Source organism: Leuresthes tenuis, unplaced genomic scaffold (assembly GCF_036924035.1).
Source record: "Leuresthes tenuis unplaced genomic scaffold, fLeuTen1.0.hap1 SCAF_12, whole genome shotgun sequence".
Taxonomy (NCBI): Eukaryota; Metazoa; Chordata; class Actinopteri; order Atheriniformes; family Atherinopsidae; genus Leuresthes; species Leuresthes tenuis.
The window spans coordinates 14,463,375-14,731,378 of NW_027325366.1; the positions used below are offsets into that span (position 1 = coordinate 14,463,375).

At 38.7% G+C, this 268,004-nt stretch overlaps 6 protein-coding genes across 11 annotated transcripts; 1 reads left to right on the forward strand and 5 right to left on the reverse strand.

The window, feature by feature from the left end:
* Positions 1 to 47,904: 47,904 nt before the first annotated feature.
* On the forward strand, positions 47,905 to 50,781 carry dnajc15 (DnaJ (Hsp40) homolog, subfamily C, member 15). The gene is made up of 6 exons (XM_072397624.1): positions 47,905 to 48,026; positions 49,137 to 49,188; positions 49,409 to 49,482; positions 49,847 to 49,923; positions 50,029 to 50,099; positions 50,317 to 50,781. Exons 1-6 carry the CDS (start codon positions 47,925 to 47,927, stop codon positions 50,385 to 50,387), a joined length of 447 nt encoding a protein of 148 aa, XP_072253725.1. The 5' UTR covers positions 47,905 to 47,924; the 3' UTR covers positions 50,388 to 50,781.
* A 1,167-nt stretch (positions 50,782 to 51,948) lies between these two features.
* Positions 51,949 to 76,488, reverse strand: sestd1 (SEC14 and spectrin domains 1). Its single transcript, XM_072396562.1, has 19 exons — positions 76,235 to 76,488; positions 72,970 to 73,039; positions 72,768 to 72,876; positions 71,065 to 71,155; positions 70,869 to 70,982; positions 67,820 to 67,933; positions 67,614 to 67,708; positions 67,477 to 67,532; positions 65,087 to 65,167; positions 62,604 to 62,761; positions 60,394 to 60,516; positions 59,592 to 59,786; positions 59,369 to 59,483; positions 59,117 to 59,282; positions 57,912 to 57,993; positions 57,703 to 57,825; positions 57,329 to 57,520; positions 54,807 to 54,910; positions 51,949 to 54,337 (listed from the first exon to the last, which is right to left on the reverse strand). The coding sequence occupies exons 2-19, from the start codon at positions 73,028 to 73,030 to the stop codon at positions 54,055 to 54,057; spliced, it is 2,262 nt and encodes a 753-aa protein (XP_072252663.1). The 5' UTR covers positions 73,031 to 73,039; positions 76,235 to 76,488; the 3' UTR covers positions 51,949 to 54,054.
* Positions 76,489 to 78,635: 2,147 nt separating this feature from the next.
* LOC140319855 (solute carrier family 22 member 4-like) lies at positions 78,636 to 88,475 on the reverse strand. Its single transcript, XM_072397637.1, has 11 exons — positions 88,266 to 88,475; positions 86,644 to 86,859; positions 83,988 to 84,091; positions 83,740 to 83,894; positions 83,423 to 83,594; positions 82,572 to 82,698; positions 82,394 to 82,494; positions 81,601 to 81,815; positions 80,471 to 80,653; positions 79,980 to 80,112; positions 78,636 to 78,869 (listed from the first exon to the last, which is right to left on the reverse strand). The coding sequence occupies exons 1-11, from the start codon at positions 88,473 to 88,475 to the stop codon at positions 78,767 to 78,769; spliced, it is 1,719 nt and encodes a 572-aa protein (XP_072253738.1). The 3' UTR covers positions 78,636 to 78,766.
* Positions 88,476 to 95,673: 7,198 nt separating this feature from the next.
* Positions 95,674 to 173,913, reverse strand: znf385b (zinc finger protein 385B). 2 transcript variants are annotated; one of them, XM_072396564.1, is made up of 11 exons: positions 173,682 to 173,913; positions 150,053 to 150,190; positions 149,822 to 149,965; positions 149,527 to 149,643; positions 114,168 to 114,304; positions 113,941 to 114,051; positions 110,238 to 110,409; positions 109,769 to 110,143; positions 106,727 to 106,911; positions 104,675 to 104,770; positions 95,674 to 104,146 (listed from the first exon to the last, which is right to left on the reverse strand). In XM_072396564.1, the coding sequence occupies exons 2-11, from the start codon at positions 150,186 to 150,188 to the stop codon at positions 103,880 to 103,882; spliced, it is 1,740 nt and encodes a 579-aa protein (XP_072252665.1). In that variant the 5' UTR covers positions 150,189 to 150,190; positions 173,682 to 173,913; the 3' UTR covers positions 95,674 to 103,879. The 2 variants fall into 2 exon arrangements, with proteins under 2 accessions (XP_072252665.1, XP_072252664.1); XM_072396563.1 differs by having other exon boundaries at positions 95,674 to 104,149.
* Positions 173,914 to 181,722: 7,809 nt separating this feature from the next.
* On the reverse strand, positions 181,723 to 203,309 carry cwc22 (CWC22 spliceosome associated protein homolog). 2 transcript variants are annotated; one of them, XM_072396566.1, is made up of 21 exons: positions 203,226 to 203,309; positions 201,873 to 201,929; positions 201,592 to 201,779; positions 200,324 to 200,607; positions 200,237 to 200,293; positions 199,058 to 199,312; positions 198,391 to 198,519; positions 197,598 to 197,766; positions 196,012 to 196,065; positions 195,767 to 195,902; positions 193,509 to 193,715; positions 193,341 to 193,403; positions 193,161 to 193,256; positions 190,911 to 190,992; positions 190,381 to 190,441; positions 185,055 to 185,132; positions 184,230 to 184,382; positions 184,005 to 184,132; positions 183,428 to 183,529; positions 182,510 to 182,694; positions 181,723 to 182,368 (listed from the first exon to the last, which is right to left on the reverse strand). In XM_072396566.1, the coding sequence occupies exons 2-21, from the start codon at positions 201,925 to 201,927 to the stop codon at positions 181,953 to 181,955; spliced, it is 2,898 nt and encodes a 965-aa protein (XP_072252667.1). In that variant the 5' UTR covers positions 201,928 to 201,929; positions 203,226 to 203,309; the 3' UTR covers positions 181,723 to 181,952. The 2 variants fall into 2 exon arrangements, with proteins under 2 accessions (XP_072252667.1, XP_072252666.1); XM_072396565.1 differs by having other exon boundaries at positions 200,237 to 200,607.
* Positions 203,310 to 206,741: 3,432 nt separating this feature from the next.
* On the reverse strand, positions 206,742 to 260,831 carry itprid2 (ITPR interacting domain containing 2). Of its 4 annotated transcripts, none has more exons than XM_072396567.1 (22): positions 260,719 to 260,831; positions 247,276 to 247,391; positions 246,769 to 246,912; positions 244,730 to 244,772; positions 242,430 to 242,479; positions 242,161 to 242,214; positions 231,394 to 231,433; positions 231,168 to 231,263; positions 229,331 to 229,478; positions 228,408 to 228,468; positions 219,958 to 220,065; positions 218,972 to 219,341; positions 218,224 to 218,428; positions 217,629 to 217,680; positions 216,730 to 216,812; positions 213,410 to 215,188; positions 212,961 to 213,020; positions 212,613 to 212,737; positions 212,375 to 212,489; positions 212,205 to 212,270; positions 211,759 to 212,100; positions 206,742 to 209,744 (listed from the first exon to the last, which is right to left on the reverse strand). In XM_072396567.1, the coding sequence occupies exons 2-22, from the start codon at positions 247,316 to 247,318 to the stop codon at positions 209,637 to 209,639; spliced, it is 4,092 nt and encodes a 1,363-aa protein (XP_072252668.1). In that variant the 5' UTR covers positions 247,319 to 247,391; positions 260,719 to 260,831; the 3' UTR covers positions 206,742 to 209,636. The 4 variants fall into 4 exon arrangements, with proteins under 4 accessions (XP_072252668.1, XP_072252669.1, XP_072252670.1 ...); XM_072396568.1 differs by having other exon boundaries at positions 247,276 to 247,407; XM_072396569.1 differs by lacking the exons at positions 231,394 to 231,433; positions 242,161 to 242,214 and having other exon boundaries at positions 231,168 to 231,249.
* Positions 260,832 to 268,004: the final 7,173 nt, after the last annotated feature.

A 268,004-nucleotide genomic window follows, 5' to 3' on the forward strand; every position in this document is an offset into this window, starting at 1 on the left:
CTCCCTCACTGAGATAAGACGTGCACGCACAAAAAACACGCGAGCCAATGTTTGACATGCAAATAATCTGTTCTTCCACAAATGCAACTGCTGCTTCATCAATTTATATCAAGTGAGAGGTCTGGTATGAGAAGTAACTGAAACACCTGATTGAGCTTTTTGTTATAAATGTGTTCATCGGTGAGAAAGAGTGCTTCTTGATCCTGCTTGAAGAAAATCCTCATGTTGTGAAGCTAAAATGCTCTTTATGTACCTGTTTAATGATATGTTGGCTTTGAATTTGATCAAAATTGTGATTTTGCCAGCTATATGAAATACGTTTATTCTTTATGGTATCAATTTAAGGAAGAGAGAACCTCAGCATTGAACTTAGATATGACTAAACTTTGCAAAAATGCATTCTAGAAAGAAAAAGTCTCCAATAAACAGTACATTTAACCAAAAAAGGTGGGATAACATCACATACCAAAGTAGCAAATATGAAAAATGCTTAATATATTATCCAAAAATCACTGCCTATCCACTCAGATGTTGTATAGAATTTATTTTCCATTTAATTTAAGCTACTTTCACTAAAATTTCACATGTAACATCTTTGCAACAATACAAATGTCAAATTAAAGAAATGAAAGCACCAATTGTTGTTGTGAATGCAACAATTGAAAACAACATTGCTCCTCACTGAATGATCAACTTTTTCAGTTAGTCTATTATGTTAAGAGATTTAGCAAAGTGTAGTTTTGAGCACAGTTTTACCGGTTTTGTTTTTATTGCACCTGTTTGTTTTCATTAGTTTCTTCTCACAATGCTCTTGTTTTCAATCCTACACTAGTTTAGCATTAAACTCCTGTAACATTATCAGGCTAAAAGTTTACAGCTTTGAAAAGAGTATTAAAAATCAAAATAATTGTCATAATTCTTTCAGAAATTTTTTGATCTTTTCAGGATGGCTGTCTATTATGTTAGCAACAGATAATAAATCAAACAAAATTGAAGCGATAAACAGATCTTTATTTCAGGTTAAAACAAATTTGTACTTCCATTTCGTACTAATTGGAGTAGATGGTTCCACCTCTCAGCTGTCAGTGATTAGACGTACAGTTGTTCATGATAAGGCTAACAGCTAACCATGGCCCAATTATTGAGGGCTAACACTATGTTTAATTTCCTTGAAAGTCAAAACTTAGAATTGAGAATTGTAACCCTGAGTCCCAGTTGAAAGTTGGAAAAACAAGATTGATTTTCTTATTGCTTTGCCTCCTGACCAGGCTAGCTAAAATAGGAAAATGCAACCCAAAAACAATACATTACACTGTATTTTGCTCCTACAAACAATATAGAAATATGTTTTACTGATAGAGGTTTGACAATGTGACTGAGATAATGAGATACCAGAGACATAGCAATGAATAGCAAGAATCAGCATATGCCACTAAGGCAAGACAGCCTTAACACTGTACTGAAATGGATGTTAATACCATAGCGGTGAAGCTAAGGCTTAAAACTAACCAGGTCATACTTCTTACTATCCTGCTTCAAACAGTTGCACCAAAGTAAAGCTTGTTTTCAGTGGGAAATCTTAAAGCACCCTTCCTCACTGTGTTGGACTGATTTGTAGAGAGCAATTAGGTAACTGTTGTTCTGTTTGTTTTAATGTATCAATGATTAAGTACTCTTAAAGTAAATGATCTGCAAACACTTGCGGTTAGAAAATGGTCAGACATGAAAACATCATTTTCAGGTCTGGATCAGTATGGACATGTGTGAGTTTTATTTGGGTTAAACAACACAATACCTTTGTTTGTGCGTGTGTGCTGAGCCCTGGCCCAGTCTCATTCACACCTAATGACTGCAGCCTCTGTCTGGCAGCCATCCCTCCTCCCAGACCAAATCCAATTACTTGGGACAATAGAAACCAGCTCAGGGCTCAGGACTCCATCAGCTCCTCTGTGCTGCTGCTCCTTGTTTCCAGTATCTTGCTGGACCCCTAATCATGTCAAGGATCTTCAAGGGCCACAAGGTACACCTGTACATGCGCACACAAATACACATAGAAATAGAGCAGAAAAACTAAAATAGATTTAGAAAATCACATACGATAACAAACAAATTATAAATGAGACTATAGTCATATATGACCAAGCATAGATAAGACGACGCCAAAATAATAATAAATAAATGTATCACAGCATATATAAACAATTAATCATATATTAACCAAAAATTAAACAGAAGCAGGTAAAAAATATGCACATTACACAGCACACCTCACTAAATTCAATATATACATAATAATCTTTAATGAGAAGCCTTTTTTTACTATGCTGCACAAACAGGCTACACAGTATTGATGTTCAATGGCTCCATCTAGGGGCAACAAGGACTCGTTGCCCAGAACGAGTGTAATTCTCCTAGATTCCCTCAACACAACTTTTGAAAATCAAAAACTGTTATACAAAACATGCATAATTCATGATCTATAAAGTTAATTCACTAACTTTGGAAATAATCTCACCTCCTGTTAAAAAATATATAGCTGGGGTTTTCATCCTGAATTTGTTTCAGGACTTTAAAACACAGGTTGCACAGTGGTGTGGTAGTTAGCACTGTTGCCTCACAGCAAGAAGGTTCCAGGTTCAACTGGAAAGCCAGGGCCTTTCTGTGTGGAGTTTGCATGTTCTTCCTGTGTATGTGTGGGTTCTCTCTGGGTACTCCTGCTTCCTCCCACTGTCCAAAAACATGCATGTTAGGTTAATTGGTGTTTCTAAAATTGTCCTTAGGAGTGAGTGTGTGTGGTTGTTTGTTTCTGTGTGGCCCTGTGATGGACTAGCAACCTGCCCAGGGTGTACTCTGCCTCTCACCTGATGACTGCTGGGATAGGCCACAGCCCCCTGTGAACCAACTGATAGATTAAGCGGGTATAGAAAATGGATGGACTTTAAAACACAACTAACTTTTGGAATGATATGACCTGTTTACTTTAAAAATGTTCAAAGTTTTCCCTCAAAGTCAAATAAAAAGATACACGCAGAATAAACCTATCTTTAATGCAGATTCAAACTGACCTTGAATGAGACCTTGATTTTTCTGTCTTGAGAAACCTTAGTACATGAAATATAACCCTTGACTTTTATTAGTCAAATGAGCATACATCATACCAAAGATGCACAGAAAATTTGAAAATCTCAAACAACCTGTTTGGTGTACTCCCCACTGGTTCTCCTGTTGTTAAAACAGAACTTGGTAACTGAGAATAAGGTCCTGACCTGAAAATAGGAGACCTTACACTCCCCTCTTACTCCCTCTCTGCTGTGCCTGAGCTCTGTCAACAAAAACCCTCCAAGCAGAAGACACTGCCATCCATGTGTCCCCTGGCAGCTGTGGAAGTTACAATCCATGTCAAGACAACATAACATCATTGGTAAATTGTGACAACAATCTACCAAGGTCTGATTTAACATCAAAACTTTGTATAAAACAATAATAAATCAGCACAACTACTGAGAGCGTCACATCTTCTCAGAGAACAAGTTTACTGCGTGGCATGATGGGTCAAGTTTTTAGGTAGGTTTGGTTGTTATCTCTGGGGAGTTACCGTGAACAACTCTTTATAATATTATATATTTGCTTTACATTGATAGATCCATTTGGAGCCACTTTAGGAAAGTGATGTTCAAACTTTCAAATCTGAACATGAAAAGAATATGTTCTTTGTATATGTGTGTATACAGTTGTGTGAGGTTGTGTAAGCTGAGAAAACCATCTGAGAAGCAGTAAAGAACTGTTTCTTCTTTCAGACGGAAATTAATACCTGCATTAGTTTCTCAAAGTTATATTTACATTTCTACATACGATGTATGAAATTAATCAATACAATGAAGCCAACATGAATCTGAGTTTTGTAATCAACTTTTCATGAAAGAATCTTTCCTTTCTTGAAATCCAAATTTTAAAACCAAATTTCTTACCACAAATTTGCTGCCTTTATTAGAACCCAGTTATCTGCCATCAAGTAGCTGCAATTTTACAAAAAAAGAGACGCAGATCATGTTGAGGATGTCAAAGCTCCCACATACTGTTAAGTGCCATAAAAGACATGTCCTTTATGTCAAATATTTGTCTCAGCTGTGGGGAAAACATCTGTTGCTATACAGTGATTTTCCATGTCTTGTTTAAACACTACAAATGTTGTATGTTAGCAATGTTAGCATTAATGAATGAACTCCCTCTGACTATTTAAATGTTCACATTCCTCGAACCACAGGCAGAGGAGGAGGAGTGGCAGCTATCTTCAGATCAGGGTTACTAATCAGTCCTAGACCCAAGATTAGTTTTAGCTTTTAATAACATATAAGAAAGCCCTTCGTAAAGCTAGAACTGCTTATTATTCATCATTGATGGAAGAGAATAAGAATAATCCCAGGTTTCTTTTCAGCACTGTTGCCAGGCTGACAAAGAGTCCGAGCTCTGTTGAGTCATGTATTCCTTTAACTCTCAGCAGTGATGCTTTCATGAGATTCTTTATCAATAAAATTGTTTCTATCAGAGAGAAGATTAATGGAATCATTCCCACTATTGTCACTGATGTATCATCAAGTAGAGCAGCTTTAGAAGTATCTTTAGAACCTGATTTGTATTTAGACGGCTTCTGCCCAGTTGATCTCTCTGAGCTAACAACAGCAATAGTCTCTTCTAAACCATCAACTTGTATTTTAGACCCGATCCCAACCAGACTGTTCAAGGAGGATTTCCCCTTAATTGACACTTCCATATTGGATTTGATCAATCTGTCTTTCTTGACAGGATATGTACCGCAGACATTTAAGGTTGCTGTAATTAAACCTTTACTTAAAAAAACCTACTCTTGATTCAGAAGTGTTGGCTAATTATCGACGTATATCCAATCTCCCTTTTTTGTCTAAAGTTCTTGAAAAAATAGTTGCAGTTCAACTTTGTGATCATTTACATAGAAACAATCTGTTTGAAGAGTTTCATTCAGGACTCAGAGTGCATCATAGCACAGAAACAGCACTGGTGAAAGTTACCAATGATCTCCTCTTAGCCTCTGATAGCGGACTTGTGTCTGTGCTTGTCCTGTTGGATTTCAGTGCTACATTTGATACGATCGATCACAGCATTCTGTTACAGAGACTTGAACATGTTATTGGGATTAAAGGAAGTGCTTTTGACTGGTTTAAGTCATATATATCTGATAGATTCCAGTTTGCTCTTGTAAATGAAGAATCTTCCTCACACATTGGAGTAAGTCATGGAGTTCCTCAAGGTTCTGTGCTTGGACCAATTCTTTTTACATGCTTCCATTAGGTAACATTATTAGACAGCATGGCATAAATTTCCATTGTTATGCTGATGATACTCAGCTGTACTTATCTATGAAACCAGATGAAACCAATAGGTTGGTCAGACTACAAGCATGTCTTAAAGACATAAAGACCTGGATGACTCAGAACTGTCTGCTTCTAAATTCAGACAAAACTAAAGTTGTTCTCTTTGGACCTGAGCGTTTCAGTGAGAAATTGTCTAGTTATATAGTTACTCTAGATGGTATTTCCTTGGCTTCTAGTTCTACAGTGAGGAACCTTGGAGTTATTTTTGACCAGAATTTATCATTTGACGCACATATAAAACTGGTTTCTAGGATTACCTTTGCAATATTGCCAAAATCAGGAACATCCTGTCTCAGGGTGATGCAGAGAAACTAGTTCATGCATTTGTTACTTCAAGATTGGACTACTGTAATTCCTTATTATTGGGCTGTCCCACATATTCTCTGAAAAGCCTCCAGCTGATCCAAAATGCTGCAGCCAGACTTCTGATGAGAACTAACAGGAGAGATCATGTTTCTCCAGTTTTAGCTTCTCTTCATTGGCTCCCTGTTAAATTCAGAATAGAATTTAAGATTCTTCTTCTCACATATAAAGCTCTTAATGACCGAGCTCCATCATGTCTTAAAGATCTCATTGTAAGATATTTTCCTAACAGAGCACTTTGCTCCCAAACTGCAGGTTTATTTGTTGTTCCCAGAGTTTCTAAAAGTAGAATGGGAGACAGAGCCCTCAGTTATCAGGCCCCTCTCTTGTGGAATAAGCTGCCAGTAAATGCTATATAAATAAAATTGAATTGAATTGAATTGCCCTGCCCAACCAAAACTGATCACTTTTCCAAAGGTGACCCAGCCAAACATGCAGATACCTGTCAGCATGTCTGATAAAATCCCCTACTGTTTTTCCAACAGCACTAGGAGCTGGAGGTAACTGGGAAAAAGAACTGGGTTTCACCTGCCAGAGCATCCCAGCAGCAGAGTACTGCTGGCTGTGCCAAGGCAAAGAACCTCTGTGTGCTATAAAGAGATAAATATGTTTCCGTTGTTTGAGCAGCAGGGAGAGACATATTTATAAGACATTTATTAAAACTAATTAATGATCAGACAGTTGGCCAGTACTATAGTTGTGGCTGTATCACTGTATGTATTACAATATACATATATACAATATACATACATGCAGTAATAAAAAAGCGCTACAACGCGCTTTTACGCTACATATGACATTCACCCATTCAAGAATAATAATAAACTTGCACAAAAAATTAATTAATACATAACCCCTCTAACACCAAATTTGAATGTTAAGTTGATCAAGTGACATGAAAATAAAATCGGTTTTAAACGTCATCCTTGGAGTCACTTCCTTGATATCTTGGCACTTTGTCTACAATGACTGTAAGGGAACGTGGTATGGAAGGGAGGACCCAGATACAGAACTTCAAACAAACTAGATTTATTTTCAAAATGAGAACAAAAGGAGCAGCTGAGCCGGATATCAAAAATAAATTAAACTAAAAGTAAACAAGACATATGTAACAAAAGGCAAAAACCTGACAAACATGAACAGAAAATCATGAGAAAGGTGGTGCAGATTTTGCAATGAGCTGAGGTAAACCTGGAAACTAAATACTGTGGGGAGGTGATTGGTGATGGGGTGCAGCTGTGAAACAAAAACAGGTGACTTGCATGAACCTAACATAACAGGGGGAAAAAACATGACAAAATGAAGTATAAAGATAGCTGTGTGGTCAATGTTTTATGAATTCAACAAACTGCAGCAGACAAATGGTTTGCATGTTACTGTTTTTAAAGGAGAAGAGATACTCCTTCAAGTGAAATCTCTTTTTAATAATCTAACACCTACTTTTGCTTCTACAAATATCAGTATAATCTTAAAATTTAAATGCTGGTTTTAAAGGTCCTTCATAGTCTGTCAGTACAATACTCCTACTATTGCTTGTCAGCTATGTAGGCTGTTTTAAATTTCCACTCCAACACTATTGACTGCAGTTTGCACAGCTGTTAATGTTTAGTTTTAGATTAGTCAATAGCTACAATATTTTATTATCACTTTGCATATATACCATCTGCACTTTCATTCATTTGCACTATATTTGTCTTTAACTTGTCCATGTTACTTATGTACAGCTGCCCTGTGACCCTTTAATTGCACCCCCAGAGACAAATAAAATTTTTTTAATTGAAAAAATTGAATTCAATCTTAATAAGAAATCCATGATAAATATATTAATTAGCCAAATTTATTAATTTCTCTTAAGATCAAAACTTTACGGTGTAACTACTTGGTTAAAAAAATTCTTGCAAAAGAAATGAGTAACTTGTAATAGATGCACTGTACTTGTATAGCGCTTCTCTAGTGTAGCTGACAACTCAAAGCACTTTCACACTACATTCCCTCACACCCATTCAACACATCTTAATCTGTATAGGCTACACAGTGTTTTTATTTTTTATAAAGACATTTACACACATTCATACACCCACGGACGTATCAATATAGAACAAAACGGAAAAGTTTCAGCCATAGATCTCTGTTTTGTGTCACGAACCTTGGGAGAGAAGACACAGATGTGGGGTCTTTTCAAAAGCAAAGTGTTTATTAAAAGAACAAGACAGCAAGGCAGGTGAATATCTCTGAGTAGAGCAACGGAAAAGGCTGTGAAAATCCCAAAGCGCTCTCCGTAGTAACTATGGCTGGGGAGATTGCTGCTATGAAAAATAATCAAAATAACTCTCCACTGAAGGAGGCAAACAGAAAGGGTTGTGAACAATAACATAAACCTACGCAAAGGCACTATGAAACTTTAACACACCTTTAACAGCGGCGAACAGATCTCTAGAACAAAACGCAAATCGCTCCACTAACGGAGGTTTCTATGAAACGCTAACAAATCAAAATCACTCCAAAAGGGAGGAACAAAACAGGCTATGGAACTTAACGTGATAAATAAACTATAGCTATGGATAAATTACAAAACAAGATAATTCTGCAGGAGGCTCGCTCTCTGCAGGCTCGTGGAAACTATGGCTGTGGTCACTATGGAACGCGAAAAGGCTGGTAGTGAAGCTCATGGACAGAGACAACATACAGGTACAAGACAAGAGAAACGCAGACTATTTGGATACATGAGGAGCCATGGGGAACAGGTGGAAACACTTTGGAATCAGGGAAGACAATCAGACACTTGACACAGGAGGAAGAGGTACAAGGTACCTGAAACGAGAGGAAGTTAGTGATTTCAAAATAAAACACAAAATGACGAGACAAGACAAGAATCAAAACATAAATCATGACATTTTGTAAGCTATATATTTGGTCTATATGACTACTGTTCCACGATTTCAATTACTACTCTGTCATGGTCTATAAGTTTCTCTATTTGACGTTGTCTTTTGGTTTCTATGTTTACTTTTTGTACTTTAATTTCTTTGCTTCCTGTTTTATTTTGTAGACTTTGCTTCATGCGTATTCTATTGTGCTTACTTCTGTTTCAAACCTAGTCTTCAGTTACAGATTGTCACACCTGATCCTTGTTTGTTATTGCCTACAATGACCAAGTTTCAGGGTGAGTTTCAGTTAGAATATGCAGGAGTTTGTTAAAAAGTAAAGACTTGAAAAAGGCCAAATATTTTACCTAAAATATGATTTAAATTCAAAATGGCCAACTTCCTGTTAAATATAATCTTATTTTTTGGTTTGTTTGACAAATAATGTTTCACACCTATGAATCAGTATGAATAATGAGTTGATCAGGTGACGTTATGTAAATAAACTCTGTTTCAAATGTCATTGATGACGTCACTCAGCATAAATGATACAAGAATCAATAAGCTCTTCACTAAACATTTCCTGGATTTCTTGGCACATGCTCTGGAGTATCGACACAGTATGTCCCATCACCAGCTCACATTGCAAATTGTTCAGGGTGAGGGTGTTCTCTGGTAAGGTCAACAACAGAAGATGGTTGTGGAAATATAAGACATCGTGGCGTCAGATAGAGATTGGGTTTTGGCCACGTACACAAAAAAACGTTATCAGAAAGTATAATAGAATACCACAATGTACTGTCTTTAAAAATTCCTTGTATGCTGCCTTGTTATGTTTCTATGCAGTTCCTGTTAGTAAAATCTCCAGATGAGGCTGCCAAGGTAAGTCCGACTATGCTGGTCCAATTACAGCTTTGCAGACAATGCTGCAAATTTGTTATTTCTTAATCAGTAAAAAAGATCACATATCAACATTTGTGTTTTAATTGCTAGACTTTCCAGAAATTGTAGGTTTATTGTTAAATTTTCAACATGTGGTTTAACATCTGTGAAGGCTGTCAGACATGAAGCAATTGGACCCCTCAGGTCATCTGCAAAAGCCACATGCTTCTTTTCCATCCATTTTCTATACCTGCTTAATCCAATTCAGAGGCCAGTTACACAGAGACAAACAAGAAACACAACCCTGCACGCTCTCATTCACTCCTAGGAATAATTCAGAGTCACCAATCAACCTAACATGCATGTTTTTAGTTGGTGGAAGGAAGCTAGAGTACCTGGAGAGAACCCATGCATACACAGGGAGAACATGCAAACTCCCAGCAGGGATTTGAACCAGGAACCCTCTCGCTGTGAGGTGATGGTGACAGCCGCCATACGACCATGCAGCCCTCCAGGGTTGTTTTCACTTTCAAAAAAATGTGCTTGTTCTCCAGTGCTTTTATGTAAATTATATTGCCGCTCATAAATATTTCTATTGTTTCACTATAATGGAGTTGCATGAACACAATAATAACAATGTAATTTTTGTTACAGTTTATTCTTCAATATTCATCATATTTTTCTTTATATCTGACGAGAAAAATATCTAATTTCTTTACTAAATGTAACATTATTTATTTTGGGAATGAAGTAACTAGCTCAAGACATTTATCTTAAAACTGGAACCCAAAATTACTTGTGCAAGTTGTGGTCAAAACTATGCTCAAAATTTCTCTTCCTCAAATTGCGATAGATAGAAATTGAAACTCACAGCACTTTTATTGTGAGCACATACTTCTGCTGCCGCTGACAGTCAACTGACAATAATCAGCATTTGTGTTGTCAAAAACAATGGATGAAATTTATGTTAATATTGAATGCGTCAAACCTATCTGCCAAGTTCCTGCAACAAGTAATAGAGGAGGTAAGGATGAGCTAACAGTGATATTTTACTTTTTGATATTTATTTCTTTTCTTACTCATGTAATACAAATGGAATAATTTGAATTGAGGTCTGTTTTCTTTGTTCAGATTCAAGAAGCTCTAAGAGGAGCATCAGTTTGTATATTATACTCTCTCTGGGGAGTCTTTTGATGCTGGCTGGGTTTATCGCCTTTGGTGTTCACTGTGAGTTTGTTTGTCATAAGTTACCTCTCTAACTCTCACCAGCCTGAGAATGGACAAAGTGAATGTTCTGCTACTTTATGTTGATTAGTATCAACCCATTCTGAATTAAACTTGACAAACCAAACCAGTTTGAAAGCACAAAGCCTGTTCATTCAAAGGCTGGAATCATTCTAAGATCGTATTATCAGTAATACTTCCAATGATAGTTTGTCACCCTGTCACTTTACACTGTGATTATGAGGAGCATCAGTTTGCTCTAAAAGGCAAATGTTTCACCAGATTGTCCATTTGGTATTTTGTTTTTTTTTTCTGTTCCCAGAACTTTCTCCTTTACTGGTCCTACTCACTTAGTTACTCAGTTTTTCTCAGGGTGACCAGCACCTCAGTTTGAAAACCACCGGCACAAAAATGTCCTAATTTATTACCATATTTCATTAGCCTCAAGCAAAATCCAAAAGTATTTTTGACTTTTGCCTAAAAAACAGAAACAGTATTGATATGAGTGCATTACTGTCTAGAATTTAAGGCATGTGTTTTGATTAATTTCAGATCGTGACTCAGGTTACTTGATTGCAGAGCTCTCAGCCATCAAAGACAATCTAACTTAGCAACATCAGACCAGTGAAGACAAACTTAACTCCATGACAGAGGAGAGAGAGCTGAACAGGCTGAACAGTTTGTCCAAACGGAGTAAGTTCTGTCATGTGTCTTTAAAATTCACTTTTGTGAGATGCTAGATAGCTCCGCTGGTTGAGTGGACGCCTCATGTACAGAAGATGAAAATCCTCAACATATTAGGTGCAGGTTTGAGTTACGACTCGTGAGTCTTGTACTGTATGTCATCCCACTTTCTCGATTCACATTTCCTGTCTTTTTGAATTTAGAATAAAGGCCATTAAAGCATTAAAAATTGTAATGAAAATATACATTTTCACAATGTGTTAAATGAGTAAAGAATGAAAAGGAAAAAGACTACTTTTTAAACTTTTTTTATAATGACACACATTTTTGTCTAGAGAAGAAATGTTCTGCAGGATGGAGCATGTTCAGTTGTTCCTGTTACTTCCTCTCTAAAATGTCTGATACCTGGGATAAAGGCAGAAAGGACTGCAAGGACAAAGGCGCAGATCTGGTGGTGATAGACAACGCTGAAGAACAGGTAAAGCAAAAGAAACATTGAAGTTCAAACTCCTCTGAATGCTGAATTGAGAATAGTTTTGGAAAAATTATATATTTTAGATGAACGATTAAACACAAACGACATGTATGTAAGCCTCGTGGTTTGTCTATTTCTATACTTATTAAAAGGAACAGGCAGGCACTTGAGCTTGTTCTCCAAACCTTTTGTGAGACTCCACAATCATCAGTCAAACAGCTGTCCTGTGGGCTTCAACTCCCCAGAACTCTCCTTTTCAAAAGAAAAGCTTATTTTACATAATACAAGGTAACTGTTATCTCTCTTATTACCGTCATCTGTTACTGTTATATCTCGGTGAACAAGAAGTCAGTCCACATGCAAACATTTTATGTAAACTTTTAACAGGATTTAAAGAAACTTGTGGATAAAGAGTGTTGTTTGTCCTGTGATGGACTGTGACCAGACCAGTTGATTAGTCTGAACACTGGGATTTTGTGTTTTACTGAGAAGTAAAAATGTAAAAAAAAGTGTGGTGATCTGCTTATTTGTGTCCTCAGAGACATTTTTTGCTGTTTGTGCAAATGAACATGAAAATAATTCCCTGGGGAAACCCTTTTTTTCATGTTGTAAAATAATCACGTTTTATTGCATCAAATTTAAATGACAAAAATGTCCAACTCAGGGCTGTGACCCAAAAACTGAGAGACAACATCAGAAATCTCTATTCAGAAGAGCACAGATCTTGAAGCAACTAACAAACTGTGTAGAACCCTTAAGCTCCCAAGCCTCTGGTAGAGTAGAGAACTCCTACTTGAAAGAGGGGGTACTGGGGCAAATGTGGAGGTTTAGATATATATATGTATATAAATACTTGTAAAAAAATGTAATGTAAATATTGTGTTTTAACTACATTGCAATTTTTTTGTATTATTGATCAGAAATTTCTCTCAGAGTTCACCACGAAACCAACTTGGATTGGTCTGAATGAGAAGAGGAAGGCACCTGGAAATGGGTAGATGGAACTCCACTAACTTTTGTGTAAGATTTCGCTTTGCTTCAGTTCTTATATTCACATATACATAACATTTTTTTTTATATACTCATAATAATTTATAATTTCCAGAAGACCGTTTTCACAAGAATACACACTGTGCCAGAAAAAACATTATGACCAAAGCACCATTGGCTAAAACAAAGTAAATGCATAAACAAACAGAATAAACAAAAAAATAAACAGATAAAAATTCACTTCTCTCAAATGGAGTAGATAACCTAGTGTTAACTAACCAAAAACACATCATAAGCAACACTGAATAAAACATTTTTTTCAAACTGCATGATTGCCTGATCAGTTCCAAAGAGTGTAATATCTCTGTTGTTCACAGGAGGTGGAAGAAAGATCAACCTGATAATGGTGGTGGAGATCCAAAGTGGGGCGAGGAGGACTGTGCATACATCAGATATACATCCTGGAATGATCTTTCAGCATCTCGACAGTGGATCTGTGAAAAGATAATGTGACACTGTTGTGTACTTTGAAGATGATCTATTCTGTCATATACTGTTTCTCAATTTTAGCTATAATTGTGCTTTTGAGCCCATCCCCTTTTTTGTTTAGGTTCTTTCATTGTTTTTTATACTGGTTTTGAAAAGTAGGTTTTAGTCCTGATTCCCAGGCACATTTTCTTTAGCTTTAAAAACCATGTTGATTAGATTGTTGCTTGAAAAAGAAAGCATAAGCTGGTTTGCCATCCGTTGATTACAGATCACTCTTTTGCCTGCATTTTCTGAGTATTTTGAAAACATTTAATTACAGACAGATTGCAAATTTTCAAATGAATTTTTTTTTTGTGCAATTAATGTTTTGGTCAAGGTAAATAGCTGCTGCTTTCTGAGAAGATTACTGACACGCTATTCATAAAGTATTCTTGTAACCAAAAAAAAAAGAATAATAAAAGCATAACATCCCTTAGTAACATGTAAGAAGTCGGTAGTTTTACTTATAAAACAATACAAACATTAAACATCACAGACATAATGCGTGGGTTCTATCTGGGTACTTCAGTTTCCTCCCACTGTATCCCACTTAATTCAAGATTCAAGAGGCTTTATTTATCCCGAGGGAAATTGCTGTGCAACAGTTATGGAACAAGTACTAAATAAGATAAATAAATAAGATATAATAAACAAATAAGATAAAATAAATCTAACATAAAATAACAACAATAATAATAATAATAATAATTGGTTATTCTAAATTGTGTGAGTGTGCATGGTTGTTTGTCTCTATGTGGCCATGTGATGGACTGGCAACCTGTCCAGGGTGTACCCTGCCTCTCGCCCAATGCCAGCTGGGACAGGCTCCAGCCCCCCTGCGACTCTGAGTTGGATTTGTAACACTACAGCCATGTTACTTACTGCTTGTTTTCAGCTAAACAGACTTACATAATTAATTTTTATTTTAACATAAAGAGCTGGCTTATATTTTCAGACATGAATTAACTTGTATTCTTTTACTTTCAGATTTGATTTGTACGTGTAAATCTGATCCATTTTTGCAAATTTAATCTATACATGCCAACAAATTGATTTGATTTGTATTTGTTGTTTTTGTCACACAGTCAAATATACTGGAACGGTTACAAAAGTTACAAAACATACATCAAAGTTTAAAAAAGTCAAAACAAACATCACTGTGGATAATTCTGTTTTATTATTTATAACAAAAAGCAATATTAGAAAAGAGAAAAGTTTTACAGGTTTTGCACAGGTTGCATCATTTTTACTACTACTACTGCTGATGCATTTCTAGATTACACCAGTGGAGTAACTCAGAATAATATTTACAAAACATGAACAGGGTTTGGTATTTTTTCCATCCATCCATCCATCATCTGCCGCTTATCCGGGGGTCGGGTCGCGGGGGCATCAGCTTGAGCAGAGAAACCCAGACGTCCCTGTCCCCGGCCACTTCCTCCAGCTCTTCTGGGGGGACCCCGAGGCGTTCCAAGGCCAGCCGATAGACATAGTCTCTCCAACGTGTCCTGGGTCTTCCCCGGGGTCTCCTCCCAGTGGGACGTGCCCGGAACACCTCCCCAGGGAGGCGTCCAGGGGGCATCCTAACCAGATGCCGAGCCACCTCATCCGACTCCTCTCAATGCGGAGGAGCAGCGGTTCTACTCCGAGCCCCTCCCGGATGACTGAGCTTCTCACCCTATCTCTAAGGGAGAGCCCAGACACCCTGCGGAGGAAACCCATTTCGGCCGCTTGTATTCGCGATCTTGTTTTTTCGGTCACTACCCTCGTGACCATAGGTGAGGATGGGAACGTAGATTGACCAGTAAATAGAGAGCTTCGCCTTCTGGCTCTTCTCCTTCTTCACAATGACGGGTCGGTGCAGAGCTGCAGACGCCGCACCGATCCGCCCGTCAATCTCACGCTCCATTCGTCCCTCACTCGTGAACAAGACCCCAAGATACTTGAACTCCTCCACTTGGGGAAGGATCTCATTCCCCAAGCATTCCACCCTTTTCTGGCTGAGAACCATAGTCTCGGATTTGGAGGTGCTGATTCTCATCCCAGCCGCTTCACACTCAGCTGCGAATCGCTCCAGTGAGAGCTGAAGGTCACGGCCTGACGACGCTAACAGAACCACATCATCCACAAAAAGCAGACCCGATTCTGTGGTCGCCAAATCGGACAAGCTCAACGCCCTGGCTCCGCCTAGAAATTCTGTCCATAAAAGTTAAGAACAGAATCGGTGACAAAGGGCAGTCCTGACGGAGTCCAACTCTCACCGGAAACGTATCCGACTTACTGCCGGCAATGCGGACCAAACTCTGGCACCGGTCATACAGAGACCGAACGGCCCCTATCAAGGGGTCCGGCACTCCATATTCCCGGAGTACCCCCCACAGGACTCCACGAGGGACACGGTCGAACGCTTTCTCCAAGTCCACAAAACACATGTAGACTGGTTGGGCGAACTCCCATGCACCCTCCAGGATCCTGCCGAGGGTGTAGAGCTGGTCCACTGTTCCACGGCCAGGACGAAAGCCACACTGCACCTCCTGAATCCGAGGCTCGATTATCCGACGGATCCTCCTCTCCAGTACCCCCGAATAGACCTTACCAGGGAGGCTGAGGAGTGTGATACCCCTATAGTTGGAACACACCCTCCGGTACCCCTTTTTAAAGAGGGGGACCACCACCCCGATCTGCCTGTCCAGAGGCACTGTCCCCGATGTCCACGCGATGCTGCAGAGGCGTGTCAGCCAAGACAGCCCTACAACATCCAGAGCCCTGAGAAACTCAGGACGGACCTCATCCACCCCCGGGGCCTTGCCACCGAGGAGCTTTTTGACCACCTCGGCAACCTCAGCCCCAGAAATGGGAGGCCCCGTCTCCGAGCTCTCCGACTCTGCCTTTTCCGAGCACGTGTTGGTAGGATTGAGGAGTTCCTCAAAGTACTCCCCCCACCGACTCACAACATCCCTAGTTGAGGTCAGCAAAGCCCCGTCCCCACTGTACACAGTGTTGACTGTGAGCCGCTTCCCCCCCCTGAGACGCCGGATGGTGGACCAGAATCTCTTCGAGGCCGTCCGGAAATCGTTCTCCATGGTCTCACCGAACTCCTCCCAGGCCCGAGTTTTTGCCTCAGCAACCGCCGAAGCCGCAGCCGCAGCCGCAGCCCGTCTGGTCTGCCGGTACCTATCAGCTGCTTCCAGGGTCCCACTGGCCAAAAAGGCCCAATACGACTCCTTCTTCAGCTTGACGGCTTCCCTCACCACTGGTGTCCACCAGCAGGTTCGAGGGTTGCCGCCACGACAGGCACCGACCACCTTACGGCCACAACTCCGATCAGCCGCCTCGGCAATGGAGTCACGGAACATGGCCCATTCGGACTCAATGTCCCCCACCTCCCCCGGGATATGGTTGAAGCTCTGCCGGAGATGGGAGTTAAAGCTCCTTCTGACGGGGGATTCTGACAAACGCTCCCAGCAGACCCTCACAATACGTTTGGGCCTGCCAGGCCTGATCGGCATCCTCCCCCACCAGCGGAGCCAACTCACCACCAGGTGGTGATCAGTTGACAGCTCCGCCCCTCTCTTCACCCGAGTGTCCAGGACATACGGCCGCAAGTCTGATGATACAACCACAAAGTCGATCATCGAACTGCGGCCAAGGGTGTCCTGGTGCCAAGTGCACATATGGACACCCTTATGCCTGAACATGGTGTTCGTTATGGACAATCCATGACTGGCACAGAAGTCCAACAACATAACACCACTCTGATTCAGATCAGGGGAGCCGTTCCTCCCAATCACACCCCTCCAGGTCTCACTGTCATTGCCCACGTGAGCATTGAAGTCCCCCAGCAGAACGAGGGTGTCTCTGGTAGGAGCATTCCAGTGCCTCCCCCAGAGACTCCAAAAAGGGTGGGTACTCTGAACTGATGTTTGGCGCATAGGCACAAACAACAGTCAGGACCCGTCCCCCCACCCGAAGGCGGAGGGAGGCTACCCTCTCGTTCACTGGGGTAAACCCCAATGTACTGGCACACAGCCGGGGGGCAATAAGTATGCCCACACCTGCTCTGCGCCTCTCACCACGGGCAACTCCAGAATGGAAGAGAGTCCAACCCCTCTCAAGAGGACTGGTTCCAGAGCCCAAGCCGTGCGTCGAGGTGAGTCCGACTATATCTAGCCGGAACCGCTCAGCCTCGCGCACCAGCTCTGGCTCCTTCCCCAACAGAGAGGTGACATTCCACGTCCCAAGAGCTAGCTTCAGTAGCCGAGGATCAGACCGCCAAGGCCTCCGCCTTCGGCTGCTACCGAGCTCACATGGCACCCGACCCCCTTGGCCCCTCCCACGGGTGGTGAGCCCGTCGGAAGGGGGACCCACGTAATGATTTCGGGCTATGCCCGACCGAGCCCCATGGGCACAGGCCACCAGGCGCTGCCGGGCCCCACCCCCGGGCCTGGCTCCGGGGGGAGGCCCCGGTGTCCCATATCCGGGCAAGAGATGACGCGGTCCAAATTTCTTTTTCATCAAATGAAGAGAGGCAGTACATGAAAGATCGTTCCAGGAATTAGCTTCACGATTTCTGATTTCTGCACAGTCCTCCTCACTCCACTTTGGGTCCCCATCACCATTATCAGGCTGTGTTTTAGCCGAGAACCTGGAAAGTCAATGAACAATTATTACACTTTTTATTTCATAAAAAAATAAAAACTAAGATAGCTATGGCTATGATGGGAACATACTATTAATCATATGAAGCCAAAACCTTTATAACAGAGACTTTATGTGATTGCCTTGTCACAGCCCAGCTCTAAGGCTGCAACAATGATGGGAGACAAACGAGGGTTTTACAATTAAAAGAATGAATTTTATTATTTAGTTTACTAAACTAAAGAAACGTGGAAGTCAGTTGTCAATAATGTATGCATTATTTGCATTATTTTCAACCTTTTTTTTCAGCAGCAAATTACTTAATTTAAACAAATAAGCTTGAACAAACATGTTGCACACCAACAGCTTGTAATGTCAGATTAGGACAACAACTAGCAGAAGTGGTGTCAGGGTATCTGGAGAGTCATCTATTTTTATGAAATTTTTAAAAAAGTAAAGTCAGCAGATAGAGACTCTTTTAAAACTTGTCATTGTGGTAACCAATATAATAAGGAAGTTGCAAAATTGTGACTCAGCACAGCACCATAACTGTTTATATCAACACTTCAGAGATGCATGTTAAGCAACACCTTATTAAGAAAACACAATGTAGGATAGCTGTATGTTTTTTTGTTTCAGATCAGTGATGGACTGGATGTATCTAATTTCCTCTGGCTTCCAGTGTCAACTAGGAGAGGCTCCACTTCTTAGCCAATTTAGGAAAAAGGAAAAAAAAAACAAATATAGGTGAAATGATATGAAATCTATATGTCAATATCAAACAAAAGAAGACTTGCACCAGAGTTAGTGGCGTGTTGTCTACCCATTGATAGATTCCTTCCTTTTTCCTGTCATTCAAGTCAATCCAAGTCAAAGTCTTGGTGAAACTAGAGACAAACTCTTATTTTGGAAGATTGCATTACACATCGGAAGTTTTTTTTTTTTTTTTGTCTTTTAAATGATTATGTGGGGCTGCACAGTGGTGTGGTGGCTTCACAGTAAGAGGGTTTCTGATTCGATGCCCCACGCGTGTGATTTTCTCTGTGACTTCCTCCCACCACTCAAAAACATGTTAGATTAATTGGAATCTCTAAATTGACCTTGGGATTGAGTGTGAGCATGCATGGTTGTTTGTCTCCTTGTCTGTGTGGCCCTATGATAGACTGGCAACCCGTGCAGTTTGTACCCTGCCTCTTGTCCATTGACAGCTGGGATAGGCTTCAGCCCTCCCACAAGGATGAGTTGGATTAAGAGGGTATAGAATTGAATCTTTTATGAAAGATAATTTTTATTTCTGAAATTAAAGGTGATCAAGCTCTTCTTGTTCCCTGAGAGATTCAACATTAACATAAAGTTCATCCATTGCTTTTGAGAACACAAATGCTGATTATTTCCCAGACTGTCGGCAGCAGCAGCAGAAGTACTTGTTCCCAATAAAATTGCTGTGAGTTTCAATTTCTATCTTCAGCAATTTGAGGAAGAGACATACTAAGCAAAGGTTTAACCACTACCTGCAAAAGTTATTTTGGGTTCAAGTTTTAAGATAAATGTCTTGAGCTAGTTACTTCATTCACAAAGTAAGTAATGTGACATTTTGTAAAGAAATCAGATATTTTTCTCCTCAGATATGAAGAAAAAATATCATGAATATTGATGAATAAACTGTAACAAAAATTATATTGTTATTCTTGTGTTCATGCAACTCACATTAGAGTGAAACAATAGAAATATTCATGACCAGCAATATAATTTACCTGGTGGTTACTTGGTGGTTATCACCATCACCTCACAGCAAGAGGGTTCCTGGTTCAAATCCCTGCTGGGAGTTTGCATGTTCTCCCTGTGTATGTGTGGGTTCTCTCCAGGTACTCTGGCTTCCTTCTACTGTCCAAATATATGCATGTTAGGTTGATTGGTGACTCTAAATTATCCATAGGATGGAAAACAACCATGTGGCTTTAGCAGAGGACCCGAGGGGTCCAATTGCTTAATTTTTGACAGGCTTCACAGATGTTAAACTACATATCTGGACCTTTTCAGAGGATGAATTTTACATGTTTTTAAGCACATTGAATAGCCATTATCCCTCCATTCAATCAAAATCCACAACTGATCACAATTCTTTCAAATTCTTAGACACAACAACCTTTAAAGGATCAAATTTTACACAACACAACCAATTGGACATAAAAGTCTATTTCAAGGAAACAGACACACATGCACTACTTCATCAAATGAGTTATCATCCCAAACATACATTTACAGGACTGATTAAGTCACAGTTATTAAGATTCCACAGAATATGCACACAAAAAGATGATTTCAAAGATGCCACCAAAGTGCTGTTTTCTTCTTTTTCCACAAGAGGGTAATCTAGGACTTTTCTTAGATCCAGCTTTAAAACCTTTCTCCATTCAAATCCCATCCAGGTCAGCTCTCCCCTTTGTCACCACCTTCTCACCGTTCACTACTAAACTGGTGGGAATAATCAAAAATAATAAAAGACAGTAATGAGGACCAGCCACCCACTTAATGACTTGAGACTAATTGGAGCCTTCAGAAAAAAATAAAAACATCAGAGATTACCTTATCAGGTCAAGGGTCAAGGGTCCCTTAGAAGGGACACATACCTAACCCAAAGACAAATATTTTAGACAACAAATCTGGATCCATGATCGAAAGACTTAAAATCCCCTCACGAGGTAGTGTCGCCACAAAAAAACTGTTCATGTCATCACCTGTAAACACTGTGGCATGAAATATGTAGGGGAAACAGGGAAAACTGTACACAGGGCCACAGACAGATATTATAATCCAGCATTTTGTCACCCACAGCTGGAATGCAGTGCAGGCCTCCATTCTGGACTGTAACCCACACTGGACTGAGGCCCAAAGAAGGAGAGCTGACAGGGACTGGATCAATAAATTAGGGAACAACCTATCTACAGGGCCTCAATGTAAGGATGTCCTTCCACCTGTAGTCCAGTCCCTCCACTCTCCACTCTCCAACCTTAAATTAAATAAAGTGAAAAACCAAACGAATCATATTATTATCATATCTGACTCCAACTAGGCATATTATTCCAAATACAACACTAATCACACTAATGGCACTAATCACAATTATTATTCATATATCTGGCACTTAGTATATTTATTCTTTCTCATACTCTTTTCCTCTTGTTCTGACTCTCAACAGGTGAACAGCTTATCAATAATATAGGGATCAAAACGTTGTCCGGCACACATCTTCAGTTTATTTATATTATAGAACATTTTTTATTTTTCAATCAGAATATTAAGGTGAGGAAGCAGAGGAACAACATGTAAGGATAAGCCTCATGTCATGCCCCAGCAACAGACTGAATAAGTGGCTGATATCATCAAGTCATCATCAAGGACCCATCATCACAGTTCTTTGTAACTTTTTTTGAAGACAGATTAAGATTTATTATAATTTGTTTTATTATGTTTAAAATGTTTTATGTTCATATTGTTTTTTATAAGTAAAACTACCGACTTACAACATGCCACTTAGGGATGTTATGTTTTTATTATTATTATCATTATTTTAGTTTAAAAAATTACTTTATAGATAGTATGTCAGTAATCTTCCTGGAAAGCAGCAGCTTTTTACCTTGACAAAAACATTAATTGCACAAAACTATTTAAATTGAAAAATTGTAATTTGTATGAAATTAAATGTTTACAAAATACTAATGCAAGCAAAAGAGTGATCTGTAATCAATAGATGACAAAACAGCTTATGCTTTCTTTTTCAAAAAGTAATCTAATCAACATGGTTTTTAAAGCAAAAGAAAATGTGCCTGGGAATCAGGATTAAAACTTACTTTGCAAAACCAGTATAAAAAACAATCAAAAAACCTAAACAAAATGGGGATGGGATCAAAAGCACAATTATAGCTAAAATTGAGAAACATTATATGACAGAATAGATCATCTTCAAAGTACACAACAGTGTCACATTATCTTTTCACAGATCCACTGTCGAGATGCTGTGCATGAAAGATCATTCCAGGATGTATATCTGATGTATGCACAGTCCTCCTCGCCCCACTTTGGATCTCCACCACCATTATCAGGTTGATCTTTCTTCCACCTCCTGTGAACAACAGAGATATTACACTCTTTCAAACTGATCAGGCAATCATGCAGTTTGAAAAAAATTTTTATTTCAGTGTTGCTTATTATGTGTTTTTGGTTAGTTAACACTAGGTTCTCTACTCCAATTGAGATAAGTTAATTTGTATCTGTTTATTTCTTTGTTTGATTATGTATTTATTTTGTTTCAGCCACTGGTGCTTTGGTCATGTTTTTTCTGGCACAGTGTGTATTCTTGTAAAAAATGGCATCTGAAAACTGAGTATAAAATCATTTGTAGAAATAAAGAAAATGTTATGTATATGTGAATATAAGTACTGAAGCAAAGTGAAATCTTACACATAAGTTAGTGGAGTTCCATCTATCCATTTCCAGGAGCCTTCCTCTTCTCTGTCATTCAGACCAATCCAAGATGGTTTCGTGGTGAACTTTGAGAGAAATATCTGATCAGCAATACAAAAAAGAATTGTAATGTAGTTTTAAAATACAATATAACAGAAGTATTGTTATCTGAAAACTTCATATTTATAAAAAAAAACTCCACATGTGCTCCTGTGGGCAGTACCCCCTCTTTCAAGCAGGAGCTTGGGAGCTTAAGGGTTCTACATAGTATGTTAGTTTTTCCTAGATCCGTGCTCCTCTGGATTGAGATTTCTGATGTTGTTCCTGGGATGTACTGCAGCCATTCTTTCAGTTTTGGGGTCACAGCCCCGAGTGCTCCGATTACCCCTGGTACAACAGATGTCTTCTAATCCTACATCTTTTCAACTTCCTTCTTTAGCCATTGACATTTTTCGAGCTTTTAATGTTTCTTTTTCTTCTTGATATTACTGTCATCTGGAATTGCTACATCTATCACTACTGCCTTCCTCTGTTGTTTGTTGACCACTACTATGTCTGGTTGGTTAGCCATCACCAGGGTGACCAGATGTCCCGCTTTGTGCGGGACAGTCATGCATTTTCATGACTTTTCACACGTCCCGCAAATTGAGATGTTGTCCCGCATTATTATTGATAAACTCCAGTTTTGAAATGTGTGTTTTATAATCTGGCATTTATTTAATGGCTGTTTGGAGAAAGCAGTGAGGGCTGTCATCAGGGGGCGGGGCGGGCTGTTTTATCATGTTAATCAAATGGAAACGCGGTCACAGGTTAAAGTTGTGCCCACCAACAAAAAAACAATGCAAATCAGGTCAGAACTGCCGTACATGCAAGATATGGTCGGAAAGGGAGGAAATGTACAACTAAAAAAGAAAATGCAGCTACAACAAAAACTGGTAAACTATCTTAATTGTACTCAGTCAGGTGTGTTAACTTGAGAGGCACTGTGAAATAGTATGAAAGCTCCATGCTTACTATGTTTTCTTGTGTGAGAGAACTTGGGAATATTGTATTTAATTAAGATATATTTGTTAAGTTTTTATTTGTAGTCTGTTATTTACTACTGAATCAACCAGATGGCAAAGCATAGTAATGTTATAAGCTAAGGGGCAGAATAGAGAGGTTTGTATTTTTTTAAGTTATTTTAGACTACCTCGATGCACTGGTATCCCACACGAACATTGTCTTTGTCACACATCTGGTGAATTGGAATTTGGTCACCCTAGCCATCACCTGTTTATCAGTCTGAATCTGGAAGTTCCGTAGGATCTTGGCTCTCTCATTCTCCACTATATTTGGAGGTATCTCCCTCTTCCAATCCATACTCAACACATATGATCCTGTACACTATTCCCGCCACTTGGTTATGGTGTTCCATGTATGCCATCATTACCTGCATCTTACACTCATCTACTATGCACTGGACTGTTTCAGAGGCCTCTTTGTACAGCCTGCACCTTGGTCCTGTTTGGTGTGGTAGACCCTCTATTGCTCTTGTGCTCATGGCCTTATCTTGAGCTGCCATGATTAGTGCCTCTGTACTGTCTTTCTAGCCACTAATAGGACTTGATGATCAGCCATTGCTTCAATCTGTCATTGGGACATGCCATGCAGAGGCTTATACTTCCATGTTGGTCCTCTGCTTCCTCACCTCTCCGGGCTTTCAACTGACTGAGACATTCACTTAGCAGTTAATCACTGGGGGCCATCTTCCTATCAGTGGCTTTTTTCTCCTCCTTTGGCCAGGTTATTATACCAGCGGGATATCTGATGACTAGTAGGGCATATGTGTTGATGTCTTGGACTTTGTTCTTCTCATTTAGCAAACTCTGCAGAACCTGCCTTAATCTTTGTAGGTACTTGATTGTGGCTGACTGCCATTTTTGTGATCCCAAGGTATTAATAGCTGAACATGTACTATGGTGCCCTCTGTCAGTTTAACCTCATCAGTTGAGATAATCTTGCTTTTCTTATCATTTGGCTGCATTTATCTAGTCCAAATTAAATCCATTTGTCCTTACTGTATATCCTAGTTACGTATATCAGTGAGTTAATGTGAATGATATATGTATGCAACCAACTGAATTTATAACTGAATACATGAATGGATAAAACTGATGTAAAGAATGCTTTCAGAAAGTATCAATCAATATGCACCTGTTCTGCACGTGTCTCTATGACCACCAGATCTGCTGCTCTGTCTCTGCAGTCCTCTCTGCCTTTATCCCAAGAATCAGACTGATTAGACAGGAAGTAACAGGAACAACTGAACCGGCTCCATCCTGCAGGACACACTTTATCTGGAAGAAATATCGACCAAACAACATTATAAATCAACAAGTCCATATGGTGTGATGGTGCAGATATCAACTTTTTCAATGATAATAATTAGACATTTTTTGACCGTTCTGTCAACTGTAAGTTTTTAAGCTTTTTACATGATTTATCACTGTTGCAAAATCAAATACTACTCTGTATAACAGAAAAACATAAATACAAAACTTGACCTATTTATTTTGGTCACAAACAAGCTACCAGGTACAAAAAAAAAGTATTGTTATACCTTTGGTGGGAGTTCTTGAAGAAAAGTAAGAAGTCAGTTAGGTGCCCTTTCCTGCTTTGGTAAATTCAGTATGTTTGGAGATCTAATTATTTATTTCCACAGTAGGTAAAGTATGTAAGATAAAATTTCTTCATTGTGGTTTTTATGTTTTTAATTAATGATTATTTCTGGGGTTTATCGGCATGGTTTGCTATAATATTTCAAATCTCCAGGATGTAATTTCTGAATGAAAGCCATAATAATGTATCTAAGTTGTACAAAATTTGTAACGTTGATAATATTATATTATTATATTGTTAAATGCAGAGCTTTAATTGTAATTATTGTTTTTATATTCCGTATACCACAAACATACACCCATACATCTGTAGAAACAGACCAAAAAAGGCTGTAATGCCTTCAAAGGCGTAGCACCAAATTCTGGGCCCTATTTACAAGCAGTGCCCAAGTGCCCAAGTTTGGGTTCACCTTTCTTGGGAAAGAAGTTGGTCGGTAGTTGCTTTCCCTAATTCCCTTTTTTTCTCTCTTTCCTACCATCCTTTCCTTTTTTCGAAAACCTGATTTTGCTTTCTAGGGCATCATCTTCAACATACTGCGCACTGCTGCTTCAGCAGAATGAACACTAAGTTAAATGCATGCTTTCAAAAAAATTTTTTTAAATGTGCTCAACTAAAAAGCCCAGTGAAGGTGGACTAAACCATTTCCTGCAAGGGGTGAGGGTGCCTGTAACACTATCTAGGACACAAAATTCAATCCATCAATCAACCGATTTATTTACTCAAAACATTGAATTTCCATTGGTTAGCAAAATTTACTGTGATCTTTAAATTTTATCAACATTCAAAGGGAAAAAAAATCCAGAAAATGTACAGATGACATGTTTTGTAATTGGTGTGAAAAGGGCTCAAAAGCCTCAATGTTTTTAGTGATATATAGATTAATAATTTATTTTCAGGTTTATTTTGGATATCTCTTCTCAATCATGTATAAAGATTAAATGATTTGATTAAAAAAATCAGGTGGCTTAACAACAGAATTTCTGGACTTACCCTGTTTGGATAAACTCTGAAAACTGTTCAGCTCCTCAGTAATTTTATCAAGGCTGACGTTCAGGCGATCTCTTTCTTCTGTCAGGTCTGAAATCCTATAATTATAGACCTGGACATGCAAATGATCTAAAAACACAAAACACCCTCTGCATTTCAGTTAAATAGAACAATTTATCTGGTTTCAAATATAAAATCTTTTCCCCCTGTCTCTTCCTGAAAAATATTTAGATAATAACTAAGTGTAAAATTTTAAAGGGCAAAGCTACACGTGAAAATCCACAGTGCAATTTATTGTCTCCTGCAGATTTGTGAAGCATCACAAAGACAGGTGAAGAGAGATGAATACAGAAAAGCACATCTTTCACCAATATATAGAATCCCGATGACCACATCCATCCAGCTAAAACATCTCAACTTCTGGACATAAGAAATGGATTGTTGTCATTTTCTTTAAAACATGAAACAATTAAAATGATAGAAGTTAGAATTAGAAGTTTACACTGATGTCAAACAAACTCACAGTCAACACCGAGGCAGATGAGCCAAACCAGCAGTAACGCACTCAGCAGTCCCAGACAGACGACAGCAGCTTTACTGTGCCATCTCTTATATTTCCTGGTGCCTAAACAGCAAAATGACCACAGATTCTGGTCAGTGATACATAGTTGATGATATACATGTAATGACAGAGCAGTCTGTCAGCCTTTGGGCTGGCTGAACAATCTTACCAGCAGTTTCACTGAGCTCCTCCATCACTCATACAAATCTCAACTTGTTTGGTTGCGTGAGTTAGTTTTTCAGCAGCAGCCTCATGACTAATGCAAACGATGAAACTCTTGTTCTGTTAAGCTTTTAACAGGAAGTGGTTGTGTACATTTTCCAAAGTACTGTAAATAAGTTTTGGTACATTTATAAGTGTTTCTGCTTTAGTCTTCCACTCTTCTACATTTCAGGGAAATATTCTATCCTCTACTCCACCAAGATTAAATATTAAATTATTTCTGACATTTTTAAGCTTGTAAAATTAAACCACTGTTAGCATCACTCAAGTTAAAATAAAAACTTAAAAACACTGTTAAAAACACATGAAGTAAAATTAAAAGTTGAAAGTAAAAGTTAAAATGTTTAAAAGTTAAAAACTTTTTTTTAGGTAAGTCTTTGTAAAATTTTGTATTTACTGTTCAGAGAAACCATTCATGCTGCAGAGAAAAAAATCCCGTCAGAGAGCACACACTGTCAAGTGAACCAGCACCTTTACTTTTGCTAATCTTTTTCCTATCTCTAAATTGCATTGTTTGCAGTCTTGATTGGTACTTGTAGTTTTTGGAATAAGTCTTATGAAGCCTGACCTCATTCCCTTTAAACGTCAATACCTAAACCCCTGTTGACCTTTTAAATTTAATATTTTTAACCAATTTAAGCTGATACAGTACTGGGGGATTCGGAATTTAAATCAGCCAGTGGATCCTGTGGGTCAAAGATACCTTTTTTTGGATTTAATCAAATCGAGCAAATATGGGTTTAAATATCTGAAAATCTGAATTGATAATGTACAAACTTGTCCTCATACTTCAAAACAGGCTGAAACACCACCTAAACCACTCAAAAATGGGTTCAATGTGGAAGATACACATGAATGAATAATGGGTATATAGATGTTGTTGAAGTGGAAGATATTTTTTAATTTTACAAAATATAATTCATTATACTCTTTACAAAACAGGTTATTTGTGAATGAAATGACCTATTTGTGAGAAGACAGCACAAACAATTCTTACATGAATTATTAAGTCAGTTAGTCTTTTTTAATTACATGTGTTCTGAAAATTCATACTTAAACATGCAAATGAGGGTATCCAGCTAAATATTCCTAGGAATATTATTATGAAATAATAGACTATAAATAACTACTTAAGAATGGCTACATGATGTGTTCAGTCTTAAACAGTCTAAGAAAGATACACTATTTGCAAAACACTTGAAATATACAAATTTTTTCTCCTTTTGTTCTAAATACATATACAACGATAGTGATGAAAGGAAATATAGAAATAGGTCATCATAATATTTAAACAATAGAAGAAATTCAGAATCACAAATAGGAATTTCATCTGCTCACAAGATTAAAAACAAATACTTTTTCCATTATTATTTTCCATGCTTATATCTAATAATCTTATTATTATTATTTATACACCAGGTTGCGTTCTTGATTAGATTGAAAATTGTAATTTGTTTAATATTTTTGTCTCACATTCGAGACTCTGAAGCAGTGTTTACAGCCCATATTCTGCCAAATCAAACCACCTGTAATGGTGTGGTGGTTTGCGCCATAGCTTCACAGCAAGAGGGTTCCAGGATCGTGTGGAGTTTGTAGGTTCTCTCCGGGTACTCCAGATTCCTCCCACTGTCCAAAAGCATGCATGTCAGGTTAATTGGTGTCTCTAAATTGTTCCGAGGCGTGAGTGTGATCATGTGTGTGGTTGTTTGTCCCCGTGTGGCCCTGTGATGGACTGGCAACCTGTTCAGAGTGTACCCTGCCTCTTGCCCAATGATGGCTGGGAAAACTGAGGCAGTGGAAATAATTAACATAGAAAAGTTAGCTTTTAGATTATAAAATGATATGACAGTAATAATCAGAATACTTTCTTGATCCCCAGGTGAAAACGTGGGCGCTATTTGTGAAACATGGGGCGCTATTTGTTCAATATAATATGAAATAGCATGTTAAAAAAAAGAAAAAAAAGAAGAGGTTACTGTGTTTATTATTTCTTTTAAAATTCCAGTGACATATTCTAATCTTTATTAGTTGGATGAGAGGATTTATTGAATTATACAAAAATTAAATGAATATAACAGTGCAGTTTATAAAACTTAACAGTGAAAGCAACTTCTTGAAGAATTTTTATTTGTTGATCTGGGAAACTGTCGTTGCTACAGTTAAATTTTTATCTTGTTTTTTCCTTCCCTTTGGACATATGGACACTAAATAAGATCAAACCCACTTAATACACATTTTACAAAGACCACAAACTTGTTATTCTATTTTTATCTTACATATATATATATTTTTAGTTCCAGTTTGACATGATATTTGTCATGTCCACTTATTCTTTCTGCTTCAAACTATATTCTGAGCCTAAAAGAAGGTTGAATGAATTAATAAAAATGTCAAACATCAACTATGATCGGAGAGATAACAGACAATTTCTAAATTCTATCTGCTAACATACAAACTCTCACGTGAAAAATTTTACAGGATAAATGATTTAATAGGTTAGCTTTTTTCATTAATTATTTAGGAATTATAATGTAATGCCATTTCAGCATCAAACATTTCTAAAGTACTGGTTTCAGCACAAATGATAAACTGTAATTGAATTTCTACGCATTTTACAATCCGAAAGTAAATGACGGCTAACTTTTAATTGTTCCATTTCTATTAAAAAAAAGGTTGGCCTTGCAGCAAGGGGTTAAGTTAAGTTAGATGTAATCCTTCCTTTCTGATTATGATATGTAATCAGAAAGGAAGTCAAGAAGTTTCATACAAGCAGGAAATAACACTTAGGAAACTTAATCTTCCATCCTTAATCTTTCCATCATCTATTGGGCAACTTGCAAAAGATAAAACAATTCAACACCCTGCCCCCATTTAAACTCTGTGATGATAGACTGATAAATATAGCAAAATAACTTTTTTAAAATTTTTTGTCATATTGAAAGACGTATGTTGATTCATTTTTTTTTCCTAAATCATAGTTTGATGTTTGAATTATCCTTATTAAAAGCTGGATTCCAGATAAATAGCTAAACTGTTACCCTTCACTATAATAGTAAACATTTCAAATGAATAAAAATTGTGTTAAAAAACATTGGAAGGAAAATACTACTGTAATTTAAATAGAGGCACTAAAGCTTAATAGGGAAAACCTTTGAACTAATAAATGTCACCATGAAACTCTTCCTGTTGATTAAGTGATGAAAAGGCACCTTGCTAGCGGCAGGCTGCAGCAGCTCTGGTAATATTGTGTTTCTGTATTTTCTTGAGATTCTCTAATGAGCCTTTTTTCTGTGATATTGCAGACTTTTCTGTGCTGGTTTTGATTCTGTGCTTTTGAGATGATGTTTGCCAGTAGTTCTGTCTTTTTTTTAATTAAACTTTTTTTTGTTTTAGCTTTGTCCACTTTGTATTTTTCTATCTCTCAATAATGCAGCCATTTATTTCAATGGGGATTTTTTTTTATGAATCATTCAGAATTTTGAAGATGTCAAAACATGCATCTACGAGAAGTTATTGTTATAGCGAAGCAAGTGGGCCAGTCAATTTGGCCTACAAATCATATTTAAAAGTGAAACAGTGTGTGACAAAAAAGTGGACAAAAAAATTTTGAAAGTTAAAAAAAAACATTTTCAAAATGACAACAGAAAGCTGGTTCAGTAATGTCATAAATAACAATGAAACTTTCAGAAGCATTTGGACAGTAATGATACGTTTTTTGATGAACTGTTTGTCAAAACATTTAAGCTACAGTTCTGTCATGAATGTGGGGTTAAAGTGCAAACCCTAGGTTTTATTTTGAGGGAATTTCTCCTCCAAACTGTAGTAACTTATTAGATATATGTTATTTATAAAACCTATTATCAATTGAGATGAGAATACCCTTATTATATAAGTCAGGTCTGGAGGACTTGTTAGTTGGGGGAGCGGTAATCCATGGAAGCAATTAATTGTATCCCAATGAAGGAGGACAGGAATATTTAAAGAACTTTGCCAGACAAAAAGATCCACTGGTCTAATTTGTTCTGCAGATCTTGTGCTGCAATATTGAGATTCAACAGGAGAAGCACAAAGAATTAGTTGTTGGAAACTTTTAGTCTGAAGTCACAACTTTGACTAAAGCCATTTGTGTACTGTGCTGAGCCCTGAAACTGGACAGAACATTTTCAATTCTCATAGCGGTGGTCATTCAGCAATTTCATATGAAATGTTTCTTAGAAAAGAGCAGTTTTGAGATGTGTGTGCTGTTAGAGATGAGGGAGCATTTTTTTTCCAGCAATCTTTTAATAAATGTGATTTTTAAAAGCTGAAGGAAAGGCGCCTCTGAACATTGAATGATTAACTTCCTGTGCAAGACAGTGACACAAATTTGAACAACAAGGACATTTGATCAAAAGTAAAATCATAGCTAAAAGGTAAAACATTTCCAAATGGATAATTTTTTAAAACAACATCACCAACAAAAAAGGTGCTATTTTATCATTTCACAGATCCACCACAGAGAAGATTCACACGATATGTCATTCCAAAAGGTATCAGATCTGACTTGTGCGCAGTCCTCCTCACCATACTGAGGTTTTCCACTGCCATTATCAGGTTGACCTCGTCTCCATTTCCTGTGACAACAAGAATAATTACTCAGAAAGGATAACATGACTGGGAGTAGTAAGTGCTTTTGAAAAATAACTTGTTTTCCAGCAGCCAGCTGTTCAAATGCTCTCAGTTACCAGTCAGACCAACAGTAACCAATTCACATGACTGCTTCAGCTACATTCAAACCCTGTCTTCCACAGATCATCGCCACGTCTTTGAATATATTTTTGCATATCTGTATCATGTTTTTGAAATAACTGAGATGTCAGAACTTTTTTACTGTAGTCTATCAGGGCAATGCACATGATATAATTGGGGGTGTCACCGTACAAAGGTTACACCCAAGGAAGCAAAAAGATATATGGCTCATTGACTATGGACTGTTTGGCCAGCACAGAAACACTGGAAACACACCTAACAAGGAGAAAATCTGTTGCCTGATTGATTATACCATCATATTAAGCAACAAGTCTGTTTTTTCTCTTTTTGGCTTTCTTCTTACTTTTTGAAGTTTTTATAAATGACCGAAAAGTAAGAAAAAATTCTAATTAATTTCTGCAATGCATAAAGACAACAGCAATCTAGGCCTAAAATGTGGAATTGCCTTGAACACATACCTTGAAAATCTTATAGTACAATATTTTGACGAGAACTAGAAAAGCTATTTAGCATCTGTCATTTGTTGTCTGAGTAACTGTACTGTTTTTTTTTGTTAGTCTATCTGACTGTGACCAGTAAACAAAGACGACTAGCTAAAAATATGGTCACATGGTCAGACAGTTTTGACAGACTTACTATACACTATCAGCAAGAAATGTCATCTATAACGACTATCAGTGGTAAAAGATTAGTTGGGGAAGTGTCAGTGTAGATGATCAAACATAATTTATGATTAAATATATATCTAGACATACTTGCCTGGCTAAGTATTTCTCCTACAATGTGGCCAAAAGGAATTGGATATTTTTAAGATTTTGTCCTGACACTAAAGTCCATTAAAAAGTTAATTTCTGCATGTTCAGTACTCATAATCATGTCATCTGGAAAATTTGATGAAAAAATAAATAATTTCAGGGATATAAAACAGTGAAACTGTAAATTGATGTCAGAACTGAACTCAGTAAAGACCTACTTCCAAATCAATGGAGCTCCATCTACCCATTTCCAAATTCCCCCTCTTGCATTTAAGCCGATCCAAAATGGTTTGTCAGTGAGCTTAGAGAGAAATATCTGTTCAGAAGAAAGAAAAACATATCTTGTTTCAACATGTGCCACTTACCATTCTTCTAAATGTGTCTATTTAGAATTAAAACAAAGCTTAACTAAAGCACACACAACAAACAAAAACACTGCAATTGAACAACTGACCCAATTATAATCTCATTATCACTAAATATATAAGGGGAAAAAATACTTTTTCTACAGAAATAGATATTAGACTTAGTTGCAGGTTTTTATCTTAAGATGTGTGCTGATTAAATACATGTGAAATATGCAGTGGATGCTATCACAGTATCTTCAGGGCTTTACCGAAACACATCTATTTTTTTTTAACTGAACAGGATAATAAACATGAATTTGAGGGGGATAAATTTATCTGCAATTATCTGCAAACACAACACACATACAAATACACTGCACCTGTTCTTCACTGTTCTCTATCACCACTAGATCTGCTCCCATGTCTCTGCAGACCTTTTGACCTTTAACCCAGGAATCAGACCGATGAGACAAGAGGTAACAGGAACAACCGAACCTACTCCATCCATCTGTGACATGTTTTGTCTGGGCAAAACAACCGACAAGGAAAACAGATCAATAACTCAATTATTAGGGAAGGTAGTTGTGCAGATGTGAACTTTCTCTTTGAATTATTCTTGAGGGACACTATACAAATACTTACTTGATTGATGTAACATAGTTTGGTCTTCATAGTTAGACTACACAAATGCCATGTCATGTAAAAAGGAATGTATACCCTAGTTCTATTCTACAGTTTTATGTATGAGGACATAAAATTGGGTCCTTGAAAGGTCTTAGAATTAGGTAAAAAGAAAAAACAGCAACACGTGACATATTACATTATGAAATTATCTATTTAACAAAAGTCAAAATGCAGATCCAGGGAGTGAAAAACTTTCCACCCCAACAGCTTTGATAGCATTAAAGAAGGTAAGAAGCAGCTGCTAATCAAATGTACTTGCTGAACTGCTCTTCAAAAAGTGTAGGTGCCTCTATAAAAGCAGACGTTTTGGCAGTTTGCCAGTCAGAGACCATTCATGTGTTTGTTAACATAAAGCCACGGAAGAAAGACATCAGCAATTGTTGATGCCCATCAGTCTGGGAAGGATTGTATGGCCATTTCAAAACTATTTAGAGTCCATCATTCTAAAGTGAGAATGATTATTAAGAAGTGGAAAATATTTAAGACAGTTGCCAATTTTCCCAGTTGTGGATATCCCAGCAAATTCGCCCCCAGGTCAGACTTTACAATGCTGAGAGAAAAATGCAAGAGCTACATTTCAGATTTGACAGGCCCCAGTTAGCATGTCAAATCATAAAGTTCACAATAGTACAGTGGCTGCACGGTGGTGTGGTGGTTAGCACTGTCACCTCACAGCAAAAAGGGGTTCCTGGTTTGAATCCCGGCTAGGGGTTTTTGTGTGAAGTTTGCATGTCGCGTGGGTTTTCTCCATGTACTCCGTCTTCCTCCCACTGTTCCAAAACAAGCATGATCGATTAATTGGTGTCTCAGAATTGACCCAAGGAATGAGTGTGAGCGTGCATGGTTGCTTGTCTCGTTTGTGTCTGTGTGGCAGTGTGATGGTGTGACTGGTGACCTGTCCAGGATATACCCTGCCTCTCGTCCAGTTACAGCTGGGATAGGCTTCAGCGATCTGTCAGACAGCTAAAGCTAGGTTAAAATTAGTTAGTGCAACGGGACAATAATTTCAAGCATATCAGGAAATCCAAAACAGATTGTCTGAAAAAAGAAAAAGAATTAAGGAGGTGCAATGGTCCAATCAAAGTTACAACCTTGTGGTGTGACCTTAAGAGTGCTTACATTAACAAATACTCAAAAAAACTCAATGAACTGAGTCAACATTGAAAAGAAGAGTTGGACCAAGCTGTCTAAGTTTTTCACACAGTGAAGGTTTATCCCAGCGGTCATCGGGCAATAAGCAGGGTACAACCTGGACAGGTCGCCAGTCCATCATAGGGCCACACAGAGACAAACGAGACAAACAACCACACACACACTCACTCCCAAAGGACAATTTTAGAGTAACCAATTAACCTAACATGCATATTTTTGGACAGTGGGAGGAAGCCAGAGTACCCGGAGAGAACCAACACATGCATGGGGAGAACATGCAAACTCCACACAGAAAGGCCCCAGATGGGAGTTGTACCTGGAACCCTCTTGCTGTGAGGTGATGGTGCTAACCACCACACCACCGTGTGTAATGTCATTAAGAAAAGAGCTTAAAACTTGGATGAGTCTAAGTTTTGAGAAATTATATCTCTTATATGGATGCTTGGTGGGGAAAGAATTCAATTCTATTCAATTCAGTTTTATTTAAATAGCACCAAATTACAACAATTGTCATCTCAAGGCACTTAAATAATATAGTCCAATTCAAGCCAATTGGAATTCAGTTCATTGCAATCATAATCCAATCAAATCCAATTAATTAATTTAAAAATAATCCAATTCATTCATGTAGAGCCAATTCAAAAACAATATCCTAGCTAAGGAAACCAACAGATTGCACCGAAACTTGTCTTCAGTCCAATCTCATGTCCTGAGCGTGCCTGTGGCGACTGTGGAAAGGAACGACTTCCTTTTAACAGGAAAAAACCTCTGGCAGAACCAGACTCAGGCAGGGTGGCTATACGCCTCGACCAGCTGGGGTTTGAGAAGACAGAAAAGGGGGGGGGGACATAACACCATTCAAAGGATATCTGTTTGAACAGGGAAACACAAGTTAATAACCACAATAATGTCACATGTACATAATATCATTTGAGAAATTAAACAGGGGGAAAAAGAGAGCAAAGTGGGGATAGGTGTGACAGATGAGGTCCCCCAGCAGTCTAAGCCTATAGCATCTTAACTATGGGATGTTTCAGGATTACCTGAGCCATCCCTAACTATAAGCTTTATCAAAAAGGAAAGTTTTAAGCCTAATCTTAAGAGTGGAAAGGGTGTCTGCTTCCCAGACATTTACTGGCAGCTTATTCCACAAGAGAGGGGCCTGATAACTGAAGGCTCTGCCTCCCATTCGACTTTTAGAAACTCTGGGAACAACAATAAACCTGCAGTTTGGGAGCAAAGTGCTCTGTTAGGAAAATATCTTACAATGAGATGTTTAAGATATGATGGAGCTCGGTCATTAAGAGCTTTATATGTGAGGAGAAGAATCTTAAATTCTATTCTGAATTTAACAGGAAGCTAATGAAGAGAAGCTAAAACTGGAGAAACACGATCTCTCCTGTTAGTTCTCATCAGAAGTCTGGCTGCATCATTTTGGATCAGCTGGAGGCTTTTCAGAGAATATGTGGGACAGCCCAATAACAAAGAATTACAGTAGTCCAATCTTGAAGTAACAAATGGATTAACTAGTTTCTCTGCATCACCCTGAGACAGGATGTTCCTGATTTTGGCAATATTACGAAGGTGAAAGAAGGCAGTCCTAGAAACCAGTTTTGTATGTGTCAAATGATAAATTCTGGTCAAAAATAACTCCAAGGTTCCTCACTGTAGAACTAGAAGCCAAGTAAATACCATCTAGAGTAACTATATAACTAGACAGTTTCTCCCTGAAGCGCTCAGATCCAAAGAGAACAACTTCAATTTTGTCTGAATTTAGAAGCAGACAGTCCTGAGTCATCCAGGTCTTAATGTCTTTAAGACATGCTTGTAGTCTGACCAACCTATTGGTTTCATCTGGTTTCATAGATAAGTACTGCTGAGTAATCATGAGCATAGCAATGAAAATTTATGCTATGCTGTCTAATAATGTTACCTAATGTATAAAATAAAAAGAATCGGTCCAAGCACAGAACCCTGAGGAACCCCATGACTTCCTCTGGTGTGTGAGAAAGATTCTTCATTTACAAGAACAAACTGGAATCCATCAGATGAATAGGACTTAAACCAGCCTAATGCATTTCCTTTAATCCCAATAACATGTTCAAGTCTCTGTAACAGAATGCTGTGATCGATCGTATCAAATGCAGCACTAAGATCGAACAGGACAAGCACAGACACAAGTCCGCTATCAGAGGCTACGAGGAGATCATCGATAACTTTCACCAGTGCTGTTTCTGTGCTATGATGCACTCTGAATCCTCACTGAAACTCTTCAAACAGATTATTTCTATGTAGATGATCACAAAGTTGAGCTGCAACTATTTTTTCAAGAACTTTAGAGAAAAAAGGGAGATTGGATATACGTCGATAATTAGCCAACACTTCTGAATCAAGAGTAGATTTTTTAAGTAAAGGTTTAATTACAGAAACCTTAACAGTCTGAGGTACATGTCAACAAAGACAGATTGATCAAATCCAATATGGAGGTGTCAATTATGGGGAAAACCTCCTTGAACAGTGTGGTTGGGATTGGGTCTAAAATACAAGTTGATGGTTTAGAAGAGACTATTGCTGTTGTTAGCTCAGAGAGATCAACTGGGCAGAAGTCGTCTAAATACAAATCAGGTTCTAAAGATACTTCTAAAACTGCTGCACTTGAGGATACATCAGTGATAATAGTGGGAAGGATTCTATCAATCTTCTCTCTGATAGAAACAATTTTATTGATAAAGAATCTCATGAAATCATCCATCCTGAGAGTTAAAGGAATACATGGCTCAACAGAGCTCGCACTCTTTGTCAGCCTGGAAACAGTGCTGAAAAGAAACCTGAGATTATTCTTATTCTCTTCTATCAATGATGAATAATAAGCAATTCTAGCGTTACGAAGGGCTTTCTTATACGTTATTAAACTATCTTTCCAGACTAATTGAGACTCTTCTAAATTAGAGGAATGCCACTGTCTCTCCAGCTTTCTTGCAGTCTGTTTTAAAGCACGCAGCTGTGAATTATACCAAGGAGCCAACCTCTTCTGACTGATTACCTTCCTTTTCAGAGGGGCAACATTGTCCAGTGTTGTACGCATTGAAAATATAGTGATGTCAACAAGAGAGTCAAGTTCTCTGTCATATCTGCACATGGCAGTGAAGAAAAGGATGATGAAATCAACTCTTTAAAACGGGTTACAGCATTCTCTGATAGACACCTTCTATTTGTAAAATTCTTCTCAGAAGCAGTATAGTCAAGCAATTTAAATTCAAAAGTTAAGGAAGGAACACTGTTAACTGTTCACTCTCAATGCCATAATTCAGAATAGGCCTAACACACCAAAGAAGTGTAATCGTAGAATTTTTGTTCGTTACAAATCCAGCTTCATGCAGGGTCCTGACTGACTTCTTCAACAAATCACTAATCTGAAAGAGGAGTAACCTGATGTTCAGTGATGTAGCTACAGGCACAATATTCCATAATATTGACATTTCTCTGTCATAAGATATTCTTATAATTATTTCAAAGTCCCCCTCTGCCTGAAATACACATTTCACCTTGTTAACATGTTCATATGGTGTTTTTAATATCGTGCAATATACATCAGAAGTGTGACTGATAGCATGAGGTCGATAATGAATGTCAACAGAGGGGGAGCTTGTGGATCCTTATTGATGCGTCAACGCACCAGCAGAGCATTCAGGCTAGCTCTAGTAGACATTTGGTATTACTAGTACAGTTAAAAAAATGTGCATATCATGAAAAAGTATTTTTTGTCACTCATTTCAGAAAGTGAAACCCATATATTATATAGATGAATTACACATAGAGTGAAATATTCCAAGCCTTTATTTCTTGTAATTATTTTTATTTATTTTTAGCTGTACTTGTATCTCGCGGGCCAACGATAATTACACTGCAGGCCAGATTTGTCCAGCGGGCCTGAGTTTTATATTTATGATTTAGAGGAACCCTCAACAACCAATTGTCATCTATTCCTCTCGTTGCTAAAATGGGAGACATTGCATTACCTGTTTATGACAGAGAACTAACTTCAACTGAAACAAGTATAAAGATTACAGGGACTGAAAACAATGCTGTTTGACTTAACCAAAGACTCACTCTTTTTGGTCAAACTATGGAGCCTGATCAGCTCTTTGGCCATTTCAGAGAGGCTGGCATTCAGGAAGTTTCTTTCTTTAGTCATGGAGGCTATGTTGTCATTTAATGCCTGGACACGCTTGTGGTCTGAAAACACAAAACACATATCAGAGTATCACTAAAGCTTACTACCCTTCAAAGGTGAAATCTTATCTTCATAATTGTGAAGAATTAAAAAAAACAAAACTATATATATGTATGTGTGTGTGTGTGTGTGCGTAGGTGTATACATATATGTGTAAATACTAATAAATATATATATATATATATTTATATTTTTTTAGGCCAGAGCTCAACATGAAAATCCTTTTCAATGTTCAAGCAGCTTAAAGACAAATCTGCCTTAAAGAGCATATCATAGACACATTTTAATCATAAACACATTTGTCATTACTTATGTATGAACACATTTATTAACACTTAATCTAATACACATCCACAAACACTTTTATATGGAAAACAATTTCATTTAGTTTTAGTATCTAACTATCCTGCTGTGTTTTTTTTCTTTTCTATTTTTTTTTGCATTTGTTGTTGACCTCTAAATTTCTTGACCTTTTAAATCTTTATGCTAATTCATGAAATTAAACAAACAAGAAAAACTGAAATCCAGATTAACATCTTATAGATAAATAATAACTTTTATAAGAAAATCTTTTAGAGCAGCAGATTCAGAGGTTTGCATTGATGTAAAACAGACTCACAGTGGACAGTGAGGCAGACCAGTCGAACCAGCAATAACACAATCAGCAGCCCCAGACAGACAACAACAGCTCCAGAGATCCATCTCTTGTTACTCCTGGTGTCTAAACAGAGGAATGACCTCAAATTCAGTGATACAGATTATAATATTCATATAATCACACTGCAGTATGGCTGTGCTGAATGAACACCCTCACCCTTCCTGAGTTCCTCCATCGCTCAAAGGCCAACTCTTCTGAAAGAGTTGCTTGTGCCACAGTGGCTTCACAAATCAAGCAAATGATGAAACTCTTGTTCTAGCAATCTTTTAGCAGGAAACACTTGTCGAGATGATCTAAGTAGACTTACTTTCAAAGTACCCAAATACTGTGGCTACAACACAGAGGAAAATATAACAAGCTTTTTTCAGATCAAACATTACACTTTGAATTAGATCAATCATTAGTAGTCATAAAACCTTTTGGTTTCTTAAGTTATGCAAAAAGCAGTTTGTAGTTGGTTCCAGTATTTCATGGTTTGAATTTTTGTTTGGCTGTGTTTTTGGTTTCTTGGTTTACAGTACAGGAATTCATTAAGTCATTCATTAAGTGACCTCGTTGGTTTAAATCAGGAAGTAAAGATGACAATAAATATGTGCTTGATAGTTTGCATAATGATTATCAGGAAATAAAAGTTTATTACAACAGTTTGTTTCCAGCAGCTACCACACTGTTTGTAAAGACATTCAAGTCAGAATTTAAAATCTGCATTTGTGATTTTCATAAAGCTGCTTATTAATGCACCTTGAGGTGTATACAAGCTTCTGCCAGAGTTTACTTTTTATTTTTATTTGTTTCAGACACATGAATTCCTTACAACATAAAAACCAACTGTTAAAACTATAAACACTCACTACAACATGTACAGTAAATACTCTAGTTGAATTAACAGAGGACTGCAGAATATTGCTGACTATTCGGCTCTGTTTATTAACACCAAACCCCACATAATGCAGAACTCTAAAAAAATATTATGTGTATAATCTCTTCCTCTTTTTTTTGCAGAAAAGGATCAAATCAAAGCAAAACATAAAATAAAATAGATTAAGAAAGTCAAATTAAATAGAATAATTAACAAAACAGAGTAAAGACAACAGCAAAAGCAGACATACAGGTTGCAAAACATTGCAGAGGAAGTGTGTCTTGCCTACAGTCAAGCATGATGGTGAGAGTGTCATGCTTTGGGGCTGTGTAAGGGGGAGCTACAGTTCATTGAGGGAACCATGAATGCCAACATGTACTGAATACTGAAGCACAGCATGATATCCTCCCTTCAGACTGGGTGGCAGGGAAGTATTCCAACATGATAACGACCCCAAGCACACCTCCAAGATAACCACTGCCTTACTAAAGAAACTGAAGGTAATGGTGCTGGACTGGCCAAGCATGTCTCCAGGCCTAAGAACTATTAAGCATCTGTGGAGCATCTTCAAACGGAAGGTGGAGGAGTGCAAGGTCTCTAACATCCACCAGCTCCACGATGTTGTCACGGAGGAGTGAGGATTCCATTGGTAACCTGTGACGCTCTAGTGAACTCCATGCCCAAGAGAGTTAAGGCAGTGCTGGAAAATAATGGTGGCCACACAAAATATTGACACTTTGAGCATAATTTGGACATTTTCACTTCGGGGTCATTTTTGTTTCCAGCAGTTTATGGCTGTGTGTTTAGTTATTTTGAGGGGACAGCAAATTTACACTATACAAGCTGTACACTGACTACTTTACATTGTATAAAAGTATCATATCTTCAGTGTTGTCCAATTAAAATATATAATAGAATATTTATAAAAATGTGAGGGGTGTACTCACTTTTGTGAGATACTGTTTTTTCTGGAGTCAAAATGAAGTTCAAGCTGAAAATCTGTTCAGTCCATAGTTCACAGAAATATGAGTGAACTTACTACTTCACGCACAACTCTGCGCAAGAGTGAGACCGTATAACCAAGTAGTGTATGACAGGAAGGCAAGTGATGCAGAACCGCACAAGTATTACATGAGACCGTACATGAGTGGCTTACACCACTAGTTATTATGCTCCTAACTGGAGGACTCAAACGCACGACTCAGACAGAACAGATTTCCAAAATCAGTAATCAAGCAAAGGTCTGGTACATGGGCAGGTAAGAACAGACTAGGCAAAGGTACAAAATCCGCTGGCAAAATCTCTGGTCGTAAAACAGGCGAAAGGGCTCAAAAACATGAAAACTAGACTAGCTAGGAAGGCTTGGACGACTGACAAATGACAAGACAAACATGCAATGAACAAGACAAAGGCTGGGGTATAAATACACTAGACAGAGGTGAAGACAATGATGCATTAGGATGAGGACAGAGAAAACCAGAATTAACGACAATAAGACAGTCACAGGAAGTGACTACCAAAATAAAGCAGGAACAAAGAACACACACATAGATCTGGCATGACACTAACAACATGACAGGACAGGTGTTACTCCTGTTGCCATTGATGGAGACATCTTCTTTTCAAAAGCCATTCAATTATGCCTCTCTGTATTTCAGATGACATTATGTGATCTGCAACCAATTGTGCTGATTAACAGCCACTGCTCTTGGGTGACTGGTTGTGGAATCTGCAACCACTTAGTTGCATTGCTTTACCAGAGTGCTCGTTATTCAGCATGAGGCATGTCTGTCGTCCTTCCTGTCCTTTCATGCACACTGACAAAACAGAAGTGGCATTAACCACAAACGATTGTTTGTATAATTTCAAAATCTAGTGCTTGTATCACACATTACCCGTCACTTTCCTAATACCACCTTTTAAATAAATAGGAGGTTAAGCCAGGACCCGTGGATGCCATGGTTGTCCCGAAGCCCAAACCAGACTCTACTACAGCTAGTGGAGTTGGGTATGCAGCATCAAATTTAATAGGCAGACAACAATTTATTAAAAAAATAAAAGCTATTGATTGTCCAATAATATTGTTATTCCATTATTGCTGTTGCTGGAGACCCTACTCAGACGACATTATGTGATTCACAGCCTGTTATGCAGGTTAACATACTACAATGCGTTGTAAAAATTAATGTTATCGACTGCCTCATGTTATTTCAGATTGACACTTTACAAGGACTACAGCAGTGAGCCCCCAGACCCCTCAATCTTGAATCTGCCTATGGTGGAATGAAGGCAAAATCTATTCCACTCATCTGCAAAATGAGCATCTCAGCTGACAACCCACTCGTGGACTCCATCTTTGAGAAGGTACAAGCAGGCAGCATACTGTCCTACCAACACCTCCATCTGACAGTGTTGTCAGATCTGTTGATGCAAGCTCTGAGGGTCTAGGAGCAGTGCTGCTTCAAGATGAACAGCCAATAGCATATGGCTCCAGGGCATTAACCGACTATCAAAAACGTTATGCCCAAATTGAAAAAGAAATGCTTGCTATAGTGTTCGGCTGTGACAAATTCAATCATTATGTGTATGGAAGACATGTGCATATAGAAAGTCATCATAAGCCACTTGAAGTGATATTAAAAAAGTCACTTCTCAGCGCCCCAGACAGGCTACAAAGAATGCGAAAGAGGCAACGAAAGAGGATACTGAGTTAAGTCTGGTGGCAAATGTGATTCAGAGAGGTTGGCCAGATAAACAGAGACAACTTCCAGACAAAATCAAACCGTACTGGACATTTAGAAGAGCTGTCATATGTAGATGGACTCATTTTCAAGAACTCAAGGTTAGTAGTACCACACACATTGAGAAGTGAAACTCAGAAAAATCCATGAGTCACATATGGGTATGGTTAAGTGTAAGGAGCGAGCCCGTAATGTACTATACTGGCCAAGTATGGCCAAACAGATAGAAGAAGTCGTGGCTCAGTGTGCTGTGTGTAACACACACAAGAACAATAATCCCAAAGAGCCACTTATCACTTATCACGTATCACTGGGACTGAAGTCTCTCGTTTTGAGCAGGTGTTTGCGATTCCTCCTGTACTTTTGTCCACTTAGGGTTTTCACTATGTAGGATCTCGGCTGGTCGTGTTTCTGAATCACAGTGGCTGGCTCCCACTTGTTGCCTTGTCTAATCCTCTAATCCTCTAAATGTCTCATCCGCTGCCTGACAGAGCATGGGCAAAAATAGGTGTGGATTTGTTCCACTTCAATGATGCAGAGTTTTTACTGTGTGTGGATTACTTTGCAAAGTTTCCAGAGCTCATCAAACTGACTGGAACCACAAGCAAAAATATCATCATTGGACTCAAATCTATATTCGCAAGGCATGGTGTGCCAGATGAGTTATTCTCAGATGATGGTAGACACCTGGGGCCTCATGTACAAAGGGTACGTACGCACAAAAAAGTGACGTACACACTTTTTCACGTCAACGATCAGATGTATCAAGAGCGAAATGACCGTGGAAATGTGCGGTGCCTCACGCAAATTGCAGGGCTGTCGTACGCACTTTTCTACCGCTGTTGTTTTGGCGACACTTAGAGGTGATGTTGGGAAACTGTTATAATAAATAAATGTGAACACAATTTGTCCTCAGACTGAGTGATGTGCACATCTGAGACACATGAACAATTAATACACGTGTCTACAATTACACAAGTGGATATAAAAGCATGCGCAAAGTGCAATTAGAAGAAGTGCAATTAGAAAATAGCGTGTTTTAAGAGACTGGGAGGATTTGCTGGCACATGATGACAACTGGCTCATCAGCCGTTTTGAGGGCAATCCTCCTGGAACTGTGCGCAGAGCTGCGGCCGGCGTTGGAGCGCAACACAGCGAGGAGCCATGCGCTGCTTGTGCCACAGGTGTTTAAGCAACCGGGGCATTCCAGAGGGAGCTGGCCAACCGATTGGGACTGTGCCAGTCGAGCCTGAGCCGAGCCATGCCAGCTGAGTGGGAGGAATTATCTGCATCTCAGCAGGTATATCACATTCCCACAATGCAGTTGAACAGGCCAACATTGAAGCGCAATTTGAAGCGAGAGCCGGTTTTCCTAACGTAATCGGAGCTATCGACTACACACACAGTGCTATAAAAGCCCATCACATGATGAATTTGTATATCAACAGGAAACATTTTCATTCCATCAATGTACAGATTGTATGTGATGCGCAAATGCTTTGTGGGGGTGGCCTGGTTCAACGCACGATTCATACATTCAGTAACAGAATTGTTGGGAACAGACTACAAGCTGGCACTGTGCGTGATGGGTGGCTTCTTGATGAGTAACTTTATTCGTGTAATTGTCCTAATATTATTCCCCGTGACGTGCATTGAGCGTGTGCGCCCCCAATTTCTATCCCGTCTTCACAGCATCATAGTTGGTTATTAAAGTTAGTAACTTTCTGTTTTTTGCTGGTTAAACAACATCTTAAGATCTTTCTAACAAGCCCCTGATCGTCTCTGTGTGCAAATGTTAATAACCCCGTACGTAAAGTGTGAAGTGTCATAATTAGCTTCACCTTTTCCCCGGCGCACTTCTGCTCTGGTTACTGTATGAACATGTTTGTTATGAGTTACACAAATGTAGGTATTTACCTTTAATCAGAGTCACCCATACCCACACCCACACCCCCACACCCAAACCCCTGACAGAGCAGTGTCACTCATAGTTTTTCACCTCTGCTTGTGTGCGCTTCTCAGACGCCTCAGCATTAAAGGCCTCGCTCCCGCTCTCCCACCCACTCCTCTTATGTTTGCTGTTTATATCGTAGGACAGCGTGCCAAAGAGCACATTTTTGCGGGCCTCCACTTCAGAGAGTAGCCATCTTGATTTCCGTTAAGTTATTCTTTTTCCGTCTTACTCATTCTTTCTTCTTTTTTATCTGATCGTCAGAGAGAGGAATCGCAGGTGCAGGGCTAATTTAAATATGATTTGCATATTTAAGTAGGGGCGTGGACAGGGAGGAGTCGGGTACTTCGACATATGCGCTCAATTCCACGTTGATCGGGATGTACAAAAGAAATGTGCTTGGATTCATGCGTGCGCACACATTGATACATCCGGATATTTTTGTACGTTGGAGGGCATTTTGGTTTGAGCGTACGCCATGTTTCAGTAGGAAATCCACGCAAGTCTTTGTACATGAGGCCCCTGGTGAGACAGGAGATGGTGGACTTCATTGCTGAGTGGGGTTTCAAGCACACCACTTCGTCCCACCTTCCCGCAGTCAAAATGGGCAAGTTGAGAGGGCTGTTCAGACCATAAAGAACCTTCTGAGTAAAGCACAGGACGCTGCTGGTGAACCTTACTTGGCCTTGCTGGATTACAGGAATACGCCACTGAGTGGGGTTGGCTTCTCACTTGTTCAGATGCTCATGGGAAGAAGGCTCAAGTCAAAGTTAGCAGTGACAAAAACATTGTTGCAGCCAGGTCTCCATAAAAATGCCAGGAGCAACCTGGTGACTAGACAACAGAAACAATACTTTGACCAAGGCACCGGAACACTGTCTGACCTCCAAGAGGCTGAACATGTGAGGATTAGACAAGGCAACAAGTGGGAGCCAGCCACTGTGATTAAGAAACACAACCAGCCGAGATCCTACATAGTGAAAACCCTCAGTGGACAAGAGTACAGGAGGAATCGCAAACACCTGCTCAAAACGAGAGACTTCAGTCCCAGTGATACCTGTTGACACCACATCATAGAATGCATATCACGTGGAACAAGACACTTAGCACAATGACGCAAAACGTGGGTAGGCAATATATGCAGTGCATAGGGGCGAAGATGCCCACCCAGCTAGCTCCAGCGCGGGTACAAGTGTTTCCTTTTGAATCTTGTTGCCATCTTATGATAGGGTGCCAAAGGTGGAGAAATGGAAGAGAAAGCTCTCTGGGGCTCAAAATAGAAAATGGAGGAGGGAGAAGGAGAGTTTGAAGGCATGAAAGAAAAACTTTCTAAGTGGTTAAAAGACAGCAAGTAAGTTATGTCAAGGCTTAGTGGCTTGTAAATATTCAGGTTAGCTAAAGCCACAACTAGTAAAATGACAGGTTACTGTTTTGCAACTGTGCACTGATCAATATTTACCCACCATCTGATTTAAAAAGGAAAAACAAAAACCATGCAAATCTGGAATTATTATTAACAAAGCAAGTGTTACACTCAATTTACATACATATGTATAATATACTGACCATTGAGTGACACTGGTACATGTACTTGATTTATTTTTTGTTTTTGATTCAGTAGATCATCTGCTGTGCTGTTTTGTTGTTTTTGCAGTATGAGACCCCTCTCTCTCTCTCTCTCTCTCTCTCTCTCTCTCTCTGTTGTTGTTTTATTTTCAGTATGAGACCTTGTCCTCACCAGTCCAAGGTTGAAGCTGCAAATGATACATTTTGCACTTAATGACTTACTTCAAAATAAAAACAGTTGAGTTACAAGCCTCAAGAATTATTCCAGAAAACATGGACAGTGTAATATTTACTTTAATATAAACTTTTAAGTCAAGGCCATACTTGATCACGACTAGGAAGTTGAAAGTCACCGGAGAAATAAGATTCACTGTGTGCATACCCCTCAGAAAGTAGGTAGTTGCACCCCTGAGTCAGCAAAGTGCTGATACTCACAGCTGTTCTCCAGACTGTTCTGCTGTACCGACAAGTTCAAGGGTAGTGGCAGACCATACTGTTTCTACAAACAGTACTGTGAAAACAACATGCTGTGGAAGGCCTGTCAGAGTGAAAAAAAACTGATTTCATGGACTGTTACCAGGGCTAAATGAAAGATTGTTATGGACTAAGTTCAAGGTTTAGTTTAAAGCATTGTGCAGACTTACTGAGGAATCTGACCAGAGAAAACAGATGCCGTGTTGGGTAGTTAGTTAAGTCTTATAAGAAGGTAATATGTTGTTTTCACAATGCATTCATGTTCACATCTGGTTTAATACAACCTATCACTTGTTCTCATAGTTGTCGTCTATTTCAAACACTTATTGAAAACAATACTTGAGAAAGGGAGATGTAGGGTATTGCAACAGTAAAGGTACATTACTGAGTTTGTCCACTAGACGGCGCTCTGTGCTCTTGCTGTTGTATTGCTGTGTTTATACGAATAAAGGTTGCTGTCTTGACTACTCATTCCTGTTTCCACCTCGTATCTTACAACCACAAAATATCTGATGTTACTTTACGTACTTATACATTAAAGGTAACACGTAAACGTGTATTAAAAAAACAAGTAATCATTTTGAAGAAGTTGTCAATTGTTTAAATGCATACAAATATATCTAATTCTGATAGTTTTCTGTTGGTTTGCAAAGTGTTTTTTTTTTCAACTTTTTTTGTTTTTTGTTTTTCACCTACACCAAATGGCATAATGAACTGAGTAGTCTGAGTAGTTTACTAGCTGTTTGAATTTTATTTTGACAGTACTGACCGGATGTGACTTCATATAGGTTAAAGAGGGAACATGGCGAACACCGGCAGGACGACTATTGATGACTTGATGCGATATGCTGAATATTCTCCTAAAACAAGCGTCAGGAGTGACGCAGAGATAGACAGGCGTCTGGTAAGATTCAACGCTGAAGACATTTGTTGAGTAAAACAGGATGATTTTAATCCACCTGCGTCTGTGTTTGGTAACCTCATTAACGGCGGCGAGTCACTGTCTTACATCACGTGCGTTAGCTGTTACAAACCTTAACCGAAGTAAACCAGGTGAACGAAAAGTGTATTCAGGTGTTTATTCAACATGGCATTTTACAGGCTAATCTGAAGTCTGACGACGTCCTCATCGTTTTAGGCTAACACAAGTCATGCAGTAGGTGATGAAAGTAACCTTACTGTCAAGGACGTTAACAGCAAATTATCTCTATGGTGGTTGTGTGTTAGTTTTGGATGGAAATTAATTTAGGTTAACAGGTAAAATACAGTTTAAATGTATCGTAGGTCACTCACACGAGGCCAAAAGGAGGACATGGAATTTAGCCTTCTGAAATGCTGGTTTGGGTTAGATATCAGAAACTAAAAAGGTTGCAAGTAATTTATCAGTAAAAAAAAAAAGGAGTGAAAAAAATATTTCCCCACTGAATCTGGTAAAGTTTAAGTATAAACTGGCATCAAATTGGCAAATGATTATGAATTAAATTGTAAATAAATTTAATTGAAATATTTTAATAAAAGTGAGTTAATAAGAGGATCAGCACAAAGTAAAATGAATATGGTTGAAAAGTAAAGTAAAAATACAAATTTTACTTCACATTTTTTATATATATATATATATATATATTCATTATTGCCACACATATAGTTTTTATTATATTTTTGTGTTACTTATGAGCATATTGATTTATTTGTTGAGCCATCTATGTAAGCTTGTATTTATTTTGTATATGTGCAGTTTTAGTCCATGAAAAACAATGTTTGTAACAATCTACTCTGGCAGTGTAGTTTTGCTACAGTGAAAAAAATTGTTCAGAGTTACTTAAAAATGGGTAAATGTTTTGTGACATGTTCAGTCGACATAAGCAGTTTGCAAATGAGCATATTTTTGGCACAAATGGAACCTTGTACATTCCTGACTTGTTAACATCCTTACTAAGGTCCATGATCTTTACTGGGTGAGTAAGATCAGACAGCAGCTGTGTTGTATGACCATGTTGTCTTATTTTGTTGACAGGGGGGGACTCTGATCGCAGTTGGTCTTGGTGTCGCTGCCGCAGGATTTGCAGGTGAGAATGATCTGATTTTTCTAAGAGGAAATTATCTGTAAATGTATGTGCAGCATTGTTTTCATTCACTATCACTAACATGGCTGAACAGTTATGCTTCCTGTGTTTTCTGTTTATTTTACTTCACATCTTTTCAGCTCAGAAAAAAATTTTCAATGTCTTTTTATTTTTGAAACATTTGGCTTCAAACAGTTTTGTGTATTTTGTGTTCAATCCACAGGCCGTTATGCATTCCAGCTGTGGAAGCCTCTTGGACAGGTTTTCTCTGAAACAGTCAAGAAAATGCCCACATCAGTGAGTGATTGGTTAACCTCAGTATATCTGCCTTAATGAGCATTTCTGGCTTAATTTATATTCTGATAATAAATTCAGACCGTTTTGAACTTCAACAGCTCTTCTTAATTTTGTCATGTGTCTTGTTTTTTATATTTATCATATGTATATTTAGATTTTGAATTCTTATTTTTGTCTAATCCGGGTTTAGAAACGTACAGAGAAACATGTCATTGTTTCAACATGACTTTTTAGAGAGGGGGGGGGTTACTTAGCATTTTACTCTTATCAATCACATGCATCATATTCTGAGGCTTTTTGTATTGATCCAGTGAGATTCAGACTTATGACAATTAAAGCTCTAAACAGTCCTCTGTCTCTTCAGGCCTTCTCATCATATTACAAAGGAGGCTTTGAGCAGAAGATGTCCAGGCGAGAGGCCAGCCTCATACTTGGCATCAGGTAAAAGGGTGTGACTCTCAGTATAAGTGCTGTTTTTCTGTGTCTCTCTGAGGAAAGTTCTATTATATAACTATTATCTGTCACTTTTACCCGTGTTCTGTTCAGCCCGGCCTGCACCAAGTCCAAAGTACGTGAAGCGCATAGGAAGATCATGGTCCTGAATCACCCAGATAAAGGTACGCTTAAACTTCTCTAAATCTGACCTCTGTCACACTTATCCTTAATGTTGCTGCTTCTGTTCTACAGGCCAAGTTTCAGTTTGCCTACAAAATAATTTTGATTTGATGTGTCATGTAGAAAGTTTAATGACATCTGTGTTTGAAAAGCTCATTGCTGGTTGGGTGTTGGTGGAAGCTGTCACGGAATTGTACCAAAGCATGTTTTTGTGTGTAGGTGGGTCACCATATCTCGCTGCTAAAATCAACGAAGCGAAAGACCTTTTGGACAAAGAGAACCGCCGGTGAGCTGCCAACTACCATTTTAAAGACATCCAATCCCCCGTCAGCTCAGTGGTGTTGCTCCATCAGCATCCTTACTTCCAAGGTTTCAACTCCGGAAAATGGACACTTTTTAATTTGTTGGTATCATCAACCCTGGGAACAAACAACTGTGACCAAAAGTGAAGATGCTGCTCACTTTTATACTTGTCAAATGTGTTAAATTGAAGATGGTGGTGGGGAAAGTTGATTCCTGAAGTGGTAGCCGTGTCACAGTTTGGTATGAGTGTACATATATCAACATGTAATTTATTGAATACACATCTATTTAAGAAACAATACAATGATACATTCAAGTGTTTCTATATTTGAGCAGTTAATGTGGAAGTAGTGAAACTGTAAATAAATATCCCTGGAAAAACTACCAATCACTGGGTGTTTTTATATTATGAGTGACTGTCTGGTTGTTTGAGCAGATGAAATTATAAACCTGCATGATTCAGGTTTAATTACTGAACTCTTTAGCAGAAATTAAACCTTCTCCAGTGTGTATCTGAAGTATGGAGTAGTTTTAATGGTTAAAATTGCCTTTTATTACCTGAAACCACCATTGGACTGCTGATTTATCAGCTGCTCTCAACTTAGGAGCCACTTTTAGCATAATTTAAACAAAGTGAAGCACAAAATGTGAACCGTTAAAGCATTGGCTTTGTCCCTCAAATTGATGAAACGTAATATATGATAATGAAGTCAATAGAATGTAGCTGATTGAGTGCAGGGAGTTTAAACTGCTTTTGGTTTATTGTTCAAGGACACCAGAAGGGTTGTGAGATGTTTATGGAGAGCAGAGAAGAAGGAAAAAAAGTTTTGATGCAGAATTGATCCAGTATTAGATTTTCATTAATGTATGAAACATTCAAATAAGGCTGTGTGAAGTTTAAATGAAAAAATAACAAATCACCCTTATTATACAGGCGTCACCCATTCACCAACAATCTGGCACTTGGGGAAGGGTGTCCTTTCTTTTGGGGACTGGAGCCCTTAGTTAAGGGCAAGATAACCACTACACCTTCAATCCCAAAATGAAGAGGGGCAGTTCATCCAATCAGGCAAAATACAATATGGAAGAAAAATCAGAAACCAAAAAAGGTTGGAAGTAATTGAATAGTAATGGAATATAGTAAGTAATTTTATATTTCCCACTGAAATGCAGATAAGTATAGAACAGCATAAAATGGTGTCAAAGAGGGTACTTAAAATTTTATATCAATAACATGAGGATGCCGTTTTCTCTACTGCACCTCAACAAAATCACATGGTCCTGACAGCTCAAGCCACTGCTATTTGAGAAGTCTCAGGCAAACCAAGCAAGTGTCATTTGTGTGTGTGGTGTTTATACTTCTCTGCATGTCAGATTAGTGAAGATGTTTTCTGTGTGGCGATCCTGAGAGCTACACTTAACCCGGTAACTTTGTAACATGGCTCACTCTTATTTGTAGTGCATCAGTAAATTTGTAAATATATGTCAAAGCAGTTGTTTAATTTCATATTAGACAAACAAAATTCATAAAAGACTCCATCTTGGGCATAATGTTTAAATACATTTTTATTTAGAGCAGGATGTTGTGTTGATATCACTGTACATCTTGTCGGATGTAACAGACAAGTGGGGAGACACGGCGATTAGCAGTTGCACATACAGCAGCAGTTATTGGTCAAAAACACCAGTTGGAGAGGTTTCATTAAAAAAAAACAAAGAATCAAATAAATAGAAAAAAAATCTGCCCTCTTTTGAAGTTACCATGTCTGCAAATAACCACCTGGACTGTTGTCACAAACTAATCAGTCCCTGTTGTCAGTCTGAATCTAAAAAAAGCAGCACACACGTGAGTTCCATCATGATAGCAGAGCGACAAGCTGGTCAAAGCCTCTCAGTCCTTCAGAGGAGTTGCTGTCATGGACATGTTCATTTTAGAACAGAAGAGATGAGGCCATTTTACCAAGAAACATCCACTTCATGAGATTCAAACCAAACTGCCATTAAAATATTTTCTGTCTCTCCTTGGAGTGTGTTTCCATTTTTATATTCATTTCATAATGGCCAAAATGCAGTACCCCTGGTACAGTAAAAAAAAATGGCTGGACCACTTAAGAATTCATAACCTCAATTTAAATGATAGAATAAAACTAATAAATCCCAGCACATTAGTGAGGGATAATCCTTAAAAAAAGCAGAAAACTGATCTGTGCAGGCACTAAAACTGTTCTTACACTACACCGCTGTTTAAATTTGTAACAGCTTCGCTCTCACAAGCTTCATGACCAAGTCTGTGATCTCATCTTGCTTTGTGCAAACACGAAGACTTTACTATCAACACAAATTACTATCTGGACAAATAAAAACAGAAATTACCGTATACCCTTTCTTTGTATAAATCAGGATGAAATGTCCCCCTTAAATATTTCCAAATATTCTATCCCCATATTGTAATATTTTGCATGATTGTGTGTGTATTTTACTCATAATACTCACAATATTTGGTTACAACCTGTGTCTTCCAGAGGCTGTGGTTGCACATAGACTATAAAATAAAGCAAAGTCATGATGATGTCACCCTGTGCCTCGAGGACAACCTGACTTCAGACATAGTGTTTTTGCAGCCATAGAAAGACCTGACATGAATCCTGCAGACACAATACACACCCACTAGATATGTCACCTGTTCCAGTAAAAAAAAAAAAAAAAAAAAAAATCATGAGGGGTTAAATTAGGAATAGTGACCAAAAGTGTTAATTTCCTCTGTGGGCCTTTTAGCTGAGACAGATTCAAGTGGCTACGCAGAGAACTGCACTGGGTTGGGCTCAATTTTCAAGGCTGGAAGTCGCCTCCAGGTGTTACAGGTGTCTTCTCTTTTATTAAACATTTGTGGGAGTATATCTTGCTGCATCCGGAATGTGTTTGTACCTCTACCTTCCACCACTGCCAGAAGTAAGGAGGATATCTTACACAAAAAAATGCCAAGAATTTTAAAGTCAACTCAAAAACAATTTTAGAAATAATTCAGTTTTTTTGTCCAGCTGTTTTGATGTTTTGTCTCTTCCAGATGATCTTTTGGACTTAACTTGTCTTCTTAAGGTGCTATAGAAGGGTTTTTAGTCTAAACTATTTTTTTTCTTCAGCTTTTTAGTTCTGGTGATCTCTCATCCGAGTGTTGAAAAGCTCCATCAGAAAGACATCTGTAGATTAAAATGTAGAAGATTGTAGAAGTAGGAACAAGACGCGAGGGTAAGCACCATGACAGCTCTGTCCAAGTCGTTGAATAAGGAGGACAAGGCGGCATTAGGAGTACAGGTTAGGGGCATCCAAAAGAGATCATTTTACAGATGATCATTTTCAACAGAGCAGAGATGAGGATTAATTGTTCCAGTTATTTAATTCCAGTATTCTACATTTTGTTATGTTTTCAAGGAGTGAAGCATGACTCAGAAATTGCATCAAACATGTTTATCCACTCAATGGAAATATTAAGCAGAGGCAAAGTGGGCTTAATATAAAGAAATACCAACAGTAAGATTGATGTTCTGCTGCTGTTGGGCTGAAGCCACCAGTGGAGGGCGTTCTTCGCCGAGAGAAAACACACAAGGTCTCGGTGCTTCATTAAGGCTGCTCGCTCAGTTTTACGTCGCAGATCCATTAGCAGTCCTGTGTAGCCCTCCCCGAGTCTTCATCCTGTCGTCCTGCCTCCTCCTTCTCCTCATCTTGCTCCTCTTTCTCACTCATTTCCTCTCCGATTACATCTAGCCGCCCCTCCTGCCCGTTCAGCACCTCCACCTCCTCCTCCTCCTCCTTGTCTTCACCATTATGAAGTGTCACCTCTTGCAGGTGCAGCTGCCGCTCTTCCACCAGCAGGAGGCGCTCTCTGACGCCTTCGGCTGCCGCCGCCGTCTCACTGGGACTCCCAAAGAACTGCTCACTCCTAGAAAGACAACAGTTTGAGTAAAGACTTTGTTTTGTTTTGAGAAATCTGACTCAACTGGATGACCACAAACGACTGGGTTTAGATACGTCAACTTTTTGTAACTGATGATGCGCGCAGTTCTAAGAAATTTTATCAAACTTTCAAGTCATTACTTTGGTTTTACAACCTTCAACGTCAAACCAAAATTTTTTTTTATTTATTTAGTCTCACAGCTCTCATACAGTTAATCCTATGAGCTTGAATAAGGGCGACTGAACTCTGAAGAAACCTTTCAGATGCAAGGTGAAACGTCTTCAAGAATCAAGAAAAAGAGTCCAGTTGCCCTTATTTAAGTTCTTGTGACCGGTCATGTTCACAACTTCAACAAAATCAATTGCTATAGGTTTAAGTATAAGATTAGCTACATAAAGTTGCGATTTTGGAAAAGTAAAGTCTCTTAAATGAATGTATCTGAGTGTGTCTGTACCCATCGGGGAAGATAACTGGCAAGGTGAGTCTGTCTAGCAGAATCTTCCCAGAAGAGTCAACTTCATTCAGAGTCTCCACATCCACATGTTCGTGCTGTAACACCTGAAATGTCATGAAAATACAAGGCAAGTTAATACTTTCAAAGATCATGTGGCTGTTTCAGTATGTTGGGGTCAGTGTGGCATAGATATTGTCAGCTGCATTTATGGCAAAAGTTTGGGCTCTTCTCCCTGCTCATATGTCTGAGAATAGGTAAAAACAGAATGTAACATTTAATATCTTGAAGATCTTTTTTTTTTTGTTTAATGTTTATGTATTTGGCAGATGCTTTTATCCAAAGCGACTTACAAATGAGGATATAACAATACAGCTAACATGAAAGCTAACAATAAGCTATATAGAAGGAAAACCACTAGTCGGGCTCTGTCAGAAGTGACAGTGCAGGCATAGAGGGAAGTACAGAAAGAGAAAGTGCAGTGGAGGGGGTAGGGAAGTCCAGGGTGCTAGGGTAGGAGATGCTCTCTGAAGAGCTGGCTCTTCAAGAGTTTCTTGAAGTTACATGGGGATGCCCCTGTTCTTGTAGCGCTCGGTAAGTAATTCCACCATCGTGGAACGACACATGAAAAGAGTTTTATTACCTCCCCCAAGAAGCTCATGTAGTTGGTTTGGTTATTGCATAAAAAGTTTTACCAAATATGGATCCAATATTTTGGTCCAGACTTGGCAGAGGGAGCAGTGGCGGCCGGCCCATAGGGGGCGCTGGAGCGCCGCCCTCCCTGATAGGAGGAGGGGAAATGTAAAACATATTTTTACAAATTCAGTTAAAAATCTCAGTTTACACACTAGTGGGTCCCTACATGCAATATGAATTACATACACTACATTTCTCACCTACTGACATTCATTCACCAGTGAATTTCCACAGACAGACTCGTTTCTGTCATGGGGCACTGGTCAGAGAACCCCAGCAGTGCAGCCAAACAGCGAATCATGTACCATTGCTAAGGCAACTTAACAAATATTTGGCCAATCAGTGTTGCAGAATTTTATGAGCTTGGGGTGCTGAAAATATCACCCCAGCAGCAGATTTCATGTTAAAAAAAGGCTTATGCAGCACAGTAAACCAGTGGGATGATGGCGAACTTCGCGAGCAAGGTGGAGCTTCCACCAAATTCAGTGAGATCCTTATTTATCTACCCGTTAGCAAAAAGGACTGTGGACTAGGCAGGGAAATATATTGTCACATCAGCCCCACCAGAAATATTTTTCACCAGCCGCCACTGAGAGGGAGGTAGTCTTGGATTGATTGTTTCAACCTTTTACAGTTTTAATAAAGCAAAAAATGAAAAAGAAAAAAAAAGGCCTGAATCATGGTCGGTACTTTTTAAACCTGGCACCATTACCCCACTTTGGCAGGAACTACAGCTTGTAAAAGTCATTTTCAGCATCTACGATTTAAGTTGTTGTTTGTGGAACTTTTAACAATTTTTTTCCTGCAAAGTGCCTCTGGAGCTTTGAGCTTCTGGATCAAGCTTAGGCGAGGGACAACAGGGGCAATGGCAAAAGCCTCAGCTTGGGCCTCATAAGTTAGCTCATTGCAAATTTTTTGGTATATTTTGGACCATTCTGATGTAACAGCCAATCTATTATTTTCAAAGTCAAACAGTCCACCACCACCACAACGTCTGTAAATGTTCCTGAAAGACTTTTGGAGTCAGCAGAGGTTTTGATTTGCTTTTCTGGCAAGGTTTCCCACAGGTCCTTGTAAAGGTTACCTCAGTCTTCAAGAAATTCAAAGCTCATGTTAACGCAATTTTCTTCATCATGGACTGATGAAACGACTACATCAGGGATGTCCACATCCGGTCCTCGAGGGCCGCTGCCCTGCAGGTTTTAGATATTTCACTGCTTCAACACGCCTGAGTCAGATGAAATGGATCTCTTCGAAAGATTGAGTTCTGCACAAACCTGCTAATGATGCATTGATCTGAATCAGGTGTGTTGAAGCAGTGAAACATCTAAAACCTGCAGGATAGCAGCCCTCGAGGACCGACTTTGGACATCCCTGGACTACATGAAAGTTTAAGATCCTCTTGCAAACCTCTCCTGATTTTGGTATCAATTATGTTCATTTCTTGCAGCCACTTTAGAGAAGTCCCTGGCAGCTAATTGTTGGCTGATTGTTGGATTGAGATTTGAAGGGTAAGAAAGTTTATATTTTTTGTTTCATTGACTTCTAAAATTGAACAAAGCAAAAATAAATGAGTAATATTTCTTAAATTGTAAGGGAGTAGTTTACATGATCTCACAACAATAAAAATAGTTTTGCAGACTTTTGCATGTGATTGTCTAAGCCTGCCACGAACACGACATATAGTTTTATCACAAATTTGAATCCAACATGAGATTTTTTTTTTTTTTTTAAATCTCTTGCTTAATATTGGCACAAAATATGGGCATGTTAATGCTCCACATGCTACTTCGGTGGGACCTGTTAGATAAATACTTGGCTTGTCTCACCCTCTCAGCTGAAGTGTGGAAGTTCAGAGCCAGCTCGAGTCTCTGTTGTCTCTCATCGGCACTGACACTGAACTGCTTCCAGACCCGGTTGAGTCGAGGCAGAGTGTCACCAGATGAGCGGGTTGTACAGCGCAGGGACTGACAGAGGACGACAGTCGCCTGCAGCAGCTGACGGCCGTAATCGTAGGTGCTCTGAAGAAAAACAATGGACGAATACTGTCAGTCTCTAAATTTTGTTTTTTGATTATCTTTTGTACAGACAAAATATCTAAACAACTGAATAATTATAAAATTCTGGGACATTTGTGGCCAAAGATGATAAATCCTACAGATATTGGAGATATATATATATATATTTTTTAATATTGCCCCACCTGAGCGACATCCACAAACTTTCTGTGTTTGTCCATCATGGTCCTCGTCTCTTGAGCGTCGTCTCCAAGTCTGACGTGAGTCTTTAACAAAGCATCCAACAGCTCACTAAGCCACTCTACTGCCTGAACAGAGACAAACAGATCAATCTTTCATCACTTGCAGAAGTGCACAGTGTTCCTTTGGGTATTCTTTATCTTGTCTGTCTGACCTGTAAAGCATCTTCTTCGCATTTAAACAACTGGACCATCTGAAGCATCTTCAGCCTCCTCACATCCACCATGTCCTCACACCTGCAACAACCACATAGTCAGAAGCTGTCATAACCTAAACCCCACAGGAAGCAGCTATCATCACACTAAACAAACCGCCGACCTGCACGTGAAGTCTGAACATGAATAGTGTTGTGAGGGGTCGTCTTTACCGATTCAGAGCTTCAGTGCTCAAACTCATATAAGCATTATGTTGCAGTTTGACCATGTTGAGAAGGGTCGCTAAGTGGTGGGCCCACTTACTAGCATGTCTGTCACTAAAGTTGTGATCAAACTTCTCCTTGCAGACAGATACAACCGGGCCTTTTCAGTTGGTACACCCAGGCTCTATAACAGCCCTCTGTTACATAAGTCTTCCTCCAACAAGAACAATCTCTCCCTGTTTAGTTCTGTTTGATATTACCTAAATTATTACTTCTTTGTTTTGATAAGTAAACTGGAAAACAAAATGATTACTTTCTAAATAATGACAACTAAAATGCCAGGTTTGACCTGAAACTTGTGTTAGTGGAATGCGAAGTAACAGGAAAGGATCTTTGAAACTCTCAGCTAGATAACTTGACATGAGGGAAAGTGTTTTCTAAAGTTTTCACAGGCAGACATCCGTAATTGAGAAATGCTTAGATAGAAAGTGCTCAGAGAGCAGATCCTCCAGAGGCTAATGCTGATGTGGTTCACCAAAGTTTAATAAAAGACATTCATGAAACATGTTTAAACTATTAAAATATGCATAAAAAAAACCCAAAAACATTTATGGCTCCAGGCTGGGTTTAAACAAGAGCCGAACCTCTTAAAACATAACATTGTGGCCTTTTGTTATCCCTTAAACTGTACACTCTGCTCATCAGAAAATCTTTAAACGAGGCATATTTTGCCCTTTTTTCATAAATTGAGGTCTAAAGTAATTACAATTTTTAACCATTGATTGAAACCTCTGTTCAGGTGGATTACTTGCACTCCATCCCTTTCCTTCTCAGGGTCTGCCTCTTTTGAGATCCATGGTACACAATAACCCTTATAACACAATATCATTTCGGCTAACTGTTTTTGAGACAATGATTTCAGACACTCAATGCTCTCAGCACAATAAAGTGATTTTTTTTTTAAGACAAATGCAGCTCAAGTCAGAGGAGAACAAACGTACCTCTGCTTGCGGAGCTGCATTTCCTCCATCACAGCCTGAATGTGCTGAACGTTGTCCTGCTGTTCTCCAGCTGGACTCTCTGTTTCCTCCAGAGACCATGAAGGCTGGCTGCACATCTGCTCCAGCAGCAGTCCCCCCTTCTGACGCAGGGAAGTAAGACCTGCTTCTGCATTGGAGGAGATGGGGAAACTATTATAACATAAAGGAACTTTTGGAGCAAAATGGGAAGGAAAGATTTACTGGAGTACAAACCAACAGTCTGAAGCTTCTCCTCCAGCAGTTTGAGGTTTTGCTGAATCGATGCCCCGTCAGCTGGAGCCACATCAGCACAGAGCATGCCCAGTAGACTGTCCAACTGCTGAGACAGCTGCAGAAACAGACATATTTTGGAGTCACACCAAGAACTCATCCTTAAGTCCACCTCCTGAAAAGTTGCTGAACAAATGATTAAGCACTTTTCATTTGTGGGTGTTACCTCCTGTGTGGTGCTGTGGAAGCACTGAGCTGCCTGCAGGACATTCTGTCGGGTCTCCAGCTGAGACGCCTGTCTGTAGCAGACATCACTGAGCTGCTGCTGCAGCGCCTTCAGCTCTGCCACTTCCTCCTCCTCCCCAGCGCTGAGCAGGGCAGCAATCTGCTGGTTCAACTCCACGTACACGGCAAACCACTCCTGTACACACACGCGCGCACAGTCAGCCTACAACAGTGCAAAACAGAACAGAAGCAACATCCACTCTGCTACCAGGTTTCAAGGTTGCCAGTCCAAAGTAAAACACTAACTTAATACAGATTGACAGCTAAAGAACTTGTTCATCTTACTAAAGACTGTAGATTGCAGGGATGTAAAAAATATTTAACAGAATCATTACTGTGAAAAATGACTTTCATTGGACAGGGAGGTCAAATAAAGCGCCCATAGGACTCAAAACTTAAAACTAAGGACTTAAAACATCTTGTGGCATGCAGTCGAGCACCCCACAGAGAATGATTTTCATGAAATCACTGCTATTTTGTGGATATCTTTCTGGTTGTAATACAAGACTCAATGTGCTGCTCTTCTTAAATCAACATGAAGGTGTGTCACGGGACATACCTTTTTTAAACATGTGAGTGAGCAGAGATCACAACATGATGGCATTTGTAATGTATCCAATTAGAAAATTAAACTCTAATCAGAGAGGAATCTTTTAAAAGTACGAGCACTTAGATCTGTATTTAGCCCCACATTTAAGTCATCAGATTGTCACATGATGACGTGCGTGTGTGTGTTTTCTCACGCTGTGCTGGCTCTCGATCTCCTCGTGTTTCTGTTGTAGCGTCTGAGCTGCTCGCATCGAGTCTCCAATCGCTTGCTGAGTCTTCAGCAGCTCTGAACCAGGACCCTGCAGCCAGGTTACCACCTGAGAGAAAGACAAAGGAGCTCATGTTGTGGGAGGAGTGGTAGTAACCATTTCGAGTATTTGTACAGCTTGCAAGAACAGGAATCTTGTCATTATCTACAAACAAAAAGGGAGTTATACACGTGTTCTGCCAGAAAAGATATCCAAGCAGAAAGGTTTTCAAACATTTTTTGTGTAAAAAAAAACATGTTAATGTGACTGAGGTGACTTTTGTTGTGAGTTGGCACTATATAAATAAAACTGAACTAATTGACACATAAAGATTTGTTCAAAGGTCTGATCATCCTATCTCAACCCATACCATGATATTTTCTTAAACCTTACCAAGCAGTTTTGTGCCTAAACCACTTTAATCCAAGCACAGAATTTGGTAGTCCACTGATGTATTCTTTTAGCCACAAAAGCCTGACCTCACCTGACCTCCTACAGGATCTCTGATGGTTAGGATTTCTGGTAAATGAACTGTTAATGTTTGAATTCCTTTTTTTTTTTTTTTGGTCTTTTTCTTTTTCATAGCTGATATCTCTGGCTTAAAATTTTTGTGTTTGTTTGCGACAATAATAGATTTAATTGTAGTGGGCTGTATTTTATGAGATCTAACTTGTTGCATTCAACTTGTTTACTTCCTCTGCAAAGATCCATGCGATTACTTTTATTGTGAATTGGTGCTATATAAATAAACTGACTGAATCAGAACTTTCTAGTCTTACTGATCACACAATGCTCTTGGCACAACAAGCCACATTCCCCAATTCACAAGCACATTCAATGATACATTTTCATTCCAGATATCATGGGTATCAAAGTACACTTTGGTATATGAACCAGTAAAGTTGGCACTATATAAACACTTATCTTTTCACCAACAACTTTCCATTTAACGAACACCCACAAAGGCAAACATCTCCCAATAGCGAGGATCCTCAGTCTCAGTGAGATAGTTACTCTGCAGTACAGTACAGCGACCAGCAGAGGGCTCTTAGGCTCAAAATGCTACAGTGAGCATTTCACTTACAATCCATACATATCATATCTTGAATCCCGACTTTCCTTCCCGTTTACTGTGCATACATGTCTTCCTTATCATGCTTTGGCATTTTATTTGTTTATTTTACACAAGTTTGTCCCCCTTGAGGAATGGTTCACCTAATTCACTATAGTCTATTAAAGAATGCTCTCTGTTTCGTACATGCCCACTTCTTCCAAATTCTGCATCCCGCGTTTGTAACAAAGTCTGTGTAGTAAATCTGAAATCACCAGATGGCTTTTTCTGCTAAACTAGAGAAGTGTGCATTTAAAAGCCATGCTCCACTGACAGTCAGAAATTAATGTAACTGAGGGCCAATTTCAGTATTTACAGCTGATTTGTGAAACTGTGGATGTGCCTTGGGTGGCAGTGACTTACTGTATTGTAAACGTAATCAATATTAAAATAAGTTAAGAGAGAGTGTGTGTGTGTGTGTGTGTTTCAGGATCATGACTCAATTGTAGGTCAGTGATGCCTTAAAGAGCACACACACAACACACATTCACACACACAGTTCGATCCAGAACTAGGCCAACCCCCCCCCCACCTCAAATCCTCCAGGCTAGTGACCGACATGTTACTGTTACTATAGCAACCCAAGGCTCATTTCCAAGACAGTGGTGTTACCCATCATCCCCTGGGGCTGCAGGACCTCCACTCACAAGAGTCTAATACTTGTACCAAAGTGCTGTGGAGCATTGATGCTGCTCGCTGACACAGTTTATGAGAGCAGAAGGTCAAAAATGTTGAACAGACTGAGGAGGCAAACACTGTAGCACAAGTATATACAGAGAATTTGTACAGTTTAATAACATAACCTTTTATTTGAAAGGCTAAATAAGAAGCAGTGAACATAAGTTTAAATCTCTTTGCCATTTACTATTAAAATCTTAAACCATCTCCAATGCTGTAAAAAATATATATATTTACATTAAAAATGTTGACCTCTGTCTATTAAGTGCAGCCAAACATAGTTTATTAAATGCAAGTTGAGATATTTAAGTACATGTCATATCTACAGAATAAGTCACTGTACACTGGACTGGAGGACGTGTGTCACCTGCATGACCTTGGCGTGGATCTCATCGAGCTGAGTGCGCTTGTTTCGCTGCCTGCAGAGCTCCTGGTATCTGGTGTACTGCTCCCTGAGCGAGTCCAGCAGCTTCATCACCTGAGGCTGAGCCAGAAGCTCCTCCTCCATGGGGCACCATGCTGGACCTGGAGGTCAGAGATCAAAGATAAATCAGGCAGAGGATTTCTAGAGTTTCAGTCAAGTCCTTATCTACACGTAAAAAAGGTGTCTGTTAGGCTCATTTCAGGTTATGGAAATATGTTTTATTTTGGAGTCTAATACCTAGGCAGTATAAAAAAAATTTAAAAAGAGCATGTAGACCTATTTCTTAAGATAAGTGATGGCAGAAGCGTGCGGGTTTGGCATCTGCTACTCATCAAACTCTTGAAAAAGTGTCAAACCAATACATGGACTTGCTGCTTTATATCACAACAGCAAAAATATGTTGTCTAAACAGCCTACATTCCTTTTCTGTAACACTTTCTAGCAGATTTCTGAACATGGCTTCAGACATTTGCTTTCAATCAGCCATGAGATGTTGAGAGATGAGGTCTGGCCGAGAGTCAAAAAAGTGAAAGAATGATGTTGATTTTGAAATTCTGTGAAAGGAAATTAATATGTCTGTATCACAGTGAAATATATTCCCTACTGGAAAAGTTTATATTGTTTTTATCCACTCTAACTTGTTAAAATGTGATATTTATACAGCTACAGTTAACATATTGAGCTCTTTCTTTAAAAAATTAAATGAAAACAGAACAGAATAAATAATACAGAGGCAATCCTATGAACCTTACTGAGGCCACAAACCATCCAGGTCCAGCCACCTCTCATATTATTTGTTTAGAATTAGAACTCAAGTTATTTTGAACGTTTCCTGTTGTTGATATTCATTCACAGGAAAATAATACATTAGATAAGGATAAACCCATTTCAATCAGGATATAAATCATGCTTTGTTTGTTCGTTAATGTCACATACACGTGTTAAACTTTATATTGTGGCATAGCACTAACACGGTTTGTCTAGATAATGGAGGTAAAGTAATAATCAAAATGTATCATTTTCTAATTTTTTGAAGGTAGACAAAAGGAGCTTGTTATTTTAGTTGTGATTATCAGTTTTGATTACTAAAACCGTTAACTGTAGCTAGTGGATTTAATTAACTGTAGCTAGCCTGCTTCTTTTAGTTGACTTTAAATAGCTTTGAGATTACTTTTTTTAAAATCAGCTCAAAACTTTTTAAAGCGTCGTAAAAATGCAGTCGATGGCTTCATACAGAATTATATGCAATCAGATAGTTGCTATAGCTAAAAAGTCAAAATGCTAGTCCTGCTAGCTTAAACAATTAGGACAAGATCAGACTGCTACCCTATATGCTTTTTTAAAATCAGTACATTTTCTCTTTTTTCTCAAAAGAGAAGGCTTTTAGGATAAGGGCCAACTAAAGAATTTAGCAAAAATAAGCAGCATCTTGGACAGGGTGTTTGTTTAACCTCTCAAAACTTAATATGACAGGACAGACCTGCTAACATTGGCCTAAACCTCTGATAGCATCCAGTACTAGCCTCCACATAGATACTAAACAGCAAATTTGATGGATTTTTTTTTTCTCTAGAAAGCACAATCGCCCTCACTATGTACACGATGAACCCCAAAGGTTAATCTTAATCACACACAATTTTGTTTCCTTTTGACCTTGAAACCAGTCTTTTGTGGAAGCTGTTTACTGGTACTTAAAATCCTCAAAAGTACCACTTTAATATAGTGTACAGAAGTAGGTAGATTTATTTGGATAGAGGGTGTATGTAGAAAGTAGAGGTAATTAAGATTAATACTGCAGGACGTGCAATAATTTGTTTTATCTTTTGACTTTGTTATAAGAAATAGCAGAAATTTTTAAGCATCTGCTATTCACCTTGCAAATTACAGTTCTGAATCAAGAGACCAGCTGGAACTGGGAAGGCAAATTCTCATGCTGTCTAAGGCAAACAAGAAGAAGAGGACGGACTGGTCTGAAGCCAGCATCAGAGTACTTAAAACCTATCTCTTCTTCCCTTTTTAGAGGTTCCCATGTTTAAGAGATGGGACCTATTTTTCCTCACTCTGCAAGAGTAACATAAAGGCTTCCCTCTGTTTCAGTATGATTGCACCTATCCCAGCAGCATTTTTGTCCAGTAAATTTCTAATGGCACTTTGTGCTGCCTCTTACAGGCGATACTATAAAAGAGGCTTAAGTCACTGTAAATTGAATTAGTGGACAATTTCCTGTTTACCCTCCACCAATGTCTGGTGTTAAGTGGTTTTTGAAATCCCTCCACACTACCTATAACTGCAGTACTTTACACAGCACAAGCTTACACTGTGTCACACTTTTTCCTCTCAACTAAGCAAAAACCATTGTAATAGAATTCTGTTTTTCATCCATCTGTACTAGGAGAGTGACATCTTTACAACAGCTGCTTTCTCACCTGCTTGTCCTCCTCCTCCCCCTCCTCCTCCCTCTGAGCCGTTAAAACGGCGCTGCTGCAGCTCCGACAGCAGCTCATGACCTGCAGGCAGACAGAGACAGGGGCAGGTTATGAAAGTATGTGAAACAATAATGCGTCAGTGTTTGTTTTCATGCTGTTACATTATGAAAGAAGCTGGTGGAGAGAGGCGGGTGGTACCACAAACAATGACTCCTTTCACCTCTGCCCAACAGACAAACACACAGTCTGCTCTGTACAGTCAACACATCCATCCAACACTGTCTATTTGGCCTTGGGTCTTGGTTTTCAGAATAGGTTGTTAGTTTTATACACCGCCTTCTCTCCTCCTACAGGTCAGTATGAGCCCTGGCATCACCAGAAGGAAAACTTACATTGGCTGTTTGAATCTATAATTATTTTCAGGCACTATGCAGAGCTCAAGTCAACACAAATGAGCAGAAAATAGAAGGAAAATCAGCGTGATGGTTCAATTATTACTTTGACTATAAACAGCCTTAGTTTTTTACCTTTTGTACTGTGATGGGAAGGAAGAATTTGCTCAACAATTTAAAAAACAAACAAACTCATTTCTCACCATTTCTCACAATTATTAAATAACCATTATAAGATTAAATGTCTGTCTTAAGCCTGGTACACACTGTGTGATTCTAGGCTGTGTCAGCTCAAAGAAGACCAATGTGAATAAATCGTGGGTATACCGTCGATCGTGGCTAAAAACACTGGTGTTATCCCAAACATTGAGAGATATTCAAACACTGCTGTCAACACAGTCTAGCAACCAAATTTCAAACAGTGTCAGAAATTTAGGATGATCATCCTGCAGTGTGTCTACCACACCTCCTAATCAACCAATATGAACATAGCACAGAGTGATGTGTGGATCAACACTGGTGCCATTGAACAACACATATGTAAACTAAATATAACTGTTGGATTTCAATCCAAGAAGCTGATCTGGTAGAATTGTGGTAGCAGAAATCTTGTCTGCATGGCATGTGCTCTGGCTTGTATCATGGCCAAGTATAGAAATACAGCACATAAAGAAATAGAGGAGGAATTACAACTTTTGAGTGAGTAGCAAACCTCTGAATATAGCAATACACACAGTAGGTAGTAATACTTCTCTGTACCTTACAAAAAAAGAGCAATGTGCAACAAAGGTGCATCATTTCCACTTTTAACAGGCAGTGTGAAAAGAGCTATAGTAAGGTGCCTATACAAACAATATGACACTCTTAATGGACAGGATTGACGTGCATTAAAATGTATAACTGATGCTAAAATTACATTTCAGCAGTCTGAGGTAATATTGTAATATTATCCTGCAGTGGAAAGATGGCAATTTAAAGAACGAAATCAGTGCTCTTCATTCCACACACCCAGATAAATCCTGGAAGGAAACAATTTTCAGATTTTTGCTATTGAACAGAGTAAAGGGGACCCCCTTCACCTGCTGCTTTCTCTGTCTGTTCTAATCAATGAGGACAAAACCAGCATCTCATCAGACCTTTTACACAGCAGATACTTTGACATGTGACAGCAGGAAATAAGCGCAATTATTAATGTTGGCTGCAACTCGCTTAAGGAAAGGCCCTGCTGTTGTGCATGGTGGTTAATGGTCAACCCTGACTGAGACACTAAAATTAACTCAGCAATGATTAAGGTCATTCATGACACCTGCGATTTCTTGCTGTCTGCTATGAAAAAAGCATTCATTAATGATACATGCAGATATGCATCGCGTTGTACACACAAGTAAGTTTGATGTCGAGGGGTATAGTTGTTTCAAAATTACAGGGTTTTATTTCCTGTTTTGGATACAGAACAGCAATGGATTTTTGTTGTTTATTTGTGTATGAAATATATGCTTTAAGCAGACAGCAGCTGTCATGACTTTGAAAATCAATTTTCTCTATTCGTTTTCTTTCTACCAGAAAAGAGCATGTTTGCATCTTGAGGACAATAAAAAGATTGTTCAGTGAAGCACTGTGTGTGTGTGTGTGCTTCATTATAAAATCCTTCATCCACAAATCAGCTCGCTTGACCAGAAGACTTGATGCACTGCTTCTTGTTACTGAGATACTGTAGTCATCACTGAGTGATACATGAAAATGTAGGTTTGTATTATTTTACATCTAGATTTTTTTCAGAAAACAAACACAACCTAAATATGTAGCTTCTAATATCAAATCCGAAGGCTTTATCTGAAAAAATGTTAAACCCTGAACAGCTGTTTACAAAACTTTCAAATCATGAGCTTCTAACTTTTATTTTGCTGATCTCTGAGATTGTCTTTTTTCATTCAGATTGTCTTTTTTTTTTCAAATCTCCTCACAGATGAGTTTTAAATCAGAGAAAATCATATTTACCGGTCTGAAGGACAGTCTCAGGGTCAAAGGATGGCAAGAGAGCACAGTCAGCATATCTGCAGAAAGACAGACAGACAGTATATTTCAAACTGTAGCTGTGTGTGTATGCAGGTGTGGGTGTGAGTGTTTGCGCGTACTTGTCCTTGTCAACCGAGCCACTCTTGTCACTGTCGTTGATAATCGACAGCTCGTCCAGCAGCGAAGTCGACTCCTTTGTGAACTTTTCAAAGACCTGCAAAGAATGACCAACGCTCACAACTGCTTGGTGCCCAGTTGTCATGGAAACAAGCATTTTAATTTCTTAAAAAAAAAAAAAAAGGAAGAACTTAAATAACCTAGTTACCAGTCTCTTGTTGAGCCAGTCGTTGTGGTCATACTCCAGACTTCCACCAAAATCATCAGTCAGCTGGCAAGGTTCAATGTAACGAGTCAACTTATTGGCTGAAACCAGAATCACCTGACAGGAAGCGGAGACATCAACATACAACGCATGATAATTCAGGTAGAACAGTTGATATATTGTCAACTGGACAATATAATTGATCATTTAACTGAACAGGGCCGATGGACACTATTATACACCCCAGTGAGTCATTATTGTGATGATCAGGCTTCTAATCATATGGTTTGTGACAAGGTTTCAATGTTGACGACATGGCCATATGCCAGTTTCGCAGAAATATCCAGCTTCAATGTTGAAGGTAAAACTCTATATTCTTTCCTAGGGGTCTTTAAGATTTAATAGTTATTGAAATAAGCACTGACAAGTCGAGCTGATACCTGTCTTAAAGGGGAACTCCGGTATTTTTAAACCTAGACCTTGAAATACGTTTATCTACTCACCGAAAGTCGGCGTCCTTCGGAAGCTATTTAGAAAACTTGCGATCGGCGTATATCCATATAATGGAGTGAATAGGGCAGGGACAATGCTACTGTTATGTGGCTACTTGCAGCTATAGGAGAGCTAACGGAAGGAATTCTACACACACCTCTACTGGGACCACTTCATCGACATGCATGGCTGCAGCACAGCTCATTCACTCCGGTAAGAACGTCCATATTACTCAACGTCGTCGTTCACATTGTCAAAATCTGATAAATATCCTGCCATGTTGCACAAAACTAGCAGTTGCAAACTCCATGTGAAGTTAGACAACTGTCACAGAGCAAGGAGTAAATAAACTGTGCTCCAGGGGGGCGTGTGGATGAAGTGGTCCCAGTAGAGTGCCTGTGTAGAAATCCCTCCGTTAGCTCTCCTATAGCCGCAAGTAGCAACGTAACAGCACCTATGAGCTAACAGAGCTATTGTACCATTTGTCCATTCATTCGTCTTAAAGTATTGGTGAAATAAAGACAGATAATGCTTTATCTAGAGGCTGCATCGTCTTTGCCCCGTTCACTCAGTTATATGGATATACGCCAATCCCGAGTTATCTAAATAGCTTCTGAAGGACGCTGACTTTCGCCAAACTGTTCTCGGTGAGTAGATAAACGTATTTCGTGCCAGAAATAAGGTCTAGGTTTAAAAATACTGGAGTTCCCCTTTAAGCTCGTGTCAAAAATCTTTATTAAGCAATTCCCTTACTTCTGTTATTAAGGACCTTCTTTTTTCCTGACTCAAACTTTAGGACACAGACTTTCTTGGATCACAGACTAAAGAATCTATTTTTTTCCCCTGAGATCACAAGATAAATTTCTCCCTCGGCTTTTCTGTATTTTCGCTTCTGGTCACGGAGCATTCAGTGTTTGTTAGAGACCTTCAAGATTCTAAACAGGTTTATGAAAGACCATCTTTTATGAAGAAGTCATATTCATCACTAACTTAAACATTTATGCATAAAAGCAGTTTCGTAGGCATCTGTACATATGCGTTGAGTCATCATTACTGTTGTGTCATTATATCAAGCTCTCTGAACAACAATTGTATGAAGGGCTGGCTCACAGATAAACCTGGAGAGACAGCTGTTAGTGCGTCTGTCTTCCAGTTGTCACTGCAGCAAATGCCGACAGTAAACCTGGACTCAACTCAGAGAGTGTGCGTTTATTTAAGTGTTAGGTCAGGCGTTAGAGCAGCTGTACGACACACACCCCACTGTGTCATCCACAAACATCATCCTTAGTTGAGATGAGTCACATTTCAGCACCATCACAGGAATCTCCCATCTAACAGCTGTGTGCGCGCTTGTGTGCAAGTACTGAAATACAAGCAAGATGATGAGTGCCATGGGTTTCTTCTTTCAAAATGCATCCTCTCAACTTTCTCAACTCAACTTCTACATGAGCAAACAAGGACACGGTCAACAGAAAAATATGAATTTTAGTCATCTCTCTTCAATTCGTTCTCCTAAGCTGACTCTTAGATGTCAGTGTCCTTGAACGCACCAACAGTCTCTGCTCTAAGCTCAAAGTGGATAACCCCAATTTGATTTTTTTAACTATCAAAAGATCATTTGTGATCTTTTATCTTTCTATAACAACTTTCAAGTCACTACAGACCAACCAACTTGACCCAGTTACCGTAGCAACAATCATGGAGCTTACGTGGCTGCAGAAATCTGGGTCAGTGGGACTACTGATCTCCATTGGTAAAACCATCTGTTGTAATAGAGGCAGGACAAAATTTCTCTCTCTCACTCACTCACTCACACACACTCACACGCACGCACACATACACACACACACAAACTCTTTGGTCCTGTGTCGAGTTTCCAGATGCAGGTTATGTAACTGGATGAATTTCTATTTGGTTTATATCAGCCACAACTTGGAGGTGTGTTTTGTGACAAGTATTTACAAGAACAATGCGTTTCCATCCCATCGTTCCAACAGTAGCCACTCCATCCTTTAATTTCCACTAGAAACATTTTCTTAGGTAAAGGATACAATAAGCAATAAGGATACAATAAGGATAAGGATACAATAAGGATACAATAAGCACAGAACCTATTTAGCATTTGTGAGGAAGAGGCCAAAAGGTGGTACATAAGATTTCTAATTAACAAGCAGTCCTGATTATAATACCATGAGAAGTTAAAAAGTTATTGGGATAAACTGCGATCACCAGTTATTACAATCACCCCCCGAAGGACAAAAATGTCTTTCTTTGATGTGGAGAACCGACAAACACTGCCAGCTACATTGCTAACATGACAAAGCATCACACCGTGATGCCCCTCGCTTGCTTTATTTAGTTATATATTGTATTTCTATGTCACAGTTTGTAAAGAAAATTGTGCTATAGCCTGCTGTGGTTCTTAAAGTGTGCGTTCCTGAAAACAGTAACCAAATTCCTGTTCAACAATATGATGTTTAACAGAAATTCTTTGCTGGCTGTACATGCTTAGACATTTGCACACAAACTGGTTTGATAGACAGATGCAGGCAAGGCTCACCTCGAAGCCCAGCCGGTCTTTCTCCTTCCAGAAGCAGAAGTGTGTGACCTTCTTATCCCAGAATTCATCAGGCTTTACCACACAGACCAGCGACACCTCTGCCGGGATCACATTCTGAAACGACATCGCTATTAAAACGTACACAAACTAATGTATGTCAGCACTGGGTCTGGAGGGATTTTAAATGTGTTTGTACCTGCAACATGAGCACCACAGTCTTCACAATGTTCCACTGAGACTTCCGCCCGTCCACAATAACGGTGAAACCTCGAGCCTTACATTTTTCACTGAGAGAGAAGAGAAAAATTTATTCTTTCTATGAAAACCATTTACATGCAGTTTGAACAACCCCAATTACCCAGGTCAAAACATTCCTGTGTGTAAATTCAGTGGGTTTCCAGTTTCTTAGAATCAGAGAATTGCATTTAAATTAAATTAGGACTACAAATAATTTTGTCATAGTTCTGTGACATATTCAAACTAGTTCAACGAGCAGCTGAAACACAAAGATGTCCCGTTTATTTTGGTCAATCTACTCACTAATAGATCAGAGACGCAGTACAAAATACCGGGGATCTTATTAGAGTAGCAGCATTTTACTCAAAATATTTACAATTTTACTCAAAAGATTTACAAAATCTTGGGGCGGTTTTAGCTGTGGCGGGGCATTGTGACACTGGTGCAAACTACTTTGCGGTTGTTTTTAAAACGGCGCTTTTGTATCATCATCATTTCTGCCATCAGAGTGTGCAGATCCCAACAGGGGTTGTGCTTGGATGGGGAAAATCAAACAATAAAACAAAGCAAAAACAAAACGGACACGGGAATGTCAACTTAGCAAAATGCCAAAGGATGCTTCTTAAGTGTTGGTTGGAAAAGTCTACAATCAGGGGGATTACATAACGTTCTCCATTAGTTATCAGAACTTTGAAGAAATTTAAGTTAATATGAAACTCAAATCTAAATAAAGTTGAAATCTTTAAATTAAGTTTCAGTTCATCATCATTAACCCCACATTTCAGTGGTTTTAATGTTGTGTGGCCACAGTATCTTTACATTTCAAATACTGGCTTGCTGCTGTATTGATGTTCATAACTTGTCATAGGAAACCTATCAGTTCTGTTTTTGCTGGCAGCGCAACTGCTGGACGTCGACTGTTAAAATCATAATCAAGTGGAGTGGCAGACTTATCAACAAACATAAGGCACGGAATTATAGGTTTTATTTTGTAGTTTTTTGGGCAACGGTTGCTCAAGAGGGAGAGTGTCTGTCTGTCTTTTAATCAAAAGATTGCTAGTTCAATCCCCACCTTTCTCAGCCTTCGGGTCAAATTATCTCTAGGCAATGCCTCCTTTGGATTAAAACATCTCCTAAATTAATGTAACCCAATTTGGAATATAATGTCAATTAGTACCATTCCTGGCACTTCCTTGCTGAAGCTTTATCATAAGAGATAATAGAAACAAAAATAACACCTGAGTACCTGAGTGTTGGAAAGTCCCTTTACAAAAACTATCTCAGAGGGCTAAACCTCATATAAACTCCTTTTGAAAATCAGAGACCAACATGGACAAGGGACTGAGTCATCTGACGAGAGGCCAAAAATAGCAGCAGAAAGAAAACATCATGATGAGGAGCTCCAAACGGCAGAGTGAAGATGGTTTCTGTTTTTCACAGTTACAAGTCCAAAAAAAAATCTTTTAACAAGTTGTCAGAAAGTTTAATCATCTTTTAAGCTTTCCGCAGCCAATCTGAACATGCTGCAATCCATAACTGGAGCCAAGACACATGGTTCAGATCCAGCAGCTCTTCACTAACAAGTCAAATAAAACAGATCTGAAGGCATTAATAAAACAGCACACAGACGCACAATTAAACTGCTTTTATGAGTGTGCGTACCTGGGGATACTAAGCAGGTAGTCCAGTGTGGCGCTGAGCTCCTCCATACTCGTCTGGTCTGAATTGAGGGGGATGGTCAGGATCAGACCACTGCGTCGGTCTTTTCCTCCTAGCAGACAGACATACGTTTAAAGAAGTCAGATCACTGGGGACAGAGACCTGACACTGAGGTAACACATGCACACGTCTTAATGCGTTTTACCTGACAGAAAGGCCAGTTTCTTCTTGAGGACGGGAAGGATGGTGGTAGCTTCCATGGTCATGCTGGATATCTGCATCAACACAGAAAAATGAAAGAATTGTGATTCACAAAAGGTTTATCGACTCACTTCCAAAGACATTATTAAGCTCCAACAACAAGGCATGGGCAATAAAAAGGTCCTTTCCTGACCCAATCACAAGGTAATACAACAGGTCAGTAACGCTCTCTGAAGCTAAAATGCAAACTTAGTTTTACAAATCAGGTGAAAGAAAACTAGCCCACAGCTGTTTGTAATTATAGATTAGCTTCTGAATCCTCAAGCTATTGGGGAATTTATTAAATACTATAGAATTTAAATTCACCAGGAAAAAACTGACATCTCACTGCAGAGATCAGAGCAGGTCATCACAGGATAAGTAAGGTAATGTCAAAAATGAATAATCGGAATAATGTAAATGGTGAGATCTGCAAAGAAGTTTTTAAGCTCGCTTTAGGTATTTTTTGCCTTTACAAAAACAAGTTGATATGCGATGGAGCAACTGAAACGCCATGTGCAGCAGGACGATGAACCCCAGCTGAGGTGCTGCAGGAATGACAGCGCTCTCAGATTTTCTTTCATCTGGCATTTCTCCCAACAGATTAAAATTGTTGGCTTCAGCTCAGCATGTGATTTACTGACCGTTTCATCAGTTTAGATTGATTTAGTTATCGGTTCAACATCTGTTTTTTTAAACACTCACTTTTCACTTGGAACTAATTTCATCCCTCTGTCAGTTCATAACTGATATTGTTTTGTAAACTTGTACTCTCGTAACTATTAATTCCATCTCCTTTTAAGTCAATAGTTTTGGCACTTGGGGATCTGGCAGCACCTGTAAAGTTCACTGTTAGACGTGTTTTTGTTTGGAGATACAGCTAGTTACCTAACAACTTAACAGTGACAACAAGATGGCCAAAAATCTTGTAATCTTTTTAAAGTGGTCTTGAGGAATATTTATCCAAGCTTTCTGAAGGTCTTTTAAAGTTTTTCCTTTGGACATTGGCTGCTTTTTAAAACTTATTTTCAGTGTCTGATCATTATCAGAGGAATAGGCTTGTTTACCAAGCCACTTAACACTGACCTATGAATCATCCAAGCATAAAAAAAGGGTCCTTACTCAAAGGGTAAACCAGTGTTATATCACAACATAACATACGACTTAGCAAACAACCAATTTTAAATTGTATCTTTCTGCACTTTGTTACTAGCAGGCTGTCACAAAGACACATTCTTTGTTCCAATTTCTTTAGTTGGAGCTATGAAAAATAAATAGCATTGTTGCACCAATAAGGTAATTCCCAAAGAGCTTTTAGATAAAAACTTGACATGTATCAACATGGTGAAGAGCGTGTCCTTTTTGAGGAAACTGCACAAATAAGAGGACAAAAAGAAGGAGTGTCAGGCCTAAAAAAAAAACATCCACAGTAGATGAACAGTATCTGAAAGTGATGTCCTTAAGGAAGGAAAAAAATCCAGAAAATATCTGACACAGGAATCTGAAAGATGCATCTGGGCCTTCAGTTGATCATGTTGTGGAGAAAAGAGTAGTCGGACTCGTCGTGTCAGCCTCTTATGGGGAATTTATTGAACAGACCGTCAAAGAGACATGTACATTTCAGCATACACAGGAATTCCCAATGACCTCAGTTTTGCTGAACTCTTTATACCTTTCTATATCATTCAGTGTGTATGTGGCTCAAACCCAATCTCTATTTGACGCCTGCTGTCTGAGGACGCTACTGCGTCTACGTTATTATTATTATTACATTATCTAGATAGGGTTCATTCTGACCTCAACAACATGTTATTCGTGCAATATGTGGATCGAGAGTCAAGGTACAATATGTGGAGCAGAGTAAAGGCTTTGCTCTCCCACAATCAATGAAGCCTCATCAGAAATGATATCCATGGAAGGGTGACAGTCAAAAAGTCATTCTTAAGGAGAAAACACAGGGAGAACAGGGGGAAAAGGCTGAGGTATGCCAAAAGACACAAGAAGTAGATTGAAACAGCGGCAACAGGTCTTATGGAGTGATAAATCCTCCCCAGAGCCCATTGTTGAAGCAATGTAGGATCATCTTGACAGAGAACGAAACAAAAGGCAACCAACATCCAAAGAAGAGCTTTGGAATGTCCCTCAAGGAGCCTGGAGAAGTATTCCTGAAGACTACTTTATGAAATTCCAAGAAACTTTACCTAAAAGGGTTCAGGCTGTGTTGAAGAATGAAAGTGAGCATATCAAATACTGACTTTCAAGCCTTTGAGGTGTATTTTCATTTTGTTGCACATTTTAACAAGTAACTGTATCTATTTTTTTGTTTTCCTGGCAATATCTAAAGAAATGTGGGAGGCTCAAGACTTTTGTAGAGTATTGTATGAAATAAAATAATTAAATTGTTCCTTTAGGTTAAGATATAACCTGCCTCACCTTAGTTTGGAGTTAAGTGATGTTTATGGCGGTGTGATGTTTCATTTGGTTGCCCAGTAAGATGGAGATGGTTTTAGCCAAGCATACAGGAATGATTCCTCTCTGAACTGAATGGATATAAAGAGTAATACATCTCTACAAAAACAATAAAAAAAAATTAAAAAGTCAGTATTTTGTAATATCTGAGCTGAAATCTTTCTCTTTTTTTTGTCGTGGCACTTTTGGGGTTGTTACTTTACTGGCAACTCAATTCTGGTTGGGAAGAACCACTCCTGATGAGGAAATGAGCAAATTCTGAAAATAAAATGTTTCTATTCAAAATTAATTCACTGTCATTTTATCTGTGTTACTTCTAGATAGCTACTTATGTATCTGTTGTTAGTCTTTGAATGCAACTTCTTCTTCTTCTTTTTTTTCCCCAACTAACTTCGCTTCAGTTTAATCATCATTTGACACAAACGTGGTCATTTTTATTTTCATTCTCTGCATCAGAATCCAACAGAACTCATTTCAGTGATGACTGCTGCTGAAGTCACTCTGTCTTGTTGCAAGGTTTCACCTTCCTCCTTCCTCAGCCTTCCTGCGGCCTTGTTGCGGCTGCAGGACAGCCCGGCACGGCTCCGCTCGGTTTGCCTCTGCTCGGTTCGGCTCGACCCACAGACACAATGACCTACATTCAGCAGCTGCAAATTGCGGCTGCTGCGGCTGGATCCACCCTCACCGCAGCCTTGATCCGCCAAGCATCGTAAACTTTGGGATCAATCGGTTATAAGTATTGATCCGGTGGATTTTCTTACCTTTCAGTCAAATCTGCAGCATTTCCCACTGTCCCGTTTTTCTCCTCCCAGTACTCCTCCTTTTCTCCACCGTCTTTCCTTGTCTTACGCAGCCCTTCCTCTCCCTCTTTTTCTCCTCTGAGGCTGAATTATCAGATGATACTGAATCTGTTTTCCATTAAAAACAATGAAGATCTCAGTTTGTTCTCCTCCGCCTCCAACAACAGTGGAAACACAGAGCAGGAGAGCAGGCGTTGGAGCTCGTTCCACTGCGCAGTCTCAGTAAAGTCGGATCAACGGCCACGATTTCCGGCAAAAACGATTTTCCAAATAAAAACCTGGCGACAGCGACTGACTTTTACATGACAAATGCTGACACCAGAGTGAAAAATATAGATTTCTGGGTAGTACTTATCAATCACACTAAGTGCAATAGATTAAAACAATCAAATGAAAGAAATAGCTTCCACTTACTTACTTACTGCTTGGCATATAGGTTGTTCTCGCTGTGGTCCTACGGAATTAAGCTAGATCACTGTCCCCAACTTAAGCAAATCGGAGATTGTTCAGGAGAGGCACGAGAGAAAAGCTAATAGAGAGATCGCACAGTCTAAAAACTCACAGCTAAATAAACAGTGTTGAACTGAATAAAAGCTGTAAAACATGCACCACTACAAGTGGAAAGTTACCAATGATTTTAAACCTGAACAAAGATTATGGATGTACAGTATGATTACTAATTGACTTGATGACTGCATGTCACTTAATTCTGTGAATAAAAATCAATTCCGTAGTTTGTTATTACTAAAGACGTATAAGATATAAAGACGGTACCAAACAAAAACTAAAGCATTGGAATGATTGTGCACGTCTGCACCAGATTGCATGAAAAGCCACCCAATAGTTTCTCACATTTCACTGTGGGAGGCAACAGTCATAGAATTCCCCTGCCAAGAAACATGAATGTCTGTAGATGGATTGTCGCAGTGTACCATATGGAATACAGAAATTTCGCTGGACAAGTTTGAACTTTGACAAATCAAAAACTAAAAAGACTTTAAAAGTCCTCTCGCTGCACCAAAAAATGTTTCTGTAAAAGTCAAGTTTTATGTTAGACAAAAAGGCTGGAGCCCTTAAGAATGTTTCTTGTGAGTCTCAGTCTGTTTTTTACAGAGCTTCAATGTATAGTTTTCGTGCATTTATTTTGAACGCCTGACTGCTTCTCTTCTTTGACGCTTGCTATAAGTGAAGTCGAACTTCCGGGGCGGGGTCACAGTTTAACAGGCCACACCCTGTCCAGTTCAGCCCATGAGTTTAGATATGTTGAGTTTCAGATATGTTCAAATGAACGTTATAGTTTTCATTATAGCAACAAAAAAGTCACGCATACAAAGTAATCTGAATATTTTAGTACGATGACAGAACTTGATTTTTTAAAAAAGATGATCATGCAAGTGCACACTTAATTAAATTGTGAAAATGCACATTTGAAATGTCTTAACTTTGAATTATTACCCAAACAGTTCACTAGATATATATGCAGCTTTACATTTGTCATCTTCATACAAACCATACAATCTGTAAATACACAAAGAAATTCAAGTTTGTGTTTCCAATTATGTAATCTTGTAGCACTGCGACTGCTACACCATCCACATTCAAATCAACATTCACATTCACTTTACACTTATTTATATCTTTATGACATAACAATCTATCCTTAGAATTCTCTCCACTTTCATATTCATGCTGAATGCGGCAGTAGTGTTGTGGTCATCATCTCAAATACAGCGTTTCAGTTCATGATGGAAACACAGTATACACTTGATCTTCACTGCAGTAAACTCCTGTGGGATGTCATCTTTCCCCTTTGATTTTAATATAAAAAAAAGCAGAAGCTTTTTTTTCTGCAAGAGTTCCCTTGTTCTCTCTTTGTCTCGCAACACTCCCTTCTGTTTGTAAAGACAATAAACTGTTGTCACAACTGACGAGGTGTTGTGAATGTACCACTGGAGGATCCTCAAGGCCTCTGCCACTGATACAAGTCGCCAGCTGGTGGACACACAAAACAACACTACCATCCTGACTACACTGAGTAGAATCTCATTTGTTTATAATAAAGTACAGTTTGGTATTACTGGAAGTTTTTGTGTCAGTGATCTACTGGAACGTAGAAAAAACAAACATTACACAGCTGGACTGCATAACTAATGTCTGAACCTTTCTCTTACATCTGAGGCTTATACAGTTAGCTTCACCATTGTTTAATTTTTTTGGACTATAAGTTATGAAAAACCAAGTTCAGGTCAGGATCATTTCTGTGTGGGAGCTGAGATGCTTTTCTACCAAAAGGCACTCTAATTTCCCAATGACAGATCCTCAGAAACTTTCCCAGAAGCAAGAGTTGCTTAACAGCAGGGCCAAAGCTTTCTGGGAAGATTAATCAAAACATACTCAAGTATCAAAGGCACAACTGTTTCAAATTCCTCCTGTTTCTTGTCTTGTGCAAATCATTTGACTTCCGGCAACTTTTGCTTGCTGTTTTGTTGTGTCTTATAAGCGGGTTGAGCAGATGATCTCAATTGCAGTGCTCTGGTATTTAGCAGATTTACTTTCATCATTTAGAGGACTGGTGGGGGCCCAGGGACACCCGAACCTGGACGCCAAACAAAAAAAAGTTGCAACAGTTAGTCTGCATTCAACAGTCTTTTCTCAGCTCTTTGTGGCTGCTTTGTTTTTCTGTTTTGCTTGCACTGCACACATATTGTTTTTCTGTACATCGTATATTTTTCCATCACACGTATACTATAGATTAGAATAACTTTTTAAATATTGTTCCCTTCTGTAAACTGTCACCGCCTCTGTGCAAATAACTTTCTATGTTCTACTGTTCCCCAGGGAGGATGTTGCCTTATGGCTATCCCTTTTAAACACTTGTGCTCATAGTATGTCACATCTCATCATTATAACAATTAATTTATCACCATATATAAAAGAAAGTACGCCCTCATTTAATTCAAAGGTTTTCCGTTACAGGACATAACAAAAACTCATCTGGTCCTCACCACTTTAAATTAGATAAATACAACCTCCAACGAACAGCAACACATGATACATTACACTGTGTTATCATCTACTGAACACAACTAAGCCAAAGTACAGAAGCAATGTGTGAAAACCTAACTCAACTTATGATTGAACAGCTTGTCAAATAATCTTTAGCAGCAACATCATGAAGTCATTTTTTGTATAGATTTTATTCTATAAATGCTGTCATGGTGTAATACATCAAATATTGTTGTTCATCTAATGTTGTAATTCCCTAAAATGAAGAACTGATAAGGATCAGATCACGTTTTATTACATTCTCAAATGTAAAAGCTCAGAATTAAAAGAGGATGTGCTTTCATTTTCACAAGACTGCATGATTGACAGAAAGAGTTAGCAGGAGTCCCGGCCATGATGAAACCACACTCCATTCATTAGCACATTAGCATTGCGTACGTCTAAGCCATATTTTGAGTTGATTGAATTCTAATCACAGTTCCAAAAAATCCTGCACTCTCAGAGCCATTTTAGTCCTACTGGGTAGTTACATTTCTTAGGACGTCACAGTAAACTTGTGGTGGCGAGATTCACAGTCTCCCAAATTCTTTCCAAGATTCCCAATGTACAACCATAAATCTGGCTTTAACACAGATAATAATTCCTCTGCAAAAGCAGCAGAACCATCAGCTTCCAATGAATCAATGCCGTGCAGACTCACCGTGTGACCGGCATCTGCTGGATGGTATCGGGCAGCAGCTGTTTGAACGTCTCTGGCAGGAAGATGCAGAGCAGAACACTAAGAAGTGACAGAAAACCCACAACGATCCATGGCAGCAGGCGATAGAACACAGCTGGAGACAAACCCAAACACCATAATTTCAGATCATTGTGTTTGCCTGATCCAGGTCTTTGTAAGCATTTAGGTGTCAGTTCAATTAATTCAAAGAACAGCTACTCAGAGTTGTCTGTAATCAAAGGGCCAACCACCTTTTCAGCTATAACCTTTATGGAGCTGGTATTGCCACTAATGTTACTACAGTTATTCTCTATATGCATATATAGTACATATACAGTATATACAAATATATATAAATTTATATATATTTATATGAACATTTTTTGACTATGGCTTAATTTAATTCAATCAAAATGACTGCTTAAAGATGTTAGACTCAATTTCTTATGAGTCTTATGATTCAGGAGTCTCACCCAGCTCCAGCAGGTATGGAGAAACAGCAGACCCCACTCTGGAGAACATAGCACAAGATGACATTGCTGTATTCCTGATGACTGTGGGAGACAGCTCTCCAGTGTATATGTATAACATCCCGGTGCCAGCCAGAATGCCAAATTTACCCAGCAGCACCAGGGACATTGTAATGGCCGGATGACCTGCAGGGACGACAGGGGTTATAAGCTCACGAAGAAAGAAACAAAGGATTTGAAAGCACTGAACTACTGCCGAGTACTAAACGTCCCTTCAGCTGCAATCATAGCTTAGTAAACTTCAGTTTCAGGTGCTTTTCTGTTTATTGCTCTGAGAACTTTGAGTTCCCAAACACTAATATTAAGAATTCTCCCCAGAATGAATGTATTTAGACCAAAGCCCCTGGAATATCAAGCAAATTAAACGTCTAAAAAATCATTTCTGTGTACTGAGCTAAAATGACAAAACTACCATCTTGAAAGTTCCTATGGGTCGAAAGTAGGATAATTTATGATAATAATAAGTTTCCCATACAGTTCCTGATCTTTCAGGAAAACCCTTGTAGTGGAAATGTACATAATCATTCCAGGATAATTGTCTGTTTATTTTGATTTGATTTAAGAAGGCTTTAAGTCAATTATAGTCTAGTATACTAGCATAATATTTCTTCATTTTCATTCCATGAGCCTTCCCTGAAAATTGTTCGAAGCTCCAAATATGACAAACTCTGCTTAAGATAATTGCCTCCTGCAACCCCAGTTGGGTGAAACACACCAAACACAAACACAAAACCAAGAATCTCACTTTAGACATCAGCCCCAAATAGTGAATGGTTAGGTCGCTGCATGCATACTCAAGAAGGGGATTCAATCGAGAGAAGTTTCCATGCAGTTTGTTGGTTTCCTTAGCTAAGCAACTTTTTATTTAACTATCTTTGTATGAATTTTACTAATTTGGAATTGAATGAATATGACTTGATTGGATTATGATTGCATTACAATGAACTGGATTGAAATTGGCTTGAGTTGGACAGTATCTTTGAGATAACATTTGTTGTGACATGGCGCTATATAAATATAACTGAAATTAATTAAACCGAAAAAAGGTAAATGTTAATGTTGTTTGTACTCACTGTGCAGCGTGATCTGAATTAAAAGTAGTGCTAGCGCCCCCAGCAGGGAGAAACTGATAAATGAGAGGCGGCGAGGACAGCTGCGTGCTGCCAGCCAGCTGGCAAAGTATGCTGGGAGCTCAACAGCCGTCAGCAGGAAATAGTTCAGGAAGGGGTTGCCATTCAGACTGGACGTATTAAAGGACAATCCAAAGTAGCTGACACTCATAGAAAACCTGCCAATAACAAGAGAACCAGACTGAAAATCAGTGAAGGACAGTGGTGGAAAGCAAAGCTTGCTATTTATATATACTCAAATACAGTTTTGCGTTGTTTGAAAGTGCAGTACCACTCCACTACATTTTATTCAGGAAGAATGCACTTTTTACTCCACCACAATTAATTAACTGCTTTATTTGCTCAAAATTAAGGTTTTAGTCACATTATTACATTATCACACATTATTAAACATATTATTAAATATTATACCAGTGGTTTCCACTTATATGGACATTCAGATCTCTGGAACCAGGATCAGAACCAGATCTCTGTGTAAAAGGAGTTGTGTTTCAAATCCTGACACCAGATAGTGATTCACAAGGCAAGATGCTGCAGTGTTGATTATTTTAAGCAACATGAAATTGCTACAAAGAGCCAAAAGCCAGCTCATAACTCAGCTGCTCTCTTAGAGAAGCTAAAAATATATGTTTGTCCAGAGGAATGTCCTAGAGTAAAAGTCAGCGGTTCATCAAAGACTTTAATTCCTGTAGTTCTTGAAAGAAAATTGTTGCTGTGGAAAAGCGGTTGAACTCACCAGATAAGCCACAGTGTAATTGTGACTTGTCGAATGTTTGCTGTCTTCAGCAGATCACAGAAGCCTACGGATTCTGCCTTCTGGGTTTCAACTTTTTCTGCCTATGGAGAAACAAAAACTCTATGTTTACGGTGTTTACGGTGTAGAACAAGTCTCAGGTGAGAGGTTCACTCTTTACGTTAGCTGAGGGGAAGATGACCGCTGGAGCCTCGACTCGGTTTTCCAGAGCTGCTGACCTCAACACAAGGTCTGCCTCCAGCAAACGACCACGGGACACCAGCCAACGAGGAGACTCTGGAACCAACCTGATGGAAAACCAGAAACAAATATGTAGATTCAAGAAAGAAAAAAATTATCTGGGCATCATCATAAAATCTATTAAAACAGATTAAATTCTTCAAATAAGAGCATGGGGGCATGTTCATGCTGAAACAAGGTGTTAAATCACTATTTAAACAAAACTGTCACACAGTACTCAGCAGAGAAACATAGTCTGACTTGAAATGTTATGCAACACTAATCCAATTTGCCATAATTTGATTCAGATCACACACCATAATAGAATTTGTTTCAGGAAAAAATTAGTCAAAAGTTCATTTTTACCAGAAACCCTTCATGATTTAATTGGTCCTTAGTGCAAGTATTTCTTAACCAACATCTTTGCCACTCACTGTGTTGAATTACCTTCTTAAAGATAATTCTTTCCATTGTATCAACTTATTTAGCATATTTAGACTCATGCAGGTGTTTATTATAGTTTATTTTAGAAATGCAAATCTTATGGTGATTCCATAATTTTATTCACAACTTGATCTGAAAAAAATGGCCAGAATTTTTTTTTCTTTACAAAGTCTGAATGTTTTGTCAAATAAATTCACTTTGTGTCATATCTGTTTTTTGTTTTTTTTTCCCAAATGAAAACAGCTAGATGAACATCTTTCAACAAAGGTGAGTTCATCATTTTGAAAAGGGGTTGTAACTAATCACAAGACACATAAAAATCTCAACAGTGTACTGAGGTAATCTTACCACCAGAGGGGGATGCAGGCCAAACCAGGCACAGCCATTATCAACGACAGGTGCCTCCAGCTCCGTACCAAAAAGGCAGTGCCGGGCAGAAGCATCATAGCAAACACATAGATGAAAGGCAGGCACAGGCTACAGAAGAGGACTCTGGTTGAACCAATCAGAATCTCTGAACCTATAGAAGTAAGAAAATATTTGACCTTACTGCTGTGAATGCAGTCTTATTCTGCCCTTAAGTGAGACTCCACTGAGATACACAACAGTAAGGCATGGCACAAGGGTAGAGTGCAATAAAGGTCATAGGTCATGGTTAACCATACCTAATACAAACACAACTATGTAGCAGGCGATCTGACCCAGACCCAGCATGAAGAAAAGCACAGTGAAGACAGGCCAGGATGGAGCGAAAGCCACAGCGCCGCTAAAGACACTGAGCATGGCAACAGAACCGAACAGGACAGGCTTCCTGCCAAACCTGTAGCACAAAAACAAGTCAAACACAGGCAGTTAGACACAGCAACAACACATACAAATCTCATATCAATCCCACAAAGTAAACAGAAAGTACCGATCAGAGATCAGTCCTGAGGCAAAGCACCCACAAAGTCCTCCCAGGAAGTAGACAAGAGAGGTCAGAGGCTGTCTCCACTGCTCGCTGCAGACCAGGTCAAACTGAAGAACAGAATATGAAGTATATAGCAGATTAGGTCAATCTGCGCTTGATTTGCTGCTCGGTTCTTCTTGGCACAGTGGTTCTTCCTCTGAGTTCTCATTCTTCTGAGCCTGGACCTTTGGAATCCATCCTCTTAAATATTTTGCTTTTTACATTTAGGGGCTAATTTCCTGCAACCCCCATCTTTCAATATTCAGTTGTGAGGCTGGTTTTCCTCATTCTAATTCCACTTATCTCTGTCTTTTACTCCAGCCTCTTTTTGTCCAATATGCTGGTTTCAGCTGCCTCAGGGTTAGCAGGTTTTGTGTAAACTGGACTGTGTTTCCTCCTCTGGACTGAGCTGTCCTACTTGCTGTTCCTGTTTTTGTTTATCTGTCCGTAAAACAATAACAACAATACAACAATAACCCTGTAAAAAAATAATTTTACAGGGTTTTCCCAAGAAGTTCATGGTCACAAACCACTGTGAGGTGGAGGGTGTGATTATCGTGTTGTCCACAATAACTCATTATCTTAAGTGTATTTCTGCTAAGTAAATTTTCACTTTTCTCTTGACTATTCAACCTGATCCTTTGTGTCAGTTCTGTGTTTATGTTGGTTTGTTATGAGGTTAATGAACAGCAAACTCTGTCTGCTGCTTCTTGCTGTCTCATTATATTTTGTTAAAAACACACTACACAGAATTATACAGAGGAAAGCTGCTATGTCACAGAAAACCAGCTGCAGCTGGACAAATCCTATGCAAAGTGGATACTTTTACAACAGAGGCACAGATGTACATTTCCTGCATCTCAAGGACAAAAAATGATCTTACCTGAAAGCTTGAATAAAACAATATTCAAAAAAATATTTTAGAGAGTGCAGATTTTTCTGAAGACCTCAGTGAACTGCTGTCTATGATCTGTGTTGATTTTGACTGTATAATTATTGTTGGTGATTTTAACATCCATATGGACAACCCTCAGGTCAGAGGGACTAAAGACCTGAGTAACACTCTGGACAACTTTGGGCTGACTCAGCATATAACAGAGCCCACGCACAATAGGGGGCACACTCTAGACTTAGTGATCTCTAAGGGTCTAAGCATTTCAAAGATTACTGTGTCTGATGTGGGCCTGTCTGACCATTCCTGTGTTTTCTTTGAGAGTACGATCTCAGTGCACACAAATGTCTCAACAGCAGTGATCTCAAAAAGGTGTGTAACTGAAAAAAGTAGTAAGATCTTTAACCAGGTCTTCTCTTTAACACCTGCCCTTTCCGGGGGTTCAGTCTGTGAGGTCGTCAGTAGCTTTAATACTAAAATGTTAAATGTTATGGATACTATTGCACTATTGCACTATTGCATTGAGGAGATTAATGACTATATCTATATAATGACAATTAATAATAATAATTAAAAAAAAAAGTAGCAAGCTAAGGAAATCAACAAATTACATTAAAGCTCAAAGGTTGTCTTTGCAATTAATGCACCAACCAAAATATCCATTGACAAATGGATAAAATGTTTTTATTCAATAGGTAATAAGTCAATTTTTCTAATTCATGAATAATCTCCATCACTTAATAAACTTTATTCAGTCATGCTTCTTAAGTGAATTCAGTATGTAGACTCATCCATTAACTGGACAGTCAGTGGTTTGAACATTTCTAGAGACCTTGAGCAAGAAGCTGAGCCTTACAAATTTCCCCAATGTGTTCAATGTAATTGAGTGTGTATATAATGAGAAATGTGGTTAATGTATATAAATACAAAGTATGTGTGTGAATGTGTTTGTGAATGGGTGGATATGTAAATAAGGCAAGACTAGAAAAGCGCAATAAAAGTGTAGGCAAATTCATTATTTACATTCAGATATAATTAGAGGTTCTAGTATGGGGTGAAAGTGTGAAAAAAAAAAGAAATTTAAACATAGCTGGCTTCTTTTGTACATGATATTATTCTGATTCTTTATTTCACTTTTTAACTTTTGTTCAATACTATTCATTTTTGTCTTTTATGTTTTTATCTTACACACCCCTGTTCTTTTGCTTCGTCTTTGTGAGACATTTACACTTTACATAGTGTTTTATGTTTAAACTAATCCGGACTAAAAGGTTTATCCTCATATAAAGATCTATAAATACACTAAATTACTCAATAGATTATCATTATCATAAAGTGTTTGGGAATGCGGAAGCCACACAGTAATGTTGCTGGTCAAAACAGTGAATTTGAAGTTCTTTTGTAAAAAAGGTTTATCTGTTGCAACTGCAGCACAAACAGATGAAACATGTAGGAGACCCAGATCCAGTCATTTCCAGTCTGTCACCTTAACTTCTTGCAGTTTTTAAGGCAAGTCAATGATTGGTGGCCACTGAGAAAGGTCACCACCTCCAAGTGTTATTACAGAAGGAAGCTGTTCTAAGTAAACTGTGTTCTTGTTAAACAGCTGCAGTCTAAACAGTAACGTCAAGCAGGCAGAGGCTCATTAAACTGTAACCCCAGGAATAACTATATTAACACTCGCAGGGATGCTGCTGTAATTGTAACCCTAACCCCTAACCCAAGTACCTCACTGACTACAGTAGACTGGTAGTACTCAGTACTGTAGGTCCATCCATCTTTACATCCCTCCTGCTTCAGGTTGGACAGCAGGACCTCTGATCCCAGTGCAGACTGGTTCTGAATCCAGTCGGGACTGGGTCTGACTCCCAGCGCAGACAGGTTCTTCACCTGGTCCAGCTCGTATCGGCTGCAGCTGCTCCTCTGTGGCTGCCCATCCATCTGCTGACCAGGAAAGAACCTCATTATGATTTCCAACTTGAACTGCAGCAAAGGGGAAGTGGACTGAACCAGAGCTGTCCACTTCAGATCAGACTAGACCAGTTCTAACCAACATGAGGACCAAAAAATGGATGCAGAATAGAAAAGAACAGTAAATTATCAAAACATGCCATTTTTTCTTTAAGATATCCTCTCAAAATGTAAATATATATATTTTTTAGCAAACCACCAATATATTTAATATAATATCAAACTTTAGCAGATATAATACTAGAACATTTCTAGCATATTTAATCATCAGTAGTATAACTTAACGTACACGAAATATATTGTTTTAACCGTGGCCGTACAGCCTCTGTACACAAAGATGTATATGCTTTTTCCCCCACAGTATTCCGCAGCAGTATAATTGTGATAATTATGGCCTATGGACAAATGACAATATCATTTTCAAATGGCAATGGAATACAAAGAGTATTCCATTGCCTTCTGTTGAAATGGGACGTGTGGCAGAGTTCAGTTGGTGTAGATAAAGAAACAAGTACAAATGCGAGGATAACACTTTATTGATAATTTCCGAGGCAAGATACTCGGTAGATAATGCGACTGGAATTTTTGGTCACAGATAATCTGACCTCCTCATCACAAAAATTAAGGTTAAGATTCAAACAATTAAATTTGAAAATAATGGTAGAAATGTAAATATTCCAGATTCTATGTACTGTAAATGTTTTAATAAACATGGTTCACTTACTCCCGACTATCCTCATCTATACGATTTAAAATCGTAAGGCTATTCAATCAAATGATATTAGTTTTTCAAGGTGGGTAATCTTAATTTATTTAAACCTGCATAATCCTTTTGTAGGATTATTCTATATATTCTATATATGCTGAACTTAATACATTACCAACAGTTACAAAGAGACCTTCTCATTCGTTTAGTCATGCTTGTGGCCACATCCTTAATTTAAGCCCAACATTCAACATGTTTTAGGAAATATGTGACTCTTTAGCTGCTGAATGTATGCCACTTAGTTGTGAACTGTTGCCAGCTGCAACAGAAAATTATATTGTAGAAGTGATGATGATGATGATTGTGTCGGGTTCATGAAGTACTGGTTGGTTTAACACTCCACACTCTTACCCACGTAACTAATAATGTGATCTGCAGTTGATGTGAAAATATAGATTGCTGCTGCTTCGAGCGTCAATTAAACTGTAACGGACAGCTGTGATGAACATGAGAGAAAGTTGCAAGATTGGGAAGTTGATTTAAAACAATATCTTCATTCCGTTGAATAAAAAATCTGACAATGAAAGACATATGATGAATAATCACTGAATCACATCCATTGATAAATCATATGCAGTGTCACTCAACTCTGAGTCCTGGCACAAGGTCTTACCTGTACAGGGATGCTGGCCTGGATCCAGTCCTGGCTCAAGTTGCTGTGGGCAGGGATGTGGCAGTGGTGTGGAGGGGTGGCGAGCAGAAAGATGACTGACAGGATGTTGTTTCCACATGGAATGCAAGTGAAGCAGAGCACAAAGAAGACTCTCCTCTGGAAAGGGCCCCATGTCCCCAAAAACGACACTGACTCCTCGTAATCCTGCATTTTGCTGGTCTTTAGATTTCTGTTCTGTTCCACTCTGCTTTTAATTCTAAGGCTACAGTAATTTACTGTAATATCAGAGTAATCTATGACAATTACGCTATAATTGCAGAAAGAAAATATTTTCTAAATGTACAAGATTAACAAAATATTACTTGTATTTTATGTATAAAAACCAAAAACACATCGACAATATAACAGCAACAGATACAAGTACTCTCTGGCAACTCAAGCACAAAAGTGCCACTCTCCCATCTACAATAAGTGCAATCTTTATGGCTGTCTGCACACAACTAGTGCTCCTGTTGCAGCAGTGCCAGCGTCTTTCGACAGCTCCACACCTCCTTTATTCCAGACAAGAGTGAAAAACCCCACCTCTCATCCTCCCCCTCGCATCCTCCCCCTCCAAAAAGTCAGTGCTCTTTTTGAAACTACAGAACAGGAGTGCAAACGGTGCAAGAAGAAACATTGTGGCAATTTCACGGAGAGTGAGCAAAAGGTCTAACGACAGTTTTGATACAAGGCTGGAATAGAAAATTGTGTCCGATGAGAGCACATTTTTACTGTAAGTAAAGTTAATCCCTGTTAGTCTAAGAGAGACCTGACATTATAGAAAATGATTGCTATATATACATATATATATACAAATAAATATATATGTATGCATTACATTGTAGAGGAAATTTTCAGCTTTTGTTTCAATAAGTTTACACTGATATTGGAAACAATTGTTCAGGGAATATGCCATTACAATACATAGTGCCGAGTAGCAAAAGCTGAATTTTCAGTGTTTTTTGGACAAATACGTGTTGTTCAGGGTCACTTCATGCACAAAAGAGCTGACAAATGACAGAACAGTCATTCAGATTGTTTTTCGGTCAATATGAGGAGTAAAGAGGTGAGAAGACAATATGAATCAGCGCATGAAAGGAAAAACTCTATCAGCAAGCTTTCAAAGTTGAACAAAACCAACTTATGTGTTCTTTATCAAGAAGCGGGTGTACTCAAGAAAATGACCTGGTTGACAAAGGAATGTCTAGCAATTGAGCATAAAATTACTTGTATGGTGGAGATCCCTTTAAGACTGCAAAACAAATCAGAGTGCTCCAGGATGTTCAGAATGTATGTGAATATGTTGTACTGGCATGGATTAACAGAAGACTTAAACCTCAGCACAAGATTCTAATGGCTGACATATTCAAAAGATAAGGGCAAGGTTGCAAAATCATCCAAAAACAGAGTTCTGAAACAAAGTCAACCTTGATTAAAATGATGAAAGAGAGATTAACAACTCTGAACCACAAATCCTGATTCCTCATAACTCTGGTTCTGTTGGGTTTAGGCTGTCAGTGGAACTGGCACACTAATATTTATTGCTTACTGGAGAAGCATGATAAATGTTTAGGTGTACTGGAGCAGTGTGCCATGTGATCATTCAGCAGCACAAACCTCCTAGCCATACTGTCAAAGAACGCTTTTCAGGTTAAAGAGGTGAAATACGTTTCACTGTTTGAGCCAATCAACTGATGTCAAACTGACTGAGCGTTTGCGTTTCCTTTAATTAAAGACCTTAGGAAGTCATGAGCTGCATTTACACAGACCCATTTGAATCAGTCCAAAGACCCCAATCAATCTGTTCGTAAGAGGCGATGTAAACCTTTTGACAATGTAATCAACAAGGATATGCAACCATGTATATACTTAATCTGATTGTTTCGCTCTGATTGGATTAGATATGGTCTTTCTGAGCATGCTCAAACCACAGGGGAATATAATGAGTTTCAAAAGGCTAAAAACATGGAGGCAGCAAAGTTAAAATTATCTGTGACAGACGCTTTTCTGTTTGAGACCTTGAACTTTTAGATTTTTCTGTTGAACATATTGATGGAATATTCTAAGTGTTCCCCCCTTGATCTGTAAAATTCAGTGAGTACAACTCAGTGAATATTAAATCAACTCTCTATTTGTTTACAAACAGTATCAAAAGTTGGCCTGTGCATGTTCAATATTAGGCCATTTATTTGGGATTAAAGTTGGGTAAGCAATACTTTTCTTCTTCTGTGGGATTTTCAACCGATTAGTGGATAACTTTTCACATGTCAAAAGAGTTTCATTTTGATTGAGGGCTTGTTCAGATCAGATTTCTTTCATTTGTGTCCATACAAACATATATCTAAATCTCCAATCAGAATATAATCCATCATTTAAGAAATATTTGTTTATGTAAACATAGACACTGATAGCAAATCATTTTACTTCATGTGTATTTATTTATTCAAAGTCTTTGCACTTTTATGTTGAGGAATATTATTCTGAAATTTTTTCTTTTACAAAGTGCTGAATTTATTCCATCTTTAATCATGAGACTGCCTCTCATGAAAGGTGTTCTTTTTATATTTGGTTACGCTACTGTCCTGTTGCCAATTAACCAGATAGTCTAGGTAGTTGTAACATGTTCTTGCAGCTGTTTTTTTCTGTTGAGTATCGCTTCCTTTCTCAGCCTTTTGTTGCCCCTGTCTCAACTTTTTGAGACTTATTGCTGCCATCAACAAAAACAAAATGTTTTCAATACTTTATTATGGTAAAATATTGATTTATGAGATTTGCAAATCATTACATATAGTTTTTATTTACATTTTACACAGCATCCCAGTTCTTTTGGAATTGGGTTTGTAAACAGAACATGGATTTAAATATATGGAGATGCGTGAGTATTGGTGTAGGAAAATACTATACATTCTGCTTTACATTCACTGATTTATTTACGCTTATGTTTCTTCTGCTTCTGTCTGGTCTTCTAAGAGGAAGCTCATCTGCCTGTTGAAAGCACTAACTACACAAGTCCTCTGTAGATATTACTTAACAGCATGCTAATCTGTGTTCAGATTGACTCCATTGTGTTTCTGCAACTGTAAACTAAAAGTTGATTGCATACTCAGGTGATTATTGACATCTGACCTTCTCAGAAAAACTCACTATGTAACAGTGATAACACAGTCACTAATTTATTGCTTTATTGTGATTCCTCACACAAATCAGTTTTTTTTTGTTTGTGTGTAAACATCTCACAGAGCTAGCTATTGCATTTCTGTGGGCTGAATGTGTGAGGCGTTTCACTGCTTTGTGACATGCAAGTACAAGAGGACAGTAAAGTCACCCTGTCACCATTTAACTTAACTTAATATTCATTTCTTCAGAGTGAGAAATGCTGAGAGTGCGGTAAATGATAAATCCAGCTTCCACTCCAGTCCAGTTCTCAGTGCAACCTCTGTAGTACCAGTTTGTTCAAGTCAGAGCTATTCAGTGTCTTTCTTTCTTTTCAAGGTGTTCTAGAAGATGCATGCAAATGTCATTGGAAAATATATATATAATTGTGTATACATTGTGGCCCAATAAACATTCAGTCAGATGGATTTATGTTGCTTATTGAGTCCAACACCAAACCAGCAGTAAAAAGAAAACATGAAAAAATTAATAAATAAGTAAATAAATTATGTTTCAATGTTTTTGGGGATTTTTTTTGGAAGCGCAGTCTGCAGATTGCAGATTCTGTGTTACTAGAATAGGGAGGAGCATGACGGCAAGCAGTTTCCCATCACAGTTCACTGTGTTATCCACCCAAGGTCATGTGTGCAAAATGTTATGAACTCATCACTCTGATTCAGTTAAAGAGTTACTCTGTCAATGAAAAATATGACAGGGAGTAACCTTGTTTCGATGATGAGGAGAAGGTAAAAAGTTGACATAGCTGGTTGGGTATATTGAAGCAAAGGTTTTAACTAGTTCATGCATTTGTTACTTCAAGATTGGACTACTGTAATTCCTTATTATTGGACTGTCCCACATATTCTCTGAAAAGCCTCCAGCTGATCCGAAATACTGCTGCCAGAGTTCTGATGAGAACTAACAGGAGAGATCATGTTTCTCCAGTTTTAGCTTCTCTTCACTGGCTCCCTGTTAAAGAATAGAATAGAGTTTAAGATTCTTCTCCTCACATATAAAGCTCTTAATGACTGAGCTCCATCATATCTTAAAGATCTCATTGTAAGATATTTTCCTAACAGAGCACTTCGCTCCCAAACTGCAGGTTTACTCGTTGTTCCCAGAGTTTCTAAAAGTAGAATGGGAGGCAGAGCCTTCAGTTATCAGGCCCCTCTCTTGTGGCCCCTCTCTTGTGGAATAAGCTGCCAGTAAATGTCCAGGAAGCAGACACCCTTTCCACTTTTAAGATTAGGCTTAAAACTTATTTTTTGATAAAGCTTATAGTTAGGGATGGCTCAGGTGATCCTGAAACATCCGATAGTTAAGCTGCTATAGGTTTAGACTGCTGGGGGACCTCATCTGTCACACCTTTCCTCACTTTGCTCTCTTTTTCCCCCTGTTTAATTTCTTAAATGATATTATGTACATGTGACATTATTGTGGTTATTAACTTGTGTTTCCCTGTTCAAACAGGTATCCTTTGAATGGTGTCTTTTCCATCTTCTCAAACTCCAGCTGGTCGAGGCGGATGGCCACCCTTCCTGAGTCTGGTTCTGCCAGAGGTTTCTTCCTGTTTAAATGGAGTCGTTCCTTTCCACAGTCACCACAGGCACGCTCAGGACGGGAGATTGGACTGAAGATAAGTTTCGGTGCAATCTGTTGGTTTCCTTAGCTAGGATATTATTTTTTTAATTGTTCTATATGAATGAATTGGATTATTTTGAAATTAATTAATTGGATTTCATTGGATTATGATTACAATGAATGGAATTCCAATTGGCTTGAATTGGACTATATTATTTAAGTGCCTTGAGATTACAATTGTTGTAATTTGGCGCTATATAAATAAAACTGAATTGTAACTTCTGTAGCTTCAATTTTCATTCATCCTCCACACTGTCTGAAGGTATCTGAGTGAAGCCACACACACAATTCAGTGGCCACTAGACAACATGACAATGTTAGAGTGTCAGTAGAGAATTTGGTAAATCTTTTGCTCTTTGGCTCTCCCTACAGTTGTGGAATGTAACTCCACCGTCGTATTAACAAATCTCTGCGTGAGCCCTGCAAAGTTACACCCACACACATTCATTTGTTGCCATGTTAAAGAGACCACAATGAAGCCAGAAGCAGGACACAGACGGTAAAATCTAGAATGTGAGGTTTATTTAACAGAGCTGAGGTCAAGCACGTGTAGCCAGTTAGCCAAGCAAATTTAACAGGAAACAGGCAGAACCCAAAAACACTCCAGTAACATGACCACAATACCAGGGCACAGGCAAGGGACTGTTGGACATCAACACAATGTAAACTGAATAGTTAAACATAAAGACAGGTGTGGGGCAATCGACTAAGCTCAAAACAGGTGTGAAGCACAACAAACACAGCAACAACAGTTAACTAAACCACTTTCAGCAATAAAAGATGAGGCTTGTGTAAAACTAACAGAAATGCAAGATGATAGAGAATTTCATGATGATAGACAAAAATTTGGCATATTTGTCAGATGACATGGTCATTGTGATATATTACAGGGTTGTAGAAGCAAATGTTCTTGCTTTGACTTGGCCAAAACACACAATCGAAACTTGTCGCGGAAGGCTCCAGAGACCCCACAGAGGAAAGAACAATGTAAAAAGTTAATGATTTAAGAGAATTTATTGGTTGTCTTGTGCAAAATTAAGTTTCAAAACAGACAGAATAGGATTAAGTTGACCACCACTGGGTTGCAGCAAGAGCAAAGTATCAGTTGTCTTGAGTTTCATGTTTTGTCTAAACAAAAATCAGTCCCTATAAATAGTACTTTGATGTAATTATTGCTTGCCAGATTATGTTTGTCTACTTCAACTGCTTCCTGATGACCCCTTGAGCAAAATATGACAAAGCATATCACAGTTTTTTCATATACTTCCCCTTGAATAAAGTATTTTTCTATTCTATTTCCTCTATTTATATTGAAATACTTAGACATAAACCATCCCAAAGCTTACAAGACTTGTTTTTGGTACTATTTGGGATAAATTATGCCTTGTCAAAACAAAAAGAAATTTTCATTGATTTTGGCACAGGCCTAACTTATCTAAAACAGGCTTAATTCTTCACAAGGTCACATAAGTCTAAAGGACTCCAAGGAAGTTATGGGATTTGTTGACATTTCATGAGAAATGCATTACAGAATTATTTTCAATATCACATGGAGGCCTTCAGGTTATGAGTGAGGATTCATAAGTTTTACAGGGGACCAATAATACCAATAAACTGTATTAAAGTTGTGAAATTTGGCACGTGGATTAGTTCCCTGATTCTTTTCATCAAGTTTTATGCCTGTACCTCAAGCACTCCAGCACCACTAATGGGTCAAAGGTGGCTGTACATGTTTTAGTGTTTAGCATTTAGCTTTTAAACCATAGAGGTAAGTTTAGTTAAAGAAAAAAAAACTAGACCAAACTGTTTCAGAGACAGTGTGAGAGGAGCATGACTTCAATCAAAGAAATGGGACACTTGTTGCCTTGTGTGGCATCAGTAGTTTTGTAATTTGACAGAGTATGTCCCTCCAGCACATAATGTGCTCATAAGTTGCACTTATTTGACATATTTCCCCAAGAACAGGCTCAAAAAGAGGTATCCTTTCCATTTCAACCTTTGAGCTTGATTCTTGAATTATCTTTAAATTTACACATTTGATTTATGGAATTATCTTAATTATTCAATTTTTTTTGCTTGACATCAATGAATCATGGATTTCACCAAAGGTTGCATCAACGGTTTACTACTACTCTGTAAAGATAGGCTAGTCAACAAAATTAGCTATAGCTGCTGTAAGATGCTACTTTTCATCTCCATTGAATGCATTATAAAATAAAATTTAAAAAATTATTTTCACCAATTTGTTTTCTTAGTCAATATAAATGACTCAGCCATAAATGTTTTTGGGCCTCATAATCAAATGTTCAATTTATAGGAAAAAGTGCTGCTTATGTTTTTACATTTGTTTTTCCTATTCCTATGCAGTTTCCCCATATATCTTAATTTTCTATGGTTTAGTAAATTTCATAGAAAGATTAAAAAATAAATTATACAATTTTGAAGTAAACTGTTTTTATGAAAAGGTGACAGCATAAATCAACTAAACCAATTTAGGATATAACCATTTTTATTGAAAACAAACAGAACAAGAAACAAGGAAATAAAATGGCAAGTGAAATGTTACATTACATCTCAACCTGACAAGATTGCATATGTATATCCGCATTTCATAATCATCATTACCCTCATACAAAAAAAACCCAAAAAAACAAGCTGAATAAATACTGTACACAAAAAAAGAAGATGGAAGGTCTTTAGCTGGAAGTCTTGCCTTTAAACATATTTGAAAAAACAATGTTTAGAACTAAAACATAAATACAATTATCGTACAAGTACTGTTTTTTTGTCTCACCTTGACAATCCTAATGAAGAAATCTGTCCCTCCTCATTTAACATACCAATCTTTGAGAAGTTTTAATGGAGATGATTGGTCGAATTGTCCAAAACTCCTGTGTCAGTTTATACTTCCTTCAAAACCTGGATAATAATAATTGTGTTGGTATTAACACTATAGTAACAAAAAAAACTTCATGTTTTAAAATGAAGTCTGATGTGTTGAAAAAAAAGACAAAAAACTTACTTCAGGTCCACAGAGACGCCTTCTTGAGTAGTGGGGCTGAACTGCGCGCTCCTTTAACATTTGCCTTATTTCAGTGTTTGCATTGCATTTGAGTTACTTTGGAAGCAATGTGATTGAATCATATAGTTGACATTCATTTGAAATACACACACAAAACAGTTTAAACAGTGCATCTCTATTAATTTAACACCCAGTGTTGCAACTAAGCCCCAGTATTGAGTCTGTCAGGCCTCAGGACTGTTGATAAGGAAACAGACAGAATAAAAAAGCAGCAGCTGATCTGTACATTATTGCATCAAAATGACATCATTAGACAGAGGAGGGAGCTCATTTGAACAGCTGAGAGCTTCAATTGACACAAGTCAAAAAGTCATTAAAGATTAATCAGCATAAACACAGATTTGACACAATGACATAACACTTATATAACATATATATATGTATATATATATATGTATATCTGTTACATGAGAATCTTAATGGTGCATCGATTTACACACACGCATACACACAATATATACTTAAAGATATTTGGAAGACTCAGATTCTTCAAGTTACTCAGGAGGAGACAGGAAGACAGAAAACAAAGCAGTGATCAAGTGAAACCAGAGAAAATTACAACTGCTTTAAAAACAGGTGCATTGTAGATGCTGACATCATCCATCTGAGAGGTTCATAGAGAATTTCCACTCATGTTCTTTTTGTTTTTTTCAGACTGAAGCTTGAAGATTAATATTTCTGGTGCATTCGCTCTGTAAGTATCCCTGTGAAAATCTATTAGTATATTAAAATCCATCAAACAATTACTCCAATTTAACTTTGTTGTCTAACGGTCAAATGTTAACATAGCAAATAGAACAATAAAACAACATGCAAACAACATATACATTTTTTTCTGCATTAAAATGCAGGCTCATATTGTTTTTAGGTGAATAAAGTTCATATGTTCACTTCATGAGTTATTGGTCAATGTAATTGTTGCTTTTGTCCATACTGTCTGTAAATACAATATGAACCCTCCCTACATCCCCAGCCAGTAAGATTCAACAATTGTAAAACAATGGTCAGTTGCAGGTTCTGCTTTGTCATCCCCACCAAACATATTTTATACCTCACTTTCACCTTGATTTTCTATGGTTTCTAATGGTTATACAGCTTTTCACAAGTGTCAAACAGCAACCTGAAATGTGTACAGATTCCAGTGTTCATTACAGCTGTAATATAAAAGTATTCAATAAGAAAAGAAGCTTCCAGATGTTGTGTGTGACTCTGGTTAGCAGCATGTATGAAGATGTCAACTCAAATGTCCACTATCTTTTGGACAGAAAACTAGTAGTTTTTTTTCTTTTTCTAAACATCCATCCATCTATCCATTGTCTTCAGCTTATCCGAGGTTGGATTATGGAGGTTCTGGTTCAGGAGTGAAATCCAAACACCCCTCTCCAAAGCGATACTCTCCAGCTCCTCTTAGTGGATCCCAAGGCGTTCCCAGGCCAGAAGGGATATATAATCCTTCCAGTGTGTTCTGGATCTACCCTTGGGCTTCTTCCCAGTTGGATGTGCCCAGAAAACCTCCAAAGGGAGGTGACAAGCGATCTGTCTAAGAGCTTTTTATTCTAAGGCTTTATTGCATGATCAAGGGAGCCCAGTCTCACAAGCGAAACATACAGTAGGCATGTTGGTTCACATGTGCAAAATGTAGTGTCATAAAGGTGCAGAAATTGTGAGACGGTTTTATAGTGCCTGATGTTTTGTAATCCAGTGATCAGGTAACATGATGCAAAACCGCAACCATGTAATTATTGATATATTAACCTAAACATGGATATTTAATGCCTAATCCTCACTATCTGTAAATGACAGCAAAGTATTAAAGTGTAAAGCATTGGATCAGAAAGGACTCGATTTCATTATCTGGAATAACACTTTACAGTGTAACCCCACAGTTCACCACAACCTGCCTCCTTATAACAGATTTTCACCATGTTATAGTGTCCAATATCAATAATTATGCAATATATACTTGTGAAGTTTAACATAATGCAAAACACAGACATGTAACAATTCTGGAGCCATAATTTCGCAATTTTTTAACATTTTGTGTGAAACAGCTGTGTTTTACAGTGTGGACCTATGTAGCTACTATATTTTTTGATGTGAGACTGTGTCTTAAGCTTAAGCTTGTTACATAAAGTGAGTCCCAATCTGAAACAAAGATCTGAAGACCAAAACAGACATATGACGCATATGAGATATTCCACAACAGTAAAGACATCATTCCATTAACAAGCCAAAAGTCCTAATCATAGACCAATATATTGCCACGGTATTTTACTTCTCAGTTACATACAGTCAGTTAAGTCACTTCCTGGATTGGTTTAGACAGCAATTCTACTTGCTTAGAGTTGGAAGTCAAAACTACTTAGTTAGCGTGTCATGGAAAATTATAACATGCTCAACATTGTCTTAGCTCAATACATTGGAAAGTTTTATATGTTTCTTATGAAAGTTGTTCATGACCTTCAGTTACCGGCCAGGGCCCTTAATAGCAACACGGTGTTATCTTGCCCAGCTCATGTGCATAAAGACTCCCTGCAGCTGCAGCCCTTTGTCTCTCACTATGCAGACTGTCATGCTTTCAGTATAACTGACTGATCTTTTTTGCAAGAAAAAAAATATAAAAAGACAACTTAGTTGTTCTTCTCTTATTACTTATTACTCAATTAAGAGGATTTCCACAACAAGACTTAAAAAAAACAAAGCTGGTTAGGACTAAAATACATTCTTTTTACAGTGCTCTTCATGGTTGCCATTTTGCAAGTAGCCTTGGCTACACGTAAACGACAAACTTTGTCAGTTCTTGGTTAAGTTTGAGCAGTGAAATCGCCTGGTTAAAATATATCACCATTAAAAATAGGTTACTGAAAATTAAATACATTCTTTTTACTGTACTATGACGTGGTCATCTTAATGGACAAAATTTTTACACTTCACGTGCCATTACTTTCACGACCACTAGAAGTCGCATGTTCTTTTAATGTCAGTCTTATCTACTGGCATCAGCGAACGCCACATGGGGCTGTTTTATTTTTTTAGAAGAGGACTCTTCTCCATGTAAGAAGTGACAGAAAATCCACATGAACAAAATTATATCTCAATAAAAGACAAACTAATGCATAAATAAGAAAAACCACAGGAGAAGCATAGTTAGAAAATGTACTTAAGTCTTAAAGATAAACAGTCTGGGAGAACAAACTGATAACTTGTGATTGTAGTTTTCTTTTTAAAAGGCAACTTTAGCTGAAAACTGCATTTGAACTTGTTTATTTTATTCTGTTCTCACTGATCAATTTAAACAAAATCCCAATACATTACATGGAAAGTATTTCTTTTTCCTTTAGGTAACACTTTTGGAGAAAGTGAAAGGAAAGCAGCCATCTGATGTTTTACATCATAACATTAAACATTCACTTCTCTTAAAAAACTTGAAATGGCTTGGAAGCATTTTGAACATTGGTCTCTTATACTGAAAAGTATTGTGCTGCTCACTGTGATTTACACATACCCATTAATTTTGAAAGGGCAGGTGAAGGTGAAGGGTATCAAAGGCTGGAAGAGTTTGTGTGATAAGAACAACAAAACAGTACATAACTGCTATTCACCTAGAAATCTCTGAGATGCAGGTGAAAGCTCAGAATAAAGGTAAGAAGTGGAACTTTGAGTTGGATTGTTCATCACACATGTTGTCTTGGCTCTGTTGAGGAAAGATCACTGGATTGCTGAAAAATATAGGTTTTGTTCAAGTGTGGCTTTGAGATATCAGTTATTGAGGCATAAACTCATGACTGAAGCAGGTGTTGGAAAGTTGGGAAAACGCTTTTGGTAAATATTTACAACATACAAAGTTAAATAAATTATGCAGGCAAAAACAATCAGAAAATAATAATAGTCAATATTTTGTTTTGATCACAGAAAGTGAGTCAGCTTATTTATGGGAAATGTCATGTATGCAGTTATGTGTTTTTAAAAGTTCTTCCAACTCTTTTTGAGAGAAAAGTTTCAGTAAAAACAAAACAACAAACAGCCTTTTTTCACTGCAAAACCAGGAGGCAGCCCAGTCCGAAATGAACGTGTAACGAAAACAACAGGGCTAAGAAAAGAAAACAGGGATATCAAATAAGGTACATCAGTGATGTCTAATATAGAGGGCATACTCATCAGCTCCAAACATCCATCAGGTTAAATCAGCCAGTGTATTATTTTTTTCCTGTAAATTAACACTGTAAATACATTATAAAAAAAAGAAAAACAATCAGCAGACAGTGACAGAGTAGCTAACTAGCCTGAATCAGTTATCTTGTGACTTTAACATGTATTGCTTTATTTTTTCAAAACCAATGCCCTGGTTCAAACTGAAATTTAAGTTATTTTTTTCTCTTTTCACTGAATAGTTCTGGTTCATTTCCAGTTGGTGTGGCTGTAGCTGCCATCGAGGACACAGACGAAATGTATTGCTATATTCTGGGGTTATATGAGATTAATTACACCATATTATTGCAACCTATGTGTGGGTTTTTTTCTCACTGAGATGCATAGTGACTGGATTGCTTTTAGAGAACACCCCCTCAAAAATAATTAAGAAATAAAATCAAATACTTGGCTCGCTGTGAGTAGAGAAACAACATGGAGAATAAAATGAATAAAAGGGAATTATTTCAGCTTAAAAAAAAAAAGAAAAAGCTTAGCTTTATGCCTTAATTTATGACAGGGCCATAGTCATGCAATTCTTACCTTATTTTCACAGATTTGAAACAAATGTGTCTTATACTAGTCAAATTAAAAATGCTAGACAGATATTGAATCATAGAGACTGAAAACAGCAATTTATCTGGGCTGTTTAGACCAAACATGCTATGTCCTCCTGTTTGCAATTAATCTACTGCAACCCCAATTCTCAAAAAGTCAGGACGCTTGCTTTGTAAAATGATAATAAAAACAGAATGCAATGATTTGCAAATCTCATAAACAGATATTTTAATCACAATGAAACATAGAAAACATATCAAATTTTGAAAGTGATACATTTTAATGTTTCATTAAACATACTATCTTATTATGAATTTGATGACAGCATTACATCTTAAAAAGAATTGGAATGAGGTAAGAAAAGGCTGGAAAAGGTGTTACTAAAAGGTTAAAGGTCTGGCGTGTATAGAAGCCATATGTGAACATGATTCAGAAACATTGCTATCTTCTTTGGGCCAAACTATTTAATGATGGACAGAGGCAAAGTGGAAAACTGTTCTGTGGTCAGATGAATTGAAATCTGAAATTCTTCTTGGAATCATGGACGCTACAACTCCAGACTAAAGAAGAGAGGGACCAGCCTGCTTGTTATCAGCACTCCGTTCAAAAGCCTGCTTCTTTGACGGTATGGGGGTGCAATATTGCCTCCAGGACTGGAAACTTGCACATCTGGAAAGGAGCCATCAATGTTGTAATGTTTTAGAGCAACATATGCTTTCTTCTACGTGACCTTTTCAGGCAAGACCCTTCAGATTTCAGCAAACCAATACTAAACCAAATACTACTTCTAACCTCAGCAGGTCAGTGACGGATGGCCACCCTTCCTGAGTCTGGTTCTGTCATGAATGCTCAGGATGGGAGATTGGATTAAAGAGAAGTTTTGGTGCAATCTCTTGGTTTGCTTAGCGAGGCTACTTTTGTTTTTTTTTGGAATTTAATAAGTTGGATTTCATTGTATTACGATTGTATTACAATGTAATGGATTCTAATTGGCTTAAATTGGATTATATCTTTTCAAGTGTCTTGAGATGGCATTTGTTGTAATTTGGCACTATATAAATAAAATTGAATTGAATTGAATTCTATTTCAACAGGATGGCTTCACAGTAAATAAAATCCAGGTGTTGGACTGATCTGCCTACAGTCAACACTTTTCACCAACTAAACATATTTGGAGCATCATGAAACAAAAAATGTGACGAAGAAGACCCAGAAGACTGTTGAGCAGCTAGAATCCTACATCAGACAAAGATGGGACAACATTCCTCTCCCAAAGGTCCAGCAACTGGTCTCCTCAATTCCTAGACATTTACAGGCTGTTGTTGAAAGAAGAGGGGATGCTACAAAGTAGCTACACACCTGGACCTGTCCCAATGTTTTTAAGAAATGTTGTTGCTTTCTAATTCAAGATGAGCCACTGCTTTTCATTTAATAGTAAAGTGTCTCACTTTCAACATTACCAATGGTTTCTATATTCCATTACGCATAAAATACTGGTTATGAGATTTGAAAATAATTGAGTTTGGTTTTTATTGACATTTTACACAGTGTCACAACTTTTTTGGAATTAGGGTTGTACTTTGGTATCTCAGGTCAGGTGCTTCAGTGGTTGATATTTTACTTATCAGAAAGATCTCAATGCGTTTTTGATAACAATATGTTTTCAGAGTCCAATACTGTCACGTCAGCGCTCACTCGCTTTAACCAACTAAAGGCTGTTATTCATGCTTCAAGTTTTGATAAGGCAGATTTAGAAATGTAATTTTTTTCAGATTTCACTCTGGCCTGTTGACGTAAATGTGTAAAGCACATCTTTCAGTTTGGCCAAGCAGTCAAGGAGCTGTTACTCACTATATATATATATATATATATATATATATATATATATATATATATATATATATATATATATATATGTCTTTATATAGAACAAAAGCAAATAAAAAAAGGTCAATAAGAAAAAAAATTTAACTGTGAATTTGTGAATAATTTTCTGCAGGTTTACATCCACAGTAGGATGATACATAGCACCTGTATTGTCCTTTATATCTCTTTCTCCACTTCAGGGTGAATTATATTAGAAACATGGTGGACATTTGAGGGTGAACATAAAGACAGCTGCAGTAGTTTTTGTTTAAGACAGACATTGTCTTAGTTTTCGGACATCTTCTTTGTGCTGGTTTGTTTCTTAAGCAGGAAGTAGAACAGCTCCTCCATTCTCCTCTTCATGGTGAAGACCTGATGTGGGCTGCCCTGTCCAAATTTTATTTTCCACCTTTGTGTAATTTGAGGTGCATGTTGAGCCCAAAGAGAGATTCGTGACACAAAAGTGTACTCTCTGTCATTTTGCAAGATCAAGATGGTTTTTGCTTCTTGTCATCTTAATTAAATCAAAATGAGTTACAGAAAAGCAAAAGTACTATTCTTATTTGCTGATTCAGTCTGCAGCTAACAGAAATATTCCCAATGATGATGTGCATTAGTTAGATTTTTTACCAAACCTTCTTGAAGGTGGACCACTGGTATCAGGTGACTATGGAGCATCACAATTACTTAAGACAACAAATGAGCTGCTTTTTTTCCAGGTATTAAGAAGTTTTCAGGACCACTTATTGCTTTTTAGACAATAGTAGGTAATTCTGTAATGTTTCCAAGAAATTTCCATGTCTGCATGGAAGACTTCCTGGTTTTTCAGCGTGTGTGGGAACCTCTCAGCTCTGGTTAAGTTGGGTTCAGTTTTGCATTTTTCTTAAAGCAACAGCTCCCCTTTCGCCTTAGGACGTCCGATTGAGGCAGAAGGAAGAGGGTTTTTGTCTTTTCATGTGTCTGTGTGAGGCCTCAGTCAGATGAGGAGGGTGCATCCATGATGTCTCTGCTGTCTCTCGAAGACCCAAAACACAGCATGTCAGAGGTCAATGGTTGCTGGTTCGACTTCCCACTGTTCCCACTGTCATCAGTAGGGCGTGAAGAGAATTGATCCTTGGCTCGTTCTGATTGGTCCAGGTGCTGGACGCAGGAAAGAAGCAGTGAAGAGGGATGAAGAGGGCGGAGGGCGAGGATGCAGAGAGATAGCAGGGGTGAGGGGTGAGGAGGTGGGTGAGAGGAGAGGAGAGGAGGAAAGAGAGGAAGGAGGTAAGGAGATGGAGGTGGGGAGGGGGGATGAAGGAGGAGCAAAAGGGGTGGTGAGGAAGGAGGGTGAGAGGGAAGGCTTTGCCAGCTCCTTCTGAGGAAACAAGGAAATAAGGGAAGGAGCACAAGAGTTAAAGAGAAGGGAGAAGAAGAGGCAAGGAAAACAAGGAGACATGGGAACATGGGGAAAGGAGGGTTGTAGAGTAGAAAGACGGAAAATGAGGAAAGAGAAAAGACAAAACATGAAGACACAAAAAGAGGGAACAAGGAAGCAAGCAGAGGAGAGGAGACAATAACAGGAAAAGACACAGAAAAGGAGACGTAAGAGGGAAGTGTATAAAGGAGACAAGGACAGGAAAGGAGTGGAAACAAAGAAAGGAGAGGAAACAAGGAAAGGAGAATAGTGGGGCAAGAAAGGAGGAGAGGAGAGAATATAAGGAATCGAAGAGGAGAAAAGGGGAGGAAAGGACACAAGGAGAGGAGGTAACATGGCCATAAGAAGATGAGGAAAAGGAAGATAAAAATGTAGATTGTGACAGTTTCCATTTATTGATTTGAATTGTTTATCTGTTAAACATATTTATTCAATGATCTGAGATCAAGATAAAGAGACACTTACAGTGAGTGAGTTACGCTGCTGTTTGTTATAAGGGCTGTATTTGGGTTTGCTGGGTTTTCCTGCCACTCTGTCTTTGTGCCTCCTGCTGGATATGTGCTGCAACAACAACAACAACAACACTGACTGAAAACAAAACCGAGAACAAAAACAGACCGACAACAAAAGATTTCTCTTTTATTCTGATGACTCAGTGATGTGCTGCTCTGCCCTTACACCTGATCAGACTCTCCATGAGCTACAACATGCTTTCAATACTATCAAGTGTACATCTTGTGATGGCTTGCTTTGAATACCAATAAAATCAAAGTCATGATGCTCTCAAATGGCTCAGAACTTCCATATGTCATTACTTTTCAATTCTTTGAGATTGAGCTAGCGTTTTAATAGAAATAAAGACTTTTTAGCTGACCCTGACAGCTGTCATGGGCCCTTGGCTTATCAATCAAGTGATTTTTGACAACTCTATCAAATGTATTAAATAGATTAGCCCTGTTGTCAAAACTAGCTTTTGTCAGCCAAAGTAAAGCCATATCTCCCTCACAGAGATTTTCAAAAAGTTATTCATGCCTCCCTTTCCTCTTTGCTTGATTATTGCAATTCCTTGTATGCGGGTATTGAACAGTCTTATCTCCAATTTTTGCAACCGTTACAAAGTGCAGTAGCTTGTCTTTTAAGAGGACAACCTCATTGCATTGGTTTCCTATTCATTAAAGAGTTGCTTTAAAAGTTTTATTTATGGTTTTTAAGGCTCAAAATGGTCTGGCTCCATCCTGTCTAAAGGAACTTCCATATCAGTGACTGCTTCTAATCTATGGAACAACATGCTAATACTTGTAACTTTTCAAACCTTAGAAACTATCAAAATGCTATGAGGGCCCATATTTTTTCTTTAGTTTGTGGAATGTTATTTTACCAATGTTAGTATGTTTAATAACTTTACTGATTTCACCCACTCTTTACACTTTGTTTATTGAGATTTTAATGTACAGCACTTTTAAATGTACTTTATAACTAAAAGTAACATTGATATTATACACTATAATAGGTTGGATGATCTGATTTGTGCTCTGTCTTAGCTCTCAAGATTTTATCCTTCTAACCACCCTTAAACCCTGTTCTGAACCGGAAAAAAAGGCTGTTCAAGTTTGCTGCTCCCCTTACTTGGAATTGCTTGTAAGAACAGCTAAACTTGAGGGAGCTGGATTAATTTAATGAATTCAAAGAAACTGTTAACAATCTGGAGGCAGAAACACCTGACTATAAATATGGCTGATTTTATTTTGGTCTACAATGACTGATGATGACCTCTGATATTTTTATGTTCTTCAGTTTTTACGTATATGTTTGTTGTTGCCTCTGAAGTTTATCCATACAGCACAAACATTTTGTATATGTATATTGTTATATGCAAATTGTGTGTGTACTATCACGTAATACGTGTTAACAGAGCTGCTGCCTGTCTTGGTCAGGACGGTCAAGTAAAAGAAATAGCTAATGTCAAAGAGTAAAGTTTTCCCGGAAGAATAAAGGTTAAATAAAATCAATAACATGCAGAGAGCGGGGTCCTGTTTGACTGCTGAGCAAAGACAAAGAAATCAAATCAGAATTCCATACAACTTCAGCATGTCTGAATGAAAGCAAGCTCATCAACATTAATGTAGTTCCTTCAATTAAATCACGATGTTAAACAGAGACCATGTGAGACCCCTTTTTATTAGAGCTCCAACTGTTACTCTCAGCTAACAATCCAACCACGCATAGCTTTGTATTCTGTAGGTGCCAAATTGGCACATGGCAAATACACAAGAGTCAATAACAGAAAGCTAAAATGTGTGAATTATTTTTTATATATTTCCAAGCAGACATTATCACAAAAGCAATGGCTTTATTTAATTCAAGTGACCCATAACAGTGTTGTATGCTTAAATATTATATCATCCAACCTCATTTGACAACATTGTACTTGAATGTAGCTTAAATAAAAAAGTAAAGAGGATTGAAGATAAAAATATTTTTTTTGTAATTATGGAAGCAGGAACTATGAGTTGCTACCTGTTTGAGTTGAATCTCAGAGTTGACATGGACATCGCAGATCTGGCAGTGGAAGGTTTTGTTCTGTAAGCCGGAGCCCTTCAGTCCTAAGCTGGTGCCATTCTTCGGCTTGGCTCCTGGTCGAGGGTAGGCTTTGATTGGGCCAGCGCCACTTCGAGCCTCTAGCATCGTTTTGTGTTTTGAACCTGAAAGCAGAAACATAGAAACCTTAATTAAACATGAGACATCATGATGGAGAAGTCTTTTCGTCCTTGGCAGCAACTGGTTTAAGTTAAAGGGGAACGCCGGTATTTTTAAACCTAGACCTTATTTCTGGCATGAAATACGTTTATCTACTCACTGAGAACAGTTTGGCGAAAGTTGGCGAAAGCTATTTAGATAACTCGCAATCCATATATAATATATAATGGAGTGAACGGGGCAAAGACGATGCAGCCTCTAAATAAGGCATTATCTGTCTTTATTTCACCAATACTTTAAGACGAATGAATGAATGAACACGTACTATTGCTCTGTTAGCGCATAGCTACTGTTGCGTTGCTACTTGCGGCTATAGAAGAGCTAACGGAGGGAATTCTACACACACCTCTACTGGGACGACTTCATCAACATGCATGGCTGTATTTCCATGAATATCAACCTGCAGAGAACTGGAGCTTGCTGATGACAAGCAAGCAGTTGGTAATCATTATTGGGTGGAAAAGACAAAAGAAGAAACTGTGATGGAAGGTCTTTTTAAATGTTTACATCTAATTACTGTTTGTCTTCTTGGAATTCATGATGTTCAGATCTTTGATTTTCAAACATCTCTGAATGCCACACATAGTTGATATCCGCTCAGACAAAACCTACCAGCTCAGCACTGAACTGGATCATATTTGTTGGGTGATTAACCTGTTTAGCCTTAGAAGTATTTCTGGGGTTCCTGCTCATAAATGGCATGCCCAAAATTAATTGAGTATTTCTCTGCAATTACAAACTCCTGTGTAAACCATCTTGGTATCAAAATAAAGCTAACACTTGTGAGACTTCATCCCAGCCGGATCAAACCAGATGTTCCCCTCCTGCCTCCAGTATCGTGGGTTCTTGGGTTGAAGAGGTTCAGTATGAAGAACAGTGCTTGGTGTTTGGTGTTTGCTTGCTTTTAGCCATAAGAGTAGAAGTAATTACCAGAAGGCTCCAGCAGGGGGAGTAGAGAGCCGTACAGAAATGTCAAAGGATACATTACATTATTTGTGTCAATTTGTGTCACAGCAGCCTTTAACATATTAGAGTGTCAAGTGGTGGGTGACAGAACATATGTATTATGATCTCTAGTGATAATCATATTACCGCACTAAGACTGAGAATCTTCATCAGTATAGTGATCTTCATCAACATCTCTAGTGGTACTATTCCACTTAGTGTATCTATCTTGATCAAATTTCCTTTTTGTAACCCTAAAACAATGCTAAACAAAACAGATATCATCTGAATCTACATAGATAATTAAATAATTCTGGACTCAAACTATAACCTTTTAAACTTTTAACTAGAGTATAAAAGGAGACAAATTATGCTGTTTATATAAGTTAACACAATCTCTTAAAGTCTTCATAAAATATGTGACAAGCTTTGGTCAAAATATCAGCGATAGGATACAACAGCTAACTTTCCACCATGTCTTTATACCTCTGGTCACAGCAGTTGGTTTTAGTGGGTGGAGTGAGCTGCAACTTTGTCATTCTCTTCTGTGGGGTGTGCCTTATTTGAGATTTGTCCTACAATTTTGAGCTACCATGCATACATACATTTGGACACAAATTACACTCAATAATCCCTAAAGCATGTTCAGACCAATGGGAGAGAACGGATGGTAAATGGCCTGAGAGCTCACACTCACATGCACCAAACTGAAAGAAAATGATCTAATTGGCAATCTAGTTCACAAATACTGACATTTCCTTCATGTGGAGTTTGACAAAGGACAGTTGGTACTGATCCAAACTGATCTCATCACCAGACGTGTGTTGAACTGGTTTCAGGTTGATAAAAAAAAAACAGCATTGCAGATAAGAATGCTAAAGCAAAATTACAGCCACCCGGCAGCTATCAATTAGTCAAAAATAATGTAAAAGTTCCTCCATCACACATTGGCTAGATAAACCCTGGTCGTCACTGTCTCTCCATTCCTCTGTGTTTTGTTTAAGCGTCTAAAGTTACGACCTATTCCTTTCTATTATTGGGCAACATCTCATATTTAGCAAGAAGCTACAGATGCGGCATTCACTAACCAATGAGAACTTGGAATTTCCTAATTCCAATTGGAGATAGAATCAAAGACAATATCAATTAGGAATCAGATTTTGTAGCTGGGATCTTAAACACAAGTAATTCAACATCTTGCTTCTGAAATACAACAAATGCATAATCTGAAGTTCAAGTCAGGTGAAGATTAAGATAAGGAGGCAGGATCATTTTCCTCTTAGCTGGGTATGTGACGCAACAGTACCCTGCAAATCTTAGCGACTCCTTGAATTAGATAATTTCAGAACAACTGAGCCCCAAAGTGGCAGGATCGCGTTTTTACTTACGTTTTTTTTTTTTTTTGGTTGGTAGTCACTTTTACACTTTAAAATTCTCCCTGACTTTTAAATGCTCAGAGGAGCAAACCTAAAATAGAACATTCTCTCAAATATAAAATGATAATATAATAAACTTTTACTGCAATATTTGAATTAAATAATAAGCTTCAGCTTAGTGGGAAGCAAATGTAAATCTGGCAACTGTCCTGCAAAAAATTCCTGTAACATTTATTTTTTGATAAGAATAAGCAAAAGCAGAGGGTTCAATGATATCTTAACTGTTTAGAATATTTGATCATACTATGCTTACACTTCAATTTCCTGCAGTTTTCACAAAATGGAGAATTAGAGTCTGCCATGAACATTCTCCAAGTCTGGAAAATTTCATATTCATAGATTCAGTGTTATCAGTGTTGGGGAAGAAAGTTGCAGAAATTCTACTTCAAGATTTCATAGCTTTCATCTGGCTCCTCCTCACCTGCATTATGAGCCTCCAGCTGAGACAGAGAGTTGACAGCGACTTTGCAAAGAGAGCAGTACAGCAGCTTCTTTGCTTTCTCCTCCTCCGACTCAACTGAGAGAGGAGCATCCTGTGAGGAGGAGGTCTGAGAAGAAGGAGGTCCAGATGAAGAGGAGAGGGTGACAGGAGCCAGAGCAGAAGACTTGGAAGAGGAGGAAGAAGAGGAAGAGGATGAGAGGCCTGGAGCTGGAAGAGCAGAAGGGGGGCTGGATGGAGGAGGCTCACTGCCTGCTCTGCTGGAGGAAGGGGAGGAAGAGGAGCAAGGAGACGTGGAGGGGAGGAGGAGAATGGGCTTGAGAGGAGATGAGGAGTCAGTGGAGCTGGTAAATGGTTCTGGATAGAGGAAAAGGAGGAAGAAATAAAACGTCAGAATAAAAACGTGACCTGTAACAGTATTCAGATCTGTTTTATTGGTGGATAAATCAACCTGTGTGCTGACTGGTGCTGCTGTTCGCTGACACATGGGACGCAGGGCCAGCAGGACCACAGCTGCTCCCATTGGTTTCTGCAGTGACTGACAGCTTGGCCTTGGCCTTGTTCTCCTGAGACTTGAGCTTCTTGGCATGACGACTGCCTCTGTAATGAGCTTCAGCCTGAGACTGAACAAACAGAAAGGATAATTTCATGTTTTGTTTGATTTGGTTGAGTTTTTTGCTCCTGCTTTCTGATGCTAATATCTCTTCCTGTCCTGTTACTCCTATAGTAGCTTATCTCTCACTGAGTTTCCTTCAAATGTCTTTATGAATAATCTCAGCATATTCCTAAGGTTTACTATCTGGAAAAATGTTGCTAAAAATGACTTTCAATTTAGTACTGTTCTAAAATGACATGACAAATAAGTCATGATGGATTAAATGACCATCATAATCGAGGCAGCAGAACCAGAGAAACCAGGTTTAATTCCTTGTGATCTATATTGTTACTAACTCCTTAAAAAATAATCTAAAAAAAATATGATGTAAGGGTTTTTTAGTTAGTTTTCGATTTTATTTTTTAAAAGTCTCCTTCCTTGCGTGTCTTATCTTGTTTTTGTCTTCATTCTTGTGATTGTCTGATTGTTCCCACCTGTGTTCCCAGCCTGTGATCCCTGCTGTCTTCTGCCTGTTTTTTTTAGAAACATGTAATTAATCTTATAAAGACATTCCTGCCTTGACTGCATGTCTTTTGCTCAAATTTACATGCAAGCTGCTTTTACTTTACTTTACTTAGTTCCTACGAGTTTATCAATGTACATCTTGTGTATTTTTATCAGTTTTGATGCTTTATGTTTTTTTCTTCCTAATTTCTTTCATGCATGTGGAGCTTACATAACCCACAGGACAACTCACTAACTGTTCAGTGAGAGATTAAACCTTTTTCACAGCAGACATTAGGCGTGCATCAAAACTGAACAAGTACTGGCCATTTCTATAGACAATTAGATTAAATTTTTGCCTCTAAGGGTAGTATTTGGTTATTAGGTTTTAAATTACTTACTTTTCACCCTCCTGGTACAGTGATTTGGTGATCATATGAGGAACGACATAAAATCAAAAGCATTCTCTCTGAAAGTGTTGCTCTAGCTGGTAATCAGCCTCCAAGAGGGAAGTAGAACTTCTCTGAAGCCCACTACAGGGCCTCAGCAACGGTCTGGAGGATACTGGTGGGTGTACATTGAACGGAGAGATTGCTTAAGTGAAGATGGAGGTTCCTGGAGCCAATTACAGGATTCCAGTGGACATGGTTTGGACAATAATAACAGGTATTACCACTTGTACCCTATGCCGATGCAGTTAGGTGTCAATGTGGAACATGTGCTATTCTGGTTGTATTTTACATTTAAAAAACATTTCTATTTACATTTATCACTAAAACCTATACAGAAGGGTATTTCCAGGACAGATCCACTACTCACTTGTAAATGTTGGTTTAAAAAAATTAAGAGGGCAACAGCCAAGAGGCTAAACTCAAGGCTAAAACTGTAGTCCACAAAACCCAATGTAAAATTTTGATATGCAGCGTAGACACACAAATCTTCACCTGTACCACTATCTTGGCCATCAGGAGTTAAGTTAGACAAGTTTAAATTCAGAATCTTCCAGGTTATGTATATATTAGTATATATTGTTTATATTATATGTATATTATAATCAAGTTTAGCCAACATGCAACAAAAACACTCAATCTCATGAGTATTGTAAGGCGAACATTTGTTTAGCATCTGATCTGAACACACTAGCCAACTTTATACTTAAACGGCATCAATGTTATCCCATTTTATCATCTCTAGATGTGGTTCGGAGGTGAATCTTTGTGACTGGGGTAATGTGTGTGTATTTAGACCTGCATTTACATATCAGACAAGGTGTGACTGTAAAACTGTAAACACAGCAACAAGCCCTGAATGTCTGTGTGTAAGAAACACTAGGAACACTGTCCTTGTGTGAATGTCGACAATCTGTATGACTCAGCTTTTAGTCAGCTTATACATGCTCCTTTTTCATTTCCCCCCTCCCCAGCTGTAATTCCAGTTCAAGTTCACTCATGAACGATTTCACTGGCTCATACATTAGTCATGTTTGACTGACATATCACTTATGAGGAAGCTAATTTCCTCTCAGCAGTCAAGAATGAGACAAGTGTCATTTACACAGCACTTTGTTATAGCAGAGTAGAGAAGCAGGAGTAACACCTAACTGCGCATACTTGATGTGTTCGAGACTTTAAATTGACCCTTGGAGTGAGCGTGAGCATGGATGGTTGTTTGTCTCCGTGTTTCTCTCTATGATGGACTGGCGACCTGTCCAGGCTGTACCCTGCCTCTCGCCCAATGACAGCTGGGATAAGCTGCAGAAAACTGTAATGGTAACATAATTCAATATAACATGACTGGTCCAAAGAACAGAGGTAAGGCACTGAATGCCAAAATTAAGTTAAAAAAAACCCAACAACATATCTATAAAGAAAAATACAGGACTTAATCAAAAAATTTGTCTTTGGATACAGGGATTTAAATTTTGCTTTAGTCCAGATCACATTTGACTCCAAGACATTCAAATGTTGTTTGCATGAAAACCTGAGCACATCCTTCAGTATGATATTCTAATCTTTTTCAAGTTTTACCATCAGAAATCAATGACTTTCACACCAAGAGTTTTTCACCATGAAGTCAAGATTGAAAGAGGTTAAACAACTTCTTCATACTCAAGATGAGATTAGGGAACAATGTCCCCTTCATCAATTTAATGGTTGCAACAAAATACTTTATACAGCTGCACAGAGTACCAAACTTAACAAATAGGCTAAAAAAGTACAGAATAAAACTATTTGGAATGAGGCGAAATGCACAAATAATCCCTTCATACTGTACACAAAACAAGAAGCAAAGTTGTCACAGACAAAGGTTTTACAAAAGAAAGTTACTTTAAGATCATATGTTATGTTGGAATTGTTCAGGCCATCATGTTGATAAGAAATCTGGCGCAAAAACAAACAAGATGGTGCAATCAAGCACAACTTAAACACAGACACATCAGTTTTTTAAAAATTGCATTAGTATGTTTAAAGATTTTTTTCTTTAATAGGCTAAATATTTTGCTTATTAGCTCTAAGTCTACAGAATATTGTGTTATGTCGTCATATTTTTAATATAATGTATTTTTGTATTGCAGATATATATAAAAAAAACCTTCAACCTCAGTGCAGTTCAAGTTTCAAAATGTAGTGTCCCCTTTGACATTGTTAGATTCTGTTACCACTATTCTCATTTTCAAACACAGAATATTTCTTATTCTGTTTCATTTGCTACAACTTATGAGGAACAAATTGTTCTATATCAGTGTTTTTAATGTTGGCTTACTTAGTGTATTGTGTCTTAAGTTATTACTCACAATGTTTTTTTCATGCTTATGCCCTCTGCTTGTGTCATTTGGGGGGTATTTGGGCACTTTGGGTTTGGACGTTTCTTCTGAGCTGTTTTAATCAGCTTCTTTGAAAGTAAAGTTGAGGAGGGCCTTTCTTTTTAACAATAGTTACACAGTTGAATAATTCTGAAACCTGAAAACATTCCATGGACATGTGTTTTGTCTCATTCCTGCAAATTTTGACCATGATATATGCTTTTATATTTACCAGGAACAAAACATACTTACATCAGAGTTGAACCTCAATTGGCAGACATTACAGGAGATGACCTGTTTCTTTTTGGGCACCATGGTAACGCCAAAGGTGTGGTTGATGACAGCCTTCTGCACTGGGTCCATCTGCATAAGACATATAGAGGTAAAGGTAAGTTTTTTATCATAGTCTGTCTGTACACATTGAAGCCACAACACACTGCTGATAACACAACAACACAAACTCACACACTTATAAGTACCGTGTTGAAGTTCGGGAAAAGTCCGACTGGTGACGTCGTCTCAACTGGAAATGGCAGGAATGGTTTCATCATCAGCGAGGGACCAGTTGCACCAATGAGGCCTGGTAATGCCCCGCCCACTGCACCGCTACCATTTCCTGGAAACAGAGTTTGAATTATTGTTTTCTAAAAACCAGTTTATGAGCGCTGGTTTATGAGCGAAGGTAAGCGAAGGTAAGTAAGTAACCCAGATTTTCTGTTGTCAAGTTTTTAGGCCTGCATTAACACCACCATTACCACATCCAAATGAGAAGATCAGGAAATTTCCTATTACAACACAGTGGGAGCACATACACATGACCCCAAACAGTTTTTTCATAAGACCATGTAAATACAAATGGCTTTTTTTTATTATGTTATATTTTCCTTAAATTATGAAGATGGCAATTTTGCCTTTTATTTCTAATTATTACTGATGTCTCTACAGCCCTCTAACCACAAGTTAATTGATATATACATTATATTTATTATATTTAAGGCATAAAATAGCTGTTGTTGATGCCACAATGAATGATTGAATTCCAATTATTCTATCATGTTTCTCAATCAAAAATACCACATTGTTGTGACATGTGATATTGTGACAATATAGACATCAAGAATTATCCATATATTCTGAGCCAGAAATGCATACATAGAGTCATAAGAACAATAAAAAAAGGGTATCAGCATTTGTGTTGAAATTAATGGGTCAAACATTAATAAAAAGCTTTTAATTGTTCAGAGATCAAATATATCCCTGAGAGATATGAAGACAAATTTTCTAAGGAACAAATGGAGTAAATCATTTTTCAAGTTTATAGTGTTACAATCTGGAGACCTAAGCAGCTGATCTGCTTTATAGGAACATTATGAGGAACATAGGAAAATGTTATGGAGATGCAGGTGGTAGAGGCAGAGAAAGGTAATAATATGCAGAGAAAACATGCATAAGTGACTGCATGATGAGTTATTGTGTCCAGTTGACACAAAAGCAACTTTGTGCAACTCAGTTCCCATTAATATCCATTTAATGTCAGAAAGAGCACAAACCATCATACATAAAAATAAAGACCAATACTGAACACAGCAAGAGATGATCGCAAAATAAAAATATGTGATATCAAAAAAGTAATTACATTCAAAGTGCAAGTACATAAAATAAATGTGCATGCTGTAGAAAGCAGCTGAGACGCAGCATGTTGTTCTGGTGAGCTATTTGAACAAAAGATGGTGAGGAATCTAAAGTGTGAACTGCCACTGGCTTTGTTTGTTCCCTTCTCACACGTGAAGGTGTTACTTGTGTTACATGTGGGTGGAAACACTGATTTGGTCTACGCCCTTGTTTTCCATTTAGAAAAACATCAGTTTGACCAATCCTAAATGCCATCTTGTGTCCACATTCTTTGTAAATGTACAATCCCAATTCCAAATGGTTGGGATATTGGGTAAAAATTCTATAAAAACACAATCCAATTATTTTCAAATTATTTCCATGAGATGATATTCAAACCATAATAGAACATAGAGAACATGTCAAATATTTAAAATATATTTGATGGCAGCAAACATCTCACAAAAGTTGGGGCAGGGGCAAAAAATAAGCATGGAAAAGTAAGTTGTACTAAAAAAAAAAACAGCAGGAGGAACATGTTGCAACTAATTAGATTAATTGCCAACAGGTCAGTAACAGGATTGGGTATAAAGAGCATCCCAGAGAGGCAGAGTCTTTCAGAAGTAAAGAAGGACAGAGATTCCGAAACCTGGAAAAATATATATATATTTCATAATGTTGTTCCAATAGTGAAGACTTTCAATATTCCACCCAATACAGTAGGCAATATCATCGAAAGATTCAGAGAATATCAATACATCTCTCCAGTTGAAAACCATTACTAAGTGCCTGGTAATCGCGGCATCACATTTCCAGAAATCCTTGGCTGTGAACAGTTCCCCATGCCATCCACAAATGTCCTATCATAATAAGGTCAGGGTCCAGTTAATTTATAAAGCAAATTTACAACAAGTTACTCAAAGTGTTGTTCAATGCATAAACAAATAACATCCAATAAAAATATAATAAATACACCAAAAAATTTAAATAACAGGAGGAAAAGGTTCAAATAAATGTCAACCTCAACTGTATTTAAAAGCCAATGCAAAGAAATGGGTCTAAGTAGGGACTTAAAATCTGACAGTGTCTAAGCAGCTCAAATATGAAGAGGCATATTGTTCCATAACTCTGCAGCAGCCACTAAAAAGGCTCTATCACTCCTGGTTTTAAGCATGGAAAATGGAACATCTAGGAGGAGCAGGGTCGATGACCTCAGTGCTCTAACTTGAGCTTGTTGGCGTAGCAGCTCAGATAAGTATCACAGATCCATACCATTTAAGGCTTTAAAAAAAATTGATAAAATCTTACACTGGATCCTGAAACCAACAGGGAGCCAGTGAAAGGAAGCATGCACAGGAGTGATGTGATGACTTCATCTCCTCTCTGTCAACATGTGAGCAGCTGCATTCTGCACAGGCTGCAAGTGATGAAGAGATAACTGATCTAGTTGATAATAGATTTGCATTGGTAATAGAAATTTGCAGTAGCTGAACTGACAGAAAAGAACATTTTTTTTTATGAATGAATGAATTAATTTTTTGAATGAATTTCTTATCAAGTATGGGTTCACCTTCACCAGGAGAGGCACCATCCAGCTATAAAAAAGAAGCCATATGTGAAAATAATTAAGAAACACCAACGTATTCTCTGGATCTTTAAAATGGACTGAGACAAAATGGAAAATTGTTTTGTGGTCAGATTAATGAAAAGTTTAAATTTATTTTGAAAATCATTAATGCTCTGTCCTGCAGACTAAAGAGGAGAGGGAGCATCCCACTTTTTATCAGGACTTAGATCAAAAACCTGCATTTCTAATGGTATGGGGCGCATAAATGCCTATGGAACTGGCAGCTTGCACATCTGGATAGGCATCGTCAATGGCATGTAAAGCCTAAACATGCTGAATGGGAGCATTGAATACTTAGTGTTTAGTGAGGCCTACATCTAACAACAAATCACTCGGTCGAAGTGTCTCGCGCTCTCCGCCAGACTTTCACCTCTTCTTTTGCCTCACCAGCTCTGTCTCCTGTGTTGCCTCCTCCACAGCCCGCTGACTCCGCCGCCATGGCACAGCCCGCTGACTCCGCTGCCACGGCACAGCCTGCCTTCGTCCAGCCCGACCCGGCCTTTCCGCCGGGCTCCTCCTCCAAGCCTGCGACCACGACCATAGTTCCTGTTGCCACGACCATAGTTCCTGTTGCCACAAACAAGCCTGCTCCGGTGGTCAGAGTCCGTCCCATACACCCACCCACCCACACCAATTCGGGGACGTCTGGAAGTTCCTCAAGGAGGGGGCTGTGGGCGTCGCCGGGGGTGGGCCGGGTGGGCACATTTCCCTCCTCGCCTGCGACTATGGAAGCCCAGGTGGGCTCATCGTTGTCTTCGCCAGCACCTATGGAAGCCCAGATGCGCTCATCGTTGTCTTTGCCCACGCTTATGGAAGCCCAGGTGCGCTCATCGTTGTCTTTGCCCATGCCTATGGAAGTCCAGGGGGGCTCATCGTTTTCCTCCTCGCCTATGGAAGCCCAGGTGGGCTCATCGTTGTCTTCGCCCGCGCCTATGGAAGCCCAGGGGTGCTCATCGTTTTCCTCCTCGCCTATGGAAGCCCAGGTGGGCTCATCGTTGTCTTTGCCCACGCCTATGGAAGCCCAGGTGTGCTCATCGTTGTCTTTGCCCACGCCTATGGAAGCCCAGGTGCGCTCATCGTTGTCTTTGCCCACGCCTATGGAAGCCCAGGTGCGCTCATCGTTGTCTTTGCCCACGCCTATGGAAGTCCAGGTGGGCTCATCGTTTTCCTCCTCGCCTATGGAAGCCCAGATGCGCTCATCGTTGTCTTTGCCCGCGCCTATGGAAGTCCAGGGGGGCTCATCGTTTTCCTCCTCACCTATGGAAGCCCAGGTGGGCTCATCGTTGTCTTCGCCCACGCCTATGGAAGCCCAGGGGTGCTCATCGTTTTCCTCCTCGCCTATGGAAGCCCAGGTGGGCTCATCGTTGTCTTCGCCCGTGCCTATGGAAGCCCAGGGGTGCTCATCGTTGTCTTCGCCCGCGCTTATGGAAGCCCAGGTGCGCTCATCGTTGTCTTTGCCCGCGCCTATGGAAGTCCAGGGGGGCTCATCGTTGTCTTCGCCCGCACCTATGGAAGCCCAGGGGTGCTCATCGTTCTCCTCCTCGCCTATGGAAGCCCAGGTGGGCTCATCGTTGTCTTCGCCCACGCCTATGGAAGGTCTGTCCAGTTTATGTTTTGATAACCATGTTTTCAGGTCATTTGTTATGTTTTCTGTCATGTTCTTGTCATGCCCCTGCTATCAGCTTCACTCATGTCCCCTGCTTCATTGTCATCAGCTGCACTCATTCAGTAATCACTCCTTCCTCAGTATTTAGTTTCCTGGTTTACTCATGTTCATTGCAGAATCCGCACAACCCTTCATGCTTGCCACCGAAGTTAAGTCTGGTCTCCTGCCTCATAGTCTTGTTTCCAAGTTATTTATTCATAGTCTGGTCTCGTTTTCATAGTCTTGTTTATCGTTAATTCACAGTTTAAGTATTTTTTTATCTGGCTCTGCCGCGCTTTATGTTTATGTGTTTTTCTGGAATAAACCTTTTGATTTATTGAAAGAACTGCATCTGGGTCCTACCTCACCATCGCTCTTGACAATAGTATTATGTGTCAGCTGGGTGGATCTGCCAAAATTAAAGTTTTGCCTCCAAAAACACGGTCACAATAAAGATGGAACATTAGCGTGATAAATCTGTCATTACTAAAGAGAACACTAACACCCACTATAAAACAGAAAACTGTTCATTAACAGATAACATAACATTTTTTTTTTTAAAGCATTTTGCATAATTATCTGTTGGATTGACGGTTAGTATCAAGGTATTACAGAGATTGATTCACTGCCAGGAAAAGTGCACCGTCAACTTTACTGTGCAGTGTATACATAACAGCATATAGGGCTTTGAGAGTGAGTAGGCTTCATGACCCTCGTGGCTTTTCTGACAATGATAGTTTTAAGAGTTCGGAGAAAGTTTAATTGAATTAGAACAAATATGAACAGATTAGTTAAAAGTTTATTCAAGGGGTTGAGGTAGTCAGGAGCTAAATTAAAGGACTAAATGGTGCACCACTGCCGTTATCAGTTTTAATCATGCTGTGATACACAGAACCCCCTACAAAAAAAAAACTCAGAACAAATTGAACGCTGTTTTTTTTTTCTTTTTAAATCTTAGAACCTCCTGAAGGACCCCTCTTAGAAACAAACAAAAAATATTCTTTACAACTTGTTCAGTCCCACTGAAGAAGCAATCCCCTAAAAACATTTTTAGTTTTTGCAATGCCCTTTAATGCTCTTTTTCTTAACAACTTGACACAATTCTCTTATTGAGATATATGAAACTGGCTTTGGCCAAAATACCTTTTGGTTTATGCACAGTGAGTCTTGTCTCAGTCCTGTTTTCACTGTCTGTTAGCAGTCTGTTTGGAGGGTTGGAGACCCCCAAGTAGCTCAAGGCTTGCTGCACAGCTGAGTGAGATAGCGGTGCGCTCTGAAAGAAGGTTTCTAATCTGACAGAAGCATGGAATTATATCAGTTTAAATCAGAGTCAATGAGCTACCGGAGACGTTCAGCCAACAAGGCTGCAACATTATGTTTGAGTTTGTTTCTGTGTGTTTGTATGTTGGCTAAGGACATACTGCCATGCTAGCTGTGGCAAGTTATGGTATTTGTGCAAGTTAACTGTCATCACAACCTGGGCATCCCTTTTGTAAATTAATACAGGAATGGCAAACATAATTAAGTTATTCCCCCAGTCATAACAAAAACACCAAAGCTCTATATTTAGATGTAGATTTATTATTGATCCAAGATGGAAACAGTTCAGTGTAATAGTGTAAATTAGCAGTGTAAGTTAGCAGCAGATGCTTCTAAACAATGCTATGGTATCAACTGTAGTGGAACTAGCCGGAGATTTACACAGCATAACTTGTAGTAACGCATGTGTACAGTTAATTATTGCTTTTAAACGTTTCTATATATTAACATCATTAAATTGTACATGGAGATCTACACATTTTTCAGAAACATGCTGATAATGTAATGTTAACACACCAGGAGCAGTACACTGCGCTCAATGTAGCAAGAGGATTAGTGCTGTGCTGAAAATGCACCTTATCCATACAAGGGCAGATTGTCCAAAGTCACAGAACTTAACCATTAAACTGGAGAGCATTCAGTTAACAAAGTTATGGTGTAACTATAATGTTAATTTTTCAAAAAATAACAACAATAACTCACATCATGCTTAATGCATGCTTAATGAAAGGTGTTTTTCCTACTATCTGGAAAGAAGGTAAAATTATTCACTTAACTAAATGGCAGACTAGCTCTCACTGGGAAGAACAGTAGACCTATCACTATTCTCCCAATTCTTAGTAAACTTATGGTGAGAATAGTCCACTCACAAATACAGGAATACTTTGACTATAACTGCTTGAACACAGATTTTCAACATGCTTACAGATATAACCATTCAACTTGTTCTGTCCTTACAGTAATGACAGATGATTGGCTCAAGGAAATTAATCACTCTAAGATGACTGGTGCTGTATTACTTGATTTTAGTGCAGCATTCGATGTCATAGATCACAATCTACTCATTGGTACTAGAACTAGAATGCTATGGGTTTAGTCCAACCGCCATCCAATTTATGAAGAGTTATTTCACAAGAAGGACGCAACAGGTTTATTAAACTGGCAGCTGGTCTCATTCTAAGGTCTTGGATTGCGGGGTACCGCAAGGGAGCTGCCTGGGACAACTCTTATATGCTATTTTCACAAACAATTTCCCATCAGTTTTGTGTAAAGCAACTGTGCAAATGTATGCTGATGATTCCACATTGTATTATGCTGCAAAAATGGTTAGTGAACTGGACAATGTTTTATCAGCTCAGTTAAATATGGTTTTTGATTGGACAAAATAAGTTGGGACTGAATATCTCGAAAACCAAATCAATTATCTTGGGATCGAGTCATAAACTGTCATCTACACCAAAGATGAGCTTTAACTTGTCTGGGGAACCTATAGAACAGGTAGACAAAGTAGAATTATTGGGCACAATAATTAGTCAGTTGTCATGGGCAGAACACATTGATACCATAGTGAATAAGATGGGTTGTAGTATCTCCATGGTGAGGAAATGTCTTTTTTATGTCCCTACACACATTGTGGGACAGATGGCTAAATCATTACTTTTGTGTCACCTGTACGGTCCTCCGCATCTAAAGGTCAACTAAAGAAATTACAAACTGCCCAAAACAGAGCTGCCCGGTTAGTATTACATTGTCCCATAAGAACAAACACAGACTGATTAGTATGCAGCGTCAACTTTCCTGGTTAACGGTAGAGAACAGGCTGGCTTTCAATACAACTACATTTTTCAGAAGCACTGTCTTCTCTTCTCAACCCATTTTCTTATATAACCAAATTTTCAGATGTGATCAGGTTCATTGTCATTTGACTAGGTCAGCCGATGATGGCGAGATGATGTTACCACGTCCGAAATCAAATGCGTTAAAGAAAACAGTTATTTATCGTGCCACCAATCATTGGAATAATTGTCCACTGAATATACGTAAATTGAATAGGAAAATATCTTTCAAGTAACATTTGAGAATGCACTATTTAAATTTGTGAAGAGGAACTGGACTATATGAATGTAATAATGAATGTAATACTGATTAATAATTTATTATAGTATTATAGTAAATAGTATGGAATAATTTCGGATGATGTTTTCTAATGATGTCTACAATGTTTTATTGCTTTTATATTATCATTAAGTGATTTGTTTTTTTTAAATTTGTTGTTTGATTTGTGGATCCCAAGAAGACTAGCTCGTCCCACTTTTGATAACAGCTAATGGGGGTCATCATCTTCATTAGATAGATAGATAGATAGATAGATAGATAGATAGATAGATAGATAGATAGATAGATAGATAGATAGATAGATAGATAGATAGATAGATAGATAGATAGATAGATAGATAGACTATCAAAACCACCCCATAAAGAACAGCCAAAAGAACCATTCCAGACCACTCTTATCTTTTCAAAGACACCTTCAAGTACCTTCTCTTCCCAGTCAACATTAATAAACACGATTATACTTTCTTCCAGCTGTCAGAACCATATCTATATTAACTGCTGTTACAACATTACAGACCATTAAAAGCTCATTTAAAACCCCTTTAAGCTGTTCAGGGGCAGTCTAACAACTTCAAAGACCCCTTAACATCCAGACGAACTATTTTTGTCCTCTTTAAGACCATTAAAGTCTTTAAAACTCCCTTTAGTATCTAGATTTTTTTTGTGAACACTAGTAACTTTACAGTATGAATTCACACACTGAAAACTGTCACTTTTACCTTTCAGCATGATCAAATTTTATTTATGATCTGTAACAATTGATGACATTTTTCAGAAAGTGTGAGTATGACGAATAGCATGCTGACAGGGTTGTCTTAATTCTGTCCTTTCTGTCCTTTGAGATCTGGTTACAACGCGCACAGGCACAAGCACACACAGTGACCCTTCTCTTTTACAGTAAGTTTCTGTTCTAAGAAGCCGCTATAAATACTGATCTAAACATCTAATACATCTCACGGAAACAGTCTGTAAACCAGCATGAAACCCAGCCAACATCGAAGCAATGATCTAGTTATTTGAGGCCATTACTGAGTTGCCAAAAATATTTTAAGGGTAGCACTGAGTGTTACAGAGATCTTTAAACAACTCTTTTTCATTTGCATTAAGTAAATTGAAAACTTTACACGGAAACAGGCCATAATGATGGATAATTGGTTCAGTCTGATATTTTAAGAAAAAAATTACTTGTTTACACTACTCTAACAGACTTTACTTTCACTAGTATAATCAGTCTGATGCTGTAAGAAACAGACTGATTAAACCATATGCCAAAACCAGTTAGAGCAATCTGATTTTAAAGTGGGAAAGGACCAGTTGAAATAAGTACAATGTGACTGGTGCAGAGCATTTACAGCTACTATGAAAAGATGGTTTAAACCAGCCAGACACAGGTATAAATATAGGCCAGCAAAGATACTGGTTTCTTATTAGTTTGATATCATACTGGAACTGACTGATTTGAACCATTATAATGCAAAATATAAGAAGTTTTAGGAAAAGACACAGACACTTTTTATATATATCATACAGGTACCAGAAATAACTAGACTTATCTGAAATAATTTAGTCTGACTGTTTTAAACAGCATGACACTGGAAACAAAAATAAGCTAATATCTGTCTGATGGAACTAATTGGATTTCTTACTAGAATACCATAACAAGTTCAGTACAGTTTATACAAGGTAATTACCCATTTAGATCTGTTAAGTGAACCTGGGGGGATTTGAACCAATATGAATATGGAAATATCTGGTTTGTGGTCTGAAACTTACTTAAAGTGAGTCATAATGGTATCAGAAACAATCTTTAGATCTGTCTGGTTTGAACCTGATGCTTAGTATAATCGGTTTAGACCAGCTCTAAGACTGGAGCAAACCATTTTAGAATAGCCAAAAGGTACAACTCTAACTGAGTTTGACATGTCTGAAACTGGATTTGAACATTTTTAACCAATTTGATCCTGGGTGTGTGTAATCTACTTAAGCTGGACTCTGGAACTGAGTTTAAATCAATTCTGGTTGCACAAAGAAACAACAAAACTCAGTGAAACCTGTGAAAGCCCAGTTAGCCCTAATTGCTGTACTCGTAGGGCTCCAGCGAGAGAACTAACTGAATCCTATAGAACCAACGCATTCACGGGGAGAACATGTAAACTCCACACAGAAAGGCCCCAGCCGGGAGTTGAACCTGGAACCCTCTCGCTGTGAGGCGACAGTGCTAACCACATGTAGCCCCCTATATAACATTGTCCTAAAAAATTATATATTTTAACTTGAAGGTGGGCAGGAGTGTTCTCATTTACAGTTCCTTGAGATTGCCCATACCCTCTGTTCCACTACCTAACCTTTCCACTCATTTCCCAATGACAATGAACTGAATACAAGTGGATGACACCTCCTGTGGGAAAATTTAAAGTAGCCTGAGAGAATTTGGCAGAAACTTTAGCTCCCCCTAGAGTTCTGTCATTAAAACAAATCTCCGTATGAAACCTGTTTATGTACAGCCATATCCATGAATTTGTTGTCATGTTGAAGAGCCCACAAAGATTCCATTAAAAGCCCACAAAAACTGTCAAGCGACTGTCAAGAAAAACAATGTGGTGCAAGGTGGGAAGCCAAAATCAAGGCCAGGGAATGACTGACAAAAGTCAGTGTACTTCAAAGTTAGTCAGAACAACATAGTTGTAATGTTCACAAACTTCTCTACTGTTTTGCTTTCAAAACAGTTAAGGTGTAGTAAAGCTAATAGAAGTAAAGTTTCAGCATGCTCCCCCAAGCACTCCCCAAACAGAGCTGTAATCATATAAATTTTAAAACTGCCTACTATTTGTCAACATAGTAAATTCAGGCATTACATGTCATCAACTGAACCCACACATTATTTCAGCTGAAATTCACTGAACTTTACTGCTTTAAAGCCTTAAGATCAGCCAACTGCAAAGTTAGAAACATTTAAATAACCACTGCTTCCCTCCTGGTGTGTCCTTTCCTGACTTCAGCAGCTGCTGAGATTTAATGCTCTATAAAAATGATTCTAATCCTTTTCTCATTTGTAACATCCAGTGTCCTGCTGGTCAGTCCAGTTTCCTCTGCAACAGTCAGATTTATGATTCTGGCTGCAGCCAAAGTTATTTCTGGCATTCACACCCCTATTGGTCTCTTGCACACACACACATATTTACACTCGCTGTTAGCTCAGATTGGAAGCTCACGTGAAGGAAAATCTCACACAGTGTTCTGCTACACCGAGCGCTACAGACTGAGCCTGCTGTAACTGATCTGACCTGCATGGCTCTATCCAATGGGTGTGGTTACTAAGAAATGTGGTTGATATTTAATCACTCACCCTGGTGTATAAATCAAAATTGGCTTACTGAGTTTCACACAACGACCTGTCCAGGGTGTACCCCGCCTTTCACCCGATGACTGCTGGGATAGGCTCCAGCCCACCCGCTACCCGACCGACGGATTGACGGCATAGAAAATGGATGGATGGATGGAGTTTCACACAACATTTTCAGTTACAGTACATCTACCACCATCAACCATCGCCTTGTGTATACTTAGGACAGCGGATTCAATTGAGGAGAAGTTTTAATACAATCTGTTGGTTCTCTTAGCTCTGCAACTTTTAAAATGTATTTTATTGGCATTGGACTAATTTAGATTTTTATTTATTTGATTTGATTGTATTGTAATTGTATTGGATTTTAATTGACTTGAGCTGGGCCATATCTTTAAAATGCCTTGGCTCAGTGATTTGGCACAATCTCAATAAAACTGAATTGAATTGAAAAACTGAATCTACCTCAAAATATTCCCATCAAACTACCTGTTCTGTGGTTAATAACCTGAAGCTCTGCCTGTTAATAACAAGAGAGACAGATGTGACATCCTTTTTGCATCACTTTATAGATGTATATCTTCAAAAATAAAAAAAATCTAAATAAGCAATTGGAGCTCCATGCTTATAGCCGAATAAGTCATTTTATTAATGATCCTCCAGAAAGATGGCGGCTCTACTGATGTTGGTAGCATCTCCTTTACCACATAAGCAGCTTATTCCTTGATTTTCTTCAGAGTGGCAATCTTAGTCAAGATGAATGCTAACCTCGGTCGTTGTAGGTGCTACAGCAATACATTACCTGTATTGTTGTAGAAACAATTACTACACATGCCTACACCATATACTGTCTGTCTCTGCATCATGCGCGAAAAGGTCAGGCTGTTCCCTGATAAAGTAAATAACAAATGATGTATGTACAGGACACAGACATGGAGGCACCAGCGTGTTTGTGGCCATACATGCACAAATGTTATCAAGAGACATAAGACATAAGCCTAACACTCATTGTCATTGGGAATCCTTGTATACAGCTCTGGTGACACGTATCTCTGATGAATGTGTTCCCCAAAGATGCTGCAAAAACGAGCTTGACTACGTTGTTTTTTTCTCCATAACATTGTGGATTTCTGCTTAGCCCACAGATGCTTCTTCAAATATTGAATCTGAAGTACGTTTTTTTTTGCTGCTGACAGACACTTATCACCAAGGCACGGCATGAATTTTACTGGCATTTTGTTATTGTTCTTTTCATATACAAATTTAAAATAATGCAACAAATTCCACAAAATAAACGCCATTCTGCTATCTCGTTAGCTGAGCAAACTGCACACAGCGCTGAGGTGTGCAGGACTGACTGCCTGCTGACAAGTAGAAGAGAGGCAGAATGCAATGGGGACTTACTTTGAAGTGGCATAATGAGGACCTACTTACTTATCAGCCATATGGCTGATCAGTGAAAATATGCAAATAATTCTAACTTCTATACTCAGACAAGAAATCTCTCTCTTCATTGAAAATTCAAATTCATATCTGTCTAAACTGTACTGTATTGGACTACTATTGAGTTTTTTTTTTAAAATGCTATGGCAGAGACAGGCTTGGTCAGACAAAAATTTAAAGTTGAGTTTCTCACAATAATGTGTCACAATAAGAGCAATTCAAAGACCTTGATGGAGGGGCACCACACAACAAAGGTTACCTCGCCTGGAAAAGGGAAACCAAGGCACCCTCCTAGAGCCAGGCCTGGGTAGGAGCTCACCAGCAAGCGCCTGGTGGCCGAGGCTTAGGTCCTGGGGCTCGGACAGGCTCAGCCTGAAGAAGATTTCAGATTCCACTCGTGGTTGTCTTTAGACTTCTGTGTTATGGATTGTCCATTACGAACATCATGTAGTGGTTCATAAGTGTACTTGGTACCAGGCCACCTTAGGCCAAAGGTCGATTATCAACCTTGTCGTCGATCTGCAGCCATATGTCTTGGACACTCGGTTGAAGAGAGGGGCAGAGCTGTTAACTGATCACCTCCCAGTGATGAGTTGGATCTGTTGGGGCGGAAGACTGCTGGACAGACCTGGTAAGCCCAAACGAGTAGTGATGGTGAACTTGAAATGTCTGGTGGAAGCCGCTGTCCACAAGATCTTCAACTCACACCTAAGGGAAAATTTTTCTTGCAAAGGTTGAGAACATGGAATCTGAATGGACTATTCCAGTAGTTGTGGCAGTAACTTGAGGACCCACTGGTTGACACCAGTGGTGAGGGAAGCCGTCAAGCTTAAGAATGGTAAATGGTAAATGGACTTGTACTTGTATAGCTTGTATAGCTACTTTCTAGTCTAGCTGACCACTCAAAGCGCTTCACTACATGCCGCATTCACCCCACCAGGGGTGGATTCACCCTGAGATACTCAAGGCTCTGGACATGGTGGGGACATGACTTTTTTTATCCTTGCCATTGTGATGGTAATTTTTATGTCTCAGGACTGACAGACCCTCCAATCCACATTAACCATTTGTATCACCCAGACACGCTAATTGTTTTAAACTATTTACTTCTTAATTAACACTCAGACAAGATAATTGTTTTAACCTCCTGTTTATCATCAAGACTGCATCCTGCCCCCCTCTGGAGATGTTGTTACACATCTAAAGGTATAAATACTCTGGATTCCTTTTGTTTGTATCTTTTCATACCATTGCTGCTGAATGGTGTGGACTGATCTTTTTCCTTGCAACGAAGAATAAAAACTTAGCCGGCCGGCAGAAAAAGTAAGTTTCTCTATTTCATTGCTCATCAGAGGTATTAGGAAGGAAGCGATTAAAAACTTCCATAACACCATATAAGGAGTGATGTTACGACTGAGCACCACCTTAACAATTTGCCATTATATTGAGTAATTGACCTCTCCCCTTATCATTTATAGCTATAATTTCGGGCAACATATCTGACATATAGTTTAATAAGCTTTTATCTTTTAAGACTGTGTATCAAATCTCAAAAGTACGAGCGCTCTTGCGGTGATTAAATTTGATATTGAGGGACACTAGAGCATCTTCGCTTATTAAAATATTATGGTAATGCGAGGTTACGACAAGTTTAGAGTCTAACAGCATGAAGTCAATCCTCGAGTAAGAATTGTGTACTGGGGAAGAAAAAAGAAGCTCTAGTGGTGGGGTTATGTAATCTCCAAATATCAACGGTTTAGACCATATATATACTGACACAGAGCAGAGTTTTGAGCGGAAGCAATAAGTCCCTGCTTATGCTATGCTCCACATCAATAATGGTTCTCTGATCTCAAATACACTATTACATGTTCAGTAACACAAATTCATTTTTCTCATATGCGCTTGTAAAACAGTTCCTCGTGGATTATTGCTTTTTGCTCTTGGATTGTTATGAAAACTCCTCAAACATTCCTCAAACAGTACAGGAGTCAGTACAGTGGTGCCTCTTGGCAGATGCACTTGTTTTATTTCCCTACAGACAATTACTGGTTAACTAGGTTCAGCAGATTACTCGTATATAAAAATGTTTTTTCTTACTTTAATGTTTAAACAACATAGACATAGGAAGTAATGATGTCACAACAAATATACAGAATTGGAAACAGGAGGGGTTTTAAATGTCTGTTATAAAATGTATGGACCAGTCAGACGAGAGAGAGGTGATAAATTCTTTGTATAGATTACCTTCCAACGTGGCTGATCAGTAGTGATCAGATTTACTGCTTTGTTGAACCCTGAATTCGCTCAAGAATTCAGAACAAGATTAAGACAAGCTCATATTTTTCAGTGACAAGTTTAATTTTCAACATATGCAACATTTTCTGTGTTCTATTGTGAACAAAATACTGCTTTATGAGATTTGCAAATCATTGCATTATGTGTTTCACAGTTTATGGTGTTTCACTGTTTTAGGCATTGAGGTTGTAAATTATCTGCATTCACTCAAGACTTGGTCTAGATATTTCCAGGCTATGTTGAAACCGCAAAACGCTGGTTGTAGGCTAAGAATGATAATTTGATAACCGAGGGGTTTCCTCATTGCACCACGGGCTTTGATTTCTTGCTATGATTGTTGCAGCTTGTTAAAATTAGTCCTCTAGTGTTAAACTCCTCACATGCATCGTTCTGCGCTGGGAGGCTCAAACATCCAAGTGAAGCATCAATCAATATGCAAAACACTCCTTTGTGGAGGTGGACTAAAAGGTTTATGATGATTTCACCCAACCATATAATCTGTGTGCTTGTATAAGTAATGAGACTAATCTGAACTGAATAATTTCTTCTTGAAGATGAAGTTTACTTAATTTCTGCCATCTTTACCAGTCTGGTTTGCAGGAGAAGATAATTATCTATGCCTCATAATAAATGTACCCATCTTGAAAGAGTAAAGAGAAACATCTGGTGCTGCAAAACAGACTGTGAAGCGATTTGAACCCATGGAGTTAGACCGAAACCAACAGCAACAGAAACACACAGTGACAGCAAGAACAGATGATGGCTAAAAGGAGGAGATGGTGTATGAATGGTGGCATTATTGATAATTAATAAAAGGTCCTACCTGACTCAGATGTTCTGATTTTATCTTGATCGTGATTCACACTTAAAACTTACTCCCTCCTGTCTCTTAATCAGTTAAATTCTTCACTGTTCTACTTGTCCGTGTTACTCTGCTGTCATATTTTTACGAACAGACAAACAGCCAAACACACCCACCTCTCACACACATCGTGTTTGCGAGTGAGAGGGAGAGACTGTATCAAGTGACTGAAGCAAGAGTGGCATGTGTCATCGCTATCTGAACCCCCGAACCCTCAACGTCAGGTGTGTGTTTCTGTCAGTGTGTGTGTGTTACTTCTTAATCCCCTGCTGCCATTTCCTCCAGAGAGGGGAAACTCTACCCCGGAGGAACATAAAAGACGGAAAGAAAAAGACAACCACACTCTACATACAGATTATACTGGAGGATTAAAGATTAAATTACCCTGCTGCACACTGTTGTGTAAGCATGATGAGATCAGAGAGCAGTTTTTGTTGGTTCACATCTATCCTGTTACAGTGTGTCTGCATATTTACATTGTGTTACTCTTCTTGTGAGGACATTAATCTTTTTACACATTTATACTGTGGGGACCTGCCTCTCTTTTTCAGACAAAGAGTACATTTTAATCATGTAAAATATTTAAGTTTAGGGTGACTTTTAATCACTTTGTTTATATGATTTTAGGTGCTCTGTTTTTGGGTTTGTGCCTGCAAATTGCCAAAACCTGGATTAGGGCTTCAGAAACATGAATATTCAAGCTGGAAGTCAAAGGAAACGAGGATACTATTGCAAGGCTGCTGACTACCTGCAAGTGCCAGGAAACAGTAACTGACTTTTGGAGTGATGAATGTCCATTGGTAATGGAAGCGTTAAAAGCATGCATTCAAATATGTAGTAAGAAGGTTACAGGACGCCTGATATCCAGCAGATACAGAGAAGCAGGCAAGGTCAAGAGGGAAATACTGAGGAAACATTAGCGAGTTACATAACTGGTGAGAGGATGCCCCATTCATGCAAACCTTTTTCTCTAGATAGTAAATCAAGGTCCCAGCCCTGTCCCATCAATCAGTGCTGGGTGTCTTGTCCTATTTGTTGGTCAAAGTGACAGCCTGACATACAAAAAAGGACAGTGTGAACTTTGTAAGAACTGATTTTTCTATTGGTTTTTCTAAAAAAATAAATGTATGTATTAATGATGGCTACCTTCCACTTATGAGAGGTACTGCTTTTGTAAACGCTGTTTAATTATTTCCTTGGAACACTTAAGGAACTGAGCCATCATTAATTACACATGTGCTTTCTCATGTGTGACAAAAAAAAAAACGTACAAAAGTCTGCCTCTCGTGTCTTTTCGATGTATAATGCATCATCTCCTCAGTCGGACTCCGTCAAGGCTTTTTTGAGATGATGTGTCATGTTAAATGGCTGTCAGGTCAGGCAATGTGAGAAATCGCTCTGATTAGCTGTTCAGTGTAGTGATATAACTTTATTGTTATTTTTCAGTGAATGAAGCTCATATGCTTCATAAAAGCAAACATGTACAAAACAGTCCAGTTTGAAGTGAAGCATTTTTTTTGCAGCTTATAAATGTGCTAGAACTATGTTGGATTATTGAAAATGAAGTGATAATGACCAGATTTTATACAAAAATTGTTTTGTTTATATTTTTCACCTTACTGAATAAATTACAGACTCCTGCTCAATTCTGTGCTGCAAACTCATGTCCTCTTGCACACATGTACCTGGTACATTAGAATTGGCAGTTAGAGTTAGTTAGTTATTTACCCAACGCTGCCAACATTATGAGGCACAGCAGGGAAGGTCTGCCGCTGCCTCTTGTTTTTAACACTGGTTTGGTGTATAAGATTTTTTTGGCCCATAAGATTTTAATTCCTGAACCCAAATGTTCAGTTACACTTCTCAGAATAGTGTCCTGTAAGGTTCAATTATTGTCCTACAGGTACATACTTCAGGCCTTAGTTCAACCGTAAAGGTACAAATAGATCTCTGGCAACTATGGGTACAAAACTGTACCTTTGATAACTTTAAAGTATAGAAAACAGATAGGCTAAAGTCTTGATAGATTAATTTCTTACTGTTTCTCAAACTGAGTAGTTTAGCATGATTTCATGCATAGTGGCTGCCAAACATAACCTGCGATCAAACAACTGTCTGATGCATGAGTGATATTGAGTTATATATATATCAAATTTACTATATATATATTATGGTATATAATATATAATATATTATTATATAAATTTACTATATCATATCATATATATGGTTTGCATGAACTATTATGACATTTTTTATGTTTAAGTTGTTTAGATGGTGAAAATTTGCTCCTCTGTTTCCCCATCCTTAGAAGCTATTAGCTTAGCTTCCCCATCAGAAAAATTCTGATTCTCTTAAGTGGGAGAGCTCTGACCGCTGTCTACTGTAGATAAGACTTACTTACTACTCATAAATACTTCACACAACCACACTTAGAAAAATAACAAATGGTATAAAGTAGTTATTGTGCTGTACTCCGAACTCAAGAAGAGATTCAGTTGCATAAATCCCACTTCATCTTCCATGTCACTAAAAAGGCTCAGGTGGAGACTGTATATGTACTGTTTTGCTTCTGGGAGTCAATTACACTACACTTCATGATCCCTCACCTGCCTCCCAGTGCAGAAAAGTCTGCTTCATCTGCAGCTGGAATTATTTCAGCTGAAATTATTTCAGATGAAGCCTGTAGAACATGGGATATTAATACACCAGTGATCCTACAGGGAGGAGAACCCGTCTTACCACTTTCATCTGCTTCTTAAACATTCCTTCTCCACAGTGAGAGAGTGTTAGAGTGACATAGAAAGAGAGTGCATTTGCTGATAGCAGCATTAGACATCATACTGCATTATTATTATGCAGAGAAACACACACATTAGCATAACAAGCCTGCGTGTGTGTGTATCTAAGTAGGTCACATTCAGATCCTTCTTCATCCAAAATGAACACAAACACACACACACAGCAGACCAATCAGGAATATGAAAGCAGACAGGAGCTCTCCTGTCTAAGTCCCAGTGGAAAACAGTAGAAAAAACAGAGGCAGAACAGTAACCAATGATCACGTACAGTAGAAATTTCATTAGAAAAACACTAACACTGTATAGGAGATTTTTTCTGACATATTGATGACAACTTCCCAGGAGTGGGGCTAAAATGGCAAAGCCATTTCTGAGGGTGATACTAGAGCAAACATTACAGTAAAGATCAAAGAGGTTCTTCCCCTGTGGAGCAGGAGTGTGTTCAAGGAATCTAATTTCTGGAAATTTTCAATTCTTACTATCGGTAGTGCTGGAGTGGCAAAACAAAACAATCAATCAAATTTCTAATACTTGAAGAAAATCTCCAGACAAGCACCAGTTTTATTTCTTGTTCTGAGTAAACAACAATTTCTTCAGCCCACAAATTTGATCATGAATAATCGCCATTTATTGATTTGTGAATTTTGAGTGTTTGTCTGATGCTACCCGAGCTTCTAGAATTTCTATGAAACAGGATTCACAGTGGTGTGAAAAAGAAAACAGACACCCTTTCAATTTTACAGTTTTGTACATGAGAACATTAGAAATCAGTTGGTCTCTAGGTCTTAAACGTAGGTAATCAAAGGCTCACAAGAACACAACATATTACATCGTGCTGTTAATTTAGTAAATTAAGTCAAAATGAAGAAGCAGTGTGTGGAAAAACTAAGTACATCCTATGATTAAACAGCTTGTAGAATCACCTTTGTCAGCAACAACTTAAAGTAATGATTGTATAATGTTGTCAGTCCCTCACACTGTTAAGGAGGAATTTTGGTCCAACTCTTCTTTATAACATTGCTTATGTTCAGTGAGGTTTGTGAGCATTCATTTATGCACAGCTCTCATAAGGTCCAACATAACCTTTCAATCTGGTTAAGGTGTGGACTCTGACTCTGCAACACCTTGATTCTTTCTATTTTCAGTCATTCTGTTGTAGATTTGCAGCTGTGTTTGGTATCATTGTTCTGTTGCATGAACCAGTTCCAGCCACTCTTTAGCTGTCAAACAGATGGCCTCACATTTGACTTTAGAATACTTTGGTAGATAGAGTAGTTCATGGTTGAGTCAATCAGTCAGTGCAGTTACATGTGGGCAATTGGATTGGATTGTTGTTGGTGGTGAAGACGTCAACAAGAAGTGGCTCTATTAGCGATAGTTGAAATGGGTATAGCGCTACTCATCTACTGTGGTATTGCATGCTTTGTGCCAGTGATTCGATACCTTCACCGCCATGTAACAAAGGATAATTACCCTTGCTCAGATAAGGAGCATTATCCAACTATAGCTATAATCAAGTTAATCTCATCATGTAAACCCACTGAGTGTGAGTGTATGTGGTTGTTTGTCTCTGTGTGGCCCTGTGATGGCCAGGGTGTCCAGGGTGTACCCTGCCTCTTGCCTGATGACAGCTGGGATAGGCTCCAGCCCCCCTGCGACCTGACCGACGGGTCGTGGGTATAGAAAATGGATGGATGCATCAAATTGTATATTACTAACTCTGATCACTCACTCATGCAAAACACAGTAAAATGCTCCAGTGTTCAATATGCTTCTTAAATGTAAACATATAATGTACGCGTCACCACAAAAATAGGCTTAAGTCTGAGTGTGGTTACATGCAGGCCATCGGATCGGATTAATGGCTAAATTACAATAAGATTGAGTTATTCAGCTCAAGTAGACACCTTAACCCTTGTGTGATGTTCATATTGTTGTTACTCAGCCAGTGTTTGTGGGTCTGATGGACCCGTTGCATTTTGTGGCTTTTAATGCCTCACAATCAAACACTTTTATGTTAAAATACTGAACAGATGTTTACTTTATCCCAATTACAAGCAGTATAAACAATATATATGGTTAAAATTTGCCCTTTACCTTTGTTAGGTCATGTTTATAACTTATTATTTAAAACATAAAGAAAATCAATCAAAATCAAGACATTAAAATTTACAAGTGAAGCAAGGTTTTTCAAAACTACTGACTTTTATTTCTTTGAACTTGAAATTTAACCCATTCAGGTGCACAACACATGAACACAGAGTAAACATATCAGTCAAGACAACACATCAGCCCCATAGAACACATGGCCTTTAGCCACTAGCCTATACAACACATGAGGGGCAGAGCTTTACTGTATGTGTGTTGCAGATATACTTTTTGCACTTGATGCATGTATATTTCCTAAATGTGTTTTCCTGTCCATCTTGGGTACACACACTTCGCACAGCTTCTTCTTGTTGTACTGCAACAGCATCACACACTTACTTCAGGCTCTGCAGATTGTGGTTCTGTAGGTTGGGTGGACAGGGCACCAGCATTCTCCTCCTGAATCCTCCTCACCATGGCTGCAGAGGCTGGGGTTCTGGGGACATGTTTTCTTCTCTCGATTTGTGGTCTCACTAATGCCTTTCCCAGATCCTCAAGAAAGAGCCGTCTTTTCTGGAGCTTCACTCGTTTCCACTCTGGGTTCAGTGCCATCCAAATGACAAAGGCATTATACGCTGAGACGTCCAACATGTCAAAGAATATCACCAGTGGCCAGCGTAGAGTCCTCCGTTTGCAGCTGTAGGCCGTCACCAGCTTGTCCATGTTGTCTACCCCTCCTTTTGTGGCATTATAACGTTTATGTTTATGTATTTAGCAGATGCTTTTATCCAAAGCAACTTACAAATGAAGATATAAGCCATCATATAATCCATGATGGTCTCTGGTTTGTGATGCTCCTGGTCACAGATTCTTCCATCCCTGTGCAGTGTACTCATGAGTACCACATTCTTGCCTTTCTTTGGCACATAGGATACCAGGGATGTGTCTGCCGTGTATGCAAACTTGGAAGACTTGACAGGCCTTTTCTTTGAAGTCGGCAGTTGAGGTGGGAGCTCTGACCTCTTTTTCCTTATTGTTCCCACCATGGTCAGCTTCCTCTTCAGGAGCTCATGTCCCAGTTTGTGCGAGGTAAAAAAATTGTTGCATGTGATGTTGTGTCCACTGAGTCCCTGAGACATGTCGAGGACAACTCTCATTCCTTGGTGTTTCTTGGGGGCTCCTCCATCAGGTTTCCCTGTGTAGACTTGTAAGTTCCAAGCATATGAGGAAGTGGCATCACAGGCAGCCCAGATCTTTATACCATACTTTGCAAGTTTAGATGGTATATACTGCCGAAAGGGGCAGCAGCCCCTAAATGGCATCAGTGTATGTGTGTGTGTGTGTGTGTGTGTGTGTGTGTGGTACACAGAACATCAATTTCCACACTTCTATTAGCCCCGGGTCCAGTGGACCCGGACATCTTATATGTAATAGAAATGTGTAGGGGGGGTGTATGGTGTGTGGTATTTAAATATGTATACGGATATATGTTCTTCACGGAAAATGAGCCAAAGTCAGTGAGTCTCAGTTTGAAAAATTGATTAATTGTATAATTTTTCTTTTAATAAAAAATGAAAACGGGTCCCACAGACCCGAACACCACACAAGGGTTAATCTGACAAGAAATCGAATCGGATTGGGTTACTTGCGATCGAATTAAGACCCCAGGATAACTCAATCCAAATGCCCACTGAACGTGCATGTGGACGACAGTGGATTGGATCGAGCGTTCTGTGCATGCTCGAGATTTTTTTCGGCGATCGTCACCCAGAAGTCGAAGGAGACGATATTACTGTTGTTGTCGCCGCCGTCAGAAAGAAACAAACAACGCGATGGAGAAATCCGCCATTGTGCATCGCGTTTGTGCCATAACCAGCTCATGACAAATGTAGAGGGACATAGCTTCATCTTGCTTATCGTTTACCATCTTTCTCGAATGCCTGAGTTGTTGGTGGTGGTGGTGAAGACGTCAACCGGAAATGGCTCTATCAGCGATAGTTGAAATGGGTACAGCGCCACTTATACTGTGGTATTGCATGCTTTGTGATTCGATTCATTTACCGCCATATATCCAAGGAAAATTACCCTTGCTCAGATAAGGAGCATAACCCAACTATAGCTATAATCGAGTTAATCTCATTATGTAAACCCACTGAATAACTGAAATGTAACCAGGTTCTGTAGCTGCAAAACAGCACAAATCCTCAGCCCTCCACCACCATGCTTGACCACCCATTGTATGAAGTGTTTATGTTAATGTGTTGTGTTTGGTTTTCTCCAAATGTGGTGCAGTGCATCATGGCCATACATAATCCACTTTGGTCTCATCTGTCCAAAGGGCATTGTTCTAGATATCATGTGGTTTATTCAGATACAACTTTGCAAACTTAAACCTTACTGCCATATTCCTTTTAGAGAGAAGAGGCTTTTCTTGGAAACTCTCCCAAACAAGCCATACTTGTTCAGCCCTTTGTCTAACTGTACCATCATGAACTTTAACATCTAACATGCTATCTTATATAGAGGTACTCACTCTTACTGATGATCAGTTAATCAAGCGTATTTGATTAGCAGCACCTGGCTTCTTCTTACCCTCAAAATTTCTTTGGAAGTAGTAAAGGTCGACTAAGTTTTTCACACAATGTTTCTGCATTTTGGCTTGGACACAGTGTGCTATAAGGTGTAAAGTTGTTCACGAGAGGTTGTACTTACCTCATTTAAAGAGTAAGAAGCAGATTACTTTCTAGTCCTGATATGTAAAACTTAAGAAAACTTCTTTTTCACATGACTGTGCATCCACAGGTCACACAATATTTCAAATGATCTCTAACCACAGTCTGATTAAAGAGGTGTGTGGACAGCTGCTCTATAGACTAGTCCAATGCTGAGATGACAAGATCACATGCAACACCTTTAAAATGTAGCAAATAAAAACGGTGTGTTGAGGAACATGTGTTACTTAAATGTGTATGATGAGTAACAGTCCAACTCAGTCGGTTTTAAACATTCATTTTGGTAACATATCAGGAGCTTGAAGCACATCATCAAAGAAAGACACATTAAGAAGCTGTTTAAGTGGAGTGTTTAGACCTCTGTGTCGCCGCTGCAACACTTATGGCTATTAGCTCTGGCCTCAAGACAGTTCTGAAACCTGTCTGAAACCTGACCACAAAGATAGCAGACACTTGCGTACTTGGATGTTTGTATATTTTCATTTGCATATTCATTTAATGTTGTATTTTCTAAGCTTCAGGGAAAAACTGAAAACATTTAAGAGCATTAAAGACACACCAACTTTTTAACTATCATCTGCAGCATCTGTTTGGGACCTACCTCCCTTAAATAGGTTTAGTAAAAAAAAAATTCAAAATATGAAGAATACACTTGTAACATTAATTGTATAAGCATTGACTACTCAAGGTATGCATGAAAAGAGAGATTCGAGATTTCTGTTTTGTAAAAAAAACCTTTACTTTCATCTATTCCAGGGGTTGGTATTCTGATGGTAAGCACATTTTCTTGATTTGGTTGCCAATTTGTTTTAGTAAAACAGCAGCAGCACTTAAATGCCCTCATTAAGGAATTTTACAATAATATAATAATTTCAACTCACATTTGTATTATGAAGAGCTCAGTTTTGTTTAAAGTCGTTGCTCATGTAAACAAATGGTGTACTGCTGGAAGTGGCTAATCGGCTTTAACAAAAGGAGACAAGCATAGAACAAGGGAACCCACTGTGAGTGTTTTCCACTGCAGTGATGAGCAACAGTGTGTGGGTAATCACAGCAGTCACGCTACCTATAATGAGAGGAATGTCAGACAGACAGACAGGAAGAAACCAAATATTCAGTGGTCCAGTTTCTGCTTTTATTCTTCTTAAATTGGGTGTAGTTGCGTCCAAGAGTTTTCTGGAAGTATGAGGCTCAAGAATCTATAGAGTTAATTCAGCTGCTGACATTCCAGGAAAATGTCCTCCTCTAAGTGAGCAGAGGCAGTCAATTTCCAGGTCAAGCACACATAAGAAGATCATAGGAAGTGGGAGTGTGAGGCAGAGAAAGCATCAGTCTCTGTTGCACTGTTTGCAGCAGAGATCTGAAAAAATAAATTTTTCTGTTTTTCCTACTGAATATATATGGTAGGAAAATTTACTATATGTGTTTTGCACATATGACTCCTGAGTGGAAATGCCCCAACAAGGAAATTAAAAGTCAAAATGCTGCAGATTTTACAGATATAATTCACCATCAGAACATATTTCTCTGATTCACACTTAGTGTAGTGAGTCATTGAGCTTTCACAGCAGCAACAAGTTCAAATTTGTGTTAGTTTGTCATACTATTTGATTTTTAACACAAATAATGTAAAACGGGACATCAACAATTAGGCTGCTGTCACAACCAGTTTTCTTCAGCTGTCTTCAGCTGTCTGATTACATTTTATCCTTAAACAGTCAACCATACATTCCTCTATCAGACATTTAAGCCTTTATCCAGAGTTTCAGTGGTCTCTACTCAGAATTTTATACATTTTAGAATAAACTGAGTAAAAACGTATTCATAATGACACTGAAACAAAGCAGAAAACAGCTCCAGAAAATCTGATGTGTTGGTCCTGATGTGTATGTAACCATCCTAAAACCATTATCATCATCCTCTGATCCTGCATTGATTTTGTATTTTGAAAAATAGGAGTTCTAACAGTGGAGTCACAATTTTATGACTGAACAATGGCATATAACCCCACTTCAAGTTTCACATCAAGGTCATGGCCTGTGGGGCACGCAAAAGTCAACCTGACAAAAAACAACAGCAACAAACATGATATGATGCACACACAGGGAATGAAAAAACAAAGCCAGACAGATGAAAATAATACCACCGTGGACCGAAGGACTGAATGTAGAGCTCAAACAGAAATAAACACAAGGATTTCCTACCTCGACTCAGAAAACCACTCCACATCATGGGCAGGAAGACAGCTGTCTCACCACCTCCTCCTCCTCCTCCTCCTCCTCCTCCACTACCTCGATAACTAAAGTCATCAAAGAGAAAACCCAAAACAAATAGCGGAGGGTTGCCGTCTGAATGTCTGTTTGTGTGTGAGACACGTGTGAGAGCAGAGGAAGGCGACAACTCACAGCCACAGAGACAGAGTGTACAGTGGGAGTGAATCACTGAGGTGATGCTATTCAGGGTAAACAGTGGTGACAGCCCCTCGGTCTCAAATGAATCCCTCTCCTTTGCTCCCTCTGTCTGTTGGGCCCATTTGTTCTCAGCCAGTTCATTTCATCATTAAAAGAATGGAAATTAAGAAGAAATCCATAATCATTACAATAGACAAAAAAATAAAAAATGCAAAACCGCATTTGTCAAACATTTCAACTTCAGACAGTTTTCTTTTCGACCTCCTGCCTGTTATCTTTTCTTCATCCATCATACTCCATTATAAACAAAAATATGGAATCGCCCCTCTTGAAAGATGTTAATTCACTTGTTTTATTTAGTAAGAAAATAAACAAATCACAGATACAAATAAACACAAAACCATTTAATTTAACAGTTATTTAATTTAACTTAAACTACAACTTATTTAATACATTATTTAATACAACTTAAACCTATTACAAAAAAAATAATTTTTCCCAGAATAAGAGGAAATATTGATGAAATCATGAATTAAAAAACACTGTTGATACTTTGTTTAATCTCTTCTGGCTTTTATGACAGCTTGAATTCTTTGAGACAAGAGCGTAACCTGTTAAGCAGAAAATGTTCTTCAATCAGGTCCCAACTTTTCTTGCATATTCGTTGACAGATACACTTTGCAGGATGGACTATGTTTTTTAGTTTTTATATAAATTTGAACTCAGATCGGGATTGTTTGATGGCCATGTCATTGAGTTGATATGTCTTTCCTGAAGAATATTTTTAACTCTTTTTGTTCAAAATGTATTATCATCCTGAAAAATCCCTTCACCATTACCAAACTTTTGAACTGATTGAATAATTGAATGAGAAAAGTGTCCAAAAATCAGTGTCTACCTCTGCATTTACTGTCGAGGTGCTTTCCTCAGGCAGTCATCTTTATATGTTTCAATCGACCTGCATCTAAATGAAGTTTCAGCCTCATCTCCTAGTCTAATGTCGAGTGGTGATTTATCAATAAATATCACTATCATCCCGTCATCCACACTCCATGACTAACTCTCTTCAGCTATCTGTAACCTTGTTTTGCCTCTTTTGTTGTTGTTTAGGTGTTAGCGATGACTTGGCTTCTCTGGATTTAAATTCCATTTCCTTTAACTGGTTTCTTACAGCTAGGTCACAAACACTAACCTGTTTCTTCCTCCTTGGTCAATCTGTATGTTTCCCATTTTTGTTAACGCTTCCTCCAAATTTCAGACACAGCTGCATCCCCTGCATGAAACGGGGTCCTTAGGCAAGACCGTCTTTACCCTATCTGCCTACCTGTAAGTCACTTTGGATAAAAGCATCTGCCAAATGCATAAACATAAACATAAACAGCGAACTGGAAACAACCAGCATCTTTTGCCACACTCTGAGCTGACTTGGCTTCTTGAAGGAGTTTTATAATCTTTGCCATTGTATCCACTGACAGTTTTCATGTTAGGACCATGCTTCCTGCAAAAGCTCGTTAAGCTCTGCAAGGGCTCTCTTTTGACTGCAGACGCATTTGAATAGTATAATGTCTACACGTTTTTGTCTATTTTGAAATTATAGGGTTATCCCATAATTTTTCCTTAATGTTGAGATTTTTTTTTACAAATTCAAACAACTGAAGGAACATACTTTCAAGAGTGAGGGTTCCATAATTAATTTTGTGAAACAATCTCTGCACCACAATGATCAACCAATAAGAGAGAAGCTGAGCCCATGACACACCCAATGAAAGCCCCCCTCATTTCCATAATCAAGCTGAAATGCATACAAGAATGCAAAAACTGAGATGGAGAAAGGAAAAAAATGAAAACATTTGGAAATAATTGGCTTAGGGAAATAAACAGAGGGATAAAATGCAAAGGAAAAAGTGGAGAAATAAACTGATTTGTAAATTTTTTAAAAATCACAAAAAGCATTGTAAAATTACCATAAAATGCACGAATAAATAAGATTATTTAATTTAAAAAAAAAGGCCAAATGCAAAGTAAAAATAATAGACAAGCAAATTCAGGGATAAAATAATAAATATACAAGAAAATATATAATAAATTCCTCAAATCAATTGAAGAAATTGAAAATTTAGGTATTAAAAGAAAGAATGCAGTTGAAAATGAAAGCAATAATATCAGTTTATGTCACATTCTTTCCATCAGTTATAATGTGAATTATTTTTGGATTTATGTGAAGCATTTCTTGACATTTTAACTTATCGAGTCATATAATTTTGTATTCATTTTGGATAATGGCAGCTTTAATCCTCCAAAACTATGAGCCTGTTGTCATCACTGGACAGCACTATAACTGCAAGAATCCGCTAGCAGGATCTATTCATACACTACCGAATATATCAACGAAAGACCACACATCAACACTTGCTCAGTCTGCTTCATCTGACACACACGCATACCACAGCAATATGTGTCTATTAATAACTGTCTATTTCACAGCTCATAATGAATGGGGAATGAGCAGGACAACAAGCTGACCTTTATCAACCCAGGAGAGCTAATTAGCTCCAGCTTATTCACTCACACAGTCCCATAAAAACAAAGGAAAGAGAGAGGTGAGCTGACATTTCCACTGTAAGAAAGAGGCATCCAGGAAATATGAGGTCTTCTGGGGAAAGAGGAGAAATTAAATGAATACAGGAGAGGCGAAAGGAGAAAAGAGTGGAGAGATGAGGCAAGTTAAGTGGGGAGAGAAGGTATAATATGGCAAACTTTATTAGACTCATGTGAGATAATCTCTTTATTTGTAGTGAGCATGTGGATCATGGGAATTCACTTCCTTCATTAGTGACTCAGTCTGTGTGTATAAGTGTGTGTGTGCTTGCTTAAGCACTGTGCATGGAGGAGTATGTGTGCTGCCTCCTGGTGGGCACTGAGGATAAAACAAATACTAGTTTAGGTATGTGTTCTTTACAGAGTGAGCTCACCGCTTAGAAAATACAGCCTAAGCAATTGTTCAAGTTAAAAATATCTATAATATCTAAAAACGTTTTTAGACAAAACATCATGGGCCCGAGACATAAAACTCTGTATTTCATAAGTAAAACTGGGTATTAGCATGTTCAGTAAAGTCTGTAAGCCTCTTTTGTGCCAGATTTATAAATCTGTGCATGTGCATGGTTTGCTTTTATAAATCTTAGTTATGATGAAACTACACACACATGTACAAGCCTGATTTCCACTTGACTTTTCAGCCAGGGAAAGATGCAGACATTTCCATTTGCATGTAAAAACGTCACCATCACAACTAAATAGACATTAAAGTGAGAGCAGCAGCAAAGAAAAATTGCACTTTATTAAACTGAGACACTCAGTGAAGCAGAGTAAAGAAAAATTAGTTTTCAACGTTTCATGTCTGGAATCACGAACAGCACAAACTGTGGAAAAAAGTTTCAGAGGTAATAAACTCTGTAAGCTCAGAGAAAGAATGCTGCAATAAAGACGAAATGGTTGTACAGATGAAAGGCAAGAAAGCGCTTCAGCTTACATAAGGACAAAGTCCTGCTTAATATATTGTTTACTTACCAGGAATGCAGCTCAAGTGCTCTACAAAGAAGTGCTTTACTCAATAAACAAATAAATATGCCATTAAATGGTACTAAAATTAAAGTAAAATAATGATTCATGCAATGATTAATGTAAAAAATCTGAAACAAATTTCTAACATTTTCGACTTTCTGGTAATATCTCAATTTATTTAATTTTCTAATAATTTATTTATATACTTGTTCTTTTATGCTTTTATTCATTTCTCCTCCATTTTATTTCAACAAACTTATTAATATATTTTATTGTCATTTTGCAATAAACTTCTTTATTACATCACTTTATATTATTCTTGTTTATTCTTGTCTTCTACATAAAGGACATTTTAAGTGAAATATTAAAAAAGAATTTATGATAGATTTTATTAAAAAACTGACTTGTAAGTTGCTTTGGACAAAAGTGTCAGCTAAATCGCATCACTCAATCAAATGCAATGTTGTTATATTTTATGATGTTTTGTACTCAGGCAGTCGGTTTCAGTTAAACATTCTGTTGCTCATAGCAATGACAGTTATAGTTTGACTTTCTACTGCCATGTTGTCTGATCTGTGACAAAGCACATATTAATAGATGTTTTTATGTGGGCATATATAAAGTTGGAAAATAATTTATTGTTTAGTTTGTGATTTAATTAATTTTCCTGTTATCAGACAACTAACCAATCAAGCTAAGGCTACCTATGCTAGCAGTGTGTTGCTAAAACAAATCATTGTTGGGCTAAAGGTTAAAGTTTAATCAAATAACAAAATTCCCCTGGTACTCCTACTCTTCACTAACTAATGATTAATTATGTTGTGTCAGAGGACAATATTTACACCTTCAACAAGAACAATGGGAACATCTCCTAAAGCATCATACTGGAAATCACATTATTCAGTCATTATGCCACTGGCACCTTTACCAGCACAAGTCTTGCTTTTAATTTGGCATATGTGTCATTATTGTGTTTAATTATAATTCTACTTTCTCAATGCTGTGTTCCAGAGAATGGTTTGCTGCTGAAGTTAAATTAAATTAATTCTGTCTACAGATAGTTTGTTTTGAAGTGAGAATTTTCAAGTATCCCTTTGTTTTACATACATTAAACGGGTGCTTTGACATGAACTCCATTAAAGTCTCTTTTAATATGTCCTTTACTTTGAATGTCTATCATGAATGGGATTTTGATGGGAATTTATTTAAAGGGGAACTCCGGTATTTTTAAACCTAGACCTTTTTTCTGGCATTAAATACATTCATCTACTCACCGAGAGCAGTTTGGTGAAAGTAGAAGTCCTTCGGAAGATATTTAGATTCCTCGAGATCCATATAACGGAGTGAACGGGGCTTAGACAATGCAGCCTCTAAATAAGGCAATATCTGTCTTTATTTCACCAATACTTTAAGACGACTGAATTAATTAACGTGTGCTAATGCTGTGTTAGTTCATAGCTGCAATGTTATTGTTATTGGCGGCTACTGGGGGGCTTATAGAGGACTTTCTACACACTTGTCTATTGGGATGACGTCATCGACGCATCGTTGCAGCACAGCTCATTCATTCCGGTGAGGACGTCCATCGTACTCAAAGTTGTCGTCTACGTTGTCAAAATCTGATAAATATCCTGCCATGTTGCACAAAACTATCAGTAGCAAACTACGTGTGCAGTTAGCCGACTGTCACAGAGCAAGGAGTAAATAAGCTGTGCTGCAGCAGTGTGCGTCGATGACGTCATCCCAGTTGAGTTTGCACTTTTTACAAAAACATTTTACAGCATTTATCTGATAGCTGTATTTTGTGACTCCTCACTAATGATTTTGCAAATTCATTGTCATTCCCAGGGCGTCAACAAGGGCCTTCTGTCAAAGCCTTTGGCAACTCAGACACATACAAGGTGCCCTTTGGTGTCAGCGCTGTGACACACCAAAGGACACTCCATGCTGGTGTCAAAGATTGTTGCACATTCAAAAACAAATATGATGTGACATTATGGCAGTTCTATTTGAACACTAACTCTGAGTCTGTTCCAAACAATCTAATGAGTTAATTTTCTTCAATTCACTTATTACTGCCTGACAACTTCAGTTTGCCTTGTACTCCAAATATCCACATTAGATAGATTAATAAAAGACATTGCACACTGTGCAAGCTTTCTATGCACAGTTTTATCAAAAGAAGGATTAAAAACAGCAGACAAAACACAAGAACTTGGTGTAAGAAGGCCAGAAATGCTGCTTTATGATGATTTAAGAGTGAGATTGGCGTCAATTTTTCACTTTTTTTTTACTAATAAAACAGAAGACATTACTATGAACGAAACTTCCACACAGTTAGTAGTGGAAATTATATCAGCCTTCACAAGCTGGAAAACTGTATTAAGGAATATTATTGTAATAATATTTAAGTGAAATAAACTTTTTTTAAAATTTTGCTCTTAATCTAAATTCAGATTTAAAGTAATAATAAAGAATTTGAAAGTTTTTGTTCTTTGGCTACCCCTACAGTTGTGGGATACAACATCACTGTCATAAAAACAAATCTCCATGTGAGCCCTGTATGTGTACATCCAAACTCGTGAATTTGTTGTCATGTTGAAAAGGCCAAAAAACACCATCAAAAAGCCCATAAAAATGACAGTATCTTAATTTCCCAGAAGGAACCTCCCGAGAGATCAATAAAGTTATATCTATCTCTGCCCCTGGGCACTCTAGGGCAGTCTCAGGCCAGGGACTGTGCATAACAAAAGTCAATGTACCTCAAAATGAGTCAGGTGCACATAGTTTTAAAGTTATAGTGTTGACTTAAGCCTATTTTTGTGGTGACGCGTACATTATATGTTTACATTTAAGAAGCATATTGAACACTGGAGCATTTTACTGTGTTTTGCATGAGTGAGTGATCAGAGTTAGTAATATACAATTTGATGCATCCATCCATTTTCTATACCCACGACCCGTCGGTCAGGTCGCAGGGGGGCTGGAGCCTATCCCAGCTGTCATCAGGCAAGAGGCAGGGTACACCCTGGACACCCTGGCCATCACAGGGCCACACAGAGACAAACAACCACATACACTCACACTCAGTGGGTTTACATGATGAGATTAACTCAATTATAGCTATAGTTGGGTTATGCTCCTTATCTGAGCAAGGGTAATTATCCTTTGTTACATGGCGGTGAATGAATCGAATCACTGGCACAAAGCACGCAATACCACAGTAGATAAGTGGCGCTGTACCCATTTCAACTATCACTAATAGAGCCACTTCCGGTTGACGTCTTCACCACCACCAACAACAAAACTAAGGCATTCGAGAAAGATGACAAACGAAGAGCAAGATGAAGCTACGTCCCTCTACATTTGTGATGAGCTGGTTATGGCACAAACGCGATGCACAACAGAGCATTCTCCATTGCGTCGTTTGTTTCTTTCTGACAGCGGCGACAACAACAGTAATATCGTTTCCTTCGACTTCCAGGTGACGATCGCGGGAAAAAATCTCAAGCATGCGCAAAATGCTTGATCCTATCCACTGTCGTCTCCAGGTATGTTAAGTGGGCAATCGGATCGAGTTATCCCGGGGTCTTAATTCGATCGCAAGTAACCCGATCCGATTCTATTTCTTGTCGGATTAAGCTTGTTACATGAGCTGAATAACTCAATCTTATTGTAATTAGCCAGTAAATAGCCATTAATCTGATCTGATTGCCCGCATGTAACTGCACTGATAGACTCACTCCTAAGGACAATTTAGAGTTGTCAATTAACCGAACATGCATGTTTTTGGATGGTGGGAGGAAGCTGGAGTACCCAGAGAGAACCCATGCACACATGGGAAGAACATGCAAACTCCACACAGAAAGGCCCCAGCCAGGAGTTGAAGCTGGAACCTTCTTGGTATGAGGCGATGGTACTAACCACCACACCACTGTGCAGCCCAATTTGATGCAGTAATTTCTAAAAAAGCTCATTTCTATTCATTTAAAAAATTTAATTAAATAAGAATTTAAGAGAAAATACATACAGATGAATGAACATTTTATTTTAAAACCACGAGTCAACTGAGGGATTGCTCTACTATAAGTTAGACAACTTGCATTATTCATTGCACAAGTGCTGATTTCCAGGTGTTTAATGTGAAAGTTTATTGATTGAGGAACACAAGGATTGACAGTCCACCCCAAAGCACAAACATGTATATTAGCAGTGATGTAATCTGACCTGATTGCTGATAGGCTGCTCAGCCAGGTCATTGTCACACGCACTCTGTCTCTCTTTCACATGCACTCACATACAAACATACTGGCCTGATGAGGCACTGAGTTCAGGCCAAAGAGCTTTACATGGCAGAGCAAGCATCACGCAATGGACAGAGAGAAAGAAAAAGACTTGCTCATTCAGGAGTGTGTGTGCTTGTGCGCGTGTGTCCAGTAGAGAGATTTAATCTTTAATCAGTGTTACTGTAGCCTGCACACTGATATAGAGACACAGTATGTAATTACAGCTGCTGCTTACACACATGCTCTCTTACACAGGTGTGTGTGTGTGTGTGTTCATGTGAGATTGTCACTTTGTTTCCTATGGAATGTACCGTGTTTAGGTTTCTTGTCTTTCTGGAGAATGGAAAAAAGCTTTAGTCAGTACTTAAAAATGGCAGATGTGCAATGGAAGTTAATTTTGGTTTTGATCAACAGTCTGGCACACAGTCATATAAGAAGACTGTAGTAAAGATATCATGACAGCAGATTTGTGTGGAGTCTAATATTTTACCAGACTAAAATTACCAATAAGGTTGAGAAGTGTCAGCACAGTTTCTGAACAGTACTGTGTCCTAGTTAAATGACCTGCTGCTGCCTGCTCTACTTTAACTCCTTTACATTTCACAGCATGATTTCACTCTGGTGACCAGCAGTTTGACTCAAAAGAACTGGATCTGAAATTCTAATTATGCTCTGAAGCCATTCGAATCACATCTAGGCAAAGAACAGGACTGAGAAATCTGAAGTGTTTCAGCTGTAATTTCAACAGCATATTATACTAGTAGTACTGCTAATGGTAAGATTATGAACACAGACAGTATATAAAAGATGGAGGTAACATGCATTCAAAAATAATTTCAGTCAATGCAGAGAGGCCTTAAACTTGAATTCTGTCTAACTGTCAAGAGGAGGAAAGGGCCTACAGCCATGCAGCAGTTCTGTGAGGAGGTGCAGCCATACATTTAAGCTTTGGACAAGTTAAAGGCTTGACCTGACAGTGGGGCCATGTTAGAAGTGAGATGTCTTTTAAAAAAATCCTTAGAATTCTCAGTCAAGGTCTCAATAAAGTCAGTAAGTTATTTAGGCGCCATGATCGTCTGTTCCAAATTCTTCACCAATTCATTAAGTATGTAATTATATAAGTAAATATTGTCCATGTGGATGCAACGTATAAAGATTTGCTACAGCAGCAGCAATAAGAAAAAAACAACAGCAGAAAAAAAAGAAAGAAGAAAATGTAAACATGTATAAACAATATCACACATCACTGTCAAGATCAGAGTATCATAAAGCCTCAAGTTGCTGACAACGCCACCATGACTGACAGAAGATGAGGTGGAACTAACATACAGAAGCTGAGGATAAAACTGCAACGATGATCCGAGTTAATGAAGGGATGGTTGGTCCTTTTAAACCTCAATCTGAAATCCAACACACACTGATCTCTCTGAGAGGACAGCATCTGTTGAAGATGGATGAGCCAAAGTCACTCTCACTCAGCAGACCCCTGTTTTGCTCTTAATGTCCCTCTGATTACCACGACTTACCACGACAACTTGCATGTCTATTAATAATGATGGCTGATTGACCACTTTTAGCCATGGTCTTTGTGGTTTGTTCAAGTGCTACTTTTACCAGAAAATATGAGAGGACACAAATGTTCCGTGAAGCAGACAAGCTGCACACCAGCAGCATTTGTAGCTGTGGTCCTACCTGCAGTCGTGCTGGGGGGAACGCTGAGGCCTGGATCCAGGCCAGTAGTCGGAGTTAGTCGTGCAGACTGAGAGCTGAGACGAGAGGCCAGGGGTAGTGACCTGGTGTGAGCCCCTCCTGGAATCAAAGTTAAGAAGATCATCTACAACAAACATGGATCTGACAGTAATAATCTTGATCTGCTATTGCTTTTGTGTATGTTTTTATTACTACTACTGATGCTACTGCTGGACTATAACACCCTCTCATGGGGAATGCACTGTGATGCCGCAGTTACATAGCTGCAATAATGCACCTGCTCCCATTTGTCCTGGCTCTCCAGACTGGAGCTGTCTCACTCTCCGGAGGTGAGACCTGCCATTGTAATGCAGCTGGGCCTGAGCAGCTGAGGTCAGCTGCAGGTTACACACTTCACACAGCGAGTAAGCCCCACCTTGACCTAGGACAAAACAGCAGGCTTGAGTCTGATTGCAGGAGAAATGTTAGTAAATTTAACACATCATTGAACCTTGAGCATTTCAGTCACCTGGGGATGAATTCTGCTGGACGGATAGACTGATGGTTGTAGGTGTGGGTGTGTCCAATAGCTCTTGACACATTCCACCAAAGGCAAAGATCTGCCCACTCTCCAGTAGCTGAGAGGGGCTGAGAGGAGTCTTCATCCCTGAGGAAGAAGAGGAAAAATCCTTGTAAACATGTGACCTAAGGGATAAGAGATAAGAGACCAACACAGGGTGCCATCATGGATTACTATCCGTGATCCACTTTTCTTTAAGATCAACTGTGTATCACTGCATTACCAAACTTCTACAGCCAAATATTTAGCAAATATCATCAGATATATCATATAAAATCCAATTTCCAACACAGGCAATATCTGACAAAAGAAACATAGGGTTATGGAATATCAAACCAACATATCAACACTGAATAGAGCACCAGTGTGAAGGTGACACCAAACATCAATGTGACTTAAAATTTGCTAAAAGGAGACTCTAAATGAGACAAGAGGACGGAAAGATGGATGAACACAAGCAAGGCCTGAATGACACCGGATGCATCAAACGCTCACAGGGAGAGTGATGTAGTCATGATTAAGATGAGAGGGGAAGGATGGCATATGCACGTGTGTGTGTCCAATATACAGTGTGTGTGTAGGTCAGTCCATCACTGTGTCCATCTGTCGTCCTGTCAGCTTTGCCAAGTCACATGACCACTGACAGGACACACACCCCCCACTCATTTTTTTCCTCATTCAGTTACGTTCATTGTCATGAAGTACTTACTGCTGTATATTTCTATGCACTTTAGGGTAGTGAATCGATTGAGATCAGCTCATTATGAAATAAATAACACAAAAGAAACCCTTATTACTTTTTATTTCATTTCACACACTACAGCAGATGCTGCTCATATGTTATGCACTAGTGAGTAAATGAGGGCTTCTCTAACATCAACATGATTTTGTGGCATCTGTTTTGGTCATTTCCTGATTTACAGCTATTGCGTAAGGTTTTCTTCCAGATACATTTTTATAAATAAGTTGTTACAATTGTTTTCAAATTGAATTTGAAATCTTGAAGTCTTGGAGTCATTTTAATAGAGTTGAAGAGAAGTGTCACAAAATAAACTAGAGTTGTTCTGTGTGACACCAGTGAACTGTGACCATGGGAGATTCGAGCATCTTCAGGCAGCAAAAACTTAAAATGATGAAGAAGCACCTATTGTCACGACTTATGTTTTAATATTCTTATTTTCAGGTCATTATGTTTTTGTTAATAAACCTTGTTATTTTTTAAGTCCACATCTGGGTCCTCCCTTCCATGCACGACCGCACTGAGAGAAGGATTTCGCCAGAATGGACCCAGCGGACTTAAAGGCTTTCCAGGCCTTGGCCGACTGCTTGGCCAAGGGAGCCAACAAGTGGGACAGGCTGAGGGTCTGCACGTTTTCGTTGCGGACTCAGCCAGTATCGGCCGTGCTCCACCAGACACTCACCTCTCCTTTTGCCTCAGTTCAAATTAAATTGAACTGAACCAACATTGAATTCTAGGTTTTATCTAGCCAATATGTGAAGGAGGAAGTACAAAGCGATTTGTATTGGTCAACCTCTGGCTGTCCTTTACATAATTTAAAGCATTTCTACTCCCTTCCTCTTGCTGCTCTCCATTTCCAAGTAACCCTCACAGACAGATTATAATTAGTTGAGGAGGTGTTCATCGACAATGTTGTGGAAGCATATACGTTCCTATTATAGTTTTTGCATGGAGGATCTGTAGGTCAGCTTCTACGGAAAGAGCTATGTTGCACTTGCATAACAAATAAATTCAGTGGAAAAGTTCACACGGTGAAAACAAATTGTTCTGTACACAGCTGCCTGCAGAGAACCTCTTTCATGACATTTATGTCAAGTGCATCCCACCTGAGCCTCACGCACACACAGATGTGAAAAGTATCATAGCCATGTTTGGAATTGCTGCTTGATCAAAAATGTGTCAAATGAACAAGCTCTGTGGTTTCTTGATCTGAAACTCTCAATGTCAATGTATGAGACTTGAGTGGTGCTCACACACATTTACAGAAGTCCTAAAATTTTCCAGAGATCTTCAAGAGGGGGTGACAAGGGGTGGCATAAGAACACAAATGACTACAGCATTTATTCTGCACTTCTAGTCGACATTTTTGAGAGAGCCTCCAAGCAGAAGATCGGCAGTTGAGACTATGTCTGAACGTAGAAATTGATCTTCCAGAGCACTTACTGTGACTGCATGTACTGGTAAGAGTTGCTGCTTCATATACTTTTCTGCTGATCTGTAAGTTGCTTTCCACTCAGTCGACCACATTTATGTAGATACACAAAATACATGTCATTGAAATAAAAAAAGAAACTCATCAAGCAGCCTCACCTGCTATTCTCTATTAAACACATTTTTAAAGCATAATTTTTGCATCATATTCTGACCTTCTGTGCGCTCCACACAATTACTCTCCGTCAACCCTGAATCACGTTTTTAGCTGTCAGTACACATCCCTGGCAGACAATGTTCCACTATGAAGTGAGCAGCTATTGCAGAAAATGCTCGAACCACACTGTCTGCACAATCTCCTGAAAGTCTCTAGTGCTCATGTGTGAAAACAGCTTTATGTTAACTTATTAAAACATGTTACCTGGGTTTAATTGTATTGAGATAGAAGTATTGAGATAGAAGAGCATTGATTAAGTCATTTGATATCACAGTTGAATTAATTTAGAAATAAAGACAAATTGAAAACCATAAAGTTATTGATGTACTGTAACTACACAACTTCTGTTAATTGAAGAAAAGTGATTCAGTAACAGCGAATTACATTTCTCATTCCTAGAAACGTTTTGGTTTCCCTTTAGCCTTCCCAAGAAACAATTACTGAGGCCCATACATACTGTAGTAATCAAAAGTATGAACCAAAATGAGAAGAAATGTCTAATTTGTTTGTCAGGGAGAGGAAACAACAGAGTCCAGTTCAGGTATCCAGTCATACCAGTTTACGTCTGAGTTCCAGCTGGTTGTTAGTATTTGACTTAAAGTTCTGCAGACAGTTCTGCAGTTTATCTGCCAGAGTGATGAATTAGCTACAAAATGAAGACACACGCACACATCTGTAGATACAAACACACACACACACACACACACACTGTCAGCCAATGCTGATGCTGACATCAGCTTCAGCAGCAGAGGGATTAAATATAACTGCTTCATTGAGCTGGGAATTACACATTCACATACACACACACACACACACACACACACAGGTAAACATAGGCACATGCACACAGTAAGATGCCAACAAAGAAAGTGATCTGAGTGCTCAAGATATATATTGAATCTGTGCATTGACTTTTCTGAGTCTAAACCAGGCTGACCTAGCAGTCAGAAGTCAGATAGCCAGCTGTGGATTATAATCCTCCTCACATACACACAAACAGCAGTCAAGCAACAATGTATTCCCTGACTAAAAAGAAAACGTAGAGAAATCTCTTCTGGCATTGCCTTTTAATGACCTGAAGACTTCAAAGAAACACCTGAGTGAGTTTCAGCCTCATCTCCATGTCTTTCATGTCACAGTGAAATAGGGTTCATCATCTCAGTCAGTGTGCTGAACCATGCATTGACACCTAAAATAAATCCAGAGTAGCAGAAATGTTGTGAAAATATTAGGTACAACTGAATCACTGAGCCAAAGCTGATGCTTGCTTGTTTGAATGAAATTTGTTAAACTGGCAAAAAAAAAACTTGGCTTCCACTGACTTCCCACTGATTGCTGATGATTCCCCTTGCAGACCCCGTCCAAATGTTAAAACTCAACCCATAAAACGTACAGATAGAAATACCACACATTTTTCTACACTGTGGACAGGTTTAATAATAAAGGACAAAATGTCATGTCAAATGTGTAAATTGTCTGCAGTTAGAGGTGCCCTTCCAACAGTTTCATTGGCTTATCTTTTACAATCATGCTGATTTAAGATAACTTACTGCACTAGCAGCAGCACATAAAAATATAGATAAATGTGCTTATTTGAGTTATGTTTAAGGGCACCTATCATAGTTTTATTGTTTTCTATTATGTATGTTGGAATATTGGGTGTTCATATCACACCTGGCCGAAGTGTAAAATAATTAGTCAATGTTTTCAAAAAAATACGTATGAGGCAATTTTCCCATGTTATTAATATATATCCTAAGTGATCTGATCACAAGTGGACAGCTCTAAGCACAGGTGCAAATGCACTCAGGTTGCACTGAAAATACATTCAAAACTAATACCTTCGATCAAATTGGACACATGTTGCCAAATTCTTATATTAGTGTAAATGGAACATGGTAAATGGATTGTACTTATATAACGCTTTTTGTAGTCTAGCTGACCACTCTAAGCGCTTTTACACTACATACCACATTCACACACTTTTGTGTAAACACAAATGTGCCATTTGCTACACTGAAGGACCATCCACTCCTTCATGAACTTCCACATAAGTAGCAAAGTTTAAAAAAAGTATTCTGCATAAACTACAGTCCAAACACAGGCTGTAAGGTAATAATGTATGGTGTTGATCAATTAGAGCAGAACCTGGGAACTGTGTTAAGGGCTGCTAAAGTTTTAAACTAAATCATTCAGTGAACTGTTTGGATATGCAGGAGATTTCTATGTCACACTCCCAGCTTAGAGTAGAATTATCCAGCCTTATCATCTTTTTATCCACCCAATGCTGCATTCAGAGTACATCGGAATTTAGACGTTGAGACTCTTTTGCTCTACTGTAAACGGTAAAATGTAATCTGCAAATCATTTAAGAAGAAATTAATTAATAATGCTCTACAAGTGCTTTAAAGTCTCGACTATTGACATTTTTTTCATACATTTTTTCCAAGTTGGAAGATTGAAATTGTGATTTCCTATTTATTTTTGGAATGCAGCACTATACAGATGGAGCCACTTAGAATAACTTCTAAGTTAAAGGCTCGCCAGTTACTAGACAACTTTAGCCATGGACCTTGCAGACAGTTGGCTGGGAAGTGGGCCTTGCATTAAGTAGCTGGCCATTCTAAGTGTCTACATCTGTATCGGATCACATAGTTACAAAAGCAACATTGGTGAAACTTTGCTCTTAACACTAACCTAAACAAATTTATTGAAAACACCAAGGAATGACCTGACTGTGAAATCAAGGGTTTATCAAACAAATATGTGACATCATTTCTGATTAGTATATTAATCGACCAGCTGGCTAATACTACTGTCATTCCTTTTTATCTTTTTCCATTTAGAGTGCCAGTAGAATTGCTGCAGTGATGTAATACACGGCTGCTGGGTGATAGACCAATGAAAATCACATTGTACTGCCTAATTTGCATTAATACAATGTTCAAATTTGCTGTGGTGTGGTGTTTTAACAACCTGGGCCAGCTCAACATGTAACTTGCGACAAGATTGTGCCAAAAAGAGGAAGAATCTGTATGACCTGGCATGACCGAGGTGCGGGCAAGAAAATAAGGGCATTATATGTCTCATTTAAGACAGAAAAAGGAGAAAATATCTCACCTAACTATATCCAAAGGTTTTTTTTAATTCATTTCCACAAAAATCCCTTCAATGTTTTTCAGTGTTCCCATTCTTTATGATAAGTTAAGCTAACCAGAGTTGATCCAAGTTGAGGCTGTATAAAGACAAAAAGACACACATAGGCACACTATACTAAATGTTCCAGTTTCACAAACAAAAGGGTTAACAGTTAGGAGGTGAACGTTGCGCTACAGAAAACAGCTTATGGATACACTGACATTTCACAATTAACAAACATTAATTGTGACATGACTACGTTTTGAATGTGTGGACACATATTCAGGCTAGGCACCACTAGCTATGATGTACTACCACTAATTGTATTTGACTTAAAATCCTTCTAGGTGCAAAATGCATGTCAGCTTTTCAGGAGCCAACGGGTATGTGTGCTGTCATCCAGTTTTGTATGAAACTTCTTATGATCCATTTTTCAATCCAAAGATGCCCTTACATATGTGACAACACTAGAAATCACTAACAACAAATACAGGGCTTTCTTCATCACATCTTGTCTTGCTCTTACAGTCTTCATGTCAGTGAGTGGACAAACAAGAGGCTCATCCGATTGGTTGTAAACTCTGAATTCTGCCGGTGTTAAAGATAAAGGGACAGAGGCACTAATGTATGGCACTGTCCCCTGAGAGTGACACACACACACACACACAAAAATGCAGCAACCTGAGGGAACGATAGGACAAAGAAACTAATGGATATGTGAAAGGACAGAGAGAGGTCTGAGAGTGGCTCTCTAACCCTGAGGCCAGTAGCTGGTAATAACAATGACCAAAGAAACACACAAGCACACATTAAACAGGACAGCGGTCGACAGAAGCAAAGACACTGAAACAAACTACAAGACACAGTTTAATGTTCGTCCTTGCAGAATTCTGACATAAGAAGAAGCTTCCTAAAAGTGTGTCTATTATACATGAAATAATTGAAACAATGTTACATTTTATTCAAACATTCATAAAAGCATTTTTACATCTTTCTGGTTTTCCTTTCTTAGGTGAGGCATGTCTTCAACTGTTTCGTCTTATTACGTAAATAGTAGCCCTTTTAGTAGCCATTTTAGACAACCTATTACCTCATGCTGTTCAGTTTCTGGTGAAGTGACATGCATTTCTGCAGAAAGAAGTCCAAAAGAAGAAACAGGAAAAAATACTTTTCCAGAACCAGTCATAGGTCAATTAAAACTAAACCAGTACGCTTTGCGTAGGTCGTAATAATGGATGGAGTTTTATCTCCTTTTCTCAGGCAGAGCTTTCACTCAGGCTGTACATGACCTCCAACATGCTCCACAGGGTCAAATCCTACCAAACTATTCCATTTCTAACCTCAAAAGCTAAACTGGGGCAGCTCTGACCTGAACCACAAGCTTTAGATTGGAGTTATGGAGCTTGTGGAGAGAAATAACTACTGTGCAGGCTGAATTCAGGGCAAAGTCAACATATTTTTTATTCAAAATTTACAGACATTTGACATTACCAGACAATAGACATTATCACAAAAAATTAGGTTTACAATCAACTGAACAGCCTCTGCATTATTTGATAAGAGTGTCTCTTGAGGAGGCAGTGCAGGTTTGTTTATTGTGGGCTATACAAATATGGTGGAGTGTTGATGGCACCCACCTGCATTTTTGGATGAATACTGCTTGTTCTAAGCCAAAGCGCTTGAATAAGGGCAACTGGACTTCTTTTTCCTGATTCTTGACATTTCATCTCATATCAGGTGAAATGTCTTCAAGAATCAAGAAAAAGAAGTCCAGTTGCCCTTAGGATAACCATGACCTGGATGAGAGAATCTACACTGACATACAGCTTATTTGACTGTTCCAATGCTGATGAGTTATAAATTACATCAAACATTCTTGATGCCTAACAGTTAACATATTCACAAATATTTTTATATCTGTAGCTATTTTAAATTGTTTCTATCTTACAGACATCAGATTTGTAATTTTCTTCTGTGGGATTGTCAGAGCACTATTATGTTGCTGCTAATTAATGCTTCACTTAATGGGATAAAATAGTTATTACTAAGTGTAATGATTACTGTTTGTGTCTGCTACTTTTGCTGAGAACTAAAACATTATGACAGAATGTGGAATTCAATATGGCTCATGCTCAGGTGTAGAGCATGTTTGTGTGGATTTTAATCCTCTTAGAAGCAACACTGAATTGTATGTTTTTTACGTACCATAGCAGAAAATACCTGTGTACATGCACACAGAGCTTGAGCTTGTGTGAGCTTGTTCTGTCGAACCGTTATTTCAGGACACTGTGACTTTAGTTCTGTCTTTAAATAGCTCTGCCCCATCAGGACCTGACTCTTACAACTCAAAGTGCATCTCCACTCAACAAATACAATCCAGGACTGAACTGCCAACGCTGCTACTAGACCCTCCAGACCACTTGCCCCCACCACTAATGAACCAGCTCTCCACAGCACTCACAGAGAAAGAAAAAGAGATCTAACGGTGGAACCCTTTGACTCATTGACACATATATGAGCAGTAATGAGGACACAGAGCAAGTTCAGACTCTCAGCCTGTGAGTGTGTTGCACAGATGTCGCATATTGTATTACTGTACAATTTGAGGTAAGAACAGAAAGAGCAGCAAAGGTGCCAATGTAGATTAGTCTCTCTTAAACAAATACTCCTCTGATGTAAATCTGGGTTCTTAAAACTTTCTCATTCCAGTGTTTTATCAATACTTAATTCCATACTGTGTTAACAGTTTAACATTTTCAAGAAAATATTGATTGTTTTTTTGAGAAGATCAACATGGTTCACATCTGCATGCTTAATATCAAGCTACATCCAAACAAAATGTCAGCTTTCAATTAAATTCAGTTCAATTCAATGATTCTCTATTAAGACAGTTGTGTGCTATTTCAATGCACATATGTGGGGTTTCATTAACAAAATCAATAGTTCATAAAACAGCAAACCAGTCTTTCTTTAAATTTAATAATATTACTGCAGGATTTTAAAAAAAGAAACTTTTTTTTAAGACCAAAAATACCTTGACTTTGCAAAGGCGAGAAATGACAGTGAATTCACATAAGACATAAATCTCTTTTCTGTAAAAAAAAAAAAATCTGTAACTACTTTTGCTTCTTGCTTGAAGAAAAAACTTCAGAATCACAGCGATAAACCAGATGTTCCTCTTATACATTCAGTCAGAAATTAACAAACACACACATGCATAGAAATACACAAACACACAACCAACTGCATGTAGGTTGCCCAGCAGGCTGTGCAGGATTTGGTGAGACATGATTGGTTGAGCCAGAAGGGGATTGTGGGATTGGGATTATAATCCACAGATAAGTGTGTGCTGGTGTCTGTGAGTTTTAGCTCAGTTGGTATAATCTGTGGTCTAATAATAGAGATTACCACTCGCACTCTTCTGAGTTACTGTCGCCTGACTTCACTCTCTCCATGCTGAAGAGTCCCTCAGAAAACTTGTGACCTCTTCACTCAGCGTGTGTGTGTCACTGAAATGAACATCGGCATACAGGTGACACACACTTTGAATGTTTGTTCAGGGCTGTAGAAACATGGTGGAGGGTTGTGGAGGATAATAGTGCTCTGATGACCAGCTACATCTTTTTTTTAATAGAAACGGCTTGTTCTGAAGTAATAAAAACACAAGAGTTCTAATTTTCAATGGGTTCTACAGTCAAAAAAGCGTTGTCCTGTTCATTCCTGACCTTTAGGAACAATAGAGTTGACTAAAGGAGAAGACTGATGGCATCTTAATTTAGTAAATGGAACTGGCTCAAGTGTTAAATGTCCAAAAAGACTTATTAGGAGATGGTGAATTATTGTGAAGTCAGCGCTTGTACCATAACTGTACCATAACTGACACATGAAGGAGTTGTGCAGGAAGTGCATTATTCATACACAAACATTACAGTTTAAACTTTTCATAACATTTACTATAATTGTACATTCTTATTTTGATGGGTCGTACAGTTGCCTGAAAAGACAAATCCGCTTGTACATTCCTACACCCGCGCTTGTGTTTTCAAATGCGCTTCTCACGCAGAACACAAAAGCTTATGAAAATCTGAAAGTGCACTACGGGCCAAAAGGACATTACAGCATCTGGCGTGTAAGTATTGTAACATCAATTTTGGTGCGTCAAGACCAAGGACAGCAACCATAAAGTTAGATTTGGTCTCTTTGTACTCACATTGTGTATCTTTTAGACTCTCTGTGCTTTTTTTGCATCTCTTTTAGTCACTTCGTACTCGTCCTGTGTCTCTATTAGTCTTTTTAGCACTAAGTTTGCACCTTCAGTCAGTTTTTGTTGCTGAAGTTGTTTTGCATCTGCTTCGTCTCTTTTCTTTTAAGCATTTTTTGAGTCCCATTAAAATTGCTTTACATTGTTTATTCTCTTTGCACTTAAACTGTGTCTCTTTCTATTTATTTTTTTTTCATCCTGTTTACAGGGTTTTGAGTCTCTATTTGTCACTCTTTACTGTCTTCTATCACTCTGCTGTCTTTTTTCAGTTACATTTTGTGTATGAGGCTTTAAAAAAACTCATGTGATGCTTTATGTTGAAGAACTGCGGCCGAAACTTCAGCATGATGATCCTGCAGGAGCTGAAGTGTGGCTGTCTGACTGCTTCCTATCATAGCAATTTCACGCTAACACTCCTCTGCACACATATAATAAATACACACATACTACATTGAATATGGCTCCAGGGGCCCCCAGACCCTTGGGTCTCTGGGTGTGACCCTGATATGAGCCGACATGCACCCCCTCTAACTACGCATTAGGCCTTTGGTGGCGACAGACATATGACATTGTCTGTAGCAAAAACTGAGACTGGTCACACTGTCTAGCAGACATGTTAATGAATTAATCTTGTAAATATGACAGATGTTCACGAGTATATGAAAATTATAAAATGAATAAAAAGCTTGTCAAAAATGTTTTTATGTAAAGTTGTTGTTCTTTAGTTAAAAATTTGCTCATTGGGTTTCATTTAATTTCGCCTGTAAAGGGTCACATGAACAGAGTTCAGTTAAGAGCATGACCTGTACCATTAAGAGTCGGATCCAACATGGACACAAAGGAAGGACACACGTCTACAACGTAATCTTTCTTTGCATATGAAATTAAATGAAAAAATGTATTATATAGTTGCTTTTTTTTTTAAAGCAATCATTACATGCTTTCATTATAACATCTTTTTTTTTTTTGCATCGGAGCTGAAGAAGCATCAAACTGAGTAAACTCTGTTGATTCAACACGATTTTAAGAAGAGGAATGGTCAGTGTCGTTCTTTATATCAACCAACTTGTGCAGCATTCTTCTTTTAATAATCAGCTCCAGGGGGCTCCAGCAGTTCCCAGCACAGAGCACAGATGGTCTGGCTTATGGTCCAATAGGGGCAAACAGTAATTGTCCATTATTGTTTTATGCTGTTACAATGGTAACAACATAAAATTTGACTTAATTTGATTCATTTCATGTATGTGATTCATTTTGTGTATGTGGCGCTAATGTGTTTTGGGGACTGTTACAATGGTGGACATGAGGATGAGGATTAAAAGAACTGAAAGTTTTATTCTTTGAGGCTGAATGTTTTACACAGCTTTTCACCGTGTAGACTGAAGAGAGAAAAGAGAAGCAAAATAAAACTTAAAAAGACATCTGTGTGATGTGTTGCCATCATTTCATTGTACATCGCCACTAAGTGCGACGCATAATGACATTTTTTAGAAAATTAACCACATAAACGCAGGTCTCCATCCATCACTAGATTATGTTGAATTTAAGCGTTCCAGTATTATCAACTGTTAACTTAAAGGTTCTAATACTATGGATGCTTTCAACCATTGCAGATGAAAGGTTTTGGTTTTGTCTGCCCTCTTTAAAAATATGATGTTTTCAACCTTGTTGGAAGTTTATTAAGTTTGGTCACATGTTTTGTGAATGCCATAGTTTTTACACAAAATGTTTCCATTGATCTGTTGATAAGTTCTTTTGAACTTAAATTGAAAATGCACAAAAAACAGGTCAAATAACTCAAACACAGATATGATGGCCAAGTGGTGAAATAAATGGAAAGGATGGCAGTCTTTTAAGGTACCTGTGCTGCAAGAGATGCAACCAGTTATAACGTTTTATCTCAAGTCAAGTGTATGCTTGGATAGATGGCAGCTCCAGGAGAAACTAATCAGCTCAAGCACGTGAAGAGGAAGTTTGTACAACATAAATGGATTAATAGACCAAGGTTGCGATTCTCTGCTGGTCTGAAGCAGCTTGTCTACAACTAAGACAAATCTGGCAGACATACTGAGGTCAGAACCAGTTTCCTTGTGACGCAAAGTATCGACATTCAGCCACAAACAACCAAATGGATGAAAAGTTTGCTCAAAACCTAAATATCTCAACATGTATTAGCATATCATGTTCCCTTGGAATTTGAACCCCACCAGCCTACAGGTGTAGCAACAACACAACTTATGTTTGGTGTCTTCGGTGAAAAACGTTTTCTGAATGGATCCTCGAGAAATTCGAGACAATTTTTGAATAACAGTAGACTAGAATTGCCACTTTAGTACTATTATCTAATAATGACTGTAGGTATGCTAAAAAAGTAAAACACACCAGAGGATTTACCACTGCCATGATAACCATTCCTCCCACAGTAACTACAACGTATCAGCTTTATTCACAGTAGCTGTTAAGGACTTTAAGCTGCAGCCAGAGAACATTAACTCAGACTGAAAGCTGAGGAGATGGCTATGACATCACTTCCTTCTCAACATGCTGACTCATCAAACATTCAACACCTGCACCACTCAACTAATGGAAGAAGAAACACGAGACAAATGCAGAAACACACACCTTGGTCGGCAGTTTAGGCATCTTCACACTGAGTAGTACAAACTAAAGTTTAGAGCCAGTGGAGTGACATCACAGAGGAGAGGATGTTGAGAGTAAAGTTGTGTCTCAGTTTCTATAAAAAGATAAAATGTCACCTTCACATTTAGAACACCGTGACTTTGTTGTTGAGTGGATTAACTTTTCTGTACTTTTGCTGATGACGCACCAAGGCTGTTTAGCTTTCTGACTAAGAGTCATGTCTACACAGCCAACAACCTCTAACAACAATTCCTGATACTTTCTGTTTTTAGTCCTCTTCCAACACCCAGCCAGACAATATTCAATTCAATATTCAACCTGAAAGTTAATACAAGGAATCTTTCATTTGTATCTTTTTACACATAGAGCTACAAAGAAAAAACAATAAACACATAAATCACAGGGCCATACTAGCTAAACTGTTCCTTCATTATCACAACACTCTTCTTACTTTGACTCAATCGAGTATATCAACATCCTATTGATGGAAACAGTCACCACAGCACTAACTGTGGATTAATCCTTTACAGATGCACTATTTCCTCCTGTTTGAGTTGGAACAAGCTGATACTGAGATGATTTTATCAACCTTAAAGCTCCTTAAGGGAAAGAAAGAGGGAGGGTGTATGTTTGGTTAAACCTTTCCACTCCAGAAGGAGACAACTAGCCACATTTTTAAAAGGCTGCAAAGAGTGGCACTTTCACTGAGTAGATTGATTCAGACAGCTGTATGGATGTAGGTTTTGTTGTATTCAATTTCTGGTGCATGAAATTTCATAGAGTTGTGGTTGAGAATCTTTGCAACAGGGTCAATAGCATCCCGGTTAGGATGTTATACACTCTCTAATACACAATTTTGATTAGATGTAAAAACATTTGTATTTGTATTTGTATATAGTTAGTTTTATTCATAGTCATCAGTTACAACATTAAAATCAGCTCTAACTAATTTGGACATAGATCTGAGGGACCTAGTGCTAGAATGTTGGTAGAATGTGTTTGTTCGTGACTGTCCTGCTTGTCCATCTCAATTATTTTAGAATTTGGAAACCAGGCAACACCTCAGGCTCTTTATTATGTTTGTCATGTCATCAATACAGTTTTTATGGTCTGGCAAGTTCCTGTTGGAATAAGCTGCTGTCACCAGAAAGTGTAGTTGCCTCAAGGTTGACGTAGGTCTTTTGTAAAAAAAAAAATTGGGGTGTAAATAGTAACTGCTATGAATCAGAACCAGTTTTTAGCATCAAATATCTAGGGCATCTGCAGATCAGATAAGAGTGGTCATCTGCAAATTGGGAGGTCGGTGTTTTGATTCCCAGCTTCCACAAGCCAAGACACTTTGCCTCCAATGTGGTACAACAATTCATACAGTCTTATGAATTGTTGTACCAGAAGGAGTATGTGTGACTGGGTAAATGTGGCTTGTAGTATAAAAACAACTTTCAATTCACCTCTTATCTAATGAATCTGATAAAATGTATTAATCCAGTGAATACAGTAAGTAACTGATTATTGCATTGAAATACAGTTGAAGATTTTATTGCAGATTCTACACAGAGTTAAACAGAGACTTCTGCTTTAACGGAAGTAAACAGCTAGTACTTTACTAGTAGCTTCACCATTACTACTTCAATGAATGAGGTCTGCACAGTATTTAAACAGCGTATCAACCAGCCCACTGCCAAATGCTCTTCTCAGATCTAGTAGTGAAAGATCGTTGCTTGCAATATAAACACTAAACATGAGTGACAACTAATGCTGACACAGCTTACACTACACCATGAGATCTAATGTCTGGATATAATCTGATTAAGTACAGCAGTAGCACAACAGATCTGAACACTCACTTGGCGAGATCATAGGATATTCTCTGTATGCTAATACAGTTAGCACAAGCAACCACAACACAGAAGCTAAAGTGGCACAAGGAGTATCAAATCCTTTATCCTGTACTATGAAGTACCAAAAATACTTGGCATTTCCTGGTCATTTATACATATAAATGTATTTAAGGGTAAATAACCAATGCTACAATTATAGAAATGGTTTGTTCTAATTTACAACAGAGAATAAATATAGATGTTTAAGAAATGCTAAGATCTGCATCAGGCTGTATCAAATCTAATAAAATCAAACAGAATCATTCTGTTAAAAAGATAATCAACCCTGAATTGTATCCTGTCCCATATATCAATATACGTATCGAATCGTCTCATAAGAAAGTCATATACTGAGACAATGTTTAGGTTGTAAGTGTCAAACAACTTCAACGTGGATACATGAACCTGAGGTTTTCCAGTAGAATATTGCATTGCAACAAGATCAGTTATATTCACTTCCTCTGCCAGTGGTTATATTGTTGTTGCTGATAGTTACATACTTGTAATGTCTTTTTACACACACCACTGCACCATAAGCCTTGCTCTACTATCTGAACCCTAACAAGACACAGACTCATTAACCACTTAAACAAAGCCGGTGGATGTAACTAATGAGATTGCAAGTGGAAAGTCTGCTCTATTTTGCCCTTTGGACTTCACATATGCTATGCTAATTGGTGGTTATGACAGATAAAAGGCCAGTCTTCTCATCTTGTTTTCAGCTTTCCCCAGCGGATGTCAGCAAATAAAGCAGGCTGATTGTCCCTTATGTTGATTGCAAGGAACACAAACGCCAGAAAATAACACAGGACAAGAGATTTAGCCATTTTCTTGCTGTTTGACCAAGAAAAACGTCTAGATGATATTTTCAGATTTGGTGGAATTAGTTTGGACATGATTCGACTGTCTCATAGGTGAAAATATTCAAGACTTCCAGCTTCCCAAGTCCCACATTGTGTACGAGTGTAAGTTAGTGTTAGAGTAACCTTCAAAACCTCAGTGTGTGTGTGTGTGTGTAATACCTTAGAGACATGAGTCACGAGCGGACAATTCACTACTGTCGTCCCAATTATTACACATGCACACACACAAACTGTATGAAAATTTCCTTTAAGCACCATACACACACACATGACTATATATTCACTGAGACGATCATCAGGGATCTAGTTGTGCTTTTTTATAATCATCACCCAATCACATTCTATTACTCTTATTACTTCCTCTTTGTCACATGACAAGAGATTCATCAAAACTTTCCTAAAGCAACACAGAGAGCAGGTGTAGACACACGGATTCACACAAAGGTAGCTTCATAAATCACAGCAGACAGAATGGGAGTAATGAAGTGGCTTGCTGTAAGCGTTCTGTACTGCAAAGTAGCAACTCCACATACTGCAGTACCTTAGGGCTACTGGTACAGTGACTGAAAACTGCCTCTGAGGGAAAACACAACGCTTCACACTGTTGTCAAAGCAAACAAGGTGTGTGTGCAGTGTCAGTGACAAATCAACTGAGCAAACACAAAAATTATTTAAGCAGGTATCAGTATGAGTCCAGATGTAACAGAAATGCTGATAACTGAATTCTGAACAGCTTGACTTGTGGTAGATGTTCAGACTGCTCTGGTGTGTGTCTGGTTAGTTTAGCTTAGCAAAGACTGCAAACACTGTTCATCATCAAGAAGCAGTTCAATACACAATCCAAAATCGTGAGCGTGTGGTTCAAAAAATGTATGTTTGAAGTGAGCTTAAACAGTGTCGGTAGCTGCATATGGTTAACAGAGCCAGAGTTTCCCTTTGGTTTTAGTCGCTATGCTAAGCTAAGCTAACTGGCTTCTAATATTAGCCCTATCAACAATATATGTTACACCTACACTGAACTAAAGTTAATCTTTATGCAATGATCTTGATTAATCTTAATTAAATACCAATGTAAAATCTCTGTTCTAATAGATCAAGCATACAGTTGTAACATTGAGCTCATTACACCTGCCTGCTGTCAGTCCACACTCACACAAACAGACCTACAATAGATTTAGTACTGAAACAGCAATTTTTGCTTGTGTGCGTATGCGTGCTCTCGGCAGGTTTCCTAACTAATCTGCCCTGACGTAACAACATGCTGCTTCTCAATCTGCCCACTGCTGGAGTCCTGGCACAAACACACACACACAAAGACAAACGCTGTGTGTAGTAATGCTGTCATACTCTATAAATAGGTAAAATTGATCTGTGTAGAGGTGTGTTATACTAGGACAAGTCTACATTTGCTGTTCTACTGGCCTGTTTGTGTGAACTTACTTTTGTGCAGTCTTTCAGTTAATAAGTAGGTCTCAATGACCCTTCAACCTGTTTACTGTAGATTAGAGGGGTCTAATAGCAAGTCAGTATGGTATCATCTACAAGTTTTAAGTCTATCAGCAGGCTGATATGGCATGAAAAAACGTGGGCTCTTACAGGGTCTTACATTCGTCTATCAGCCAAGGATTTTTAAAATCTCATACTTTGACAGATTTATCAATCATCATTAAAAGTTAAATATATAAATCAATCAATCAATCAACCAATCAAACGAGTTTATCCACCCCCAGTCCTGCCTTCAAAGAGCACTATCAAGGATAATAACACGATACAGCTTAAAGAGGGCATATAAAACCTACTGGCTTTTTCCTTTTCCTTCAGCAGGTGCTCGTAAAATGTCTGCAGAGTTACAAAGCTTAAAGTCCATACCAATGGGAGTTTTTCTTTCACTTGGAAAAGACTACATCTAAACTGCCAGAAGCCAGGTTCACACTACAAGATTTTCAGTGTCAATTGATCATTGTATAGCGCATCTCCAAAAATTATGCCAGTCATTGCTATACGTTTAACATCTTTTTCTAAACTCTGTTATGATGTTGCACACTGGAAACATCAAAGGGGCATCACAGAGGCATGGGTGTTCTTGTAAAATGTTGCTCTCATTGTCCAGCTCTCACACAGATTTGCTTCCAATCTGGGCTTTCCTCTGCAACCTCCAAAATTTGCAGGCGCCCTGAAAATCTATCTTAAATTCATGCAATGTAAGAATGTAAGAATGTATTAGAAGGTAAGGATGTTATTTAAAGCTACTGCAGTTTGGCCTGGTGAGTGAACAGCTGCACCTTTTGCTCCTCAGTTATTGTGTTTCAACTGACTAAACACTTGACAACAGTTGAATAAAAAAAAAAAACATTTTAACAGGATGAGACGCAAGCTGAACCAGATTCAGGGTGGACAACTATGTACATCAATGGTTGGGTGTAGGTGGCAGGAATAGAGAAAGCAGGCAGCAGTTAAAATACTCAGTTATCACAGTGACCAGTCCTGGGAAAGTATAACTAATTGCTAGTTGGTACAGTCTAAAAGTTTTATCAGTTAAAAACAAAACATAGTTATCAATTTGAAACCTGCCTTCAATGTCTGGCTGTTCTCATTGGATATTTAGCTCAGTGTGAATGTGTTCCTCATCTGTCTTCATAAGAAGACATCTGCTTTAATTAAATTGAAAAGCACTAATTAGAAACAGGGAGGCCGGAGACAAACTGTGAGAAGGTCCAAACATTCAATCAAACAGCAGTAGCAGCACAGCGGAAGCAAAAGGAAACATGGAGAGAAGGAAGCAACAAAGGAAAGGAATTAATGTAAAAAAAAGAAGAGGGGGCTGAAGTCCTACTCACTTTACAATGGACAACTTTAAAAATTGTTTCAGGTCACAAAGGAGAAGCAGGAAAAGTAGAGGTGATGAAGATGGAGGTAAAGCAGTAAAGCAAGGGGTAGAAAGGAAGAGAGAGGGAGGACAAGGAGAGAACTGAAAGAAATAGAGATGAGCAAACTTTGGAGTTGTCTAATTTTTAGGTCACAGAAGAAAAAAGATACTATCCTCAGACATGACGTTCTGCCTCGTGAGAACTTTTGTATTTGGTCCTCAAAAAGATAACAGTCCAGACAAGGTCAATAGTTTTACCAGAAAATATTCTTAGGATTGTAACAAAAACAATAACACATACACACAGTCTGTATGGTCTGGGGTTGTACCATATCTCTCATCCTCTCTGTCACTGAGATGTGGTTCATTCTCACATAGGTGACGGTATGTTTGCATGTGTGTGTGTGTAGGCTTTGTAAAGGATTATCGAGATTCCCGGGCCTGAAACTGCCCTGGAGCACCTGGGGCTGAGATACCACAGTTCATAATGTTGGTTTCCAGCCCCACACTAAACCATGTTTCTTTGCTGTTGCTTGACATATTTGTGGGCTTTTGATGGCTTCTTTGTGGCTTCTTCAACATGACAACAAATTCATGTGTATGGTGGTACATGTGCAGAACTCACACAAATATTTGTTTTCATGACAGTGGTATAACATCTCACAAGTGTAGGGGAATCTAAAGAGCAAAATATGTGCCAAATTCTCGAGTGCAACTTTAAAGAATGTTAGCTTTTATACTTGTCTTAAAATGGTTTCATATAATTATGTTTAAAGATCAAACCAGCTCCCAAAAGCTGGTGTGATGCATAAAAACTGGTGACAATGACAATGAAAATGAATCCCATTTGGATATAAAATAGTCAAAATAATCTGCCCTGCCTTCTATTTTTTTAAATATATATATATACACACATATATTTATATATTCAAATGAGTAAAACTGAGTGTAAATATGATAGAGATAAAAAAAATGGTTAAGGTTGCAACTATTGACAAATCACACCTCCTAATAACCGATCTACATAATGCATCTCTCAAGATATATTAATCTAGAATGATTTAAATCTGCAAAGTATCTGCTGCTGCTCAAATTTGACCATTTGAGAGAACTGTTTTGAATTCTATTTCAAACTGCTCAGAAAAGAGTTACTTTGATTTGTATACAATTTATATGAAAAAATATAATTCCATCACATGGCCACACATGTGCATGGTTGAGCATGCACAACTATGGATTTACAGTTTTAACAGGCTGAAGTAAATCTAGTCGGGATATTTAACTTACTTTAGAGCAGTTTAATCTATTTGGAGGTCTCATTCTACATATGTTCATCACAAGTATTTTGCAGAAAACGCTGAACTTTAACTTTTAATAAAAGTGTGATACATTCTTTTCTATGAAAATAAAAAACTAATCAACTCTGTTCTTCAGTTATGATTTTGTATGAAAGTACTTGGTTACTCTGGATGTGCTTACAAACTTAAAGAATAAACCATGTAAAATTGCATAAAGTACAGTTATTAGTGGGATTACCATTAAGACAAGCCTATATGCTGTATATATAAAAAAAAACACAAACTTATGCAAACTTCAGCAAGTAAGTAGTATTGCATAGTTTAACTAAACTCAATGAAAACACCTAACAATTGTGGCTTCTCTCAGACATGAGTTGCATAATTTTCTACATAATCTGCTAAAAAGAAACATCCCTTTTGAGAATAAATGCAGAGAAAGTTCAGAGATAGAGTGCAACTTGAACACAAAGAGGAAAGAAATCATGATTGAATGCTGTTCCATTGTTTCCACTCTTGGTTAATCTTTTTTTTTTTTTACATCAGACTTACACTTTGAGCTGAATGCCTCTAAATGACAAGAAATACAACCGTCTGCGACAAATACACCTATACAAAATAGTAGCAGAATTTTCAGAGAATACCAGAAGTGACCATGTTTTTAACTAATCAGTATGTCGATATTTCATATGTCACACGGATGTGTGCATGAAAACTTTGCTATGCTCAAATTAGCACAACTGTGCCAACATAACTCTCTAAAATAGCAGTAGTTTGGTGGGGGAAGATGCTTTAACTCCCACCTCCGGCAGAACTTCAACCATGTTCCGGGGAGGTGGGGGCCATTGAGTCCGAATGGGCCATGTTCCGTGCATCCATTGTTGAGGCGGCTAACCGGAGCTATGGCCGTACAGTGGTCGATGCCTGTCATGGCAGCAACCCCCGAACCCGATGGTGGACACCAACGGTGAGAGAAGCCGTCAAGCTGAAGTCCTATCAGACCTTTTTGCAGCTGATGGGTACCAAGCGGAGCACAGCCTCGGTGGTTGCTGAGACAAAAACTCAGGCTTGGGAGGAGTTCAGTGAGGCCATGGAGAACGACTTCCAGACGGCCTCGAAGAGATTCTGGTTCACCATCCGGAGGCTCTGGGGGGAAGCGGTGCATCGTCAACACCGTGTATGGTGGGGACGGGGACGTTGTTTGTCAGTGGGGGGAATCGAGGATCTCCTCAATCCTACCAACCACCTTCAGATGAGGAAGCAGAGCCAGAGAGCTTGGAGATGGAGCCTCCCATTTCTGGGGCTTAGGTTGCAGAGGTGGTCAAAAAGCTCCTCGGTGGCAAGGCCCCGGGGGTGGATGATGTCTGTCCGGAGTTCCTCAAGGCTCTGGATGTTGTTAGGCTGTCTTGGTTGACATGCCTCTGCAACGTCACGTGGACATCGGGAACAGTGCCTCCGGACTGGCAGATCGGGGTGGTGGTCCCCCTCTTTAAAAAGGGGGACCGGGGGGTGTGTTCCAACTACAGGGGGATCACACTCCTCAGCCTCCCTGGTAAGGTCTATTTTGGGGTACTGGAGAGGAGGATCCATCAGATAGTCGAATCTCAGATTCAGGAGGAGCAGTGTGGTTTTTGTCCTGGCCGTGGAACAGTGAACCAGCTCTACACCCTCAGCAGGGTCCTGTAGGGTGCCTGGGAGTTCGCCCAACCGAACTTCATATGTTTTGTGGACTTGGAGAAGGCGTTCGACCATGTCCCTTGGGGAGTCCCGTGGGGGGTGCTCCGGGAGTATGGAGTGCCGGACCCCTTGATAGGGGCTGTTCGATCTCTGTATGACCGGTGTCAGAGTTTGGTCCGCATTCCCGACAGTAAGTTGGACGTGTTTCTAGTGAGGGCTGGACTCCATCAGGGCTGCCCTTTGTCACCGATTCTGTTCATAATTTTTATGGACAGAATTTTTAGGTACAGCCAGGGCATTGAGGGGGTCCGATTTGGCGACCTCAGAATCGGGTCTCTGCTTTTTGCGGTTGTCTTACTGTTAGCATTGTCTGGCCGTGACCTTCAGCTCTCACTGGAGTGGTTTGCTGCCGAGTGTGAAGTGACTAGGATGAAAACCAGCACCTCCAAATCCGAGACCATAGTCCTCAGCCAGAAAAGAGTGGAATGTCCTCTACAGGTTGGGAATGAGATCCTTCTCCAAGTGGAGGAGTTCAAGTATCTTGGCGGCTTGTTCACGAGTGTGGGACAAATGGAGCGGGAGATTGACAGGCAGATTGGTGCGGCGTCTGCAATGATTGCAGGCTCTGCACTGGCCAGTCGTGCTGAGGCAGAAGGAGCTGAGCCAGAAGCGAAGCTCTCAATTTACCAGTCAATCTACATTCCCATCCTCACCTATGGTCACAAGCTGTGGGTAGTGACCGAAAGAACGAGATCGCAAATACAAGTGGTCGAAATGGGCTTCTTCCGCAGGGTGTCTGGGCTCTCCCAGAAGCTCGGCCATCCGGGAGTTGAGCCACTGCTCCTCCACATCAAGAGGAGTCAGATGGGGTGGCTTAGGATGACTCCTGGATGCCTACCTGGTGAGGTGTTCCGGGCATGTCCCATTGGGAGGAGACCCCGGGGAAGTCCCAGCAGGAGCCTTTCTGTGTCGTGTTTGCAGGGTCTTCCCGTAAATGCGTGAGTTTACCGTCTTCCTCGTCCAAAAACATGCATGTTAGGTTAACTGGTGATTATAAATTGACTCTAGGAGTTAGTGTGATGGACTGACGACCCATCCAGGGTGTACCCTGCATCTCGCCCACTGGCAGCTGGAATAGGCTCCAGCCTGTGTGAGTTCTGGCTTCCTCCCACCGTCCATCAAAAACATGCATGTTGACTCTAAATTGTCCTTAGGAGTGAGTGTGCATACTTGTTTGTTTCTGTGTGGCCATGTGATGGACTGGTAACCTGTCCAGAGTGTACCCTACCCTACTCTCGCTCAATGATAGCTGGGATAGGCTTCAGCCCACCCATGGCCCTATTAAGCGGGTATAGAAAATGGATGGATGGATAGTCTGTTCATCTGTCAGCAAGATTACACAAAACCAAAAAACGATTTTCATGAAACTTGGTTGCAAGGTATAGCTTAAAGAAAAAAGAAAAAAAGAGTATCTGTCTGACTTACTTTGTTTAATAGACATGAAATGGTACACTGGATTGTGCCAGTCTTGTAAGTGCTACTTTTTCCTATTTAACTGATCTGAATAGGTGATATTTCCTCTATAGTGTATATCCATAAGAATTTATATAGTTCAAACAAGTAATCAGTTAATTAATTGGGCTTAGATGACAAGTCCATTGTTACAGAATTAATATATAACATTTATTTTTCCTGCAAAAAAATAATAAGAGAATTATATTTTTGCTAAGACCAGGAAAAGCCAAAAGTGAACAAGGCATAATAGCAAGGTGTCACTGGCCAGCTCTCAGACTAACTGAAATTGATGTATTGCTCACTATTTTCTAATGTTGTACAAACAAAACAAATGTGTAGATCAACTAAATCACATTGAAAATAATACTCGGGAGCTGTAGACCAAAAAAACCTGCTAAATGTTGGTCATACAACACACCGGTATCACAACAGTACCAGCAGCATTTCATATACAGAACTGATTTCACTCGCGTTTAATAGACCAGTTTTACTTTTGCCTGCATCTTTTCCTCATAAAATGTAACTTACAGTTACTTTAGTTATAGTATTGATGCAGGAATTTTACTTGAAAATGAAAAAATCGTACAGTAATTCCAGCACAATAATCTAAATGGTACAGCCCAAAAAACTGGTAGAGGTATTTTTTTTCGTATACCAATTAAAGTAAAAGGTGTTGGCCACCGCTGGAAGAGCCAGCAGGCAGAAGCGCGGACTAAATTAATGGAGCCTTCATTGAACCTTTTCAGTGACAAACAGAAAAACCGACGTGGACAAAAATCTACGGAAACTTAAAATGCAGAATAATTGAAAAGAAAAGAAACTCGAGAACATCGAGAAACTCGGACTTGATTTTTCCGTACTAACAAAGAACCCTGAAAGTGATCCGGACAACCAGACCTGCAGCTCAGGAGCGGTGGTGTTTTTCAGCAGCTGCTGCAGCTGATCGGTGCGTTTATTTCACAACATTCAACAAACACTGAAAAGAAAGGTGAGACAAAAAGACGAGAAAGATGACAAGGACAAGTATAAAAAAGACAGCGGAGCAAGGTGACTTACCGACAGGAGAGGGGGTGATGGATGGATGAGGAAAGTAGACTCCTGCTCGTCCGAAGCGCTCAACTCTGCTCACGCACCCTGACAGTTGCCTTACAGTCACTAATGATCGATTCGGAACCCACCAGTGCCTCCAGACAGTGAATCCGCGAGTGATTTGACTGATCAGACATCAGTCATCCAGCCAGTCAGGTTTCCAGACACTGTCGAACTCAGAGCCGCGCGCGCTGCGCTTTGCCAGCAGAGCAGCGGAACGGCGCATGCGCACAACCCACTTTACAAACACGCACTGCATACTATATATTTTCAAACAAAACACAGCCAGGTACATTTTTAAGGATCAAACTTATATTATTTTACCTGAGCTTAGATCATTATTTCGAAGTTCAGGCACGCCTTTATTTGTTTCATGGTTTTGTTTGGGTAAAACGATAATAATCTATTTTAAAATCTATTTTAAAACTGTAAATAATGGCTGCAGCACACACTGTATTTTTTTACCCCTTCTCCGTATTTACTGTAAACTCACCTGTTTATGACGTCAGGAGGTGTCACATTAAAGGACTGTGTGACTTTCCTGCAGCCAGAGCTGACATTCCAGAAGCTACAACCCCTGAACCCTGCTGTTATGAAGTAGTCTGCAGGGTTCTATGAGATCAAATATTTAAAAATGCAATAATCTGTAGGTGTTATAATGAGATTCATCCACCCTAGACCCAGCATTTTAAATAGATAGTTATTGGTTACACCAGTTAAGTTGGTTAAGTTGACCAACCACCAGTTAAAACCATTAGAGAGGAACTGGATTAATGTTACTGGCAAAGAATGAAATTGACAACTAGTATGATGGCAATTAAACTATTATGTAGAATTTTGATTAACAGATAAATAAATAAAACTACTGGTTTCCTTTAAACTGTGAAGTTTACTCTGAGGAGAAAAGAGGACTTGTTAAAAATGGCATGAATAATCAGGATTTTACAGGCCTTGTTTACTAACCCTGTTTCATGGTGACTGAAGACCCGAACCATGGACAGTAGGCAGGAAGGAAGAAGGTGTCGAGCTAAAACTTTATTAAAACAAAACTCAGACCCTTCCAACTTAGGAAATCTGAGAAACTGAACCCAAAACAAACAAGAAACTGAGCAAAGGCGAAAACACATGAATGACCTACATAAAGGAGCAACGACAAAGATCTAATTAGGCAAATGACAGTAAAAAGGGCTGGTGTGACAACTGGCTGATAAAACCCTGGTGTGCAGGGAGAGCAGGAAGAAAAGACTATCTGGCACAACCTGAGAAACAAACAGGAAATTAAACAAGAATATAAGTCATTAAACAAAACAGAAAACTCAGTAAGAACAGAGACAGTTTGGGTTTTTTGAACTGGTGTTGTGTGACGTACTTATGAATAGTTAGTATCTTCCCTGCAAGGAATATGCTGCTGTTGATTAGCTGTGACTCCCCAGTTTGATATTTCCTTTCTTCCATGTGTCACCATGGCAACATTGCTATAAAATATATTCTAATGTATGATTTAATTATGTTTTCCTCATCTTAACCGAAGAGATTTAATTAATACTGTAGCAGAGGGGAAGGAATCAAAAATAAAACTTCTGGAGTTGAAAACCAGCAGGCTCAAGGTTTTACTCAAACACAACTTCCATGTCCGAAGGTCAAGTGTCACTCCCCCTCCTGCTTTTGACCTAATTACACAGCTTGTGTTACTTGGTGATAACCTGGAATTATGGAATATTTTTTCCCCTTTACTGTTTACGATCAGTTTAGCCAATGCATCTCTTACTGACACAAATGGAGAATTGTTAATGTGCAGCAGGAGAGCAGTTCCCTGTATATCAAAAGTGACAATGAAGGGTCATCTCGTGCCTTGAAGACACACCAACTTAAGTGTTTTAGCCTTTAACAGTCTTGGTTACTGCATGAATTCATGGAAGAAACACTTAATTCAGAGATGCCATTTCTTTATATGCAGTACTGTGTGCCATTTTTTACTAATTTACTGATGTAACATTAGTAATTTCTCCTTGCAGGACAAATAAAGGACTATCTAACCTTATCTTTAAAATAAAAATTGTTATGTTGAATGTTAATTTAGTGCCCAAACAAAACATATGAATGGCTGAAAGTGGCATGGTTTGTATGGGAAACAGGTAGCTATTCAATGCCCACTCAAGAGGAGAAAATAACAAACAGTTTACTAACTTCTTCCTTATCTGGATTACAAAAACTATTTTATACTACATACAAGCAGATGAAAAATGCCTTTTAAAGTAACACTGTAGGATTTGGTCCCTTTTTTGCTCTTTGGCTCCCCCTACAGTTATGGGATATAACCCCATTGCCATCATAATGAATCTCTGCGGGAGCCCTGCAAATATACAGCTAGTGTGGTTCAAGACTGGAAACCTAAGTCTAGGCAGGAACGTGCATAATAAAAATTCAATGTCCTTCAAAGTGAGTCACAAGCACGTCATTTCAAGGTTCACAAACTTGTTTGGTGTTGCTTCAAAATTAAACATCATGGGGACATAATTTGATGAGAGGTCCTTCTGCTGAACAGAAGGTCTGTTAATTACTTTGTCAGATTGCTCTATTAACCAGCCAGATGTGGCGGAAACTATGGTCCTTGCCAACTGTGCTACTAAAAACTTCCTCCCAGTGGAATACAGAAGTGTATGATAATAATGAGAAAACATCCCAGATACCTGAAGTCAGGAGTCCTTTGTATGGCATGTGGTTGACACTCATTAGGCTGAAGCAGTTTTCTTATTCAAATGTCATGATGTACAATAGATTGTAGAGGGTACCTTATACTTGGAAGTTAGATTGTTTTACCATCTGGATTGAGATTCAAAGTGAGCTGAACAAATGTTAAAAAAGCAAAATGAATACAGTGCATACTGCTGACAGATCAGAGATAACCCTCACATGTATTTATACCAAATACCAAATCTATGCAGTACTGCTGAAGTCGTGCTCACATCGGCGCCATTCCTTGTTCTCAGAGGAACGAGGTCATTTGCACATCTAAGTGCACAGACTACTAATCAGGCAGCTTTTTTCCCCCCTCAGCTGATCTAAGATGAGCTCCAAGGCTCACAGTTGTTCTGTTGTAATGAAAATATGTCTGGCACTTTTGTGCTCACAGCTGATTGCAAGCTTCCACAGTGCAGCAGCCACCCCAGGCATACACACAAACACATTTTGTGTGCTCCATTACAGCATTTTCATGAGGCACTGATGTATTGGCCAGCTGTGTGACAGAGGGTGCCTCGAGAACCTGACTTTATGACAGCTGTGCTCAGTAGAACGGAACACATTAGGGTTTTTTTTTGTAAGGACAGGAACAAACTGTCAATTATCACTTTGCACCTAGTTTTAAAATATGTAGCCTGACTGTTTGACCCTCCCAACTGGGATGTAGGAAAAAAAAAATCCAACTAAGAGTTATGGAGATGTTTTTTTTTTTTTTTTAAATTGTAATGGTGTTTTTATAAAATAAACTATATAAAAGAAATGACGAGTTTATGTTGAGAGATTTCACTTACTTTTGGGTGGTGTCCTTTAGTTTCAGATGATTTTTAGTAGATTTCAGTTGGTTGTTGATAAATTTCCATTTATTTTGGCTTTAGTTGTTAGTTCGGGTTCATTGGTTTTTGATAGCTTTGGTTGGTTTGAGTTGAATTCAGTTAGTGTTAGTTTGCATGGTTTCATTTGAGGTCTACACGGTGGTGTGGTGGTTTGCACCATTGCATCAGAGGGTTCCTGGCTTGAATTCCAGCTGGGGCCTTTCTATGTGGAGTGTGCACAGTTGTGTGTGGCCCTGTGATGGACTGGTGACCTGTCCAGGATGTACCCTGCCTCTTGCTCATTGACAGCTGTGATAGGCTCCAGTTCACGGCAACCCTGAGTTGGATCAAGCGGTTATAGAAAATGGATGGACAAGATTATCACATTAGCAGCTGATGATCTACACACTGCATTATGTGCTTTTAGAATTTAAGTGTAGACAAGCAGATAAAATTACTAAGAGAACTTTTAGCCATCTTTTTTTCCAAGGAAATACTGACAGACAAAAAGACCTGTTGGATTGGATCAACTTTATTGATCCCTTTGGGATGACCCCCTCCAGGAAATTCAGTCTCCAGCTAGAAGGGATGAGAGCACTGACAAAATGCAAAATACAAAAATGACCAAAACATCAGCCAGAAAGGATGAGAGCAGAGAAATGTTCTGCAGAACCACTCCTTTATAGGGGTTGACATGCTAATTGCCTCTCATTTCCACCTATCGTCTGTTCCATTTGCACAACAGCAGGAAACTGATTCACAATCAGTGTTGCTTCCTAACTGGACAGGTTGATTTCACAGAAGTGTGATTGACTTGGACTTATATTGTGTTGTTTAGGTGTTCCCTTTATTTTTTTGAGCAGAGTACTTTAGACCATCCAGAACCATCCAGAATAACAGAGAAAGAAACAAAAGAGGTAACCTCAATTTATTAACTCCATTAATATTTTTTTTCCTTTTTTTCACAGCAAAATGTTTTAATTATACATTTAACTGTCTCTACATTTGTTTATTCATACTTAAGTCAGTTACATCCGTACCATTTTGACTCAAACAGATAATCTAAAGATGATGCTCACACAAAAAAGTCACTGGTTTAGCTTCTAACTGAGCCGTATCTTGGTTAACTGAGCACAGATTCTTCAGTTCAAACAGACAAACAGGTAACATGATGCCAAAGAGATGCAACATTTCACACTTCAGCGGTGTCTGTCTCTCTGTGGAATGACTTTCCTACTACCCAAAGCATGATGGGAAACCCTTGAAGCTGCTCTAACTGTTCTAATCTTTTTCATCTTGGAGCCCTGTCTCGGGGTGACCAAGACACAACATAAAAATCACCCATCTTCCTGAGGTCTGAGGCATATTGCTACAGTTTCAGATCATATACTTTATGCGTAATGACAAAAATAAACACAAGCTCCAAAAGTGTTTTAATTAGACTTTATGTTGGTAAATTTTAAAAATTAAACAAAGTATAATCAAGATAATCTATCCAAAATACCAGCAAACCAAAATACAATAACTCACCTCCCTAACATAAGCAACTGAAAAAGATTAAAAAGAAATGGCTGTGAACCACCACAAATAACTCCTTGTTATCAGCAAACCAACTTACATCAGTGACAATGTTTGTTTTAAGTGTGTAGCTGGTTAGGAGGAGAAGACCATAGAAAACAATATTCCTACAGCAACACCGTCTTTGGTCTTTATTCTTGACAGTCCGAGTTCAGATGTGACCTGCTGCACCAATTGCAGCGTGGCACCTGCTCACTACTGTCAATGCATGATATGTGATACACAGACAGGCAGCCTCAAATGACAGCAGTTGTAGCACACCTGTACTAGATCAGATCATATCCATTTACAGAAAAACACACAAAAGAAGATTTGTCTTCTGTCTAAACCTACAGGCTGACACCGATTAACAAAGGAAGCTCATGGAAATACTGAAACAAACAGTTTAATTATCCCTCTGGGATTTACTGATAAGTACTGACCGCACCTTAAATCTTTAAACTTGCTCCAAGTGTGTCATTGACAGGAGTTATGATCAATACTGTATCTAAATCGCACACACATGAACTGCTAATGGTGTTTTCAGCTAAAAAAAGACAAAACTGAAATCAAGTTTCTTCTGGTATTGTACTTACCGAGTTGACAGAAATACAACTTCTAGTGACACAGTAACACAGTAAGCCTTAGTCCTTAATTAAAAAAAAACTTTTGTTGCAGCTGTTCTCTGCAATATGTGAGTGCTCGGTTTATGACTTGATTCTGCTGCCTTAATGTGACCAAAAATTCTGATGCTGCAGGAAAATTTCAAAGCTGGAGACAAAATCCCCCCCCCCCCCCCCCCCCCCCCCCCCCCCCCCCACACACACACACACACACACACACACACACCCATACCCACCCCCTTGTATCTCACAGGGCCTCGCCTTGCTATGGTTTCCCAGAGTCCCTCTCAGTTCGCAGGTCCCGGTGGATCTGTTCCTGTATTTGCTGTAGACGCAAACCAATTACATCCCTCTACTCCTCAGGACATCCAGCCAATCAAAACATACCTCTGAAACGACCCACTTACACACAACACACACGTTCACACATCTCCTCTTATCACCTTGAACATCAAGGTTGTACAAGGATACAACAGCGTGTGTAAAATAGATATTGGGAGCTGGAGGACGCTGTTGTAAAACCAGTACAAAACACACAAACCAGAGGACCCACACCTTTATTAACCTGCCGATTCCATTCTGGTGTGACTTTTCTAACCTACTCGCTGATAGCGCAGTGTTCAGAAATGTTGGAATGGCTTTTGCATTTCACTTCATATTCACACTATCATATCTATTCAAAGTTACATCAAGGAGAATGTTCACATAGTGTAAAATCTAGAAACAGGAAACCTGCCTCTGCCCATAATTAACAAAATCAAGTAGTTTTCTGTCATTTATTCAATTTGTAGACCATTTCACTTTGTCCAGCAACCAGAAGACACATCTGGACTAATCCAAGAAACAGTACGAGACATCACAAAACCTCACCCTTTGACCATTTTCAGTATTTTTCTCTCAATCAAAGGGAAACTACAACCCCAGTTCCAACAAGGTTGGTACACTGTGTAAAATGTAAATAAAGAATGCAGAATGCAGTAATTTGTTTAGAATTGTCTTTTTTTCCCCAAAAAAGTCTAGCATGGAAGTCATTTGTCAGTAATATTAAAAAAAAAATGTTTTTAATGATCTTGGAAGCTAATGTGAAATATTGGGGAAATGTACAGCCATTCCACAAAACATATCAACATGCCTGCATTTAATTTAAATATCAATATATCTAACAGTATCTGGCATTTGTCATAGACCAAACTATGAAGCCCCCAAACGGTCATGGTGCCACATTTCTTTGGATTACTTTCCCCTCTTTTCTGTTGAGGAAAATTAACACTGCTCTTACTTGCTCTTAGTATATCTTTATCTCTTTTACTTGCACTCTGTTCTTTAAGATCTACAACTTCTGCTTAACAGGAATTTTTCTCTGTACTGAAGCTTGTTGTTCCTCATTCATGAGTTTCTGGGTAAAAGCATCTGGTAAATGACAGAAAGTAGACACATACACAGAACTGTACCCGACAGTCACAACCGAGGTCTGAAAATACTCTTGGTCTAGTGACAACCAGTAGTGGTCAGTTGCATATTGCTGAGTCAGAATATAGCTCAGCTTTTCTCCATGGGTCTGAGGAAATGCCAATGTCATAATGATATTATCAAAAAAACTTTTTAGGCTCCAAAACAAAAAGAATTCAGCGAGTCTGTGGATTGGGGTTGCTTCTCAAATCTCATTACAATGCAGTTAGCATTTAGGGGCCAGTTGAACACCACACTGTCGTCTTATTTAAACTCTTCCAAAGCAGTTTTTGCTATCCTACTGGGGGAGGCTGTTACTGCGGAGTGTGCGATCACAAATGTTGAGGTGTGTAACATCCAACTGAATGAAGGATTTAGTTTTAACAAAGCAGTACATTGTATTGTAGCCTGATGAGCAGTTTTACTTACTTTAACAGTCAGTGGTTTTAATATTGTGGCTGATCAGTATGCTATCTTTATGCTAACAAGCTACTTGCTCAAGATAAACTTAATTATAACCCGATGCAACATGTTCGCTTTTACTTTTCAAGGCTGGAGCGACACACAGCGTATCAACATTTTATCAACGTTTGTGATAAAAAAAACTAAAAAAAACTGATTAACATGAAGGACAAGTCTTTAATTTACAATAAAGGAGGAATGTTTAGCCTGTCAAATTGTATTGTTTTGTCTCCAGCTTCTTGAAAGGTTGAGAAATAAGAATTTTTTGTGCACAGTTTTAAGTGTGCTAGTAAACCTCAGATCATGATGGATTAATACTCAAATTACATTTAATACAACTCAGTCAGAAACAGGTGAAACAGATTAAAAACCATCTAAAGCAACTTTAATGTTTTTGTTTTTTTTACTCATTTCATTAACAACAAATATCAACAATAGAAAAGACAGAGGGACGAAGATGTGTCCCAAATCCACAACAGCAGAGGGGAGGAGGAAGAGGAGGAAGAGGAAGAGGGGGATGACAGCATGGGAGATGATAGCTCCACTCTTCTGCCATCAACAGTCCATCGCTGTTGCTGCAGGGATGGAAAGTTCTATCTCCTCTTCCTCCTCTCCTCTCGCTCTCTGTTCCTGTCTCTGTTCTCTTTGTTCCTCTCTCTATCCCTCTCTTGTCCACTCTCCCTCTCCCTTGCTCTGTCTCGCTCGCCGTCTCGCTGTCTGCCTGTTTTTCGTCTCCGCTCCTCTTCCTCCCGCCGCTCCTCTTCCTCCAACCTGTCATCTCGTCTGCTCCGTCGGGGTTCCTCATGTGCACGCTCATCCATATCACGAGCATGGCCTCTCTTGTCCCTCCTGGCCTGCTTCTCACCGTCATCCTCTTCTTGATCGTTGTTGCGTCTGTCTCGCCTCTTCTCAGGTTTGTCTTTCCTCTTCTTGTCTTTTCCTTTCTTGTTCTTCCTCTCCTCACTTTGGCCTCTCCTCTTCTTTTTCTTTCTGTGTTTGTTGTCAGAATCTGAAGCAAAAAAGGGCAGTTTTATACATACACATATATACATAAACACACACATACATATATATTATATATACACACACATACACATACATTTTTTGTTACTTCTGCTGTTAGCAGAAGTGTAAATTCAGCTGAACATACCTGAGCTGCTGCTGGAGGATGAGTCTGAGGAGTCTGAATCTGATTCGCTGGAGGAGTCTGAGGAGGAGGAGTCTGATGAGGAAGAAGAGGAGGACGAAGATGACGAGGAGTCAGAGGATTCAACTTCCTGTTTCTGAGTCATGATCATCTTCGGCGCATTCTTCAAGTGTTCCCTTAACTCATCCCTGAGAAAACAAGTGGCAACAACTGAATACAAACAGTTTGTCCCAACAAAATCAAAGAAATTAGCATTTAACAAATAATGTTAGGGATTAATGTATTGAATGTAATGTATTGGGATACCAGTATCGGTACCATTTGCGTGTACTGGTACTTAGTATTCATTAAAGTGTTCCGATACTACAGAACCAATACCAGTGTGACAGGAGCTCAATTTTCCTGCAATGTGTTTGCGCTAACAAGTTCCAGGCAAATGAGGGATACCACGTGAACATGAACATACCGAGACGTGGCTTACGTATGACGCAAGCATCATGAAAAAGACGGAGCTATGTCAGCCGTGTGGAGGTATTTCAAAGTGAATGATGGTGGCAAAACTAAAGCGGTTTGCAATTTATGCTCAGCAAAGCTGTGAAGAGGAGGGACAAAATCTAGCATCTAAATCTAAAACAATATGTTGCACAAAGAGTAGGTTTATATTACTAAAATGCACAAAGTGTAGTTGTATTTGTGTTGAATATGCCTAAAGAAAAGAAAATGTGCTTAATTGTAAGAACTGTAATGGCCTCGATTAGTACTCATATCGGAACTCGGTATTGGCAAGTACTAAAAGTTAAGTATTTGTACTCCGTTTAAAAAAAAAAAAAAAAAAAGTGGTATCGGTGCATCCCTAAATAACATCAGGATGAACTAAGACAGAGTGTTTGTGTATATGCACTGTTGGCATGTGCAACTTACGTCAGTCCTCCAAGTCCAATAGAGGTGAAAAAGTTGATGGCAAAGCGAGTGTTTCTGGGGTTATCGCGAGGAAAGAGACCCTCAAAGAATGGCTGAAGTGTCCTGTAACACAAACACAGGTAACGAATCCAAAGAGAATCCCAAAATGTGGCCTATTCATTTATTCGCTCTTTAAATATCAACTTTGTGCAGCCAGCCAGCAGAAAAATAACAGCAGAAAAATCAGTGTTCTATTTAAATGTCCAACTTTATTTCTCTATCAACTTCTCAGTCATTAGAATAATTGCATCCCAGAAGCCACCACGTTAAAGCTGTACAACATTGTCAATACGAGAATATTTACGAGATGACTTAAACAAGTTTATCTATCTGCATTGGGATGCTTTCTGCTTTCAGAAAAGCTGAAACCTTTGAGCTTTAGCCACAGCTGCTCCCTTCCATCAAAAGCACAGAAGAAAAACTGCTGCTGGGACCGACATGTGACACTTTATCACAGCAGCAGAGATTAATTCATCTTTAAACATGAACAGAAAACTAATCCTCAGATGGGTTTGTGAGTGTGTGTGTGTTCTCTTACTGGTCTTTCAGTCTCTGGTTGAGTTTTGGAAGGCCCATGTAGGCACAAAGCTCCTGGAAAAGGATTTTCACAAAAATCCTGCTGGATGACGTTGTGGTCTCATCACTCATCCGGATGCACTCCAACACCTGGTTGATGCGTTCAGCGAAGACAAAATTAGTTTACTTAGACTGGGATGGATTTGACTGTCGTGCTGGAGTGTGTTTAGAATGTGTGTGTCCTTACACTCCATGGTACAGAGTCTGTGTAGAGCAGATGAGCGAACAGTCGGGCCACGTTCCTCAGTTTGTTGGTCTCCAACCGGTGAATCGTGTCATACTGCTCTGTAAATATTGCCTCAAAGCTCTCCATGTATTCTTTCTTTAACAGACAAAACCTCTGCACACCCACACAGACACACACATGAAAAACAATGTTAATCTTTGCTCTGTTTAAGGTAGAACTGAGCACCTCAGTGTTTTTGATCGCCTTCACTTCTGCATTTATTCTCTAATGTGAGATCTGTTCGTGAGCAAATCATTTTAAAAAGTCTGCGTTCTCCTTGTCCTAATTGTTATTGGGTATGCTCACATTAGAATATCACAGAAGAAACGTTTATATTGTTTTGTGAAAAATGTTCTTCTTTCCTCGCAGTTTTAACTGTTTGGAAATAGATGTTTTAGCTGAATTTCTAAAAAAAAAAAAAAAAAAGGTTCTGGTTTTAAACCTGCTGGACATGCATGTTTGGTTCACTGGTGATTCTGAATTGGCAATAGGTGTGACCGTGGCTGTCTGATCCCTGTGATGGACTGCTGATCTGTCCTGGGTGCACATCATCTCTTTCTGCATTGTCAGGTGGAAGAGACTATAGCAGCCCTCAACAGGACAGGCAGAAAGGTGATTCTGAACGACAGGAGCACCACACACTAAATTGAATAAACAGAGAAATCCACATAACGGGATGGGTACCACATGAGGCAAAATAAATGACCTCTGAAAGGAATCTTAGCTGAATCAACAGCGATCAAGTTCTCGCAAGTATGTAAATCTAAATGTGTTGGTTTGTCTCACCCCAGCCAGCAGACCGAAGAACTTCTCATAGGTCCTCTGTTGAGCGCAGCAGTCCAGGATCATGTTACACAGTTCTTTCTGTTTACACAAACATAACATGTAATCAGTACAGACGAGGCAAGCTAAGATGCTCGCGTATAGTAAGGAATGAGTCAATTTTCCAAATACAAATCTGACTTCTTTCCCTATTAGTAAAGGCACCATTCAGGAGTAGCCAGACACTTTACAAGCAAGCAATTCAAGTTTCATTCCCAAAAGTACAAATACAGCACAGACTCAAAATGCTTGAGTCCTCCGATGCACTTTATATTTTTCATATCATAATCTGGTGCACAAAGGGGGTGTAATACTGCACTTCCTTTTCAGTGAGATTTTTAACAAATGCATCTTTTCAGGAAACTAGAGCACTTGAAGAAGGACCTGCAGCCTGAAGCAGTGATGAGGATGATCAATGTTTTTTTTTTATTGCTATCAGGGCATCTCTATTGTTGTCCCCACAAAGATGTGTATAGAAACAAAAATAAATGACATAATAAAGTTGAGTTATACAACTTTAAAGTCAGTTTATCTACAGGGGATATTTGCCACAAACAACTGTTGAACTAAATGCTTCACAGAGAGATGAGCTTTTGAGACAAGACACACCCAACACAGAAAATGACAAAAGACAAATATATTCAGCCGAGCAAGCAAACAGAATCTTGCCATTTCGTGGCCCTACAGAGACAAAAACATACAACCATGAAATTTATAAAAGCCCTGTTTTTAGTCCTTTAAGATTAAATTAAAACATCAACTGAGCAGGACATCTAACGGAGTTGCCACCGTTAAAAGTGTGAGACAGAGGCAGAAAGAAGTGTGTTTTGTTGGACAAACGTCTTCAAAATTTGTTTTGCAGCTGTTGCATTGAGTGATTCGGCCTCGATGCTGACTGACGGGGTCGGCAGCTCTGACCTCTCACACACATGCCGTGTTTGCATCCATATAGTTGTGAGGACAGCTGCGGTGTGCAGCAGGTGTTCTCCCGTTCACAGTACTATAGCTGTATTTGAACAAAAGTACCGAGCCACACCACATATTTTCATATATACCCAGGAAAATAGGAAAGAGGTAAAGGGACTTCTTGACAGCCACCCTTTCGTGGAGACCATTTCTGATGAGGCTTCAGTGAACAATAGATGGATTCACTCAATTCCAGTCCTCATGACCCACTGCCCTGCATGTTTCCCTCCTCCACCACACCTGATCCAAATGAATGGCTCCTTATCAGGCCACTGCCGAGCTTGATGACGAGCTGATCATTTGAATCAGGTGTGGTGGAGGAGGGAAACATCGATAACATGCAGGGCAGAGGGTCCAGATGTATCTCTCAGGTCCTGTGTCAGGTCTTTACTGGATGATTTATTTTCTTCTTAAAGACATCACATTGATGCCAAGGCCAGAGAGACCATTATATATCAAAAACTCACAAGGAGGAAAGGTGAGACAAAGAGAACGGTGTACTAAAAAGGAACGTTATCTTCACACTGCCCTAATAAGTCGATGACGGCATACTCATGATATATCCCAGGTCTCGGCACATGAAATATAGTAGAAGATTGTATGCGTGTGTGTGCGATATGATACCAAATAAAAGGTAAAGGGAGGCAACTACTCGCTGGAGAACTCTTGTGAATCTGCAGAGAGAAGGCTCATGTGTTGTTCTTTGATGAATTTTTTTTAACATTCATCAAAATATTTTTAAGGACACACACGAACACCACACGAGATATGCCGATAATTGCTCATGGAATAGCTCTTTGGGAATCACCTTGTTGGTGCAAAAATACTATTTCATGTCAAAGGGGATTTTCTTTGGCATTTTTCGTAGTTGCAATGAGAGAAATGGGAACAAAAGAGGTCTTCGTGACAAACTGTTTTGTAAAAAAGTGCCCCAAGATTCAACCTAAAGTAGTTTATTTGTGTATATGTAGACAACACTGGTTCATCCTTTGAGTTAGGTACCTTTTTTAATGCTTGAATAACTCATAGGTTAGTGGCTACAAAACAAACAAAAAGATGACAATAAAATCTGTGCTTGGGAGCAATACCTAAACTAATGAGGCACGGTTTAAGACCTCTGAACAGTAATATAAAGCTGATTGAGCCTAAAGCAACAAATCTTCACAATTAGGCATCTTGAAAATGATCATGTCAGCTTTTTATTCATCTACAATTCCTTTGTGAACCCAAACTTTCGGTTTTGAAGTGATTAACCAACTAATCCACAGCTTTACAGTCCTAACTATAGAGAGTCAAAGATTTTCTTGTGTTGAGCTAATGTCCATTGGCAGCTCAAATGATGATGCGTTTGCATTTCAGAGAGCAAAAAAACCTGAGGACACGTGCTAAATGTCAACAGCAAACACTACAATTAAAGGTTTAGAAAAGGAGACTGAGTTGGAATTTCCTCAACTGTGTGACTCGTGTTTGTTTGCCAAGAAGTGAAAGCTTTGCAATCTGAAAAAAAAAGTCAAACATCAAAGCAAAAACAAATAATTACGAAAGTTAATGCTTTATAATGTTAGTGCCCTTTAGAGGATTTATTTCTCAGATGCAGAGGTTACTCCTCATCCTCAAATCAGCACTAAAAATCACATTTTCTTTTAAAATACCAACATTAATGTACAAATTAAACAACCTTTTTCTTTACCATACCTTTCATACCAACCTGCATTTATACTGCTGATAAAAAACTGACAGCCAAGAAACGTGATGCTGCTTTTTTTTTTTTTCGCCTCCACACGATAATACAAACAACCACACACACAGCTGATTTTCCTCTGACACGAGCCGTTTCTCACACACGCAGCTGACCTGCAACTGTTAAAGTCTGGAACCATTACTGTTACACAATCTGGCCTCAGGACCACACACACACCGATGGGAAGCTTTTAACGAGAAACAGATTATGTCTGTTTCTTGTTAAAAGCTTTTACACTAATACAGAGGCCAAAAACATCTCCTTTTTTTTTTTTATATCTAATCACTGTATCAGCGTCACCATCTGGTCTGCAGGGAGCTCGACTGACATTTACAGAAGCTGGAAACAGTTTGGCAGATTTAGATAAGTGAATTAAATTTGGAGATGTTTTCAAATTATAAATACTTAGCTCATGCAAAAAACTGTGTGCTGTGACGAATACAAATATCCAAACCAAATAGATCAGCCTTGCAAATACAAAAATCACTATGATTATAGCAAAAGCGATATTTACATTTGAATTATTTGTACATACTAATAATATGCAGACAAATAGATGGAAAACTGGTTACAAAACCATCAAATTGACCTCAATGAGATAAGCACAGATTAAGCCTTGGACTTCACTTTTTTTTCTTTTTTAAAAAGCCTTTCACAGTAAACTGTGCAACAACCCTGTGGCATCATTCATCCCCTCAGCTGCTGATGAAAAGGGACTCACTGCTGGACAAAGATTAATGCCACATGGAGATGATGAAGGAGGAGGAGGAGTGCATCTGTCTCTGTCTGATATAAGTTACTATTCAACCATCACAGACTATAGGCTTTCATTTTCAACTTGCTCATAACACTCTCTCGTAGAATAAAAAGCTCTGTATCGTTGTGTTGGTAATGTACAATACCTTTATTTATTTCTTTTTTTACATCTCTTACTCTTGGCGTCTCATCCACTCCTTGATTTTGGCCCTTCAAACAGTTACTATGAGTAGTGGTCGAAATATTCACGCCGTCAAAATGGAGACAAATGCTTAATAAAAAGAGAGTGCTGTTTTTATCTCAAGTATACCCTTTTCACACCAAAAATCGAGCCGTTTGAACACTCAAAGTGTCCGTTAAATTCTTTCCCACGGCAAGCTGTAGTGAGTTTATCCACAGTGTTATTATCTACAATGTATTCAGAACCAGTCCTGAAACAAACACTACTTCCCAGGGTACAAGCCTGTAACTACAATAAGAAAGGATGGAATTACCCTGTATCCTGCAGGCTTTGTTGAATGACAGTTACTGATAATCCCCACTTTCTAAGATATTTAAGCAAAGTTTATTCTTTTTGACTGGACCTTGGATGTCAGCCTCCCACAGTGGGACTGACAGTGAGCCGCTAACGTCTTCCAGACGGTAAAACCAATCAATCTTGCGTCCTTTTTACCACAAGATGTTATCAGACCCCCATGTCAGATGTTACAGCCTCTACACAAAAGTTTCAGTAAAGAAATAGTTAACTATTGTCACTTTTGTTTCCCATTTGCAGCATCCTTAATAAGAAATGCACAGCAGCGTTATTCTCATGAATGCCATTTGTAGTTGGCATAAAAACCTGTGACGGCTGCACAGTTATTTGACACGGGACCAAAATCTGGATTTGCAGGGGAAGGTAGTCCCATCACTTTTACCCTTCTGTCCCAGGATGCATCAGGACTCCCTGGCCCTCGGCATGACCGTGCACAACGGGTTAAATATAGGCTAAAGGGCAAGGGATGAAATGGAATTGTGCCTTAGATTTTCCTTTGCTAATGGATACCCGGCTGCCAAACCTTAGGAATGTGTCTGAAACGCAGACAGGCATCAAATAAAGTCAATTTTCTGCTGACTAGTAGGCCTGAAAAATATCAATTTGGTATTGAATATTTAGAAGATATGAGGCTTGTGTAAACTAAAATTTTACATATTATAACTGTCAAGCAGTTTTCACTGTATCCCTCATTCACACAAACACTTATACTGCACTCCTTTTAATGTGCTTTTACTGTATACATGCAGCACTTTTTTCTACAATCACACACTAATGAGAATATTGTGGTAATGTGGGGGGTTAATGTCTTGGTCTGGCTGCTCAGTGATGGTCTGCTGGTTCAGCGGTGTTTCGTATACTGCTCATATTGCTTCTCTTCAGTGTATTTTGTACACAGGTGAAAAACAAACACTGTCATGGCAAACTTAAGTTAAAAAAAACATCAATAGTCGGTTTCCTTTTCTTTTCTTTGTGTTCTGCTTTGAAGCCACACTGAGGAGCTTGACCCATGTCTTTTTGGCCACTCATGTATCAACCACAAAGTTATTAAATATCGATGTGCTAATTAACTTCCTAAATTTGAGCTCTAATCTCATTATAGTGTTGCATTTCAGTACTTCAAGTTAGCAACAGCCGCGAGTCATCTGTCAGATGGTTTTATTCCCCCACACCTCAGTGTAACTATAGTGTGCAATCATCGCGCTCTAAGGAGAAAATCAGCTGTCTATTGTTGAACGCTGACATAACACAAGGCAATCGATGTGTGTGTGTGGTTGTGTTTGTGGACTCACGGTCTGGCTGTCAGGAAAGTCCATCTTAATCAGTTTGTGAGCGCATTCCTCAAAGTCCAAGCTGCAAAAACAATCAAGCGATCAATAAGTCAGCCTGTAAATGTGGATCCGTGAGCTCACAGGTGACAAAAGTGTATGTGGTGTCAGCTTTTCATCCTTTTCACCACCTGTGAGCTCTTCTTCAGTAAAACCATTTTAACTAGAATACATACACATATATTTGTGGAGCCATTTCTGTAAGGACTTTTACTGATATGATTGTCTGTGGCTTTCAACAGTCATAAAAAGCAGTTTGTAGGTTCGTAAGGACTGGCTAAAGTACCCACACTCCTGAGGACTTAAAACTCAAACTGGCTCTCACAAAAACAGCCAATCTCTCAGAGCTTTAAACACAGCTTCAGATAATAGTCCAGCTCAATTAAATATAGCAGGAGCTGTAAATAACTGCTAACATCCAGAGAGAAAACGGAGACACCAACTGTGCCACCATGTGCTTTTAAGAGTGTATATTACTGTGTGTGTGTGTGTACCTGGACTGTATAGCAAGATAGATGGTTCTTCTGAAAGCAACCAGGTTGACTTCAGTCTTGTCAAAGATGGTGACCTTCTCATCTGAAATGGAGACAACAAGAGATGTTACAATCTTTCAGCAATAATGCTTCAGATTTTCAGAAACAATAACCCAATTTTTTATCATATATCATCTAATTATTTTTATTTTTTATTTTTAAGTTTAGATTAGAACCCGTTCTTTCCATTTCAGGCTGCCTAATCATCATTTACCAGCTACTATAGCACCAACTATGAGTAGGGAGAAGGTAAAGAACTGTTTATGTCAGTGGCTGGCGGCAGTAAAAAAAAATGCATCTCCATTTTTTAATAAAAACAAAGCAGAGCAAGAGTAGCATGTAGGAAGCCTTGCATGCTTACATGACATCGTGACAGTGACTGAAGACGGATTTTTAAAATGCATGTAAACATATTAGTCCAATCAAAATCATCACCAGCACGAGCTACATTGTCAATTGATTTGGTCTTTGACACAACTGATGTCTGAGAACAACCAGAAAAAGAAAAGATGCTAAGAAACAGAAAGCGAGTGTATCAGCACCTATTGTAGCAGAGTCTTCATCAAGAAATGGACGGAAAACTGTTCTTAAAACGTTCCACAGCTGGACCAGTTCTGAACCAACTCTGGCACCAGCCCAACAACAGCACCTGGTTCATGATGGTCATGAAATGTTGAACCGTCATGCACAAAACAGTGACTAAGCTTTGGCAGGTGTTTTTTTTGTGCTACAAGACCACAAAAGCCTGTTTTCTAATTTCCACTCTTCCACTTGATGTCTTCACCTACTTCTAGGGCTGGAGGAAATCGTGATCCTTGTTATTGCGATCCTGATATGACTTCGCAATATATCAACTACATCAGCATCTGGTGTTGATTTCAGATGCATCAACCAGAGCTGCATTCCACCTGTGCATCTGTAGGTGCGTTTCCATTCAGCCTGTTTAGAGATGCGCATCAAGAAGTATCGCATCAGAAAATTCTGATGGAAACGCCATAATTCGAATTAAAATCCCCTGATTTGCACAAATGAAAATACGCTCACGCCAGGTTTTGGTCGATTCGAAAGGGATGGAAACAGCTGTGTTCGCATCAAGTCTGTCGTAGCGCACTTTCACCCCAACTGCTTCCAGCGTTTGCGGGTCACTCGCAAGACAACAAAAATGGCGGACAACGGAAGGTTTGTGTGGACGGAGGAAGAAGTTGTGGCGATTTTTAAACTTTAATTAAGGAGAAACAAATAACCGCTATCCTTGACAGCAAGCAGCAGAGAAATGCCAGCATATATATCAAGAGCTCCGGGTCGGGAAGCCGGTAAAATGTTTACAGGCTGGTTGTCATGCCAACCTGTGGAAAACTCACGCGAGAAGTAGTTTTCACCAAAGTCTTGTACCTGCTAATTAGTTTTAGAACACGCACAGGTGCAAAACTTGGAATGCAGCCCTCATTAATCCTATGTCCTATTTCAAAACGGTCTTTACCATATTGTGACGACCCCTCCGCTCCACCAGCTGTCCCTGTTTTTATTTTCTTTCCTTTAGCAGGGAATAAGAGCTCATCAGGCTTATTGAGCCACACCTGAGGCTTGTGCTTTAAAAGCTTCTCTCCTGCCAGATACAGCCACCCCTCTCTCTTGGTTTGACTTGGTTAGAGCAGGTTACGGGGCGGCAGCTGTTTTGATATCTCACACATCCACACACTCATTCATGCATACACTATTGACACCTGACTTCCATGTTTCTTTAGTTTAGTAAATGTTGAGATCAACTTTATTGATGATTGACAACTTTATTCTTATAAATGTAAAAACTCTCGTCTGTATCCCATTATTGCTGCAGCCTTAGAGCCGGGCTGTGACAATATTGAAATTGTACAGGTTGATATTGCGATAATACAATTAATTTCCTATATATTTTTCCGCCCTACTCACTACTAATGCATATTTCGACAAAGATGACCCGCACTGAATACGTGGGACTGCAACTAACTCTTCACCGCTCCCCAGAGGCACTGAACATTTTACAGTTTTAACTTTTTATTCCTAAAACTGCTACTAAAATATTTGATGCTGCTTTTAATGCATTAAACAAATTAATATACCACTTCCGTGACAATGGAGACTCATGACCAGAACATCTCTAAATACCATCATAGCTGGTATGATCCTTTAATTAAGATAATAAACCCCAGTTGGTTGACGCATCTGTCTTACCTTCTCCCTCCTCCTCATTCCCTTCTTCATCGTCCTCATCCTCGTCGCTGCCGTCTCCATCCTCCCCTGAATCGCTGCTGCCCTCATCCAGGATATCTGACAGGAAGCGACAGCAAAATGGTTAAAACTGTGAAGGAGGTCATGGCTAACTGGACAGTACAGAGTCGGACGTTTCCTCACCTCTTTTAATAGTTTTGTACTTCTCCTCATTCTCCAGGAAGTCTGGATCCAACTTGAACACGTCTACAAATAGACACACACAGGTTTATGCTGCCATTAGCCTTTTCAACAGAGTTTAACTGGTAGGTTACACCCCCCTCCCTCACTCCATCCCTCTCTGGGTCTTACTGAGGATATCTTCGGTGTTGTACTCGTCCTCCAGCGGCAGCATGTGGGTGAACTGGTCGTCGTCGTCCACCAAGTCCAGGCCTTCTGGGATCACAGGATGATCTTTAAAACCATCCTTCCTGATAGCGAACATCACCTCGATCATGTACTGGACCCTTTTATCAATAGACGACTCGTGGAGGACATTCCTGAGACGCTCAAATATGGCTGAAAAGAGATGAAAGGAGTTTGTAGAAACTTTTCTAGTCAACAGTGTTGATATTTGGATTTTTTTTTTTTTTATCTAATTCAGAGAACAGATGTGATGACAAGTATGAAAGGTGAATCTATTACAACAAAAAGTGAGGGGGGGCCACAGATCAATGATCAGATTCATCCAAATCACCTCTCGTTTTCATCTGAAAAGGCCCAAATCCTGGAAATTTTCCTTAAAAAACCTCAGATTCTTATGATAAAAGCAACTCTGGGCTATACTGAGGTGTGCTACCTTATTGTTAAATTCCATTAGAATTAGTAATATACATGTGCTGTTATAAGGCTGGTCCAAGAATTTGAGGTTCCCTGACACCATTTTTAATTTTCTTCTTGTAAATTTACACTTTTTTTTTCCTTTTTTCTTTTATTCACTCCAACCATCAACCCCCAGTTATTACTTTCTTGAGGGACAACAACTTAATGTCCCGCTGTAGACATGAGTACAATTTGATGTTAAGTGGATTATTATGTTTGCTGCGTTACGTTGTCGATCTGCTCAAATTATTACGGTCAAAAATAGAACTTTTTTTGTGAGAAACTGGGCTAAACTCAGTGAAAAGCTAATTCAACTGCCCAAAATGCAGGATTTTACCTGAAAGTCTGACTACAACATTCAGATTAGCGTTCCCGCTGGCAACATTGGCCGTGGTGGCCTGCAACACAAATATCTTTGCCGCCAGCGCCAAAAAAAAAAAAAACAAGAAATGAAGCCAATTAGTCACCACAAACCTCCCACGGGAAGTCCATTTCCAGCAAGGCATAACAATTTATGACAATGTAGGAGAACATTTATTTAGGTAAGCGGTGATGATGCATCTCTCCTCACTTACCAACTGTGGGTCCAAGCTGTATTAGTTTAGCTCTTACAGTATAACAGTTCTCTCCACTATCAGCAACAACTATACAGCAGCCTGAGCTTATTTACACACTTTGTGGTGGACTAATGGATCTTATACACCAATCTAAGCATCAGCACTGTGAACGTCAGCCTCTCTTGCTTCATTGTAATGCACGGTTTTCTCTGACAGACCCTGTTGGCACTTTTTTCAGCCAGTAGTATGCTGTAGTATCAGCACTGGTCTGTCAGTAAGAGAAAAAGGCACCTGAACTGAGTTGTTTTTGTTTTTTTTTACATGAAGCTTTATTGCTTGGAAAAAAGCATACACAAGCAATACAATCGATACGATTTGCTAGTTTAAAAAGGAACTGCTGGTTTTATGGTCCAAACACATTAAAACACACCAAACTGAACAAGAATAATGTCTGATGATAAAGACTGGACCAACAATGACGCGACTTTATATAATCATAATTTAGTTTTTTTTTTTTTACATCAATGACTAATATAACTTTACAGCGTAGAACGGAACAGATGTCTACATCTTATTGCTCAGGTGTGGATTTTCGTTTTAAGACTACAGCTTAAAACTGTTAAGCTTTTTTAGCTTAAGTCTTTTTTTAGCGTGGTCAAAAGTAATCTTCCTCCCAAAGTGCTTGTATCACACATCTATAGAGACTCACTTCCCAAAAGAGACCTGCTCTGTTAGACTATTTTTTTTAGTACATAGCTACAAATCCCCCAGCTGCTCTGCTGTTCACGTTACTCTGCTGCTCAGTATACGCTAAACTCCTTTTAGCTGCTTCGTTAAACCATTCCTGTCTGAATTTTGACAGAGATCGTTCTACAATTTTTTAATTCTTTTTTTTTTTTTTTAACTATCTGCCTGAATGGAAAAGACTCTAAGAAGCATTTGACAAATTTTAAAAAGAAAAAGACTTCCAAGTGACAGAATGATTTGGGAAAATCCATACATTAGATGAAAAACTAAATCTGAAATTCCAATTTCTTCTTCTATTTCAATTCAAATTAAAAAAAAAACAATCTTCTGAATTTTTAAACGCCAATTAACACGTTGGCTCTGATTGAAATGATCAGTTTTAGTTCTCCTCAGACTACTACTACAGAGGATGATGATAATGAATAATTAGCTTAGCTGCAGTACCATTGATCCCTCTGGGGGAGACCTCAGTCAATTTGAGTCCACACTCCTTCAGGAAGGAGATGGCGACTTCCACGCTGTCGTCAGTGGGACGCTCCAGAAGCAGAGTGAGCATCTCCAGACACAAAACCTCATGGGCCTGACGGTGGCATATCAGAGCAAACAGAGATAAAAGCAAGCACTTAATTTGAGCTGAATGTCAACTCTCGAAGCTTTAGTTTACAGAGGAGATAAAAACCAGGACCTACCACATTCTGGTTGATGAGATGAGCCACAAACTTTGAGGCTGTCAGGCACTGTTGCTGCAAAAAGAAGATATAGGCTGCTTACAACCCTTAACCAATTCTATAGCTGATAAAAATGCACAGTACACACATGTAGTGTCAATGTGAAGAAAAAAAATGTTTTACAGACTATTTTTTTTGGCTCAAATAGCTCATGAACAGATTGCGCCGACATTTACTGCAACACACATTCTGGACTGTGTTCAAAAGGTTCCAGTCCTGCCAGTTAATTCTCTTATTTAGCTCCAGCTTCTCTCTCATCTCAGCGCTTTGGACTCGTACCACTTCAAGCTGTTCAGGCTGGAAAACGTCCACCTCTGTGAGCAATGCTGGATCATTTACACCTAGATTTAAACTGATCCTCCATTAAAAACTGGTTCTCTCCGGTATAAATAGAAATGACTGCTATTTTCAGGGCTTTTGCTCATTCTAAGTTCACTGTCGCAAAATCTAAAAAATAAGAGGCGGCTAAGTTATACATTGTTGATGAAGGTCAAACAAAATGTAGCTGAAGGAAAATGCATTGATCACCTCATGTAGTACTGCTCAGAAGTCTTGATCCACCCCTCATTTCTTTAGATTTTGATTCCAAGGAGTTGGACTTTCTTGTAATCTTTTAAAGTGGTCTTGAGGAACAGTTCTACAGGCTTTGTGAAGGTCTGTAAACCTTTTTCATTTGGACATTTTTTTCTTTATTTATCTTCAGTCCAGGTCTGGTACGTGACCATTTTCACAGATAACGCTTTTGAGACAGAATCAGATCCCAAAGATCAAAGAGAGCAGCATGATAAACTGTCACAACAAAGATTAAAGCATGAAGTCTCTGTTTCTGAGCAGTTCTATAAGCATTAAATGGATACGTTCAGTTACCTTGAGTATAAATCTATTTACACAAAGTATCATTAGCCCCTGTAACACAACACAGACATTTGAATCAGTTCCACTCACTGCTTGCGGTTCAAACTCATGGCCTTTTAGTGTCTGAACATCCATGACGTTTAGCTTAAGTCTCACAAAAACAGCACCGTACCGGAACTTGTTCGTAAAACTGTTATCCAGGAAGCGTAACGAACAAATCTAAATATTTTATTGATTGAATTTCTGCTTGAAAAAAAAAACAGCACCTGTCGATTCAAGATTGCTGAGTCTTAACAGAAAAACTAATTTTCTTGAAGATAAGAAAAAAAAGAAAAAAGGAGTAATGCTCGCAGTGGATAATATGCACAGGTATAGAAAAAAAAATAGCCTCGCCAGCAAGAGTTTGAGACTACTGCATAACTGGTTAGCAGGAACCATGTGACAACAAGCTGTGCCATCTATAAATGAATAGGAAATTCAACAACAGAAAATAATTAAATCCTCCTGGCTAGACATTGCATAAACACATTACTTTGCAAAATAGGCTTTCATAAATAGACTTTTGTAGTCAATTATTATAAAGTGCTCTTGTTAATCTAACAGAGCAAACCATCTCAGATAAGAAGAGAACTGTGCCTCGTGGCAGACCGCAACGTCCTCTATTCTATCAAAAGTGAGGTGAAGACAGGTACCTTGAGATTGCGGCGGTAGCTCCTCCTAAAGGACAGGATGAGGCGTTTGAGGATCAGCTCTCCAATCTGAGGGAACTTTGAGTTGATGATGGCGACGACAGCAGCGTAGACGTGAGTGAAGATGGGAGAAGCTGCTTGAGCCTGCAACACTGAACGAGCCAGCAGACCCCTGACAGAGAGAAAGACAAACACAGCGTTCCTATACGGTCTCCATCTCAGAGTGTTTGTCAGAAAACTGTAGTTGTAGGTGCTGTAGATCATAGATCAAAGCACAGTACTTTTTCCAAAACAGTGAACAAGAAAGAGCATGAACACCTCAGCCAAAAGTAAGTAAATAGACATACTCTCCCATTTTAGGGTGGAGCCTGGATGGGTCGCCAGTCCACCACAGGGCCAAAGTTTTAACTTGAATCTTCAAAACGGAAGACAGGCCAAGAGGCTGGCTGTCTTTCTTACATCATCTATGTAAAAAGCACTCTGTTTGCTTAATCAGTTGATTTTAAGGAATTCATAGTTTTATATCTTAGAAAATGGAATAGGGAAAATAATGAAAATTCCCATACTTTTTCTTTATTCCATACTTATCCGGACCTTGAAAATGCTAAAAACAGTAAGGGGAGTTACAGACAGGCTGCATAAAAGCTCCAGACCTTATTTCTCTTTTGAGATACTGTGCAGATCAACTTCAATTGCTCCACATATATAGTAGATGTCCACCCCATTTTGCGTGCGTGTGTGTGTGTGTGTGCGTGTGCGTGCGTGCGTGCGTGCGTGCGTGTGCAATAATGCTCACCTCCCCCTGACAATGTTTTCCTGCAGCAACTCCTGGATAATGTTGACAAGGTTGGACACGTTAACTTTGTTGATCAGACCGTTGATGGACTTCTTCAGAGCTTCCCAGCTCATCCTCTGATAGGCCAGGCTGCACAGGGGGTGGAGCAACAGTGGTTAAACAGCAATGATTTAACTATTAAGATTTCACTCAAGCTGCTGCTAAACGTTAAACTACCCGTGGGTTTTATGCAGCCGAGTCCAAAAACCGTTTAATAATCTGCAACGGTGGTGCATTCAACAGCCACTGAGCAGTATTTGTCGTGCAACAGTTTAACACATTTCATGATGTTCATGCTTGCATTTTTGTTTGTTATCTAAGTGCAATCTCCCGTTTGTGCTGATGCTTGAAGTCGGCATCCTTCAATGAACTGCACTTGAATGTTTGCTCAAAAAAATCAAACACGTGTTGTACTAGAGCAATTAAATGTATATTACAGCTCTTGTGTCTGTAGCAAGTGAGCAAAAGGAAATTAATTGAACAGAAACGGTTATTTGTGGGTGGGTCATTTTAAAACAACACGCAGGGACAAGCAACAGTCAATATGATATGAAGCTAATGTACTAAAATAAGACACATTGCCAGTACAGGAAGTGATAAAATTTCAGGTAAGAAAAAACATTCTTACCTGCTCTTGTCACTGATTTGCTGCTGCATCATGCGCAGCTTGGCAGGGGGAATGTAAGCACCGCCAGTCCTGGTCAGGATCGGATCAATCTCCTCCTTTTTCTTCTTAACCGGTGGCTCATTAGTTGAAGCTGGTTCCTTATCAGAAGTTGGGGAGGCCGAGCGACCCCTCCTCCTGTGATCTGACTCTGCATCCCTGTAGGCTCGCCTGTCAAAACGCCCGTTCCTGTCATCGCGCCGATCATCATAGCGATCCCTGTACAGAGATTAAAGCCACTAATAATAACACGAATAAGGAAAGCAAGATGTTGACACGTTTGTGAGGCTCACTAAAACACCTCCCAGCTCCAACATGATCACATTTTGAGCAAGTTTGCCTTTATTTGTTACCTTCCACCATAAATAAAGAAAAAGGCCTAAGAAAGAATTTTGGTGCTGTAATTCCCAACATATTCAGGCACAGATTAGCACACACATTTTCTGAAGACACCTTTAAGTCTTTCAGTTAACACTAAAGACTTCAGTGCCCCCCTCTTTTAAGATATAGCCACAGGCTTTCCGTGACATCTAAAAAGAATGGGACTCTCTCAGCACCTCACGACTCGATTACGATTCACGAGGTGTGTTTATAAAACGATCATCTCTTTTTAAATACTTCTTTTCCTACTTTCCTCATTGTGCGACTACTTTGTACTTTCAAAACGAAGAATTTCTAACAATTCATAATCCATGCACTTCCAACATCCTTTCATAATCAAACACTTTTACTTTTGTTTCGGTCTCCTTCGAGAGTGCATCTTCAAGATAGAGCGTGTTGCCTCAGTTCCAAAGGGTGCGACATAACGTAAAAGCCCTGGTTTTCAGATTGAGTATGGAAACAGGCGATAAAAGTTGTGATAAGAGTTTAGGATTTTTCTGAGCTGGGATGAATCTTTGACATTGCTTGCTCTGAGGTCTTCTGGCTGGCATTAACAGCCAGGTTTTTCTCATCCTTCCCCAGCAGGAAACATGTAATGTGTCTCACATTGGTCATGTTGTGCATATTCAAACAAGTCCATCCATCCCACATACCCAGTTTATGAGACAGCCTGGAGCCTTTCCCAGTAGTAAAACAGAAAGTCAGTTACTTCAAAGTCAAACAAAACTTGTCTGATGCTCTGTTTGTGTGTTTGTGCATTACCGAGCATAGCGTCTTCTGTCAAAGCGTTCTTTGTTCCGGTCTCTCTCAAATCGGTCTCTAGATCGGTCCCGTCCCCTGGATCTGGACCTGGACCTGGACCTGGATCTGTCTCGTCCCCTGGATCTGGACCTGGACCTGGATCTGTCTCTTCCCCTGGATCTGGATCTGTCTCTTCCCCTGGATCTGGATCTAGATCTGTCTCTATCATTTTCTCTGGATCGTGATCGGTCTCTCTCTATGGTCTTGGATCCGTCTTTCTCTCTGGACTTGGATCTATCATTTTCCCAGGACCTGGACTGATCTCTCTCTTTGGACCTGGATCTGTCTTTTTCACTAGACCTGGATCGGTCTTGCTCTCTGGACCTGGATCTCTGGAAAAAGAAATAAGTTGTGCGTCAGAATCATTTCTTTCAATCTTCACCCTAAAATGATCAGTGACCACGTAAATACAGGATGAAACTTGGACTCCCGCAAAAACACAGGTCAAGCAAAAAACATGCTACCATTTTTAAAAGTCTCGGTTAAGCTGAATAAAAGAGACAACCCTGCAGCGCAGTTGGTCCGGTTCAGTTCCTGCATTAAGTAAAAGGCTTTAGGGAACTGGGGAGCTCGTGTCGCAGATGACAGCCATGGACAGCACATCTTCTTTGATTTGTAAATCTGTCAGTCAGAGAGCTTCATATTTTTTAAGCATATCATGAATCGGAATAGTTTATTTTTAACCCCCCACCCCCCCACACACACTATCTCAAAGCCTAATCCTAGTCATGTTGCCAAGCACTTTCTTTTTTTTTCTTCTTTTTTTAAATACCAGCTGCCCAGTTAGTGATTGTGAGCCGACTGCTGCGTCACCACTTTTCCAAAAGCAATAAAATCCCATCTTAAAAGGATTTTCGGAGAGAGATAGGACTGTTGCCTACTTCAGAAAATGAAATTGCATTGTTTATGAAAAACACTGCAAATGATTTTTTATGTACAGAATTGATGCTTTTCCTTGTCATATATTATAATAAATATGTAAATATGTAATAAATATATCCAAAAATATGCTCAGATTTTTGGACTCTTTGTTGGGCAGTTTTGAAACAGTTGTTAGTTACTGTATCTCACTGCTCCAGGGCAGTTTCTGCAACGGGAATGTGCAGAACAAAGGTCACTTCTCCAGCGTTACCTTAAAGCTAAACATGCTGCTTCCACTCATTTGACTGCTAGATTTCCTATTTAGGAGGACAAGCTCAAATAGAAAAATGCTCCCAACATAATTTATTATTTTTGACTCTTTTCAGTTCTCATTTGACAGTCATCAGTGCTTGTAAATGTGTCAAAGTCAAACATCTGTAGAAGTTCACTCTTACTTTGATCTGAGCCACACTGCTTCTTATCTTCCTCAGTGCGCCTTCATGTTCATCCTCCTCATCACTGCTGCTGCTGCTGCCTGAGCTGCTGGAAGGATCATCACCTTTCGGACTGGTCTGAGGAGATGTTTGCCCTTTGGGGCTTTTCTGGCTGGTCTCCACCGCCTTGGCCGGATCCGAATCATCCTCTGAAGATCCGGCAAACAGAAAAAGTGAAATAGTTAAGTTAAATGTAAAAACTTCTATGACAACATAAAGTAGCGATGGAAGGTTTCTCTCACCACTGTGTTCTCTCCGTCCAGGACTGGGATTTGGACTTGTGCTTGGAGAGTCCATACCTAACGCACAAACACATAATGATCAGAATAAATAATATGACCAAAAAGGTTCAAAGCAGCATTTTTTTTTTTAGCTTTTTGTTATTGCACTTTTGACCTGAAATCCCTTCGAGAGATTTGCTTCCAGAGGTTGCTTCCATGTCTGCATTTCTCAGAAAAGAGATAGATGAAAAGATAAATGTTCAGGGACGGCTCACAATTTTAGGGTTTTATTACTGAAAACAGCGGAAGTAATTTTGGAATTGAATGCAATGCACATTTTTAGCATTGGATGGATATGCATTTGGTAATCCAATAAATAAATAACACTGGAAATATTCACTGTGACCAATATTTCATAGTACTCTGTGATCTCAGTGCAATTCACAAACTCGAGCATACAGTCATACATTTGGATGTTCTCTAGTTCTAAAAGAACCTAAAATCTGACAGGTTGGGGTTGAAGTTGTGTGGCATCAGTCTGATCCAGATCTATTTTAATCTAATTTGGAAAGACTACAGAAAAAAGAAATCCACACTTGGGTCGAGTCAACAACAGTCAGTTAAACTGCTAATGTACACAGATATGTAGGGTTTAGTGATTAAGTTATCTATACATAAATAATTATCAATCCTTGTGTCTTCAGACATATGACTGCTCCTTAAAGCCATTTATGACGTCTTCGAGAGGCTATTTCGCATATTAAACCGTTCAAAACCCATTTTCCATAACAAAGTTGCGAGGCACAAATATCGAATAAAACATTTTCCTCCACTAGTTCATATCATGGACTTTATCACTAAATTAGTTTACTATCAATGGCTGTCCTACTACATATAATAACATTATATTTTTAGTTAATCTTTTAAGCAAGCAGATCGACAGGAGACAGCGAGGACATTGACGCTTTAAAGACAAAAATAAATATCCGGACAGTTTTAAGTTAAATTGACTTCCTCTGTAACAGTTCAGATTTGCCTCAAGCTAACGCACAAAATCTGCTAGCACCGTAAGGAGTGAACATAATTAGGACAGAAAATCACCACATAAACTCGTCAGTGCGTCTACATTAATACATTAAGGCTATTGTGAGAAGGTTGTGTAAAATGAAATGTAAGATGCTGCTATAAAACCGTTTTAAAATTAATGACTCGGGTTTATCGCCATGTGTGTTTGGATGAGCTGAAGTTAGCTTGTCTGCTAATGTTACACAAACTAAAGCGAACTAAACTGTTAGCTTTTCGTTGTCTTCTCCGTCTCTGAACGGAAGCTTTGTCCCCTTACTTTATTTTTCTTTACTTTTAATATCATCTTACCGTTTTGTTTTTAGACTTTTCTTAAATCACTGTCGTTTTTCTGGCGGAAAACTTCCTACAATAACCAACATCACTTCCAGGTGACAGATCGTATCCGGTTTTAAAACATAGGTCTCGTCAACGAGTCGCCCCCTGGTGGTCATATCTGGTATCCAGGTCACTGTACAGTGCAACATCTGTGAGAAGGACGGAATCGCCACTCAAGCAGAAGAAAAAAAATCTAGAAATGAATCAACACAAATAATAAATTAATAAATCCTAATTAGTACGCTGTGGTTTTTATGACAACTTGAATTCTTTTAAGACAACTTTTCTTGTATAGTAGCCGACAGATCAGCTTTGCAGGGTGGAGCCTTGTCATAAACCTGTGTTTTCAAATTCAACCCTAAATTTTCAATTAGATTGAGTTCTGTACTGTTTGCTGACTATGTCATTAAGTCTGAAGAAAAATGCTGAAAATCCTGAAAAAAAATCAACCCCATATCATCAGTGACTGTGGAAATCTGCTGGTTTTCTTCAATCAGTCATCGTTATATGTTTCATTGGACCTGCACCAAACAAAAGTTCCAGCATCAACTTGTCCAATGTAGATTGGTGATTCAACACTGGATATCTCTTTCATCCACAGTCCATGACTGTTTCTCTTCAGCTCACTGTAAACTTGTTTTCTGCTTTTTAGGTGTTAGTGATGATTAACATCTAGCTTTTCTGGATGGTAATCACATTTCCCGTTTATTATAGTTCAGTCACAAGCATTGACTCCTGTTTTTGCTATTTGTGTTTAATTTATCATATATAATTTATTATATATATTATAATTTGTGCATTTTCTATTTTCAGATAGGTTTTATTGAGTTTTCTCTCCTGATGGTTTGACATCGTCCTTGGTTGACCTATAGGTTTCCCTTTCACAACCTTCCCTTAGACACAACTGGCTGGAAACAACAACCATCTTCTGTCACACTCTGAGTTGAATTAAACGCTTTAAAAGCTTTTCCGTTGTGACAGCTCTCAGATTGGGACCATGTTTCCCGCAAAAGCTCTGCAAGCACTCTCTTTCAACTGCAGAGTCATTTGCATGTGTAGATTTGTTGGTATTTGTTTTAGAAATACAAATTATAAGTTAATTCCCATTATTTTTTCCTCTACCAAGTTTAACAGTTTCATCCATGTTCAGTTGATAAACAAAACAGTTTTAAGTCACAGATATGATTTCTTCATTTTGTCACTGAATGAAACAAATGAATAAACATGAGTATCTCTAATTTTTGCCAGGGCCTGTAATATAAAAAGGATAAAAATATTGGAGGAAAAAAAAAACAGAATTTGAAAGATAGACAGGCTCTCATAGACAGACAGAATCTCCTTTCCTTTTGGTAAATTACCATAAAGGAAAAGAGCAGACCTTTTGGAATAATGCATTCTGACCGAATAAATCAACAAACGAACTAATCAGTTGTTCAGGCTACAATAAACTATCACTGAGCAAGACATGAACCTCACATTGATAAAAGTTTCTGCCAAATGAATGTAAAGTTATGTGATCTGTAAGTGGATTTTATACCAGATAATGACCTAAAGAATCCTTAACATGAATGGCTCAAACGAAGATACAGAGGTTTATGAAATGAATGAGTCAAAGCCCAGATCAGATGTGAATCTGAAAGGCTGAGGATGCATTTGAAATGTCCCTGAAAGACAAAGTTCTATGAACTATGAAACAATGGCAAAAAAGACGTTATTTTTGGTCAAGACAACAATACTAGCTTCTGAAGCCGAGGGTTTACTTCCTTTCCCCCCCACAGTGTCACATCTAATATTATTTGTTAAATTATTTATCACAAATGTTCTTTGTGGTGTTGTTCAACTGGGCCACTTTTATCTGCAAGTACAGCAGATTAAATGTTTTCTTGAGAAACTCCATTGGAATAAGTCAGCAGTTTTGAAAAGTTATAACTTTTTCAAGTGAATCTCTCCTAGTTAAACTAGTCCAAATAGTAGTAAAACAATATTAGAGATTGAGCATATAAGTGGATAAATGGAAATAGACATCGAAAGATGCTAATATCAATCTGTTCCATCATATTGGGTGTTAATACTGCATGTACTGTGGTAAATTTCATATTTGGAATGTCTGCCTGTGGTGGAAACAAGATCCATCATCTCTTAACCTTCCTCAGGTTTCTTTGATGTCTCTCCTTTAATCTGAGAGCAAATTCATATTTGACTATACTATATTAACAACAAAGGGGCCAAGATGTCAGTTTGTCACCATTTGTGTCAAATATAGAACATATATAAATACATATATAAATATGGAGCAAAAAGTACATAATTTCAGTTTGAGAAGAACTTTTATGTTGCAGAAATTCATCTTTTTAAATAAGGGATTGGCATTTCAAAGTGCAACTGAGAAAAAGCAACTTTGTGTGTGGGTTTATGGTTGAAAAACTCTGGATTTTCTTAATATTTAATGTCCAGCACAGACCTTGAATGATAACATCACCAAGTGCTTTACAAGAAGGGATAAGGTAAGTTAGAGTGGATAGATGCTCAAGAAAACACAACAATAAAATGTGTAGTAAATGTATCTGACACTGCTTCAAAGAAGAAAGATTTGAAGGTCGGTTCAAAGAGGGCAAAGGGTGGGCAAAGAGTTTCCTAGTTTCTAATGGAAAAAGGCCCCATCTCTCTTTTATTTCCTCTAACTGCGATCTGGGAATAGTTAGAGAAAGGCACTATTTGTGGATCTCAATGGTCGAGTGGGAACATGGCAGGTCAGTAAGTCTGAGATGCGATTTGGGCCAAGTCCATTTAAGGCTTTGAAGACTTTAAAATGATAAGAAATCTAATAGGAGGCCTGTGCAGGAAGGATAGCACAGGGTTGATGTGTTCATACCTTGTATTTGTTACAGCAGCTGCAGCATTTTGAATCAGCTGGAGACAAAGCCTGCATTACTTTTTATTAGTCAGCAAGTTGAAAGAAATGACCAGATTTTTAGATGGTCTTAAGCTGGACAAAAAAAAAAAGACAAAATATGCTTGACTTGAGTATCAAAATTAAAGCTAGATTCAAATAGTACTTCTAGATTCTTAGCAGCTGGGAAGTTTTATTTGAAAGACTGACAATACTAGAACCAACATGAATAAAATAAACTGGGTGACCAAACAGAATAATCTCCGATTTATCGTTGTTGACTTAAAGAACATTTTGGGTCATGCGGAATTTAATGTCAGATAGACATGTACAGCCGAGTGTGATCAACATCAAAATAGTTATGTACATTTTGATCTCGAATAAGCTGGCCAGGAGGCAGCATGTAAATAAAGAACAGAAGGGGGCCAAGGACTGTACCCTGTGGTATGCCACAAGTCAATTGGGCCATTGACAAAGTGAAGTTATGCGTTACCGAAAAGGTTCAACTAAGAGCTAAATCCTTAATTCCAGCCCTGTACTCTGAATGATGCAGGGGAATGTTGTGATTGACAGTGAACATTAACACACAAATTCATCTATACTGAAAATAAATACATCTTTATTATTCTCATCTCTACAGAGTGACCCCTCCCTACATCCCACTCATGGCACATCAGTACAAAATACACATCTTTATCATCATTAGACGTCAATAGAAATTAATAACCACCAACAGTCAAACAGTAAAGTGTAATTAGAAGAGTGGATTCTTGATCTGAAAAAAATTATTTGAACATGAAAAAAAGAAGAGAATCAAAGCTCAAAGTCTCATTCATAAACACTTGGAGCATTCACATAATCGAAAATTGTTTTCAGATATTCAGGTCACATGTCGACACTTGAGGCAGCTGCACATGCTGCAAAAAACAGGTAAATAAATCTGAAAGCTCCCATTCTTATTAATCAGCTTCTCTTTGAGCTTTGATTCACAGTTTCCAAACATCCAAGCACACTCAGATCTGCTCCCAACAGACAATTAAAATTCTGATGTGAGTCTGTGTGGAGGTATTCACAATCATTGCCCTATTAGGGAAAAAAAAAAAAAGTGTTGTGTGACTGCATTTAGCTCCCATAGTTACCATTTTGTTGTCTTTAAAAACTAACTAACTTGACTATACATTCAAAAACCTGTGAGGCACCACAAATAAACTAACACAGGCAATAATGCTGAAGAAAGTAGAGGTTCATTGACTGCAATCAATTAGTTTAGCAGAATCTGTGCGAAAAGGAAGACATTTCTCTCAATAAGACCAGCAAGCCTCACACTTTTCTGTATTAGAGATGCATCACGTCAGAAATGTTAGCTGTGATCTATTGATATCAATAATAGTAGAATGTAATCGATATGTGTTCACATTATTGCACGCAAATTTTTCATTAGACAAAGTGAAACTAACATGCTAACACGACAAAAGAAAAAAAAATCCCTCCCTAAGAACAGTTGCAACATCATCGTTCTCATCATTGTTGCCATGACAACTTACCAAAACCAATTACCTCTAAGCCTCAGTATTTCTATGAAATCACACACTGATCACCTTACATACATTGCTCAGCTCCAACAAACACACGGACAAAGTAAAGACATGTTTTTGAGAGTCTTGAGCATAGTTTCATGCTAACATACCTGCTAAAAGTAGCAACATTTCAGGATTATGATTTGAAAGATTTGCTCTAATTACAATTTATTTACCTTCATTAATCCAATAAAAGTGGTCACATATTTCATCTTTTCAACATAACATTGCCTGATTCTAAAATTACTGCGATCGAAATATGTTTCAATTACATCATTTGTTTGTTTCATGAGCTGATGAGCAGGTGGTGAAATGAACAGAAGCATGATGACGATGATGATAGTGATGATGTATCATATTTCCTACGTATCTAAATCAAAAACTCTTTAAACCTTTTAAATTAAGGGTAAATGTGCATGGAATGAGCAACTTTAAAGAGGAAAAAGCTCAGTTTGCCTCTGAGCAGACTCAAAGATTACAGAACACAAATCCCTACAAGGGATGACTGCAGAAAGGACAGAATAGAAGGAAAATTAAGGTATTTTTAGTATCTTTAAAGGGGTGCTAAGACATGTTAAAAACTTGATTCATGGAAAATTAAAAACATCTTGACTCTTCCCCTGGTGGCACCTCTCTATGAAGGATTTTTGGTTTTTGGATAGCTGTCTGTGCGATTTCTGCCTCCACCTTATCACCATGAAGGAAATTAAGAGTTCCTTCTGAATATATAATACTGTTTTGCTTATTTTTTTCCTGCTCAAGAATATTTCCAGTAAAATTATTTAAGAATGACAGAATGAAATAATTCAAATGTCATATTTCATTGCACTGTGCAGCACAAAGTAAATCAAGTCGAATTACAAAACCTAAGTTTTACTACAAGATTATCATGGTCAAAAAAAGTTCAAAATAACAGACCAAGGCAAGATCAATGGAAATCTGGAAAAAAAATATTCCTACAAGGCTAATTTTTTTTTTTTTTTTTAAAGTTTTGTCTCTTTTCTTGGAGTTAAATCACACTCAAAATAGAAAATAAAGAACTTTGAAAATGGAATGGCTGATTTGGCTTTTTGTATCATTTTCAATTCAATTTAATATCTTGATTATCATCAGTACCGGTATATTGTGACACTCCTAGGCTGAAGTAAAGTTTAATACTCGTGGGCAGGAGGCACAAATTTTAAAGACGGATATCTCAAAAACCTACACAACAGCAAGACGAGAGGATCGACATACATTTTCATCATATGGACAAACCCTGCAGTTTGATTGATGCACTTTTGAACACTGGCTACATTGAGTTTGTGATATTTGTGGGTGTTTTTGTGTTATATTCTCCACTGAGAGAACACAGAGTTAGAGACAACTCTGTGTTTTAAGTAAAACTTGCTGATTATTACTTACAAACTATATGACTTCTGCTAAAATCCAGAACTGCTCTCAGTGAGATCAGGCTAACTTGATGCAAGATATTAGCAGGACTGGGATTAGTGGTGGAGATACCAGCAGCAGTACTAGTTGTATTAGTGGTAGTCATGGTAGTTTGACCACAACAGTTAATAAAGGAGAAACAGGATTAAAGAAATGGACAATAAATCATCGCTGATGGTCTAGATTGGGGTTCCCAGCGTGGATCACACCACGTTAGTAGAAGCAACCAGACTTCTCACCTGAAGCTCTAACTAACGACAAGTGCTTTAATAGCAGGAGGGGGTTCACAGGTGGAGTGAGTGGGGTTTATCTCATGCAGGTGACGTGCTTGGTTCATCATCAGTGTTACAGACATACAGTGCTACAGACACAAAGAATTCCACAGTGTTACTCATCTATACAGTGTTACAGACACAGTGGTGTTGATCAGGCTGTGGTTTCTAAGGCCGGAGGTGATGGGGAAGATGCTCTGCTGTTATGTTATGACTACAGGGGGTGTTGCCTGGCAGGTAAGGGTGAGCCCCGCGGCGATGCAGCAGCCAGCAGCTCGCTGTAAATCTCACGTTTCACCTCTTTCGCCACACTCTCTCGAATCTGGAAGATGTGAGACAGAACTGGTAAAAGACTTTGAACACCTGATGTCATCTCAAAAAGGAATCAGAACATTACATAAAAAACTGCACATAAGGGGAGCTGAAGAAGAAAAACAAACAAAAAAAAAAACATACTGATAACATGATGGGAAACAAACAAAAACAAAGAAATTCTTTCATAAGTTGCAAACAATTACGAGTGTCTGTGTCTGTGTTGCGTACATTCATACGACTCTTTTTGACCCTAGTGGCCCTTTTTTTGGAGGAAAGTTTGGAATGTTCCATCTCATAATGATTGATTTCTCCGCTGCTGTCAAAGCTGAGAGTTTGTTTCAACAGAGTTTAAAATACATTGAATTATCTTTTTACAGGTATCCAATGAAGCATGCTTTAAAGTGCAGCAGATACTGTTCTGCTTAAATCAGGGATCAGAGAGATAACTTTTAGTCAAAGAGGTTATGACATCCATCAGAAGTCATTTATATTTGGCAGTGTGGATCTGCTTTGGTACATTCCTGCTTCTCCATGTATATATGTGAGAAGTCTGAGGCCGGGAGTGCAGCATCAAAAATCTCCCAGAGGACAGAACAAAGCATGCATCAGTAACAATATACATGACGCGGACTTACTTTGAAAAGAAGGCGTTGGGGTGGAGGTGGGTTGCAAATCAGCTCAAAGAGAAGGCATTGAGGGCAGCCAAACTAAACGAGTTTAAACAGCGAGCTCTGTGTTTGATCTGACAGTTGTTACAGTGGGGTGGTATTGCAATCGAGAGCTACAAGGTAAAGTTCTGGTTTATGGGCTGATTTTGTGTTCTGCCTGATCCATTTTCAGGGTCATGATTTCCTGCCCCAGCTGTTGAGGCACACCGTGGACAGGTTTTATACAATTTTAATTGTTGAAATACTCTTCCCTAGTTGCAAAGTTTCCAATGTGGCGATTTGTGACTTTTCTATTTTATTTCATGCAGCAATTGGTAAGAAAAAACAAACAGAAGCTGCAACAGGGCTTTTTCTTTAGAATTAAATCTTGTCTTTCCTTTGAGGCCAAAAAGACACGTGAGGCTGTCACTCGTTTTCGTGTTGTCATCTACATGCATGCTTCTTTCACACTGTTCACATAAACCAAAAAGCTATCACCACTGGATGTTTGTATTCTCAGCTCGGATAGTCTGCCATATCCTCCTGTGGGCTCAAACAATGACAAATTCAAATTTATAAAGTTACTCTTGGCCTTCTTCCATCGTATCTAAAGATCTAAGTCCCCCCCAAAACATATGGGAAATTATTCCCTCTGCTCCCAAAACTTGTTATTTTAACTCTTGCTATAGCCTGTACTAAATTGGGGGAAATAGTCTTTAAATATGCTGCTGCTTACACTTGGCATCAGCTCTAAACCTGCCTGAATCTTAAAGAGCAGGCCTTACTAAATGACTTTAAACTAACTATAAACATTCTAGATGTGGGACTTGACAAGCAAACAGTCTGATATCTTTTCTTTAGTTTTGATGTTTATAGATTTGATAGCTGTTTTTGTGCATGTACATGTAATAATTTTTTTGGATATATATGTGTGTATTGTTGTGTGTATAGAACTATTGCTTTTCTGAACTGCTGGCTGCCTTGGTCAGTGTTAAAGAGATTTTAAAGTAAAGGTTTAAACTGAAAAAAATTCATTCTCTGTCATTTTTGTGAGATGGGGATGATTTGAAACAAAAACCATGACTTAATTTGAGATGGTGTAGTTAGGATTTATATGGATGTTTTACCAGAGGTGGAGCATGTTTCAACTTAAAGGAATAACTTCTTAGGTCTGGATGCATCTGAACTCGCGATTTAAAAAAAGTTTTTTCTTTTTTATTCAGACTTGGTGCAGATATGTGGCCCCAGACTGTTCTTGTTTGAGAGGGCAGCGGGAAAAAAACCCCAAAATTTTTCTCCTTGGTTGCATTTGTAGATAAACAAATATAGAAGTGTGAGTCAGAGCAGGACTTTCGATTAAAGTTGTGATATTACCTCTCTGATGAGCTGCTGAAAGTTCTCCACTTTGAATCTTCCGGCTGCTCCTTCTTCCTCTAGTGTGTCTTCTTCCCCAAACCCTTCTCCTACTTTTCCCACTTCCACTCCCTCACTGTCTCTCTGTCTCTCCCCCTCCTCTCCCTCTTCAGTCAGTGTGTTGGGACGAGGAGGAGGAGCAGGGGTTATATTGATCGATGCCCGATACACTCCTTGCCTCTGCTTGGTATCTCCTCCTCTAACCGGACTGGACGAGCGAGTGGAGGGGTTGGTGGAGGGGCCATGGCCGTCATAGGAGAGCTCAGATTGGAGAAAGAACTGCTCCCTGAGGAGGTCAGACATCTGGATAGACCGGAAGACACACAGGAAAGAGATGTTTATTAAGACACACATTGGCATTTATAGCTTTAAATGACTAACGAGTGTGTATGTCTTTGAGTGCAGACCGGCTCCATGGCTCTCAGTGCAGATGCGGTGGACAGACTGTCAACACTGCTGCCTCTGTCAAGACCCTGAGTAAGACAACAGGTATTACAGTGACCCATATTAGGTCATGATTGTGAGTTTATTGAAGACATGAACTGTATTGCAAATATCTGTTGATTTTAGAAATTACTCTGTGTTGTGAGTGTTGCGTCAGCTCTATCAGTCTATCTTCCAGCTGTTGTTCCAGCTCCTGAAGTTCCTCTCTGACTGCTGACCTTAGAGACTGAAGCTGCTCCGCCTCCAGCCTGTAAATAAGCACACAAACACACACAAAGTTTGCTTTGTTTCATAGTGTCAAATATTATCTGGGTCCAGGTTACTGTGCAGTTTTACTGTGCAGCATGTATGTGTTTGTCATTGTGTGTCACCTGTCGGCAGGGCTGAGGTGTTTGTAGACTAGAGCCTGCTGTCGCATGATTGACAGCTCGAGGTCCATCATCTGATTGCGGAACATGTTCAGATTCCGCCTCTTCTGCTGAAACTCTGCCAAAGACTGTAAAGAGATACACACTTTATTGATAAAAGCAACAACTGGATGGAAACATTGCTGAAAACTACTTGTATGTACACTTGAGATTTCCCAATTAAGTGATTTTTTTTATATATCTGGATTAAAATACAGTGGAAATGTGTAACTATAGGTCTTCTGGCAAACGTAACTTAAATCAAATACATTTTAACTGCAGGAACAAGGGTATCAAATAGGGTCATAGTACCTGGTGGCTGGGAGTAGCTGCTCTGTGGTCACCGAAAGCATCTGGAGTGCCATCTTGGTTCTAGAGGGTGAAGAATAACAACATCAAGACAAGCAGTGAAACATAACAAGAAGACAAAATTATATTTTGTGGCAAAAAACTATAGGAAGGGATGTCATGGCTGTGGCTGTTGGACTGAGAGTTCTGCAGACAAGAACCAAGCGGAACAACTTATCAATCATGCACATTTTTTTGCCATAAAACTGGGGACTGCAGCTTTTGTTTAAATTTTACTTACCAAGCGGGCAATGCGACAGATAAGTAAGATAAGATAAGATAAGATAAGATAAGTAAAAATGCCAACCAGTTACTTAACATAAAGTAACAACATGGCAAGAGCTAGAACCAAAGTTGTAAAACAACACTAACACAACAATTAGTGGCAAATTAAGTGACTCAAGAGGACCAACCTGACTCAGACTTTGAACCGTTCCCCTGATCTCATGCAGAACCCGCCTCAGCTGCATCTCTGTGCTGGACGGGATATGACCGGGTCCTGAACCTGGAGCAGCAGGAGGAGTGAGCCCAAGGTAAGAGTTCTGAAATGGGTTGGGAGAAGACCCCAGACTGGCAGGGAAGCCTGGAGCAGAATGAGCTCGACCTGGGTGGAAGCTGTGTTCTGGGGCCATCGGTGGATACTGGGTGGTGGAATGGGGGAATGCGAAGTGTGGGCTCATGTTGTAGCCATGGTAAACCTGGCAAGGTGAGGCAAACTGAGGAGATGTGTAGTAAGGTGGTTGATGACTGTATGGATGGTTGTAGCTGTGGTGGTGCATTGTGGGAGTGCCACGATGTAAGTGAGGAGATGTGGAAGGTGGTGGCTGATGCAGGTTGGTAAGACTGCCGTGTGGGGGTACTGGGGGAGTAGGAGGGTGGTAGAGACTGGTTAGACTAGAATAGTGGTTCAGAGAAGTGTTGTGGTGATTAAGGAGGTTAGGAGGAGTAACATAGGAGTGATATGGATGAGGGTTTAGACTAAATGGGTAAGGGCTGGAGTTGGACCCAAGACTAGGGTTGGGACTGGGGTCAGAAAACAGCGCTGACGGACTGGGATTTGGCAACATTTGGCCGGGATTCCAGTTTAGCCTTTTTTGGTTGGCATGCGTTCTCTGTGGAAATTGGCTAGGATGCTGCTGAGAGGACGAAAGATCCGGAACACTCTGGGTGCTCCAGGAGAAGGGGTTGTCTGCTGGGGACCAATCGGGAGGAGGGCTGGAGCTCTGTAGGGAATAGGATGATCGCATCAGGTGGCGAGGGATGGGTTTAGGAGGGATGGCAGCCGGTGGATTCTCTTTTGAGCCAGGGTTTATAATCAAGGTAGACAGACAGTTGCTCTGTCCACCGTCCTCCTCCTTCTCCTCAAGTGTCTCCTTCTCCTCTTTGTGTGCTGCGTCCTCCTGAGTATATTTAAAGGAGTACCTGGGTGGGGTGCAGGACGCCTGGCCTTGTCCAAACTGGACCCTGACAGAAGACACAACTCTGGGTGGAAGGAGCGAAGAGGGAAGGGAGGAAGACCTCTGCAGTTGAACGCCACGTCTTCCTCGTCCCCCTCCTGGAGTTTGAAGTACATCTTTGCTCTGGGGGTCGATGTGCTGGCCCTTCCGGCTCAGCGGGTTCTGTTTGGCTCGGCTCAGAGCGCTTAGAACTGGAGAGGAAGGAGGAGGAGGATAAACTGAACTAGAATCATCCAAGAAGACAGGCTTAATATGAGGCTCTGCTCCCTCTGTGTGATCTGTGTTTGTTGTGGTCTCAGTCAGGTGCTCAATGTGTTGTCGTTCTTGTTCTGACTGATTCTGGGTGTGTTGTAGGTCCAGTTGTGGTTCTTGCCCAGAAGCAGACATACTCTGGGTACTATCTGGTTGTGGTTCTGTGTCAGGATCAGTCCTGTCCCCATTATCAACTTGCTCTCCATTCTGAGCCTCATCCTGATGTACTCCTGCAGGTCTCTTCTTGGGGAAGTGATGAGCCCTGTACTGTGGAACCTGCTCTGAACTCTCTTCAAGTCCGTCCTCTTCCCTGGAGCTTCCTCTCCTATCGGCCTCGGTAGCACCAGTAGACCTCATCTCTTCCTGTCTGCCATCTGGCAGATCAAACGCTGGCTGGTCCAGTGCAAGGGGCGTTGCCACGTCTTGTGAAGGGTGAGATGTCACAGTGGTCTCACTGTCACAGCTGTCACAACTCTCCTGCACCTGGTTATAATGAATCAAAATGTAATTACCATTGTTAAAAGCAGGACACAGCTCCTAAAAGTGCCCTTTATTATCAAGTTATTGGCTGAATGATAGCTTTTGCCACTTTAGGCGAATTTGTGAACAAAAGGTGAGACTGAGACTCACTTAGGCTATCATTTAATTTTGATTTTTTCAAATTAGCATGTAATTATTCATAATTACAAACATTTTGCATTTTTCAGTTTGCAAACTGAAAAGCTCTATTTTGTCCTTATTTGCTGCATCAAACATACAATGTTTTCAGAACTGCTGCTTTTCATCCTCACATTTTCATCAGCAGTGTATTTACTTAGATGTTAGATGAGAAAAGTTAATAAATGGACTGGTCATTTTTTCTGTTTAATTTCCTTCCTTGAGTTTGCATTGTTTGTGTTAATCTGAGCAGATCCCACTTTGCATGCAAGTTGGGTTTTCACCATTCCAACAAATTCTGTAGTCAATGACAAAAAAAAGGACTGCAAAAAGAAATCTTTCTCATGTGTCTGCTCAATGTCAAATCTAACTGAAACACTGGCACAGAGCGACTAGGCCGGCCCAAACAGAGGTACTCTACAACTATTGTGACACTGTAGCTCCTGAATAACAGGTGAGAGTGTTACACTGCCACACTCGTGTTCTCCTCTTGAAACACAGATTTCAGTCAGCATAACAGGATAGTGTAGTGGTATGATTGCCACCTTTCATGTGGGAGATCTGGGTTCAATTCCCCTGCATGAAAGGTACTATCTCCAGTAAGGGTCCTTAGGCAAGACCCCCTTACCCTATCTGCCTAACTGCTAACTGTAAGTCGCTTTGGATAAAAGCGTCTGCTAAATGCATAAACATAAACATAACAAACTGTTAATGACTTCAAGAACAACAGTGAATGGATTTAACTGTGCTGTTTATTCACTACATTGCACCCTTCAACAGATGAGAAAAAAATGTCAAACCTTTCAGGGTAACATAGACAGAACGAAAGGTTCATGTTTCCTGAGGGTAAGCCCCAGCATCATGGATTTAGGATTCATAGTATTGCTTATGTGCAGATTAGCCTTCAGTTTATCAAAGAAAAACTTTATGCAGAAAATAACCTGGATGAAATACTGGAGTCAGTTGTTTAATCATCCATCCAGTGCATCACACAACGTGTTCCAAAATTACATTATTTGACCACACTCTGATTTGGGAATATCTTGCAACTTACAATATTCAGGATCTGAGAAGAACTACCACAAATCCAGACTTGGATACATTAATTCTTTAAAACTATCCTAAATAAATATAGTGGTATGTTTTTAAACTCTATGCGTATACTTGAGTAAAGGCACTTTTTTAGCAGAAATATGAAAATCTTTACTGACATATTATTATAGATATGATAGTGTCAAATTGTCCACAGTAATACAGCAGTGAGTTGTATTAGCTGCTTTTTACACAAAGCTTTTTGCCACTGCAGCAGCCTGATTTGTAGTTGTATAAAAAGAGGTACATGAAGTCTACTAGAAAAACAAACCAACCTTGAGGTAGCTATTGGAGTCGACAGAGGGCTCCTCAGCAAAACCGCTGCTGTCTGACTGCTGACTGACGGTCCTTGATAGGTCTGAGACATGAAGAAAGACCAAATTTAGTCAACTGATTAGAAAAAAAACAATAAAGATCATATCTGGAGTACTCTGTCTGACCTGTAGATGGCAGAGAAGAATCATTCAAACCAAACATAAAACATTAATATAAAAAAAGCGGGACAGTCTGTTCTCTCTGTGATCTGAGGGAAACGAGACAAGGAAATATTCATGACGCTCAGACCTTTCATCCCATTTATAAGACAAGTGTTGGGTTCTTTTAAATGTCAAGTCTGAAGACATTTAAGTGGCAAGATGAAAGCTTGGTTTGGGGCTCAATTGTGCCGCAGCAGCTAATGTTTAAGTAAACAGATGAAAGATTAATTTTTGATGCTTATATCATTTTCCCTTGAGATAAATTAAATATTTTTTTCATTCAATTTCATTTAATGATTTAATGTAAATTTCATAAAAGTAGACCTCAGAGTTATCTGTTATCTGTTCAAAAGAACACCCAGCAGTTAAAGTTGCAGTCTGCAAACTGTAATATGAATGAGAAAAAAATCAGTTTCCATTACTATGCAATTGCTTTGAATCAATCGTTATGGTTTCATTGCTTTAGAATGAACAACTTATATACATTTTCACAGAGAGTCATTTTAAGAGTCACATTGAAGTTGCTTGAACTACATTGACAAGTAGTTTAACCTACAGATAAAGATTAAGTGTGTTGCTTGATGGTGGGTGGACAGCATTTGAGAGGGTTGCCATCTCCTAATTGACAACTTGATGTTAGAAAGTGTTCCACAATGTTACTTTAAGTGAGATGAAAACCCAGTCAAAACAGTACTCACCGGTGGTTCTGGATGTTCCGTGTGGCAAAGCCTCATCTTCGTTAGTATGAATCTAACACCAGAACGACAAACACCAGAGAGCGTTTAAAGGAAAGAAATAAAGAGTAGAGGGTCAGTAACAAACAGGATGCAAAACAGCCCGAGGCTTTTCATTAACTTCCAAAACTGTCAGATTTCTGCAGCTACTCTGGGCAAATGTGATTCTCCTTGACGGGTTGAAATGGCAGGAAAGGTAAATGCACACTTGGTCTTCATTTATTTCTTCAATATTTCCCATTTATCTCTTACACATGAATAAATATTTACTGAACAACCAAGCAAGCTTCTGCTTCCTGGAAAACTCACATCAACTAACATTTCATTACTGGTGTTTTCATTAAAGGAAAATATGATTTAGTCCTTATTTGCATGAATTTGACTGGCAGAGTACATATTTACTGACCATAAAGCAGATGAAAATAAACATCCATGTTAATGAGAAATAGTTTGGTTAAAGGCATCAGCGTAGACTCTGTGAAACCTGTGCGTGGGAAGAGGTTATCCTCTGATCTAAGCAAATACAGTATCAGTGTGAGCAACACGGGAGAACCCGTACCTCTTCCATGTCAAAGGAGTCTGCGTTTTCTGTGCGAAGCTGAGCCAGCTGAGGCGGGGCGAGGGTGGATAGGGCTTTACCCGGGGTGAAGGTAAGGTTCTTCTCTTTGGCCACCTCAGGTCCCTCCTCCTCCGTTCTCTGTTTGGCTGACTGAGGATCAGCTGACTCTGCCTGACACTCTGGTCCAGTTCTGCTCTGTTCAGAACTGATGGGAAAATGGATGCTAGTTAGCAGAAAATATACAAAAAAGAAAGCATAAGTGGTACTGAAATGTACTTCAGATCTGAGTTACTTGTACTTTACATTTATGGTTTCTCTGCTTGCTACTTTTTCCATAGACTCCTTGTCAGTTTCGTTATATACACACATCAGCATTATGATGCTTTCTCAAAACTTTTTATTGAAGTTTACTATCCATTTTTTTTTGCTTTCTGTCCCCCATTAATCATCTATCAATTCGCCAGATTTGTCTTATGACCCTCTATAGTGAACAGACCCTAAGGTTGGCAACCAGTAGACTAAAGTGTCTTCACCGTGTAAAAAGCAGTCAGTTCCAGTTCCAAGTTCCAACTCCAGCAGCTCCAACAGTAAAATCAGTATTGACAAAACAATCACTTTGATTCTTTATGTACGTCAAACTGATCTATTTTTGTACTTTTACCCAACAGGGTATAAAATGCAGAACTTTTACTTGCAATTGACTGTCTTTATGCATTTGCCAGAATGATATCCAACAAATATAAATTACCTGCTGTCTGTCAACCGATCCGTCTCTCCATCACCGCTGGTTTCCTCGGTAACAGTCGCTAAAGAAAAGTTGTCTTTCCTGCGGATGGGTTTCTGATTAAACGTCTCTACCTGGTGGTCAGAGTCAGTACTATGTCGATCCTGTTCTGGAGAGGCGTGGGTGTGGCCGTTGATGTGTGCGTGATCAGGGGTGGCCGCCTGTCCATTCAGCTGCGTCTGCTGGTTAGGTGACTGTGCTTCAGGGGGCTCAGAGGCAAGTAGGTTGTGTTTGCTGATGTTTTTCCTGAGGAATTTGGCAACATTTCGAGCAGAGTTGCTTCTCTTAAGGGGAGGCGATTGCTGCTCCTCCTCAGCTCCTCCTCCCTCACCTCCTGAGAGAAATACAAACAAAGATCTGAATAAAAAAGCACTATCAGATTTGTTTTAAACATATGTTTTTGTCAGCCGACTTGAAACATTTGATATTTTTCATCCAATTTGTCCAGTGAGAGCAGGAGACTGATATGATATTTGTGAGAAAAAACAAACAAAAAGAAAAACAACTTAAATTTCTCATTGGCTGACAAACAATTTTTTTTTCATGAGTTAAAATAATTAAATGTCAAAAAAGTTTGTGGATGCTGATAAACATGATGAATTGTCACTTGTTTTCATCAAGACAAACAAGCATCAAAAACTTGTATGTTCCTAGCTGAAGGATGATGGTCAATGAATGCGGTTTAAATTAAAATGGAACTTTGATCCTAGTATTACTATTATGACATAACGATTATTTACTCATGGCCGTTCAACTTTTCAAAAGCCATATCTCAGATTTTTGTTTTTCTCAACTCTAATTTGTCAAATTCTCAATTTTAGGCCACATCCTTATAGGCTTATTTAGCTATTCAACAATCCAAAGCCCCAGTTCATCCATGGTTGTGCCTCTCAGTTACTCCACACTGACCTAGACTACAAACTGTCCTTTTGTGTGGTTGCTATAGTTACCTAGTTCCTTGGAGCTGATTCGTGGGACAGGCTGCCCAGAAACCTGACTGTAGAGCTGGAAGAACTCGTTAGCAACCGTTGTTAAGACCTCAATTTGACGGAAACGACCTGAGAGAGACCGAAACAAAGAAACAGTCAAAGCTTTTCACTTTCAAAACATAAAAAGCAGAAAAATGTTCAACAGAAATAGAACAGACAGAAATACTTTATTAGGCTATACTGTATTATTCCTCACTTTGCTGTCAAACTGTTTCAGTACATGGTGTTGTTTATTCCACAAGATCTTGGAAACTCTCTTTTGAGATCTTGGTCCATGTTGACATAACTCAACATTGCAGATGTGCCTGCTGCTCAGTTATGGTGCCAATATTCCATTCTACCACATCCCAATGATGTTCCTTGGGATTCAGATCAGTAACCGACTGCAGATGCCACTGCACCCCACAGCAGACTACCTCATGTTCATGAAACCAGTTTGAGGTTACTTTGACTTTTTGACAGAACATGTTATCCAGCTGAAAGTATCCAATAAAAGATGCTACACTGTGGCCATAAAGGGAAGCGCATGCTCGGCAACAATTCTCAGTTGGGTTGAGGAATTCAAACCATGACTGACTGGTATTAAAAGTGCCAAGAAAACATTCCTCATAGCATTACAGTACCAGCAGCAGCCTGGGATGAGGACATGAGGCAGGTTAGATTAATGGTTTCAGGCTGTTGGTGTAAAACTATAACCTACCATCTGCAGCCTCAGCATTACATTTTTCTAGTCTTAGCTGTCCAGTTTTGGTGAACTGCAGCCTCAGATTTCTGTCTCTGCCTGACAGAAGTGGATGCCTTCCATGGTTTGTCTGAGCTACTCAGCACAGTCATAAAGAGTGATTATATGAGTAAACTCGTTGATTATTAATTAATTTACACTGTGGAGAAAATCCCAGAAGATCAGGAGATTCAGAAACACTCAAATCAGTTAGTTTGGCACTAGGGATGCACCCGATATTTGCATCGGATATCGGTCCCGATATTGACAAACTATAGGATCGGTTATCGAAAAGTACAGCCGATCCATGGCATCAATCCATTTTCTTTTTTTTAAAATTAAAAACTCACTATTGCGGTCCACGCCTCCCTTGAAAAATGGGAAACTCTAGCATGCTTGTTGTCGGTTTCTCTGCACACTGTCGGATGCTATTTACATTTTCATTAAAATAAGCTAAGGTAGCTGCCACATATGTTTATCTTCATCTATGAGACCTACATTTATCTTCCAAAATGAAGCTATCCAGCCCGTGTTTAATCTCCAAAAAGCTGCAGGTAAATGAATCGGCTAGTGTTCTTCTACCGGTATGACAAGAATTTTTGACCGCAGATCACCTCAGCAGACCTGGGCTGGGCTGCTCCACCGCTCCGCTACAGGTGAGGCTGGTCTGGACTTTTCCCACCACTTCGGAGCAAATGTGCAAACAAGTGTTATTTTAATAAACTGGCGGCACAACGGGGAACTAGGCGGCTACACTAAAACTAAACTAAACTTTCTCACACGAAAAATCTTTAATACTTGATGTTACCAGCGCTATAGCGTAATTTAAATCAGAGTTAAGGTGGTTTCAAGTGATCTATAGCGAGGGGAGGTTCAGTTCCTGTTTATAAAATAAAAGCACAAATTCCATCCTTATGGTTTTCTTTATAATAAAAGAAAACGGGTTTTACTTTTGTTAAAATGACCAGAAGTGCCTTACTCACTACGGCTGGCTTGGGTAGCAAAAACTCTCAAACTCTCTTTTTCAGAAAGCCAAGGGAAATCAAGTGCTCTTACCACAGCTGCACAATGTGCCATGGAGCCCAGTCCAGCCCAATCAGATAGCCTACTGCCTTTCCCAGCCCAACCTGTCCTGTAAACCCCACACAGCCCAGCCCTTCAATGAGTGTTTCTGTTTTTGTTGTTGTTCTGTTGTGTTTTAATCAAATTAAATTGTTCTATTCATATACCTTGAGGTTTACTTTTAGCTCAGTGTACAGAGTCGTTGAATGTACATTTACAATGTAAAAACTATTCTGAAAAAAAAGCTACAGTGTTCTGTTTTATTTATTTAAATGTATTTCTAATTTTTATTTAATCTTATTTTATTATCAGCTGGTTCACACATTTTATTAACAAATAAACAATGGTTCATTCCTTATATGTAGATATATTATTTTGTTTCATTTTAGGATGAGTTTAGTTAGCAAATATTTAAGTCAAACCTGAAGTCTTCCACATTGTGAGGTATACAGTTTGTACATTCAACAATGGTATCGGATCGGTATCGGGTATCGACCGATATGCAAAACTCAGATATTGGTATCGGAATCAAAAAAGCTGGATCGGTGCATCCCTATTTGGCATCGTTAGATTCTATTGACAGCAAATGGATACATGAGAGATTGATCAAATTCAGGGAAATGTTAAAACAATTCACAACACTGACACTACAGGAGACCATATACACATCAGCAACTACTGAGACACATTTTTGTTTTGTTTTGTTTTTTTAAATTGACATAGTTAGGCTTGTAGCTTCGTCGTACCCTAACCGCTTCTGCTAAGATATTAAGCGGATGACCAGAGTTGTCTATTACAGTACCTGTGGGACCTGCAATGAAATTTCTAGCAGATCTCGGTGATGATCTAGTGGCAAAAAAGTAATCGATTTAAATGAAAAAAAAAAAAAAAAAAGGTTTCAGGACAAAAATTATAATAAAACTTATAGCAAGTAAGACAACAGTGTAAGAGTTCTCTGGAATATTTTGTCCTCCAAGCATATCAGAAGTAAACTGAAGGTGTATGACCTTCTACTGAGAAGGGTGATACAAGAATTAAGTAGAATTTTAACAGAAGTCTTGTCTTGTCTGGGAATGGTTTTTATACGAGTTGCAGCGAGACTTGAAGAGCAGTGATCTGAGATTAAATTATTATATAATAATAATATAGTAAACCTAACAAAGCTCATTGGTCTATTTTTTTTACACCGTCTTAATTTAATAAGAGTTTGGAATTGAATAATTTTCTCTAAACACTAGAAAATAGCCTAATGTTGGGACTGAAGACATACGTCAGAGATACTCCTCCTTTTACCTCCTCCTCCTTCTGTGGTTGTGTAAGTTGTGCTGTCAGTGTCATCTCTAACAGGATAATGACTTGCATGCTTTCCTGCCTTCCCTCCCCTTTTCCTTCTCTCGCTGTTTAAATACTTGTCAGTCGGTTATGAAACACAGTGTCTTCTGCCTGTCGCTCTGTAAACACCTTGTGACTTGCTTTTGTGTCATCACCTTAAATACAGTGCTGCAGTGCTCTCACATATTCTATACCCTGTGACTTCATACTCTTCAGGGTAACTGATTTAAGAAGATTTACGTATTTAATCTTTGATGAAGGACTGAAACCTTTGCTCTGAATAGAATAAAGCCATTTTAATTACCATCTCTGTGACAATAAATGACACTGACAAATAAAATATAGACAGACATCTGCACATTAGTTATCCATTTTGGACAGACAGCAAACATGAGGAAACAAAAAATAATCACACCCTGAACTAGATAAGTCAATACAAAGCATGCTTTTTCCCCATGAAGTGACCTGCAGACAAACATAGGACATATTTCTAGTATAGCTGGATTGTAAGATTCAATCAGAAAGTCAAGAACAGAACTACTACACATGACCAAAACTGCACAAAACAGCTTAATTAGAAAATAGAAATGAGGTTAAGAGTTAAAAAGACAGAAAAGAGGTGAGACAGGGCTAAAGAATGAAGCATTGCACAAACATAAAAACAAGCTGCAAAAACAATTGCAATGCCAATGAAAACCTTTGTCACCCAGCCTGTTATTGAGTTTTTTTGCAGATATACTGAATAGTTTAATTTCAGCATTCTCATCAATGCTGTCTCCAGCGTCAGCCGCCAGCTGGTCAAGAAAGTGGGGTCTTTAGTGGCTATAGAGTGCTAACTGGAGCTATAAGTAGTGGGACTACTCTACCTGGATTCACCAATGGGGCAAAAATATCATTTAAATTAGATCATAATGTCTCCCCTTGTGTGCAGCATGCGGAATCGGGATTCCTTTGCTCATTTTTCTGCCCCAAAGAGACCAAAAAGATGAGTGAATAAGCAATTACAACAACATGCAAAGAAGTCTGTCATTCATATTTCATAGTTATATCACTCACTAATCCACATGACTACAGAACCTCTTGTTGAAGCAGCCAACTGTGTGTGATGATAGTAATACTGTGCGAGTGTGTTTCCTGCTGACTGCTGACTCTGCGTTAATGCTCATTCTGAGGATCCTATAACAGGAAGTGAGGGATAAGCGAAAATGACACGTACTCCGTTTTTTTTCCTCTTTATCCCGGGAGATTTTTTTTTTCTGATGGTGAGAACAGAGGTTACATAACAAACAACAACACACACATGAATGTGTCTGGGATCCAGGGAACCGATGGTATAATATGAGAATGTTCTGGAAAAGAAGAAAAGCTTCTGGGCACCACACACTCGTCTGACTGCAAGTAGTTTTGTAACTGTTCTCTTTAATAAAGTTAGTTTCAAATCAAACTTTATTTGATGAATTGTGAAGGCAATGTCACACAACCATCAGCAATTGATCAGGAGTGTGGAGCAGAAAAAAAAACAGTTTGACATTCTTCACTATTTTTAAATTTTTTTGTTTGTTTCTTTAAATCAGCTTCCATGTCCACAGAAGCCCTCAACAGTCAGATTTTCTATTAGCCCTCCAGTACAGCCTTTAAGCAACTATTGGTCAAGTTATTATGGATTAACTGTAATCCACCACATGAAGAGATATTTTAATGCATTCAATGTCATATAGATATATACATATATATAAATAAAAAAAATTAAATATGGAAATAAACAGGCTGTATGCTGCTAAAAATATGCTCCTGAGACATCACACAGAGGACGGCTGAAGAGATAAATGTCTTATTATGTGTCATTTCAAACAAAAATGCTGAGTAGGTTAGTATGTTTCAAAATGTTTAATCCATCAGCTGATAGTTCAAGAAGCATCTCACAAAAGGTCGTCTGTAAAAGCAGTTTATAGGATGATGCAAATCATTTGGCAACATGCGATACCAGTGCATCAGAGCGGGTTTGTTTCTTGATCAGTCAGTCATGAACAGCAAAATTTGTAGTATGTTGAGCTTGACGTCATTCACTCTGGGAATCTCTTTAATTCCATCTGTACCCGTTTGTCATCAACTTGAATGTCATCGGCAGCCTATGACAACAGATGATACAAATACTCAACTCAGAACTTCCCTTCACTCAATGCTCACACCTCTTCTGGTTTGTTTGCATCATCAAACAAAAGAGGGAGTCTCATTCTGGTGTGTGGCAGAAATAATATTTCTTGTGCATGTTTACTTCTCTGGTGTCTCAAATTAAGGCATGTTCATCTTACCTTTCGGTTTGCCTGCACGCAGTCCTGCAAAAGCGCTCACATTTCAGATGTGAATAAGAAATGAGCGATCGCAGCTGTGTGTGAGAGGCTTTCCTCAGTTTGCAGCCTGGTGGTGTGATAATGTCCTAAATATAAAACTCCCTCGAACAATAACTTATCAGTTTCCTTAAACAGTTCACCGCTATTTCTGGCTGAAAAAACAAAACAGCTCGGTTAAGGGCAGCTGAAGACTACAGCAAAACCACTTTTTCAATGTGAACATAAGTACAATAAATATGAATTGTGGCCATGTCATGTCCAGAACTGATCATAACTCAAATAGGTGACAAAAAAAGAGCCTTTCCAGTCATACCACAAAAGTAGAAGAATAATAAACAGAAAAATACTTATAGGTGAAGCCAAAGTTTTTCCGATAGTAAATTAAAAAACAACTTTAGTTTACCAAAATCCCCTAGAAACCATATAACATAATCAAACACTAGTTGTGCAATAAATAAGAACAAACAAACAATCATCACATGAAACAACAGTAAAAGCCAGCCTATCCTGCGCAACCTGATTTGAAAGCCTATGGAAAAAGGCTTTCAAATCAAATTGGTTTTAGCTGTGTCTTGAAACGGTCCGGCCAGCCCTTATATGAAATTTTAAGATTTTCCAGTGTCAAAAAAGGCTCTGTCACCTATTTTCTTGAGCCTAAATCTAAGAATGTCCAAGTGCAATTAGTCTGTGGACCTCAGAACTACAGCCTCACACCCAAAACAGAGCACTGACCAGTAGGGTGGCACCATGCCATTTAGACTTGAGCAATAGAATTTAAAACTTCATCCTGAAATTAACTGTAAGGCAGTGTAGGAAGGCCAGTATAGGTATGTTGTGACTGCCAGAAAGCAGACTGCTACATTTTATGATGTCAGATCTGGACGAACATACAAAAAAATTACAATACGCTAAACAAAAGGTAAAGAAAGCATGAAGTACTTTCTCAAAGTCCAGCGGTGGGAGGTTCTGTTCACCTTCCGAATAAGCCTTAAGTGAAAAAAGGTCATCTGGACAATCAAGCCTATTTGTTCCATTGTTGCCTATTATTGCCTATTGTTTTGCTTTTCCATTTATGATTTCTCATCTCCAAGACAGCTCAGCAGAACCCTGTCAGGAAGTGTTGCCATTAGTATATTTGTGCTGAATTTGTAAGTCATTAGGAAAACGAAGAAAGGAGATGTTCTATTTTAGAAAAATAAATGGACCCCATGGGAAGCATATAAGACAATGGGGTTCAATGAGTAGCCTTGAGGCACTCCACTTCTAAGTGGGGACATAGTTGAAAAAAAACTTCAAATGTTTCTCTTCAATGATCTTTTTAATAATCTTGAGTTGTTTTCTTGCCCTCCAACCTTTTGTTTTACATAACACCAAATAGCTTGTGAGTTGTTAGGTTATCTGAAGATAAGAGAATCAAGCCGTGATCCAGAGATAGGATGGGAACAATGGTATGCATGAGCAGTCATACCCTCCCTGCTCTGCAGCATGTTCTTAGCAGTAGAAATCCAACACTCAGGTTTATATGTTTGTGACCTCTGACCCGAAGAGTGAACTTAAAGAAATGGAAACACTGATGAGAACTTTGTGTTTATGAATTAGATTTTAGCCCTACAATGTAAAAAAACAGCTTTGTGCAGACTCTTAATTACTTGATACCCTGCACTATCAAACTGATAAGTTACCCTTAAGCTCTTAAAATGTCTTCCTATAGGTTTCATGAACTAAGTGTGCAATACCAACTTTGATAAGTATTGTTTGCTGAGCAAACTAAACAGGTCAGGGACTTTTTATATGCCCACAGCATAGCAAACAACAGAAACCAAATGTTAAGAGACAAAACCACAAAAGGAAAAGATGAAAAAAGGCAGGACTTGGAAAAAGTCTTGGAAAGTTTTGAAAAAACTAATGAATTTAGGGGAAAACAAAGTTGAGATGTATAAAAGCAGACACAAATTCAAGTCAAATCTGTGGTGCTCGTGTGTTTTGAAAATGTGCTGCTGTTCACAGATGTACTTAAAAGCTGGAGATTCTCCCATAACAACAAAATACTTCTAGACACACTCTTTACTGATTCAGTTTACATCAGTGGTACAGTTAATGTAATGAGGAATCTATTCCTTAGTCTAAAATGTGTTACTTTTATGTCCTTTTATGTTTATCTTTACCACATTCATTTGGTGACCCCAGAAATTGTTTCCCAAGCCTTTTGAATCATTTGCTTACACGAGTCAGTTGCGTTGTGTGTCAAATTTAATGACCGTTTCAAATCTCAGGGTTGCAATGAATAAATGAAAACTGGACACTATATAGCATGTTTAAACAAAATGTTAAAATCATTGGACTTGCAATTATAAACAGTCCTGTATCCCCAAAATTAATAGGGACTACTGATCAAACTGTTCAACAGTCACTGAGAAGTGGAAGCAATCAAACCTTTACTGACATGAAGTACTTTCAGCAATGTAGCGAGTCGTTTTCTTACACTGAGAGGAGCTTTGGCAAAGCCTTTTTACAGCACCAGGACTGTTAAACTGTCAAGAAGAAGAGAATCAGCTGTGTGAGAGTGTGTGTGTGCTCAATTAGCAAGCCAGTACCTTCATGCCGACACAACTCTGAAAACAAAAAGAGGCCAGGATATTAGGGGAGTAGATCTGTGTGCGTATACGTGTGTGTTTTGGGACAAACAGATCTTTGTTCTTGCTGGCAGTGTTGTCCAGGCAGTTGGCGGAACAGCTAAAATAGCTGAAGGACCCCACAAAACAGCACAGTAATACTGGTGGCAGGACGTGCGCACAGTCATTAGGCTTCACCTCCTCCATCTTCAGTTTTAGGAAATGAACCTCTGGGCTTCTCTTCACAAACACTCGCGAAATGAGCAGTTCAACTGCTGAAGATGTACAAAGTGTAAACGCAAAGACTGGTGAAGATAGCGCAGAGGTACTTACTCGTAAGAGCATAGTTTGGGTTCTCCAGTTCCATGCGCTGCAGCTGAGCTCCCAGGTAGACCTACAGAGGAGGTGATGTCATTATAACACATTATCACTGAATGAAGACAGGACACAGGCTCCTTGAAAGTGGTGATTTACTTGTTCAAGGACACATTAACTGCTCACAGACAAATAAGGCTCACTGTACTCCCTTTCTCCTTGATAGGTTTGCATTTTCTCTGTGCTTTAGAGAGAGGCAGAGCTGTGTCATGACAGAGTAGTATCTATAAAAGAAGGCCGCCACAGTGACCACAGCACAGATCAGAGCAGAGTAAGCTGTGGCTGCTCAGGCACAAGTATGAAGCAGCTCTTTCCCCAGAGTGACACCAAGGCTGACAGAAACGGGCCATTTCTCCCTGATTATGACTGTAGTCTAGACTGTACTTCAGTTGTACAGACTATGTTTGTTTTATAATAGCTGTAACTAATTTCATGTGTTTCTCAACATTTTGTGCTCTGGTAACACATCAATAATATACAGCATTAAGAAAATCACACTGAGACTCAACTACTGTCATAACCAACAGGCTTCTTTATGATATGTGTTCACTTGTTTATTGTTAACTATAAGCCATAAGTTTTGTTGGCTTTGCTGTCATGGGTTTTGTTGTGTTCCTTGTATAGTACTAATAGTGTTCTTTGGGTTTCCAGGTTGAACATACTAGTTTTCCTTACAGCTTATTTTTTAATTCAAGTTTCATTATGCTTATTATCTTTTGTTACCATCTTCTGGCTATGTTAGGTTGGTCTTGATTCTCCTGTAGTACTTTTTTTTTTCTAACATTTCTGTGCATTCGTCTTAGTGCCATTTTTCTAGATGGCATCACTGCCTGTTTTATACTGTGTGTGGAGTGTGTTCCCATGGGATTCTGTTTGTTTACCTTGATGTCGATGCCTCGAGCTGAGGAGGTGCCGTTGAAGAACCTGGAGGGAATTTTGGAAGACAGGTCAGGCTCTTCTCGACCAAAACCCAGATTTAAGAGTATTTCCTCAGGGTCTTCCTCATACAGGTCCAGTAACTCTGAAACACTGTGGAGCGACACAATCAGGCAGTTAGAACCAAAGTTAGTCAGTGATCTGTTGAATTAGTCTGCTGGTTAGTTTAGCCAGTACATGGTAATTGATGTACTACAATTAGCTAGCTGCAAGTCCACTGAGGTGTATCCACAAAGTAACCTTCCTGACATATCATGTATTGCTGCCGTTGCGCTTGTTACTACAGATTTTTATTTTAGCTATTGCAATTGGAAATGCAGGAGTTAACATGGTAAACTCATTATTCTTATAATCAAAGTTGCCCCCACTGTAGTTGCAATAGCTGTCTTAAAATTTGATTTACTTTGTTCAGCTATGGATTATTTGCCAAACAACTTTGTGGTGGGTTGTAGAACTGCCAGTAACTTTTCTGGGAAAAAACTCTGTGACCTTAAGGAAGAAAGAAAGAAAAATCTAACAGAAATTACAAGCACTAATTGAAATTAAACTAAATGCAACTCAGTCTTGTGACCACAGATTCCCAGAGGGACTTTATGATGTGAAAACCTGGGTTTGCATCCAGCATATTTTTATTAACTTATTTTTTTCCTCAGGACCGGAGGTGCATTTGAGATTTTATACTATCTAACTGCTGAGTCACTGCTGTAGCAGTAAATCATTTACATGTTTGTTTTGTTTCACTGGCAGAAAAAATTGCTCAGTTATGTTATTGCCTCTGTGGGTGTATCACTAGTCTGTTTTGCAAAACAAAATTTAAAAAAAACTGTCACTTTGAAAAAGTCAAGGTACAAGTCTTTCAAATCTTGTTCCAACCACTGAACAACAGAGGATGGATTAGTTAGGCATTATGCACCATCCATGCCCCATTCATCATCAAATGGTGGCACCAAAATTAGATTATTTCCAAAAAGAGGCAAGGTTTCTTGGACTCCTGGTAAATAATAATTCATATTTGTATAATCTTAATTTCCTCTTTTGGTAGGTAATATAGTATACAATTTAGATAAATGGATAAATCTACCAATAATCCTGATTGGCCTAATTATGGTAAAATGATTATATAATTTACAGTGTGCCCTGCAGTTCTGATTTACTCTAATACCTTAAAGTTTCTTCTAAACAATTAATTTTGAATGAAAGAGGTTTCGGTTCAGTGGAGTTGTCTCTGACTACCTTGATAGTAGGGGTTAGGGTTATAATATAAAATAAATAATATTGTAATATTGTAGTAAAATAATATAATAAATAAATAAGTTTATATTTCACTGGTTTGAAAATTCCCACAAAATGGAAACAGTCACACAACATATTTTCATTATTTTTTCATTGCTTTACTGATAAACCCATTTATTTCTAAAATTTTTAGTCTGTGTCTTTAAATTTTTATTTTGTTTCTACAAGATTTTATCTTATGAGACATGAAATGGCTTTAACTGAGCTCAGTAATACAGATAAGGTTTTGAATGTGGAGCTGCATAAATCTTACAACAAGTGAGAATCCAACTTAAATGTTTTACATAATGCAGAGCTTTGTCCAGAATTGTGCCAAAGTGTCCACCAACTGTACACCAGAAAAACAAACCTGAGTCATCAAATATGCGTTTCAGATATGTTATAGAGCAGGGTAGGAAACAACCCATTGTGTCTCCCTTTTCTCCACCTGAGATCACTGCTCTTCATCCTGTAAAACTGTCTTATTTAAAAGTAATGGGGTGAACTGACCTGGACACAGTACTGCTCTTCCCTGATCCAGTGGAGTTCATACTTCTCCCCTTCTCTTTATACCGACTCCTCTTTTGATCAGCTGCAAGATCAAAACTGTATACAACACACGAGAACGCAAAGAAACATAAGCATAACTGGAAACGGTGGTGTGGGAGAACAGCTGTGGCATCAACCAGCCTCTGTTTTATTTAGTGAATATTAAGCGTAAAATAACAGAACTCACCAAGATTCCGTTTTATTGTTCGTGGAATGAAGATGATTGGCTGCAGAGACAAGAATAACAATTATTCAAATATCAATTACAGCAACACTGTTAATTAGTGTGATATTTTGATTCAGGTTTAAAAAAATAATCTCCAAAACAATATTTCAAATTAATAAAATCGTATTGCCAGTTCTAGTTTGGAGCTCAAGGTGTATTTCTTAAATTGATTCTTTTATTTGAACAATTTTCGAGAACAAAGACTGAACTAACTTCTCCGAAACATCTTTACTCTTTGGCCCTGCAGTAAGAGAGTTAAACTAATCTGTAAAAATTGAAATTGGAAGTCTTGTTAGTTTTATTTATTTAAAACAAAAATTGCAAATATTGCAAAAATTGCAAATAAAAAATTGCAAAAAAAAAAAAGTATTGAAGCCCAAAGATTATTTCAAGCTAAAACAAATTCAAATAATGAGCTTGGAGGATCAAATAGCTGTGGTAAATTAATTATACAGAGAACTTATCTGTATAATGTAATTTGTAGTTGTTAGCATGTCTGGTAGGGTTGCCAAACATTCTAAAGTTTTCCATACTGAATTAAAAGAGGATGCAATCTTTTTCTTACCTTTGAAAATAAATTCAGTGTTAACCTATATATCTTATTGTGGGCATGTTGCAACTCTAATGGCCAGCTAAATAGCTAACTAGCTCCACTAGTGTATTTATTAAAAAGAGAAAAGGAAAAACCTATTAGAGTCATAATCTGTAGATAAAGAGTTAGAAGGGTTGTGTCTCTTTCAGACTTTCCATAAACTAAAAGAGAAAAATGTAGTGACAAATTTAACTTCAAGATTTTTGTTTAATGTAAGTAAGCTATAGCCATTAGCATGTCTGGATGTCCTTTATCAACAAGTACCAAAAAGAACACAGAGATTTTCAAATTTGCAAATTTAGCTTTAAAAAAAGCTTGCAGTGTTATATATCTTTCTAAAGAAGATGTCGAATATTAGGTTCCTTTATTAGGTTTGACAAATAAACTCAAGAAAACTGTCGAATCAATAATACACTTGTTAGCCTGTCAGCTAACATTCTTTCAAAAGTTGCCACATATATGCTCAAAGGCTAATGCATATTTTAAACTTTGAGGGGATAGATGTTAGTTTAAGAGAAATTATATTTTTGGGACCAAAATTTACAATAATATTAGGACCAGAATTTAAAAATGTCACATGGATATATTACCATACACACATATGCACAGCTAAGGCTAATGATTCAGATAATACAACATCTCTGTTTAGTTCTTTAGCAAGGTATAATCCTGCATTTAACAATACTAAAACTGTTTAATATTTTCCAAACACTTTAGTTGGTCGTAATCCTTTAAATATTTTATTTTAATTCATCTGTTAACTGTCTTTGGGCTGACAACTACATTATCTCCATATGTATCTACCATATTATCGAACAAGGTGAATAGCAATAGATAGGCTGGCAGAAAAGAGTATGACTTGACCTTTTTCTTGAGCCAAAGCACAAACCACTGTAGTGCAATCATGTGCTTTACCTTTGTAATGCTCACAGTTTGTAATCAATCAATCAATCAATCAATCTCAATCAATCAATCAATCAAGTTAAAACCAAGGGTTGTTCTACACTTTACACAGTATAAAAACCTCATAAGGATTTGAGCTGTCACTTGAGAAAGCATCATGACAAAAACAAAAGAATTCAGTTCAGGCTTGAGAAAAAGAATTGTTGATGCTCACAAAGCAGGAGAAGGATATAAAATGTTATCACAGCATTTCCAAGTGTCAAGAAGTGGAGTGAGAAGCATCATCAAGAAATTCAAAGAGAGCCAGAGTATAGAACAAGTCTAGCAGAGATAGGAAACTAAAGATTTCAAAGACTTTGGAAAGAAAACTAGTGAGAGATGTGTCTAAAGACTCTAGAACAACTACCAAAACACTAGTTAATGGCTTAGCCAAGTCACGAATTGTAGTGTCAAACAAGACAGTCACTAGAGCCCTTTACAGAAATGGACTGCAAGGATGCAGGCCAAGAAAAACTCCACTTCTACAGAGGAGACACCTTCAAGCCAGACTGAAGTACACTAAGGACAATCTGGAGAAAGATTATGTACACTGGAGACGTGTTCTTTGGTCAGATGGTCAGATAACTAGAGCACTTTGGCCATAGAGACATTGCTTATGTTTGGAGAAAGAAGGGAGATATAACCCAAAGAACACCGTCCCCACAGTTAAACATGGTGGTGGGAGTATCTTGCTGTGGGGATGCTTCAGTGCGTCTGGAACTGAGAATCTCGTCAAGGTTGAAGGAATCATGAAGAAAGAAGGATATGTGAAGATTTTAAAAGAAAACCTCAAGCAGTCAGCAGCAAAACTGTGTCTGGATCATCGCTTTGTCTTCCAACATGACAACAACCCAAAACATACATCGCTCCTGGTGAAGGGCTACCTCAAGAAAACCAAAGTGAGCGATATTGACTGGCCGGCCCAAAGCCCTGACTTGAATCCCATTGAAAATCTGTGGGGTGCACGGAAGACCAGGATCCAAATTCTCGAAGACCATCTAATCTGGAGGAGCTTGAAAGAGTTGCCAAAGAAGAATGGGATGGGATTCCTCAGGATATGTGCCAGAGAATTGTTACAAACTACAACAAATGACTGCATGCTGTTATGCAGCAAAAAGGATACACATTTGACTATGAGCATCAGGGGGTTAATAATTTTGACACTGGTAGTTTTTGGTTTTGTGAAATAATTTAGTTTCTGTGTGCAAAGTTGCAAGGATCCAAAATAAAACTATGATGTTTGGAAAAGCTGTCTAAAAAATTCATTGATCTGTTTTACAGCACTTGGGAAATTTTTGAAAAAAAAATTTAAATTTCATAGGGGGCTAATAATTTTTACCTCAACTGTAAATGTATTTACAAATGAAATATTCAAAAAGCTGTTAAATGATGAGATGACATCTTGTTTCACAATAAGTTACAATACTTCCATTTAAGTCTGTCACACAAGGCTTTCACTCAGCTTTAGGGGGTAACCCTACCTTAGGTAGATAAAATGGGCAAGGGCAAGTTTTATCATTCCCTAAACAACAGTTGGCAGCTAAACATAGACACTGCTTTCATCTACTTCAATCTGAAATCAAGAACCAGTAGTTGTACATATAACTAGGAAGGTTGATAGTTATATTTACCTCTATTCTATGCCGCTGACATTATAATAGACTGAGGCCAACTTTCAAACTGTCATAGAACGAAAAGTCATCACCAGATGGAGGTGTGACTGCTAGTTTATTTTCCATTTAAAAATAACCTGTTGAGACATGTCACTCTGCCACCATCCCGACTGTGTGTGTCTCTCTTTTCCACAGAATTTTTTATTTTTTTTTTATCCATAGTGTTTTCTTCTCTGACAGACAGCTGGATTAAAGTTACAAAAGACGATGGAATCTACACTCCATCTACTAATTCACTCAGTGGGTCTACATGATGAGATTAACTCGATTATAGCTATAGTTGGGTTATGCTCCTTATCTAAGCAAGGGTAATTATCCTTGGATATATGGCAGTGAATGAATGGAATCACTGGCACAAAGCATGTCATATCCCAGTACGATAGGTAGCGCTGTACCCATTTCAACTATTGCTAATAGAGCCACTTTCGGTTGACGTCTTCACCACCACCAACAACTAAACTAAGGCATTCAAGAAAGATGGTGAATGAAGAGCAAGATGAAGCTACGTCCTTGTACATTTGTGATGAGCTGGTTATGGCACAAACGCGATGCACAACGGCGCATTCTCCATCGCATTGTTAATTTCTTTCCGACAGTGGCGACAACAACAGTAATATCGTCTCCTTCGACTTCCAGTGATGATCGCGGGAAAAAATCTCGAGCATGCGCAGAACGCTCAATCCTATCCACTGTCGTCTCCAGGCACATTCAGCGGGCATTTGGATCGAGTTATCTCGGGGTCTTAATTCGATCGCATTTCTTGTCAGATTAAAGTGTCTACATGAACTGAATAACTCAATCTTATTGTAATTTATCCATTAATCTGACCCGATGGCACGCACGTAACCGCACTGACTGATTCACTTCCATCTTATTCACTCTGAGCTCACTCATGAATCTCTTAATCTTTTCCTATCTTTTCCTGGTGATGTTTAAAATTATCATGGCCAATTAGAATCTGTTCTTACATGACATCTCATCAGTCTTTTGCAACTAAAAGGTCACCAACAAACAAGGTGCATTCCAACAAACATGATCTAGAACCTAAAAGACTTGAGGCTTCATTAAAAGTAAAAGGTTTTATTTAAACCTTGGTCTTTTCTACTTCCACTATAGTCTAGGCAACAGGATAGATTAGGCAAATTAAGCAGTCTGAAGAGTGTTGCTCCTTCCTAACAGTGCTGGGACTGCTGTGCTGGTCGCAAAGCAGCCAACGAAGAAGTCTAACTGGCTTTGTTCTTAGACATTATGTATCAATATTTGGTACTTTTCTAAATAAGCATTGTTCCTACTTTGTACTTTTTCACTCTGCTCATACTATGCAATGTATATCCTTGAATGGTCCAAGACTTTAAGATGGGATAACGGGACTAAATAATTGGGTCAGATAAAGCATCTCTATCAGGTCAGATAGGTCTGGTACATTAGATACACGCCTAAAAACAACACCCACGCAAATTGTTTACCTCATCCAAAGAACATGATGAAGATGGCGGTTGGCCTGCTCATGTCACTAATAGCTGGCCAATTATACACAGTCATGTGTAAGTACAACCTCTGTGAGATAAAGCTGAATATAAATATGAAATGTTTCCGGATATCGGGGCTCAGGCTGATGGATTTTCTGCGAGAGTTCTGTCACTCGGAGTCCAGCGCTACCAAACTTTACATGTGACCACGAATAAATACTTTGTTTAACTTAAGATTTCTTCAGCTCATTCTTGGGCTTATCTTATCTCATCTTTCTGTACTTTCCTCTATGCCTGCACTCTATCTCTATTCTGTCACCTCTGACAGAGTCTGACTAGTGGGTTCCTTCTATGTAGTTTTTTAAAAAAAATTTTATATATACCTTTTTTTATATAGCTTGTTATATCTTCATTTGTAAGTCGCTTTGGATAAAAGCGTCTGCTAAATGCATAAACATAAACAACAAACGTGTTCATACAGTAACCTATAGTGAAGAAGTGCACCGGGGAAAAGGTGAGGCTGATTAAGACATTTCACACTTTACACACAGGGTTAACATTTGCACACAGAGACGATCAGGGGCTTGTTAGAAAGATCTTAAGCTGTTGTTTAACCAGCAAAAACAGAAAGTTACTAACTTTAACCACCAACTATGATGCTGTGAAGACGGGATATAAATTGGGGGCGCACATGCTCAATGCACGTCACGGGGAATAATATTAGGACAATTACAGGAATTACATTACTCACCAAGAAGCCACCCATTGCACACAGTGCAAGCTTTTCGTCTGTTCCCAACAATTCTGTTACTAAATGCATGAATCACGCGTTGAACCAGGCCACCCCCACAAAGCATTTGCGCATCACATGCGATCTGTACATTGATGGAATGAAAATGTTTCCAGTTGATATACAAATTCATCATGTGATGGCGCTTTTATTTTATATAGCGCTGTGTGCAGTCAATAGCTCCGATTACATTAGGAAAACTGGCTCTGGCTTCAGATTGCACTTCAATGTTGGCCTATTCAACTGCATGTGGGAATTTGATATACCTGCTGAGATGTTTATGTATTTAGCAGACGCTTTTATCCAAAGCGACTTACAAATGAAGATATAACAAGCTATATAAAAAGCTAACAATAAACTACATAGAAGGAACCCACTAGTCCGACTCTGCCAGAGGTGACAGAGTAGAGATAAGGTGCAGGCATAGAAGGAAGTGCAGAAAGATAAAGTGCAGAGATAGAGGGGGTAGGGAAGTACAAGGTGAGTGCTAGGATAGGAGATGCTCTCTGAAGAGCTGGGTTTTCAAGAGTTTCTTGAAGATAGACAGGGACGCCCCTGTTCTGGTAGTGCTCGGTAGGTCTTTCCACCATCGTAGAACGACACATGAAAAGAGTTTGGATTGTCTTAAGCGTGGTGTAGGCACTACTAGATGGCACTACAATCCTGCGATGAACGGAGGGACCGAGTTGTGTCATAAGCCTTTGCGAGAGCATTCAAATAGATGGGAGCCGTTCCATTAAGCACTTTGTAAGCGAACATCAGTGAGTAGAATTTGATGCGAGCGGCTATGGGTAGCCAGTGGAGTTCAATGAACAGAGGGGTGACGTGTGCTCTTTTAGGCTGATCGAAGACCAGACGCACCGCCGCGTTCTGGACCAGGTGCAGTCCCAGTACTGAACCTTGGGGGACCCCTTTGGCGAGGTGATGCGCTGCAGAAGTGTGACCAAGCCAGGATACTAGAGAGTATGGACAAAAGGATACTGTGGTTGACACTGTCAAATGCAGCCGATAAGTCGAGCAGGATAAGTACAGAGGACTTAGCTGTCGCTCTGGCTTCTTTTAAGGCTTCTGTCACAGCCAACAGAGCCGTTTAGGTGGAGTATCCACTGACACCCCTGAGAGAGCAGTGTCACCCATAGCTGTGCAGACTCTCTGTTCAAACAGCCTCCCCCACCTGTTTTGGCCACACTTCGGCAGTGGGCAGCCAGTCTCCGCTTCACATCCACTGTAATACCGGACCACTTCTTTTTCACCTCTGCTTGTGTGCGCTTCTCAGACCCCATAGCATTAAAGGCCTCACTCACGGTCTCCCACCCACTCCTCTTACGTTTGCTGCTTATATCGAAGGACAGCATGCAAAAGAGCCCATTTTGCGGGCCTCCCCTTCAGAAAGTAGCAACTCCATCTCGCTTTCCGTTAAGTCATTCTTTTTTCCCCGTCTTACTCATTCTTTTTTTCTTTATTTTCTGATTGTGCAGAGAGAGGAATTGCAGGTGCAGGGCTCATTCAAATATGATTAGCATATTTAAGTAGGGGCGTGGACAGGGAGGAGTCGAGTACAAACGAAATGTGCTTGGATGCATGTATGCACACACATTGATACATCTGGATATTTTTGTACGTTGGAGAGAATCTTGGTTTGTACAAGAGGCCCAAGGTGAGCAGAAAACTTCTTGTAAAAGCATTTGTGAAATTTCTGCACATTGAACATGCTAAGTTAAATTGTCTGATTAATGAGGTCCTCAATCGCTAAATCAATGGACAAAATTACTGTAAGAAACTAGATACTCTGTTTGTTTAACTGAATGGTCACATGCAAAGCATAAACACATAGTCTCTCATAGGGAGAGTAATGAGTGTCCGAGACTAGTTTAATTTGGATAAATAAAAGACGTAAAATTCATGAGATAAATTAATAACCCCTGAGGGTTGTCTTCTAAATTGTATTGAAATTATTATTGTATTTGTAAATATTCCGCGATGAGGCGATGTATGAAATAGTTCGGCAATGTGGCGACGAGTGTAAATAAATAGTAGGGGGGGTAAAAATGGTAAAACAGAAGGGGGCACAAGGTGTGAAAAAAATTGTTAAACAGAAGGGGGGCGCAAGGGGCACAAAAAATTGTTCAACAGAGGGGGGGGCAAGGGGCGAAATTTGTAAAATATTAAGTGTTAAGTGTTTATTTCTGTGTAAGGACATAGGGCCAAGTTTGTTATTTTTCATGAAAATGTGGGGTGGCTTGCTACTTGGTTGATATTTTACTGTTTTCATGGAAGTGAATCGAACAGTTCAGACTGATCGAGAATTCCTACACTGACACAGATCTCAAGTGGTTCTGTAAAAAAGGGGGGCGGGCATCGGAATAGAAAAAAGGAGAAGTTTTCTTAGGGTGTTATAAAGATTCTACAGAATATGAGGTATTTTTTATTTTTTGCTTTAGAAATGAAGCACTGTAAAATAGTCTGGGATTAATACTTTCTTGTTGAGATTCACTGTTCTCTTGTAACAATAACAGCTCCTACTCCTTTGTCATTCCAAAGCTCACTCAATCAAACAGCTCCTGTTAAGTCTGTTTCTTCCCAGCTGATTGGAACTGGTTAAATATCAGTAACAACTATTCCTGCTGTTCAACTTAAGGTAAATATATATAAAAGCTATTGTGGAAGCTAAAGCTGAGAATACCAAGAGAGAACTCATCCAATGAGAAACAATTAGCACACAAGCCCCACCATGAAAGCTCAGGTTAATCTCAAAAGTACTATCTCCCTACAAGGACTGTTCCTGTGATGGAAATGTAGAGGGCTGAGGAAAGAACCCCCTTAAAGAACCTGGTCCCTGTTAAAGGTTTCTGTGGGGAAAATGTAGCTACAGTCAAATGGCATCTTTTCTTCATATTTTGGTACTGTATAGTTTAGTTCAACTTGGCACATTTCTTCCATGATTCACTTTCCACAAGCAGTATCCCCTTGACATGGGTGGAATCAGCTGTCTGTGTGTATGTGAAGCTGCGCCGATACAGAAACAGGACATAACTTCACTGGGTGTGTGTTTATGACATTACACTGATTTAGCAGATGCTTTAATCCAAAGATTAAAGACCTCAAACTAAGTACTATGCTACTGAGTAGTATTCAGTAGTTGCTTTTACGTAGCTTGCAACTTAGCCTTTAAACTACATTAGAGTGCAACAAAATAAAATGAACACTTTACAGATTTGGTGTGAAGCACAAGAAAGCTTTATAACAAAGACTGAAGAAACTCACTATGAGAGCTTGTTTGAATGTTTCAAGAAAGAGAGCACATGTGCCAATTAATAATGGGAAAAAAGGGTAGCTGTAGCAGATTAATTTGTTTGTAGAAAAGTAAAACAAAAGAAATCTATCCAACAGCAATGTTTCAGATCAAATCTACATATGCTCTAACCATCAAATAATTAGCATCAATTCAATCCCTGGTTTCACCAGCTGAATTCTGATGATGCATAGAAACAGCCACAAGCAGTTTCAAAGCAGTTTCATCAGATCATTACAGGCCATTGTTAACTCAGTAATATATATGCCTTCTTACAATCACCACTACTACTGATGTATTCACAGCAGAACGCAAAGTGATAAAAGCACGTGTGCTTTTAGAGGAGGGTCAGTCATCCATGCAGTGCATGCCCACACCTATATAGCAGTTGACTTTTCTTTCATGAAGAAACAAGTCTGAGGAATGAAGATGAAGCCCAGCACCACAACACTTCTATTGATTTTACTGATATTGTTTACACACATGACCTTGACTCACATACACAGGGCTGAATGTTCCATTACTGTATCAACATACTGATTGCAAACAAAGCACTTTTTTTAAATCAAGCTACTATGACATTCACATGCCACTCTTCCACAAATATTTTGTTGCACCAGAAAGTACTTGGACACGGGGACTATTTTAGATAACAAATGTAAATATGGCCAAAGCACACTTGTCAAGCAAAAATACCTTTGGTTTTCAGTGTATAACAATAAATATTTATATAGTTTAAAATTAAGACAAACTAAATACTACAGACCACAGTGACAGTGCTTAAGTATTTGGTTTCTATCTTTCAGTAGCTGTTTTTAAACAAACAATCAATGTAGGCTAAATGTGAACTAATTCCAAAGTGGCACATATCCCAAAACTGCAGTTTATCTATGCATGCTCTTTAGAAAATTTTATTCCAGTTGTCTTATTCTTAGAGTTTTAACTAACTTTACATCATATCATGGTCCATCTATAACCCATATGCATTCTCATTCTAGCTCTAAACAAAGCTGTATCTGTTACTACTGTTTTCTGCCTGGTTTCCTCGATTTCACAATCTTTATTGTGCAGTGTAATATACTGCTGCTGTTCTTGTGCAAAACTCATAAACAGTCGCAAATATTTCATTATTCATTTTACATCTTGAACAATATAGTTCATGTGGGGAGAAAAAAGTACCGTTTCAAATTGATGCTGCAGGGAGGATACTTGTCCACTTGATGTTGAATGCCTTTATTAAACCCAATATGTGGAAAATAACACTGTTAAGAGCATTTCTTCAGCACTTGGTCATATTTGAAAAACATGACAGACAAGATGAGCGAGGCTAACGTCATATCCTCATCAATTGTACAATTCCTATTTTTTTTTAACAGTTAGCTTTCACACCCTGAGCCCATGTATGTAAGTCTGAACCTTACAGGTGGACCTGGGAAATGAAGCATAATACCAACATAACTTCCAGCTCAAATGAACTTAGGTTTGGTTTAGAGAAGCAATTGAATGAACCAGTGCCAAAAGCCCTACTGTTACTACCAAGAGTTATTATAAAATTGAAGAAAACAGTCACACCTTCAAAATTTGACAAGAAAAATAAACTCATGTCGAACCCATGGCACACAAAGTTGATCTGAACAACTGGAGCCCTTTTTAAAAAAAAATTTTTAACTACACCATGAACGAAAAATCATCGTGACATTTTTCTGTTCACAAACAGTTATACAAAAACTTGACAACTGAATTGTCAGTTAGAGATTTGAGCTAGGGGTTTCTCAGCAACTGAATCTTTAAAGTTTAGGAAGCAGCTCAACCAATATCAATCTTAACATCTGACTATGGTGAAGAACAAGAGGGTTTTTTCTTCTTTCAGGCAATTCAATCAGAATTAGATTACAGAATTACTGGAAACTGTTAACAATGACCAGAAATTGCTAATCTTATTTGTACTATGAGTTTTTTTCTGAACTGACCTTCAGCTCCCAGTGAAAGGTCATCTTCAAAGCTGCAGCCGTTCCTGATTGCTCCTGTTCACACGCACAGAAACACAAAGAGTATATACAAAGCAGCTGTGAAATCTCTTCAGAAACACATAAGTACTCAACTCAGCAAACGTCACACTTTAAAACAAGTTATGATGACTGATTTTGACTACCTCCTAAAAATGGAGATAGTGTCATAATCCAAACAGTTCGGAGTCCTCTCAATATAATAATCAACAAACACAGAAAACGTGGATTACCTCTGCTGGGAGAAGGACTCTGATCATCTAGAGAGGCTCCAAGGGGAGTCCTGGACAAGAGACATAAAACAAACAAACGAGTGAGAGTTAAATATCAACTTGAAACATAAACAGAACTTTAAATTCATATATACATATATAGATATAAAAGCATCCTGTCAGTGAAGTCAGTTCAAATATTAGTGAAAAGGACACAGGAAAAAACAATGCTGCATAACATAGCATTTCAACACTAAGCACTATATAAAGATGCAATCAAGCTTTTGTGATTGCCATTTGCAATTGCAATTTGTCAAGCTTTATCACTGCTCTTTTGGTAGCCATTTAGTATACTTAAACAGAATATATCAGACAGCTTTCCTTTTGCACTTGATGTTTATTAATTAGTACAAAGATACATCAGACTAACTAAAAACAAATTAACCTGGTCTGACTAATTCCTGATAAGCTAAGTCTTTTAACCAACTAGTTCTGAATAAGAAACACCCAGTCCCACTAAATCCTGTTTGTGAAATTCTCATGATCTCATGTCAAGTGCTGAACCTGTGACAATATCACAACAGTTAGATCGAGGCTATACAATCTTAGTGCAAAAAAAATAAGAAGCTTGTCTAGCTTGTCAAAAAATAAAAATAAAAAATAAGAATAGGACTGAGAATAACAGGTTACATCCTAGATTGGCTTAAATGAACTGTACCTGGCTAACCAGCTGTCAGGGTAAGGCTAACAGTGACTGTATTAGCTGTTAATGCTAACCAGCTGTCAGGTTAAGGTTAATGGTGGAAGTTGATTGCAGTATTATTTGTTATACAAAGGCTAGTGGCTGTCATTCTGGCTAATGGCTGCAGTTGCTAGCAGTATTAGGCTATCTGTTCGGGAAAGCTTAACGAACTGTCAGGTTTAGGGTAATTGGTAGCAGTGTTATCTGTTAGGAAAATCAAGTCTAATTAAACCAGTGCTCACTGCCTGTAAAGCAGTGACTAAGTAATCAATGTCAACTGGCTTTCAGGCTCAGTCTAAGTAATCCAGTTTTAAACCTCACACACTGAAGGATAAGTAAAACAGACTGCCTGTCAGAGCATAGTTAAATAATGCTAGGTTAAGACTAACTGCATGTCAAACTTTGTGAAAACAGTCTCGACTAATACATGCTAGATTAATCTGAGCTGCCCAAACTAACTGCCTGTTAGACGAAAAAAATGTACATTTGAAACCTATCCCAGGTCTACTTCTGACCCTACTAGCTGTCCAAGGCTAGCTAGCTGGCAGAGGAGCTTTGCTGCCAGTGGTAGTGAAGTAGCCAGTCTGAGCTGCTTTCTGTTGCCAGTTGCTGGAAAAACTGAACATTCACAATCTATAGCTCTTATCAATAGGTCAAACTTCGTGCCACTATTTAACACAGACACACAGATGGTTGTGTAACTTGTGTAACAATTTGCAGCTACAATGTTTGCTAGTCCTCCCACTTTCCACAGGCAGCCATGTTGGCCTAAGGTTCCTGCCCTGCAGCCGTTGCTGTAACAACCTGTGATTCAGATTCTGCTGGGAATGTTGCTGCGATGATGTTGTGACATGCGTATCAGAGTGTGTTAGAGGGCTGTGAGTGACAGTGGTTAAAACTGCGAGTGTGTGATAACAGTGTTGACTCAGAAGGAGGAACTCCTCTGTTTACTCGCCCCTCTTTTTCTGACTTTCTTTCCGTCTTGTGTCAGCTTCTTCCTTTCCCTCTCTGCCTTTTACATCACTTAAACAGCTTTATGTGCCCCATCTCTGGGCGTAGGTCTGCTCCCTATGTGTGTGCGTTCTCTCTGGTTTTCTGTGTTGTATGTCTAGGTGTTAGCTGTGTATTGCTCCAGCGCCAGCTGCCGAAAAAACCTAAACACATACACCTCAAAACACCAGAAAAGAATCCATGAACTAATGAGCAATATAACCAGTTATCCAGTCTGTTACTTAACCATCAGGATTTAAAGGACCATATTATTATAGTATTTTCTTTTCTCTATTTTTCAGTATTTTGCTGTAAATTCATGCTGATCATTGTCAAATCATCCATCAATGTTTGAATAATTCAAGTAATTTCAAAGAGTCAATTAGCAAAAAGCTGACTTTTGCTGCCAGCAAATTATGACATTTAGCTTAATTTTAAATAAACCATTGTGGATTCACCTGAAAAGTCTGTGCTGCTTCAGCACAAGTGACATTTAGAAAACAGCCTAAACCAGGACATAAAAAACTAAACAAACAGGCTATAGTACATGGCTATAGTAATTTAATCAGATGGAGAATGGATACCTTACCTGCATTCAACCAGCCAGCTGGCAATCTTGTTAGGAACTTGCCCTGACGAAAAGACACACAGGATCATGTTAAAGCAATAGTCCAGCAGATGTGCAGTGATTACAACATACTATAAAAGTATTACAGCAGTGCCAGACTTGTCAGCAGATCAGTCACTATACCCACAAGCTGTAATGCCACCAATTAAGAATAAATTATCCTCTGCCAGCTCCTGTTCAGACCACTTATGGTGCAATTTGTGATTCATTTCACAATTCTATGCTATGTCATCATCTTCCACTCAAGTGGAGAAAAATAAATACAATTATTATATAAAACAGGAAATATTATTCAAATATGTTTCTTTGGGAGTGACCTCATTCCCCTTATGCAGAATCTAATGTCAAGAGATAAGATTGTGTTTCTGAAAGATTTCTATTTTCCTTTTTTAGCTCCTTTGTAGTCCAGGAAACATGAACTAATCATATTTGAACATGATTTGTCCGCATATGCAAAAACAGTCAAGATGCGTTGAAAACGTTGGCTCATGAAATCCTCCAATATGTAAATTTTTTCCAAAAGTTGGAAAACTAATTTATACTTTTCCCCATTTCATTTAATCATCTGCCCATAATAGAAATATATCTATGATAAATGTTTACACTAGAGCAATATGATTTCTTTTAGGGGAATAATAAAGTCTTAATCCATTGAACTGTACTGAATTTAGAATAATTCAAATGATAACGATGCAGAATAAAGACTGGCCAAGATATTGTAAGCACACACCAATACAGCAATAAAGCACCTTTATTTGGTCTGTATGAATTACCATAGTGGAAAAAAAAAATATTTAGTGCAACCACAGTGTGAGAAGGACTTAAGAGCAGCTTAAGCTAAAAGCTACATACATCAGGCTAATATTTGAAGACATTGGTGGGCATGTTGCTGATTGAATTATAATTTTGGAACACTACAGTGGTTATATCTTGTCCAGTCAAGGAGAAGACTGCTCAAACCAAAGTGCAATAATAGCTGTGAAAACATCTCTCACAAATGTCAACAACAAGGCAGCTTACACAGAGACCACCAAAATGAATAATCAATATTGAGTATTCATTATGCAGGAACCATGTATATTCATGTGGTGGACGTGCAGAGCAACCAATCAAACCTTTCAATCCTAAAGCCACATGACTAGTGAGGATGAAAACAAGGTGAGTGTTGACACAGAATTCACTGTATATATTTAGTGAATAAATCTTCATCTTCTGCTGAGGTCACAACGATTTGTTGAGTTAAACCATCCCCCAATAAGCCATAACACATCAACCATTTGTCTATTATTGAATTGGTCCTCCTCATACCACCAAAAGTGCTCCAACTAATCAGGTTGTGGACAAACGTTAGCAATATTTTCTTTGGGCCCTCTGGGTTGTGGGGTAGGGTTTCTGTGGATTGGGCTTGCTTCCCACAGATCCCATCAGATCCCACCGGATCGGTATCTAGGGAGTTTGGAGGCCACATGAACATCTCAGACTCTTTGTCGTGTCCTGTGGGCCCTCCCCAAATAGGTTAACATCCTTGTGTTGCCAGCATGAAGGTTTTACCAACAGAACATCGCATTGTAACAAGAAGAGCTGTGTTACTCGCTGTATCTGTCAGTAGTTCTAATATCAATTAGTGTTTGTAAAAAATTATTTATTTGACTTTTTTTGGTTCTTCTCAGAAAGACAATTGATGTTATATCAAAACTAATATCTAAATATGGTCTGAGTGGGAGATTTAACTGTTGAAACTGAGCTTTTTCTCTGGAGGACAAAAAATCTGAAATGGAGGGTCCGTTTGAGCCATTATATACCACAGAACTGACATAACTGAGATAAAATCATCAGATAATGAGCCCTACTCAGTACTTTTGCACTGGACAATGACTTCTCTGCCAAGGCAGGATTACTCCAAATTACTTTGCTTCATTAAAAAATACAGTTAAAATTCAAGATTTCTAAATTATTCTTAAATACAACTAAGTTTTGTTGACACTTTAGCTGATTCACACCTGGTTCTTCTGAGACTTTCTGGTTGTCCCCGTTACTCTGGCTCTGCTGGGGGTCACAGTGTTCTGATTTTGATCCTTGTCCACTGGAGTCTTTGCTCTTGGCCCAGGCCTGACGCCGCACTTGGGCCATGCTGACTGGCTTCACTGTAAGATCAAAGGATCAATCAAGCAAAATGTTTGTCAGGAAGACATCTATGAGTCAGGTTTAGCAGTTAATCAACATAACAAACTGAAACTAAAATGTGTGAGGTCAAACACGTGCAGCTTCAGAGTTGAGATGAGATGAACGCCAAGTCCTAGCCCAGATAACTGTCATGTAGTTGGTCTTGTTATAAGCCAGGTTAAAAAACATGACTGAAGGCTCAGCATTCATGTAATATTAAATCAAATTCCAATGTATCTAAACGGTTGCATTTTCACAGAAATTCCACCACATAATAAATGTGTTTTTCCATTTGTTATTGGTCGATAGCAGTAGTTTAACTATGTAAAAGTAAGACAGCCCACCTGGAGCAGTGCCACTTTCCATTCCCAGAACTCCACTTTCCATGTCTGCTAGTGTAGGTGGTCAGTCAGCCCGAGGACCGACTACTCTACAGCAACATCTGCAACAGGTAATACACCTGCAAAAGACAAACACTACTTTTTATTTAACAGAAACAGGAACTTAATAAACACAAGGCTCCATTTTAAAGTTTGCCGGAGCAACTAAATATCACAGAGTTTCATGCAGTTGTCCAACTGGGCAAGTTGAAACAAATACGATGCATTCATTTATTTGACCTTATTTTAAACTGTGGGATTGTTGTTAGCCATGCATGATGATTTACGCCGAAACCGTTTACCATTCACACACTGCGTTCTCAACTTGTGGACCAATCAGAGTCCGTTGTTCTCATTCTGTGGGATTTAAAATCTCATGCAGCACAAGGGGCCACCTGAATTTACGTTTAAAATGTCCTTCTAACCATGTAAGTTTGACCAAGTTTGTGGAGAGCAGGACTACAAGACAATAAAGTGAAACAGTGGGAAAAAAATTCATGCATAGTTGGTCCCTGGGTTCACTACAGTCAGGACAAAGACAGCCAATATTACCAGCTTGCTTTCTATCAAGGAGAGCATCTAACAGACCTATCTCTGAAGTTCAAGTCAGGTGGAAAAATCCTCTCTATCTTTAACTGTGTGGATGCTGTGCAGATAGAATCTAATGACCATATTTCTGTTTTAACAAAAAAAAAACAACAACAAAAAAAAGGATTGTTGAAACTAGAAATGAACAGAAAAATATCACTAAGTTTGTTTATGATCTTAAATGCAGCAGATTGGTACTTGCACAAATCCTCATAACTAAGGTATGTTTTGTACATAAATGACCAATAATTGGCCAAATCATTGTTGATTTTTTTTCTTTTCTTTTTTTTCCTCGTTTCAGACAAGTACATTTGGCTGCTGAGCAAGTAAAACATATCCGTTACTTGCCCGAAGGGCAGCTTAATGTCAAGGCCTGAAACATTTCTGCACACAAGGCAGAGTGAGTCAGAAAAGCTGTCTTCCATCTGTAGTTTGTTTACAAAGTCAGACCAAAGAGACAAATGGAAGCAATGATGAAAACACAGTAAGCACTAAAAAAGACATTGTGAAGCATAATTAGGCTTTAGGGGAAACATTCAAAGCTGAGGGAAATGACTGAAACACACACAGTAAAGGAATCACTCTGGCACAGTGCAATTCAATGCAAGACGTGTGAGATTGAGTGCCAACAGTAGTGTTCCATTTCAAAATCATACCTGATCTTTTTGATTGATTTAGACCAAGGTTTCTCATATTATTCACACAATATTTGAGCTGTTGCTGACTAAATCTGCAGAAATATCATCCAGCTTAAGGTTTAAACATTTGTTAAATGCGAAATCCTGGAGGGATGAGACAGAAATGTCTTGTGATGAGATTTAAGGTTGAGAGACAACCTTTACTGTCAATGATCAAGTTACTTAAACACACAAATGGTGGCTTTATTGAGCTATCATGGCTGACTGATTTAAACCACACTGGACATAAAAGATACCAAATACCAAATCACCTATAAATTCTTTCTAAGTGCCAGCAGATTGTGACCCAACTTCTGGTGGGTTTCTTTCTAACACATCTGCTGTTTTTGCAGCATAAGGATGGGCTGATTCATCCAGCTTTCAAATACAGTCACACACTTTGAATTACCTCCAGACCTTTCTCCTGGATAACCAATAAAGAAATAGTAAGGGAAATAGCTAACAATAGTCCATGTTGGATGTAAATGCCTTGAATGAAAACAGGGGTCTGCACAATAAGTGCTTATTCATTCTGTAACTTAAACCTGGTTTAGTTCAGTAACAAGGACTTTGTAAAAATCGAATACTTTACAGAGTTGACATCTGTATTTCATTTAATAGATTGTTATCACATGGAAAAAACATATGGTTAGTGTTTTCTTTATCTTTTGTTTGATTCCACTCTAATGCATAGCAGCCAGGGTCTGCAGCAAAGCTTTTCACCGCACATGAAAGGGAAAATTAACAGTGTGCAAAGGCGAACATGTGATTCTGTGCATTCACCTGACTGGACATAGGACGCGAGCTCCTGCTATAAAACACAAAGAGAAAACCTAAATGTCAGTGAGTGAAGGAGGAGGACGGAGAGGAACAGAGAGAAGCCCAGAGGAGCGTGCAGCCAAATCTAAACGAGAACGTGTGAAACAGGAAACAAGTGTTTAGAGAGAAGAACAGAACAACTTCCTGTCCAAGAGAGCAAGATAGACGGGAGAAGGGAAAGACAGATGTATTTTTAGATCTTTCTCTTGAAAATGCAAAACAAAACTGGAAAAACAACAACATGCACACCAACAGCATGCCAAGAGGCAGTTGACCGCAGTAGCAACTTTATCACAAAGTAAGCTTATCATTAGCAATAAGCAAAAAGTACAAGTCATCAACAGAAGGGCTGAGTATTGAAGCAGAAGGGCCAAATACATTCAAATAAGCTTAAACAAAAATGTGTCAATGTTATGAAGAATTAACCTGTTCCCACTGAGTTCAGTCAGCAGCTGAGTTACAAAACCTCCACCAAAGTAGGACTTACGTCAGACTGACAAGCTGTGATGAGCATTAAATAGCAGCATAAAACCTAAATCAAATTAACAATGCAGTCACTATGTCCATATTTACCGATCAGCCATAACATTATGCTACCAAAAGGGCTCTAACCAGTTAAGGCATGGTCAAAGAACATCGGAAGGTGTCCTTGAGTCTCTTGAAACAGGACCTTAACAAAGAATCCTTTGGGCCCTGTGGGTTGTGTGGATGGTCTTCCTGTATTGGGCTTGCTTCCCACAGATGCCATCAGATCCCATCAGATTGGTATCTGGAGAGTTTAGAGGTCAGGGGAACACCTCAGGCTATTTTACATGCTTTTTAGTCCTTACTAAGCTGTTTTTCCGAGGCTCAGGGCTGTCCCTCTGCAGAGAGTTGCTTGTTAGGGTAGCAGTGCTGCCATACTTTATGCCTATGGGGGTGATTGGCCTGCAGAAATGTTTAGGCAGATGTCAAAATGAAACCCATGTCCCAGAATGCCGGTTTTCCCATCAGAATATTGCATGGGATCAAGATGAGAAGTGTTGCTCACTTTATCTGTCACTGTTTTTTATGTTATGGCTGACTGGTTTATATCCAGGTCATGGTAATCATAAGAACTTGAATAACCACCAGAGATGAAACGTCTTCAAGATCTAAAAAGAGGTCCAGTTGCCCTTATTCAAGCTCTTATGATTACCAACTGGCAAAGATGCAGCCGATTCACATTTTTCCTGCAGTGATGCTTTATAGTTTTTCACACAAGTGTAAAGAACCTGATAAAAGAAGATTGTTGCACGTGCTCAGGACGGGAGATTGGACTGAAGAGAAGTTCCGGTGCAATCTGTTGGTTTCCTTAGCTAGGATATTGTTTTGGAATTGGCTCTATATGAATAAATTTGATTATTTTGAATATAATTAATTGGATTATGATTATAATGAATTGATCTCCAATTGGCTTGAATTGGACTATATCATTTAAGTGCCTTGAGATGACATTTGTTGTAATTTGGTGCTATTTAAATAAAACTGAATTGGACTGAATTGATTAGTTAAGGACAATAATCTAACAGCGTATATCTGTGAGTGGCAAAGGTGTATATATATATATATATATATATATATATATATATATATATATATATATATATATATATATATGTATGTGAGCATGCTGGTGTGGGTTGTTTGTGCAGCAATTACCACAACTAAACACTTTCAGGAAGTGTTTATCAATCTTGCACATCGACTTGAAAGAATTAGAGCCTGTCTGTATAGAGCAACTTCAGATCTTTTAAAGGACAGTAAACCACCTGCTAATCTGAAATCCATTATAAGTGTTTACATTCAAAACTAAATCCCAAAAATTCCTATTCTCACAAGCAATTTTCATACAGTTAAACTACAATTACAATTTCACATAGAAGTCAATTCTCTGATATACCAAGTGATAGCCATTTTTCTTTGTTTAAAGGCACATCATCCTTCAAGGCCAGCCCTCTCTTTATGAGTGGACGATCTACAAAAAAATTTAAATAAGCAGAAGTCCTACTACATATCCTGTGTGGTTACCCTTGTCAGTGGTGCGTCATTTCCATCATGCATCTCTCATAGAGAGCAATGTATCAAAACTCGTGACAGTCCTACTATATTTCCACTTAATTCCCACCAAATTCCTTCAGGACATTTCTCCTACTGCTGTACCAGTATTCACACATGTAATATATGCTTCAGCAGTTTTTCCATTCCACCACCTGTATTCTCAGAAACTGGATCTCAGGCATGGCACGCTCTTGGTTTGAACCGTACCCAACTGGATGTTCTTTCAGGGTGTTAATGGCAAGGACAAATATGTGCACCCCATCACCTCTCCACTGGAGTACCCCAAGTCCTGGTACCAGACACTTTCTCTTTGCAATATACACCACCTCCACAGACCCAGCAATCTGCTCACAAAGCTTCTTGTGTATGCCTCTTCTTTACCACTGTGTTAATTTCAGTAAGGTCATCTGATTTTGCCAACCCTATGTATGAGTTCTCATTTGTGGTTTCACACAGGTGGAGCAAACTACCAAATGCTATCGGAGCAGGGCTGTCCTCTCTACCTCCAATAATCTCTTGAAGACTCATCCCTACGGAGAAAACCTCCTCACCCAACACCTCTAAAACAACACCACACCTAACTAACCTGCACATCTTTTGCACACTTGTGCCTGTTATACCTGTACTCTGTCTTTGATTAGACTGAAATAGATTGTTTCACAGATAGTCGAATACTAGAATGCAGTTTTTACCTTTCTAAAACTATAACGCAAAGAATTTTTCCCAACAGCTTTCTGAAATTATCTTTTGATCTTAAAGTGCCAACTCACACATGATTGTCTTCACCTCGAATTAAAAAAAAAACACCGACTCCAATTTCACCCTAAATGTACTGGACGATTTACTCAATCACTAATTAATCAAGCACAATATATTAGCCTCATTTGTTTTTTTATCTATGTTTAGGTCATACTTGTGCAGATTTACAGAGAATTTACGGGGCTTCCAGTGGTTTTAAGCACTACTGTGTTAAAAAATATTCAGCTAATAGCAATTTACTTTGGAAACAAATTCCATAACAAAAAACTTGATCGAGCAGCTATGAAATAAGAAACAGAAAAAGTGACTAAACAGCTCAAAGAAGAACTACAGCAGCTAAAATAATAAAGCAAAATGATTAAATATGATGCAGACCACTAAATATTGTAGAAGAATGTATTATTTGGAGAAGTTAGGTGTGATGAAAAGGTAATAAATGTAAATTTAGCCTTGGGAAGTAATTGATATTTATAATCCCTGAATGTTCTGAGTATTATCATATGTAAGCAACTGTAAATTTATGTTACATACATGTGTAATAAACCATTTGAAAGAGTGAAGATTTTCTGGCTGTTCTGTGTTTTACTTCACTGTAAACTGGATGTCACTGACAAAAAAAGGATGACCCCACTGACTGCATGAGTATTCAGTCTAACTGTTAAGTTAACCTGTCGACTCTGACAGAAGCCAGACTCAGAGTTCAGGACAGCACGAATGTAACACCATCAACAGAGTCGAGTCCAGTTTCAGTGATAGAGAAAACTGCAGGACAACCCTTAAAGACTTGACTTCTATTCTATCCATGATCACCAAAATACAGCTAAATGATGCCTAAATTATCCGAGAGGTGTTCTACTTTGGTTCAGTCATGAAACATGAGCTAAAACTAGAGGGGGAAAATAACTATCCGTGAACATTTCAACCTTTATTTCAAATGTTACAAAAAATTCAAATAAGTAAAGTACCAATTATTTTAATCTTTTTCTTTTACATTTAACACAAGTAGAAATTAAATGATTTTCAGTGCTCTCACTTGTAATCTTTGCATTATTTATAAAATGTAAACAATTTTGAAATTTGATGCAATAAACTCATCAAAAGGTCTTTGCCCACCACTTTATGCAACTTTCTGTCAGAGCATCACCAATCAGTTTGAAAAAAATACATATCTCAAAGCAAAATTGGAAAAAACATCTATCTATCAAATATCTGGCGCTGGAAACTACTACTGGATGCACATGCCACTGTGATCAGAATAGCTACATGTGCAACTTGAAAAAGCATTTTCACTCGCCACAGCACCCAGAAACGTAACCTGAAAATGCATCACACAAGCAGGACACCATGTATCAACTGTGTACAGAAACGCTGCCAAAAACTGTGGGCAGGTGTTCATCGCAGATGGACAGAAAGACGGTGGAGACGGTGTTCTGTGGTCAGAGGAGTTCACATTTCAGCTGCTTTTGGGAAAAATGGACATCAGATTCTAAAGTGTCGAAGACCAACCAGGCTGTTGTCAGAGAAAGGTGTAAAAGCTAGCGACTGATGGTATTGCGGTGAATCTGTGCCCTTGGTATGGATGACATCATATTTGTGAAGATACTATTGATGCAGACATATGCTACCATCAAGATGACATCTTTATCTGGGAGGATTCGTGGTTATTTCAGCAGGACAAAACCTCATTCGGTGCTACTTCACAGACACGTATGCCTGCTATTGATGTATGGTGCATCGTGAAAACGACAATCAGACGTACCAAGCACCTGTTGAGGTGCTGAAATCTTCAACAATAAAAATTCGGCAACAACAGCTACAGCTTCCTCTAACAATTAGTATCGTACGTCCCCAAACCATTAAAAAGTGTCATTAAAAGAAAGTTTCATGTGACAAAACAAGAAACATTTCTCTATTTCAACTTCTTTGAGTGTGTTACAGCATCAAATCTTTTAAATATAATGATGCCGGTCTATTAGAATGCCGAAAATAAATTGCTTTGTTGTACCTATGTATGTAAAATGAAGGTTTAAACTTTACAAATTACAATTTAAGATTGTGCTGAATTTTAGAAAACTTCTAAAAAATATATATTTCTAGAAATTAGGTTTGTATACACATTTACACATTTAATATCATGTACCTGTGCTTTACAGGAATTCTTCGAGTTCAAGAAACTTTAATGATAATGAAAATGATACTTTTTAGTATAAGTATACTGTCTGAACACAGGTGTGAAGACTTTTACTTTTTATAATTCCAGCATACTTTTCTGATAATGCCTTTACTTAATGCAAGACTCTACTTATAATAAGAGCATTTTAACAATGTAATATCGGTACTTTTATGACTTTGTTTTGTTTAAATAGTTTTTGTTTATTTTTAAATAAGGGTACACCCACTAAAGCAAGCAGATTAAAGCCATACCCATTGCGTGTAGGAGCTGGTTTATTATCAGTGCTCTGTGGGTAAAAAGCTACCGGTCCAGTATACCTCTACCTCCCAGAGAACAGCTGAGTCACTACGACAACATGAAGTTAATGACATCAAGCTGTATCCTGCACGGTGTATTCCTGATATCACGACTCTAGAGATAGTGGATCTAGTTTACTTCTTTTGACTGGAAAGGGGACGTAAACAACACACAAAAGGTTGAACATCACAGACACACGCGCACAAAAAAGTTGATCAGACTCTTCTCTTTTTGTCTGCGAGTTGTTGCCGTTGGTTTCAGAGCCTCCACGAGAGTCATTACAGTTGCTTAGTGTTTGTTTCTGTATGGAAAATGTGAGCTGTTCCAATTTTTGTTGCCCTGACAGCGACCACAGCTTTCTCAATAAAATTGTCCATCCAGGTGTTTTGCTCCCACTGATACTCAGCCAAGCCATTTGAAACCCACTTGACCTGGATCTGGCTGCCAATTAAAAACTTTCATATTCCTCTCAAGAGCCAAATGTTTGCGGGTTTTTGGGTTTTCTGACCAGTGTCATAAATTGCTTTCCAAAACATAAATCCTCAAGTATGTTCCCATTTCAGAAATATTGATACACATATAGACAGATATACATACAGACATACAGACAGACAGATAGATATATCAGATAAAATAAGATTAGATAAAATAGCAGTCCGGTATATTTATAGCTCCACTCTATGATATTTCAGAGGAATCCTTACAAAAACCTCTTACAGAGAAGTTTGTTTTATATGACGTCATTCCACTGTCAACCACATGAAACGGTATGAAGTGAAAACATCATAAATGCACAGTCAGGGCAGGCAGACAGAGTGATATCTGATTTAAGTCACTTAAAGGGTTAGGTCTCAACACAAATCTAAAAAAAATAATAAAGTTTACAGGGTAATGTTCTCAAACTGCAACAACAGAAGCAATTTAAACATAGATGGAGAATTAGCAAAATACTTTTATCACATACTGTGTTCTTTTTGTAATCCGAGTTATTTTCACATTCATTACAGCTTCTGTCTTTCTGATCACAGATGACTCTTTTTAAACTTAAACTCAAATGAGTTCTGTATGAACTGGTTTTTCAGACTTTATTCATCTGCCTTTTCAGATATCATCATATCCATGTTGAAGTCAGATGTAAGATAATCCATAATCATCTAAGACTTAATGCTAGACATACTCTGGTTCCCTTTCAACTCGCCTAACTGCACAAATAAAGTTGCCCCTTTCAAAGCGAGGTCTTGCTTTGTGAGATTTTAACGTCCGCATCAAAAATATCCCCATAATTACTACATTAGATTTCCTCCTCTGCTTCATTTGGGTTTCATTCCCTAAAGCGTTCCCAGACAGAAAAAGACAAGAAATTCAAGTCCTTGTCTTTGAAAGTCACCAGACCAAAAACCAAACACTCTGAAAAAAAGGTCCATTAATCGACCAGTGAAAAACGTATCTGTCCTGACAGTCAATTCATCTTCTGAACAATTTCTCTGGCAAAAATGCCAAACTGTCACCGGGTGATACTTTGTCATGTAGAGAAGTCAGGGGAAATATTTAACATTTCATGACATTTAAAAGACAAAAACAATTAACAGATCAAACAGGAAAAGAGGAGATTAAGAGACTGGTTCAAATCAATGTAAACATACATCACTATCAACACAATCAGAGCCTGTTTCTGTGTGCTCCTGACTTGCTTAAAAATGTTGGAATTTTATGAAACTAATTTGTCTAAAAACAATCCCCTGTGTGGTTCTTCCTCTTGTGTATTTTTCTAAAAGGTTGAACCACTTTGATAATTCAGATTTTACAAACTCAGAACGAGTTATAAAAAGTAAGAAAAATAATATTTAGTATTTAGAGTAATAAAGTGCTACTTAAACAGTAATCTAAGAACCTCCTTTAAGACACAGTGTGAATAGAAATTTCCAACACTTGAAATAAGTTATTTTTGCTTCTGCATTAACCCAAGTCAGATAATCAATTCAAGACTTCTACTTGTTATTAGAAGGAAATGATCTCCTAGTTCCTCCTGTATCAAAATGATCAGAAAGACAAATAAAAAGTTAATATTTGCGATCCAAAAAAAAAAAAAGAAACGCTTTTTTGACAGCGGTTGAACTTAATTTACTGTTTTCACATTTTAAAATATGTTTCAATAACTGTTCAACACAAGAAACATTTAATTTTTCATTATCTTTTGTATAATTAGCATAATATAAATAAACATTATTTCCTTTTTTTTTTCAAAGAAAAACAAAGGTATTGGGTTTCCTTGTTACGTACATTTGTCTCTAACTGCCGGATTAACTGCTTCCTGTAAAACAGTTTGAACCGCAGCAACCATTATGAAAGGTGCTAAAAAACGGCACAAATGGGGAAGGGACACTCCATGACACAGATAGGGGGCCATAAAACAAAAGAACGGAAAGACACATCTAGAAAAAAAATGAAGTGTTGCGGAGGAAGAACTCACATCATCTACTTCAGTAAAACAATCGGCACTGCATCACAACCAAGTTACGGTACACAAATTGATTGCTTTACTGTAATTAAAAGGTGTTGTACTTTATGTATTTGAAGTTTATTTAACATTTACTTTGATTCAGATGGAGTTATTATTCTTTCACCTCCACAAAGTTTATCTGAGAGCTGCAGTTAATTTACAACAGACGACATTTTAAAACAGACGGCACTTTAATAACCCACCGTGCTAAATTAACTCACCTGACAGGACATGGCATGAATAAACAACTCCACCTCAGTCAACAAAGCTCGCTAAATGCTAAGTATAAATGCTAAAGGAGGTCAAAATGCTACTTGCCTGTTAATGCATTATCAAAAATAATGAATTGGTAAAGGAAAACAAAACAAAACTGTTAGTGGGGTTACATGGCACTGTTAAGAATCGGATTAAAGGCTAAATTACAATAAGACTGAGTTATTAAGTTCATGTATACACCTTAGTTTGACTATAATTTGGACTGGATCGGATTACTCGCAGTCAGATAAAAACCCCGAGATAAAGCATGTGTAGTGCGACTATCAACCGACTGCAAGTAACCCGATCTGGTCCAATTTTTTGTCAGACTAAGGTGTATACATAAACTTAATAACTCAGTTTTATTGTAATTTAGCCATTAATCCGATTCTTTACAGTGCCATGTAACCCCACTGACAGACTAAATGTGCTTGCAGACAGTGAAGCACGTGGTGAATCGGATTTTGTGTTCTGCGCATGCTCAAGATTTTTTCCCGGGTCATGACCCGGAAGTCGAAGGAGACGATATTACTGTTGTTGTTGCCTCCGTCGGAAAGAAACAAACAACAATTGAGAATGCGCCGTTGTGCAACGCGTTTGCGCCATAACCATGCTCATCACAAACGAAATGTAGAGGGACGTAGCCTCATCTTGTTCTTCGTTCGCCATCTTTCTCGAATGCCTGAGTTTGTTGTTGTTGGTGGTGAAGAGGTCAACCAGAAGTGACTATTAGCAATAGTTGAAATGGTTACAGCACCACCTATCATACCGGGGTATGACATGCTTTGTGCCAATGATTCCATTTATTCACCGCCATATATACTTGGACAATTTCCCTTGCTCAAATAAGGAGCATAACCCAACTATAGCTATAATCGAATTAATCTCATCATGTAGACCCACAGACTGGGACAGCCTCTTTCGATGTGAAATGATCGTTTTACATTTCAAGTATATCATGATGGTAATACTTTCCATTACTTAAGTGAGGTTTGGAATCAAGTAATTTTACCAATGCCAAGGTAGTTTTGAATTGTGATTTTAAGACTTTCACAACAACTGAGTACTTCTTCCATCACTGGTCCACCATATTCATGAACTGTAAACTAAAATTAGTGTAGTCCTCTGTCAGATGTGAAGCTGATTTTGAAGTGTCTTAACGTGCAATCCCACAAAAGGCCACTAGGTGCTGGCTCCGAAACAACATTGGCTCAAAGGGACTCCCATTCCAAAAATGCCAACTTCTTTCATAAAGTAATAAAGCTGCGATTAAGCTCACCACATCGGTCATTGGGCTAGAGGACTGTAACATCAACATAGCGCTATAACTGTGTATACCAGCGCTTTAGACATTCAGTTTTCTTCCCAACGGCCAAGATGATACCAAAAAGTCTGGGGTGCCTTAAACCAACCACAGTTCAGTTCAGTTTTCACACAACTCCGTATGGATTACAAAGAAAGATTAGCTGCTTTTGATCAGTATACAGGGGATTTTCTGAAAATAATTCCATAATTGAGTTCATCTTTATGCTTTTTAGGGATAAAGATGCCTCATTTAACTAAACTTAATGCTTTTCTGTCCTAGCCAAATCAGACCAAAGACCAAAATGGCAACGGACAAAGGCCAAACTCAAGGATTCATAATAGCATTTTATAAGCAAATGGCTGACATCCCCTTGTCCATCTTTTATTTACAATCTATGATAATGCCGCATTGCAGCAAAAAGTCCTATTAAATCAAATCAGCTGAATTTCGGTCAATTCTTCCATTTTCTGTTAGATCTCAGAGGAAGAAAAAAAAAGAAAAAGACCACTGAGTCACTGGTGACTTTCAACATTGTTCTTGGCTTGTAGATCACATTTTAAAAGGATACTTTCCTAGCTCGGATATAATCATGAAATAGATCAACGCTGTTGATACGTTCAGCAGAACTCCTAATCTTGAAGCTCCTTCAAATAAAGAATCAATGCCTCTGACAAGCCTTAGCAGCCAGGCAACGGCAAATTTGTTGTGCTGGCACACAATGTGTTTTGTTTGCAAAACTTCAAAGAAATTTGAATCAGAATATCATATACGAAGGCTCCTCCACCCGCAGGCCTGTCATCCTGGTCCTGAAGAGAATTAACCATTTCTGTTCGTTGTGCTAAGAACACAGAACATCTTACCGAAGATGGTTTCATTTCATTACAAAAGACCAGCTGCAGCCAACAGTTTATTTCACTAGAATTTGGTCTCCCATTTATTTCCTTTAGTCATCATTTAGATGGAGAAGTTAAATAAGCCCCATCGTTGCTTCCTAAAGCCCGAGTTAAACACTTAAGAATATCTTAATTTGTTCAAACAACAGTCATAAAAAATCATAAAAAAAATAAAATTAAATTAAAAAGCCGATACCATACACATTTAGGTAGTTTTGGCTTTAAAATAAATACATTTATCACAAAAATGCTGCCATGTCAGCCCTGGATGATTGGCATTAAATCAACAGTGGAACAAACTCTGTTATTTCCATCAATCAAGACAAATCTGTGTTTTACACGTCAGGCGTCTTTTGTTATCTAAAAATAATAATAAATAACCATCGTGTCACAAGTAACTTCCAAATGTAGCAGAAGATTCTTGGAGTTGATCGAGATCAAATAAGCACAAGATGTCAAGCCTGTTACTTTCTGAGATATACAAGGAAACAAAATATTTCAGCTGCAGGAAAAGAAGCGTTCTTCTCGATTGTCTGGTGTTTCACAGAATTAACAAGAAATGAGTCGCCTATAAAGAAGGTGACGGTTAGTTGCAAGAGGTTTTCTTGTGAAAGGTGGGATCTCCACACATCGAGCAACGTCCTTAAAGGATCAAAGACAGAACGTGGGAGCCGAATATATTTTTTAGATAACTAACAGCAACATCAGGAAGAGTTAAATGTGTTGGCAGGAATTTCTGCTGAAGAGCCCCTTCAGCCTGTTTTTGTCAACAACGCCACAGTTCACATCACACACCAGGGAGAGAAAACACGTCTTTAAGATGAATAGTTATCGCTCAGGCTTTCTCTAACTCCTGCTTTTAAAACGTGCGTAGCCTCTTTGAATCGTCAACAAACTTTTCACCTCCATATGAGCCCAACTTGCTGGTCAGTCGCTCCGTTTGACACGCAAGACACGCTGACAGCAGCCGCAGTTTAAAAAAAAAAAGGAAAGAAACTCTCCACAGGCACAAACACCAGCTGCGCAGCGGGTAGCAGGACCAGCGGCCCCCGATTACTCACCATCATGTTTCTCAGCTTGTCTGCGTCTCTGATCCCAAACTGTCAAAACTCTCCAAACTTTTCTAAAAAATACTCCAGCATTCCTTCTTCCGCTTCCTGAAACCACCAGCAGCAGCAGCAGCGTGGATGAGGAGGAGGAGGAGGGGGGAGAGAAGTAGAGGTGTGTCCTCTGCATGCTGCGGCGGAGAAAGCGCGACACCTGCTGGACTGCTGCCGTTCATACAGGCCAAAGCTTCATGTTACTTAACTCTTTTTTTTCTTCATTTGATTATTCATGTGGCAGCGACTCCTCCGTCTTGTGGTTCTGGTTTTGTTCAAATATTCGTGTGCGTTGATCTCATTTTCCATTAAACAGTTTTATCAAATGTACTTCTTCCTCAGATTGATCTAATCTATAATCAGAAAACCTCGGATGACTTGGAGTTTCTGCTGAGGTTTTTTGTCGTCAGTGAACATGAAACCTAATTGATCTTTTTTTACATCAAAATTTTGAGTCTTCGACAGATTTACAACTGACCCCTATTGTGCGATATCTTTTATATTAATGTGCAATTAACTTTAACTGCGCTTTATATACATATTTATATAGTGTGTCTTACTTTTCTATGCAAGTTACAGTTATTTAAGGATGATTTTATTCCTTTAATGTACTTTAATTTTCCTGACCCCCATGTTGAAATACCCATCTTTTGTTTTGTCTGGGGAAAAAGTAAAAAACCAAAAGGTGTTTTGTCAGTGTAGATTCTCAGTCATCCAGGTCATTGCAATCATTAGGAGTAACAGATACTCCCCACCCACTATCTTAAAACTGAAGAATCCTTTCAGATGAGAGGCTAAATGTCTTTAAGAATCAAGAAGAAGTCCTGTTGCCCTTATTCAAGAACACAGAAAACTGAGAAACCAGCTATTTTCACCTGAGAAGCTGCCGTAAGAATTTTCTGCAATTTTTGCTTCTTCTAAATGGCGTCAAACAATCTAACTGAAACTAAATGACATTGGATTATAGTACTAATTCCATCTATTGAACCACAGATCATTTTAAGGTCTCTGTGTGCTTGAACAAAATGTCATGTACAAAGAGTATCAGTGGAGGCCCAATTTAGTACACTTAAGGATTTAATTTTTGATGACAAAACTGCTCAATTTTCCATCTGTCATCATATGTCACAGTGAAAACATGTGTTTAGATCATTTGTTAATTTATCAAGAGGTAAGAACTGAAATCTTTTGGTTACAAAAATACTCATACCCCTTTACTGTGGCCACCAGTTGTCAGGATGTCCACCTGTGGAGAACTGACTCTACAGTTCAGAAAGGTACACAGCTGTTGATACAAAGTCCCACAGCTCACACTGTATGTCAGGACAAAAGCAAATATATGCTTGGGAAAACAGGCTGCAGACCTACACCATAAAATGTCATGAGGCACAGAACAGGGTAACGTTCCATAACACAAATGGGCAAAATACAGCTCGAGGGCCAGAAGCAGCCTGTGGACCATCTCAATCTGACAAACTAAGAAACTAAAAAGAGTCAATGAACAACAGCCTATTCATTATTGAATTGAGCCATGTGAAGACAAAGTCTATCAACCGAGAGCAGTGTATACGATTCAGACTCACTTTTTCTCTGCGTTGTTAGTAAGCTCAGAGACCAGGCTGGCAGAATCAGACAACTGATGAATGCTTAGAAAATTAAGAAATAAAAAAAAAAAAACTTCAAATGTAGTGGGTTTTTTTATAAGCTGACATCTAAATATATTGTTCAAGCGTCAGTTCGTAAGCAGTATGTTTCATATGCCGAGTATAGCTGTGTTTGAGTAGTGCGACAACAAGGGACAGTAACTATGTTATTATGCTGTCATCATCAAAAATGGAAGAAAAAGCCCTGAAAGTGTCTTCCAACATACTGTAGCTCCAAGGCACAATATTGTTCACAAGGAAGTCAATTTTACTTAATGTTATACAAGTGAAACAAGGCGAGCCTTTCTCTGTCCTTGAATTTTAAAAAGTACAAAAACACATTGTTCCCATATTGTACCCATGTTGTACCCAGTTCCTCTAGGAAAAAAAAAAAAAAAAGCTACACACCCCGAGTTTAAAACTATCTTTAAAGCCCGGAGAGTTCCCAGGGGCACAATATCCAAAAGAAAAAAAAAAAGATCTTTGCCTCTGGAGGTCACTCAAACAGTCCTCTGTATTTCAGCACAGATCCATCAGTTGGATGTTTTTTAATGGATTAGCTTTCCACAAGGTTTAGCAGTGTCTTTATGGGAATTTTTGACCATTCTTCCAGAAGCCCATTTGTGAGGTCAGACACTGATGTTGGACGAGAAGCCCTGGCTCACAGTCTCCGCTCTAATTCATCCCGAAGGTGTTCAATCGGTTTGAGGTCAGGACTCTGTGCAGGCCAGTCAAGTTCTTCCACACCAACCTGCTCATCCATGTTTTTATGGACCTTGCTTTGTGCACTGTCATGTTGGAACAGGAAGGGGCCATCCCCCAACTGCTTCCATAAAGTTGGGAGCATGAATTGTCCAAAATCTCTTGGTGTGCTGAAGCATTCAGAGTTCCTTTCACTGGAAGTAAGGAGCCAAGCCCAGCTCCTGAACAACAACCCCACACCATAATCCCCCCTCCACCAAACTTTACACTTGGCACAATGCAGTCAGATAAGTACTGTTCTCCTGGCAACTGCCAAACCCAGACTGGTCCATCAGATTGCCAGATGGAGAAGTGTGATTCGTCACTCCAGAGAATGCGTCTCCACTGCTGTAGAGTCCAGAGGCTACGTGCTTTACACCACTGCATCCGACACTTTGCATTGCACTTGGTGATGTATGGCTTGGATGCAGCTGTTCAGCAATGGAAACCCATTCCATGAAGCTCTTTACAGACTGTTCTTGAGCTAATCTGAAGGCTTCATGAAGTTTGGAGGTCTGTTGCGATTGACTCTGCAGAAAGTTGGCAACCTCTGGGCACTATGTGCCTCAGCATCACCTGATAAACCTTCCCCGTCCAAACGAGCTGTTTCAGCTGCTCTTACAAATTAATGCAAAAATGTGGGGCTGTATGTGTAGAGATTACTAAATCCAGATGCCAGAAATTTTACTTTTTACTGATTCAACCCATGCAAATCGTGTCAAAAAATAAATGCCTTTTGAGTTTCCCAAGAAATACTCTCAAATGTCTGGTACTCTGACATCCAATATAATTTGGAGTGACCACTGCGCTTTCTCCCTGTCTATTACGCTAAATCGTCTATGTTATAACTGAATAATTCTTTACTCTTAAATGAAGAGTTGATCAAATGATTAATACTAAAACTAAAAATCTTTTTTTATATCAATAATGATTCAATCAAATCCTTTTCAACAATCTGGGAACCTGAATAGAATAAATAAATAAATAAAATAAAGCATTGTGGAGCATATCATCCTATTTCGCTTCTGAATTCAGAAAGAAAAATATATGCTAAAACTCTTGCATATCGATCTAAATCGGTTTTGTAAGATCTAGACAAATTGCTTTTTAGATGATGAATTTTTTCATATAATGCATTATGCTCAGACAAAAGCTGATCCAAAAACTGCGGTGTTATTGGATACGGAAAAAAGCATTTGAGGGTTTAAAGTGGTAGAGCCTGACTAAATTTTGATGTGGTCCAAATTTTATGAATCACGTTGTACTTATTTATTCACTAAAGCCAAAATAATCACAAATGACAAAATCTCTGAATCATTTAAAAGTTGTCCTATTTGTTTTGTCATTAGAACCTTTGGCCACATTAATTAGAGCAAACTCTATCAAATGAATTACAGCTCCAGTCTCAGAGTTGACAATGAGTCTATTTGCAGATGACATCTTCCTAACATTATTAGATCCTCCAACTTCCCTTAAACACATGAAACTGAAAGAATTTGGATCCACCTTCGGTTACAAAATCAGCTGACTTTAACTTTAAATGTTCATTGCCATAAATCACATCTAACTAATCTACCTTTTAAGTGGTAACCTGATGGAATATGTTAGTTTGGTATGTTTTCTTTTAATTTAGAAAACCTCATGAATAATATTAAAGATGACATTGAGAGATGGAAATTTCTCCCTCTATCCATCTGGGGTAGAACGGAGAATTTAAAGATGATTATCCCAAAACAACTTTCCTCATGTCAGCCTTCCATTTGACTAAATCTTCTTTAAAGAGGTAGTTATCACAATCAGAGAATTCGTATGGAATAACAAAAAAACCTAGGGTTAGCCACAAGACTTCAAATGAGGACAGGGACGAAGGGGGCCTTCGCCTCCCAAATGTGCAAAAGCATTATATTGCTTTTAACTCTAGATATCCTTTGAATGGGGTTACGGCTTTATTTCAAGAAGTACAAAATGGGAAAGTATTGAGCAGTAAGCTTTAGACATGTCTAAAGATGAACTCTCTCTACAGGATTTGTGATACATTCCCTGATGTAAGACCCTTGAGAACCCTCTGATTCAGTTCTGTTGCTCCATTGCAAAGCTTTTCAGAATCAGATCAATCTTTTCTAATTCTTTCAGTGTCCCATTATGGAACAATTATAAATTTTCACAGAATGGAAGACCACTCATCAATGACACCTGAGAGTCCAAAGGCCTTATTATCTTTCTAGGATATGAGAGATCCACATGATGGAAAATTAAAAATTCTTTCTGAGACTTCTTGAAATATGTGCAAATAAAATCCCAATTGAGCAAATACTTTGGAGAAGCTGTAGTCATACCCAGAACAACAGACAACAAGACTAGATTACAAGCAATTGCCAGACAAAAAAGCCAAAATTGCATCAAAACTGTATGAATTATTGAACAATACATAATAAGTATTACAATAATCAAGGAATTGGGCAGACCCTTACAAACTGAAGAACGGGATTATGTCTGGAAAACCCTTCACAAAACATTCAAATCAGCGAAGAACAGAATGTTAAATTATTGTTTCATATACAGAGCATATTTTATCCCCATTCAATTGCACAACATAGGTATAACTGATTCAGATATTTGTTGGCACTGCCAGTCAGCCTTTTATCATATGGTTTGGTCATGCAGTAAAATAAAAACCTTTTGGGAAAGTGTTGTACAATCTTAAAAGTAAACATTAAATTTGTTGGTTGTACCCTTCATTGTGATCCAGCTTGATGCCTAATGTTGAAGGAGCTTTGTCCATAGTTCACAAACACATTCTAATAACTGGATGTATAGGGTTAGGGTTAAAAATAAAAAAATAAAAAAATTTTAAAGTTAGATTAATCTCTTCCTATGCATTTTTTGTATGAGGAGTTATTGTTCATTTTGCTTTTTTATTTACTTTTTCATCAATAAGATAAAAAAAATTGTACAAAATCGTACCTTATTTTGTTGTATTTGTTCTCATACACTCCTTTTTGAAGTTTTCCACAAGAGGGGTTGGAAAATCCCTGAGGAAGGCTAATAAGCCGAAAACCAAAGGAATTTTTACAGATCAATATAAATCTTATGAAAATTAAAGGCATTATTAATAGCTCAAAGGGAAGCAACCCTGAATTCCCTTGAAATTCAAGTGTCCAAATAGAGATGAATTTAAATTAATTTAATTCATTATAAAAATGTTAATTATGTCCTGTGAAATGGCAAAACATGACAAAAACCTTTTTTTTTCCAAAAGGGAAAATTTAGACTAGTTAGAATAGTTGATGAGAGAGAATGATAAGAAATCTTAAAAAATCAGAAATTCTGTACAATCATTACGCCTTTTATAATGTTTACAAATGTGCTAACAATGAATTTAGTCGAACAAATAAATAACTGAATTCATGAAATGATAGTCTGTCACTAAATAAACTTAAACTCTGCTAAAAGTTATTTCTATAGTGAAGAGAAGCTTCCACATCCAGTTTCACTAAGAGTTTCTTGACTTTCAAGTTTTAGACTGTAATTCACAAACAAAAAGAAGTGATGTGGGGAGATTTTACTTGCAGTAAATATATTTAACCACTAGATGGAAACTGCACGCTGCTGAAATCCTTAACGTTTCCATTAGGTCCAAAAGGATAGGACTTGGCTGCAGCTTTTGTTGCTGCTGCTGATCTTACAAATCACAACATATTCAATCAGTTATCAGGTTTCAGACCAGGAAGGAGAAGAACTAGAGCCAGACAGATCTCCTAAAGCCATGTGTTAAACTGTGTGAAACAGCTGAAGTCCAACAGTCTGCTAAAGGTTAAATACATAAAGACTAAATCAATTGCATACTTTTGGCTATGACAAACCAATCCGTATGCTTTTTATTGTTATTACTTAGGAGACTAACTTTATTCATAAAGTGTTCCCATACATTTGATTAACGATTCATCATCGTGGAGTCTGGTGTTACTAGATATTCTATTGTGTCCGTTCCCTTTATGAATAGGATAATATGACCTTCTCCACACACTCACACACGCAGCCAGTAGTATAGGGTAGTAATTTTTATTCAACATCATGTTGCTAAGCTGTTTGTTAGCTTTGCTTTGAATAACAAAGAAAGAAGGTCAATTTGTCGTTCTTCTTTCTGCCTTCTGTTAAACATGCCTTTTATAATGTTAAAATGTACAACAACTGTAATCTTCAACCTTATTTCAAACAACTTTTCAACAGAAAAATATTGTATTCGAACCAGAGACTAATGCAGCAGCTTGTTTTTATTGCCTTAGAAATAGAAATGTCATGAATTTGACTAATAGCACCTGAAGCTTTACAATCACCAGTGTGAGCAGCAAAGACATACACATTGATTCTGTGTTAACCATTAGCTGTCAGAGGGTCCATAGATGGTCAGACACTCAGGTTTTCTAGAGTTGCCCAGTAACCACCTCACAACCAGTTTCTCATCACTATAACAACCTCTTCCGGCAGAACAGCCTAATCCAAAGTCCACATCTTTTTTCCCATTGGCCAAATAAGCCAATAGGCTGTCTTTGTAATGTTCTCTGTTTGACTTCAAAGGCACGTGTTGAAATAGGCCTTGTGATCACGTTTAAATAAAAAGAAGGTAATTCTAGAGGTATCTTAGAAAAATTATGCCCCTGGATGACATTCAGAATGTTGGACTTGACCCTGTTAAGGTTATAAATGGTCACTACTTGGTGACTCTAGAACTACATCAAATCTTCCCTTGCTTCTGTGGTAATTATTACAGCCACTAGAGAGAGCTGTCACAGTAAAAAGTAGCAATGGGTCATAACGATCTTTTAAAATCTTGAATCTGATGTTTTTCTCATGATGCTAACT

Bases quoted from the DNA above. Each gene is read 5' to 3' on its own strand.
- dnajc15 (XM_072397624.1), top strand. From the start codon at position 47,925: ATGGCGAACACCGGCAGGACGACTATTGATGACTTGATGCGATATGCT. The intron at 48,027-49,136 runs GTAAGATTCAAC...TTTTGTTGACAG, and splicing joins CAGAGATAGACAGGCGTCTG to GGGGGGACTCTGATCGCAGT. The intron at 49,189-49,408 runs GTGAGAATGATC...TTCAATCCACAG, and splicing joins CGCTGCCGCAGGATTTGCAG to GCCGTTATGCATTCCAGCTG.
- sestd1 (XM_072396562.1), bottom strand. From the start codon at position 73,030: ATGACCATGGAAGCTACCACCATCCTTCCCGTCCTCAAGAAGAAACTG. The intron at 67,934-70,868 runs GTGAGCCTTGCC...GCTTCCTGTCAG, and splicing joins AAGACCGGCTGGGCTTCGAG to GTGATTCTGGTTTCAGCCAA. The intron at 59,787-60,393 runs GTGAGAAAACAC...GTGTGTGTACAG, and splicing joins AGATCGAGAGCCAGCACAGC to GAGTGGTTTGCCGTGTACGT.
- LOC140319855 (XM_072397637.1), bottom strand. From the start codon at position 88,475: ATGCAGGATTACGAGGAGTCAGTGTCGTTTTTGGGGACATGGGGCCCT. The intron at 86,860-88,265 runs GTAAGACCTTGT...TTTCCTGGTCAG, and splicing joins AGGCCAGCATCCCTGTACAG to CAGATGGATGGGCAGCCACA. The intron at 78,870-79,979 runs GTGAGTCTGCAC...TTTGGCGTCCAG, and splicing joins CAGCAGATGCCGGTCACACG to GTTCGGGTGTCCCTGGGCCC.
- znf385b (XM_072396563.1), bottom strand. From the start codon at position 150,188: ATGAAGACTCCTCTCAGCCCCTCTCAGCTACTGGAGAGTGGGCAGATC. The intron at 110,144-110,237 runs GTTGATTTATCC...TCCTCTATCCAG, and splicing joins CAGCACCAGTCAGCACACAG to AACCATTTACCAGCTCCACT. The intron at 106,912-109,768 runs GTGAGGAGGAGC...TTCTGCTTTCAG, and splicing joins GCTGGAGGCTCATAATGCAG to GTTCAAAACACAAAACGATG.
- cwc22 (XM_072396565.1), bottom strand. From the start codon at position 201,927: ATGGACTCTCCAAGCACAAGTCCAAATCCCAGTCCTGGACGGAGAGAA. The intron at 196,066-197,597 runs GTACCTGTCTTC...TTCTTTTTGCAG, and splicing joins GCTACCGCCGCAATCTCAAG to CAACAGTGCCTGACAGCCTC. The intron at 190,993-193,160 runs GTAAGACAGATG...TCTCCATTTCAG, and splicing joins GAATGAGGAGGAGGGAGAAG to ATGAGAAGGTCACCATCTTT.
- itprid2 (XM_072396567.1), bottom strand. From the start codon at position 247,318: ATGGAAAGTGGAGTTCTGGGAATGGAAAGTGGCACTGCTCCAG. The intron at 218,429-218,971 runs GTAATTTATATT...TTTTCCCATCAG, and splicing joins GATCGGTTGACAGACAGCAG to TTCTGAACAGAGCAGAACTG. The intron at 209,745-211,758 runs GTAATATCACAA...CACATCTTCCAG, and splicing joins TTCAGCAGCTCATCAGAGAG to ATTCGAGAGAGTGTGGCGAA.